General features: G+C 41.2%; 34 protein-coding genes and 2 pseudogenes across 49 annotated transcripts; 14 read left to right on the top strand and 22 right to left on the bottom strand.

The window, feature by feature from the left end:
- Window positions 1–8,813: 8,813 nt before the first annotated feature.
- LOC108111476 (nucleolar protein 6) lies at window positions 8,814–12,899 on the top strand. Its single transcript, XM_017220948.2, has 6 exons — window positions 8,814–8,951; window positions 9,009–10,417; window positions 10,481–10,591; window positions 10,658–11,898; window positions 11,957–12,360; window positions 12,424–12,899. Exons 1-6 carry the CDS (start codon window positions 8,919–8,921, stop codon window positions 12,829–12,831), a joined length of 3,606 nt encoding a protein of 1,201 aa, XP_017076437.2. The 5' UTR covers window positions 8,814–8,918; the 3' UTR covers window positions 12,832–12,899.
- Window positions 12,900–12,985: 86 nt separating this feature from the next.
- LOC108111481 lies at window positions 12,986–14,393 on the bottom strand. The gene is given in 4 exon segments (XM_017220964.2): window positions 12,986–13,751; window positions 13,753–13,830; window positions 13,832–14,166; window positions 14,222–14,393. Coding segments are annotated over 4 exon segments (1,236 nt in total). The 5' UTR covers window positions 14,289–14,393; the 3' UTR covers window positions 12,986–12,995.
- Window positions 14,394–14,462: 69 nt separating this feature from the next.
- LOC108111477 (protein asunder) lies at window positions 14,463–17,124 on the bottom strand. 2 transcript variants are annotated; one of them, XM_017220950.2, is made up of 4 exons: window positions 17,102–17,124; window positions 15,450–17,048; window positions 15,064–15,369; window positions 14,463–15,015 (listed from the first exon to the last, which is right to left on the bottom strand). In XM_017220950.2, exons 2-4 carry the CDS (start codon window positions 17,027–17,029, stop codon window positions 14,823–14,825), a joined length of 2,079 nt encoding a protein of 692 aa, XP_017076439.1. In that variant the 5' UTR covers window positions 17,030–17,048; window positions 17,102–17,124; the 3' UTR covers window positions 14,463–14,822. The 2 variants fall into 2 exon arrangements, with proteins under 2 accessions (XP_017076439.1, XP_017076438.1); XM_017220949.2 differs by lacking the exon at window positions 17,102–17,124 and having other exon boundaries at window positions 15,450–17,090.
- A 399-nt stretch (window positions 17,125–17,523) lies between these two features.
- LOC108111529 (ATPase family AAA domain-containing protein 3A homolog) lies at window positions 17,524–20,259 on the top strand. Its single transcript, XM_017221049.2, is given in 6 exon segments — window positions 17,524–17,871; window positions 17,988–18,462; window positions 18,522–19,110; window positions 19,112–19,347; window positions 19,413–19,611; window positions 19,679–20,259. Coding segments are annotated over 6 exon segments (1,806 nt in total). The 5' UTR covers window positions 17,524–17,657; the 3' UTR covers window positions 19,772–20,259.
- Window positions 20,260–20,651: 392 nt separating this feature from the next.
- Window positions 20,652–24,857, top strand: LOC108111482 (arginine/serine-rich protein PNISR). Its single transcript, XM_017220965.2, has 9 exons — window positions 20,652–21,305; window positions 21,379–21,721; window positions 21,797–21,935; window positions 22,172–22,414; window positions 22,613–22,715; window positions 23,083–23,139; window positions 23,529–23,644; window positions 23,703–23,931; window positions 23,988–24,857. The coding sequence occupies exons 1-9, from the start codon at window positions 20,762–20,764 to the stop codon at window positions 24,749–24,751; spliced, it is 2,538 nt and encodes an 845-aa protein (XP_017076454.2). The 5' UTR covers window positions 20,652–20,761; the 3' UTR covers window positions 24,752–24,857.
- A 164-nt stretch (window positions 24,858–25,021) lies between these two features.
- On the bottom strand, window positions 25,022–27,366 carry LOC108111483 (major heat shock 70 kDa protein Ba). The gene has a single exon (XM_041818904.1). The coding sequence runs from the start codon at window positions 27,149–27,151 to the stop codon at window positions 25,220–25,222; it is 1,932 nt and encodes a 643-aa protein (XP_041674838.1). The 5' UTR covers window positions 27,152–27,366; the 3' UTR covers window positions 25,022–25,219.
- A 1,428-nt stretch (window positions 27,367–28,794) lies between these two features.
- LOC108111484 lies at window positions 28,795–31,138 on the top strand (annotated as a pseudogene).
- Window positions 31,139–33,524: 2,386 nt separating this feature from the next.
- On the top strand, window positions 33,525–35,872 carry LOC108111766 (annotated as a pseudogene).
- A 29-nt stretch (window positions 35,873–35,901) lies between these two features.
- On the bottom strand, window positions 35,902–37,723 carry LOC108111767 (zinc finger protein 420). The gene is given in 3 exon segments (XM_017221332.2): window positions 35,902–36,211; window positions 36,214–37,446; window positions 37,510–37,723. Coding segments are annotated over 3 exon segments (1,551 nt in total). The 5' UTR covers window positions 37,666–37,723; the 3' UTR covers window positions 35,902–36,049.
- Window positions 37,724–38,000: 277 nt separating this feature from the next.
- Window positions 38,001–39,543, top strand: LOC108111791 (aurora kinase C). The gene is made up of 3 exons (XM_017221380.2): window positions 38,001–38,244; window positions 38,303–38,651; window positions 38,709–39,543. Exons 1-3 carry the CDS (start codon window positions 38,128–38,130, stop codon window positions 39,527–39,529), a joined length of 1,287 nt encoding a protein of 428 aa, XP_017076869.2. The 5' UTR covers window positions 38,001–38,127; the 3' UTR covers window positions 39,530–39,543.
- A 99-nt stretch (window positions 39,544–39,642) lies between these two features.
- LOC108111790 lies at window positions 39,643–42,385 on the bottom strand. Of its 3 annotated transcripts, none has more exons than XM_017221377.2 (5): window positions 42,134–42,385; window positions 41,748–42,076; window positions 41,409–41,693; window positions 40,493–41,237; window positions 39,643–40,432 (listed from the first exon to the last, which is right to left on the bottom strand). In XM_017221377.2, the coding sequence occupies exons 1-5, from the start codon at window positions 42,291–42,293 to the stop codon at window positions 40,374–40,376; spliced, it is 1,578 nt and encodes a 525-aa protein (XP_017076866.1). In that variant the 5' UTR covers window positions 42,294–42,385; the 3' UTR covers window positions 39,643–40,373. The 3 variants fall into 3 exon arrangements, with proteins under 3 accessions (XP_017076866.1, XP_017076867.1, XP_017076865.1); XM_017221378.2 differs by having other exon boundaries at window positions 41,442–41,693; XM_017221376.2 differs by having other exon boundaries at window positions 40,493–41,693.
- Window positions 42,386–42,651: 266 nt separating this feature from the next.
- Window positions 42,652–46,692, top strand: LOC108111793 (mitochondrial glutamate carrier 1). The gene is made up of 6 exons (XM_017221382.2): window positions 42,652–42,817; window positions 43,881–43,940; window positions 45,010–45,144; window positions 45,216–45,701; window positions 45,770–45,910; window positions 45,973–46,692. Exons 2-6 carry the CDS (start codon window positions 43,882–43,884, stop codon window positions 46,115–46,117), a joined length of 966 nt encoding a protein of 321 aa, XP_017076871.1. The 5' UTR covers window positions 42,652–42,817; window position 43,881; the 3' UTR covers window positions 46,118–46,692.
- Window positions 46,670–47,888, top strand: LOC108111794 (mitochondrial glutamate carrier 1). Of its 2 annotated transcripts, XM_017221383.2 has the most exons (3): window positions 46,670–46,779; window positions 46,834–46,968; window positions 47,032–47,888. In XM_017221383.2, the coding sequence occupies exons 1-3, from the start codon at window positions 46,739–46,741 to the stop codon at window positions 47,798–47,800; spliced, it is 945 nt and encodes a 314-aa protein (XP_017076872.1). In that variant the 5' UTR covers window positions 46,670–46,738; the 3' UTR covers window positions 47,801–47,888. The 2 variants fall into 2 exon arrangements, with proteins under 2 accessions (XP_017076872.1, XP_017076873.1); XM_017221384.2 differs by lacking the exon at window positions 46,670–46,779 and having other exon boundaries at window positions 46,840–46,972.
- A 44-nt stretch (window positions 47,889–47,932) lies between these two features.
- On the bottom strand, window positions 47,933–49,746 carry LOC108111792 (solute carrier family 35 member F6). Its single transcript, XM_017221381.2, has 4 exons — window positions 49,376–49,746; window positions 49,149–49,296; window positions 48,940–49,093; window positions 47,933–48,877 (listed from the first exon to the last, which is right to left on the bottom strand). Exons 1-4 carry the CDS (start codon window positions 49,441–49,443, stop codon window positions 48,102–48,104), a joined length of 1,146 nt encoding a protein of 381 aa, XP_017076870.2. The 5' UTR covers window positions 49,444–49,746; the 3' UTR covers window positions 47,933–48,101.
- Window positions 49,747–49,933: 187 nt separating this feature from the next.
- Window positions 49,934–52,268, bottom strand: LOC108111739. Its single transcript, XM_041818922.1, is given in 4 exon segments — window positions 49,934–50,084; window positions 50,199–50,488; window positions 50,976–51,377; window positions 52,079–52,268. Coding segments are annotated over 3 exon segments (702 nt in total). The 5' UTR covers window positions 52,179–52,268; the 3' UTR covers window positions 49,934–50,084; window positions 50,199–50,288.
- Window positions 52,269–53,873: 1,605 nt separating this feature from the next.
- Window positions 53,874–55,681, bottom strand: LOC108111721 (L-galactose dehydrogenase). The gene is made up of 4 exons (XM_017221273.2): window positions 55,436–55,681; window positions 54,876–55,317; window positions 54,421–54,797; window positions 53,874–53,999 (listed from the first exon to the last, which is right to left on the bottom strand). Exons 1-4 carry the CDS (start codon window positions 55,579–55,581, stop codon window positions 53,927–53,929), a joined length of 1,038 nt encoding a protein of 345 aa, XP_017076762.2. The 5' UTR covers window positions 55,582–55,681; the 3' UTR covers window positions 53,874–53,926.
- Window positions 55,682–56,437: 756 nt separating this feature from the next.
- LOC108111719 (L-galactose dehydrogenase) lies at window positions 56,438–57,888 on the bottom strand. Its single transcript, XM_017221270.2, has 3 exons — window positions 57,446–57,888; window positions 56,851–57,389; window positions 56,438–56,644 (listed from the first exon to the last, which is right to left on the bottom strand). The coding sequence occupies exons 1-3, from the start codon at window positions 57,872–57,874 to the stop codon at window positions 56,584–56,586; spliced, it is 1,029 nt and encodes a 342-aa protein (XP_017076759.1). The 5' UTR covers window positions 57,875–57,888; the 3' UTR covers window positions 56,438–56,583.
- A 356-nt stretch (window positions 57,889–58,244) lies between these two features.
- On the bottom strand, window positions 58,245–66,722 carry LOC108111780 (periostin). Of its 8 annotated transcripts, none has more exons than XM_017221365.2 (10): window positions 66,624–66,718; window positions 66,082–66,186; window positions 65,416–65,487; window positions 62,500–62,801; window positions 62,043–62,184; window positions 60,547–60,738; window positions 60,197–60,482; window positions 59,665–60,133; window positions 58,914–59,596; window positions 58,245–58,852 (listed from the first exon to the last, which is right to left on the bottom strand). In XM_017221365.2, the coding sequence occupies exons 2-10, from the start codon at window positions 66,144–66,146 to the stop codon at window positions 58,367–58,369; spliced, it is 2,697 nt and encodes an 898-aa protein (XP_017076854.2). In that variant the 5' UTR covers window positions 66,147–66,186; window positions 66,624–66,718; the 3' UTR covers window positions 58,245–58,366. The 8 variants fall into 8 exon arrangements, with proteins under 8 accessions (XP_017076854.2, XP_017076849.2, XP_017076850.2 ...); XM_017221360.2 differs by having other exon boundaries at window positions 62,500–62,618; XM_017221361.2 differs by having other exon boundaries at window positions 62,500–62,615.
- An 896-nt stretch (window positions 66,723–67,618) lies between these two features.
- Window positions 67,619–80,070, bottom strand: LOC108111804 (tachykinins). The gene is given in 5 exon segments (XM_017221398.2): window positions 67,619–68,192; window positions 68,587–68,815; window positions 68,977–69,299; window positions 69,302–69,682; window positions 79,977–80,070. Coding segments are annotated over 4 exon segments (903 nt in total). The 5' UTR covers window positions 69,639–69,682; window positions 79,977–80,070; the 3' UTR covers window positions 67,619–68,178.
- LOC108111803 (beta-galactosidase) lies at window positions 75,004–78,151 on the top strand. The gene is given in 6 exon segments (XM_017221395.2): window positions 75,004–75,021; window positions 75,323–75,544; window positions 75,603–75,817; window positions 76,363–76,780; window positions 76,934–77,723; window positions 77,725–78,151. Coding segments are annotated over 5 exon segments (1,914 nt in total). The 5' UTR covers window positions 75,004–75,021; window position 75,323; the 3' UTR covers window positions 77,995–78,151.
- Window positions 80,071–82,782: 2,712 nt separating the features above from the next.
- Window positions 82,783–85,118, bottom strand: LOC108111818 (kelch-like protein 18). The gene is made up of 4 exons (XM_017221422.2): window positions 84,918–85,118; window positions 83,971–84,824; window positions 83,648–83,906; window positions 82,783–83,587 (listed from the first exon to the last, which is right to left on the bottom strand). Exons 1-4 carry the CDS (start codon window positions 85,047–85,049, stop codon window positions 83,105–83,107), a joined length of 1,728 nt encoding a protein of 575 aa, XP_017076911.2. The 5' UTR covers window positions 85,050–85,118; the 3' UTR covers window positions 82,783–83,104.
- A 275-nt stretch (window positions 85,119–85,393) lies between these two features.
- LOC108111782 (GRIP and coiled-coil domain-containing protein 2) lies at window positions 85,394–89,717 on the top strand. The gene is given in 6 exon segments (XM_017221366.2): window positions 85,394–85,597; window positions 85,660–85,759; window positions 85,827–86,502; window positions 86,504–88,901; window positions 88,982–89,099; window positions 89,167–89,717. Coding segments are annotated over 6 exon segments (3,405 nt in total). The 5' UTR covers window positions 85,394–85,567; the 3' UTR covers window positions 89,250–89,717.
- LOC108111783 (DDB1- and CUL4-associated factor 12) lies at window positions 89,520–91,543 on the bottom strand. Its single transcript, XM_017221368.2, has 4 exons — window positions 91,194–91,543; window positions 90,570–91,124; window positions 90,109–90,513; window positions 89,520–90,049 (listed from the first exon to the last, which is right to left on the bottom strand). Exons 1-4 carry the CDS (start codon window positions 91,458–91,460, stop codon window positions 89,897–89,899), a joined length of 1,380 nt encoding a protein of 459 aa, XP_017076857.1. The 5' UTR covers window positions 91,461–91,543; the 3' UTR covers window positions 89,520–89,896.
- Window positions 91,544–91,822: 279 nt separating this feature from the next.
- On the top strand, window positions 91,823–93,229 carry LOC108111720 (transcription initiation protein SPT3 homolog). Its single transcript, XM_017221271.2, has one exon. It carries the CDS (start codon window positions 91,890–91,892, stop codon window positions 93,045–93,047), a length of 1,158 nt encoding a protein of 385 aa, XP_017076760.2. The 5' UTR covers window positions 91,823–91,889; the 3' UTR covers window positions 93,048–93,229.
- Window positions 93,230–104,047: 10,818 nt separating this feature from the next.
- LOC108111748 lies at window positions 104,048–104,902 on the bottom strand. The gene is given in 2 exon segments (XM_017221302.2): window positions 104,048–104,434; window positions 104,436–104,902. Coding segments are annotated over 2 exon segments (684 nt in total). The 5' UTR covers window positions 104,901–104,902; the 3' UTR covers window positions 104,048–104,215.
- Window positions 104,903–105,011: 109 nt separating this feature from the next.
- On the bottom strand, window positions 105,012–105,841 carry LOC108108995. Its single transcript, XM_041818952.1, is given in 3 exon segments — window positions 105,012–105,558; window positions 105,590–105,592; window positions 105,594–105,841. Coding segments are annotated over 3 exon segments (696 nt in total). The 5' UTR covers window positions 105,813–105,841; the 3' UTR covers window positions 105,012–105,084.
- Window positions 105,842–106,920: 1,079 nt separating this feature from the next.
- On the bottom strand, window positions 106,921–107,718 carry LOC108111743 (band 7 protein AAEL010189). The gene is made up of 3 exons (XM_017221297.2): window positions 107,582–107,718; window positions 107,386–107,530; window positions 106,921–107,333 (listed from the first exon to the last, which is right to left on the bottom strand). Exons 1-3 carry the CDS (start codon window positions 107,643–107,645, stop codon window positions 106,970–106,972), a joined length of 573 nt encoding a protein of 190 aa, XP_017076786.2. The 5' UTR covers window positions 107,646–107,718; the 3' UTR covers window positions 106,921–106,969.
- A 1,257-nt stretch (window positions 107,719–108,975) lies between these two features.
- On the top strand, window positions 108,976–111,361 carry LOC108111722. The gene is given in 3 exon segments (XM_017221274.2): window positions 108,976–109,247; window positions 109,249–109,447; window positions 109,450–111,361. Coding segments are annotated over 3 exon segments (2,133 nt in total). The 5' UTR covers window positions 108,976–109,079; the 3' UTR covers window positions 111,216–111,361.
- Window positions 111,362–116,356: 4,995 nt separating this feature from the next.
- LOC108111731 (protein unc-1) lies at window positions 116,357–118,694 on the top strand. Its single transcript, XM_017221285.2, is given in 9 exon segments — window positions 116,357–116,528; window positions 116,593–116,743; window positions 116,809–117,171; window positions 117,224–117,389; window positions 117,444–117,878; window positions 117,880–117,892; window positions 117,959–118,000; window positions 118,213–118,275; window positions 118,358–118,694. Coding segments are annotated over 9 exon segments (1,407 nt in total). The 5' UTR covers window positions 116,357–116,413; the 3' UTR covers window positions 118,417–118,694.
- Window positions 118,695–124,981: 6,287 nt separating this feature from the next.
- Window positions 124,982–125,938, bottom strand: LOC108111742 (ubiquitin-conjugating enzyme E2 4). The gene is made up of 2 exons (XM_017221296.2): window positions 125,866–125,938; window positions 124,982–125,811 (listed from the first exon to the last, which is right to left on the bottom strand). The coding sequence occupies exon 2, from the start codon at window positions 125,709–125,711 to the stop codon at window positions 125,064–125,066; it is 648 nt and encodes a 215-aa protein (XP_017076785.2). The 5' UTR covers window positions 125,712–125,811; window positions 125,866–125,938; the 3' UTR covers window positions 124,982–125,063.
- An 11,671-nt stretch (window positions 125,939–137,609) lies between these two features.
- Window positions 137,610–139,394, bottom strand: LOC108111730 (probable citrate synthase 2, mitochondrial). 2 transcript variants are annotated; one of them, XM_041818920.1, is made up of 4 exons: window positions 139,265–139,394; window positions 139,010–139,212; window positions 138,169–138,944; window positions 137,610–138,102 (listed from the first exon to the last, which is right to left on the bottom strand). In XM_041818920.1, the coding sequence occupies exons 1-4, from the start codon at window positions 139,307–139,309 to the stop codon at window positions 137,699–137,701; spliced, it is 1,428 nt and encodes a 475-aa protein (XP_041674854.1). In that variant the 5' UTR covers window positions 139,310–139,394; the 3' UTR covers window positions 137,610–137,698. The 2 variants fall into 2 exon arrangements, with proteins under 2 accessions (XP_041674854.1, XP_017076772.2); XM_017221283.2 differs by having other exon boundaries at window positions 137,891–138,107; window positions 138,173–138,944.
- A 5,797-nt stretch (window positions 139,395–145,191) lies between these two features.
- On the bottom strand, window positions 145,192–155,710 carry LOC108111778 (phospholipid-transporting ATPase ID). Its single transcript, XM_017221346.2, is given in 20 exon segments — window positions 145,192–146,804; window positions 146,873–146,989; window positions 147,048–147,296; window positions 147,389–147,469; window positions 147,472–147,720; window positions 147,776–147,999; window positions 148,059–148,210; window positions 148,278–148,424; window positions 149,229–149,415; window positions 149,540–149,692; window positions 149,754–150,030; window positions 150,090–150,263; window positions 150,327–150,617; window positions 151,308–152,018; window positions 152,303–152,551; window positions 152,609–152,830; window positions 152,890–153,426; window positions 153,546–153,758; window positions 154,538–154,596; window positions 154,778–155,710. Coding segments are annotated over 20 exon segments (5,196 nt in total). The 5' UTR covers window positions 155,349–155,710; the 3' UTR covers window positions 145,192–146,471.
- Window positions 155,711–173,806: 18,096 nt separating this feature from the next.
- On the top strand, window positions 173,807–191,630 carry LOC108111802. Its single transcript, XM_041818928.1, is given in 9 exon segments — window positions 173,807–174,356; window positions 175,002–175,987; window positions 187,271–187,653; window positions 187,656–187,994; window positions 187,996–188,142; window positions 190,183–190,420; window positions 190,519–190,733; window positions 190,813–190,918; window positions 191,071–191,630. Coding segments are annotated over 8 exon segments (1,956 nt in total). The 5' UTR covers window positions 173,807–174,356; window positions 175,002–175,611; the 3' UTR covers window positions 191,223–191,630.
- A 10,668-nt stretch (window positions 191,631–202,298) lies between these two features.
- On the bottom strand, window positions 202,299–209,075 carry LOC108111819. Of its 4 annotated transcripts, XM_017221424.2 has the most exons (7): window positions 208,919–209,075; window positions 208,767–208,857; window positions 204,212–204,613; window positions 204,062–204,147; window positions 203,707–203,790; window positions 202,718–202,968; window positions 202,299–202,618 (listed from the first exon to the last, which is right to left on the bottom strand). In XM_017221424.2, the coding sequence occupies exons 3-7, from the start codon at window positions 204,606–204,608 to the stop codon at window positions 202,492–202,494; spliced, it is 945 nt and encodes a 314-aa protein (XP_017076913.1). In that variant the 5' UTR covers window positions 204,609–204,613; window positions 208,767–208,857; window positions 208,919–209,075; the 3' UTR covers window positions 202,299–202,491. The 4 variants fall into 4 exon arrangements, with proteins under 4 accessions (XP_017076913.1, XP_017076912.1, XP_017076915.1 ...); XM_017221423.2 differs by lacking the exon at window positions 208,919–209,075 and having other exon boundaries at window positions 208,767–208,912; XM_017221426.2 differs by lacking the exon at window positions 208,919–209,075 and having other exon boundaries at window positions 204,212–204,610; window positions 208,767–208,912.
- Window positions 209,076–219,914: 10,839 nt separating this feature from the next.
- On the bottom strand, window positions 219,915–238,177 carry LOC108111816 (mucin-5AC). Its single transcript, XM_017221420.2, is given in 7 exon segments — window positions 219,915–221,219; window positions 224,510–224,615; window positions 225,153–225,862; window positions 226,376–226,610; window positions 231,677–231,867; window positions 231,870–232,250; window positions 237,513–238,177. Coding segments are annotated over 7 exon segments (2,007 nt in total). The 5' UTR covers window positions 237,580–238,177; the 3' UTR covers window positions 219,915–220,902.
- Window positions 238,178–244,589: 6,412 nt separating this feature from the next.
- On the bottom strand, window positions 244,590–248,640 carry LOC108111806 (calphotin). Its single transcript, XM_017221404.2, is given in 5 exon segments — window positions 244,590–245,189; window positions 245,191–246,864; window positions 246,867–247,562; window positions 247,564–248,052; window positions 248,381–248,640. Coding segments are annotated over 4 exon segments (3,243 nt in total). The 5' UTR covers window positions 247,927–248,052; window positions 248,381–248,640; the 3' UTR covers window positions 244,590–244,679.
- Window positions 248,641–249,150: the final 510 nt, after the last annotated feature.

The raw sequence follows: 249,150 nt of genomic DNA, 5'->3' as shown, positions 1-249,150 counted from the left end.
CGTACATGCGTCAGAAACCAAGAAACTATCGCAGCCAAACTCGTTACACAAACAAAACGCACCTGTCAAACACACAATCACACAGACACACACAATTAAATAAGGTGCAGAATGGAGCACGGGGAACTAGAAGTGAACAAAGCCGGCAAAAGAGAGCCTACGATCTCCGGCTTCACCTCAATGGAGATTTCTTTCGAGCGCAGTCGCAACTGTGGAGTTGCTACCAATGAGAGCAAGAGAGAGGGAGCTGGAGTGGGAGGGGATGTGAGTGAGGGAGTGACTCATGCAGCAGTGCCATGCATAAACGGCGATAAGCGAGACAGCTGTATGCCTGCTGCCGTAACAGTGTCTGTTAACAGAAATCCCATGGAACGAGCACAGTGGGCTCAATAGGTTTAAATAATCTGATAAAAATATAACTTTTTTTTGTGATATATTATTATTAGTATTATTATTATATATATGGCATAAGGCAATGCAGTTTACTTTAATATAAATAATAATAATATTGGTATTTACTTTCAATATTTCATCAACACCTTGATATACACCTTGGATGCACAAAAAAAAACTGTAGCGGATTAAATTAAAATCAAATATCAATTTAATATCTGAGAAATCAAATAACAGTACAAGGCAATCAAACTTTTGTTTTTTTTTTTTAGGTCCACAAGAAGAAGCGAACACACTATCTTGCTGTGCATCAATATCGATACCGCCGCCGGTCATAATTAAATGATTAAATATTTAGTTAAGGCTCTGAAGTGATTTAACCTTCAATTAAATAGGTTTTTTTTTTGAAATTGCATATCGATAGACCCTGCTTGGTGGTGTAATTATCGAAATCAAGAAACGGCAGAAACAAAAACTCGAGCAACGACATGGGCTTTGGGGTTATTGAGCTCCCACTCCTCTCCGATGCTCTGTCCCACTCAGAGGTTGTTGCAGTTGATATGCGACTACGCATTTGACCTCAATTGCAGAGGCGCGACAGAGATGGCAATATCTGGAGAGATGTCTGTAGAATCTACAGTTCACATATATATGTGAGTTTTATTGTGTGTTCCCTCCTTTTCGGTTTCTTTGGTGGCCAAGCAATTAATTAATTAAAATGTAATTTATGTTTGCTGTTCCAGAGACATTTATTTGTTTTCGAAAATTAAAAACAATTATGAGTAAAAACACAAAAAGCGAACACCAGAACCAAATCAATGGCACAAGGAAAAACCAGTTGCTGCTTAATTATCAGCACAGGCAAGAAGAGCATAAAGTAAAAGAAATACATGACAGACAGTCTTGAGACGAACGAGAAGGACAGAGAGATAGGAAGAAGAGGTCAAAGCCAACTTTTAGGTTCATTTAAAGTGACTGAAATCTTTCTTGGACACACTTACTTTACTGAAGCCTCTCTTAAGGCAGTGGCAAAACAAGGGCTTAGGCTGAAAAACATCTTATTACCCAAAGAAAAATACAAAGAAAATCCTTTTAAACTTATTCAAAACTTACGCTACTTGGATTTGAAGCTAATAGCTGATAACTGTTGGTTTTGCCTCAACCTTCTCTATTTATCAGCTCCAATGCTTTATATTCAATGTTACATACAGCTTCCCATTTATATAATCCACCATTTCGCACTAAGAGTACTGGATACAAAAAGTTTTCCCTACCATATACTCCTGACACTCGACAAATACCCGGCTAAAATCTCAGAAGAGAACGCAATGACTGTGGTGGAAACAAAAGGAACTCAAACAAAAACCAGACTTGACCTGAGCAACTTGTTAGGCTCCACTCGAAAGCTACGTCTAATCTGTTTGCCAGCTTTTTCCCTCCGCACTCAAGGAATTCCACGACTCCACGCCATAGAGACAAAGATGAAAAATTAACGCAAATAGAGAGGTAGGATGGGGATTTTCAAGCGGTGGCCAGGACAGATAAAAGATAAAAGCGAACTTAAGCCAGCCGAGTTAGTTGAACAGCACTTGTCCCTTTTCATTTTCTCCATGGCGCTGCTCTTGAAATTTCAAGTGCTGAAAAGTGAGAAAATTTACAAGAATTTTTATAGTTATTTTTTTTTATGCTGTCTGATATCTAGTCTTTAAACTTTAAATTTAAAGCTATTTAACGAATTTCAATTTGAAATAATTAATGTTTTCCTGTCCATCCCAATTCAATCTTTTCTCTTTTGTGTCCCAATTTCAAAGGATACCCCACCACTTCTGATTCCTGCTGACTCCGAACATCTGACTGAATTACCTGATGATTCATTGCCGAAGGCTTAAACTGATCCAACCGCAAACGTATGTACATACATATGTGAAAAATGAAAAGGGGCAGAAAAAGAGGCTCTGTCAAAGCTTTATGTCAGCTGTTTGTATGTGAAATCCCATCGCTTTGTTTGACAGGCTTTTACTTTTACCCACGCGCACTCCCCCTCCGCCAACATTTCTCTCTTTTCCTTTTGCGGAACTCGAGCATCTAATTTAATTAGATGAAATTTTCACACTATTGGTTTTTGTTTTCCTCCTTTTGCTGACGTTGCTGTTTTCGTGCATTTCATTTGTACGCCTTTTTTCTGCAATTGACTTGGATGGAAGTGGATTGTAAAGTGAAAGAACAGCATTTCCCTAAGCACAGCAATCAGGGGACTTAACTGTCTAGTTTTCTCTCTCAATTATTTTTCTTCTTTAAATATCATATTGCATAGTTTGAAGGAAATAAGTAAAAATAAGGCTAAAAAAGTAACTTTAGGTTAGATTAAAGTGATCAACCAATTTATATTTTGTAAAATATTTGTATGAGTGGAACAAAAACGGTAAAATACCGTGCTTATTGGTACATAATCTACATCAAATTGTATTTTGACTGCACATTTATTGTGTTTTATACCTACAGATTGTGGATTATCGTTTTTTCCTTTCATTGAGAACAACGTGTTCGTGCTTTGGCTATGGCTAACAGAGAAAGAAACACCCCACGCACCCTCATCAACTCACTTGTGGAGCAAAAAAACGAAAGAGGAAAAAAAGAAAAGCCAGCGATTGACAGTCGACAACAGCCTAATGACGTCACCGGTAAGTAGTGCGTGGTGTGTGTGATTGTGTGCGAATGTTTGATGGGTCACTTGTGCTTTGCTTTTTATTTCGGTGTGTGCTGTTCGCCTTTACATTCACATTATTTCTGCTAAATCCGCAATTTGTCCTTGCTTTTATGTGGCACCACAGCTGCTGCTGCTTACTGGTCACCCAGTCCATCGCCCTCCGTTATCCTCTCGCTTTCGTTCGCTTTTCATCAGCGTTTTTCTTGTATTATTATTGGAGCTACTTTTTTGCCGCACGCAACATGGCTTTCTTTCTGCGGTTCTTTCTCTTTCCCTATTCGATACAGTAAAGCTTTCCTAACATTAATTTGCTGAATAACAAAAATTAAAGTTAAAATGAATAAAATATTTTATTCATTAATAATATTTATTATAAATATTAACTTTTAATTTCAATTTATAATTGATTTAATAGATAAATAAAATAATTATTAATCACACAAACTTTTGGAAATTGAAGTCACAATATCAAAGCATTTAAAATCTTTTTTTGAAAGCTAAAGATAATAGAATAGAAAAAGAATAAACAATTCGTGGTAATGAAGTCACACTGTAAATCCTCCTCAATGGGTGGCAGGTGGCAACACTGGCATGGCCTACGTTATGTTGGTAGTTATTCTCGTTTCTAACTGAAAATTTAGGTTATCCCCGCGTTGCCCCTGCACCGTTTCCTCTCCCCTTGCCATATAACAGCTCGGCTATTAAATAATAAAAAGTAATACAAAAAGTTTGTTTTACGTTACACTCGCTCTGTCTCCATCTAAAATGTGTGGAAATGTGAATATTCAGATGTGTGTGAGTAAGTTTATTCGTTGGCTAGCAACAAAATTACGTTAGTTTAGTTTGGTTAGTTGCTTTCCGTTTTCTTTTATTATGTACTGCCAGTGGCGTGTAAAATAAATGTTGTAACATGATTTCTGTTTTGCTTTTTCGTACTTTTTGTTGGATAAACATGGAAGAGAAAAGGCTCAATCATCACCAGTTATTACCTAACCTACTTTAATTACAGCGGGTCAGCAAACATTTATAATTCCACTTTTTGCTTGAGGAGTTCAATTTCCTGGGATAAACCGGATTGTTAAACAAAGGAGTTTGTAAATTGAAACTTGTGTTGGTATTTAAGGAAACAAAGGGGAATTTTTTCTTATTTGTAACTTTTTTCGATCCAGTTTAAGGATCTAAACTTTGGATTCTAAAGTACTGGATCAACAGGGCCTTCTGAAATGATTCCCATCTTAGCGTCACTCATGTATTTCATTCCCCGAGGTCATCTTACGAATCCCCAATAAACTGTAACCCAAAGTCGCTTGTCCCGAAGGCATCGTGATGAGCGACAAGCAAACAAGTGCTTTGTGTGAGTAAATATAGCTGGAAGACCCGAAAATGCAGACAGCAAACACTGGGAAGACCCAACAGCAAACAAATGTGCGTATATAGAACTATAAAACAGAAAGACTTGGGACCAACAAGAACCTAGAAATGTCAATAAGCGAACGCGAGGTAAAATCATCAGCAACAACAACTTTGGACCCACATTCAAGGCAAAAAAGGTGCCTTCCGTCGGCCTGACACAAGAAGGTCGATCAACTAAAATGCCTATAAAATATTTATAATGTGCGTGAGTTGGTGTGCACTTCGTTTCCCGCTTCCTTACACAAACACCGACGCCATATATTATGCACCCACATATGCGGGTATATAATGTATTGGGATTGGAAACCCATTTCATTCACCCCCTTCCGATTGGTCTGCTTCTTCTTAATTTGGCTGGCGTGCCAGAGACGAGAAGAAGCAGACGCCATAAACTAAAAGCAGAAAAACACTTGCGAAAATAAAATCAAATCAAACACACAAGTTTAAATAGAAACATCTTTTAGCTAAAAATAAAATCTTTTAGAAAAATAAAGAAAAACCAAAGTAGCAGCAACAAAAACGAAACTCAACTGATGGTTGAACTTATGGCAAAGTACAGTATTCGCTAGGAAATTCAATAAAAATGTACTTTTTTTTGTTGATCATAAGACAAGACTTTAGCCTTACGATTATACCACTGATAAAAAATACACACTAATTAGTGGTAAAAGCTGCTAATTAAGACAACTAATTCATAGGAGGATCAGCAAGATACCAAGAGAACTTGATTTTCATTGAGGCTGAATAATTACTGCTCTTCAAATATTATTGGATGTATAATATACCTATACAAACTTCTTCAGTTTTAGCAAACTTTCAAAACGTAATCTAATCGCTATCAAAGGGTATAAAACCCGTATATGGGAAATTTATGAGATCAACCAACACTTCCTATACTAAAGAGTGTGGTTTTCCTAGCGCTTATCATTGCAAAATTGTAAAAATAGTCACAAGCCGATATTTTCTACGCACGATTTCTGTATCGCTTGGGATCTGGAAGTAGAGTTTGAACTACAATGCTTATTTGGAGCATACCAAGGCCTCAGATTCCTAAGCAGGATCCGAAACCAGTGGACAAGCTTAGGGTTTCTTGGCTTTCTGTTAGGATTTTAGTGCTAAGAAGCGGTTTCATAAGCTGTTGTGATGGGCGCCATTTCAATGATCTCTTAAGGGGGTTATTTCAAATTAGAAAACAAAAATAAAAAGTTGTTACTATGAATGACAATGAAATTGGTTTAAATTTATCTTTTTTATACTAATTAGCGTTTCTTATTTGTCATCCCACATAAGTTTAAATTCAACATTGAATATTCCGATTAATAATCTTAAACATTTTTTGTAATTTAGTATAACAAATTTGCCTAAACCCCTTAAGAATTTACGTATTCATTAAATTGGCTGGAGGAAACCATTGATTTTTTGACAATCTTAACTCACCTTGCTTGCCGTTCTCGTCGCTGCATTTCGCCTAGCTAATCTCGCTTGAATTTTGGCTCAAGAACTCGATTCGCCTTTTCGTGAATTTTGATAATATATCTTTATCGGCTGCCGCTGCTGCTACTGCTGCTGTTGTAGTTGTAGTTGTTCTTGCTGCTACTGTTTAGCGATGGGTTTGATCCGAAATGCGATTTCTGTTTGATTAACAAACTGAAGGATCACCACGATCTGTGGGATGCATGCGAATTAAGCGAAATATCCTTAACGCCCACACGCGCACTTACACACACAATCACTCACTTAGCGTCCGCGCATGTCGCGCATGCGAACAACACACACGGAAGATCACGGGAGATCCGACGCCCTCTCTCTCCCTCGCTCTACCGCTGGACGACAGGTGTGGGTAATGATCTCTCCCTCCCTCTCGCTATATTCGCTAGCTTACAGTTATTTCTGTTGCTCCTTTTTCTTCTCTAACTGCTGTTGTTGTTGCTATGAGGTCGTCGTTGTTGTTGTTTGACATTAAGTATGAAATTTGAGCAGCATCTCCTTGAATTTTAAGCTTTGTTGGTGTTTTTTTTTTTTTTTTTTTGTGAATTTTGTGTTGGCGTTTATATGTGTTGTAGTGTAGTTATGTGTACAGATGTCAAAAGGCGGGCTATTTTTCGTAGAATTATAATATTTCTATTGATGATAATCCTTTTCCGCTAAACGATTACGGACTTAATTTCAGTTTCAGATGGTGCAAAATAGCCAGGTGTGTGTATGTTTTTGTTGTTGTTGATAGTAGTAAGGAAAACAGTCTCGTGCTACGCTGAATAACTAGGTAAACAAATAATTTTGGCTAAACAATTTGACAAACACACTTTTGCACATTTTATCCAACAATTTGTGTGACAACAAATCCGAAACTCCGAATTGTATTCATTCAGTTTGTTGCTATGTTTTTTCCCTCCCAGTCTCAGCTGACATTATAGGCAAAAGTGCTGCTGCTGCTTTAAAGGTGTAGTTAAATTTCAGTTATGAACAATTTAACCGGTCAGTTGCACGCTTAAACACTCAGCACATGGCATCAGCGCCTGGAAATCATAGCAATCTGTAAAAACAAAAAGATATCATTAAAAATAAGAATAAATAAACAGCACAGTAAAACATCATGAAAACAAATATTCCATAAAAAGCTAGACTTCTATACTTAAGTATCATTTTAATTTCTTAGTTACTAACTACTAGTTAGCGTACAAATTTCTTAAAGGTATTTCAATTGATTATCATATCAAATAAGTTTTTTTTTCATGTTAAAAAATGAAAAAAACTATAGACTGTATAATATTGTGGTATATTATTTAGTATGTTAGGTATGACCGCGCACAGACCGGTCACACTAAAAAGTGCTGATTTGAGAGCGCTAAATAAATTTGCTTATTCTCATTGATTTTCATTTTATTTCTGGAGTGTTATTCTCAATTTCCGGCTTTAAACTTTTAACAAAATATTCTTTTAGTATTAAGATAAACTTTCCTCAGTGACACTCAATACACATCTTAAAAATACACAGAATTAGGCCAATTAGTTGCCGTGCCCCCGCTCCATGTAAAATGTGGGAAAAATATCTGTTTCCGCAAGGTCGAAGTAAATATTTCTGTACGTGATTTAGTTTATTTTTATAAATTTTCACGTTTTGTTATTCGATGCAAAAAAGAGCTAAAGCGGCGGTGGCCAAAAAGCGAGCGAGAGAGTAACAGAGAAACAGCGACAGTGGGGGAAAGAGGCGTAAGAGAGAGGGTGTAACTACTCGACTTTTGGCCATATTTTTTCAATGGGCCGCCTTTCTGCCAACGCATCATTTTGTTTGGTTTGCTTTGATTTCAACCCAATTGGACAACTTGTAGACCCAATTAATTAGCCAAATCTTTATTGGCGATTTACCTTTTATACAGTTTTGCACGCATTTTCACTACGCCTCATTTTTTCACCCATACACTCTCACACGAACGCACGCACGCACAGACACAGTTACACACGTTCGGACCGTATAATAAAATTTGCAACTCGATTTGCAGCTGTGCGCTCGTCGCTATCTCTTTAACTACTTAATTCACTACTTTTTACATATTTAGCTGGTCTTTTATCTGTTTGATTTCCAACGAAACTATCCTCGAAAGACCAAAAACGCACGCAAGAGAGCACGAGAAAAATGGTGCGATTTTTTCCCTTGCCTGCACACACACACACACTCGAACATGGACTGAGACGGAATATGACCGTGGTGGGAAAGCAAGGATATACCAAAGGCGAAATTAATACTAATTACTGATCATGAACAAGTTAGGTAATTACATTAGCTTTCTTAATTAATTTTCTTTTATTTTCTTATGTAGATTTGTGTAAATGACGTGTATAGTTTATGAATAGTTTTTTATTTGTAAAATTTAACTTAATTATGAAATACAAATACCGTATTAAATACCGTTGCCTGGCGTAGCCAATTAGCCGGCAACTTTGTTTATCTACACTTAAAAACTGTATTAACTTTGCATTTTTTTTTGTATATCTTCACCGGCTATATGTTTAATTTATTTAAACAAGCTTCTGCTGAAGTCGTTTATATATCACTGATGAGAAGGAAATGGCTTATAACTTATCTGGTGACAATTACACTTGGCACTGATGAAATTAGCATTCAACACATCACGTCTCTATTTTGCAAAGTAGTTTTTAATTTTTAATCTTAGTGTATAAACTTTTTCAATCTTTTAATTATAATTACGTTCGATTTTTACAGTTTGTTTTCGCGACTGATTTAGGACTAAAAAACGCTACTGCCTTGAACTAGGGTGACCGTATTAGAAAATTAGATAAAATACCTATTATCAAAATACCACAATTGCAACACGTGCGAGTTTTGCTCTCTCTCCAGTTAATAAATAAATTACATTTTATTAAGGATTTATACGATACGAACGTCATGTTAAAAAATAAGAGGAAGCCAGGGAAGTTGGTAAGAGAACTTATATTTATAAATTACAGATTTTGGTCTAGTATTTTCTGGTTATAGGTGAAAAAACCATTAAAAAACGCCGCTCGATTGGAGTCCCAAGATGATTCGCCCACCAAGGAGCACAGCGAGCAGTCGGCAACCAGCAGCGACGATGGTTTTGATGAACCAAAACCCACACCGGTCAAAAAAGATCAAACGCCTATTGCTAAGCCAAAAAAAAACAAGTTCAAACAGAAGGATGACGCCAAGAATGTTAAGCCACCCACTCTGGAGGAGATGAAAGAACTGCGCGATACCCAGAACCTCTTCCACTCCAATCTTTTTAAGCTGCAGGTCAAGGAAATGCTGGAGGAGCTCCAGCTTAAACAAAAATACATAGATTTCATTGAAACATGGCTGGAATCTTTCACTGCCTTCACCAGGCAGCTAAAGGATGGGTTGATGGAGCGGACCCATTTAGAAGTGCCACTAAAAATACCTCAGAAGCCGACCGGTTTTGTTTTCTCTAAACCCACCAGGGAACCGTATTTAATTGGAGCTGCAGGCACAGGCACTTTACTGGGTCCTAAAATTATTGTGGATGTGGCTCTTGAAATGCCAAAGGAATCACTTCATAAAGATGATTACCTTAACCTTCGCTATGACCAAAAGCGAGCTTTGTACCTGACATATGTAACGGAGAGAATGAAGGAGTCTCCAACTTACGCTCAAGATAAATTCACATTTAACTACCACGCAAACAATCCACTGAAGCCAGTGCTGGAGCTGACACCAGTGGCTAAGCAGGTTACCAAGCATCTGCAGGTGCGCCTATTCATCACTAGCCCCCCAAGTAGTTTGAAGCATGGTAGATTCGTTCCCTGGAACAACAATATTCGGCCTTCGTTATACGGTGACGAGTGGGATGAGGATGAGCCCCTGCCCCCCACACAGCACTATAACGCCAACGTGCTATTTGATCTGACTTTGTCCGAGAACCAGGCCCATATAGAAAAGACTTTTAAGGGCAGGCGCAATTTCCAGGATGGACTGCTGCTTCTTAAAGTATGGCTACGTCAGCGAGAATTGGATATAGGTTACAGCGGCTTTGGCTCCCACATCTTGGCTGCTTTTATTGTTTACCTAAACTCGCAGCGCATCCTGCACCAATCGAGCAGCAGTTATCAGGTGGCACGTACCGTATGGAACCAACTGGCCAACACGGACTGGACCAAAGGCATCACCTTGGCACCTGCTTCAGTCCAGACAGAAGAATTAGCAAAGTTCGCTACTTACTATGACGTTTGTTTCATGGACTTCACTGGGCAGCACAATCTGTGCGCAAATATTCCGCTTTCCCTGTACCAGAGGGTTCGGGAGGAGGCTAAACTGGCGGTGGAACTATTAAATGACATGAAACTTAACAGTTTCCCGCTCATCTTTATGCAAAAGTGCCCACTGTACAGTAGGGTGGATAACATCTTGAAGTAAGTTTAAAAAAATGTTGAACTACTTCACAAGTTAACTATATAATTCTGTTCCTTTCTTAGGATTACCAATTATTCGAGTATTAACCAGATGCTTATGCTGCATTCCCAGCCAAAATTCAAATATGATTATGCTAATTACGGCTACCCACAGCTACTGCAATTACTGACAGAGTAAGTAGGCTAAAAGAGTTTTTCTTAACCATTTCATATTACAACATATAAAATCCTACTTGTTAGACTCCTTAAGAAGGGACTAGCTGAGCGTGTTCATTCTATACTACCTTTGGAAACGGAATCTACACCCTGGCCAGTGGAAAACAAAGCTCCTGTCATAGGAAATTATATTCAGTTGGGGTTGATACTTCAGCCGGAGCACGCCTACGAGGTCTTAAACAAAGGACCCGCCACCAACGAAGATCCTGAGGGAGCTGCGGAGTTCCGAAGTTTCTGGGGAGAAAGATCAAACCTTCGACGGTTTCAGGATGGTAGCATCACCGAAGCTGTAGTCTGGGGAACGGCCCAGGATGCTCCCGCCAAGAAGAGACTAATTGTACGTCAGATTGTGCTACATCTGCTGGAGCATCACCTACAGCTGGATAGCAAGGATGTGCAATATATTGCCGCCGAATTGGATCAGGTCTACCGCCTGTCGCCATGGTTTAAAGTTAATAAGCTAAAGACCAAGCTGACACTGGATCAGGATACTGACGCGGAGGCATTGAGTCCACATGTTATACGCTGCTATGATGAGTTAGCACGGCAACTGCACGGACTTAATGATCTACCACTTGAAATCGTCTCCATATCAGGCACCTCACCCGTTTTCCGATACTGTGAGCCACAGCCAGTGCTGCCTCAAGCGCGATTCGCAGAAAACCATATTTTGTCAAGCCATGTGCAACGAGTAGTAATACAGCTAGGTCAAAGCGGTAAATGGCCTAACCAATTGACTGCATTGCGTGCTCTGAAAACGGCCTTTCTTATTGAAATTGGTGAGAAGCTGGAGGAGAAGTGCCATCTTCGGTGGGTAATGACTGCCGAGGGTCTAATGGTTCTAAAGCAGGGCTTTTGCTTCCTGATAGAGCTTGCCCACAACAAGGAACTGGCGTTGCTTAAGCAGGAAATTACTGAACGTGGCATAACCACTTACGTAGACAATCCTGCTAGTCGATCTTTGGAGCGCCAACACTACATCCTTCCCAAAGTGAGCGGGGCCTTGCACTCGCTCCATCAAACACACTCCGCTTTCGGACCCACTGTGTTGTTGGCCAAACGTTGGTTGGCCACCCAACTGCTGGACGATGGACTTTGGCCTGACGTGGCCACAGAACTTCTGGTGGCACATCTTTTCCAACAGCGTTATGCTCCACAGGCAATAGCGTCGCCCCAAACCGGATTCATTCGATTCCTGCAGCTGCTCGCCCACAGCGATTTTAATGGAGAGCTCTTCCTGCTTAACTTTAATAATAGCTGGCAGGGTAAGTACTTAATTACAAGTATAAGAAGCTTGAAGAATAACAATCTAATGTAATTTAGAACAACAAATTGCTGATCTGGAGCACAGCTATCGTAGCGACCGCCAGAGTTATCCTCCTTTGGCTCTAACAACGTCCTACGATATGCAGCATTCCGGTCGTCTGTGGACTTCGGATCAATCGCCCAGCCAACGGGTACTAGGACATGTAACGCGACTGGCCCGTCATTCTCTTGAGATTATCGAATCCAGCCTGATGTCAAAGGATCTAAGGTTTGTAAGGCCAGCCCAATTGTTCCGAGCTTCCAACGAGGGCTACGATTTGGTTATACAACTCAAGCCGGATCTGGTGTCCAATTCATTAACCTACGATCTGGGATCACCATTCGTGTCATTTGGGCAGCCAAACTTTAACTTGCCTCGAGCAGGAGCAAATAATCTTGCAAAGATTGTGAGGCAACTGCGGGTAAGATATTAATGCCTGTAAATTATTTGGGAAGAAATCAATGGTTTTATTTCTGTGTTTTAGTCTGCCTACTCGGACTTTGCTGCATTTTTTTATAATCCCCACGGTGGAAAGGAACTGGCTATTGTGTGGCGGCCACCCACTGAATTCGCACCAAAAACCTTCAAGGTCACTGAGCTACAGGCCTGCACACCTTGCGATAATGGAAAAGTCCAAGTTCTGAGGGAAACGCTGGTAGAGGACTTCAAAATACTACTGAAAGATTTCTACCTGCGGATTGCCACGCCGGAGGAGCTCAAGCGGGAACAACGTGAGCATCAGCAGCCTAAGAGATATTTCAATGCCAATCAACCTCAGGAGCCCAGTTCGAAGCCGAAAAAGCATAAAGCTCAGAAGGACAGTTCTGAACAGGGGGCACCGCCCAAGAAGAAACGTCTTATCAAAAGTACGTCTCTAAAGGCCTTAAAATAGAATAAGTCATAGCTTATTGCCTATCTGTGTAAGTTAAAAAATTATTAAACATAGCAGATTTTAAAACATATTGTAAATTTTTTTTAAGACCATAAGTTTTGAATCAAAAAGCCCGTAGAAATATAAGAAGGTATTTCTCTAGAGGTAACAATTAGAATGAATCATCAATGCTGTTTGTTGGTGTACGCTGAGTCCTGCCTTCGTTGTAAGTGCAGTTCATCGTAGTAGGGATTGCGATCGATGAGACCTACTTGTTTCTTGATTGGCTTGGAAACTGGAGTTTTGTTCAGGGCTCGTGAATATACAGTTCTACTCTTAAGAAGAGTTTTAAAAAATTCCTGGTCATCTTTTCTTAAATTACGATCCGATCGCTGAGAAGAAGATTTTCTCTCAAAGTCCTCATACTCCACATCTTGTTGATTGAGATCGAAGTGAATATGACGGGATGTGCTAGGTTGCTCCGGTGGAAATCTGTTCGTTGAAGTCTGCTGCGATTTACAGTGCCGACATGGATTGCTCTGTTCCGGAAACGTATATTCACATTCGTTCGATGTATAAGACTCAGCAGAGGAAGTCTCCAACAAATTGTTAAATGACGTATTACAGCCCGTGGAGACTGTAGGCGGCTGAGCATGGTAAGTTGAGTTTTGTGGCTTCTCCTTCACAATGGGACTTTGGCTGGAAGAGGTCTGGGTTTGGCAACATGCTTTCTGTGTCATCTCCCTATTCACCATTGTAATTGTATTAGAAAAAGCCTGTGTTTGGCAACTTGCGTTCTGAACTTCTCTTTTCACAATTTGACTTCGACATGGACTGGTCTGAGCTTGGCAACACGCGTTCTGCGGCGGCTGCTGTCCAATTGGTTTTGTATCAGGTAGGTAATGTGTCTGGCAGCTGGAGTGATTTTTATCGCATGAAGGGACAGTGCTGGCAACCGGTGTTCTTCATCAGGCCACTTGTTGAAGTTCCGGCGCTATAGCAGATGCGGAACAATGCCTCCCGATTCGTCCTTGCTCTTGGACCAACCCAATTGAGTGGTCACGCTGGCAACAGTCTTAGTCGGACACGAATCCTGCTTGGTGGAGTTCGAATGATGTTCAATGTCCATCTGTATCTTGGCCCTCTTCTCTGAAGCCTGATTTATAAGATCGCCAAGAGTGCATAAATTGGTGGTGTTGGGCAGAGAGTAATGAATCGGAGCCGGTATAGCCGAGTACACGGGACACAGCTGCCCATTACTTCCTAGGCGATTGTAGCTAAGCATCCGGATGTCCTCAACACGACGAACATCCTGTTGGGTAAGCACGAAGATCTCATTGCCCACCATGATGGGGACTTGAAGATATAAATAGGTAATTAAATTATGTGAATAAAATTATTCCGATCTTACTGTGTACAGCTGGTGCCGCCTCCTCGGATACGTGCATCACCTTCTGAACAGTGGAATTGTTGGCCATTGTCTTATTTATACAAATAATTTTGAAAATGTTTTTAAAAATCTATCTGAAAATTTCAAAGCTACACAAATTTATTACGAAATAAATTAAAATGCAACTGTGATGCTTGACATGTTTAAATCTTTAGAAATTGAAGTACAAAATGAGTACAAAAACCGAGCTACTAAACGGACATTTAATTTAAAATACGTTTATTAATGGATATGGGGAAAGATCAAAAACAGACTGATCTCATCCGCTGGAAAATAATATCTTAAGTTAAACATTTAAATTGAATCATAAACTAATTCATTTTGAGGCAGCTGACATGAAGTAATATAAGTATTCTAAGTATTTTCATAAATTGGCTTTTCCCAGCCTTAAAAAGAGATTGAATCAAAGGAATAAAATTGGCTTAGAGGCAAGTCAAAAACTCACAGAAAAATACTTAATTGCAACACTCAACCGATTCCTAACAAAAAGTTATCTTTTAGGACTTTTCATAAAGTTTCATTCTATAAATACAATTTTAAAGTCGGGACTCTGTAATCCTATTTAACTCCGAATTGATTCCTCCTTAACATTCGGCGTAATGGTGGGTCCCGTCGTTACGGAGTCTTTCTCCTTATTGCCAAAGTCTGGATACAGTTTAGCCACTTGCCCCAACGGCGTGCAAAGGCGACCAGAGAAATCCAATCGTTTGTTAGACTGACTTCGCTCTGCCGAGGAGATGATATCCAGCAGGGACCTAAAGCGAAATTATTATAAACGGATGACTAATGGTAGGCCGACTTACCTTTGGCCACAACTGGACATGCGACGCTTGCTGGCCTTGAGAAGGCTATTGGAGTTGTTGCTACCACTGGCACTGCCGCTGCTGATGGGTTCCAGGCGTTCAGGTGAGAGTGGGGATTCGGTGTATGATCGTAAAAGACCGGCACTTGATTCCGATTTAAGTGGCGCATCGCCGTAGGCTGCTCGTAAACTTTGCAAACTTTCCAGCAGATTCTTATGGTGTATTGTGGTGGCATTTAGTTGGATAAGTTGTTCCAGCTCTCTATACAGCAAGCGATACTGGTCCTTGGCCTTGGAAAGCTTTAGCCTAAGTAAAAATAAGTAAAATAAAGCATTAAACTAAATCTGAACAAGGGCAGATGTATAACTCAGGAATTTATAACATACCTGGCTCCATTAGTGTGGGTGAAGGGCAGAACATCGCCGCGTGAGGCGCTTTTATAGAGTTCGTGGATGTGCTGCTGGCACCGCACCTCCTCCTGCTTATCCATATCCTCCTTGACCAAAAGGTGAAGAAAGTGTGGTAGCCAACTAATCTGACGCTGTAGGTGAAACAGGATCGATGAGCTGGTGGTCAGGGGGAAGTAGCGTGGCAAACGGCGCGTTAAATTTGCAGCAGACGGGTCCTTAACTTTCAGTGGCACCATTCGTGACATCTTAATAAGCTGTCCCAGTTCCGCGGTGCGGTAGTCCGAGACGCGTCCTCCGGGCCCGTCTGCAATCGCTGGAGCCTCATCCATGCAGGACCGCGTGATGCACAGGGAATGCACAAAGATCTCTCCGCCACGGGCAGATAGCATGTGACTGGTAGCTTTGGAGCCCGTCTTTCTTGGCATTTCTAGCAATACAGAGCGCCCGTTAAGGAGAAAGTTAATAAGACAAGAGCTGGGCCGAGAGGTCACGTCCACTGGCGTTACCAGGAACTGTCCCAGGCAGGGTTGCAGATCTGCAGAGCCGCAACCGCGCGGTGTGCACCACTTGAGGGTTACCGTTTCGTATGTGGCACCTTGCTTTATACTTGTGGGTAGGCTAAAGTCTGGGCCACAAGTTATTGAGTGAGCCCTCCGGCTATGAAGGATTTCCACGTCGTAGTTGGCGCTGGAGTTAGCGTTCTGTTCCTCCTTCATCGGTATGTTAGTAACCGTAGTGCTGGCCAGGTCATAGTGATTCAGGATTAGGTGTGTCAGCTTGTACGAGATGTCCGGGGCACTAACCGTGTGGATCTCCACATCGAGCAGCGGAGAGATATTAAGCAGGCTGCGATTGGTGACCAGTGATTCAACGCCCAGTGGGACAATATTAAGTATAACTAGATGGCAGTGATCAATTGCCAGACCCTTCTTAGCGGGCGGCGCTGCCAAGGCATTTTGCTGGACCAGAACCGTATTAAAGATGTCCTCCAAGCTCTTCATGCTGGTGTTATCTCGCGCCGAGGTGATGCAGATGACGCGACCCTTGTTGGGAATTCGTGTCACTTCCTCGGGACCAAAGTCGGCCATCGCCGCCAACTGCTCATCTGTGGGTTCGGCAAGCGCCTCAATAGCGGCTCGCAATCCGTGGATCACAGAGTAGTCTGAGGGAGTGGGCACATTGCGGGAGGGCACCCCCACCATCACCATAGCGTTCATCACGTGCGACATATTTTGCGTACTGGGACTCCAGGTATTCACAATGTGTGCCGCTGTATCTGAAACGATGAAGCGCACGTGCTTCTTTCCCGGGAAGAGATCCCAAACTACGCGGCAATATTCGATGGAAGATTCACAGGCGCACGTCCAGAGGCTTTTGCTGAACTGGGATCCACCACCTCCTCCACCGCCAGATGCGTTTCCCGCTGCTCCCGGTCCACCGCTGTCCGCAGAAGGTTTTCCCTTAAGAAAGTCCATCGAGATGTACTCCTCGCTGGCAATGCTGAAGTAACGCGTGTGGTCCAGCACGAAGATCGTCTTCTGGTTGCGTTCAAACATGGTGGGATTATCTGGAGAGCTAAAAACGGAAGGGAATCAAACAAATGCCTATTGTTTACAATCCTTGTTTACCACAATCAGCTGGTGTGGTGAGCTTACACCGGCGCAATCTTCTGGCAACATTGCGAAGTAAGGTGAATTACAGAAGCATAATGTATGCTGCGTTTACACTACTCTAACTTTTGGACAACTAAATTAAATTACCATTACAAAAGAAAAACAAACAGATCTTAGAATGGAAAGCTCTTATCTTTTCGGTATATTTGTGGTAAGTGTGCGCTTATTTTTATATATGTGTTGTTGCAAATTTGAATTTTTAAACAAATGCTGTTAAAATGTATTTATATATACACGAACTGTATTAATAATAGATTATATATAAATATAGAGCAAAAACACGAAGATCTTTTTTGTTAATTTTTTTATAAAACTATATTTTTTTATTAAAATATAACAAAAACATTCGCCCGCTTTCGTTTTGCCAAATCTGGTCACACTACACTCCTTGAGAATCACGTTGTTGGACGTTGAGCAAAAGCTGTCAAAATTTCGTAATATTTTCTAGATTGTTTTTTTCCTTATACTCTGAGTGAAACGCGCGAGTAGCGCACGCCAACGTAGTAGCACCATGTCATGGCTTTTGGGCAGAAACCGGCAACAGCCGCAGCCGGAGCAGTTTCCAGATGGAGGTGGAGCTGCTGATCCGGAGGGCAGGACGGCCGGCGAGAAGTCCGGGGACGCTCAATTGAGCCGGGCGGAACGTAAGGCCATGGAGGCATACCGCTTTGATTCATCGGCGCTGGAACGAGCGGCAGATGCGGCGAAAACTCTGGAGCGTTCAAGTAAGTAGAAAATTTCATCAGTCAATTGCATAACCGACATGCGCCATGCTATCACAGCGTGCGTGTGAGTCTGGGAGTTAGAGTCCATGCCCATCACACATGTTAATCTCGTGCAGAACACGCCCGGGAGGCCCTCGAGCTATCAAAGATGCAGGAGGCCACTCGGCAGACGGAGTACAACACCAAGGTCAAAGAGTACGAGGCCCATATTGAGCAGGCCAAGGTCGAGCAAAAGCGTATCGATCACGAGGAGCGCCGCAAGACCCTCATCGAGGAGACCAAGCAACAGCAGCAGAGAGCCCAGTACCAGGATCAGCTGTCCCGTAAACGATATGAGGATCAATTGCAGCAGCAACAGCGCGTTCAAGAGGACAACCTGCGCAAGCAGGAGGAGAGTGTTCAGCGACAGGAAGCCATGCGCCGCCAGACCATTGAGCATGAAATCGAGATGAAAGAGAAGAACCGGCTCAAGCTCCTGGAACACGAACTGCGGGCCAAGGCACGTGTGGATCGCGAGAACCGCGACATCAACCTGGAGAAGATCCGTCTTAAGGCTCAGGAACATCGCACCACCGTACTGGAGGGAATCAAGTGAGTAATTCTCAAATTACTAAGCTATATTAAATAATGTATTTTTTTAATTCTCGTAGAACCGCTGGCACTGTCATTGGCGCTGGCGCCGAGGCTATGCTTACCGATTGGGACAAGGTGTTGACTGCTGCCGGCGGACTTTCGCTGCTAGCTTTGGGCGTGTACACCGCCAAGGGAGCCACCGGCGTTGTTTCCCGATATGTGGAGGCACGCATCGGCAAGCCCACACTAGTGGGTGAGACGTCGCGATTTGCTTTCCTAGATGCCCTAAAGAACCCTCTGAGCTACCTGAAGAGGCTGCGCGCCAAACCAACCGATGCTTTACAGGGCGTGGTCCTTAATCCAAAACTGGAAGAGCGTCTACGAGACATTGCAATCGCCACGAAGAACACCCGTATCAACCGAGGAATGTATAGGAACGTACTGATGCACGGCCCTCCCGGAACGGGCAAGACCATGTTCGCCAAGAAACTGGCGGAGCACTCGGGCATGGACTTTGCCATTATGACTGGTGGCGATGTGGCACCCATGGGCAAGGAGGGTGTCACGGCCATCCATAAGGTGTTCGACTGGTCGCACACCTCGCGACGCGGCCTGTTGCTGTTTGTGGACGAGGCAGATGCCTTTTTGCGCAAGCGTTCATCAGAAAAAGATCTCGGAGGATCTGCGTTCCGCCCTGAACGCCTTCCTCTACCGTACCTCCGAGCAGAATCCTAAGTTTATGCTCGTGCTGGCCTCCAACACTCCCGAACAATTCGATTACGCCATAAACGATCGTCTCGACGAGATGGTGGAGTTCACACTGCCTGGCCTGGAGGAACGTGAGCGCCTCTTGCGCCTGTACTTTGATAAATATGTGCTGCAGCCGGCCGCTGCGGGAGCAAAGTAAGCCCTTTTTTAGATAAATCCTTCAAAATAGTCATTTACTAACAACGTTTAATTACTTTTAGACGGTTTAAGCTAGACACCTTTGACTATGGTCAGACGTGTTCGAAGATGGCCGCTCTCTGCGAAGGCATGTCGGGTCGAGAAATCTCCAAACTGGGTGTTTCCTGGCAAGCGGCAGTTTATGCCTCCGAGGATGGTTTGCTCACCGAAAAGATGGTAATGGACAGGTGTTACTCCGCCGCTCAGCAGCACAAACAGAAGGTGGGTGTTAAAAAGTGTAGTAAACATGAAGCTCTGGATGAAACTAAAATTTTATATCTTTGTTTAGATGGCCTGGCTGTCAGATCAAGAGCGTGCTGATCACAAATCCATTACGGGCGCTGCTGCACCGCCTCTTACGCTAACTGCCAATAAACTGTGAGGCGTGGAGTTGGAACTGGAGTTAAAGTAGATGCAACCTGCATTCAAAACTTGTTTAGTTTCCTAATCATTTAACTTTAAGTTGGTAACGCACAGGGCTTTATCTTACTACCGGATACCAAACAGCAGCCGAGACACCAAATAAGTGCATATCGGTTATATGTATGCATTTAACGCCTGTACAAAATCGTTGGCAGTAGCACGTGTTCGTCTATAGATGCAATTAAGTTTGACCCACTGATAATTGTATTATAAGCTTGCATTAACTGTCTCACTAGTGTATACAATAAGAAGTATATATTTTAACTGCTGTTGTTGCATTTCGTATGTTAAAGCTTTGGACGTAGATTGTAAATTGAAACCGGTCATCCCAGCACTGTGAGAGATTTATATTAAACTTCTCGCTGGTGGTGCCAACAATTTGACTTGTCCGCAGTGTTTTCCTATGTATGAGTATGAAGTAAATATATATATATATTACTTGTTAAATGTTTTATTTTGGCTTGGGTTAGAATTAATGCTCCAGAAAAACTAAAACTAGATGAAAGGTGAGAAAAGATTGATCGAAATCGGGGGTATTCACTTAATCAGGATCTTTTTAATTAAATATAGCAAAACATCTATAATTCTCAAGAAGTTATTAACCTGCCTGACCAAACAATTAAATAATAAATAAATAGATAAATAATAATAAATATAAATTTCCTCCGTGACATAATGACTAATTATCACTTAACTTTTTTACAAAAGATAATTTTAGCGGGCTTTATTTTAAGTTTTCATAAAATAACAGTATTGAGTAAAAATTACCTAAAAAATAACTAGCATTGAGACCCATACGGCGTCGCCGTGTCGAAGTGAATGACAAAACGCGTCGAGTGAGAAGATGGCGTAGAAGTCAAAGAAAATTCATTTAGTTTGAGGAAAAATTTGAAAGCCTAAGGAAAATTTAACTGGGTTTCCAAAAAACATAGCTGAACTGTGAACAGAGATGTATCCGGGTAGAAATGGCAACGCGGACTTGGGATACAACAAGCATGCCCACGTACATGGCCAACATGGCCATGGGCACAACCATAATCACAATCAGTTCCTGGTGCAACCCCCACCGCCACCCACTCATTTTTCTCTGCCTCCGGGAGGTGGTCAGGGCATGATGACGCCCCTTGTAGGCGGCGGTCTTCCGCTTGCCATGCAGGGTGGTGCCGGCATCGATTGGGCACAACTGGCCCAGCAATGGATTCACATGCGGGACGCTACGCCGGTCACCATGTCCGTGGCGCCGCCACCACCTATAATCGGAAATGTGCCGGACTACCACCATCAAACGATAACGATCCCGGTGCCAAGTGCTGTCCGGACGGGATTTCCACTTCTTGAGGAGCACGGTGAGGCAGATATGGACATGGACGACGAGAATGAGCGTGTCCAAAATGCAGATACGCCTCCACCGCCTGCTCCAGTAGTTACGCAATCGCAATGGCTTGCAGCTAATGAGGCGCCTGGTGCTACCGTGGACGCCTCCACTGGTTCGGGTAAGTGAAAAAGCTAAAAAGATATTCATCTATTCATATATTCAGCTAACAACCGCTCCATCCTTTCCTATAGCTGTCACACTGGGTAAGCAGCAATGGAACAACTGGCAAACGCAGTCCGGCAAAACCACAGGCAATCCCACGGCGCATATACCTTCGTTGCTCAAGCTAAACGTCAGCAATCCCAATGAGCCGCAGCGACAGCTGCAGTTGCAGTTGCAGGCACAGCAGCAGCAACCGCAACACCCAACGCATCCGCACCATCCACAAACACATCAGCAACATCCCCATCAACATCACCTAACACCACATACACATCAGCCACAGCAACATCAGCAGCAGCAGGAAAGCGGAAGTGGCAGTGCCAGCACCGATATCGATGCCAACAAACGCAAAATGTTGCCAGCTTGGATAAGGTGAGTGTCCAAAAGACACTTTTATATATAAAAATCTAAATGGAATTTTTTTTATTAACTTGTTGCTTTCTTCAGAGAGGGTCTGGAGAAAATGGAGCGCGAAAAACAGCGGCAGCTAGAGCGCCAACAGCCTGATGAAGAGGTCAACCATGTTAAGCAAGTATCAAGCAAAACACTAACACCACCTGTTAATCTATTGAACATCGCGAATGTGGTAAGTAAGGTCAGGGCGTGCAGGGTTAACTGACACTCAAAAACAGACTGAATAGTGCCGAAAGTGTTTTTAAAACATCTCACCCCAATTGGTTGCTTACAAAATCCAAACGGGACTAAACTAAACCGAAACTAAGGTTTCGTTATTAGTAAACCCAAACTAAGAACCATACGGACAGTAGAACAGACTGCAGATAGAAGTGCAGACTGTCTATTAAACATTCCCTTGAAATTTAGGCTAGCGACAGCGAAGATTCCATTGACCTGCCTGGAGAGGGCCGAGTGGAACTAAAGGAGCCGCAAATAGGTAATGAATTAATAAGTAAAGATGGCGATAACAGCAGCAGTGAAGAAGATGAGAATGAGGAAGAGGACCATCGTGGACACATAGAAACTGGGAACCGACAGACGGAACAACAGAGAACAGCTACCAAAAACGATGTCAATGGTAAAACCTACGAAGAAAGACTCGCGGATCTGGTAGGCATCACCATTTTGACCCGGATGTTTGCTAAGCCAGGCGATGAAATCGAGTGGTCTCAGAGGCGAAGAAACTGCGGAATGCAGTTCGTTCACTCTTCACTAGAGTTTCATTCCCTGGCCACCGGCTGCACATCCAAAAACCCATATGTATAGTTTTTAAACAATCTATGAACACCCAATACCACCCATCTGTAGATGCTTGTGGTGCGTCGGACACTAACCGAAATCCTGCTGGAAACCACAAACGAAGAAATTGCAGCCATTGCAGGCGAAACTCTGAAAGCACACCGCGCGAAAGGTACATTATACATTACACTTAAGTTCATCCCAAACCGATCTCTTCTAGCGCTCGCGCGTGAGTGTATGTGTGTGTGTAAGTAGTTATACATATATAATAAGACAGCGCGGATATATCGCGGACTATCGCTATCCAATCTAAGCGTGGATGACCGGACGTTTCGGCCAAAGCGATTGCAGCCGAGTTTTTTTTATTTGGCGAGCGTGCTAAAACCTTTTTTAATCCTATGTCTCTGTTAATCTTTAAATCCCATTAATGAATTGATATATGAAACACCACACAAATCAATGAAATCACTTGCTGAATTTTTTAATCGTTATATATAATATATACCTATATATATATGTATGTATGTGTAAATCAAAAGCGTCATCAGCCCAAGTGATTCGCAAAAGCGCCTTGTCCTCCATTACCGGCAACCTGGGTAAGTAACCAAATTCTAGTTTAGTTCGTAAGTTTGTTTTGCACAATTTTTTGTTTAGAGGTAGTCTGAGTTCTGCTTGGTCCTCTCTTACTATACCCCGATTCCTAATGACAAAACAAAAATACAACTATTGGATATTCCTATGGCCAAGTTCTAACTTTCTGAGCTTTTTCCTGTAATTTTGGAGCCTCGGTCAAATCTTTTTCGTCCCCCTCGGCGCAGTTTGGTCTTTATAGCTCGCTTCTCTGTATTATCTTTTCCCTTCCCCTGTTTCCTTAAATTCTTCTAAAGAAATATTAAAATTCAATGTAAAATATATAAAAAAACTGCGCCGAATCTATATCGAAGCCTGGTAGCAACAATTAGCACTTGATTGATTTGAATTATAGGTTTAGCAGCCTATGGCGATTCTTCCAGCGAAAGCGAAGAGGATGAAGACGACGAGGATGGCGAGCGCCAAGCGGATGCCGATAAAAGCGTGCACCTTAGCGCGGAGGAGTTAAAGGTAGAGAGATTCAAAAGTTCTCATAAATATATATGTATACGTGTACCTTATTTTTTAGGCTCGAATACGGCGCAGTAAGCGATCCTTCGAGAAAGTCATTGACGACATTGAGGATCGCGTGGCCAAGCAAGAGCAGCGCGATGAGCTAGCCCTCCAGAGGCATCGCAAGCGGGAGCTGGAGCGCTCTGAAGCTGGCGCTGTTGAGCATGGACAACCGCCGGTCAATCCTGAACTGCCCGGAGAGTTACTCGGTCAGTCTACTCACGATAAGCCTCAGCAATTTAATGGTATGTGAACCAAATATATTTTTGCTAGCTTCCACTAATCATATGGTATAAACCAGGGAAACGGCCCAGTCGAAAGGAAAGAACCACTCGTTTTAGCGACAACAAAGACGGCAAACAGCAGTCACAGAGCTATGTCCAACAGGTTGTGGCAGCTGCAGCTGTGGCACCAATAAGCACTCTGAGTTCAGGGCCGCATAAGCTTAAACCTGTTCCCAATCCGGCCACCAATCTTCTGCAGATGCCGGAATCAGTGGCAACCATGTTAAGTGCTGCCGACAAGGCACTGCACAAAGCCAATAAGTCGACTCACAAGTCTAAGAGCAAGCGGCGCCACTCTTCCACCTCGTCCTCTTCCAGCAGCAGCAGTGGGAGCAGTTCGAGCACTGACAGCGACGATAGCAGTACCAGCTCAGGAGCATCAAAGACGTCCAGCATTCGCGGCAAGCGAGTCCGACGACATGGGCACCGTAGCCAAGGTAGCAGTCGAAGCAAATATGAGCGTCGAGACAGAGAAAGAGAGCGGGAACGTGATCGGGATCGAGATCGGAGTCATCGCCAGCATCGCAGCCACGTAAGTGGTGGCAGTAGTAGTGGAGGTCATCGCCAGAAGCACTCTGGAGAAGATAGAGGCGGCAGCAGCAGCAGTTACCACCGCTCCTCGCGGCAGAGCAGTAGCCGCACCCACGATCACGGCAATAGCAGCAGCAGTCGCAAGCGACACCGCACGAGATCCCGCTCCAAGTCGCGCAGCACTCACCACTCCAGCTCCAATGCATACTCCTCCTCTTCTTCCGCGTCGCATCCGCGCAAGCGCCACTAAGAGTACATCTATAGCTAATTGTTATATATATAATTCTATTTTTCTTCTGTTTAAGATGCTTTCAGTAAAGATTTTAATCCAGCATAATAAATTCAAACTTCCAAAAGAAAACTTCTCTTTATGATAAGGGGGCATATTTGGGCGGAAAATGAAGATATACTCGTACATTTCCCATGAAGACTTTAATAGTGAAAATTTATAATTATTGTTTAAACAGCCCAAGAAAATCTTAGGAAAATGTTTACTGTGTTAAATAAAATACAAGTTTGATTCTGTTTTAAATTTCAAAATAAATAATTTATTTTTCATATTGCTAATAACAATTTGTTGCTAACTTAAGACTGGTAAATTGTAATACTATTAATATCGTCTAAAAGAATATTCGATCAAAACATTCTTGTCAGTCTCAAAAACTTAAGCGAAACTATGAATTAACCCATTGATGAATAAAAACTAGGAACTTTGGCTTTAGTCCACCTCCTCCACCGTGGGTCCAGAATAGCCACCGAAACCTCCGGCCTGCTGTCCACAGTTGGCGCCTGGACCGCCAGCGGATCCCGCTCCCGCTGCCTGCTGATGCATCTTTGTCATGATAGGGGAGCAGTGGCGGGTGAGCTCTTCTAGCTTGTGGTCGAACTCCTCCTTCTCGGCGGTGGTATTGCTGTCCAGCCATTGAATAATCTCATTGCATTTCTCCAGGACAGAGCTCTTGTCAGCCTCTTCCAGTTTGCCAGCGGGTGCTTGCTCCACGGCCTGCTTCACATTGAAGACGTAGCTCTCCAAGGCATTTCGAGAAGTTATGCGCTGACGCTGTTTTTCATCTTCATCGGCGTACTTCTCAGCCTCGTTCACCATGCGGTCAATCTCGGCCTGCGAGAGGCGTCCCTTGTCGTTCTTAATCGTGATGTTCTTGGCCTTGCCCGTGCTCATCTCCTTAGCGGTGACGTTTAGAATTCCATTGGCATCCATGTCAAAGGTGACCTCTATTTGGGGCACACCCCTTGGAGCTGGTGGAATGCCGGACAGATCGAAGGTGCCCAGCGCATTGTTGTCCTTGGTCATCGCACGCTCGCCCTCATATACCTGGATCGATACTCCTGGCTGGTTGTCAGAGTACGTGGAGAACGTCTTGGTCTGCTTGCACGGAATGCGGCAGTTACGCTCTATCAACTTGGTCATCACTCCACCAGCGGTCTCAATTCCCAGTGACAGTGGGGCCACGTCCACCAGTAGAACGTCCTGGATCTTTCCACTTTGATCTCCGCTGAGGATGGCGGCCTGTACTGCGGCTCCGTAGGCCACTGCCTCGTCCGGGTTGATGGAAAGGTTCAAGTTCTTACCGTGGAAGAACTGCTGCAGCAGGCTCTGCACCTTGGGGATGCGCGTCGATCCGCCAACGAGCACAATGTCGTGGATCTGGCCCTTGTCCATCTTAGCGTCGGTTAAGGCCTTCTCCACGGGCTGCAGGGTGTTGCGGAAGAGGTCCGCGCACAACTCTTCGAATCTGGCACGGCTCACCTTGGTGTAGAAATCGTGGCCTTCAAACAACGCGTCGATCTCGATGGTGGCCTCCGTGCTGGAGGAGAGCGTTCGCTTAGCTCGCTCGGCAGCCGTCCTGAGTCGTCGAAGGGCGCGAGGGTTGGAGCGAAGATCCTTCTTGTATTTGCGCTTGAACTCCTCTGCCAGATGGGTGACCAGCCGGTTGTCGAAGTCCTCGCCACCAAGATGAGTATCTCCAGCGGTGGAGCGCACCTCGAACAGCGATCCCTCGTCGATGGTAAGGATAGAGACGTCGAAAGTTCCGCCTCCCAGATCAAAAATTAGCACATTGCGCTCTCCCTTGAGATTCTTGTCCAGTCCGTAGGCCAGTGCCGCCGCTGTGGGCTCGTTGATGATACGGAGCACATTCAGGCCGGCGATGTGACCAGCGTCTTTGGTGGCCTGCCGCTGGGAGTCGTTGAAGTAGGCGGGCACCGTGATGACAGCGTCCGTGATGCTTTCGCCCAGATACGCCTCTGCCGTCTCCTTCATCTTGGCCAGCACCATCGAGCTGATCTCCTCGGGAGCGAATCTCTTGGCCTCGCCCTTAAACTCCACTCCGATCTTGGGCTTTCCGCCGTCACTCACCACCTTGAAGGGCCAATGTTTCATGTCCTCCGCGATTTTGGGGTCATCATACTTGCGCCCGATGAGGCGCTTGGCGTCGAACACCGTGTTCCTGGGATTCATGGCCACCTGGTTCTTGGCGGGATCGCCGATGAGGCGTTCCGAGTCTGTGAAGGCCACATAGGACGGGGTGGTGCGGTTGCCCTGATCGTTGGCGATGATCTCCACCTTGCCGTGTTGGTAGACACCCACGCATGAGAACGTAGTGCCCAGATCGATTCCAATAGCTGGCATTTTGTGAGTTTGTTTCTTACTTGGTAATGGATACTCAGATGTATTCAACTTATTATTCTTTTCTTCAGTAATAACTTCTTAATAAATAGCAGTTATTTTACTTAATTCACTTTATCTTGCAGTTTGTTTCAGAATGTTTAGCTTTTCAGCTGCGCTTGTTTTGCTTAGCTTTTGCTTAGCGATGTGTTTAGTTTGCTTGTTTGAATTCAATTGAAGCAAAGAGAACCGAGCGGCTGTATTTATACCCAGTCGCTCTCTTCGCGAACATTCGAGACTCGCTCTCTCGAAGCACCGAGAACTGTGTGATGTTGGTGGTGCGCCAGAGCAACGTACCGGACAATAACAGAGAGGGAGAGCCGGTAATGTTGAGAGTGTAAGCAGAAATTGTTGTTGCACTCGAAATTTCTCGACTTTTCTTTGGGTCAAAAAACAGACCTACCGCAACAAATGCTATTTGTTTGGGATTCTGGAAAGTTCGCGTTATTTTGTTTACTTCTTCATATAAAAGGGATTAAATTTATCTTCAGAGACTACTTTGTATTTAGCGGATTAGCGAAAAACACGGAACCATTGAACAAGTGAATCGAATAACATCCGAGATACGAAATATGTACTACTAGTATTAAGAAAAAAAAATGGATTTAAAAATCGTAGTTTAGAGTGCATCCACGAAATATTTTTTAGTTTTTGTAAGAAAAGTTCATTTGTTTTTTAAATTAGTAAAAACTTTTGTTATTATTTTAATAATCTGCGACATTCTTAACATTACTACGTTCAAATTTGATATCTCTGCTAGTTTAGAGCGGTGTCAAATTTAAACTTTGGTTAGTTCTTACATTTGAAAATTGAGAGTATTGTTCCGCAGTCTTTCCGGATGTCGCCCAGTCCTTCGACCATGTCTGGTCGACGGCTTAATTTATAAAATTAAAACCTTGGTTCCACAGGAACTCCTCTCCACAGACTTCCTTTCCGAAGCACATCGAAGCTAAGTGATTTCAAGTTAAATTAAAAGCAAAAAAGCCTATCTACATTGGTTAATAAATGCCCGTTCTCCGCTAAAAATTGATTAGAAGGTACTTCTATACAATGTTATCAAGCCAATTTGGAAATATGGCTCCGAGCTATGGGGAAACAAATGCGTTAGTAACCTACACAGAAGTAATACAGCGAGCTCAATCAAAGATGCTGAGAACTATAACTGGTGCACCGTGGTTTCTACGGAATGAAAACATTCACAGAGATTTAAATGTGGGATCTGTAAAGCGAAAATTTAAAAGCAAAAAATACGATCAAGCTACAGGCTCATCCAAATAGGCTTGCAGGCTAAGATTTGAATACTTGTCTTCAGTCTCGAAGGGAGAAGATTCGATAAAGAAATACCGTAAAAAAATAATCTAATCAAACAAATACCATTTGTTGCGGTAGGTCTGTATTTTGGCCCAGAGAAATGTCGAGAAATTTCGATTGCAACAACAATTTCTGCTTACACTCCCAACATTATCGGCTCTCCCTCTCTGTTATTGTCCGGTACGTTGCTCTGGCGCACCACCAAAAACACACAGTTCTCGGTGCTTCGAGAGAGCGAGTCTCGAATGTTCGCGAAAAGAGCGGCTGGGTATAAATACAGCCGCTCGGTTCTCTTTGCTTCAATTGAATTCAAACAAGCAAACTAAACACATCGCTAAGCAAAAGTTAAGCAAAACAAGCGCAGCTGAAAAGCTAAACATTCTGAAACAAACTGCAAGATAAAGTGAATTAAGTAAAATAACTGCTATTTATTAAGAAGTTATTACTGAAGAAAAGAATAATAAGTTGAATACATCTGAGTATCCATTACCAAGTAAGAAACAAACTCACAAAATGCCAGCTATTGGAATCGATCTGGGCACTACGTTCTCATGCGTGGGTGTCTACCAACACGGCAAGGTGGAGATCATCGCCAACGATCAGGGCAACCGCACCACCCCCGTCCTATGTGGCCTTCACAGACTCGGAACGCCTCATCGGCGATCCCGCCAAGAACCAGGTGGCCATGAATCCCAGGAACACGGTGTTCGACGCCAAGCGCCTCATCGGGCGCAAGTATGATGACCCCAAAATCGCGGAGGACATGAAACATTGGCCCTTCAAGGTGGTGAGTGACGGCGGAAAGCCCAAGATCGGAGTGGAGTTTAAGGGCGAGGCCAAGAGATTCGCTCCGGAGGAGATCAGCTCGATGGTGCTGGCCAAGATGAAGGAGACGGCAGAGGCGTATCTGGGCGAAAGCATCACGGACGCTGTCATCACGGTGCCCGCCTACTTCAACGACTCCCAGCGGCAGGCCACCAAAGACGCTGGTCACATTGCCGGCCTGAATGTGCTCCGTATCATCAACGAGCCCACAGCGGCGGCACTGGCCTACGGACTGGACAAGAATCTCAAGGGAGAGCGCAATGTGCTAATTTTTGATCTGGGAGGCGGAACTTTCGACGTCTCTATCCTTACCATCGACGAGGGATCGCTGTTCGAGGTGCGCTCCACCGCTGGAGATACTCATCTTGGTGGCGAGGACTTCGACAACCGGCTGGTCACCCATCTGGCAGAGGAGTTCAAGCGCAAATACAAGAAGGATCTTCGCTCCAACCCTCGCGCCCTTCGACGACTCAGGACGGCTGCCGAGCGAGCTAAGCGAACGCTCTCCTCCAGCACGGAGGCCACCATCGAGATCGACGCGTTGTTTGAAGGCCACGATTTCTACACCAAGGTGAGCCGTGCCAGATTCGAAGAGTTGTGCGCGGACCTCTTCCGCAACACCCTGCAGCCCGTGGAGAAGGCCTTAACCGACGCTAAGATGGACAAGGGCCAGATCCACGACATTGTACTCGTTGGCGGATCGACGCGCATCCCCAAGGTGCAGAGCCTGCTGCAGCAGTTCTTCCACGGTAAGAACTTGAACCTTTCCATCAACCCGGACGAGGCAGTGGCCTACGGAGCCGCAGTGCAGGCCGCCATCCTCAGCGGAGATCAAAGTGGAAAGATCCAGGACGTTCTACTGGTGGACGTGGCCCCACTGTCACTGGGAATTGAGACCGCTGGTGGAGTGATGACCAAGTTGATAGAGCGTAACTGCCGCATTCCGTGCAAGCAGACCAAGACGTTCTCCACGTACTCTGACAACCAGCCAGGAGTATCGATCCAGGTATATGAGGGCGAGCGTGCGATGACCAAGGACAACAATGCGCTGGGCACCTTCGATCTGTCCGGCATTCCACCAGCTCCAAGGGGTGTGCCCCAAATAGAGGTCACCTTTGACATGGATGCCAATGGAATTCTAAACGTCACCGCTAAGGAGATGAGCACGGGAAAGGCCAAGAACATCACGATTAAGAACGACAAGGGACGCCTCTCGCAGGCCGAGATTGACCGCATGGTGAACGAGGCTGAGAAGTACGCCGATGAAGATGAAAAACAGCGTCAGCGCATAACTTCTCGAAATGCCTTGGAGAGCTACGTCTTCAATGTGAAGCAGGCCGTGGAGCAAGCACCCGCTGGCAAACTGGAAGAGGCTGACAAGAGCTCTGTCCTGGAGAAATGCAATGAGATTATTCGGTGGCTGGACAGCAATACCACCGCCGAGAAGGAGGAGTTCGACCACAAGCTAGAAGAGCTCACCCGCCACTGCTCCCCTATCATGACAAAGATGCATCAGCAGGCAGCGGGAGCGGGATCCGCTGGCGGTCCAGGCGCCAACTGTGGACAGCAGGCCGGAGGTTTCGGTGGCTACTCTGGACCCACGGTGGAGGAGGTGGACTAAAGCCAAAGTTCCTAGTTTTTATTCATCAATGGGTTAATTCATAGTTTCGCTTAAGTTTTTGAGACTGACAAGAATGTTTTGATCGAATATTCTTTTAGACGATATAGTATTACAGTTTACCAGTCTTAAGTTAGCAACAAATTGTTATTAGCAATATGAAAAATAAATTATTTATTTTGAAATTTAAAACAGAATCAAACTTGTATTTTATTTAACACAGTAAACACTAAAGACACTTCTGATCGCTGCTGCTATTAATCGTGGACTTTATTTTCGAGAAGTTCTTAGTGTCTACGATGAAATCCAATTCAACTAATCTTGACCTGCTCCTCGCTAAGGGACACGCTTTTATTGGCTTCCGCTTGGCTCTGGCCATTTTTCTATCTTCATTTTCCCAAAATAATAATAAAAAAAATTTTTATATTTATTCAGAATTAACATTATACTGCTACCTATGTGGCAGCTTGAGCAGGTTTTAAATATAGGGGATAACAAAGTGTTGGTATAAAGGTTATACAATATTTCTATTCATTTACAGTTTAAATTACAGCAGACTTTTTAATGGAATATCATGTGAAAGGTATCTTTTAAGTCTTCTTCTTGTTGGTCACCAAATTAGCCTCTTCGCCAGGGAGTTAGGATGAGCGCCAAGGCTTCTGAAGTAGTTTTCAGCATGCGTTCGACAAACATCGCCTATCTTTGGGATTTTGAGATCTCTTTCTAAGTCTCTGGTTCTCATGAACAATGGGGCATTACAAATCGATCTGACAATCTTGCTTTGCGCTACACGTATTTTGTTTAGGTTCGACTTAGACGCTATGCCGTAGGCCTGTAGTGCATATTTCCAGATTGGACTGAGAATCGATTTATAAATTCGAACTTTGTTGGACAAAGAAAGCTTATTTCTTGACGTAAATAGCCAGGACATACTTGCTGCCTTTGAAAGCGCTGACTGCTTCACCGTTGTTGTGCCTCTGGAAGGTGAGCCCTCTATCCAAAATCACACCAAGATATTTGTAGTGGGACTCGTGACGAAGTACAGAACCGAGCATGGAAATGCCTGGGCAGTTTTTTGGCCTTGTGATCATTTTATTTAATATATGCAATTATAAATTCAGTGGGTCAAGACACTTTTACTTTGGATGCACACATTAATTTGTGTTTATTTACATTTTTTAATATTTAAAGATAGAGTATGCGGAATTAATAAGCCCATTTAAAAATGCAAATCTTGAGCTTTTATGAAATTTAACTAAATTTAAATGATTGCGTAACTCCCAATTATCAATTTAGATCTGAGATGACTCGTAGAGTAAAAGGATATATTAGATTCCTTGAAAAGTATGTAACAGGTAGAAGGAAGCGTTTCCGACCCTATAAAGTATTATAATATATATATTCTTGATCAGTATCAATAGCGAAGGCGATTAAGCCATGACCGTCTGACCGTATGAAAGCTGAGATCTGAGAAACTATAAGAGATACAGAATTGACAATAAGAACAAAGCAGTAACGGGTATCTTATAGTCACGGCGCTCGACTATAGCGTTTCTTCTTATTTATTTAAAATAAATTCAAAAAATTAAATGTTTAAGATTTTCCCAATTCCTTGCACAGCTTGTGGAAATGTGTTCCGTTTCAGGAAACTTTGTTAATGCCTTAGGTCTCAAGGAAAATGAAGAAAATCTTTAAGTAATCAGTGGAGGTGGTTGGAAACTGAAGGTTCGCACGGACAAAATTTTCATGAGAAAGTTGTACTAAAGGTACCCGGAATATTGACGCGTACCCTTGCTTAGGACCTTAAGGAAGGCTGCTTTACCCTTGTTAAAATGACCATAGTTAAAAAACACCTGATGACATCTGAAGACTTTTTAAGCCACAGTTCTCAGTGAAATAAATATAATGTGTATATAAACATACATATGTATGTATTTATTTGTATTTTTAGTTCTTTAAAATTTTTATTTTGGAGATTGTCAAAAATGAAGTATAATTTCATGTGATTTCATCTTATTAGGCTTTGCTTGGATTTTTATGTTTTTGCCGTTAATAACAAAGCATACCCCTTTGAGGAGCTATAAGTGTTTAAAAAAACTAAATAAACAGAAATTAATTTTGCGTCCAAGTAAGGTTTCTTTATCCCCTGTATTTTGAATATACATACATACATATGTAATTGATGAAGGAAGTGTTCAGAAACTTTGTACATATTTTGAATAGCAATGCACTTTTTCAATCCCTGTGCTTACCCGCTAAATAAAAAGTAGTCTCTGAATTTAAGTAATCTGATTCGCGCAGCCTTTTATATAAAGATGTTAACGCGAATTTTCCAGAATCCCAAACAAATAGCATTTGTTGCGGTAGGTCTGTATTTTGACCCAAAGAAATGTCGAGAAATTTCGAGTGCAACAACAATTTCTGCTTACACTCTCAACATTATCGGCTCTCCCTCTCTGTTATTGTCCGGTACGTTGCTCTGGCGCACCACCAACATCACACAGTTCTCGGTGCTTCGAGAGAGCGAGTCTCGAATGTTCGCGAAGAGAGCGGCTGGGTATAAATACAGCCGCTCGGTTCTCTTTGCTTCAATTGAATTCAAACAAGCAAACTAAACACATCGCTAAGCAAAAGCTAAGCAAAACAAGCGCAGCTGAAAAGCTAAACATTCTGCAACAAAGTGCAAGTTAAAGTGAATTAAGTAAAATAACTGATATTTATTAAGAAGTTATTACTGAAGAAAAGAAGAATAAGTTGAATACATCTGAGTATCCATTACCAAGTAAGAAACAAACTCACAAAATGCCAGCTATTGGAATCGATCTGGGCACTACGTTCTCATGCGTGGGTGTCTACCAACACGGCAAGGTGGAGATCATCGCCAACGATCAGGGCAACCGCACCACCCCGTCCTATGTGGCCTTCACAGACTCGGAACGCCTCATCGGCGATCCCGCCAAGAACCAGGTGGCCATGAATCCCAGGAACACGGTGTTCGACGCCAAGCGCCTCATCGGGCGCAAGTATGATGACCCCAAAATCGCGGAGGACATGAAACATTGGCCCTTCAAGGTGGTGAGTGACGGCGGAAAGCCCAAGATCGGAGTGGAGTTTAAGGGCGAGGCCAAGAGATTCGCTCCGGAGGAGATCAGCTCGATGGTGCTGGCCAAGATGAAGGAGACGGCAGAGGCGTATCTGGGCGAAAGCATCACGGACGCTGTCATCACGGTGCCCGCCTACTTCAACGACTCCCAGCGGCAGGCCACCAAAGACGCTGGTCACATCGCCGGCCTGAATGTGCTCCGTATCATCAACGAGCCCACAGCGGCGGCACTGGCCTACGGACTGGACAAGAATCTCAAGGGAGAGCGCAATGTGCTAATTTTCGATCTGGGAGGCGGAACTTTCGACGTCTCTATCCTTACCATCGACGAGGGATCGCTGTTCGAGGTGCGCTCCACCGCTGGAGATACTCATCTTGGTGGCGAGGACTTCGACAACCGGCTGGTCACCCATCTGGCAGAGGAGTTCAAGCGCAAATACAAGAAGGATCTTCGCTCCAACCCTCGCGCCCTTCGACGACTCAGGACGGCTGCCGAGCGAGCTAAGCGAACGCTCTCCTCCAGCACGGAGGCCACCATCGAGATCGACGCGTTGTTTGAAGGCCACGATTTCTACACCAAGGTGAGCCGTGCCAGATTCGAAGAGTTGTGCGCGGACCTCTTCCGCAACACCCTGCAGCCCGTGGAGAAGGCCTTAACCGACGCTAAGATGGACAAGGGCCAGATCCACGACATTGTGCTCGTTGGCGGATCGACGCGCATCCCCAAGGTGCAGAGCCTGCTGCAGCAGTTCTTCCACGGTAAGAACTTGAACCTTTCCATCAACCCGGACGAGGCAGTGGCCTACGGAGCCGCAGTACAGGCCGCCATCCTCAGCGGAGATCAAAGTGGAAAGATCCAGGACGTTCTACTGGTGGACGTGGCCCCACTGTCACTGGGAATTGAGACCGCTGGTGGAGTGATGACCAAGTTGATAGAGCGTAACTGCCGCATTCCGTGCAAGCAGACCAAGACGTTCTCCACGTACTCTGACAACCAGCCAGGAGTATCGATCCAGGTATATGAGGGCGAGCGTGCGATGACCAAGGACAACAATGCGCTGGGCACCTTCGATCTGTCCGGCATTCCACCAGCTCCAAGGGGTGTGCCCCAAATAGAGGGTCACCTTTGACATGGATGCCAATGGAATTCTAAACGTCACCGCTAAGGAGATGAGCACGGGCAAAGGCCAAGAACATCACGATTAAGAACGACAAGGGACGCCTCTCGCAGGCCGAGATTGACCGCATGGTGAACGAGGCTGAGAAGTACGCCGATGAAGATGAAAAACAGCGTCAGCGCATAACCTCTCGAAATGCCTTGGAGAGCTACGTCTTCAATGTGAAGCAGGCCGTGGAGCAAGCACCCGCTGCCAAACTGGAAGAGGCTGACAAGAGCTCTGTCCTGGAGAAATGCAATGAGATTATTCGGTGGCTGGACAACAATACCACCGCCGAGAAGGAGGAGTTCGACCACAAGCTAGAAGAGCTCACCCGCCACTGCTCCCCTATCATGACAAAGATGCATCAGCAGGCAGCGGGAGCGGGATCCGCTGGCGGTCCAGGCGCCAACTGTGGACAGCAGGCCGGAGGTTTCGGTGGCTACTCTGGACCCACGGTGGAGGAGGTGGACTAAAGCCAAAGTTCCTAGTTTTTATTCATCAATGGGTTAATTCATAGTTTCGCTTAAGTTTTTGAGACTGACAAGAATGTTTTGATCGAATATTCTTTTAGACGATATAGTATTACAGTTTACCAGTCTTAAGTTAGCAACAAATTGTTATTAGCAATATGAAAAATAAATTATTTATTTTGAAATTTTAGAAAAAAACAATTGTTTTTTAATTTGTACTAATATACTAGTATATTGATAGTAGGGAACTAATATACTTAAATTATAATAGTATAAATCATAATTTTATATTTTGGATATCTATTTCGAGCTGAAAAATGAGGATATGAAATTTACAATTTTATTTTTAATCCAAATGAACGACTGCGAATTGTTTTACTGAGCTTCTAGCTTTTTCTGCCGTTCTCCGAAGGGATCTTCGAAGACCCTTCCAGTCTCATAGTGGCTCATTTTATTACGATGTATGGTCAGAAGGGCTCCGCTTTTGAAGTTCTGCTCACATACACCACATCTGTAGGCCATAGCAGGCACCTCTGTGTATTGGGATCCACTTCCTGTTCCTGATCCAGTTGCTCTCTCGGAATTCGTTTCAGGCGCATGCGTTCGATATCTTCAGCGCGTCGTTTGTTGACCCTCGCGTTTATATATGGATCTGCTGTGACAGTATCCTCGGCACCTCTTCCCGGAATCACAGTCTCCTGATGACCCTTTCGGTTACGATGTATATTCAGGTGCGAACCGCAGAGGAAGCTTTCCCCGCATACTCCACACTGATAAGGTCGCTCCCCAGTATGTCGGCGCATATGGATTTTTAGATCGTTGGATTGCACAAAACTTTTGTTGCACCTGGTGCAGGAATATGGCCTTTGGCCCGTGTGCAGGCGCATATGCCGAGCTAACTTATTTTGAGAAATGAATTTTTTGGAGCAGATCTTGCACTCACTGGGACGCTCTCCGGTATGCTGTCTCATGTGGAGACTCAGATCCTGGCTGCGCGGAAAGGCTTTCTCGCATTGGTCACACTTGTAAGGGTTGTCCCCCGTATGCCGTCGAATGTGGATTGTGAGGCTGGATACGGGAAAGCTTAGGCCACAATAAGGACAGTCGCGACGCTTGGCGATGCGTTTCCGGGCGGCGTTCTCCGGCGTTTCTTCTGTTTCCAAAGCCGCTGCGTCAGGATGGAATGCCTGCATGTGTCGCCGTAGAGTATCCTGACGCTTGAATTCACGCGGACAGTACTCGCAGGTAAGTAGACCCGTTCCGCTACTCTCGTTGGCCAGCTTCAGAGCGGCCACGTCCGCCGTGAGCCTGTGAGCATGCCCAAAGTGTCTAGACAAGGATTCGCTTTTTGCGAAAACTCGAGGGCAGATGGCACACTTGAAGATAAAGTTCTCCGAATGAGTCAAACGACTACCCAGTTGGGATGGTCGCGAATGGGACAATTCTTTGTTTTCTGGTTCCTCCGGCAGTAGATGCAGCTGATTGGACTTTTCGTGATCCTCGTCTGCAAAAAGCGGTTCTTCTTCCCCCTCTTGCTCTTCAAAAGAGGTGGGTAGGAATTCTTCCATAGCAACCGTATTCCCCTGCTCAATCGGTTCCACTACTTCCATATTGTTTTCCTCCGGCTTCGAATCAATCTCCTGCTGCAAGTAAAGACTTTGCAGAGTAACCTGTGCGTTTTCTACCTCTACAATGAACTCGTATGCGCTTATTAGTCGCCGGGTGCAGTTTTGACACAGCCGCATCGGCAGATTTGGATCCATCCAGGTATACTAGTATTAGGAGAAAAATGATTATCCCCTGCAGATCAAATTTAAAGTAGATCTTTACTTTACCTTTACTTTGGAAACGGATTCTAAAAGCTGCCAGAGCTCCATGCTCACGTCGTTGTATTCGATTTCATCGTTGAGACACAGATTGGTCTCATGGGCCTCTAGGCAGACGCGGCACGTCTGAGAGCTTATATTTACATGTATCTCGGTTGTTTCCATGATTTTGCATCTTAAAACAAATTAAATATTAAGAAACTTTGTTGACATCAGCTGGCTATTAGAGATGGACGTTAAATAACAGCTGTTCTAGTTGTGGTCACAAAATGATTACATTGTTCGACAAAAATATATTATTATTTAACCATTATTCATTAATCTATTTCAATATTAATTAAAATACATGGTATTTTTCGACATTTTTGTTTTTGAAAATGAAGATCTAACTCAGTGTAATTCTGTGACTACCTTGTAACACTAAGAAGTCACGAGGTCCATTCACTAATCGATACTATCGCTTGTTTGCCATTCACACAAACACGCACACACCCGCTTCACAATTCAAACGAACGGCATTTTATTTTCACAGGACCCGGGCTCGTGAATGTTTCACCCAATAGCAACTTTTTACCTTTGTTTTCTGACAAAAATTTAATCTGTTAACTGTCAAGTGCTTGTGCCGCCATGTCCCATCCTTCTGACCATGTGCTGCGTCCCAAAGAAAATGCCCAACCCAGAAAGCCGGATATATCAGCTGCCGTTCTTAACATGCAGAAAAAAACCCTGCTGTTGGGAAAAAAGGTAAGTGAACATCGCTAGAATTTGCCTATATTTATAATTATATCGTATTTTAATGCAGCCCACCAGTGAGAACGTTGCTCCAGCCAGCAAGCCTTTGCCGGGATCATCTGGCCTTGTGATCCGGAGTGCTGCGTCTGGTGTGCGTCCGCCCATTAAACCAGGTCTAGGATCTTCCAGTTCGGTATTACCTTCCGGAGGGAACAAGTTTCAGAAGCCACTGGTACCTCCCGTGAAAAAGGCTACCTCGGAGTTTGTAGCTCCTGCTCCAGTGGCATCGATTAAGAAGCCCGATGCGGTCCCCAAACAGAAATCGCCTTCTGGGGTTTCTGGAGAATCCTCTACGGAGTCTGGTGCTGCAGCGAACAGCAGCTCAGGCAACTCCATTGACAAAGAGAAAGCAAAGACTGGTGGGTTTTTTTTTTAAATATAATCTTATCCTAATCATCTAATGTAATTTCATATAGAAACTCAGCCACAGAAGCCAAAAAAAACCTGGCAGCTGAATAACTTTGATATAGGCAGGCTGCTGGGACGCGGGAAGTTTGGCAATGTTTATTTGGCACGTGAAAAAGAATCTCAGTTTGTGGTTGCTCTAAAAGTACTTTTTAAGCGTCAGATTGGCGAGTCAAATGTGGAGCACCAGGTGCGCAGAGAGATTGAGATACAGTCACATCTGCGGCACCCGCACATCCTGCGTCTGTACGCATATTTCCATGATGATGTCCGCATCTATCTGATCCTAGAGTACGCGCCGCAAGGAACCCTATTCAATGCTCTGCAGGCACAGCCTCTGAAGCGTTTCGATGAGCGGCAGTCGGCCACATACATTCAGGCATTGTGTTCTGCGTTGCTCTACCTACACGAGCGGGATATCATCCACAGGGATATTAAACCAGAAAACTTGTTGCTTGGTCACAAGGGTGTCCTGAAGATCGCGGACTTCGGCTGGTCCGTGCACGAACCTAACTCTATGCGCATGACTCTGTGTGGAACTGTGGATTACTTACCCCCAGAGATGGTACAGGGTAAGCCGCACACAAAAAACGTGGATCTCTGGAGTCTGGGTGTGCTCTGTTTTGAGCTGTTGGTAGGACATGCCCCTTTCTACTCAAAGAACTATGACGAGACCTACAAGAAGATCCTCAAGGTAGACTACAAGTTGCCGGAGCACATCTCCAAGGCAGCAGCACACTTAATTTCCAAGCTGCTGGTCCTCGATCCGCAGCGTCGCTTGCCGTTGGATCAGGTAATGATGCACCCATGGATCCTGGCGCACACGCAGTGAACCTATCCTTTTTTTATTCTGAGTTATTTTCTTTTAATTTACAGTTTTAGTTAGAGTTCGCCGGGTAATTTAATTATGGCATCTTAAAATTTCATTTAGCCAGTTTCGAGAAATTAACATTTATGAATTAAGTTTATTATTATCATTACCAATAAAGTTTGTGTGTGTTTTCGAATGCTAGGCGAGTGTGTCGGTGTGTACATTCCTATCTTATGTGGCTACCTAATCTCTAGCAAAATGAGTTGGCTGAATTCAAATGCAAATGCGAAATGTTGTGAGGCAGCGACAAAAAAACAGGCAACATTGCCCAAATGCAGTGAAGCGAGTTATTTTTATCACAGAAAACCAAGTACAAGGGAATATTGTACGAAGATGTAAAGCGCAAGATTACATTTTTGAGATGGGTAAAATTTTGAATGAAATGATTAAGGAATTTTCAAAGGAAATAAGTTCATCTAGTTTTGCGACAAATATTTTGTAAAGCTGAACTGAACCAGTCTTAATTTTGGATAGATTTCAGTTCACACTATAATCTGACCATCTCAGAGTATTGTATATTCTGCATTTTTTTGTTTTTTCATTTGCTATTGACGAAATGATGGTAGTCATGACATTATATTTTACTTATAATCTATGTAGCTTAGGGCGTGCTCAACCCTGGTTAGATTTCGATTTATAATCTCCAATTATCATACAAACTCATTGATTGGTTTGCTGAATCATCTATCATCTATGACAAACTCAGATCTCTAAAATCTATGGATTTGGGAGCACGGCTTCAATATAAAGGATTTTCTAAGCCTTTGCACACGTACCGCTCAATATTAATAGAAAATTATATTACTTAATGTCTAATGACCTCGCCTCCTTTCTTACGCGCCGCAACATTTGAGTAGTCGTCCTCTGCAATTACCGAAAATGTTTTAGTTTACCAATCAATTAAAATGAATTCTATGAACTCACCATCTTGATCTTCATCCATGCCATCTTCCAGATGAATTCCTTCGACAAACTCCTTGCCTTGGTCAGCCACAATTTCGTTGTTTAGATTGTCTGTATCAAGTAAATGTTGTGGCTGCTTTACCGCCACATCTCCCACATCATCATCATCGTCTCCTTCACCTCCTCCGCCAGCGCCTGCCGCCTCAGCCATTTGCTTAGCTGGCTCATCGGGCACGGGTCCTGGGCCAGGAGCCGGCAATTCGCCATCAAAGAAGTTTTGGCCACCTCCAGCAGGGGGTAAATTAAAGCTAGGCTCGTTTAACGCGTCCTTGACTTCGTGGGCGCCCGAATCCTCGACGGGTTTGGGTGCCACACCAAGATTCTTGTTGGTCTCCAGGTCATTCACAACGTTTACGTAACGATTATTGTTTTCGTTCTTGGGCAACTCTTCGGCGGCTGTGTCTACATCGACAGCGTCGGCCTTAGTATCCGCCTTGTCCTCAAAGTTTTCGGGTATGGGAGCGACATTTTCGGGAAGTTTGCGCTCCGTCTTGGCTGGTGGTACTGCGAGCGGAGGAAGACCGCTGCTACTGCTGACCTTAGGGGCCACGGATGCGTTCGGAGCATCTCCGGCTTTCTTGCCGCCCACGCCGCCATCAGAGGCCTGTGTGCTGCTCTTGCGGGGAGCGCTTAGCGGGGAAACAGGGCCCCCGGACAACTGTGGCTCCTCCTGCTGCTGCTTCTCATTTAGTGTTTTGGGCACAATCTGAAAGTTTTCAACAGAGTTTAGTATGAGGCTATGGTTGTTGCGCACGGCGAAGGGCAACAGAGGCAGCTGCTCTGGCTGCGACTGGGTTCCGTCACCATTACTCTTAATTGTAGAGTTAGTAGCTGCTATTGTTTGGTTTTGGTTTGGGTTAGATGCTAGCAGATTTACCCCGCCGCCAATCCTGTAGAGGCCTTCACTCACTTGCACTTGGGCATCGAAGGACTTCTCGTTGCGCGGTTTTTCGATGCTATGCGCCAACTGGGCGGTATTGGAATGGTGTGTGGTGGCCATCTGGTCGACGGGCTTGTTCAGCTGTTGCTGGTGGCCATGGGCCGGGCCCTCAGCTGGTTGGACTTTGGGCACGTAGTTACAGTTGGTCTTGAATTCCGCTATTGTAGCCTCCAGGGTGTGTACTTTGTGCTCCCCATCGCGTTTTACTTTGTCCACTTTTTCCTAGAGAATCAAAATTTTTATAAAAAATTCAATGTTCCCTTTAAGACTGAATACCTTCCAAGCAGCCACCTCGTGTTCTTTGCTAGCCTTGTCCTTGTGGAGATCCTCAAGGACCTTTTGCAGCTTTTGGTCGAAAGCATTCGTATCCTCTATGTGTTTCTTCTTGCTTTTAAGACACTCGGCCTCCAGGTCGGAGTACTGGAGCTCCAACAACTTGTACTTCTCCACTTGGGCGTCGAACTTTTCCTGAAGGGCGCGCTCCGTTTCCTGCTGCTTTTGCACCGCTTCTGCCAGCTGACCCTCGTACTTCTCCTGCAGGCTCATCTTTTCAGTGCGCAGCAAGCTCATTCTTTTCTCTGCAGTCAGCTTCTCGGCATTAAGAGCTGTAAATGTCCCCATAATCAGTGTGTGTATTGAAAAAAAATTTTAAATGGACCCACATTGCATTTGGACACTGAGGCCCTCTTGGAAGGCGCGGCTCTCATCCAATTGGTGTTGGGACATTTGGTAGATTACTATCATCATGATCAGTACGATGAACATGGTCATCAGAATGCAGATCCGGACGCGCCCGGAACGCGCAAAACGAGCTGAACTCATTTTGCACCCCTTTTAAGCTAGTAAATTATCAAAGAACACTTTTTTATGTGAAAGAAAAGAATGTTTTTTCTTGTTGTTGCTTTAGAGCTGGGTTAACCAGCCGTGATTTTATCGATATATACAAAGCTTTTAAAACACTATCGGTAGTGCCAATTTGAATTTTTTATAATAAATTATTATATAGCATTATATATTAATAAAACATCGCTTAAAAATTGATTTCGAATAATTCATTTTTAAAAATGTTTAAAAAACGAATATAAAATTAAGTTGTTGGTCAGTGTGACCAGTTGTCGATTTGTTTGTCTATATACATCTTAGTTAATTTGAGCCGAAGACATATTTCAAAAGATATCACTACGGTCACTCCAAGAATCACAAACGACGGCGACGCGCGAAGAGAGTATCAATAAATAGTTTTAATTTAGTTTAATTCTTCGAAAATAAAAGTTGCTTACGCGGAGCAACCGTTAAGTTTAAAGTAACCAAGTCAATTATTCGAGCTTAGCATCAACGAGTGAAATGTGAGTTAAATATCGTGGTAATGGTCTACTGCTTGAGGGGAAGTTTACGGGCAAGGAATTTGTTTAAACATTTAATGAACTGCGAGAGAGACACATGCAAACCCATATATACGTATCAGAAGAGAGTGTGGCAATCAATTTAATTTAATAAAGGTGCTCGATCCTAGTGGTAAACACGACAAATTACGTAAAATCCCACACAAGTGGTTGTTTCTCCAGTGCTCCCAATAAAAAAATAAGTGTGCCTCCAATAATCGTAATCTTCTATCGAAGGAGTGTATCACCTGGCGGAAAGGTAAAGCACGCGGAGCACAGAAAAAATAGCACTCACCATATAAACAGCCGAGCCCCTCGACCCGAATTCTCCTACACTTTGGGCAATAATCAATAACTGGACTGCCATTTACCTTTGACGCCGCAATCTAAAATGGTTTAATAATATTTTTTATCATCAAAAGTTTATAGTACTTTATGGCTTATGTGGTGTTTTTAACCTAACTATATCCGCCGACTTTTATGAAAACTGCTGATATCTTTATGCTTAATTAGCCAAAAAAAAGAGAAGATATAACAGGTTCAGACATTCTTATCGTCTGCGCAATGTGGATAACCCGTTATTTGGCCTTGATAGCTTAACAGATATAGTTAAGGCCGCTAAATGTTGATAAACTTTTTCGATTCACACATCCCATGTAATTGTGCTAACGAAGCATTTTTAAATATTTATTCGCGAGTGCAGCCTAATGGCTTCCATTGATATGCTGCTAATCTCCGTGGGGCTTTTCGATCATGTCAATAAACTTTGGATCCCGTTCTCAGCTTATCACCAACCTATAAAAAAAAAAATATTTTTAATGGACAGTAGTGATAGTTGCTTATGAGCTTTATTGTCTTTATTTATTACCAATTCTTCCGAGTTTTTTACAGTGGTGAAAATTCAAATTATTTCTTGTAGGCTTTACATATTTTCTTTTGTTCTATATTATAAACAATCCGGTTTGCACCGATTCTTGATATGTGCCTATATAAATCATATAATATCTATATCTATGTGTTTTCGCAGTATGTCGAGCAGTGAAACCAACAAAACACCGCTGCAGCAGCCACAGCACCAGCAATTCGCGTAAGTTATCAATAAACATTTCAATTAGCCTTCGTAATATAATCTTAATAATAAACAAAACATATTTGTTTTAACAAATGTATTTTTGCACGGTCAAACAAAAAAAACAATCCACTTTAATAAAAAAAATAAACACTTATCTGTACTGTGACTTAAGGTAAAATTATGTGAAACTAATTAGTTTTGGCACTTCAGACATCTATAAGTTTCGAGTTTTATTTACCGTAGTCATCTTTTAAATTAATCTTAAAATGGTGTTTTTTATGAAATATAAAATCCAATATTTTTAATTTCATGAAGTTATCCACCATCTACAGAAATTTGAACGGGTTTAAAAAACGAATTTCTTGATATACTAATAGATATATTTTATTTATAAAAGTCCATGACCTCAAAAATATAATATAATTATTATTATTTTTTTTAAAATATTTGTACCTAATGAAAAAGTCTAAGTTTCTAATCTTCAAAAAATATAATCTTAAAACTTGATACTCTTACCGAATACCCACTGTACTTTTTTATCATCGTTAAAGACTCGTCACATGAATAGACATTTGTACACATTTCATTTTGAAGTGTTTTGCCCTCAGCCATTCTCCCCACTCTTACCCCCGTTTAGTTTCAATAAAATTGGGACAAATTTAAAGACAAAGACAGCAATACTATGATATAATATGATTGCATTTTGCACTTTGTTTTTGTTCTCTATGTTGTTTTAAAAAATGCAAAACCGAAAATAGACCCAAGATACGACTAGATATATCGATCCAACATATATACGGTCTACGTTTTATTTGGCAAACCACCAAATATTTCTTCCTTATTAATGGCCAACCCATTTGACCTTTCTTCTGCCTCAATTGAATACTCAATTGTGGTATCTTAAGAACAGTGATAGTGTATGTGGGCCAAGTTCAAAGCCAATAAGACCATTGTTTACATTTTGTTGTTGCCGCTTGCTGAGAACGTGTATGCAAAGTTAACGCAGTGCAAATAATTGTCAATTAGCCAGGCATAATAAGGTAACGACTAGCAAATGCCCTGATATCGTTTCTTTTAATTACAGCCTACTGCCGAAGATAATCAACGGTGGAATTGCGGGAATCATTGGAGTAACATGTGTCTTCCCATTGGACTTGGTCAAGACGAGGTTGCAGAACCAGCAGATCGGACCCAATGGCGAACGCATGTACAACAGCATGTATGTGCAAGTAAATAAAATTTTATATTTTAATATTAAACTCCTAATTGTTCTTTTTAATACCTCCCTAGGTTCGATTGCTTTCGCAAGACGTACAAAGCCGAGGGATACTTTGGCATGTACCGCGGCTCTGGTGTGAATATTCTGCTGATCACGCCTGAAAAGGCCATCAAACTGACCGCTAACGACTACTTCCGCCACAAGCTGACCACCAAGGATGGCAAACTTCCGCTGACCAGTCAGATGGTTGCCGGCGGTCTAGCGGGTGCATTCCAGATAATCGTTACAACGCCCATGGAGCTGCTTAAGATTCAAATGCAGGATGCTGGCCGAGTGGCGGCGGCGGCAAAATTGGCCGGCAAGACGGTGGAAAAGGTGTCGGCCACCCAGTTGGCCTCGCAGCTTATCAAGGATAAGGGCATCTTTGGACTGTACAAGGGTATCGGCGCTACAGGACTAAGAGATGTCACCTTCTCAGTGATTTACTTCCCCCTATTTGCTACACTTAATGATCTGGGTCCCAGGCGTAATGATGGATCTGGCGAGGCTGTGTTTTGGTGAGTTTTCATTTTAAAAATTGTAAATTGTAAATAGGTTTACTATAACTATGTTATAATTAATAAAGGTGTTCCTTCCTGGCGGGACTGGCGGCCGGTTCTACCGCTGCTCTAGCGGTTAATCCTTTTGATGTGGTTAAGACGCGTCTGCAGGCGATTAAGAAGGCTGATGGCGAGAAAGAGTTCAAAGGCATATCTGATTGCATCACGTGAGTGCAGAAAATATATATATAAAGTCCTCATCGCCCTAATCACTGTTTATTCTTTTTAGTAAGACGCTGAAGCACGAGGGACCCACTGCGTTCTTCAAGGGCGGCTTGTGCCGAATGATTGTGATTGCTCCTCTTTTCGGAATTGCTCAGACTGTCTACTATCTGGGCGTGGCCGAGGGTCTGCTGGGTGTTCAGAAAAAGTAGGGGGATTTATATAGATACTCGCCAAGGCGTATTGACAAGACCGAAGCATTTTAAGTCTACTCTGAATGTTGAATGTGTATGTATATCGTGTTTAAATGTTGTTAAAGCTGTCTATGAACGTAATCGTGAAGTCTCTATAGTAAGCTAAAGTAATCGAAAGGTGCGCTATCCAGTCAAGTACCAAATGCAGTTGTTAAAGTTTTCCCCAGTCCCATTAATCTACTCAAAATATATATACTATGTATTTAGACCATGGCAGAAGTTAACTGATGCTCCAAATGACAATAAGATATAACAACATCAACGCTAATATTATGTAAACTTTTTGTTTAATATCATAGTTTATAACTGTTGTGTTTGGACACTCTCTCTATTTAGTCTTCTTTTCTGAGCAATCCGCAACTATCCATGAACATTTGCCTCAAATTGTATTAGTAATGCATTTTCCTTTGCTGCCAGGCGAAAGTTAAACTTTTAGTAGCATTCAAAAACATGACTAGAGCAATTGTATGCTTTATGAAAACCGTCAGAAATGAACAAACGAAATAAATTCTATAATACATATTAAAAGCTTATTTTCGGCTAGATGTTTAAATTTTCTTTAGGCTGTAGAGAAATACAATGTTGAATGTAGCCGATCAAAAGAAAGCTGAAAAGTTCAAGTATGTCGAATGCAGGTCTCTGATACTGGTTAATTAATTCCGACCTCTACACAGTATTTTGCCAAAGATCATAAATGGGGGAATAGCTGGGATTATTGGAGTAACATGCGTTTTCCCAATGGATTTGGTAAAGACGCGCTTGCAAAACCAGCAAATCGGTCCCAATGGCGAGCGCATGTACACCAGCATGTGAGTAAGTTTTGGTAGTGTTTTATGATATTTTCACCATGGGGTTTTATTTTCATTACTTAGTGCCGACTGTTTTCGTAAGACTATAGCCAGCGAAGGATTCTTTGGCATGTACAAGGGTTCGGCGGTTAACATTATACTTGTCACACCCGAAAAGAGCATTAAATTGGCTGCAAACGACTATTTCCGGTATCAGTTGGCTACTGAACAAGGCGTTCTTTCACTACCGCGAGCAGGATTGGCGGGCGGTTTAGCTGGAATGTTCCAGATCGTAGTCACAACCCCAATGGAACTTCTGAAGATCCAAATGCAAGACGCCGGGCGCATGGCTGCTGCCGCCAAAGCAGAAGGCCGGGAGTTCAAACAGGTTTCCGCCTTGGGTCTTACCAAGGAGCTCTTGCGTGAGCGTGGCATCCTAGGGCTATACAAGGGAGTGGGAGCTACTGGAGTGCGGGACATAACATTTTCGGTGTTGTACTTCCCATTAATGGCAATAATAAACGACAAAGGGCCACGCAAGTCGGACGGTTCGGGTGAAGCGGTATTCTACTGGTCTCTGATAGCTGGTCTACTAGCTGGGATGACAGGTGCCTTTACGGTTACACCGCTGGATGTGATCAAAACTCGGCTGCAGGGCGATATCAAAAAGGAGTACAATGGCATCGCGGACTGTGTGCGGAAGACCTTGAAAAAAGAGGGTGTCACGGCATTCTTTAAAGGCGGCCTATGTAGGATAATGGTGGTAGCTCCATTATTCGGGATCGCCCAAATGTTTTACTTTTTGGGTGTTGGTGAACAAATATTAGGCATTGAGCAAAAAAAGTCAGTCTAATGTGAAAAGTAAATGGAAACCCTTAATGAGATTTTTAAAAATTATCAGTGCAAAATTAAATAAATAAATTATGTTTTTAAACAAAAAAGAGGTTAATTTCAGTTTAAATAATTGTAGTAATAGAAACTCGAATAACATTTCATGTGTGTATTGGCTTATAGAATCTAAATGTTACATTTTTTTTAATTGATAAGTATTTTTCAAGAATCAGCCCAGGTCGATTTACAACCCATCTCTCTTATCACAATCCACCTCATACGGATGTTAGGACTCCTTTCCGTCCTGCAATCCCTTAGTATCCTTAGATCACATCTGCTGGTCGGCTGTTGGGCACACCTGCGTTCTCCGAATTCAAGTCGACGTAACGAGCACGATGCCAGCGAGCCACAGCAGATCGATACCAGTCCAGGAAAAGAGCCTGTCGATAGAGGATGATGCCCATTTGAAGGATCAGGAAGCCCATGATCGTAATAAGATTCATGTACTCCCATTCCCACAAAATAACGAATACCCAAATGAAGTATACGCGTAGACCATCGGCCAGTAGGCGGTTCGCGCTAGACGAGTACATCGCAATGTAAAGTCCAATAAAGTTGTACAAAGCAGACGAAACGGTAAAAGCAATCAGGGCCATAATCAAAGGAGGATTATCCTGTAGACTAGCAATGAGATCGCTCCAATCGTCAAAGACGGCACGAGAGCTCTCGTTGAAGGGACTTACACTTGGTAAGAAATGCATACAAATTGCCAGCAACGAGGTAATTACTAATCCAAAAATTCCCTGCCAGCCGGCAGCTTGCAATGGTGCTACATTTGAGGTCTTAAGCTGTTTCTCCTCATAAACATACTGCAGACCATGCAGAATCTCGGCTATGATGATAAGCAGGTCGCCGGTCAGAATGGCTTTGTGATCTGTGTAGGGCAATGTGACTTGGTCATAGTCAACGCGATGAACATCCAGACTGACAATGTCCAAAAGACCACAGGATATGGTGAAGATGGCAAGCCAATGCCGACTAGTGAGCGTATGATTCAAGAACATGGTGCTGAAAATACCCACGAAGATCAGAGCGGCGCCTGCAGGGGAAGATGAGTCAATGTTAACAAAGATAGACAATGCTCGCCACTGATAAACGCACCTCTTATCATCTGGAAGCTGGTGGCGTACGTTAAATAAAGTCCGGTAAACAGCAGAATGGATGCAACCGCGTCCAGTACGGTAGGTAGAAGCATGCTCAAAGGGCCGAACTCGCTGCTGTCCTGGGTCAAGATGCTATCCAGATCGGCGATGACCTGTAGATTATACAGTATATTATAAATATTACAGGTTCAATAGGTCAGAACTTACTCCACGACGATTGGAGATCAGGCGAATCAGCTTAAAGACGATAAAGCAAAGGAATTCGCCAAGAAACATGAGCAGGGTGAAAACCACCGGATGCTGGAATCCATGTAGTTTTCCATCGCTGCCAATCACCTGGTTTTGATTAGCCCACCTGCAACACACACGAAAATATGCATATTTGTTTAGATGTTTTCGGTGTGATATTATTAAAGGGTTTTCTGTGTACTCACTTCACGACCAGAACATTGAAGGTGCCGCTGAGCACAAAGATCAGCGACAGAAAAACACGATGATCCATTCTGCAGCGGAAAACGTTTTTTCTGGGTGCAGCGTTCGTTAATTCGATTTACAAATATTGACGTTCTTTGTGCAATTCACAATTGTGACTGCGCAATGATAAGTGCAAAAAAGTGCGGCCAGGTTGATATCTGCCTGCCCTTCCCCAGCTTTTTATAAGCTATATATTATGTGGTTATGGCCACGTATCAACAATTTCCCCCTTTTCAAGGTTAAGCATCGAAGTAACTTGAAATTTTTTTGCTCTTGTAGTGCGTATTAGTTCGTTTTTACGGGACTTTTGTTTATTTTTTATTGTGCTTTAGTGTGACCGAGTGGCTTATGATAAATATACCAAGCAGTGGATTAAAGGCAGTAGTTGAGTTGGTCATACACCTTACTTTAAATAATTGCGGTCTTTTTAAATTCCATTTTGGATATTGCGGTATTTTTTAAAATTTACATAATTGTTGATACAACTCTTTAAGGAAACAAAATTTGCTGTATTTTGGCAAAGTTTTTATTAAACTCAAACTTAAAAAATATCACAGGATATGAAAAACCATTTAAATGAAAATACATGAAGTGGTGTTAGTACATCTGTCGCCGAATTGCCATCAATTTTTCTGCGTTGTTGCTAGCGTCGCATTCTGTGCTATTTTCCTGTAAATAAGTTATAAAAACTGTATTTAGTATAAAAACATACAAAATATTTTTAAACAAATGTGAGCGAGCAATAATAAATAATATAACAAAAAGCGTATCCTACCATCTCACCTGTAATTTTTGTGTTTTTCAAGTGTTGTGATTGTGTTTTTGAGTATTTTGTATCCTATTCAATAATCGTGTTTTGAAGTGTGAGTGTTCCTAGAGCTCATCTCGGGATTGGGAGGACGATGGCAGCGTCACCTCCTCAACTGAGCCCAAGTGTATGGTCTTGTTTGGCTTGCTGAACTTTGGTATGTAAGCGACCGAGTCGCTGTTGCTAACCACCGAGTTGTGTAGATGTTCCGTTGGTGCCGCGGGATCGGGACTAGTGAGTGTGATTTTGGACCCAGTGGGCCACTCTGTGGAATGTATGTTGGTATGTATTGTGGGTAGTGAGCTTAGAGGATGTGATCAAAATAATAGAGCCAACTAAGGAATCTTTGGTTTGGATTTTAAAGATAAGTTATGGAAAAAGTATTTCCCGAAAAACCGAAGACGTTTTTCTAAAGTCCTAAGTTTTGAGTTTTGTTCTTTTCTTGACTTTTTCCATAAACTACTAAGTTGACCACACCTGTGAATATTGTGTCTCCTTTATATTATATTATATAAGGTTAGTATAGGCACTACTAGGCTGGTTTTAGTATTTGGGCAGTAAAAAACAGCTTCATCTCTCTTGTACCTTATGTACATCTTTTGGAGGTGATTGTAGTCGAAGAGAAAAGTTCTTAGAGTGGATGAAAGATTCTATTGGCGCTGGCGGGATCCACCGCGTGCTCCGCGCAATTTTTGAGGATTTCTATTGCAGATCAGAGATCGTGATCAGAGATTCGGACTGATATCCGACACCTTACCTGTCCCTGGCCTGCATGCTGGCCTCCACGTCCAGGCTGCGCGGCTGCCGGAAGTCGCACTCCAGCGAGAAGGCCGAATCTCCGGGGGTGATCAACTCCGGATCATTCTGGATCACCACGATGTTTGTGTAAAGGTCTCCATCTCGCAATGTCTGACACTGATCAAGCTGGAAGTTCATCTCCATGGTGCGGGACCCCTGACTGGAACTGGGCTTCATGAAGCACGGTGCCGACTGTTTGTAGAAGCTTCCACGCGTATACATAACACCCGTGAAGGGCTTCTCCGTCTCCAGCACAACGTTCATGGAGTCAGCTCCGCATTTAAGATTCACCTTTTGAATGCCCTGGTCGCTACCCTCGATTTTAAAGGTGTCCGAAAGGTCTTGTTCCCAGATTTCTGCAATAGGGCGAAACCATTATTTGGGTGACATTTTAGGTACTTTATGTAACACATTTTCATTCTCTTTAAATGTTTTCAAAATAAGTGGGTCGTTAAAACTAGTTTTTAGTCTTAGCCAAAACGAAGTATAAACTTATAAACCAAATATTCTTTACCCTTTTAATAGTGTTAACTGTACAGAATAGATGACACTATAAAATGTTTTTCCAGAAAGAAAATATTAAAAGATGTTATGTTATTTTTATAAAAAATAATTTCAAAATTATGTAAAACAATCTTTTCTAATAAATCAAAACGGTAACTAAATAAAGAACAACAAAGTTTATTTCATTTTAAAAATAAAGTAAAACTCTCAAAAATGTTTGCTTACAAGCTATATACCAGTATTAACTATAGTTCTATAAACTTTCTTTTAAATCTGTAAAGCATTTACTCTCCATTTCTCTCGTTACGGTCTTAGGCTTTCTTTATAGAAATAACTGTTACATCCACCTGAGCCTAACATTTCTAGGCATTTTACCCAACGAACCGTTGAAGTTCACTCATCTTTTAAGATAGCCGGCATTATTAGGCCTCTCCTAAAACCGGTTTCCGTTTATTTTGGTCTGGCTAGAAAAGCCCTTGGCAAAAGAACTTGGCATTTCTCCACCCAACCTGGATGATTCAGCCATCGTTTTCTTTTGTTGACCTGATCTTACCTTGATTTTGATGTTTTTGTTGCTTATTGGCTGACACGTAGACGGCCAGCAATAAATTGCAGGTGAACAAAAGTAGAATGACATTCTGTAATCCCGACATATTATTGAACTTTTTAGTATTATTTAACACAAAACGATATTGAGTTATCGCTGAGTTTATTGTGTTTCGAAGATGTCTTTACAGCTGCAAGCCAAGATTGAAACTGACGAAGCGATTGCGTCTGCGCAGCGCATATAAGCGCGACTCGAAAGCTCTGCTTACCTCACCTGAGAAAAATAAACAAGAAAACTAAAAGAGGAGACTAGAGAGAGAAAGAGGCGGTACAGCAGAGAGCCATTGAGAATTTGGTCAATAGCTGAGCATAAAAGTATTTAATTGTACTGTGCTTTTGATAAGGCGAAAACTTATTGGCATCGCCGAGTGGAAAAGCGAAAAAAGCCATAAGGAAAGGAGGGTTTTGGGAAAACCGGACAAGTTAATACCTATTAAAAGCCAAAGACTAAAAGACTATAAAAAGCCGAAGTAATAAAGATTAGAGTTTTTAAAAAGAGCCTAATCCAAAAGTTTTACAAATTTGGGTTTTAAAAAATGGCACGTAAATGTATTTTCGAAACCTTTTGATAACCATATTATTTTTCCTTCTACACCAAGAATAATAATCAAACTCACTTTCTACAAAATCAAAGTAAATTCAAAACACCTTCCACTAGGGTATCAATATTTATTTAAAGCGTCAGTTTAAGGAAAACAAAATGCGGCATCGCTCCAAAGACATTTCCGCTTTTCGCGTGTGGCATGTGGATTTCTGCCGTTGTGCATTCGTTTCGCATTTTTAGCGCTGCATTCAACCGATTTTTTGTTACCGTTCATTATTCAAAATGTTATTAAACTTCCCCGTTTTTTTTATTTTGTTTTTATCTTGCAACGTCTCGACTCGGTTTCGGTTCTCCTTCATGCAACAGATTTAATAATTTGAACAGTGGTTTTTCGTCTTGACTCGCCTTGCGGTTTTCTGTTAGTTTTCCACCTGCCTTTTGTTGTTATTTACATCTTTTGTTTTTCGTTTATTGCGTTAATTAAAGTGTAATTAGTTAACGATTCGGTCTGGCCAAGCCAGCGAAAGGTGGAAGTGGTCGTGTTCAATATTGGCCGAAAAATGCATTTACTTCGAGAAATTCGTGGAAGCTCTGCTGAACATGATTAAGTGGTTATGGCTCCTTGTGATTGTGATATTGAATGTTGGATTTAAAATTTTTAATTCAAATTTAAATTAATTAAGTATTGCTTTATTCGATAAAATTGTATTAAAAATATTCTCAATAATGAATAATTTGTGGGGTTGGCGTGTTGGCTGCCCATCTGAAATTTTCCTGTTAGTAGATGTACCTACAACTTTTTTGACTTTCGACTAGTTTTGTTAAATCAATTAAGAAAACGCTAAAACTCTTTTCATATGATAAAACAAATGTATTATTAAGCCATAATATTACTATGTTTTGCAATTATTATTATCTTACATAATATTTGATAAAGAAGCCATTTAATCATGTTTGTAACTTACCTTTCCTATATATTATTTCACCTTTTTGTGATTTATGTTTGAAGTACTTCCCCTTATCGATTATTACTTATTGTTATTTGCTATCTGCAACAATTATCACTACCTGATTAAATGCTTATCATTTTCAGTTCAAAATAAATTGATTTTTCTTTTTTTAAACAATTTCAAGTTCATTTCTAGGGCATCATAAAACCACTCTTAAAGGTCATCTAGGGAAAGAAGAGATCAAATAATTTTTGGTAAAAGTCTTTATTTATCTCGTTTGGTTTTTGGTAATCCTCTCCGATTATTTCTTCTTTAAGGCTGCCCAATACCGCTCCAGTTCGTTGCCCTCCCAATCGAAAGGTTTGGTAAAAACACTGAAATTGAAATTGAATTGAATTTTACATAATGCCTTTAATAGAGAGGATCGTTCAATTAGCTAGCGAAAAAGGAGGAAAAAAACCGCCCCACACATTGGTAATGCTCGAGGAGCACGAAACGAAAATGTGGAGAGACCAACAAGTTCAATCTCAAAGCAGGGGGAAGCGCGGAGACGACCGTTCAGTGGGAAGTGGTCAGTAATCGGAGGGGGAATGGGGCAACGGGAAGAGGTTGTCTGGTGCCTACTGCACCGATGGCCAAGATTGACAATGATCATGCACACACATATGGACAACTAACCGAGGAGTGGACCCCCTCAACCGCAGGGAAGTGGAAATGATGTAATGGTAACATTGTATCCGAGTTGCACAATTTTCGCTGTGCCGCTTTTGGCCAACTTCCGAGTCGCACACTCACTTTTCTTTCAGGTACTGCAGCACTTCCTGCTCCTTATCGTTTAGGCCCAGTTCGAATGCCTCCAGGTTAATCCGCAGCAACTGGCGTGTTTGCATGCCCGTTAGGAATGTGCTCACCTCGGGCAGTCCTTTCATCGTGTAGAACATCGCCAGCTTACCCAGTTCCACTCCACGTTCCTTGCAAATCTCCGAAGCCTTTCGGGCAATGGCCTTCTGATCATCACTGGCTGGATGCCATGGCTGAGGTCCACCGTTGGTTAGTAGTCCAAGGGCGTGGGCAGCGGCACAGACCACTCCGAGGTTCTGGGACTTAAAGAAGTCCAGGTACTCCAGGAGAGTTTCATCAGTCAGGGTGTATCTGGCATAGGTGAGGACCGTCTGGAAGAGAAATTCGTTTGACAATTGTAACTTAAAACTTAACTATTAAATTAAATGCCGTTTATGCCAATAACTTACATCGAATCTCCCGGCCGCTCTAGTCAGGCATTCCTTAAGCACTGAAATAGGGTAGGCCGACACTCCAATGAACCTGGCCTTGCCCTCCTTGACCAGCTGCTCCAGAGTTGGCAATGTCTCGTTAAAGACAATATCCAAATCCTTAGCGAATTCGATATCGTGGATCTGAATGACATCCACGTAATCCAGACCCAGCAGTTTCAGACTTTTCTCCACACTTTCACGGGTTTTTTTAGCGCTGAAGTCGAACATGTTTTCGTAATCCAACTCATAGCGAGCCACCTTGGTGGCTATATAGTAGGATTCCCGAGGAACATCCTTAAGAGCCTGGCCAAGGACCTCCTCAGAGCGACCCTGACCGTACCAGGGAGCAGTATCAATGTAATTGATGCCTGATTTTAGTGCCTCATGAACCGTCTGGATGCCCTCATCCAGTTCGAAGCTAAAGGGAAAAATAATATAATAAAATCTCCCGCGAAATACTAATTTTTTTATTAATATCCATAAAAATATTTCTTTCTGTGTATAAGAATAATTCAATTTGCTAAGATTTCTCTTACCCGTAGTTGGCGCAGAGGGCGCCGCCTCCGAAAGAGACTTTCGAGACTTGCAGGCCGGTCTTTCCGAGATTGCGATATTCCATACGGCGCACCTTCGCCTCATCGTGGAAGCCCTTCACATAGGTGGCCGGTAATGTTCCAGACATTTTTGCTAATCTCAAATAGGTTTCGCACTCTGTTGAAATTCGATCGGTTGTCAGAGAAGTACTGGCTATAGATAGCAATTTATTTAGCTTATATTCGGAAAGTCAGAGATTGTCCCATTATCAAAGAGAACTGAATAAGGAAAGTATTTATTGTAAATATATATATAGGAGCTGTTTCAATGTATTACGTATGATATGTATGTATAAGTAGCCAAGATCAAGTATAGAGAGAGAATATGGTTTAAAATATTCTCTTCATGGGTTGAGAACAGAAGAGGAAAGCCCTAACATATTTCGTAAGAGAGTAACTTGGAAACCAAAAAGAATGTTTTTTTATATACAGTAATATGTTTCATTCTCTTACTCCCTCTCTCTTTTCTTCTCCCATAACAAAATAAACACCAAGTATAAACTTAATCAATCCGGTGTGGCTTACTTGAGGGTTGTTTAAACAAATGTTTGAGTACTTCGAATACAGAAAAATAAACACTTAAACATGTATTTATATAGATTGCATTTTTTAAAACACAATCACTTATTTATAGCAGGTAACCGATAGCAGGCCTACCGATCTGATCTGTGGCCCAACCTTAACTTGGTCTTATCTTGGATTTAAAAAAGTTTGTTATGATCTTTTTATTATTTATTTACAGACACAAAGAATATAATAAATAATTTAGACCCCAGACTATTTGAAAATCAATCGAAATTAATAAAGCTTCTGAAAAAAGTACTTTGTACTCATCTTAAAACTCTATAAACTTTTATTAGCCAAAAATAAACAATATAAAGTATGAACTTTAAACATAGTTCCAACTCAAACTTATATAAAATAATAATAAATAGTTACAAATTAATTTTTGTTTGTTTCATTTTAATATACTTCATTTTTATTTCCATTAAATTTTAATCTAAAGTGGATTTCAAATCCTCTCTTCCTGTTTTTTCCGATGATTTCCTTGGTTTTAGAGCTTAAGTTCGATTGCTAGTTTGGATGACCACTCATTTGAACATGTTAACCGTGGATAAAGTGGAACCCCAGCTGTAGGACTTTGTAAAAACGCTGAAAGAAAGACAGAAAACGAAATACATGTATTTTGGTGATTGGAATGGAGATTGGACTTGAACAGTCTGGACTGGATTGGATCGGTTGCCCATTAACCAGTTTGGTCAGGCTGAGGCCAAGTTCGTGCCCGTGATGCAATTGCTAACACCAAATTCGACTTGCACAGTTCCCTGTTCAGCGTAACCAGTTGTTGGCCAACTTACTTTTCGCGCAGGTACTGCAGCACTTCCTGCTCATGCGGAGTGAGTCCATCGAAAACGGCATCCAAGTTAACTCGCAACAGCTCTCTGTTGGGGATGCCGATGAGGAAGGTGGCCGCCCCATCCAGTTGCATGGTATAGTACATGGCAAGTTTTCCCAGCTCAACGTTTCTCTGTTGGCATATTTCAGCTGCCCGTTTGCCCACTGCCAAGAGTTCCGGACTACCAGGATGCCAGGACTGAGGTCCGGCATTGCTCAGGAGTCCCAATGAATGGGCGGCAGCACAGATAATGCCAACGCCCAACTCCTTAAAGGCCTTCATGTGACGCAGGAGTGTGTTATCCAACAGTGTGTAGCGGGCATAGTTAAGCACCACCTGGATGCGACCCTTGCCCCGCTCGGCGCACTCCTTCAGCACGTCCACATCGTAGGCGGTTATTCCAATAAATTTAGCCTTTCCCGCCTTCACGAATTCCTCCAGGACGGGAATGGTCTCGTTCAGTACAATGTCAAGACTGGGTGCGGCGTCCACATCGTGAACCTTTAAGAAAAAGCCCAGTAATAAGAGAAGTTAATAAGCCAAATGCTCAAACTCACCTGCAGTATGTCCACCCTTTCCAATCCAAGCAGCTCCAGACTCTTTTTTACACTCTCCCTTGCTTTGGCGGCTGTGTAGTCAAACATCTTTTCCGGATCCAACTCGTAACGCGCCACTTTAGTAGCTATATAATAGGCCTCCCGAGGAACATCCTTGAGCGCCTGGCCTAGTAACTCCTCCGATTTGCCTTGGCCATAAAAAGGAGCCGTGTCGATATAGTTGATTCCGGATTTTATAGCCTCTTGCACTGTGCGGATGCCCTCCTCCCGATCAAAGTCATCGGAGAACAGCTTGGAGAGTGTGGCCCCTCCCAGGGCAATTTTCGACACTCGCAGACCGGTGGACCCAAGTTTTCTGTACTCCATACGACGCACCAGCTCCTCATTATGGAAGCCCTTGACGAAGGTAGCTGGTAGTGATCCCGACATCTTCTACTATTCAATTAACAAGATCAAATAGACGAAAAGCAAAGCAGCAATGCGCTTTTATATGCTCTGAGCTCTGGGTTTTCAGTTATAGATAAGAATTTTAGAGGTATAATAGTGTTTTAAATGTGTATTAGTGAGGTTCCTAAATTGATTAGACTCTCTTAGAAGGCATCTCTTCATGATAAGCTGTAGAAGAGAATGCTAACTCTTTACACGGCAACCGTAGAACTACATCTGGAAGTTCGCTGCGGCGCGCTGTTAATAAATAAATTTATTTTGAAAGAATACAATGTAACGCCTTTCAGGTATGCAACATTTTTTTTACATTAATATAAATATTTATAACTAAAAGGCTGTTCTTGTTTTTTTGTAATACTATTTATTTTTTTATCAGATAAAATTCTGGCTTCCAATCAATTGACAAATCGTTAAGAGTAAATATAAATATATGCTTTGTATATATTATATGCATGAGATAGGGACGAGCACCGCTCAGAAGAAGACATCAAAGTCGCCCTGCGGCTGATAACCAGCGCCGGGTGGGATCAGCTGGGGTCGCTGCTGCTGGCGCTGAGGGCGGGGAACGATGATGTCGTTGATCTCGTGAAGAATGCCATTGGTGGCCACAACATCGCACTTGGTGACACCGGCGTTCTCGATCTTGGGACGACGATCGCGTGTGATACGCAGATGCTGACCGGAGATGGACTCAATGGAGCGAACAAATGGCCAGTTGGTGGGAATGATGCCAGCACAGCAGACGACATCCTCAACGATATGCGTTTTGACCAGGGCCATGGGATCGGTGGGCTTTGATCCTTCACCGGATTCGACCAGTTCCTCAAAGACATCGTTTTTGGGCACCAACAGGGTAAGGCTCCTTGAATCATTGGACAGCAGCTGAGTGAGATTGGCCTTGCGAACGAGTTCCAGGAACTTGCTGTAGTTGGGATTTGCCTCCAGCAGCTTGAGCATGTTCTGAGGGAAAATTAATCAAATTATTAATTTATCCATAAAGATGAAGCTTCATAAAACTTACATTCTTTGGCGGTGCCAGGGCGCGATCCACCTGGTGGAGGACGGAACCACAGCTCTCGTCGTCAAAGTGAACCAAGCGGGCACAGTTGACCGTAGCCCGGTTCATCACATCCGAGAAGAGGGCATGTGTGGAGTAGAGATTGAGTCGCACACTGGCTCCAGCTACGGTGGGCAGAGATTTCTCTGACAGATCACAAGTCTTAATCATGGGCTTTACCACATGGTAGTTAAGGAACTCCAGCAGATCCAGATTATGATCCAATAACTGGGGCTGTTCCTTGAGCATGCGAGCCCACTCAGTATTTTGAAGGGCCTTGTCGGTGGGTGCGAAAATAGTCACGTTATCCAGATCATCGAACTGATCCTCATAGCCAGATGCCTCCAGCAATTTCTGGAAGATGGTTAGATTCTTCTTTGACATCAACAAGGTCATGGGCAAAGCAGACTCGGTGGGCAGGATAGTGTCGATCACATGGAGGACACCATTGGTTCCCATAATATCGGCATCAATGATTTTGGCCAGGTTATTGATGTAGATGGGAGCAGGTCCAGTCTGATTTGCAGCCAGGCGGGTGCGGTTAAGCAGTAGGGGCTCTCCCAGCAGGTTGTAAGCGGTCGTCTTGGCTCCCGGAACAGTGGCCACCGAGCAGAAAGTGAGGTCTAGTAAGTGGTTCTTCAGGATGTCTATGGGTTAAAAGGTAATGTTTTGATTTATTGAAAATTCTGAAGATATATTTTTATCTTTTACTCACTTGAGGCACAACCACGACCCTCCTTGAGGGCACGACGCAGATGAGGTTCCAGCTTGTCGAAGGCGGCGTCGGTGGGCACAAAGATGGTTACTGGCTTGTCATCCTCCAGCATGGCACTCAGGTTGGTCTTCTCCAGGACAGTGCGCATAATGGACATATCCGCTCGCTCCCTGATGATGTCCATGATGTTCTTGGTCAGTGGCTTGAGAACTCCGCCCAGAGTATGGACGAGGGCTTGCTCCGAGAGCTTGTCGTGCTTCTCAATGGGCACACAGTTAGCGGCATAACGATAGGGTTCCAGACCCAAAGCCGCCGGTAGCTGATAGCTGTTGATACGAATCTTCTGGTTGGGCAACTCAGTCTGCAGAAGCTGCTCGTTGGGCACATCCTCCAGTTGAACTTCGCCGAGAACGGCGTGCAGTTTGTAGACGGAAGGCTTGGAAGCCTCGGATTTGGAATCTTCGACATTCTGTTGGGGAATAAGAGATGATATATTGGTATTGCCTTTATAGATGACTAAAGAACTACTTACATTCTCCTGCTGGTGGTGACCGCGATACTCTTGGAAGGCGGCGTCGTTGGGCACGAAGAGGGTTACCTTCTTGCCACTGCCTCCACCCAACATCTCAGCCAACTCGCCGGCAGTGCGAGCGCTCTCGAGGAACTGCTTGGCACCCATATCACTGGCCGTGGCCTCCACATCCTTGATGTCGATCTTCTCGCAGGGCGTTGTGAAGTCAGCGTTCCTGGGGCGTCCATATCCATAGCAGCACTGACGGGTCAGCGTCAGCGTTTTCTTCTTGCCGTTTTGGTTTACGCTGGAGGAGGTAATATTTTCATTTTATTGAGTAACTTTAAGAAATCTTTCAGCAATCCTCTTACATCTTGGTGCAGACGTGCTTGTTTGGCTTCTCCGCGCAGGAGTTCACGCTGAACTGGAACTGACCAAAGAGTGGTGAACGCACAACGTTGGTAACACCATCACGTTCCTGGCCAAAGGTGTCTACGGTTTCTTCACCTTCCGTCTCGGTGGCCACGGTCTCGTCTTCCTCTTTTTCGGTGCAGACATTGGGGCTGGATAAAGCGGAAAATTAGATATTGGTTAACCATTTTCTGGGGTAAACTTTGGGGAAGTGGGACGGTGGGAAGTGCTCTAAAAGCCGCCAAGATCGTGAATTAATGTAGTTAAAGTCTTTAACTATAACTTGCATAGACTTTATCAAAAGACACACCAAATATTGGTAATAATTATAAAGTAAATGTTATATTTTATTTGAGTTCCAACAACTCCCCAGTTCAGTTTTCTAGAAATTCCTTAAGTCCCCATATCGAAGCAGGCCTACAAAATCTATGCTAATGAATTAGTCATATATCAGACGTGCAAAATGGCAATGTCAATGTACTACATATATGCCTATAATTCGGGCTATATACTATATATCTCCAAAGGCAATCAAACTTAGTTGGTTCATCAGCACTCGCTAACCGAGTGTTTGCCAAATGGATTTGCACAATGATCCGTCATAGAAAGCATAGTTATAGTACACAATCGTGCTTCTATATAAAAGCGTTCGTGGGTTGGCCTAACAGCTTTGCCAGTCCATCAATTCAATTATGGCAACGATGAGACTTTTCGTATTTTTGTTTCTGAATGCGAACTCATTGTGTGCGTAATTTTGTATTTTTTTTTTAGAAATTTCCCACTGAACCATAGATTTTCATATATACAAATATATATATAGGTTTTTATGCAGCTAATTTTTCAATTTGCCAGATCTCTGACTTTCATTTTACTAGGTCCACGACAACGAGTTCACGCTCACTGCAAAAATGACAACTAGTTGATTTCACAATTTAGAAAAGTGCAAGCTCGGCTCTGTAAACAATGTATATATACATATATGTGCACTTATCCAATATAGTAAGCACTATATTCGCTTTCCCTATATATATATATATAGTTAGTGGCCAGCTGGTTGGACCATTAATAGAAGCAACAATCGAGCCCTAGAAACTTTAAACAGCCTCAGCTGGCTGTAATCTTGAATGGAAAATTATTTAAGTAGGTATTTATTATTTAATTGATATGCTCGATTGCCTCTACAATGGCGATAAGCCAGCCAACTTTACACAATTATAAAGTATACTATTGAAGACACAACACATTTAACATTATACAATCATATTTAATAGGTCGAATGAACTTGACATTGTGCTCTCTTAATTGCCAAATGCCAAGAACGGCCAAGTCCCCCACACAGAATCACTCGTGTGCGGCGATTAGGAAACGTATGCGAAACTTACTGACCATAACTGCTGTCATTTTTGGCTATGGGAAATGATTCTTGGGATTCCCTTTTTGATCTATGGTTACTTACCCCTTCCACCAGGGTTCCTGGGCAGCACCGAAGCCGAAGCCGCCAAAGGAATTGAAGAACTCATTGCCAAAGAAGGGGAATGACTGCTGGAAGAATATGGCCGGATTTGGTGCATTCACATCCGTGGTTATGGTGTCCACATCTGAAATAAGGAAATGCAATTAAAACAACTTTTTTATGACACAAATATATAAATTAAATTTAAATTTATGATACTAGTGGCAGAAAAATCTATAATTAATCCATTACTTCTCGAGGTTTACAATCTCTTTGAACAATTTAAAAACTTAAAATCATTTTTTGCTCATTCTTTTCTTGTCACGAATTAGATTTCATTTTAGATTTCGAATGAGATTTAATTTTAGATTGATTTGACTTTGATTAGGCTAACACTCTAAAAGGTTCACATATAGTTTGTTACAAGAATGATAAAAAAATATATATAAAAGCCACTTACTGAAAGGCTTCTGTTCCACACCGCCTGTTGTCTGGACGGGAACGTTGGCTCCCGGTTCCTGGCGTCCCTGCGGCGGCTGCTGATGCTCCAGGGGCACGAACTCAGTGTCGAATCCGCTGCTGAATAGTGGCAACAGTTGAGATGATGAATGAAGCTGTGGGGCCAGCGGGGCGGGTCCGTTCCAGACGCTCGCCATCCGTTGGGAAGCCTGGACATGCATTGGATCTTGGGGCGCGAGCGGTGCAAGTGGCGCAAAGAGATTACGATGCATCGGCAATGGGTGGGTTAAATGTGGCATAAAGCTGTAGATCGGTGGGTTTGGTATGTGGGTGGTGTATATTGTTGTTGGTTAGTGTTATATAGTATATGCTGGTCTGTGTGTGTTTGTGTTCTCTTCATGCAAATTCCATGGTGAACGGAACGAATCGAAACGGAACTGGGGCCCAATAATTCATATGCCTTCATTGTTCCCTCACATAAAAAGAAGCTCAACTCTACCCCTACGAAACTAAATATCTATATATGTACTATATATCTCTATATATATATATATGCTGATCGTGCTCATTGTTTAGGTTTTTTGCGCAGCATTTACCTGAGCCGCATACTAAGCGCCTCCCAGTCGAACACTTTAGAGAATCAAATGAAAATAACTTTTTAAATGCCGAAACAATCGCTGAAAAAAGGCACACAAAACTTGAGAAATGTTCCTGCACTTGTCATCCATCAACCGAGATTTATGTCAACGGATTTGATTTTGTTTTTTACTAGGTCTCCCAATGCATTCGAAATCTAGACAGGCCAAAACTGACTCAGACACTTTCTAAGAAGACCAAAATGTTAGCCAACTTTACATATATTTTCTCGCTGCGGGTCATTAAAATTCGCTTCGCGGTAGCTAATTAAAAAAACTCATAATAAGTGCTAAATGAAAAAAAAGAAAGAAAAACATAAAAACAAAACGAAACTATCTGGAAATAAATAATAATAAAACAATAATGCCCGAAAAGGCAAAACGTAAACAATTTGTTCGGTTGCTGACTTTGAGGTACTTCTGTGTATCCAATTCTCTTCTGGTTGGAGTTCTGCTTTGAGGTGACTCATCCGGGCTGGACGTGATTGGTAGGGTTTCAAGCGGCTTGTCCAGATTTACAGGCGACTTAAACTGGCAGACCGATATTGAAGGCTTGGCCAGGTTTCGATGAGCCTCTTTTTTCTTGACGTTTTTTAGATATACAACTATGTCAGCATTGCTGTCGATCACTTTTGTGATTTTTAGGGGAAGTGCACTTAGATTTGAGATTAAATTAAGCTTTTTTCCATTCAATTAAATGATCATAAAAATTATACTCCTTTGCCTTCAGCCACAAACAATTTTAAGGTGGCTTTTCAAATCTCAAAATAATTCTTTTGTTTTAAAAAATGTGCAATTCATTAATACTATTTAAGAAAATAAGTTAACGAAGAAAAGATATATATTTCTATTATTATATAGTTTTTTTCTACAAATATTTTAAATATTTTCCAATCAAATATTGTTTATGGTCCAAGATAAATTTTCATTAAAATTCATTATAATTTATCTACCATTTAAACATAAGTTTTCAGACATTGTTATTAAGTTCGTAAGTTTTCTTCATCGACTTCTCAAAACTACAAAAAACTAATTTATTGACTTGTAAATTTATGAATATTTGAAATTTTAGTTTTCTAAACAAAGTATTGACTGACGGAGAATGCATAACAAATTTCTGTAAAACGAATAAAATTGGTAAACAAACTAAATTATGACCGCTGGAGACCAAAGCGAAAGCCATTGGCCATAGAAGATGGGGAGATGGGACTGGAATCAGAGTGAGGGCGGGTGTTGATGAATCAGTTATTTCCAGGGAAATGTTTACGCCGAGGGCAGAGATGGAACCAACCAAATGGCTGCCTGATTTAATTAAAGCGCAGCCGTGGCAGGCAGAATAAAAAAAAATCTTTTTAGAGAGCGTAAAAGGGGGGGAAATGCGAAACAGAAAAAACAAATTGTGGGTGACCCAGTTCGAGGGCAGATTATAGAGTTTATTTTTTTTGGGGGTAGTACTTAGTCGGCATATTACCTGCCCACAGAAAATGGCACTTATTGCCGTGTCAAATGTCAATTGCTTTCAGGGCCAGAATTTTGTGTGTCAAAGATGAACCCTGCGGCGGTCTGAACTCAAAGGTTGCAAAGTCAGCCAAGTGTGGAACGGCTAAGAAGATCAGAGGAAGAAGATGTTGTAGTTGCCCAAGTCCCGCGGTGTTGCCCCACTTAGGTTGCACATTGTTCTCTTGCGATGCAGTATCTTTCGCAAAACCTAAGATAAATGCAAGACGCTGGAGCAAAGATTCAGAGATCGTGGCCTTTTTTTTTTTTGCATGCTCCCAATTGCGGCGAACGAAAACCAAGTTCGATGGCGAATAATCGCCAGACAATCTCTTCGACAGTTTCAGTTTAAAGGTTTATCAATTGAGGTCAATACTCCGCTGGGCTTTGGACTTTCTTTCTGGGGGAACTTTTTGCTCTTTCAGCGCATTCACCACCTTTCCCGACATAAACATTTCGGTCAACTTTATTTGCAGTTTCGTTTAGCGGGGCGAAAATTTCTCCAAGAACAAACAGGGCTGGCTGTCTCTGAGCTTGAAAATGTCATAAAAAAACGCACTGAACCTGGCATTAGCCAACTTTTATGTGGTGTCATTGGGTTTTGGGAACCAGTGAGGAACATAAAGCATACTTGCTCGTTTAAATATTGAAACTTTTAAGGAATTTTAAAGTTGTTTCGCATGTAAACTTTTCTGGTGTGTTTGCTTTGTTAAGTAGTTGTGAATTATCAAGTCTACTGGGGAATGAAGGGATTCAGCTGGTTGGATTTTATACTAATAGTTCACCTGGATTTGTCAGAGGATTCGTGAGAGGATTCCCCTGAGGCACCAAAATCATCAACCTCATCAGAACTCGAACTGGAAATCAATATTTTATTTAATGGCTATAAGAAGGGAATGGCTTAAAGAGGAAATCTACTAACAAGGGTACTAAAGGAATTAAGCAGTTAATCACAGGGATTATAATTCGCCATTAGTTTGAAATCCTTAACACTAAGTTATTAACCTTTGATAGTTTCAAAATTTCTGATTTTTCGAGGTGTACACTTTATTATTGATGATATAATCATTTGATTCAATTTAGGAATCTAGTTAGTCATAAATTTGAATAAATAATTATAACTACTTATTATGAATTGATCGTTTAGGTGTTTTCAGATGGTTTTGCGCTTTTCCTAAAAAAGGGGTTTAAATTAATTTAGATTCGATTAATTCGTTTAAACTGGTTCTAATGTTTCAATGAAAAATATTCCTTTTTTAATGGTTTTTTTGTAAACCTATTAAGTGAACAGATTTTTAAAATGTGTTCCGATAACATTAAACATTTAGTTCATGCCTTATCAAAAGATGTCGATGTGTTGTTAACCAATAAACCAACAACTCAAAACTACGTGAAATGTGCATGAAACGAACACTACACAGCACAAAAAAAGGGGTTGAAACGATACTCACTCGCCGTAGAAAGGTACCGCCTGGATGGATCCCAGGAGGAGCAGGCAGGCCCACAGCCGTAGCATGTTTTTTTTTTGTATCACAATCTTGAGCCTCAGTTGGGAGCTAAATAATGAAATGAGACAAACTGAAAGTTGAGTTTTGGTGTAATCAAGGCAGATGGAGCTGAAGCTAGAGCTGTAGAGCTGAATGGCTGGATGGATCCGAGAAATTTTCACTGCTATGGAAAAACAGCTGGGGAGACCAGATAGAAAATACAGGTTTTCCACGCAGCACTGCACTCGCGTATGTAGGTGACTGATTTTGGGAGTGAGAGCGACGGGCGTAGAAGAAACTTTTCCACTGTCTTCACGCATTAATTGCAAATATATATATATAGACTGACTTACTGCCTGTCACTCATACATAATTATTGTCAATTGTCTTGTTTTACAACAAATTGGCACACACACTCAATTATCAAATGTCTCTGGCTCCTGGCATCCAGCTAAACAGCTACCACAACTACAAGAAGTAGACACACATTCACTGGCGGCACTCACGAAGTGGTAATAGTTGGCTTGATCCGACGATGTGGCCTCTACAAGTCGCAGTTTATAACTAACTGCCCAAGAACGTCGAGTATCTGGTATTTATAAGCTGCTCTGCCTCAGTCACTGTCGATGTAGATGCCTCTGCCTCGGCCTCTGTCGATATCAGCGCTTAGTGATCATGGAAGCTTTGGGAGAACGAAGAGAGAACTTTTTCGGGGACGCTCTGAGATCGATGGTACTTACATAGGTGTGAGTCGGGTGGAGCAGGAGGTTTGAATGATTTGTGAAAGTGCCAACTATCATGGCAATATTTAAGAAAGTCTTTGAAACAGAATCATTTTTATGATACATTTCTGTCAAATTAATATGATATTTGGGGCAAAACCTTCTGAGATCAGGTAGTATCGTTCTTTAAGGATCTGATTATGATCATCATTATCATCTTACCATATTATTTGGACCCTTCAGCATTTTGATTCATCCTAAAGTGCATCTTTAAGATACTTAAAGATATTTTAATGAAAAAGTTAGAAATGTTGATTTTTCTTTTAAACTTCTCAGAAGGCAAGTCAGGTAGAACTGCAGCTAAAGAGGATCTGATGAGGTCCTACCTGTAATCGCTGGTCAGGTAAAGTGCGCACTTTAAAATTCCAGACCTTTCCGTAACCTCTAACACCCATTTATCACTGGTCGTGTTTCTGGTCGCTGTTGTGCTACACCTTATTAGGAGTCTCCTCATATTTTGAAGCTGTTCCGTACGGTTTTTTAATGTTTTGTATACACAAGATGTCAGGTTGTAGCTACATGTGTGAAATTGAGTTTCTTGGAACTGTGAGAAGACTATTTAATGTTTTATTGTATTTAATTGCTCATTGTTTTGATTTCAGTCAATTTCAGTCGGTGTTTGTTCCGATGTTGATGATTCTGTGTGTAAGTTGTAAGGTGAAAGAGGAAGTTAGCTCAGCCAAGGCGACGTTTAAATACCCTTTTAGATAACCTTCGACTTCAGTTTTTGAAATAAATATTTATTCATTATTTACAATATTTAGTTGTGCTATTTTATGTAGGTGTATATATTCTCTTGTATACATAGATGTACCACAATGAAATTATTTCTTTAAATATATTTTGAAAATAAATAAATAAATGTTTCCCCGTTTTCTTCGTATTTTATGTTGTGCAATTCAATTCAATTTGTTCTAGTTTTCATTATAATTTTGATTAAAAGTTTACACTTAGATATGCAAATAGTATAATTGAACCCACTCAATCTTTGAAGCAACCATCAATTTCAATTAAATTTACAATACATTATTCGCAAGTCTCGTTATACATTAAGCTGAAATTTGTGTGTCAACTAACAGAGCAAGTTCTCATCGTGTATTTTTGTGTCTTCGTGTTTGAAATAATCTCCAGCCCAGCGATTATTTGAAACACTCCTGTGATCCAATCTGTGTCCAAAACTGCTCTCCCGGTCCACTGCCTCCATCTGCTCTTGCATTTCCTAGTTTTTGTAGCTCTAAGAGGAACTTCCATCAAGATCGTTCAAATCACTCAACGACGCCTACTCGAAAAGTGCTGTATGGGATGGAAAGAAAAGGAATGATTAACCGAATGTCGAACAGTGCTTAATTTATAGGGAATCGAAATGGGATTCCCAAAATGATGGGAGAAATAAAACGATTAAGATGTACGTATTGAAGACAGAACTGGAAATTCAACTGGCCAACAACGCAGTAAGTTGGAGTCTCTGGATTAGACTTAAAAACAAAAGAAAACGTTACAGTCAAGTGGCACAACCTATTTTTACATATCATAAAGTAAATATGCTAACAGTAGTATGATCTTTCAGCAAGAATATGTATAAGGTTTATTTCATCTGTTACAAACCTTACAACGCTAACAATATACCTTTTCAATCTGCGAGTTCTAAGAGTAAAATGAGAATTTATGGGGTCAAAGCGGAAATTACCTGGCCGTTTGCCTCGCATGCCTAAGAATCCATTGGGCGCCCTTTTTTCACCCCAAAGATAGAGCCATGGATGTACCAGAGATTGTTGCTGGACTTCTCCGATACCAATGCCGTTTCCGTCCAGGTCGCTCTTCTTTCCGCGGACTGCCACAAATTTGCTGTTGAAGTCTGCGAAGCGTTGTTGTTTGCCCCTCAGATCGTAGGACTTTTTAAAGAAATTGTGCCAGAACTGGGGTCGATTAGATCTTTACATTGACTGAGTATTGTTAGCTATACAGTGGTCGCTTTTATAGATTATCTTAGTAAAGATAATTAAATTATTAAACACCACAAAAGTTCATCAGAAGAGACCACTGTATTGCCAACAGGTTGCAGGTTAATTAAACTTACCTCTGAGAGAGCTGCCCGTTTGTAGTGTTGGTGGGAGACGTCCTTCTTGCCGCGCATCCCCACAAAGGAGTTGACTGGCGCCCTCTTTTGTTGTAGCTCTGTGGCGTCATCATCATCCAGGTCATCGTCTCCGCCTAGCAGAGCAGGACGTTTTCCCCGCATGCCCGTGAATCCTGTAGGTGCCCGCTTGCCCACCGCTGTCGCATCACCTGCTGCAATTCGCTCGAAAAAATCCTGCAGCAGGTTCTCCCGGAGCCGCTCCTCCTCCAAGCTCTGCAGAACATCGGAAAAGCGAGCGTTGATAGGTACGAGCTTCTTCCCCGCATACCCACAAAGGCCGTTGGTGCCTTCTTTAATCGCCGACCGTTCTCGGAGTAGTAAGCATCTCCCTCCTCGTCAGCGTAGTCTAAAGGATCAGGTCCCGCTCCGGGTCCTGGTCCCAACCAATTGCCCTCCGAAGTGTCCCGCTCCTCGTCTTTCTTGCCGCGCATACCAATGAAGCTGGACGTCGGGGCCCGCTTCACCACCCGGCGAGGTTGCTCGCCATCCGGCGGCAGTGGGCTGGCGGAGGACTCTGTCTCAGCATCCGTAGCACTAGAAGGTGCCGTAAGCAGAAGCAGCAGCACTAGCGCCACCGCTATCAAACCGTTTTGAGTGCGCATTGGATGTAGCGAGCTTTTAGGCGGGCGTGGAAGTCAATGCGCTGCTGGAAAAAAGGTAAACTGAGGAAGTGAACGGAAAAACACTTAGAGGTATGTTTAATCTATATATAAATTATTTGCTATATTTATTAATTAGTTCTTAAATATAATTAAATATACACAAAATCTCCAAAAGCTCAAGTTCCTTATTAGGCATATTAAAAAATAAATCATTTATTTCAGCATAAAACCGGATAATAAAGTTATATTAAAATCCATAGATTACAAATTAAAATTAAATTCTTATTGTTTTTAAGTTGCAAATATTTATTATGCAGGGAAAAAACTGAAACAACTTTGTAAGCAAAGCCCTTAGAAAATGTTTTCCATTTCATTTCCTGTTTTGTTTGTTTTGATTTTCCTTTTTTTTTGCATATACTTGCTTTAGTGCACTTAGACTTACAAATTCCCCGCGGCGGCGTCTACTTGACCTTTTTGCAGTTTTTACAGTCGCTATGGCTGGTAAGGAGGAGGGGGCATGAGTTAAGGGCTTAGGAGGAAAAGCTTATAGTTGCAATATATGCACATGTGGCCTTTTCCATAGAAATTTTAAGACCGAAAAATATTTGGTTAGGTGAATAATTTCGCATTTTATTGATCAGCCATTACCCTTTTTGGCTCAGATTAAATGGCATTGAAAACAACTTTTTCAAGGCTTTAAAGGTGGAAACTTATGTGAAAATATCCATAATCAAGTTGATTCTTGCTTGCTGGTCGTTCCGCGAGATGCAATCGACGGGAAATGTAACGGTTGCTGATGTTGCAATTTATAGCTCCAAATGTAAACATAAAAGGGAGATATGGGGAAGCTACACTTAGGAAATTTATTTCATTTTTGATTCAGAAGTTTTCAAATGTTTGGAAATCAGGCTTCTTTAAGATCTAAAAACAAAATTAACATTTTTGCAGGGTTCTAGGCGAAAAGGTTACATACCTAGTTGAAATGCAATTACTACTTAAGCCTAATATATATCAAAATTTTAGTAGATATTCTGGTACATAAATAATCCGATTTGAGATAATATATTACTAAACATATGAAGAATATGCACCAAATTCAAATTTGATTGAAAAGTGTTGGAATTTTTAATATTTTTCTTAACTTCTTTCCAGATTTTCTTCTTGTGCATTTCCAAGTGCAACATCCCGGGCCACGAGTATCTCTAACGAGTTGACGCCACGCATGATTATGCCACGCCTTGTAAAGTCAAATTGCCATGCAAATGCTGAAGGCCCGCTGGCTAAGACCAGGAGAGGGAGAGATGGTGTCGGATTGTGGCTGCTGTGGCATCGGGAACAGGAGCAATAGATGTAAAAACTGTGTGGCGTGGTCTAACGATGCGCACAGGAAACAACAAACATGTAATTCAATTGATTGCCACCGGCGGCGTCAACCGCAAAACAAGCACAAACATTGCCGTTTCGAGGGGGAATGGAGCAGCAGAAGCAATTCAATTGAACTTTGCGAAATGCATTTGAATTGAATTGATGTTGAGTTTGCCACAATCAACAGGTTGCTCGCCACTTAAGTCTCATCACCATTATGATTAGTACGCCTCTATGCCACTCCGTTTGCTTTAAGTTCGAGTTGAACTTAAGTGCTGGAGGAACTAAAAGTTTTCTACTTTTTAAAGCTGAAATTATAATATCAAGGAGTTGGGGGAAAATGGTCCTAAAATGTCAAAGCATCAGGACATGTCGGACGAACTTTAAACTAACAGTGGGATAGGGAGGATAATTAGGAGTTTCAAATCCGAGACATTTAAAACCATTTCATTAACTTTTTCTACCCTTATATACCCTTCTTTAAATACCCTTAATGTTATTATTAAATTAAGAAACATTATTTCATATTATTTACTATAAATATGAATTTCCCTATCTTTTTACTTAGGTTACCACTAAAGTTCCTGCCTATCCCACTGTCCAATTTCCAACTAATGCCACTAAAGTTTGTTGCTGCAAAATTAACAGCGTGCAAATGTGGCGAGCTTCCGGTCCTAGAACTACCTGGTCCCGGCTCGTCAAGCCACGTCCTGGCAGGACATCAGGACATCAAGCTGACAGCCAGGCAGTCGGACAATGGGAACCGTACTTGGACTAGTCCGGAGTCCTGGCTCACAACTCCCTCCGCTGCCTTAATGCGGATTGCGGATAAGCTGTTAACTTGGCCATGTCTGTTGTCTAATTGTCTATGTAGGCCGTCCTCCATCCACGAATATGTATGTGTGTGCGAGCGTGTGTTGCCTCGGGGTGTGTGTGCATCCCAAAGGACACTTTAAACTGCCGACAGGCGTGTGAGATTAAAGACGTGCCAAGGCGTCCTATGTCTAGATTTACATTTTGGCCAACACATTGTGTGCTCTGCTTCCTACAAAATGCTTTGTGTGTGTGTGTGAGGGCTTTTTTTTGGTGGGCTGGTAAAATAGGTCCATTAGCCCAGATGGTAGGCCCGCAGAATGTGACCCAACAACAGACGGACTGAATCTGAGAGGCCCAAACAGAAGAAACGTATGAAATTAATAATAAAACAACATGAAAAATTCACTTTTTGGCCAATTGCCTGCGGCTGCATTCCCATGTCACCCTATTTTGCATGCGAGTAGGAGGTCAGAGTTCAGGCCAAAACAAACACCCGTACATATACACTCTCACACACACACGCGCGGTTAATGCATAAAAAATGAGGCGTGACTATATTTTAAAATCGACTCTTTTTTTCTACTAGCAGCTGCAGCCCAATTTCGAATTTCCACCGGCCTGCGTGTGGTTTTTAAATAAATTTACATTAATTTTTTGCGAAACCAAGTTTGAGTTGCCTTTCTGCCTCGGGCTATTGTAAAGCTCTCGATGAATGCAAATATGGACAACCCATATGTAATAGGTTAAAAGTCAGGGATCATCTGGTTGCTTAAAGAAATGTAATGTTTCCGGGGGGAAAATCAATCTAAAAGGGTTCTTAAAAGGTAGAAAAGAAAGTGGTAATATCCGAATACATATACAAATGTCAGGGAAGTTAATATAGACATATCCTTTATACTAGTAAAACTTATTTTACAGATAAATCAGGTAAAAGGTCCTTACAAACTTGTTACATTTTTGATATAATATAGCAGATGTAAAGATTAAACCTAACAATTTACTAAGTACCTCAATTAGGAAGAAGTAAAGATTACATGGTTAAAAACTAGTATTATTTTAAAACATTCATTAACAATTAATAGACATTAAAGTCCAAATTTGAAACTATTTATCTCTAGTCACTCAAAATGTTGCCCAACAAATGTTGCAAATGAAATTGTTCTAGCCTCATGTTGTCAGCAGCGCCACGTTTGTATAGCAACATTTATAGCTGCTTAGACTGTTCGCTTAATCGGGGCTTCTGCTCAACGCACGATCACTTTGAATTCGGATTCGAAGTGGAACGGTGCACTTTACTCCTCTGAAAGATTTCCATCCGTGTTTATACTTCTGTTCTGTGATCTAAATCAGCGCATAAGTGAAATACTTCTTCCACTAACTGCAGTTGCAATCTGCGAGGTGAGTGTAATCGAATAGGAGCTCGATGGGCAGGCTTTGTTTATACGTTGGATATGTTGGAAACTTTCTCGCCCAATTGTCAGCAATGGTAAATGGGACTCTCAGCGGGGTCCCAACTTGTATTCAAAATTGGGAGGGCTTCAGGTGCCATGCAAAATAATCTATTTAGGTCAGATACCTAAAATGTACTCAAACTCAACTTGAGCCCTCGTTAGCGTTCCCTCGTTTTGCTTTTCCCTTCATTTTTGTTAAAAATATTTCAATTTATTACTTGGGTCTCCATATATAGGGAGTTTTTTGGTTGGAAATTTATTCACTTAAAGGTTAAATGCAATATCAGGGCTTGGGTTTCACAGTTCATTGGGTTAAAAGTGAATTTTGCTTATCAGTTTGGTTTTTAACGATCGAGCTTAGAGTCATCAGAAGATGAGATGAAGGGAATCACAGCATGTGAATCACAGGAGAGAGTATATATTGATTTATTTATATTTAATTGTTTTAATTGATTAGTTTATGTCAATAAAATCATTTTCGTTAGCCAAACAAGGCACAATCTTTATAAATATGGGAAAGTTTCGTGCATTGCAAATCCATGAACTTAGAGTCAAATTTCTTCAATTAAACGATATTAAATATCAATCGGTAAAGCATTATGAATTCATTGGAATACTGCCATGATCTCTTTGCTAAAATTTGTCATTTAAGTAATTTTAAAATCGTTGAATTAAATGAGAAAAAACAAATTAAAACCAAAATAATCAACTTTTTCAAGCGTAAAAATTGACAGTCAAGCATCAGAGGATAATGAATCACAGAGATTAAAAAGTTATAAATCCAGAATAAACATAATGTTGTTTAGAATTACATTTCATGGTGCATCGCAATCAAAAGAATTCGCAACGAGAATAAAAATAAAATGAAACACACAAAAACACGTAGCATACATATGTCAAATCGCATAAAAATGAAGACGTTGGAGCAAAGAAAATATTTGTGGCGATAAGAATGAATTCATAATAAAGTGTCCGAATACTAAAATAACAATCCATTATTATTGCCGAACAGCTGCTGCTGCTGGTGGAAAGTACAAAAGTTCTTTTATGAAATTCTACTCAGCCCCAAGAAGCCAAATTAAATAATTGACTTTTGGGCTGAGCTTGCATTAATTAATGAGATCCAATGGGAATGCAATGGCAGGCTACCAAGAAGTTCAGGAGGTTCTGGCTTGGGTAAATGGAATTAATTTGAAATGATTCTCATAAGCAAAACAAACAAAAGATTATATCGTTTTGTTGTCACTAAGCAATTGAGCCGTGAACTTCAATTGAAACGAGACAGGCTTTGCACTGCGATGAACTCAACTGGGCTGGGCTGAGCTGAGATGATTTAGATTGATTCTCTAGGAAGCGGAACGGGTTAAGACTGTACACTAGCCGGAAGGAAAATCTAGCTTCTAGGGAAAAACAGAACACTTTAAGAAATTAGATTACATTTTTAAACTCTTATTAAGAGAGGCTTCACGAGGCTTCAATTAGATTTAAAAACTAATTTGCATTCATTTTGAATACAATTTAGCGATAAGTCAATAAACTCGTTTAACCACTTGTTTATGTTCCATTCAATGTTTCATTTTATATTGTATTTTATAGCATTTATTTTGATTTCAAATTATAAATTACGATTTTTGTAGTCTATCAATTTGCCATGGAAGTGATTGTCATTTCAGATCTTAATTTATGTTGCCTGGTAAATGTTTTTACAGTTGCACTCAAAATTATTTATTGAAATTTAACAATACATTAAGGTAGGTTAGTTATTTATTATGATGTTTATTTTGTATGGCATTATCAATATTGTAAGTGATAGCGTGCTAAGAAGGTAAGGTTATCTCTGTGTGTACCATAAAAGATGATTATAAGAAAATGAGATAATGAGACGAGTTCAATCTTTGAGATTTATTTCTATTCGGGGAATATCAGTTCTTAGATCTTGTAAGATGCAACTTCTTATTACCTAGGGTTAATTAAGAAACACAATCTAATTTACATCTAACACTGACTTGATATTAATTCAAAACCCTTCTCTAACTTCTTTCTTAAACCAAGAATGAAATTTGGTCTTGTGGGCCTGGTGGCTCTACTCTCATTACTGGGAGCAGTTTCGGCTAATCGAACTTTCACAGTAGACTACGATAATGATCAGTTCCTGAAAGATGGAAAATGCTTTCGATTCATTGCTGGTTCCTTCCACTACTTCCGTGCTCATCCAGCCACATGGCAGCGGCATCTGAGGACCATGAGAGCTGCAGGTCTCAATGCAGTGACTACGTAAGTTATTTCTGAATTAGTAACAAGTTCGAATAATCTTATTCCCAATAAATAATAGCTATGTGGAATGGTCATTGCACAATCCTCGAGATGGTGTATATGTCTGGAGTGGAATTGCAGATCTGGAGCACTTTATACGCCTGGCTGTGGGTGAGGATCTGTTGGTAATCCTCCGTCCGGGTCCTTACATTTGTGCTGAGCGTGATATGGGAGGCTTTCCCTATTGGTTGCTCAACAAGTACCCAGGAATTCAACTCCGAACAGCAGATGTCAGTAAGTACATAGAAACTACTTTTCTCAGAAAAAACTCTTTAATTTCTAAAAGTTATAAAAATCTGCACGTAACCTATCGTAAAATTAACGGGAAACAGTTTTATGGGTACCCCATGTACCTTATTACGAGTTGAAAAATTAGAAAACTACTGAGAAAATTTTATGAGATCTTACTAGTAGGGAGATCGGATGGATGTAGCTTCTTCAGCCGTCAGCTAGGCCACAAACCAGTCAGCATAGCGACTGCTGGGCAGATTAATTTGGTGCTCTATCGAATAAGAGTCGAAAGACTCTTTCGATGGCACAGTTTGTAACGTACCAGGGGAGCCCGGGATGTTCCCGAGCTGAACGTGATTGCACTACTCTAAGCTCTCAAGCTGATTCTCAGAGGCATTGCCCTTTACTTTACTGGCATACGTCCAAGTAATGCCTTTTAATTGTTAACTTTTATTTACGTGCTTAGTTAGAGGTTTTCTTTTACTAAGATTGCTACCAATCATATTTAGTTTAAGCCAAACTAACCGATTGTCATGTTTTCCTCTTAGACTATCTCAGTGAGGTGCGCATATGGTATGCCCAACTGTTTGCTAAGATGTCCAAATATCTCTATGGCAATGGAGGACCTATCATCATGGTTCAGGTGGAGAACGAATATGGTTCCTACTTTGCCTGCGATCTTAACTACCGCAACTGGATTCGCGATGAGACCGAGAGTCATGTCAAAGGTCAGGCAGTGCTCTTTACAAACGACGGACCCAGTGTGCTGAGATGTGGTAAAATCCAGGGTGTCCTGGCCACCATGGACTTTGGAGCGACCAATGATCTCAAACCCGTTTGGGCCAAATTACGAAGGTTCCAGCCAAAGGGTCCGCTGGTCAATGCTGAATACTATCCCGGTTGGTTGACCCATTGGACGGAACCGATGGCCAATGTTAGCACGAGATCGATTACCTCAACTTTTATGTAAGTTATTAGTTTGGGTTTAACCATAGTCTGAGTACGTGATATATTATTTTGTTAAGTAACATTCTAATGCATTGCCCTAATGACTAGTAACTATCTTAATTACTGACTTAATGACAAGAAACTTTTTTAAAACTTCACTTTGTCTTCCAGAAACATGCTGGACAATGGTGCCAGTGTCAACTTCTACATGTTCTATGGAGGCACCAATTTCGGTTTTACGGCTGGCGCCAATGAGATTGGACCCGGAAACTATATGGCAGATATCACCAGCTATGACTATGATGCACCCATGACTGAGGCGGGGGATCCCACGTCCAAGTACCTAGCTTTGCGTCGTATTATCGCTCGTTATCTTCCACTGCCAGATCAGCCTGTGCCCGGACCAGTTCCCAAGCGATCCTACGGAACTGTAAGACTGATCAGCTGCTGTAGTTTGCTTTCCCCGGAGGCTAGAGCACGTCTATCCACTGGTTTTATTCAGTCTAACAAACCAAAGAGTTTTGAGGCTTTGGGACAATATTCTGGGCTGGTGCTGTACGAGACCTGGTTGCCCAGCTTCCAGCGTGACCCGAGTATCCTAAGTGTTTCTGGACTGGCAGATCGAGGTTATGTCTATGTGGATGGCGAATTTGTGGGCATTTTGGCCAGGGAAACGCCCGTATTCGAATTGCCATTAAGTGCAAGTGCCGGAAGGAGATTGCAGATCATTGTGGAGAACCAAGGTCGCCTCAACTACGGTCGTCAGCTCAATGATTTCAAGGGTATCCTGCGGGATGTTCGACTGGACAAACAGGTGCTGAGCAACTGGAACATGACCCAGTTCCCACTGGAGTCGTACGATAATCTGGAACAGCTGATCACCCAGTCAGATGAGGCAGCCCGTCAAGGTTTCCAAAAGCTGAAGAACTTGCGGACCATGCTGCGCAAAGGTCCTGCCATCTTACCATGGTCAGTTGGACATTAAAAGTCAAGCGGATCTGGCAGACACCTATCTGGACATGTCCGGTTGGGGCAAGGGTATTGTCTTTGTAAATGGCGAGAATCTTGGCAGATATTGGCCACTGGTTGGGCCACAAGTCACCCTGTATGTTCCTGCGCCAGTACTCAAGGTGGGCTCAAATCGTTTGGTAGTGGTGGAGTACCAGCAGACACCCACCTCACTGGAGCTGCACTTCCGGGACACGCCCATCCTGAACGCAAGAACCGTTTAGGTACCGGAGTTAAGGACGTGCATCCATCGCCATACATCATGCATCATTCGTTAATGTAGATCTAAATGTAAATTTATGCGGTTTAAGTTCTTTGTGAGACATTAAAGCGACTCCGAGACGGACGCGTCCTGTCTGCCTCGTTATCCCTTTTGTAAAAGACTCATTAAAGCTATGGAGATGGCGTGTGAAGCGGGGTCGGGGAAATGTCAGAGGCCTGGCATGTGTGACCTTTGTGCCTTGGCCAAATTAATCCCTAATGATTGAAATTGAAATCCACAGAAATGCGCTGATGATGAGTCGTCGTAAGTCAAAGGCGAGTCGAAAAATGAGCCGCGTCTTGGTTCGTTGATTTTTAGGTAGCAAAAAAAAAAAACATTTTTTATGACAGTTACAAAATCTCTCTCCATTTGGGTTTTTGTAAAAGAAGGTGCCTCAAAAAATGTTGGATTACTTTCGTTGACTTATTAATGAGTGCATGTTTTAAAGTTTTGGGTATTATTAGGTTAAGATTTTCCAAATGAAATCTTTGATACAACTCGTAATGGATAACGGTTTCTCTCTTAATATTTATAGTAAATTAAATAATGAATAGCTCCAACGCTCTTTTGGGCTCCCCCGAAAACTGTCCTCGAACTGTAATAAAATATTTACCCAAAACTGTCTACCTGGGCCACCCGGCGAAGCTATTTTGGTGCGCCATTACCCGGAGTGTTCCGGGCCAGAGAATTACTCCCAACTTGGCCATCTCTCGTTGCCCCATAATGAGTCCGGCAGCTACAGTTGTTGGCCAGGTTAATTAGTCCAGGCTGGCTCACATACGCGTGCAGTGGCTTACATTTTAAAGGATCTTTTAGGCGCAGCTGCAACTCAAGTATTTGTGTATTTGCTGGGGCTACACATGCTGTAATTGCCCTGTTCTCGTTGTTGTCCAAGTTGACATAAAACACGTTAAGACCCAGGGGCAGTTTTAAAGCGCCGCCTCATGTCACCCGTGACCACCCAATCTATCTCAGTCCGTCAGTTCCTTAGTATCTTTTTGGGGGCAGAGCGCTCGCTGCCCCTCCTAATGGGATGGCGTTGCGTGCTGCCACCGGATGTGTGCCATCCGAATCCCAATCCGGAATCTGGTGCCCTGCATTGATGTTGCTTTTTATTAGCTTTGGCCGCCGGCTGTCAATTGATGATGGCCGTCCTCCATAAACAATGTTTCTCCTCTCGCCGGACCGAAATATGTAAAAACAAAAGGAACTTGACTTTGAAATTTTCCAAGAAGTTGACTCCTTCTCGTGTTGGTTTATCACCCAATTGATAGAAGGATCTTGTCAGCTAATTAACACGTTGTTAGCCAAAAGTTAGCTTACTCATAATAAATCAAACACCATGGCATATATGAACTATAGCCTTAATGTGTGGAATTTGTTAGGATTAAGTGAAAATTTCTCGTTTTATCTTCTTTAAATTGGGTGGAAGCCACCCAAGAGGTTTAATGGTGAGATGGTCAAATGCGTTGCCATAAAAACTTGGTAATGATATTAAGCAGACCCCAGAGATCAAGTTGGATATAAAATCTGATAAGAAAGCTGAATTATTGCACTAAACAAGCTGAAACATAAAATTTTAAATGCTTTGTTTTTCTAATTTTTGTTTAACGACTGTCTTGTTTTTTCAGGGGACATTTTTGTTCTTGAAGTGGCTTTTTTTAGGAAATAAATTTAAAAAAATTTAATAGATAAAAGTGTAAGCAAGATTCATGTGTAAAATTGTATTTAGTTAAAGTTTTTTCTTTACTTAATTTCACTTAACTTAATTCGTGATGATTGTTAGTTTTAAACTTGTTTAATTAAAAAGAACCAGTTTTGACAAATAATACATCAGATACAGCTTCCAACCTGTAGATACTTCCATTTTTCTTCATATTAATGTAAAAATTGAATAAATAAAATGAACAGAAATGACACCAATTAAGTTTAATATTCACTTACAAATGTGGCCAATCTTCTTTGGTAATATCTTTCACTTTCAATTTTGCTGAACTATTTTTTAGTGTTTGTAACTGCTCGCGTAACGAACCCGCCGAGAAGTATGCAACAACTGAGCGACAGATCAAAGCGACAACGGACCTTTATAAAAGCTGAAGAAGGATGAAACCGAAACAGGAAGCCCGACCGGCAGGACACGAAGTCTAACGGAACCCGATGTGGCCTGTTAGTGTGTGCGTATGTGTGTGCTCGTGCATATCAACAATTGGTCGAATAGAATCTGAAGCGATACGAGGTGTGGCCGTGTGTGTGTGTGTGTAGCTATGCGTGTGTGCTTTGCGGTGTGTGCTCTTTTATGCGGACGCCACTTCACCGTGGAATAAAAAATTGCCTCCTCGCCGAGCAATTGAATTGAACGGAAATTCTGTTTGCATATGTGAATAAAACATATGCAAAAAGTAGGCGAAATGCGAAATGCGAAAAAGGTAAAATAATCGAAAAAGAAGAAAAGCGAAATGAGAATGGAGCAGCTCACCAAATGGCCAACTGGCACAGCCACTTTTATAAAGAAAAGTTAATTTCGATTTCTGTTATTCCGTGCCAATTTCTGTTTTTAATATTTATGATTTACTATTTACAATATGCATTCGAAATGCCCAAATAAAAATTATACATTTTGTTGATTTTGTCCTTAGTATTTGTTTAAAAAATTTGTAATTAAAATTATTTTTATTTGCCTGCAAAGCTAACAAAACGATTGTCCTTAGCAGCCGAAAACAGACAGGCTATGCAAGTCCAAAAATGCACGTAAAATTTTATTTCGAATAATAGTTTGCCACAACGAAAACTGGCAATAAAAAAGATCAAATTAAAAATCCTAAAATTATTTTAAAAAATTGGGAATATATTTTGTTTTATTACTATACAGTTTTAACTGATTTCGATAGTCTGAATGTATTTTAAAATAAACCTCAAGTTTTTACATTAATATAGCTCATTTTTATATAATTTTAAAAGATTAAGACTTGCGGAGGAAGAAGATTAATTAAAAAACCAATTAAGATTGGGAAATTCCCAATAATATTGGAAATCAGTGATTGTTATAATATGGAATAGTTTAATAGTCCCTCATTTCCCTCCGATCCGTAAATCAATCATTTTGAAATAAACCAACTTAAATCGGACAAGCGGAATTATTTCAAATGCGTCACAAACTGAGCCGGGAAATTCGTTTCTGCCAGATTTAAACGAGCCCCGACCATCAACAATGCACTTGAGGCGAGGTCGCGGCATTCAAGATATAAGATACCACACCCCGCCACACCTCCCACGCGGCACTCGGAAAGGCCAAGTGGATGGCACACATCCGGGGGGCCAGCTTGTTGCAACTTGCAGCCACTACAACGCCAGTTTTTTGGTCTAAAATTAAACGTGGAAGCACCAACGCTTCCTGCTCTGGCCTCATCTTATCATCTGTGCATCCCTCCACGCGAGATTTCCTCTTCCGCTTTTTCGCCATTGAGTCGTAAAAGTTACAGTGTAAAAAATTTGCATTTAAATTGCAAATTGCAATTTTTGGATGCAGAATACAAGCCAATTCCTCACCCTTGTAACTACAATTAACACATTTTCCGACTAAACGAATCTTTTGGGTGGTAGAAAACTCCCACTACAACCATTTCAATTGCCCAGGGTGACGCAACAAATATTTACTCCGACCATTTGGTAAACATAATTAGCATTTAATTAAAATAAAATTGCCCATCGATAGACAAGCTATTTGTGATTTGATTATCAAAATCAAATAAGACCGCCGCAAAGCCCTGTCGATTGCGGCAAATAGCCGCAGCAATTGGGAATTGGGAACAGGATCCAGATAAGGTCCTCCAACGCTGGAATTCCAGCTGATAACTGCGGAATATGGACGTTAAGTGTGCGATTGATTGGATTATGACCCTTTGCAGCGGATGACATTTTATGGGTCAGTGATAGACAGCAAATTGTTTTTTTTTTTTTTGCGTTTGCCTCTATTTTTGGATGTGGTATTGCCACCTGTTGCTCGGAAATTGTTCTGCTGTCGCTGCACTTTTAGCAGGTGGTGCAAATTGAATTTAAAATTGCATTCCGCGCGTGGGAGGTGTACAAATAATAAGGGAAGGGAGACACAACACGCCCAACTGAGTCAGAACGAGGGGAGGAAAAGTATACTCGTATTGTGATTTCAAAATATGATGGGCTGATTTATAAGAATATTGAAGAAGCTTTAGATTTTTGACAATATTCATACCTAAAAAGAAATTTAAATAATAAATAACCCTGATAAAATATAGTAAAAATATATTAACTTCTATAAATGACATTTACCATGACATTTACTACAAACAAATATAAAGTACCAAGTCATAAAAAAAATAATACAAAAACGGAATTTAAGTTTATTGTCGTTTATCAAGTTTTTAACCCGCCCTCGCAACATTTTCCCTTTTTGTTGTCGTTCAGATTGCTTTGTTATTTGTCAACCATTTATTATTGAGCAAATAAAACGTATCCGCCGCCCATATGGATGGTCGAAACACAATTGATTTATACGATGGGCGAATTTCGATATTGCAAGCGGCAAAGGGAGTGCAAAAACGGAAGGCAAATTAATGAATAAGAATTAAAAACTCTTTTTAAAGAATGAAAAAATCTTTAACTAAGTTGTGAGATAAAGTGTCCACAAGTTTTCTTACTAAACAATAGTCAAGTAAGTACTCAACGTAAATTGTTAACTTATTTTTTAGCCACTAGCAAGAAAAGGCAAAAAGAATTTATTTTCACATAACATGCAATACACATGTTTTTATTTGAAAGATTAAAATGTTAGTGAGTATTTAAGGCTAGGCGTAGAAACTAAACAATTACATAACTGGAATGACAAACACTAAAGAACCGTGAGTAATACATGAACAATTTTGATAGAGCTAAAGGAGCTGAGCCGAGTTGCACACGAGGCGGTCGTTCAAGAAGCCGCTAAAGCTTGGTTACACTCAACAATCCTAACTAGGCTAGACTATATCTTTTCAATTCACATAAATTACCTAAGACGAGAGTGGCTAGAGAAACGGTTTTTGGCAGGCAGGCCGAGCAGGTTACTCGATCCGTATAACACCGGCTCCGACACCTCCACTGTGTGCGCACATGGGCGGCATAAAGGTCCATTTATCGGTCTCCGGATCGTAGACCTCGACGGTGGACAAATTTGACTCGCCATCATAACCGCCGATGGCCCAAAGTTTGCCCATGTTGGCAGCCAGGGCAACACGTGACCTCTTGCAATTCATGGGTGTCACTAGCTTCCAGGTGTCCGTTTCGGGTTCGTAGCACTCCACAGAGCGAAGAAATGAGTTGCCGCAGTAGCCGCCACAGACATAAATTTTCCCGTTTAGCGTTGCCACGCCTAGTCGACAGCGCCGATTAAGCATGGGCGACATCTTCACCCATACATCCTCGTTCTGATCATACCGCTCCACCGAATCGAATATAGATAGTCCGTCATGCCCACCAAGGGCGTAGACATAGCCATTCAGTTGGGTCACCCCACCAGCAGAACGATACTTCATCATTTGAGCAACCTGCATATCGGAAAATGGATTAGTTTTCTTTTCTTTTTGGTGAAATAAACATTGACTCACAGTCTTCCAAGTATTGGTCTTGGGGTAGTATACCTCAACGGTATTAAGTGAAGTGACTCCGTCGTAGCCGCCGCAAACATAGATACAGTCATCTAAGGCGGCTACGCCCACAGCGCTTCGCTTGCAAAGCATAGCACATCCCTGAGACCACTTGTTTTTCCGCGGATCGTAGACCTCAACAGTAGAGAGGCGTTCGGTGCCGTTGAAGCCACCGAAGGCGTATAGCTTGCCATTTAAAACGGCCACGCCTACACGAGATCTGTGCGAAAATAATGGGAATTAGTATGGGAAGTAACAAAAATATACATTTTTACTATACTCGCCTCATCATGGACATTTGTTCGCCCATTTTCCACTTCTTAGTTAGGGGATCATAGATCTCCACCGTGCTCACAGATTCTCCAGTGCTGGCCAGCCCACCAACGGCATAGATTTGGCCGGTAAAGAACTCACCTGAGCGCTGGCGAGTACGAAAGCTCTGCAGCAGCCCTCTGCGCTCGGGCATAAGGTGAAAGTCCTTGGCTTCGTCCAAGAGATCACGACACTGGTGCGAGGATCGGATAAGCTCCTCGCGTGCCACACGGTCCGCAAGGAACTGTGGCGATAGCAATGGCAGTCGTACTGCTGCCAGTACCTGGGGAAACAATTCGGAGCGCTTATCTTCCGCATACTTGACCCACTTCATGCACGCCTCGAAGATGACCTCCTCAGTGCGCACGTTGAGCTCGTCTCGGCGCATCAGCTCCAGAAGCTGTTCACAGTCGAGTGCGAGAAATTCCTCCGATTGCGAGACTTTGGCAAAGTTTTGGTCTATGTACTTGTCGGCTGCATCGATTAGCTGACGACAGATCATTGAGTCGGCGAAGGTGCGGATTCCCAGGACATTGTGCGGATGGAAGCGTGAGATTAGAAAGCTGGCACAAGCGTCCCGGACGTTGGACAGCTGAAGGAACGAGGCGCCCACCATCAAGCTCTGCACATTCTGATTATCAATGCGCACCTGGCCGCTGTACACATAGTTGATCAGGCTTTCCAGGGCACTTGGCTCGATGGCGCTTTCCTTCATGGTGATCTCCTTTATACGGCTCTCTGCCATGTTGTTGGTGAACATTGCATAGAAGTACGGAATGGTGGCCGCCAGAACGACGCGATGCGCGGAGAAAGTCTGATCTTCAACCTGCAATAATTTGAATGACGTTATATTTAGACACTAGATAATGCCCGTATCTCTGAGCTGCGGGTGATTGATTGCCCAATTTTGACCACCCACCTTCAGGGTGACATCGCACAGCTTTCCCAGCCTTCGGATCTCCTTGAACAGAGGGAAGCTCTCGCCGAATAGTTGATCATGTTTGTAAACAAAGTACTGATCCTCCAGTTGGCTATTATCACTCAAATCCATCACTTTCGCGGATGAAGAAAAATGATAAGGACACAGAAGAGATGCCAAATGTTGTTTGGCTGCAACGCCGGTGGTGGGCGGCTAACGATACAACTATCGATAGTTGATTGTGTTGCGATAGTTCCTAATTAAGAAATCAAAACCTTTTTCGTTGGAAATTGATATACAAATACATTTCACTTAAATAATTGTTATTATTCGTCGTTTTCGCGTGTTTTAAAAAATATTATTTCCTTATTTTTAATAATTAATAGTTTTATGAATGCCTTGTTGGAAAATACTTTGTATTTTCGTCACCTTCTCATAAAAACCGGCACATCACTAATTAAGCAGCAACGACAACCCTATCAGCTGTTAGTGTGGCACTCCAGTGTTTTCTTAAATGGGACGAATTAAGGTGTAAAAACATTTCCTAATAATCTAGGTCGCTGGCTGAAAGGAAAAACCAGATCTGCAAGAACTGAGGCACAGATGTTTGCCCAGCGACTAAATGCAAGGAAACGTAGTTAGCAAGTAACATGGACACCACATCACCGAGGGAAACCCAAGTTAGTGGAAAGGTGTCACTAAAATTGATGATGACGTCTCATCTAGCTATTTGCATTTTCAGAAGAACGCGAATCCGATTGAGGCGCTGAGTAAAGATGAAATCATCAGCAAGTATAAAGGCCTACTCAGCATTGCCAAGAAGGCTAAACAGGCGAAGGATGGTAAGTTCGACGTCGACACTTCCAGAACATAAAATTCACTATCTTTACATCGATGTTGTACGTTCAGAACTCACCGAGGAAAACCACCGGCTCAAGGAGGCCCTGAAGCGGGCGGCCGAGAAGCAGAGCAGTCTGCCAGCAATGCAGGAAATGGTCCAGGACTTTACCGACAAGAACCTTATACTCACCGAGCAAGTTACCGCCCTGCAGCGAAAGACCAAGGAGGATGCTGAACGACTCGCACAATTCGAGATCGAGAACGAGAGTCTTAAGCGCCAGTTAGGGCGGTTAAGTGATGAGAACGACGTCCTTCTGGCCGATGTGGATCGCATGGAAAAGGCAATGCAACAGGTCAATGCCCTAGGCAACGAGCAGCGCAAGAATCTGGAGCTCTTGGAAGTGGATATTGCCAAAATTAAGGAAGCGGAGGCAGAAAACGCCAGCCTTCGCCAGCAACTGGTAACAGTAGTCGAGGAATCGGCGTTGCTGCAGCAAAAGTACCAGAGCATTAAGGAACTAAACTCTGAACAGCGCAAGAAATTTAATTCCTTAAAGGATCGCTTTATTGACGTATACCGCAAGTTGAAGAAGCTTAAAGAATGCAAGTCCGTCCTGCTGGAGACACAACACGAATATGCTGCCTCTATTTCCAAGTGGCAAGTGGAAATAATCAAGGCATCACAGCTTTTATGTGGAAAGATGACGTCTCTACAGGCCGAGAACGAAAAACTAAAGCGGAACACCGAAATCGCAGGAAATACTCGACCGTAATGATGACGGAATCGACCGCAATCGGTTGCTTGGCAGAATTCTAGAACTGGACCGACTTGCCAAAATGGTAAAACACACGCAGGAACACCAGAGAACTCACTTGAATGTGGAGCGTCTTTTAAAGAAGTTAACCGCCATTGAACAACTGGCAAGCATTGTCAAGGAGCAGCAAAGAGTGGATAAGGACCAACTGGCAGTTGTAACGAGGGAGCAGCAGAAAATCAATAACCATTCCAGAAATCTTAATGTTAGCCTTTTCCAGGCCAAACTTAAAGAGATGCAAAACCTCGTCCATATCATCGAAAAGGACCGCGATAATCAGCAGAGGAAATTGCAGGATTTAGAAGCCATATGCATAGAACTACGCCAACACAACGAGGATTTATTATCGCGCTTCCACCTCAAGGAGCAGGAGCATGGTGAATTGCTGACCGAGATGAGGGAACTGAATGAAGCGCTGAAGGGACGCGGTGACGCCATCTCACGCCTTCAAGAGCAGCACGAAGCAGAAGTTAAAAGACAGCGAGACTTGGAGGCCCAACTCTCCAACAGTCAGCAGGCAGTGCAGGAGAAGTTACAGAAGATGAAACAACTCCAGAGTCGTGTCGAGGAATTGGAACAGGTCAATGCTGATGCCCAGAGTGATGTCTTGTCAACATCCACAATATCACGAGCCGAGGAATTGAGTCGCCTGCGTGAGCTGGACGAAGGCTACGAGGAGAAGTACCACAAGCTAAGAGCGCTAGCTGCAAAGCTTAAAAAGAAGTTGCAGGAGCAGACACAGCAATTGAAGGAAATGGAACAGTGCGGGGCCTTAAAAGAGGAACTGGAAGCGGTAAAGTTGGCTCAGGTCCAATTGCAACAGGACCTTAATGCTGCTCGAGCTGAAAACCAGAAGCTCAAGTCGAAGGAAAAAATCAAGCACACTAGTGTTCTTAACCTCGAAATAGAAGCAGCCGAAAAATCCCTTTCCGAAGTTAGTGCTAAGCTGGCGACCAAGACCAGCGAGCTTGAAACAGTCAAGGAATCGCTGGCCAGCAAGGAAAATACTATCGTTCAACTGCGTAAGGAAATTGCTATTCTAGAGGAAGCCAAGAACGGAGAGGCTGCTCATTCCCAAGAATTAAAAGAACAGATCGATCGCATGCAAGTCCAGGTCAAGGACGCTGTTCACAGCAAGCAGCAAGCGCTCACCCAAAATAAGGACTTGGAACAGGGAGTTGAGAAGGCCAAGATGGAGGCAGAGCAATTGCGTCTACAGCTGGCGGAAAGCGCACAGCAGTATGAATCCAGGCTAATTACAGCAACTCAACAGCTAAGCACCCGAACCCAGGAGCTTGAAATGCACTTGGCGGACCAAAAGCAGTTGGAGACGGCACTCAGAAATGCGGAACGCGCTCAGGAGGATCTCCGAGTGGAGTACACAGAATACAAGCTGAAAGCACAGTCGGTGCTGCGAAAAAACCAAAGTAAGGGCTCAAACCGAGAACAGGAGTTGGAAGAAGAGTTAGTTGGGCTTCGAGAGAGTGAACGCAATTTGCGAGAGAGCAACGACGGAAGAGCTGCTCGCCTGGCCCAGATGGACACACAGATAGAGGTATTGCGACAAGACAACGCTGATCTGCAGAAACGCAGCAAGGAGTTGCTGTCATTGGTGGACGAATTGCGACAGCAAAATGATCTTCTATCTCTGGAAAATCAGCGCCAGATGCAATTCCAACACGACTTGATGCAGCAGCATCGGCAAACGGTTGATCAAATGGACGCCGGGCACCAGATGCAATTAAAACAGGTGCAGCAACAGCTGGAAGAAGTGCAGCAGAAGCAGATTAACGTCTCCCAGCATAGCAACGTGTCCGCCGTGAGCGGAGAGCCTAGTCCAGAGCAGGCCAAGATCGATTACTTGCTTATGGACCACGAATCTGGTTTGGATAGCCATGTTGGCGACGCCTCGCTGGCACAACTGGCTGCTCAGCGAAAAATCTCCACTGCCTCGAGACGCTCGCATGACTTCATGCCACTAGACGAACTGCTCAACACTTCAATGAACCAAATAACCAGCGATACTGTAACTACCATCACCAATTTCGGACGCAGCGTGTCCCAGCAGGAAGATGAAGAAGCGGAAATGGCCGCACGCGGTGACTTTTCCGTCCAGAGTGCCCAACTTCAAGCCACAAAAGAACGTCTGGGCATCCAAGAAAGTCGTGTAAAGCATTTGACTTCCTTGTTGGCCGAAAACGAGCAGGATTTGGCTAAACTGACCCAAATGAATGACATGCTAAAGGAGGAATTGCGGCGACAAGAGCGTTCTGAGGAGCGGGAACAGCACATGCATAACTCCGAGTATTTGAAGAACGTCTTCTTAAAGGTGGGGATATTTAATAAGAAACTGATTCACAGTTTTGATTCGTTTAAATGTTTTTTGTTTACTAAAATCTATATTTGCAGTTCCTTACACTAAACAATGTGGACGAGCGTCAGCGTTTGGTTCCCGTTCTTAATACCATTCTCCGTTTAAGTCGCAACGAAATGGAGATGCTCAATTGTGTGGCCAAGGGGCAAAAAGGTATAATTGATATTTAAACTATTTCAAAGTGTTTTTTTGTACTCCCATCATCATTCTTTGCTTTCAGTATCTCCAGATGGCAGCAGTCGCAGCTGGACAGGATTCCTGAGCGCGTGGAGTGGAGGTGGCAGCCCAAATAACAACAACTAGCTGACATCATAAGATATATATATAATTATTGGTATTGTTGGATGTGGATAGTCGCCAGTCATTGGACAGTCGTATAGCATACATTCTGTAAATCTTGTACAATTTCCTTTTATATTAATGTATTTTAAAATTGATCGTTGCTGTTTGGCAAATCGTACTTTGTACACTCTTATATATGTTCATATTCGTTATGTTGAGCGCCCTATACAGCACTCTCGGCAATATACGCATTATAGATTGAAACCCTTCTACGTATTTAAAAACGATCGGTTATTCAATGGTTTCTTTAATTTGAAATTCTATTACCATATAGATCAGACTATAAATCAGCTGCATTGTCTAAAAATTAGTATTCCATTACTTGTATTGTATGTACTATATATAAATAGGATCAGTAGTTATGGATAAATGTACACTTATGAACGGTGTATATTGTTCACACACAATATAAAATATCATTAACATAAACCTAATGCGATTTTCATTAAAACCAAAGCTAAGTAAATGAAGTTAAATTAAAAATTTGGTTTTGGCGGAATACATATGTACTTTTTATACCGAATTGCGCCAAAAGAATTAAGATCACAAGTCGATAACTACTTAAAGACTAATCAGTAATGTGAGCCCGGTTTGCATCCCTTGCTAAACTATTGCCAAACGCCCGCGTAGTTGCCTACCAGAGTGGCTGGCAGTGGTCCTCCTGCTGCAAAGAGGCGCATTCTGGTGCTGTCGTAGCAGTGAGTGTAGATGGCGGGCACGTATTTTACCTGCTGGAAGCCATCCATCTCGTCCTCTGGGTACTGCAATACGATATCAAATTTTTACCTTTCGATAACCGTTCTATAACATCTTTACTTACCACAATTCCCTTGCTGCATTTTAATGCGACTGTTCGTGAGGCATTGACACTGCTCTCCAGATATTTTCCGGCGCGGATGTCGTAAAACAGAAGCATGCCCAAGCCTGTGCCAACTGTTAGGAGGTTGCCCTCGAAGGATGTTGCTCGGATCCCGCAGCCGCTGTATCGAGATGTGATCTTTTTGATGGTCTGTAGTGTGCGCGCATCAAGCAGGATCGTATAGGAACGGCAACCAACGGCATAAAGTCCATCACTGTGATAGGCAATGCTCACGTTGTCCTGGCAGTTTGGCAGCTTGCGAGAGAGAGTCTGCTTGAAAGTCTCCGCGTTGAAAATGTGAATGTAACCGTTCAAGGAGAGGGCGGCGATCTCTTTGAACTCCTTATTGAAGCAAAGCGAGCGGATCTGAAAATGATCATCATGTCAAAAGAAAAGTACTTCAAATGCAAAACAAAATTTACCCTCTGGGCAGTGCGAACTTCCTTAACGCTAAGAGGATGGATTGTGGCGAAGGTGGGACACGCCTCCTCACCGCCATCCGGGAATTCCATGTGGTCCTCGTTGATGCGCCATAGAGCCATGCGCGAATCCTTCGACCCAGATACCAGAAACTGATCATCTAGCCAACACATACCCATGATTAGGTCACGGTGCCCGCCCTCTCCTACGCATACAGGGTCCAGAGTGGGCAAGCGGTACACTGCGATGTCGGAAGAATTTCGTGCACCGGTGGCCAAGAAGGAGCGGCTAGGCGAAAGCTCGATGGCGTGCAGTCCACCCTGGACCTCCGGGTGGTTTGCACGGCTGTTGGAAAGCGTTGGAATTGCGTCCACGCGACGCATGTTTACATCGTAGACAAGCAGTTTATTGCACTTGGTCCCGAAAACAACTTGACGACTGCTCAGCCACTTGGAGCAGAAGACCTTGTTAATATAGCCCAGACTGATCTGCGTCTCGCGCAGCATGTCATGGGTCAGCACATAGCGGCTGGTGTACTCCACATTAACGCTTCTTCTCTGCAAAGAAAGGTTGAACAAAGTTCACGTTAGCAATCCGAGAGCTGCAAATGCAGAAGATAGACCCACATCACGGAGACCGCTTTCCCTGCTGCGCAGATAGTCGCATAGGTTGTACGACGTGTTCAGGACCTCTTCCTGCTGCTGGGGCGTCTCCTCGTCACTGCCCGAGTCCTCATAGGTAACAAAATCGTCCGGTTTATCCGGTTTTCTTCTGCGCTCCTGGCGCATCGCTCTTTGTTTAGCCCGGCGCTCCTCCAGTCGCGAGGACACGTGACAGGATGGGTAGGTGCCCACGACGCTGTCGCGAATGGTTCTCACCATCCCGTTGAACATCTTAAGGCGATTGTTTAATCCGATTTGTTGTCTTTTACTTGTGCAGTTATCATTCCCAAAAACAAAAATGGTGGTGCGTAGACTAGAGCGGAGCGACTGGTTCTTTGGTGAACAGGGTTGAACTGGGGTTAACCGATAGTTTCGACAATACCGACTATTTTATTGTGACACACGCTGATTGTTACAATATGTATGACTTAGGCATTCGTTAATTACAGAATGCTTTTCGGGTGTATGTCGAAAATTAAAAATAAAAAAACAATTTTCCATTCAAAAATAATAATCATAATGAAAATCTCATAGATTTTATATTCACACTTTGAGATATCGTCCATCCCTTATAATAACCCATCTCTAGCACACCGGACTTTGTGTATTCTCTAATCGTCAGCTGTTGCAATTGAAGTGGCGACTTTGTTTATAAATAAAATGAATTATAATGCCAAACGAGTGATGCGCCAGAATTCGGTTTGCATCGGATCAAACGACCTGGCATCGTCGCCTATAATGATAGGACCTGCCCCACCCTCGGCGCCCAGCACCCCACAACTGCAAACCACCGAGGACATCAAGCCGCTTCATGTGCAGCAGCGTCAAGTGATCCTTCTGCAGAGTACGAGCATTCCGCCGATTCCATCTCCACAGCAGGTGACTTTAGCGGGACAAAATTCATCCGGGGGCGCTTGTAGTAGCAACGTTGCCAACGTCCAGATAGCAGACGATGCACCTGTTTCACTTCTTACGGAGATTGCGGACATAATGCGAAGTTTTGGAGACAGCGATCAGCCGAGGACAGCAAGCGTCAAGCTAGTGGAGCAAATATTGCAGCAGCAACTGCGAGGCATCTTCAATGAGGCATCCTTAGTGGCCATGCGCCGCAAGCAGAATCCCTGCCCTTCTCAGGCGGACTTTGAATTCCTCATGCGCAACCATCCAGTAAAGATAGCTCGCATGCGAAAGCACCTCAAGGATATGCTCATACTAAAGAGGTTCCTCAGCATTCGCACTGGAAGGCCGCAGGACTTTATGGACGACCTAGAGCAGAAGGAGGAGGACGAGGAGCTGGCCATAGACGTGCATGAGCTGCACGATGAGGATCGCATGCGGCGACTCTTTCGTGCAGATCGAATATCTCAGATCCTTACGGGCCAGCAGTACCTCGAGTTCAACGAGGCTCGCAAAACTTCCTTTTACTGTCGCCATGGAGAGAAGATCAAGAACAAGTTCCGTCGCTTTTTAGACCTGCCCGCTGACTTGCGCATCCCCACACCCACAATGAATATTCTGGCCTATTTGGCACACGAGACAATAGCCGCCATTGTTGACTATTCGATTCTGACGCGTTTGAATTCGAGCAACCGAGTGACCGAGCCTTACAGTCGAGTGACCTCTGCCGGCGGCAGTCCGGCCATGATGCACGTCTGCCCCGAGGTTACACAGGGTCGAGGAATGGAGGTGGTCAAGCCCATCAGTGTCCCGGAGATCCACGAGGCCATGCGCCGATTCCGGCAAATGAGCAACCGGAAGATTGGGCGATACCGGAACTCTTGCGACATCGATTTCCGACGCAGTTTTCTAGCGATTTAAGTTAAAAATGTTTATTATTGCCCTGGCTGAATATTACTTTTGGCAATTTTCGATAATAGTTTACTTAGTTATACTTAGTTACACAAGGGGCTTCAAATTTGTTCCCATATTACTTCGCTTAAATATTGATTTTATAAATCCGAACTATTTTTAATTTCTCTGAAATCTTCATTGCAATATATTTAAACTAACCCTAATTAAGTAAAAATTTTTTGAAACTAGAATTAGTATTTTCAAATTGAATAAAAATAACAAAATGAATAAAAATTTTAAATTATCAAATTTATTTGGCCCACTTGTAAGAACTATAATAAAATGAACTTGTTTCTTTAATCTTTCTTTATTTATTATACAAACCGCTTAGCTGAGTGATGAGTATCTGTTTGTCGCGGCAGTCAACTATAGTGTTCCATCTTCTTCCCTAGCCTGTTTTTTTGTATTTGCCAGATCCTTAGTCAATAGTTAAATATTACATGCAGCATGATTTGCTGGCCTTTGAGGCTGGAAACTAAGAGACAGAAAAACGCACACCCATTATGGACCAGTGAATCATCCTCATATGGAGTCGATAAATTGAAGCGGTAAACGAAGTTGAAACTGGCACCGACAGATAAATAAAAGCGCAATAAAGAAATTTGCCGACAGGCGCACTCGCACACGTGCATGAGAGAGACGGACATAAGCAACAACAAGGACCAGCAAGGATGCCGCAGGAGTGCGATACTGCAGCAAAAGGCATTAAGAGAAGCAACTCGCGAACGCACTTAATAATCAACTTCCTGTTGTGCATATAACTGTGTGTGGCATCCATAACGACGATGGAAAAAGAAGTGTTTTTTTTTCTTTACTGTTTTAACTGCAGTTCTCTATATGGAACCCCTATTCTTGTTTTACTCGTGAAACGGAAAAGGATTAAAAATCAATTTGCATTTGGGCTTAAGAGAAATTAATAAAAATTGGTTGGTCTTTTGGATCGCTAATGATTTTGATGACTATGAATTTATATTATAATATATTCTCAATTTTAAATAAAGACAAGAAGTAACGCTATAGTCGACACCCGCGACTATAAGATACCCGTAATATTACATATTATATATAGATATTGGCAAAAATATGTTATACAAGGTCATACGAAGACATACACTATAATATTACGGACTCCACAGTTTTCCTCGGTTTGTGGGCGTTAGAGAGGGCGTAGCTGGATGGGAAAAAAACAATTCTCTGGTATCTCATGATACGTAAAAGATCAACTTTATAGATCTAATAGTTCCTGAGAGTGGGCTGCGTATGGGCCTAAAGAATCTTCATGCTTGATCCAATAACACGCAAAATATATAAATCAGTTATAGAATTTTTTAAAGGAAAGGCTTATCAAGTAAAATAATCTTGTACCCTTGTACATTCCAATTACTCGACTTTAAAGATTGTGGAGTCCAAAAATGTTAATGCTAAATTTCCCCAACGCTTCTATATTCTAATAGCAGTGATCGCCACTCACTTTGTTCTAGAATTAAAGTAATGAAAAGCAGTGAAAAGAATCGTGAAGTTGTAGGAAAAACAAATCAAGTCTTCATAGATAATCTTAAGAAGAAATTCAACTTAAGAATATTAAAATGCACATATATTAAAATGCATATATATATAAAAGTTAGGGCCAAGGAGAACCTTTAAGTTTAGTAAACCAGCTTAAAAATATTTGCATTTTTTTAGTGCTATGTATATTTTCTATTATTCAAAACTTTCAAGAAGGGTATACATAAATGTGCCACGACTTTAAATATATGGGAATGGTTTCTCAAGCAAAATAAAGGGAAATGCGTGGATCAGCCAATGAAAAATTAGTAGATTTCAAACCCTCGAATGTAAAGGTTGAGAGCTCCAAAAATGCTGAAATCAAAAATATTTGTTTTCTTCGCGGCTATCGCTTGGAATTCGTATATCGTGTCGTGTCGCATATCGTGCGTAGACTCTTCTCCCCGCGATCTGTGTTTTGAAATTTCGCTAATAAAAAACAGAAACAATGATCTACGGACAAAATATCAAGAATTAAACGAATATCTTTCTAAACAGCAGTCAAAAATTGAAACCCCTTTTGACAAACTTAGTCAAGATCAAAACGAATTAATAGAATCAAGGAACAGGATTCAAGATAAATTGGATGAGTGTAAAGCCTATGTTGCAAGGCAACAGACAACATATAAAGCCATTTTTGTCGGACTTACTCGAGAACTAAACGAATTAAGAGTAAATAGTTCAATGGTATATATATCAAGGAACAGGATTCAAGATGAATTGGATGAGTGTAAATCCAGACAGGGTGGAGATATGTGGAACGCATTATTGCTGATCTCGCCAATCTCAATGTTTCTGCTCGTCTTTCTAATTATACAAACCTGCCAAAAGAAGGTCCAGAGATCTACTTTTACACCCAGTAATAGGTCTCAAATCAACAGCGCCCGGATGGATGAGAGCGACAGCCTATTGCCGCCATCGTACCAAGCAGCTGTAAATGTGCCGATACACACGCCAAGGACAACCGATGAACAACTTCAAAGCGAAGATGTGCCTCCGCCGTCGTACGATAGGATTCTTTGTTGACGAGCCTACCTCCCCACAACGCCGTGTACTTCATTGCTTATATCGTAATTATTTGTTTACAAATGAATCTCTAAACAAACATTAAATTTTATGAATTGTTTCTTACTCCTGATCCGAACAGTACATATATGTATGTATAAACATTTTTAAGATATTAGATGACTCACTGCCTCGTGGCAAATGAGTTTTATCGTTTTTCTAAAAATAATTAAAAAACACAGAACTACAAAAGCAAAAACCAAAAATGTTTCATATTTTCGCCAAAAAATGTCTTTTCCACGATCAAAAGATAAGAACCAAACCGGAGTTACATTTCAGTGAGCGACTATAAAGTGCCTCGCATTAGTAAAACTATTTCCATTCTATGTTAAAAACGTAAATTTAAAACGTACAACTTTTTACTTAATTTAAAATAAAATGAACAAACATTTGGGTCTTTATTATTATTCACAACCTTTAAGGAATGTAGGGTATACAAATATTCGCCACGACTTAAAAAATATGAAAATGGCTTATCAAGCCAAATAAAGGGAAGACAGGGATCAGCGAATGCAATGAAAAACAAGAAGAAACGCTATAGTCGAGTGCCCTGACTATAAGATACCCGTTACAGTTTTACACAATTTCAAAATATACTTTTTGCTAGTGGAAATTCATAAAGCGCCACTGCCCATGTTAGGCCTTACAACATAAATTTCTTCATAAAAAGCGAAATAATGTTCCGATTTGAAAACCATTGGAAATCATCCCATATCCATTCCATTTTTTAAAGAACCTGACTAAACGCTTAATGTTGATTGCTCTCTGTTGGAACTGTAAATCCATCGGCACATTATTCTTAATCGATTGCTCATACGCCTAACGAGCGGCGGAACCAAGTCGAGAGCTCCTCGATGGCCAGTTAATGAAAACAAGCTGCCTGTGACGAAATTAAGCCAACAACTTGTTTCTTTTCCTTCATCGTCCTTGTGTTATTTTCCCTTCCCCTGCACTGCTTTACTCCACATCCCTCTACTCTCTTACTCTTAATGTTACCAAATTTGCATTTCATGCGGCTCTTCGCATCAGGACCATCAGGACCACCATCATCATCATCATCATCGGCATCATCAACATCGTGGAACTCGCCATCGCCATCGTCATTTCTTCGTATTGTCAAGTCACGTAGCCAATTTCCAGGCAGCGTAAAGTCAATATGCCCCAATCCCATATATCCGAGTTGCCTTTAACTTCTTTTAAAGAGCAAAGAGGAGGAACAAATTGTATATGTAAATATGGCCATCTTATGGCCATTTGCTCTTTCGATGTCTTATTGAAATAATTTGAAAAACAAAAAATTTTCCTTAATAATATATGTTTTCAGTGTCCTGATCTTTATACCTTTACTTTTTTGTTACTTAAGCAAACCTTTTGATTTTAGCACTTACTGCAGGTTGTAAATTCTCCAATTCTAGTCTATTTTAAGTATTTAGTAAGGTTTTTAGAATTTTTCAGACAAGACTCAGCAAAAAAAAATGAGAATAGGAAAACTTTTTATAATATTTTTAATTAGTTGCTATAATTTTTATATATTTTTGATTTACCACGTTATTTTCGTGTCCTTAATAAAAGTAAATCATTACTTGAAACCTAAAAAGGTAAAGTAATGGGCTTGCAGTTTAAAATATACAGAAAATTAATAAGAAAAAAATTTCTTCAATAAGATAAACGAAATTGAAATTAAGTAAATTAAATGAAACCTGAAAACCTGAAATCTGAAAAACAACAAACTACTCAATACAAATTTGTTTTTATTTATTTTGTCAAACTGCAATTGTTATTTTCTGAGGAAATATTTGTGTGCCAAATGCTAAGTCAAAACCAAATAACAGCAAATACAAGAAAGCAAATATAAAATTTGTATAGTTAATAATAATAGACTTAATTAAAGATCAAGAAATTATAAATTTAAAGTACAGAGAAGCGCCATCAAAACTGTAATGTAATTAAAAATGTTACATAGATATATAATTTTTAAAAACGTTTCTTGGCTGGGTGTGCTTATTTCAGAAAGCTTCTCATTCTTGCCTCTGAGAGACTTGCATTTGGTTTGGCTAAGCAATTGGATATTTTTGAAAATCCGTTCAGCTAAACTTTTTTAATTACTTTCACTTTCTCGAAAAGTTGCTGACGTCAACCCGAGGCAATTTGTCCCGATGGCAGCCTCCGGACTATTGACAGTTGCCTAGGCACAAAGCAAGTACAACCTAGGAAAAAAACAAAAAAAAAAATGAAGAAAAACCAAAACAAAAACAGTCTCTAAGAGGAGCATATTACACGGCCTTTTAATTTGAAACCGTCTTGAATTGTGTTGACACAAGTACTCAGGCTAAATACGTTGGAGCCCATCTTATTCAAAATGAATGAGATTAGACGCCTTCAACAGAACAGATCCCGACGTGCACTCCATCGCCATAGCCGACGCCGACGCCGACGCCATCGCCATTGCCATTGCCGTTGCCCTCGTCCATCTGCCTTATGAACATAACCCGAGGGCGTCTCTCATCTCATTGTCATTGGTGGCGCAGCTTTCATGGTCATAGCAGAGTACACCCAAGTGCGAATGGATGTGGCACCGAGTGTGTTTTTGGGTGGCCAGGTGGACGACAAGTAAGTCGAGACCGAGGCGAATGCACAAAGAAAATTGTCTTCATTTAATTAGTTAAGTGGCAGGAACAATTATATATTGGAGGAAATATCAAAATACTTGACCTACTTACTCAACAACGATTCAATTAGCTTTCACTTATTACAAGCGAAATCAGGGACAAAAATATGTATAAAGTGGGCACGAGTCTTATCAGAAATATATTTTTAGAGTTGTTATTTTATACAAAAATGAATAGTATTGGTGTCTTTTAGGGAAGTCATATAAAGAATTTTATATTAAAAAAGGTTATTTTGAGATATAATAAGTAAAAAGTATAATTTTTTTAAATATTGGTCCCCAATAAGCCTTAAATCATCAAACTCTTTTGGCTAAAAGTAGCATCTATCGTTACATAGCATACTTTTTAGGGCCTTTAAATTGTGTATTAATGTAATTGTTCAAAATTGTATAAAATGATTTCAGAAAAATGCAACATTATTTCCAGTACGTAACTTCATATACAAATTCAAATTGCTATTTCTAAAAACTGGGAACACTTCCTTTAGGGCGAAGCGGTTAACAGTGAACTGAAAGCAGGGAACAGTCATGCGCAATGTTAAGTGGGAACAGCATGCAACAGTTTGTCGACCCGAAAATCCCCTCATAATTGTCGTTTTGGGAACAGAAATGAAGGAATTGAACCAGAATACGCCCGAATCCTCAGTTGCAGAAGGCGAAATCTAAAACGAACCATTCCTAGTCGAAGGATGCTGGTTACATCACAAGGCACCTAATAAGATATGACCGGAGAAATGGCTGAGACCAAAGTGCTGGACTTGGGAGGAAGTTTAATAAAGTTGTATTAGGTTTGTAAAAATAAATTATAGTTCAGTAAAACTAAGCAAATACATGTATTAAATATCAAATATCAAAGCCAAAATAACTCCCCCAAAATTTAATATGATAACAAAAAATAATACATTTTTAAATAATTTCCCCCATTAAATTGTTTTTGATGGTTTTCCCCTACAAAAATAAACTGTTTGCATAAAAGCATACATTTAAATTGATTCAAGGGTTGTTGTGGGTTTGGATATTTTACACTTTTTTGGAAATTGTAACGGCAAGAGGCTTTAAAACGATTATAATTCGTTTATAAAATTATTGATAATTTGGGAGGTTTAAGAATGGAAATGTGTAAAAATCGTTTTAAGTTTTATATTCTGATATTATATATTACTTTTTATTGTTTTCACACACTGGCCAGCCATCAGATAAATTACAAGGCAAGTGTTTAAATGTCTTTCGAATGGAAAAAGTAATGACAAAAAAGTGAAACTTTTTCTACGGGCGGTGAAAAAATTAAAAAGGAGTCGCAACCGTTTGCCCCCGAAGTTGGTTGCACTTTTGTTTGAATTTTCTTGGCTCTTTCATGGTTCCGTGGCCGCGAAAAGTTCTTACTTTTTTTTATTTCTTATTTTCTTCCAACAATGGCCTCTGTGTGACTTTTGGTGAGAAGGTTTGATGGGGCATGTAGGTTGGCTGGCTGGTTGAGGATTACCCCGTTCTCCTGCGTCGACAGCTGCTTTAAAACTTTTGATGCTCCTCATACATATGCTACATGTGTACTTTTAAGAGCCTTCGGGCGAACTTTTCACTGTCTACGAAAAATGATGACAAAAGGGGCGGTTTGGGGGTTTGCTTAACTAGGGGATGAGTCTGCGGTCGAGGACACCCTCGGGTCTTTTGGACCTGTCTGTCAAAGTTATAATGTGTGGCTGCCTAATTTGCTGTGAAAACTGATTTGCACATAATCAAAAAGGTTGTCTCCCACGAAGCTCCACAATTGAGGTTAAGGCTGTCACATAGACTTGTTATTAACCATCATTAAATTGTTTAATTACTCTCTCTCTCTCTCTGTCTTTGGACTGTTCGGCCTGCTGTCGTTTGTCATGGATTTATAATGACAATCTAAAGTTTACAAAAGCCGCATGACTTTGCATAAAATCCATTTAATTAACAACTATTTTAAGTGAGCTCATTCAATCAACGATTCAAATAATTAACAGTGCCCAAAGCCACCTTTTGCTTTGTTCTTGTCAGTTAGTTGATATTTAAGTGCAATCTTAAAAGCTTCAAATCAATTAAGGAGTCAGTTTTATATTAATTGGGGGTATGAGTCAAGTGCAATTAATAATTTTGTCGAATTACTTAAAACAAAGAAACTATTTTAGGTTAAAAGGTAACATTTTAGTCAAGGACAAAAAGGCAGTTTTAATAATGTGAAATGTGTAATGTTAGTTTAAAGTTTAGTAAGGTATTTCTGGTTAAACTACTGACATTTGAGTCAAGCCCACAAGACAGCCAGAAAATGACAAACAAAACCAATGATACCTATATCCTGTAAAATTATGTGCTTATGTTTCGGAATGCAAACACATCCTCATCCCCACTACTATCAAAATGTAATTCAAATTCAAACATATCTAAAATTCATATTTACCAATTGTTCGCTTGCCGATTGCCACATTATGCGATCTGAATGGATACCACCCATCGTTGAATTATGCAGGATTTATGTTCAGCTTGCGATAAACTGAAAAGAAAATTAGTACAATAATCGGCAGAAGCAAATATTTGAACTCTTTAAAACCACCGCGGCTGACCCCTGAATATGTAATGAGGTCAAATTGTATGGGGGCGCGACCGTGGGCGGAATAAATCAATGGCGAACGGAATCGTAAATTCCAAGACTGTGGCCAAAGAATCGCTGGCCATTGGCCAGGCGTATTATTAATATTTTCCATATCGTTTTTCTGCGTTTTAATACTTTGTTTGAGTTCTTGAAAAGTGAGATGCCCCAGCACAATGGCCAGCTGGGGACTTGCAGCCGGCGCGCAAAGGGCATTGAAATAAATCAAGTCAGGGTGTCCTGGACGTTCTAGACGACGGAGAATAAAAATCAGCGTCGAAATGCAGGCCACATCTTTAGCGATTGAGGGCATGTGTGGTCTCAGATGGTGTGGGCCGATGTGGCGTATGAACAACCGCATGTGAATCCATCCAACTTCGTGGCGAAGACCAACGATACGAGTCTCAATCAAACAAAGAGCCCTTGTTGTGCAGCCTGCTTAAATGGCCAAAGTAAGAGAGATCGGGCCGGGCCCTGGTGATTGTCCAGGCTTGGTTACCAGCTTTTTCCTCATCCTCAACTCCTTTCAACTCATAAACAAACAATGGCATTGGCCAGGGCCAGGCTGGCTTAATGAGTGTAAGCCACAAAATCAACGAGTTAAATCGTGTAAAGAATGAAGCTGAACCCTGGAAACAATGCTGCATTACACTAGTCAAAATACTAAATGGGTTTTTAAATAATATTTTTGATGCCAATAAATATTTTAATATTTATCTTCTATCTATCAGCCTTATAGTAATAGCTTCCTCTGTTACCAAATCAAATTAATTACAATTTGTGTTTGATTTAGTAACCCTTCCTTTAGTAACCCTTGCCTTCTGTCAGAAAGCACTCAAATTATGGGCTATGGTCATAGTTAAACATCATAAAGCTAAACCACAGGACATTCTCCCAGTGCAACGTATAACCCACTGCACTTCGTCCTGGTCTTCCATGCTGCACATTTATCAAATTCTAATATGCCTGCCCAGCCATTCGACCCCCTAAACCGCCAGCTGTCGACGCTCTCTGAAATGGATGTGTGCCTTCCTGCTTACGAATGCCACATGGCGGATGAACCAGGAACGGGGAACCAGGAACTAGGACTCTGGACTTTGGTCAAACCCACAATAGAAGGAGGCGCTGCAAAGTATGCAGCAGAAGCCGTACAGGATCAATGGCTTCATCAATTTCTGTTTCAGTTCAAAGGAAGGACCAACAATGTGTGGCAATTTTTCAAAGCTAAACTACCCATAGGGACAAATCAATGTGGGTAAATAATTTCTGAACGAACCTCAATCAATGGACCTCGTGATTGATTCGATAAATAAATTTCTCCAAACAAGCGGCAGCAAATCGAATTCTAATTGGACTCAAGAAGTTACAAATATTGCAAATACTAGTATATGTATTGCACTTTGAAGTTTAATTATGGCAAATACTTCAAATCGAAGGGATACCTATTAAATTGTTTGGTTAAATTAAATGTCCAAGTGTCGAACGTTTAAAGGGTTTGAATCGCAAAGAGTGGTTGACACGACCAGAAACACAGAAGCCTCAACTCGTTTGTGGTCTGCGGCTGCTGATTTACGACGACAGTCTGTCATAATGTCGCTGGGCCCTTTGTTAAATGCACCCGAATGGACTCGGATTCGTATCGAATCGAACTGAAATTGGCATTCGGGCAGGAAAGAAAATCAATTTGTCAATAGCAATCAATGCGTTTTTAAAGCACTAAAGCGCATTCGAAAGCTGTTAAACTTTTAATACCATTTGGATAGCGAGACGGGACCAACAAATAAATCAAAGTCAGCCAAGGGTCGCCAACCTCCCAAACCCTTCTTCTACATCTCCACTTTTTTTTTTTAATTTTTCCTCTAGGTCGGCAGCTGCATGGAATGAATTAAAAGTACCAACCAACAAACAAACAAACAAACAGTCCAACGAATGACCAAACAAACATACTGTATATAGTAAAAGTTTTCAATTTTGCTACAGTTGGGGCCGTGATTTAAGTGCCACGCCTGCTGTGACACACCAGTTTGGAATATACGATGCCCGACGACTCCCATGACCAGCACCAAGCCCCACCAAAATCCACAAATAAATTCATTAAATAAAAAAGAAATGCTGGCGGAAAAAGGCATATAAATTTCATCTGGCAGCCATAATTTGAGCAATCATTTAGACATAACGTAAATACAAATGCATTTTGTCTAAATTGTTTGCTGCAATTTCGATTTGAGTGTGCATTCAATCGAAATTAAATTCAATTGTTTTTTTATTGCCAATCCCATGCACTCTGACACTCACTCATTCTCTTGCCCCCCCTCCCTCTGTACATTCCGTGTTGTGTTCTGCGACCTCCACCAATCCTATGAAACATCCAACCCATTCCATGCGATAAACAATACCCCATGAATTTTTAAAAATTGCTTGTATTTGAGATTAACGACATCCGCCGTATTTATAGGCAAAATGTTGATACGCTGCCAGGAACAACACTTGGCCAGCCACTTCTCTGAGGTCATTCCGGCCAAATGTACGGGGAGCATGCATGCTTTTTGGGTGTATATCCCGATCCCGATCCAGTCACTGCCACTAAAGGGGCATGCCTACAGTGGGTTGCTGTAAGCCAAAAAGAACTTCGGACTTACTACATATTTTTCAATAAGAACTTACTTGGTTTGCTTAACAAAGTTAATATTCTGATTTAAAATGTTTTATGTTTTTAACTTAGACCAAACTTACCTACTTATGTTCTTATATTAGCTTTAAAGTTTAAAGATTGATGGTTGGAGGGGTAATAAGTCTCCACAGTAACATCCTAATGAAGTCGAGATGCCATAGACTATAACATTTTCAACTTTCTTTTTGAATATACAATTTTTTAATAGATTTTAAATAACATAGAAGCCTTAATTAATCAATAAATTCCCTCCTATAAACGAAATCCCCATAAAATATATTATTTACCAGCTTTAGAAATTTATTAAAAACAAACTTTTTGACCCAGTTGCAAGCCACTGTGCCACCTTCTGAATATTTATTTGTTTTTGTATTTCGCCGCTGCACGGCTACGTTAAAAAAAGGAAACCGAAACCGAAACCGACTAGAAGCGAACCGGGAAAAAAGAGAACAAATCGGGGCGGAACACATTTCATAAATCTTATCCGCGATTGAGCACAGCTCCGACAGCCTTCGAATTTGTTTTCCGATTTCTTTTTTTTTTTTGGCCGGGGCCAAAGCTTCCCTCGACGGTTATTTTGTGGCCGATTTGTTTTTCTTCGATTGGCGTTGGACGTGCTGGTCCTTTTCCTGGGCCACTCGGGGTGATGACTTTGACTTGGCTGAAATGGTCTCCACCAGATTGCATTCCTTAGTGGAGGCGATCTTGAGAAGCTTCTGGTGTTTATACGGGCCAAAACGGGTTCGCGGATCGGTGTTTCTACCAAAGGAGATAAAGGATTTAGGCTCCTTGTTTCGGCTTGCAGGGAGGCGGTGTTGGTGGTTTCGGTGAAACCTGCTTCTCGGCCTTAACTACCTTAGTAGGACGGCATTTCACGCGAACCGACCATCGTCTTACTCCATCAAATAAGATTTTCAAGGCACATATCAAAGCTATTACCGAGCAAAAAATCACTATAATAAGTAGGATTAGCGTACAGACCGTCCATGAGGCTGGGTTTCCTCCGTCCTCATACCATTGCTTATCCCCGTGTAATGAAACCTGTCTGGCCACCTCCTTGCGCAGCTTGTGGCAGTCATAAGCGGACATCAGGTTAACTCTGGGCTTGAAAGGAGCAGGGAGCTCGTCCGCCCACCACTTGTCCCAGAGATCGGCATCCTCCACACTGGGCAGCAGTTGGGCGCAGTGGGCACACACCTCGTCCATCCACACCTGACACTCTTTGCCATCTAGATTCAGTTTGCAAGCTGGATTCATTGTTATTTCTAAAGCGAATATTTTCGTTATATTTTTCGCAGCCTTCTTAAAATGTTCTTTTTTATTACTAAACTTTAAATTTTTTCCCTGGAAAGTAAAGAAAGTGATGTATTATATTAGAGCGTTTTTGTTTTTATTTCCATTAAAACAAATAATTATGTAACTAGATTATCCGAAGGTAATATCACGAAGTTCCAGACTGATCCCTTCGACCGCGCCTCATAAAACTGGACCACTTTATTCCGTACTTCCTTTTCGGTTGTGGACTTTCCATTCCCAAAGGAGAGGACGTACTATCATTAGTTGCTGGTGATCCAGCCACAGCCTGGGAAGTAGATGCAACCACTTCCTTTTCGTTTTTCATTCCAGAGGTTGCTGAACAGCTTGATAAAGATCCTGTATCTGACTCCTTGACTGCCACTGAGTGTACTAAGATTGGTGATGTGTCCGGGGAATCCATCTTGGAACAGTAGTCAGGCTTCAATATGTCTTGTTGGGAGCATCCGTAAGAAACGTTCATTGGATTTCTTTTCCAAATATGTGAGGTAATATCGAGCCCCGACGAGCTGCCATTTTGGGAGTTTTGTCCTAGCCAGACCATCAAGGAAACGAACATTTTGGCTTTCGTTCTTCTGAGTTTTACCTGCTGCTTCACGTTTTGTTCCACTCTTTTTTCCAACTTGCTCGGATTGAGGCAAAGATACAGCTCCTCGATATCAGCCAGATCCAGAAACCAATCACAAACAACAAAAAGGTTAGCATCAGGCAAAGGATCATGGGACTAACCTCGAAGTCATCTTGATTTTCGAAGTCTAGATCACGTTTCAGCTGCAAGCATTCTTGGGATGTGATCATGTTATGTCCTGGTGGTTTGTGGAAGCCCTTTTCTGGCCCCCATTTTAAGGATGACATCTTTAACAATTTAAGAAAATTACTTAAATCTCTTGTATATTTTTCACACTGAAATAAGAGTCATGACGTTCATTATTCAAAAAATAGTTCAAAAATAGTTTTAAATAACCATTACTATGTGGCCATAAAAGTTTTTGGCATCTTTATATTTCAGTTTATAAAATCTAAAGATTAAAAATAATTTATCCTGTCGGACTTCGGTACCTTGTGATCCCTATTTGCCGGAAGATTTGGGAGGCGGTTTGGGAGGATCGGGAACACGAGGTAAAGTTGGATGAGGAGGAATGGGCGGAAGCTGTGGATGAGGAGGAATCTGAGGAAGTGGTGGCGGATCAGGACGTGGAGGAATAGGAGTAGAGGCAGACTTCGATTTATAACGCTCTGAGGAGTCAGGAAGAAGTGGATAAGGATCGACTTCATCAGGCCGCCTGGGTCTTCTCCTAGACGTTGGTTGGCCATCTTCAGTTCGAACCCTTCGACTGCTTGATGGTTGTTCGTCATCATTAGGCCGTCGCCAGGATCTAAAGAATGCTGGCCACTGCCAAGAGCGGACTGGTATGGTTTTTTCCTGTTCATTTTCTTCTTTGCGTAGACTCCTTGGCGGAAGGTCCCAAGCCGCGATCATCATCGGCATCCGGTTTGAGATCGTTAAGTGATTCCGGTGGAGAGCCCGTGATGTAAACTTTAGGTGAGAATAAATTTAAATAATCATCTTGGTCATCGTCATCTTCTTGATCTTCTTCTTCGTCTTCTTGGGTTGGCTCAGACGACTCTTTCCCATCCATAAATGCTTCCATAATTGCCAAAGGAATGGGAAATATTATATTTACCCGACGATCCTGCGCTAAGGACGAAAGAATCTGCAGATGCCTCAGCTAAATGGGAAAAGTTAAGTTAGGATTTGGTTTGTTTTATAACACAGGGAATTATCTCATAGATACCTGTAGACTAATTTGGTTCTCAGACATCACATCAGAGCAGTCCTTTAGAGCCTGCGAGGCTTTGGCTTCACCTTCGGCTAGGATGATTTTAGCCCTGGCTTCTCTCGTCGCCTCCGCTTCGCTGGCCAGGGATCGCTCCAAGCTGCTTGGTAAAGATATTTCCATCCTGGGAAGGTATATACAAATGTAGTGATGGATCAGTTATCAAGGACAAGCTTACACGTCCACCCGCTCTACCCTTACTCCCCAACGCCCAGTGATTTCGGCCACAGCTTTTTGGATTTCCAGAGATAGCTGCTGCCTGGAGGTCAAAAGTTCGTGGAGTTTCTTCGACCCCACAATGTTGCGCAGCGTGACCTGGGAAATCCGTTCGGTGACATCCTGGGCATCGTCCACCTTGATGATCGAGTCGATGGGATTATAAATGCAATAGAACACGACTGCATTCACGGTTATCGTCACCGAATCCTTGGTTAGCATCTCCTGGGGATTCACATTAGCCACATTCGTGCGAATATCCACCGTATTATAGCTATCGATGCAGGGCAGCTGCCAGACAAGGCCTGGACCGTAGCAATTCCTGAAGTGGGTTGAATGTTGGATGATGTACTGAAATAGTTAAACAACTTCACCTGATACGACCCAAACGGAACATGACTAGCCGCTGGAATTCCTTGGCCACAACTAGACAAAGGCAGATGGAGAAGGGAAAGAATATGACCACAAATAACCAGGACAAGCCCACAGCTATTCTTTCAACCAGCAAGTTCTTCTCATCTGTAAGGAAGTAAGTTAGGATCAAAGTTCTTAAGGTGTTTCAATCCTTACCCGCATCTGGGGTAGGTTCAGCCTTATCATTCTTCTGATATTGTACTTCATATTGCACTCTCATTACAATGAATTTTTTGAACAACAATAAATGTGATTATTTCATAGAAGTAAATGTCAAATGTATAAGTTTTCCGTCCAACTTAAACACCGCAATCCACTTACTACTTTGGACTTTATTCAACTCCCTCGGAGCTTAATATTTTCAAATTTAATCATTTGCATATTGCGCTGGCAGCAGGAGTAACCGAAAAACTTAAATTTTATTTGAAATTGCATTTTTCATGCAAGTTCCTTGAACGGGAAACTTTTTTGGGGGGCCAAAAAAACAAACAGCAAAAAATCCTCTGAATGGTCAGTCACAAATAAAAATTGGCCAAAAAGAAATATATAAAAAAAAAAGAAGGGAGAAACTTTATCGCAGAGCGAAGCTGACAAAAGTTCATAGAGCAAAAGGAGGAAAACTTTTGTTTTCTCGCCTTCTCTGCTATTTTTTATGGAGCGACAAACAAATGGCAACTGACTACTGGACCAGGCTTTAATACTGGCCAAATGTTTTGGAGGAGTGGGGTAATAACTTCGAAATGACTTTTGTTGCTTCCTTGCGGCAGTCTGGAAGTTGCCACTCCTTTTCTTTTTTGTTATTCTTTTTGCCTTCCGTGACCACATGTGCCAGGCTGAAAGAAAGTTTTTCTCCCTTTTCACCAGATTCATGGCCCGAGTCCTGGTCATCATAAAGTAATTTATGTGATTTGCCCATTCTTCTGTTGGCCCTCCGCCCTCCACAGATCCTCACCTCCTGCCACAATTTATCTGATTGCAAGTGCAGCGACATATGGCCAAGTCCGAGTCGCAAGTCCAGCCAATTATCCTGGCGCGTCACATAGAAAATTACTCTATTATATTTCGCTCTGATGACGGATAAAGTTATTAGTCCCCAAGGGGGAAAGTGTGGCTCCTTCCATTTCCAACTGCGAAACAAAGAGCAAATGAATGTCCCCGCCCGCTCTGATAAACTAATCCATCATTGTCAGTTGTCAGGACGGGGAAATGGGCTCTGCTCCCCCCTTATGTTGGTGGTAGTAGGTATATGGTTAAAAAAAGCAACAATAACGGTATGCCACCTGTTGCAAGTTGATGGAAGGTGGCAAATTAATGGCGTTTCAATTCAGTCTCAGATACCGTTGCAATAGAGTGTGGATAGATTGAACGATGGATGGCAAAGTGCATTTTTCACTGGTTTTTCATTTAAGTTGCATTCATTTAATATCTGTTTCAGGTTCTAAAAAGTGATTCAAGGGTGTGATCCTACAACCTTTATTATTTATAAAACGAAAAGTGAGCGTTTGAAACATCTTTCATGTCAAATCAGAAATGATTCAGTTTTATCCACACCTTAAGCCTAAGCTTACATAGCATCATATCAAAATTTTAAGTTATTTTATCCACCTTTTTATATATATTTTTGCAATTTTAAAATACCTAGTAAAAATAAGCCATGCGAGACCAGGGAGCGCCAGTGAAGGCCACTTGGTATACCAATCTATCTGACTTTCAGGTGCAGGCCATCGAGGCTCTGGCCTTCTCAATCCGGGACGATCATGCTGAGGCTACGGTTTACCGCACCCAATTCTGTCTGAGGCGCTTGGGAGTCACACCCATGGTGAAAGGCGAAGATGTTGCACAAGTTGATCACCGTTTGCCGCAACAGTGACGTGGCATTTCTTTACTTTCTCCTTGAGGCATGCTACAAAGGTGCAGGCTTTGCGTACAGCGAAAAAATCATAATGTCAGCCCTTACCTTTCTGGACTTGGAAATAACTATGCGTGAATTGGATCGCATTCTGCCGAAAGGAGTTGAGCGTCTGAAAAAAAGAAATCAATAGAACCTGCGATTACCCTCAGATCTACTCTGACACCCTCAACGCACAGGGTATCAGACTTTAAGAACGTTCGATCGCCCTACTTTACACCATTGCCCAAGCCAAAGGTTCCCAAGAGTAGCGAAAAGTACTCCTCGAAACACCCTTATCTCGTGGTGACCTTTCCCTTCTGGCCAGCCGGAGAGAGGCCCAACTACAGGGTGAACGACGAGAAACGCTGGTTTGCCAAGCACACTTTCCAGCCGGTGAAGCGATTACTCTTCGATATGGTGGGCGATATTATGACTGACTATTTTAGGGCAATAGATTGCCTTCTGCCAGGGGAGGAGAAGGAGGAAGACGAAACGAAGCCCATGTGTGAGGTCCACAAGGAGGCACGGCGACAGGAGCAGCTGGTAAAGGATGCCGCTGTGGTCAAGGCACATAAACAGTGTCTGGCTCTCGTGGATGTGACTTCCCGGCAGGATGCTGTTCTTAAGAAGCGCATAGTAGCCCAGTTGGATCGGGACATTGAAGAGTGCACCCTGCGATGGAAACGACTACGTGAGCGCCATCACACGGATATGATGTTGCTGGAAGATCATGACCAGATCTGCTCGATGGGCAAGGTACCGACCACTGTGCAGACGAGCAAGGTGAAGTACCTATCCCAGGAGGCGGACATAGGTCGTCTGAATGTTAAGCCCACTCTGGGTGTCCACGTGATTACCGGTAAGGACACCGTGAGTCGGCTGAGCACAGTACGGGTGTCAGATCCAGAAGATGACATCCCTTGTCCGATGGTTCCTCATGAGGAGAAGCTCTCCCGATGCCCACCAACTAAACTTGGAAGCATCAAGCGTCCCCGGAAGGTGGTCATCACGCAGACGAAGTTCGGCGATAATAACCAAGACGTTTGTGTGAAGACTTCGAAGCAGGGACGCCTTTTTGTCAGTAATCAGCGGCACAAGCCGTTTGTATTCAACTACCACGAGGTGGCACCGCGGAACCAGGATCCCGCGCCCAGGGATGTGATTCGCGGCGAAGCCATTCGCACTCTGAAGGAGGAAAGTTGTCCCTCCAGCGAGGATGGTTACAACGAACGTATCAATTCCCGGGACCAGGTGGTGGCGGCCATTGTGAAATGTGCCGAGAAAATGTGGTTCGGCTCCTTGGAGGCCCATCAACGGGACCAGGAGTCTATAATATCCGAAAAACCTAAATTTTCGGACGAAAAAGACGAGCCGCCCCAGATTTGTGGCGATAGGTTTGATGATCTACAATGGACCAAGGACATTAAGAAATTCGATCCCAACAATCATCATCTGATGGAGCGATTGTTGAGGGATGGATTTTCCATACTGCGTCGGGATCCACGCCTCGTCTTTGCCTCGTTTCCCGATGCCCACAAGTCATTCGTGATGATGGAGTGGATAAAGCGTCGGTATGGAAAGGTGTACTATCAGCAGGAGATTGGCAAGATGATCAATAAGGGACTAAGCACCTTTTTCCTTGTGGAAAGGCAACTGGCCAATGCACCTAGTGCTAATCGAGAAGGTTTCTCCGCTGATGACACCTACAAAGACAGTGCACGTCTGAGAAGGTTAGCCAAGAAATTAAAAGATCAATATCGAATGCCGCTCAACGATAAAATTATGAACCTGACCGGAATTTGTTGGAATGCAATGAGCCCCCACTTGGTCAGAAAGGCCTCCTTGCTCAATAGTTTCTTCGCCTATCTGCCAGTTCGTTATGCGGATATGTTAAGATAGTATTGAAAAACCAAATCTTGGTAAATACTTTTTCATGTTTTTAAATTGTTTGTTACCCAAATTTGTAGTGATTTACATGTTTTACATTATTGTGTATTTGTTTATTGATGCGAATTATAATATGTATGGATTTGCTTTCCTTAAAAGGTTAAATGGTTTTTAAATTGGATGCTATATCAGATGTATCAGCCAACCAACTTCCCATGTGATTCCCGAGTATAAACTTTCTATTAATACTTTCTAGATAATATTCTAACGATTTCCTTTACTAAACTAAGAGAAACTTTTCAAACTAAACGCAGCGAATATAGACGAGAAAATTTAATTAATGAGCGGCATACAAATAAGTGGATAGCGTGCCGTGGAGTTGGTTTGCCGTGGCATGTCCTGCTAGGATCCCCGTAAAATTCATTGAAATTACCAAGCGTGAAATGAGCAGCTGTCACAGCGGCACAAAAGAGACCCTGAATGAGGCGACTTGAGTCGACTCCTCGTGTCCGACATGCAAAGGCGAAACGACTGAGATGGAGAATAAAGGACGCACGGAACCGATTCCCATATTCACACTCACCGAATCCGATTTTGTCACCTATTTCCGGACTTAAGGAAATGTATTTCCTGTGGTATTCATTTATACAGAAAGTTAATATTACTTTTCAAATACTAAAGTCATTGTAAGATTTTTATTTGATTTAAAAATTAGGAGGTTTATGAATTTCTTTAGCTGCTGGTGTTGATTTATGTGGATTATTATGCCAAAAAATATGTTTTCTGCAAGTAAACTTTTTAGTAAACATCTTTTCTTAAACTTTTTTAAAGTAACTACACAAAAATACATGAATAATCATGGATTTAAAGACTAAACGTATTAAGATATAAAAACCATTTCGATTTCCTTCCAAGTTTTTAACATTTTTCTTCGAATTTTCCAAATCAAAAACCCAGAATAACCTCTACCAGCTTTGACAAAACAGAGAAGAAAGCATCCTGAGATCTAGACAGAAGGCGAATGGCAATTTGAAATTTCATTAAATTTGTCTCAATGCAGACACTTTTTCCCACTTTTGGTTTCTTTTTTTTCGGCATCCATTGTTCGCCAATGGAAATGAATGGTGCGAAAGTGGAAAATTTGCCATGGAAATCAGCACAGATGACTTGACAACGTTGGCGGCAAAGAGGCAAACGAGGATTCCCCAGTCGTGTGCAAAATGAAAAAAAAAAAATGAAAATACCATTCGATACTTGTGGCTAACGAGAGCTTCGAATAAATTCAATCACGTCCAAACTGTTTTGGTTCGCTGTTTAAGCCATAAATTAATGTTGCATAGAAACGGAGCTGTTAATTCCCGCAATCAGCAGCAGGAGCAGGAGCAGCGAGAACATTGTTGTTGGCTCCGGCGTAAATCTGGACCGGCGATAAGTCCATGTCAGGTCGAGTCCAAACGTATATACGAGCATACGTATTTCTCCAGCCGGAAATGTCCGGACGGCGACTTCAAGGAGCCAAAAGCAACAAGCGACTGAAAAGATAAAATCCCTTCGCTTTTTTTTTTTGCCTCCGTTTCTCGTGCGGATTTGTGCGCTCACTAAAGTGCAGGAAAGTACAAATGCCGTGACATTGGCGGTGGGTGGGTGGAAACTCCAGACATTAGGAGGTGGGGGCATTGGGAAATACGTAAATTTGCCAAGTGGGGGTAAAAATGTGAAAATGTGTGTTGGCATTAACAATGCCAAAGCTGAGCTTAGATAAAACGGGAATGCAAAGAGGATAAGAGCGACAGAAGGAAAAAACATTGGCACAGGCACAGGATAAAGATGTGCAGGTGACCAGTAAGTCGGTCCAACCAGGTCATCTGATTCCATTAAGTTCACCCAGTTGTGGGTGTAAAAACATTCACTTAACATATGGATGGGTTTAAGAAGTATAGCAATGCAAGCTTATAAAAAAACTTTAACAATACATTTAAAACGTCTCAAAAATTACAGACAATTTAATTTTAAAAAATCTAACAAGATATTTTAAATATGATTTATAAAAGATGTGCTTCAAAATTTAGTTAACATAGTACTTTATATAAATTAGGTAAGCCTTTAAGTTACCTTAACTTAACAAGCATACTGTATACCTTCTTACTTTCTCTAGTTAAGAAAACACAAGTTTAGCTACCGAGTTTCCTTAGAGCTAATACCCCACTGAAAAGATTTTCTGCTACTTTTACCACTTATTCCCCTCCACTGTGTGCGTAATGCCAGCCAAGCAGGCTGAAACCCAAATTCTTAGACAGCTTTCGTTGAACATTGAGTCACACATGTTTGGCAAAATGTTTTGCCTTGTCAGCAAAATCCTGGCCTTGACTTAATTTATGCTTGGGAAAAGGTTCCTGATATGCATAAACATGTGTTGAGCGCTCAACTGAGGCGTATAAATGTCTTGCTAATGACACTCAACCCAACCACCACCCACTAACTTAAAAATCATCCACAAAAGAAAGGCCAATTGTTATTTAAATTGCGTGTTGACTTTGCTTAAAGTCAAACATTCGCCAACGAATACCGGAAAAGGGCCAAAAGGAACTTGCTAAACGAAGCTGAATTTATGCGATACGGATATGGATACGAATCTGGTTTATTCGTACACCAAAAAAAAAAAGGAACGTAGAGGAGCTCACAGACAATCGACAGGGAAAACTCAACCAGAAAACCACTAACGAGCACATTTAGCCTGCATTTTTTACCGCCTACATTTTTTTTTTTTTTTTTTGGTTTTTGGCGTTGAAAATACGAGTGTGATCCTGTTTCGCCTTTTCCCATTCATGTCTTCCACTTCATTCATTCTTGGGTTTCTGGGCGGCGCTCCCTTTCATCCTTTTTCCACTTTTCGGTTTTTGGTGTTCCTGCGGTCACACACTCCAAATGCATTTCCAGCTGCATGTGACTGGGTGGAAACAAAATGGATGGTGTGTTGCCCAGTGAATATGAGGTCAAAGACCCTCTTATACTCTGGCTGAGAGCTATCTTAGATTGCACTGGAACTTGAAGTATTTTCATGTTTTCATACTGGTAAATGGTGAAAATATGAACTAAAGAAGTGAATTCCATTCTATAGAGTTATGGCTTTAAAGGTTTCAGTCCTGGAATTACTTTTCCTGATAGCTTTGCTGTTGGCCTGAGAGTTTCCTCTCAGAAAGAAGTTGAGATATCTCAAAATGTCAATAAAAATGATGAATCATTTAAGATGTACGAAAATGAAGTTATATTGTTGTTTAGTTAACTCTTTTGCTTGGAAAATGTTAAATTCCACAGTAACCCACAGTCTATATATCATTCTCCTTGGATACATTTTTATTTCTTTCCAAGAAAAGTGCATTCCATCTTCGGTTATGAATGTAAGCTCCTTCCCATATGCTGTCGAGCTACTTATTTTGGCCCAGTTATCGCCATCCGCCATTTGCTGTCGGCCCTAACTTCATTTGGGACTCGTTTTCATTAGTACGTGGCCAGACTGAGGCCACTGGCAGAGTGGCCTGCCAGCCACCAAAAACCAGGCTGAACCAGTCAATTTGTAGGCTTTAACTGGCTGCAACTACACTCACTCGCTCACTCAAAAAATGGAAAAACAAAAGTCAAGCGTGCAACTAATGGCGCTCTAATTATTTCGGTATTCGCTATATAAACACAAAAAATGCGCAATTAAATCGGAAATTGTTTTTTTCTTAATTAGATTTTTCAGAGTGAAAATCGTTAAATCGTTTTTCATGTTAATTTGGAAATTCCCCAAAAAGCGAGCTGCCACCCAAAAGACCCACCTACGACCACCAACCGAGCCATCCAAGGCCGCAGCAAACTGTCGATGGGAATAAAATAAACCAATTTCCTATCGTCGCATTGCCGAAGGCTTCCGGTTGAGCGGGACGGATCCGGAGTTGACCGCAGACGCGGATGTGTGTGTGTGTGCTGAAATTTGGCATGAAAATGAAAACGAAAACTTTTCCAACCACGCCCGCCACCACCCCCAGCGGCGTCCGCCTCCCGGCCCTTTTGCTCAACCAAAAGTTGTGTAAATGTGGGGATTTGAGTTCGGAAAAGCATAAATATCGGCACAGCCAAAATGTCACGCTTCCGCACCCCGAAAGCCATGGTTGGCAAATTGAAATAGAAACAATTTCGAGAGGCTTTTTTTGAGGCTGTGAGGTTGAGGGGGGTTTGGGGATCTGCACATTTGCACACGACTATTTGCCGGTGCACGTTTTAACCCAATTTTGGTGTTCGCCCAGCCACGTGGCTTTTAATTGAGCTCCCAGCGTCAGTCACATCTAATTATAATTGCTCACGATGGGCGCGTCGGAACGCCATCCGGGAGTCTTTTTTGGCGGCGACGGGTCGACAGCGACTTGGCCAAGGTAATATTTCAATGTTATCGTGCCAGTCATCGTCACGTTCACGCCGCCAGGTATTATCATCGGAAAAGCCTTCTCCCCAGCCAGTTTCTACACCTCTGCCTCTTGCCATTCCTCTTCCGGCCACTTTTTCAACTTCCCCGCCGACTTGGGTTTTCCGCGGCACAAAGAGGTGCCGCCTGCCAAGAAGCCCGCCAACCGGCTTTTGTAACTAAAATTAGGAGCTCTCGGTGTTGGGTTCATTTTTCCATGTCAGATTTTGACACTTCTGCTGCCATGCTCCTAACCTATGGTACAGTACGTGTCGAGGCTATAAGTATCTGACTGAAAAGATATGTAAGCTATTATGGTTATCAAATCAAATGATACTCTCCTTCCGATCCCTCATCCCATATTCTGACCCTTTCCCCCTGCTGTCACCGATGAATTCTCTTGAAAAAAGTGGCTTGCTTATAAGCAGAGTAATGTGCACTTTTGGGGTTTTTGTGGTTTGACAGTGAATGGGCTGCAGTTGAGCTTTTCTAGCTGGGAAAAAGGGAAATTTATGAGCTCTTGCGGGTTATATGCAATCTAACGCCCCTCCCCTTCTTCTTATTTCCTCGAATTTCAGTTGCTTGTATGGTGGAAATAAATGAGAATATTCATAGGAATACTGTATACAGGGGTCTTCCGGGGTCAACTGTTAGATGAGTAGTGTTAACTTTGAATGAAACATCATACACATGAGTCACGTACTGAGTTTTTTTAAATACTTTAAAATTTGAAGTAACAAGCGATCTTAATATCTAGAAAGAACATCCGATGGATGCACCGAGGGATCCTCTGAAAGAACCTACAAAGCCACAGGAATTTCAACGACCCTCAGCAGATGTCGGAGATGGCAGTAGGGCTCCACCAAGTCGGTACATTCAAACCAGTAAGACAAAGATAACCTTGCTAACAGTGATTTCGTTCTGATCAGTGTATTTCCCATTTCCCAGCTGAGGACGATAAGAGCACCGCTGTCGAGAAGTGCGCTGTAATCTTCTGCTGGATCCTGTTTGTTGTGACTTTTCCAATTTCCCTGTTCTGTTGTCTGAATGTAGTTCCAGAGTACACTCGATTGATTATCCTTCGCCTGGGTCGCCTTAGGTGGAGATATGCTATTATTTGATAGCTCCTGATTACTACTCTATACTATATGCTCTCTCCTGCAGGAAGGGTGTTCGAGGACCAGGCTTAGTATTCGTCTTTCCTTGTATCGATGACGTACACAAAGTAGATATGCGTACTGACGTTGCTAACGTTCGGCCACAGGATGTGCTCACGAAGGATTCGGTGACGATCACTGTAAATGCAGTCGTTTACTATTGCATTTACAGTCCGATCGACTCGATCATCCAGGTGGACGATGCCCGGCAGGCCACTCAGCTGATTTCCCAGGTCACTCTGCGGAATGTCGTCGGTTCCAAGACGCTCAATGTCTTGCTGACCTCGAGGCAGCAGCTCTCCAGGGAAATTCAGCATGCAGTAGCCAAGATCACTGAACGCTGGGGAGTTCGTGTTGAGCGGGTGGATGTGTAAGTAAAACAAAATGTATTAAGCAAATTTATTAATTGTTCATAACTTTAGCATGGATATCGTATTACCTTCCAGTTTGGAAAGATCCTTGGCCAGCGAGGCTGAGGCTGTGAGGGAAGCGCGTGCTAAGATTATTTTGGCCGAAGGTGAGCTCAAAGCTTCAAAGGCCCTGAAGGAGGCCTCAGATGTGATGTCAGAGAACAAGATCACATTGCAGGTAATTTAATAAAAATATATGAAGCCTTTGATTAAAGCATTTCCTGTGGATTAGCTGAGGCATCTGCAGATCCTCTCATCGATTGCCACTGAACGCCGAGTTAGGATCATATATCCCATTCCTTTGGAGATTATGGAGCCTTTTATGAGTAAGAAGGAAAGTAACAAGAAGGGCAGGTGATGATGATAAGAAGGATAATAAAAAGAAGGATCACGTGGTGCTAACAAAGAAGCTGGGAAAGCAGATGAAGGAGGTGCCGGAGGTAGCAATGACACTCGAAAGGAAGGTGGCGGAGAAAGTGGAGGTTTTGGTAGAGGAATTCTTTCTAATTTTTTCTTTGATGGTAAGGATGAGGTGAGACCAACTTCAAAAGTGGAAGACCCAGATGAACCTAGCTCGTCAAGGAGTGTCAAAGGTCCCAGTGATGCTTTGGTGATGGCTAAAAGTATGGAAGATAGTCAGAAAGTTCAGTCAGATCAGAAAACAATATCAGAGACCTAATTGTAAGAGTTTTTAAATAATCCTTTAATATTGCACTCACACTAATAAACATTTCTTATATCTTTTAGATGTAGCCTATGAAATGGAAGAAGTTAAAATGAGTCCTTCGAGTATGTCCTTAAATTTCTAAAAAAAAACACAAAACTAAAAGTAAACTTTTTAAAGTAAATTTTCAGAACTAAATTTGATATAAGCGGATAAGAATTATTTTTATCTTGTAGATATATTTATGAAAAACAATTTTAAAAATATATATTTAAAGATTCTTCTTAAAAAAACTAACCTTATTCTGAGTGAGTTTTTCCGTTATTTTTTTTTTTAGAATTTGCCGATGAAATTGACAATGTCGCGACGACCCCGATGCGAAGTGCTCAGCAGCGACCAGGCGAGTGTTATAGAAACTCAAAGTGATTTGTTATCCCATCTCCTCTAACCGTTGTCGTGTCCCAAAATTTCATGTCTAACAGGAGGCCTGGCGTTTATGGACCTGCAATCTTATCGGGACTTCCTGCGAACTCGCTGGTAATCAGCCGGCGGGATGTCGGCCTCTTGGCAGCAGGACAATGGAAGGGCCAAGCGTGAAATGAGCAACAGTCACGTCAGCCGATGGAGCCACAAACTTGATTGAAGGGCATTATCCTCGCTCTTCATCCACTGGCGTAGTGACATTGACACTGCCATTCAATGGCCTCCAAGCGGTTTTTTGTGACACGATAAAAAATAGCTGAATACTTCGTATTTTTCACTCGCGGTGAGAATGGAACACGGGTCTCAATTTATCTCTTTTAATAAATTGGAAGTTTTCGAGGCTATACTTTATTGGTGGGATAAAATATAGCCAAGATTCTTTAAAAATTCAAAATTGGTATATCAAAACTTGAGGAGACGCTGTTCTATTTGTTAACTTAATCATAGTTTCTAAAATGATAATTCTTTTTAATTAAATATTCCAAAGACTTGTGAATTTCTTGTTCTCATAAATTAGTAATTGTCAAGCGTAACCAATTAACTTGCAATTACCCAAGACAGCAGAAATGTACTCAAAAGGCACTCAACAATTTTCGCTTAACATTATAAATTTGCTCAACTTTGCGCATTTATTATTTAATTTGGACAAGGCAAAAAGTTGCCACAAAGTGGGCTGGGCGTGGCTGGTGGATGTTAATGCACTTTGTGTGTGTGTGTGTGTGTATGTGGGCACGAGTTCGAGTATGTGAGCACACCGTAACTTAGCGACGAAAGTTTTTGAGCTAATGTGCAAGAAATAGCAAAGAAATCAAAGGAAATGTGAGCCTGACGATGAAGGGCAGCCTACACACGAAAATGTCAGAATCAAAAAGGATTTGACTTAAATTTTGGGTGCAAAAAATATAATAATAAAATACTTGGAGGTGATTAAAAAAAATCCTTTTTTAATGCGTGTTACCTGGCGTATGAGTAATTTTGTACATACAAGCATCGAATGTCATAACAAATAATTGCCAATGTCATGTTTAAGCATTTTAATTGATATATTTTAATAGATGTTTTTTTCAACATTAGATATTTTTCAAAATTTATATAATTTCTCATGGCAGAAATATGTAGAAAAACTAAAAGCAATGCCAGAAAATGAAGTTCTCGTGTACGCTGAAAAGTATGCTATAAATAGGGAGTGGAGAAAGTTTTACCTGGAGGCACTTGACTCTAGAGTTTTGGCTGGCTTTTAGCTTTTAATGGCACATCGTTTGAGCGTCTTTTGTCGGGAGTGAGTTTTTGGCGCTGCTTTGTCGCTGTTTGTATTTGTGTTTGGGTTTTGCATTTGTTTTTGAGGGCGAGCGTGCGTAAGTTTGGCTGCGTGCTCATTGCCCTGTGCGTGTTTGAGCACACACACTTGCAGGTAGATGTTTCTGCACTCGTCCTTCTTGTGTACGTGTTTATCCATCTGGCACACCTGGCTGATTGTGTGTGTGTGTGTGTGTGTTTGGGAACGCTTTGAGTTTTACGTCGGCAACTGCTGCTGCTGCTCTTTCTCACCCACTGCAACTGCTCGTTGCAGGCAGCAGCAATGCAAATTCAAATTTGATTTATGCAAATGGCACATGCAGCAGTAGCAGTAGTAGCAACAGCAGCAACAGCAGAAGGAACAGCAGGAGCATCAGTAGTAGCAGAAAGTGGCGCTCAGCCACCGGAATACCCATGTTTGCACTTGCCACTCACGCCAAGTGGCCAACAGCCAAATAAGCAATCTCCCATATGGGAATGCATGTGTGCTTATGTGTGTGATTGTGCGGCTGCAGCCGAATTACAAAGTTCTCATTCCCAAGGCGGAGATTCTTTAATTCACGTTTAAACAAAACGCTGACAAATGCCCGCCATGGCAATGGCTTTGATTTGTTTTTCTTTTCCATCCTCAGGCTTGCACTTGACATTTGCTCATTTCAGTTGACCATCACAAATGTTTTTCCTAACCCTTTAATGCACTTTAGAAAAAAAGATTGAACCTTTAAGGTTCTTAAATTCGGTTTATATTCTTTTGAGAGTATAAATAGTAGCGAATGCGCAAACTTAGAGAATTTTCTCTTCTAATCTGCATAATTTTAAAGTTAAATCGAAAGGAAAGAAAATCTTTGATAAATTTTACTCTATTGGAAAGGAGAATAGAGAGAGTGAACTTTTGTGAGTGTACCGCAACTGGCCTGCAATCATCCGGACTGGCTCCGGTTGACATATGTGGCACTGTGACCGTATATGTTCTGCCATCTGTTAACCCGGAGAAGGGCCCATGGAATGGTGGGGGTTCCAGCAAGGGAACGGGTGCAGAGGTTCAGCTGTCACTCAGATCTCTACGCTTTGGTTTAACATTTCCTTTTTTAGTTTATCCCAGTGACCTCAGGGGCGGGATTTGGCTTTTTTGGGGATTTTATTGACTCGATGGTTTTGGGAATTTTCTCTCTTTTCTGGCTACTTTTTCGCTTTCATGTTTGTCATTGTCAATCTCATTTATCGACATCCGTTTAATGTCCAGCAATTCGAATGGGGCAAACCTGAGTGGTATTCAGTGCCTTACTTTATCATTCGCATTCCAACTCAAGGCTGGGCGAGATTTTCTGGAGTTGGCCGGGGATTGTCATACATCCGTTTAGGTTTATCTTCAAGACAGATTGATGACTTCTTTCGTGGAACTTCAGGAAGAGGCTTTCCATTTGGAGCTTATTTCGGGGAAATTATTTCTTTTGATAAATTTGCCATGCAATTAGGAAACTACTAGAGTTGTCTTAATGTTTATTAAGCATTACTCAATCCGAAAACTACCACAAAAGGTAACCTATATTTGCTGAAAAGCCCCAAATTGAGTGGCTCCACAATGCCTGCATCGTTGGGAAAACTTAAGGCTTCCTGCAGAAGGTGTCTGTTGGTAAACAATCTACCTAAACGCTAACGTTCCCACTCCATCTAATTGGCAGTGGGAATGAGGTTCCTTGAGCCTAACCACCAAGGAACCAAACAAAAACATTCTCAGCTAAACAAGCTGTAAGCTGCCTGGTAATTGAAGCTGCATTGTTTGGCGCTTTGTCCAAAGATGGCTCCAGTCCTGACATTGCACATTCCCAGCCAGCAGTTGGGGGAATACTTGGGGAGACCCAATTGTGTAGGCAAACACAATGGTCATGATTTGGGGGTGAGGAGGGGATTTACACCTGGCAATCCAAACCTTCCGTAGAACTCTCAAGGGTCTGAAGTGTGGATGGAGGTCCAAAGGAATGTCGAATACATCTGAGTGGGGAGCGATTGCGAAATTAACGAGACATTTATGCGGGGACACAGACACAAAGGTGTCTGTCTCTGGCAATCGTATCCGCATCTCGGCATCGTCAACAACTACTGCTGTCTTGGTATAAATTAGCTGAATGCGGAGAATGAATCTAAAGCCCTTCGAGGAACTGGAACACATGTCCTTTGGTTGTCAAACAGGAAGAAAGAAATAACTTGCAAACAGTGGGAACCCCAAATGCAAATTGTGTGTCGAAAAGTTGTCAGTCATAACTAACTCGGCGAAGATGGCGCCTGAAATTTGTTTGCCAACAACGGTGAAACTCTCTAGAGAAAGGAGCTGCTCCTTCTTAATGAGACTCCAGACCAGAGGGGGCGGCTACCAGAGATTGTTATGTAATGCTGGCAGCCCTGTACAGCTGAAACTTTCCATCAAGTACAAGCGTAGTGCTTGGCTTTCATTCCCAGTCACGCCAAATTGTCAACAGCTAAGAATTTTGCATGGCAGAACATCTTCAAAAAAAAAAAAAAAAAAAAGGGCTGGAGAAAGTCCCAGCCTGGTGGGAGCTTCAATTTCATTAACTAAGTGGTCCATACCAATTAAGTTTTGTGCATTTTGGAATAATATAAATTAATTAGAATATGCTAATGAGGCCAGCCTCCATCCTACATCCACCGCCTGACATTACCGTGCACAGCCAACTAAACTGAACTCGCCTCGCTGCGAGTCAATTGACTTGAATAAATTAGCGCCAGCGGATGCATGCTCAATGCCGGGGACAGTTGGCTTAAACAGTCCATTGGCCCATCCATTTGGCCATTGAAAAGTCTTTCCACCGACGTGCACAAAGATTTTCAATTTAAGTTGGAACTAAGTCTATTGGCACAGAAATGTCTAGCCTTAAAGTGGCCAACAAAATTGTTTTGATTAAATGGTTGAGATGAAATTTCATAAATTTCTTTTTATTTTTCATTTTAAATAACAGATTTTCACACTTTCCTTTTTATGTTGGTGCTGAAAACTCTTTTTTATTCTTCAAATATAAAAAGAGACTTCCATAAGTTTCAGACTCAAAAATATATTCGATTTTTTTTATTTTGACAAGTTTTTGTCTCATGTGCACATCGTTTAAATTTTAAATGGAAAACAAGCTATATTTAATCTTTTTACCCACTACTATTGATATAAAGGAGTATATTGTATTCTTCAAACTTATAATTTTAATACATTTACTTATTTTTAAAAGTCAGAAATATTTGAAAAAGTTTAAGTGGTTTTTATGCACAGAGTGTTTTATTACCATCACAAAAAATCATCGAATAATATTCTCTTCTACCTCAATATGGCAACGAAACATACTCGTATCTGCCATTGGCAGGAAAATTAAACTTCGAAGCCCCGAGCGTTTTTATTTATACTGAAAAAAAAAAATGACTTCAAGTATGAAAGTTCAGATCAAAGGCCGTAGATGTGGTTGAAAAGTAAAGCAATTTTTTTTTTAAACTCAATAAATGGTAACTAAATGGTAAACTTTATTTGAAAATGGACAAATCTTTATAAGTACTTTAAAGTGTGATATTTATTTGTGTAAATTCTATCTGGAAGCTCAATTTTCACCTTTGTCTGCTAAGCGTAACTCTCTAGTTGTCATTAATTTGATGCTCTTGGGATGAACAAAGCTATTTCTGTGCAATCTATTTGTTAGGATGTCACCATCTCTAAGCATGCCACGTGTTTGGTCCCCCTAACTTGAACTCCTTTCTTTCTTCGGATCCCATCATTTTCAATCCAATGTCTCACTAAAGACATCATTTCGTTGTGGAAATGTGAAGATAAAGTCATTCAAAGTCGAAAATGGCAATGACTATTGCATAAATTCGTTCCCACAGAGACAGAGACTGGGCCACGTCGTATTCTAATTCGATGGCAGCAGCAGCAGCAGCACACGCAGACAGGCAGGCATCCGACCTGCCCAGGGCCCCTCATCTCTCAGCCCCATTCTCGCCAGGATTGTCTGCGCAACTGTCTGGAACACTGCACTCACATTGGCCCTGGTCTCTGGGATTGGCAGGAAGGAAGGAAGGTGGCCAGCCATTCATTCAGTCAGTCATTCAGAGATTCAGACCAAGCCAAGCAGCAGGCGTCAATAAAGCCAAATTCACGTCTAGGTGTTTCCTCTTCCCCACCTAACATCATCCGTATTGAACCAATTTTCGGGGACAGGCGGACGAATTCATTTTGCCAGTTTGCCGAATTATCACTTATTCCATTTTTTTATGGTTATATTGATTGGTCTGAGCCATAAAAAACTTTAATAGGAAAGGTAACAACATTTAAGTCTTAGCTAAAGATTCTACCAAAGTTGTACAGAAGGTCAACCAATTAAGGAAAGTTTTCCTTGCTTTAAAATTTATTTTGAATTGTAAATCGTTTGCCCATTCCAAGAACATATCAAAAACCATTTATCAAATATTAAGCTCTATTGTTTTTGGCCTTGAAACCTTCAACTGCCATCAGCCAGATGGAACCTTTTGGGCCATCAAAAACAATTGTTTAAATAATTATCATAATTAAATCATTGTTTCCATCTGAATGCATACTCATTCAACGGACTAGTTTTCCACTTTTCAGGTTGACCGCCTGATGGGTTTGCCAAACTCCTAACCACTCTTAGTCTAATCAGATAAATTAATCAGAAATCACCTGCTTGAAGCACTTTGGATGTGTTGACTGGAGTTGACATCGGCCTCAATTATGCCCAGTTAATTTGTAATTCTCTTTAATGGAGAACAATTAATTTCTTATCGGAACATTAAGGCAATCTGTTTTCATCTTGTTTAACACAATTATGGCGCGAAATTTAATAGGAAACATTCCTTCAGGACATTAAACAAGCCGTAAAATTGTTGATTGTTTAAATGTTTGAGTAATGGCAAAGGGAAACTGGTTGAAATTTTTATTTTTGTAAATGGCATAAATGGTTATTACATTTATGTGCATTATATTTATTTTATTGTGGGAATAGGGTGACACCGCTATTAAAAGTGTCCCATCACAGTTTGGGTGTGGCCAGATGATCGGTCAGAAAGAATACCAGAGCGGGAATATGAGTAGTTCGTTTTGAGAAGTTCAGAGAGGAACAACGAACTGAGGCAGCGTAAAAAAAACACGACGCGAGCGGATAACTAAAATATTTAATTAAATAAAAAATGCAATCTATTCTTATTAAAAAATCCTTATTTAACTTAAAAAACCATTGTAACATTATTTATATTTGATTGTTTGTATAACTATTAAGACAAAAGAAAGTTTAAATGAGTAATTTTAAACAAAATCATTCATCGTACTTAAAATTTCGATATATTTGCTCATATACAAATTTCTCTCTTACAAAGACACAAAAAATTCCATCCAAATACTTAAACGCCAGCTTGATCTGCCCCGTCACCTGGCAGTGCGATAGAGGAGTCATTGTTGTGGTTATCTTCTCCATCTTGATCATCATCCTCGTCCGACAACAGATCGGAAAGACTGAGGTCCGAGGACCGCTTCTCGAGACCCTCCTCCGCCAGGTTCTTCGGTGCTTCGAAAACGGGCCGGGCGTACATCTTCAAGCAGATGATAACATGCTCACGGAAGAGCTTCTCCGAGTGCTTCATGAGGGAGGCGGCTCTGTGATTCAATGGGTCAAACGGATTGGGATGTCGTAGCAGCTGCGGCAGAAAGGTGTCGAAAATGTTCACTAGGTCGTAGCTGGGTGACCAGGCCTGCTTAAAGACATTCATGCAGACCAGGCCAGTGGTGAATTCGATGTTTGGGTGCAGGATCTTGGTGACAAAACGGACGCGCGGCGCCTTCAGGGGATATTCCTGCGGTATGGCCACATTTACCGACCACACGCCGCCCTCGTAGGCGGTGCCCAGTGGCCCCTCGAAACGGACATCCAGGTTGGCCATGTCATCATCCACGGTGGTGCGGTAACCCGAGGCCAGCAGCCGGTTAACATCCCGATGCAGGCGCCGCCCAGTCATTGGCGACGTCGTGTTCACAACCATTTGCTTGGCCATCAGTATGCTGGCGATCGGGCCTGTGCCGTCTCCGTATCGGAACTACTGGGATTTTGAGTGCACTCGTCTGCTACACAGAGGTACCTTCAAAACTATGTGGCTAATGGATAGATTGTTTTATATTTTCTACACGAGACATCCATTCTTTACTTACACATAAAATTAATCCAGAATTTTGCTGTTTTTCATTGAATTTTTTATAAATATAAAAACACCGCCTACTCTAGGCCACAAGCTAAAAATTGGTGCTAAAACAAAATATTCTAGGCCTGCCATTCTTATCAATATTTATTTATCTTAACATTGGACACCTGCCAAATTTAAAAAGCCTAAATCCCTTGAAAGTGAAAATAAAGTTGGACTAGAATTTTCTACCTCGTTTATTTACAGTTTTATTTTTTTGTCGCATTGCGTCTAAGCGGATTTTTGGCTGAAGGCCCGAAACATTCATTAATTGGGCGTGGGTCGGATAGTTGGGCAAAATCTTTTTGGCAGTAATGCCAACTGTTTGCAATTGGTCAGCAGGGAGATGTCGGGAGAAGACCAAAGGCAATGAAGAATACCCTGTCCTTGTGTCGAAAATCACCCAAGTTGAATGCATTTCTGATTGCTGGCAATAAATCAAAGATCGTCTGCTGGCGTTTCCATAAGGGAAGCTGCGATAACTCGAACGGCAAACCGACCCACCCAGAGATCCAGAGTGCATTAAAGTTAAATGGACTTGGACTAAATGCTGCAAATTGCTGCCATAGCCAACAGTCATGGATACAACCACCACCCGTATCTAAGGACACAGGGATTCCATCTGTATCTGCGTATTTTATCTATGTATCTTTCTATCTATGTATCTGTGACTGTGCATCTCGTACAATGGTCAGAGCTGAAACAATGGTAAATAACGACTAGAAAATTGTAAAAAATGTTGACAATGTTTCTCATGGCTGGCGAATCCTTTGGCCTGAAGCTTTATTTTTAGTGCGACAGTAAATGCGTCACTCCCCGCACCTCTCCTTTTTTTTTTCGTCTGAGTTTGGAATGCGCTTTGTTGCAGTTTTCACAGTTGAGTGCGCTCATTGTTTTCGCTGTCAGCGAGCGGCGCGTCGACAATGAATAATTAGAATTTTGTTGAAGGTCCATTGCTCATTTCCCCATCCTAACCCAAACCCTAGCATCCCCATTTCAGCCCCTCTTATCCCTATCCGCCACTGTTTGCTTTTGGCCAATTCATGCGACTTTTAATTTGCCAGCCATGGATGGAAAATCAAACAAAAGCGATTTGGGATTACAATGGTGAAGCGCTTCGAAATTCGGTTGCAATATCTGAAATGGAGTTGGCCACCAAAAGAACAAAATTGCCAATATTCTATATCTATATTATCGGCTTGATTTGAGTGGTTGTTGCAATGGAATTTGAACTGGATTATAAAATACGGGATTCCATCAAACGTAACAATATTTGAAGTTAATTTTCCAGAAAATCTTTTAAAATTGTATTTAAAAGAGTAATAGGAAGTCATTCAAACTAAAAGAGTTCTTATCAATAAACATAGATTCAGTTTCTCTGCCTCATAAAAAGTAATTGCCATAGACAATTGGCATTGAAATTCCCAGCTAGTTATCCTCCATTTGCCAAAGATACTTTCTGTAACTTTCACCATTCAACCCGCAACCAAGCAAGCTAAAAAGCTAAGTAGCCGCCAGACTTCAATGTGATTTTCGAGTGCATAAATAAAATCTGAAATAGATGCCATTAAGAGCATTTTAGCCGCCATTAAAGCAATATGGAAAGCCCCGCCCAATGCCCGGTTTCGAGACTATTATACGAAGAAATACGATTATCGCGTAAAATTAACGCGAAATTAATGCAAACTACGCTAGCGCGCGCGTAAGGCAAGGACCAAGGATGAGTTTGAGAAAGTCCTAGCCAGAGGAGGAGGTGGTGAGATTGGTGGCGTTATCTTCTTTGGCTAAGGCATTTAGGAGTAATCTCAACATGGGCGTTAATTTTGTGAATTGTAATCAACTGGGAAACCGTGCCCCGTAATGAAGCTGTTATGGTGCCTAAGCATTGACCACGTCAAAGTCAACACTTCAACAAGTGAAAACAGCGAGCCAAAAACCAAAAAAAAAAAAGCGCTTTCGTTGGGCCCCAAAACAATGGCCAAGCTCAAACAGAACAACAAAAATCCTTTCCTCGGAGTCTCTCCCTCTTCAATCCCCTCCAGCCCTGGTATATAAAACAATGGGGCAGCTAAAACAATGGCCAGCGACAAAAGGTAACCGCGAAAAGGATAACTCAAAAGCCAGGAACGGAGAGGACCAGTGTTGCTGCACTGAATCCCGTAGTCGTCCGGGCCAGAACAGGGCAAACCGCAACCGCAGGTCTAACCCGCTGGCATTTTTGGCAACATTCCATAACTCTGCCATCCTCTATAGTGCCATAGAAACAACCCCCTTCGGGGCGCTTGTCCACTGGGGTGGTCATACCCCGTGGAGGTAGTGGAAATACACACAAATTTGTGAAATTAACTTGATCATTTTTAATGAAATTTTCACAGCAGGCGCTAAAACAACAGCAAATTTTTAGCCAATAAAGAACGAATTAAATGGGATTTCCGTTGTCATCGATTATAAAGTTTTGCATTAAAATCGGATTTAATATCCGTTGATTTATGCATGATTTTGGATTTACAGGCAATAAATTTCTAATGCTGTTAGCTTTTTTATTAAAATAAATGGAAAAAACACGAAAATGACCAGCCTTTGGTTATATTAAGTAAATATAATGTGTTATTCAAAAATCTAAAAGTAGTTTACTAAGTAAATACGGTTAAAATAATAAGGTATAAGCAATATATCCAAAGGGGTAAGAACATATATATAAATAAAGCTAGGACTTCATGTTTTCTTAATTACAATTTTTCACTTTACCTACTTTTATCACTAATACATTTTTAAGAAATTACAATCTTAAGACTTACAAGCCCCAATAATTTCCACTGGTATAGAAAAACTTGCGAGGGGAGAGAAACTGGTGATGCTAATAATTGTTTGATTTAAAATTAAAGCGAAACTTGAAGGTATAGTAAAGTGCCTTGGTGGCAAGGAGAAAAGTGGCAAAGCGACAAAGCAAAGGCAAGGAGTGGCGGGGGGCAAACAAAGTAAATTGTTGCTGTTCCCTAGTAATAAAATATTTGTCGAGCGCCATTTACAAAGTCATTTTCAAGCTCAATGTACTTTCAAAGTAATGCGCTCCACCTGCCCGCGTTTAGCTCTTCTCAACGTTCCACCACCGCCATCCTCATTTTCCCACACTTTTGGCCCACTGGCAGTTGTTCTAGTTTTTATTGCCAACGTTCGCCATTTTATGGTCTCGTTTCAGGTTGCCTGGTTTGGCTGATGCCGCTGATGTTGCCCCTGATGCTTTTGCCACTTTTGCTTGTGCCTTTGGTCATGTTTTTTTTTTGTTTTTGTGGCGCGAGTTAGGTGCGATATTTGAGGCATCAGCGCCATCGTTTGCTTTGCTAAACACGTGCTTTCATTTAAAACGCCGTAAATATGTCGCGTAAATATACGCATTTGTCCTCAGCTGGCATTTGGCCGGAGCCATATGTAACCCGTATTTGCCATTTTTATTGAATATTTTTTACGTTTCAAACGAGTTTTGCGATTGCGTGGAATAAATCCAAAGGAGTTTCTAATCTTTTTTGCTTTTGAGAGGGAAAATAAAAATTTACAGATATTTTTTGAAGGAAAATAAATAAAAATTTTGTACTCTTTAAAGCTTTTAAAGATAATTTATAAATGAAAAAAAGTTAAGTAGTTTTACTACTAATCTAGTTTATAGACATATGATAGGTAGCAAATTACGTATACGCCCCGTGGCACTATCGAACTTCTCAAAATTGTATTCATGAGAATGTCACACGATGCAGAAGTACTTATGCAGATTTAAACTATCAAATCAAATTAAGTTTAAACAATCCCAAAAAGAGGGTCTGTTCTTTATCATATGTTCATGTTGAGTTTTTGGGTCTTTTACAGTGAAAACTTAAATAACTCTTTAAGTGAAAACTTAAGATTCCTCGACTGCTTTTCCCAGATTAACCCATATTCCCATATTGGACATATGTCAGCACTGAATACAAATATGGAAAAGTGAAAAAAATAGCCGTGGAAAAAGAAGAAAATCCAACTTCATGACCAAAAGACGTGCAAAGTGCAGGCGATTATGGCAGTCATAAACCGATTAGGTCACATGAATATTTATGGATGGACGCGACGAGAAAGGAACTCAAATGGTGATGCAGCTGGAGATTCAAAAGCAGCTGGGCTAGAATGCAACAAGCGGAGAAATTTTCCACTCAGTGGGGTTATAATCATATTTCCAAGATGTGACAAGGGTCAGCTATTTAAGAAAAAACTCTTTAATATCCTTAAAAAAGAAGAAAGAATCGAAAGTAAGTTTCTATCTTTAAAGAGCAAACTCTACAAGTAGCAAGAGTTATTCTTACTTGAAGAGTTATTGCTGCAAATATTGGTTTGGTGGTAAACATTTTTTTTCGATTCAATATCTTTGTTTGCACTCTGTTGTTCCGGTTCTAGCAGTTTTTTCAAGTAAACGCAACAATAGGGGAACATCAATAACACGTTTTTCTTGGTTGCTTTTTCCGCAATATAAATAAAACATTTGCATTTAAAAGGCTTTCCATCGCCCCGTTTGAGAATGGAAGTTGGCAAATAGTATTTTTTTTCCCCACGATTGATGAATGACAATTTCCCAGCTATGACAAATACCGATAAACGCTGTCAACCAAATGCCACAACTCGTAGATAAACATTATATTGCAGTAATGGATATTATTTAGTACATCAGTTTTTGGGCGTGGTGTCTTGACCTTCGCCAGCAGATGAATTTTGCCTGGTTGATTTATGCCGGGAATGGCTTAAATCGATTTTAATCGCTCCCAGAAGTGAGTGCAATCTAGTGCCCAATAAAACACACGCGAATCCTGCCCAGCGAAAACATCCTTTGTCCTGGCCTTTCTCAAATCGGAAGTGGATTATCTGGAATGGGCGTGTGTGTTTATATAGCTTCACTTGATTCGTTTGTCGATAAATCTCTTTATCGCCATAATCGTTAAGTCGTTCACTCGTCACGGACATTGATTGCCTCCATAGAAGCCAACAATGAACTCAACTTCCTCTTAAATATTTATTATATATATTTAAGAGATGGTAGAAGGATTTATTCTGCCAACTAACTCCGTAATGAGCTGATATTTTCCCTGAAATTTATGTTTTAAAATTTTCTACCTTTAATTACTAGCATCCTTTTTGTCACCGCAGTCAGAGGCGACAAAATTTTGGAAATTACTCTCGCCAAATAATGTAAACTGTTGCGACAGCAGATAAAACAGCCCAGCACAGCACAGCAGAACAGAGCAGAGCAGAGCCTGCAGCATCAACAGCTTGGTAAACAAATTTCCATTTGGCGCTGAACATTTTTGCAACAAATCTGTATATATGGCTGTTGCGTGTGTAATGTTTTACAAATTTCCTGATTTATTGTAAAAGTTTTTATGCGCATTTCAGTTGCTGTTCAAATAGTTGAATGCGATATGTGTGGAAAATGTTCTCTTACTCTGCCTGTGTGTGTTGACGGGCACATGACAGTCAGACTGCAGATATTTATACATACATATATGTTGAAGTATATATTGTATATGAAAAGTTGTATAAATGCGGAGACAGACTCTGGCCAGTATGCAAAATGCAATTAGAGCGAGCAAAAAGTTAGAAATGAAACATTAAAAGTCCTAAGTGAAGGTCAAAGACAGACTCGTAAGCTTTCCTCATGAAAAACGGGTCAGGAAAATGGTGTTTAGTTAATGTCCGTAAATTTACACACATGTTCGTTATTTTTTGGCCGGCAGCTATAATTTGCAATTAAAACGTATCAAATTGAGCAGGGAAAATTAAATGGGTTTTCCTATACAAATATGATAAGCTGTAAAACAAAGCCAACAGCTCTTAGCAGGGAAAAATATGTGCAGATGATTAAATTCAGAATTTTCTTTGTAGTTCGAGGTTATTTACGCAAGAATGGTATATCTTTATTAGCGTAAAATGCTGCAGTAAAAAGTATTTATTGGTGAAAGGCTGAAAATTCCCCTAATCGAATCTAAAATCTTTTGCCACAAATCCAACCGAAAAATCAAATGAAAATTTAACTCAACCGCAAAAGTATGCAACAAGAAATTTCTGGCAATAAACAAATCAAAGTTCATCGAACTTTACCGCAGAATAAAGCCAGAGCTTAAGCTCATTTATATACATTGCTGTTAACAACCAAACAAAGAAAAAGGATTACTTACAAAAGTGAGTAGAAAGTCAGCTAAAAAAATGTTCCTCAAACTTGGCGGGACATTTTTCTTGATCAATGCTGTCTGAATGTTTTTAATTTCAATTTTCGCTTTGTTTTTCAGGCTTTCTGTGTCATCTTGATTGACAAATTGAAACGAATAGCTAGTGATATATCAGACAAATGCCAAATGTATTGATTTTCGACTGTGATGGAAAAATAGGAGCTCATTGGAACGCCAGATGTTGCTGCTGCTACTACCATTGATGTGAGATGAACTTAATTTATCCAGTTTTCGGGGTTACTCAATTCAGCAGTTTGGCTTAGTTTCGTATGAGCTGAATTATTAATGAAAGCCCGCATTAAGGGCAGCCCAGGAGGTGGCCATTGCTGGAGTTAATTTATCGTGGGCCAGCCGACAGTTGTATTGTGTCAAAATTTGTTGCCAAAAACGAATGCCAGAACAATAATAAATTAATTAACGTGAGTCGCAAAGCAAAAGGGCCAAAGCGTGGCACGTGCTGCAAATGTGTAATCACTAATTAAAGATGGTGCACTCTTAAAGCTGGAAAGCTTCTTCCTGGCATGTCTTATCTGCCAGTTGGCCAAAGTAAGCCGAGTGGAAAGCATAATTCGCGATTTGAATCCACAAGGCAAGACAATGGCCTAAGAGCTTGGGGCAGAGGACACCTTAGTTGTCTGTTGATAATTACAAGGACAAGCGGCAGATAAGGATAAGCGACAACTGCAGTCCATTCACACAAAACCTAATTCAACGAACAATGGCGTATAGAGCCCGACCAGATGCGCAGGATGCTAATGATGATCATCATCATCATGTTGACGACGACAAAAATGGGATACCAAATTGCAAACAATGCGGCAAACTTTGCCAGCTTTTAATTAAGCCACCACAAGCAATCAGGAAAAGCACCAAGGTGGTGCTTAACTGAGGGCACACGATACGCCTTTCGACTATCAAATTACGCATACGCCACATGTGACGCAGTTTATTGCCTATCAATCTGTCAATCAGTGCTCTCCATTGGTCATCAGCTTAATTGAGCCGGTTTCTGCTGTCCAAAAATAAAATAAAATTCAAATAGTCAAATGAAAGTTTTCAAAGAACAAATAAATGCAAAAATAAATATAAATTGGGTGGTAGAAATATTCCTTGTAATTGGGTCAAAATCTCTTCTTTGCACGAATAACAAATAATATTAAAAACCATTTATGTTCCAAATGATATAGGCTGCATTGTTTTCATTAACAAGCATTCAATAAAAGGAATATTTGTTTAATTAAAACCTTTACTGACTTTATTCACGAAGCGTTTTATGATAAAGTTCTTAATTTAGACAATTAGTTGTTGGTTTTTAAAGTATTTATTAATATTTGAGCTAATAAAAGTTATATACAGTTAAAGAACTTCGGCAAATGGTGTGCCAAATGGTAAATAAAAGCAAAACAAACTCAAACAAACTCACCCTTAAAGCCAACTAGAGTTATTCGCTCCATCTTCTGTCTGTCCAGAGCAGGTGAACTCCCCAACCAACTTCACAAATCCCCATCACCATCACCATCACTACCTTTGGGTGTTGGCCCAGTGCTGCTGTGCGGAAAAATAGCGAGTATAATCGCAATTATTTTTACCTGCCGGCACTTTTAGCGCATTCCACCTGGCGAAACTATGTGCGAATATTTCTTCGACTGGAAAATGAAATAGTGAAAGCCGGAGAGAACTAGAAAGGGAGTTTCCCGCCGTAAAACGGGCGAAACAAAACATGAAACTTTGGAAAGTTCCTGTTTGAGAAACATTTTAAGCTGTTGCGTTTGTTTAGTTTGCGTAATCTTAGGCGGCAGCAAGGCTATCGCTATGAAAAAGCTCCAACACAAAGGATTTTCCTTTTAATTATAAATTGTACTTCAATAATTTCCGATATCAATCATTGTTAGTATGAATAAATGGTAAGCATTTGGGAACATTAAATAATCATTAGTTTCAGACAAATAAGCCGAATGCCACATCTCTCATTAGTAACAAAAAATAATATTAACAGCCATTTATTTTAACAATAATGTAGAATGCATTGTTTTCATTAACCTGTAATTAAAAGTGATTTAATTCGGCGGCTAATAAATATGAAAGGAATATTGAAATAATTGAACAATTAATTGGTACAAGTAACCGTGACACACGCTACATAAATAATCAAATGAGCTTTTCAATTATCCCCATTTAATTTGACCTGCACTCCGATACATAAAAGTCATTAGGAACAAGCATTTAAAAAGGAAAATATAGAAATATTTATATAGAAAAAGGATGGAAAAATCTAGGGCAATTTATTTGAGCTTCGTGGGGTTGGGGTGGGAGGAAATGAAAAACTTCCTGGAAACTGTCATATAGAGAAGCCAACAGTTACTGCCACTCAGTTGGCTGCTGCTGCTCTTTCAGCATGTCCTTTCCTCCTTGGGCCAGTCTTTGTTTAGAGAGGAAGAATTATAATTTTCCTGCGTACCCAACAAACTTTTCACTCAGCCCAACACAAATATACCCCGTATGTATATAGCATATACATTTATAGTTATTTTTCCACAATGTCTGATGTGTTTGTGTCTGCAAGTTGCTTTTGTCGAAAGCAACTGCAACTTATTTTGCATATCTTAAAAAATAGAACATACGCAGAGATCCCCAAGCAGCCTTGGTCCGCGCCAGAGACCATTATAATACAATAACATTGTGAATGCCGGCGAATGCCGGAGGGGGTTTCTGGAAGGGGGTTTGATAGTAACTCGAGTGCAGCTGCTGTCGCAGCCATAAAGTTTTTGGTCTATAAGGAAGTTATTGCATTTCCCGCTCCCGCTTCCTTTTTAGCCAACGACCAAAATTCACATCTTTTGCTTACAAAATAACCAAGAAAAAAAGTAAGTAATGCCAAATTTAAGCTTGGTTTACCAGCTCTTTCTCTCTTTCTCCGTCTCTCTGTCGCTTTGTCTCTCTGGCAATGAAAGTGATTATGGCGATATGGGGCTCAAAGAGCGGTCCTTGGAGGCGAAGTCACTCAAGATGTCTTCTTGTAGCTTACCCGGAAGTTAATGAAATGAGACCACAGAGAAAGTGGAGGACAAGAGCGAAGCCTTAAGCGAAAGTTTTCAGATTTCAGTTGAGAGAGTTTTATTTTCCCAAAAATATTTTGTGATTTGCTGCCATTTATAAATATAAGTTAAACAGAATAGTTATTACTCTTTAAAAGTTAAACTTGGAAGAAGGTTGTCTATTTTAAACTTGATTTTTGTTTGGCAAGAGAAAGTGGTTCGCTTAAAAGGGAATTTAAACTATATTCCTTATTGCTGTATGCTATAAAGGAACTACACTTTAATTTATTGTTACTAAACTTATATTTCTAGGAACCTTTTTGTAAGTTTTCATTAATTTATTTCCAGCAGGGGAGATGCTGAAGACTTACTTTGGTCAGTTTTTAAAATATCCCCTACATAGTTTCATGCCCAGGCACAATTTCATGAAATTTTTAATCTATGGTTTTGTTTTTTATTTTTAGTTTCTTTTTTTAGAAAAGACGAAAAGGGAGAGTGAGGGGCGGAAAACGAGGGCGATGGGTTGGAAAGCACTTTCGCATTACTTTTGTTTTAATATTGCAGCAAATGGTTGAAAGCAAGTTGGCATATGTGCGAACATTTTATATGACTGCTGCCACACATGCGTTCCACAGCCAGATGGAAGTCGACCGTCCGACCGTCCGACCGACCGCCAGACCAACAGACTGGCCATTGTTTTATTTTTGGTTCTGGCCAGGCGGCGGGACAGCAGCGGCCACATGAACAGGAACATGCTTGATGCGGATGTGTTTTATTCCCGCCCATTTGTGTGTGTGTGTGTGGCTGGGTGTGTGCGTGCTCAAGTGGGTGAATTTGAGAATGTGTGGGTGTACGCTTTCCTTTTCTGCCATCCAAGGCCACTGGCAGCATACATACTACTCGTAGAAGCGTGCCTCTGCATCTCGCCCACCCAAAAACAGTTTCAAATTATGTTTGAAAAAAATTATACGAAAAAAAAACATCAGCTTGTAGCTGCGCAGTGAATTGCAATAAAAAAAGTTTTCATGATTTCCCTCAACAATAAAATAACTGTGCGGGAAAAATAGTAAATACTTTTATTAAAACGTTTTGCAGCTTATTTTTCCCACCAGCTTGGGTAAACATATTTCAACTTTTATCATTTACATTCTACTTTCCCTCGCTCTCTCTGCCTTTCCACTGCTCATTTTCCATTTGCATCGGAAAAACCTCTCATGCTCAAAGCAATTAATAATAAGTTAAGAGCCGGGGCGGGAAAATGTAGTTCATGACCATATTATTATGCTTATAAAAAGCAGGAAATTTATTCATGTTTATGAGTAGCTGTAAAATTAAAATTCGATTAATTGTCGTTTATATTTGGGAATTTTCAGTTTTATGACATTTTTTATATGTAAATATAAGAACTAAAATGTAAATGTTAAGCATTTATGAATATGTGTAATTAAATTAAAAATGCAAGGGATATAATCACGGCGATGTGCCATTATTTTTAATACCCACACCATTTTCCATTTTCCTCTCACTAGGTCATTTGTTATGTGGGGCAAATACATATTCCCGTGGAAAAACGAATATCAAATTCAGGAAAGTGGAAACTGGGGACCTGGCTTAGGCAACCCCAAGGACTCCCGAGCTTACCCACAGGGAGGGCGCTATAATAAAAATCACAATAAAATATCACTTATAGAAACCATGGACCGGGTTCCGTGAAACAAAACAAAAATCGGGGAATACAATCGGGAAACTGAGTGGGTAAGGACCAAGACCAACACCCAACCAAACAAAGGGAGAGTTTGAACAGAAATCAATCAGTTGATGGAATGCTTTTATAAAAATTACAATAATCACGAGTACATTTGATGAAATTCGTGGCAAGTGGCGATGGGAATAGCAAACAGGGAATTCTTTGTTTGCACACATTAATATCCTTGATTTGTCCAGATTAATCCAAATCCTTGGGAATTAAAAGCAATTCCCAGTTATTTTAACAATATTTCCCCATTTAATTTGTTCCCAAAACTATGCCTTTCCTCAAGTGTGCCAGAAACTGATTATAATTTATCATTTTCGCTGTGTCGAGAGCTTGGATTACGCGACTGATTTATGATCTACTTTCGGGGGAAGATACAGAGGTGATGGTCTCGGGGGGGAATATGGATATTAGATACGTTTTTTGGGGATGCCAACATCAAAGCCATTGAAATGCGATTTATTTAAGCCCACGCATAATAATTACAGCTCTCGCAGGACGAAATGGTAAGGGGTACTACTTCCCCCAAGATGCCGGCATATCAAAGAAGTCAGAAATAAACAGACAAATGTCAGTCAGGCAAAGCAATTACAAGATGCCAAGAACATGCATATGTTAATGACAAATATTAACGCTTAACAGAGGTCTCTTCAAGGTGAAATATTTGAGTGTCCTCGGAAAATTGTTGTTGGAGATGGTTATATTTATTTTAAAACTATTCTTTCAGATTCACAACTAGCTATTGTTTTGGTTTGATAACCTGTTTAGTGTTCAGCACTTTTTCTTTTTCTTATCATCCTTCTTGTCCGCTGCTTCGATAAGTCCGCAGAGACTGGACGAGGAAAAGGAGTTCGGCCTTTCGATGGGTCCTCCCAGGGCACGTGACCAAATCAGTTGAGCCATAATTCCAATAGCTCGAGAAACTCCGAAGAGGACCGTATAGTAGTTCATCTCCTTTAGACAGTAGTGTTGCAGCAGGACACCCGAGTGGGCATCTACGTTTGGATACGGATTAGCCACCTTGTTGAGACTCTTCAACACCTCTGGTATAATCTTCCACAGTCGGGTAACTAGCTTCACACCAGGGTCATCCTTGCAGTGTTTCATGGCAAACTCGTTTTGGAGAACGAAACGGGGATCTGTGTGTCGCAGCACGGCGTGGCCATATCCAGGGAACAACCTGAAGTGTAAATTTAATTTATAGACTTAGATCATTCTGGACTAGTGTATAGTCGAATATCTCACCTGTCCTCCTTTCAACGTATCGTCGATAAACTTCTTTATTTCATCGTCCGAGGGCTCATCGCCTATAGCTTTTCTTAGCTTAGTCAACCAAACGAGTACTTCCTGGTTAGCCAGTCCATGAAGTGGACCCGCCAGGCCGCACATGCTAGCTGCAAAGGAAAGGTAAGGATCGCTGAGAGCTGATCCAACCAGGTGGCCAGTGTGGGCGGAAACATTGCCGCTCTCGTGATCTGCATGTATGACCATATAGAGCCGCATGAGATCAATGAAATCCTTATCCGGCAGTCCGAGCATTTGGCAATAGTTGCCAGACCAATCCTGTTCCTGGTCTAGATCCCGACAGCCCTCGCCATTCTTAAATACGTTGTTGTAGATGACCGCCGCCACGGTTGGCAACATGGCGCACAGATTCATTGCATCCTCGTATATGAACTTCCAGTAGTCTGCCCTTTTTGCCCCCTTGTTGTATGCCTCCAGAAACTTACTATGCGGATTGAGGCAAGAGCAGGCGGCGCACAGCTGGGCCATAGGGTGAATTCGCTTGTCCATGGCGTCAATCATTTTTAGGCAATAGGGCGGAACCTTGCCACGCTTCAACCACTCCTTGGTGACCTCTTCGGCCTCCTTCTTTTTGGGCATCGATCCGGTGGTCAGCAGAAAGAAACACCCCTCCGGTGTGCCCTCCTGCGAGCCCTCTTTAACTCGTGGCAGCTTGGCACATACATCCTTTAGCAATTTTCCGCGATAGGAAATGCCTTTCTCTTTGTCGAGGCTGGGGAAGAAGAAAAGGAATTTCAGATTAAATTCAACTAGTTAATAGTATTTAGAAAACCTTACCTGGAGGTGTCGCAATAAAGGAGGGGAAGTCCTCGCATTCCACCTATTATACTGTTAACGCTGATCTGGGCAACTATCTTCTTGCCATGCAGACACTTGATGCCCAAAAACTTGTCTCTCTCTTCGGGAATTTTCTTGGCCAATTTTCCCTTAATGCCGTTGTCGCCGCCACCTTTGCATTTAGCATAGGAGCGGATAATGGACTAAAAATAAATGTTAGTAACTCATTTTTTATGGAATTTATACCTTGAATACCTTTAACAAGCTTTTGTTGCATCTGCACTTCTTGGTATTATGCATGATGAAAAGTTTTGTGGTGGTTAAAATTACAGTGGATTTGGAATTTAGATGAATGGGAATGATCGTTTTGAATGAGTAAATTAGGTTGGTGTTATATTCATAGCCTACTGTTTGCTTAAAGACAGGATTTATGTGGTAGGTAGATAGGTGGTAGGCAGGTAGGTAGGTAGACCCCTTTGAGGGATAATTATTTGAAATTTCCCCAATCAATCATGCAAAGTCAATATCCTTAATAGGCCACACAAAACTTATATTTAATATTCCTAAGCAAATTATGTGTTCTAGAATAAATGATTTTCTTGCATTTCCCTGGTGGAACGTGATTTAAGTGCAACATTATGCTATGGCATTGCAATGTGGTTGACACACAAGACTAAATTGTTGCATGCAATTTGTCGTATATTTCTGGGGACCAACTTTAAGCTGGAACCAAAATTAATTCCTGTTTGTTTGTCGCTTAACGAAATTTTCGGGTCATTTGTGTGGCAGGAAAAGCTGAACTGCAACTGCAAAGCCCACCCACTGGGCACTGGGAAACACACAGACACACACACTTTCCCTCTCAACTGGGGAAAACTCTATATATGAAATTGCAAAAAATTAAATATCTATTTGTAGTTTTTCGGGCATTGGGGAATTTTACGTTACTTTGGCTCATCTGCCAGAAACAGAACGCTTTTGTTTATAGAGATAGAAAAAGAGAGAGAGAGAGAGAGGTGGTCGAGATGGGGAATGCGGATGCGGATGCGGATACGAATGTGAGTGAGTGGAATTGGTACTTTGGTAACGTTTTTCATCTGCCATTGCCCAATGGGCTGCACTTTGGGGAATTTTTTGGTTTTTGCCACCGCCATTGCATCTCTGCTGCCCAGAAAATTTATATTTGTTTGTTTGCCGTTCTGATTTGGTCCAGCTTTGGGGCAATCAGCGCACAAAAAGGACCGGAGTGGGAGAGCAAAAAAAATAGTTATATACACGCATATATATATATAACTTTGCTTTTAATTAAAACATATTTTACATCCAGTGCATGCGAAAGTGAAAAAAGGCGTATAAATATGAAAATATTTTTGCCCAGCTTCACTAACAGCCATCAAATGGAAATTAAAACTTTATCGTTCGGCAGATCTGAGCCTCGCTTTTTGTGGACCTTCCCCTCTCATTTGGATCTCTGTGTAAATGGCCATTCATTCAGTCAACAAGTATTCCACTTTGACTATCCACTCATTATATCACCCCTTTGGATGTTTTTTATGGTTGCCAGTGTGGGTTTTGCATTTTATTAATTAACATTCAATTAGCGAAAACGATTGTGGCCATGCCGCATTCAAGTGGCATTTAAGCTATTCACGAATTTTGTAAGCCCGCCATTGAGATATTCAAATGGAGTCTGGCTTTGGCCAATTCAAAATGTTTTATATAATCTTCTATAAAAAATGCTATTTGCTTTTTTTTCTATTTGTAGTTTTAGTTTTTATCTCTTTTTCAGGTGCTCTTAGTTTGTAGTTTTCGGTCTTTTTTGTGCCTCGACACTGAAAATAAGAAAGAATTATAAAACGAATTAAAATCTTGTAAAAGAATAAAATTTGTCAGTATGATTATTTTTTCTGCCTTTTCAATTTTTATTAGAAAGTTAAAGTGTGTTGTGTTATGTAAGTCATTATAAAAATATTCATTTTGAGAGGCGAAAGTTGTATTAAAAATTTGAAACCTACAATTAAATTATAAATTACTGACATCCTTTTTCGAGTTTTTAAAATCTAAAAAGATTTAATACTTTTTATAGTAATTAACCTTTGATTTGGGCTAACTAATTAAAGTTGGCAGAAATTATTTACAAACTAGTAAAAAATATTTAAACAATTTACTGAAATTTATAATTTTTTTCAAGTGACTTTGATTTTGGTTCTGCCTTTTCTATGTCCATGTTGTCCTCCATAAATTTCCCGGTCTGCGCATTTTTCCGCTTTGCCTTCGGTGTTTGGTTCATTACAAGTTTAAATAATTTCCCTTTGCTACGCCACCCTCCCCCAACCCTTTTAGCCTTTGTTCGCTGTTTTTACCCGATATTGCGATATTGCGAAGGCAAAAGCTTAAAGTGGACAACGCCCTTGAATGCGAAATCGAATTTCGCACTTAAGCAGCTGTCAGCAACGGTATCTATCTTGGCCCAAACACCCACCCGCTTTCCACTCTGTTCCTTGTGGCGCCCCCTTAACTAGACGCCCCCCTACTTTTTTCGCTTTGCCCTGAAAGTTGCATCATGGACAAGCTGCAAGCTGGAAACATAGGAGCGAAAAGGTTGGAAACAATTTTGTTGCCCTAATGCATAATAGAAAGTGTCGTATCCATGACAGCCGAAACTTTAAAATGATTTTATTAACTTAACTTTGTTGCCCACTAAAAATATACACAAAAAGTGCAAACTGGGTGAGTCAAAGGGGCCGAGGGCGGTCAAATGAATAGAAGAGGAAAGAATATTTATACAATATTTAACTTGGCAGCTTATTGAGGGTAAATACTGTGGATATGGATAGAGTGAAAGTTGGGAGGAAAAGCAATAAGTATTGCCCTGTCGAGTTTAAACATACTTTTCTTAAAGTTGGATGGTATGTCATATGCAAATGCAATTACAGTACTTTCAGCATCGCTTTCTTATTTTCCGTGTGTGCAACCCAATCGATGGTTCTGCATTTCGCCACTTGATGAAGATGGAGGAGGGTACTATACTACCATATGGCACTATATCCGTAGGTGAGTGCTCGGGGTTCTTCTTTCAACGAACTTTGACGTTTCCACTAATGAAACTTCGCCCACATACGTGCGTTGGTCTATCTCTACATATCCAGTTTATGGGTGTGGCAGTGTGAAGGAGTTTTCGTTTAGGTTGATATTGCTTGGCTTTTGTTGACATCACGTCGAACCTGTTACGAGTGTCAGTTCGATTTTCTCTATTTTTTTTCTCTCCTTCTTTCGCTTGCAAACCGAAACTCACGTGTCTGAGGTCACGGTGAGTCGATGATTTTGACAAATCGCTAACAAGGACGTGGCCAACCCAAAAAGGTCACAACATTTTCAGGGGGTGTATGTAAGGTTAAGAAGTTGGTGGAGGAAAATGACATAATTTAGTTTTACTAAAGGCTTTGAATTTATATAGAAGAGAAGCCCTTTCCAAGGGCTGGATTAAACTTAGTTTGAGAAACTGAATTCCTCTTTATGCATTCTTCTCCTTAAGTTTAAGCTAAGTAAAAGCTATTCAAGAAACTTAAAATCTCATTTAATTTAATATCAGAATTCACACTGACAAGTGTAGAGGCCAATTGGAAAATTAGGTCCATAATATGCGAGAGAATTATCTCAAAGGCATTAGATTAACATAAGTTTGAAAATTATCTCCCTTGAATCCAATTAAGTAAAAGCCAGGAAAATTTCAAAGCCAATATCAGTAACATAATTTACCCAAAGCAGAATAAATTATATCATTTTATTTGACTAAAACCAGCTTTAGGCATTTAAAGGAACTTCAAGACTTGTGTTTTTAAGTGCTGCCAATTAAAACGTGTATAAAATGACATTGTTTCTTGATGACACAAATGGTTAACCGCTGGAATGCCAAAATGCTGCTTTTTTTTACTACCAACCTCAGCTTTTTACCACGGGAAAATGCAAATGTCGGGAAATGCATATACATATATGGTAAGAATATGTTTATACAAGGGAAATATGTCCGTGAATTTTCCATGAATACTTGTATATGCCGCAGGAAACAGATGTATGACCGGAATCAATGTAAATTACACTCCGGGGCTACCAAAGAGAGACGAGGATTTTGAGCAGAGATTGTTAATTAATGTTTTATTGCCGTTTGACTCAATTATTCATTAAACTGCGCCGTTACCTTTCTTGGTTGCATTGAGTGGCTGATTAAATGGCTGGATAAACTCAAGCATAATGAGTAATTAAGCGGTTAAGTGCCGCGCATAAAAGCCTCAAGTCCGGGCCCCCTCTACCCCATCCCAACCTCCCTCTTTTCGCAATCCCCACAGATTTATGCCAAGAGCAGGCCGCACTCTGCAGTTCTGAATGGATTTCTTTAAAATAAAAGCAAATCAAAGTGAAATACATTCAAGCACCATTTGGTCTGCAAGTGTGTTTGCCCCAGTACCGGTTGGATCCAACAAGTTATTCAGCTTGCTAAAGACGCTTTTATCTCGCTTTTACCACACAGACTACCAAGCCCAGAAGGAAATGCGGCCAAGTGGTGAGCAGTTAACACAGCACACATGTACTCCATCCACTTCGTCTCCACTTCAAACCCTCTGGCACTCGTCTGGCATAACATTTTGTCTGTTCCTCCTTCTCTCTGACTCACTGGGTCTGTGGGCCAAATTGAGTATTAAGTATTTGGAAATTTTTGTTGAAAAATAAAAGAAAAGTACAAAAAATAAAAAACGCAGCAGGAAGTGGCCATACAAGCTCCCATATAGACAGGCGGAAGCGGAAGCACTCACATTACTCAACATACCAGAAGTAGCCCATCCTGACGAGAATTTTCAGACTGATGATTACTCCACCACCCATCTTTCCAAACCCGTAGGTTATTCTGGGTGCTTAAAAAGATAAATACAAAGTTAAAAGTATCAAACAAATAAATAAATAAAGAATGGTTTGAAATCTCTTAAGTAGTATTACTACTTATCCTCTTAATAAGTAACTTATCAAAAGTAAAAGTCATCAAAAGGCCCCTTTGATTGAGCTTAGGAAAATTGCAATTTACAAGCATGATTGGAGCTTTGTTGACCAGTGTAATAACTCATCGAATAAGTTTTATGATTTTGTGCTTTGTTTATGTTTCGATACCCTTTGCTTTGAATACTACAGATTCACATCAATTTAGTTTTATGGCCATATCTTTCCTATTTTAGTTGGCCCAAGGGGCCCATTCGCGCTGATCCCTTTTGGCATTTCAAAGTTATTTATCTGTCTGTTAAGGTTTTGAACAACTTTCTGAACGATTTTCCTTGATAGAAGTGAAGTTTTTGGTTACCTTAACAAAATTGCCGATTTTATGATGATTTTTCTACGTATTTTGTATTGAGTATATAATTTAGTCAATTAAATTGTTTGGCCCTAAAAGCAGCAGAGAAGGCCAGTTTGTTGGCCTAAGGAATTGCGTCATTGCGGCAGCCATTTGGCCATTTCTCTTTCAATCTACACTTTTCCTTGGCTTGTGGCGCATTTCGGCCGCATTCATTCCTCACTTTAAGTCTCGACATTTTGACTCGCAAATTAAAATAAATGGCATCACATTTTTTCCCTCAGATTTCAGCTTCTGTTGTGCTCCATCTCTCTTTTATCTGATTCTCTGGCTCTCTTCTCTCAAAGTGGATATTTAAACGACATTAAGTTGACTTAATTCCAACGCCTTAAATTTACCCAGCATGTCTTCAAGTTTTTCTTCTTTTTGGTTGTTCCTCCTAAAAGGAAGAAAAGTGCGGCCAACAAAAGGGCAAGCAATTTGATTGTAACAGATTTAATTACAAAGTTCGGACCAAGTCGTGTGTTAAATTTGACCGAAAAGTTCATAAAAATGCATAATCTTAATGTCCAGCTAATGAGGCGTAAACAAGTCACGGGTTTGGGTTGGCGTGCTTTCAACTTTTCTTTTAACAAATTAAATGTAATTTGTTACGCAAATTGAGCACAATCTGACAAAGACCAGATATACGAAATGCGATGATGTGAAGCTAAAATCGGTTCAGGAAAAAATGTTGGATTAAAATCAGGTTAATTAATACGTAAATTTAAATAAAGGAAGAACTGTGGAATTTGTTTACAAGTCAATTATGAGTGTAAAAAATTCAATAAAAAATCCAAGGCTATTGCTTTTTGAAAATATGTCGCTTTTATTTTATCATTTAAAAATTTACTTAATGCAAACTTTAGTTTCCTTGGCTAAAATTGTAGATAAAAATAAAATGTATTCTCTTTTTATTTGGTTTAATCATTTCACTTTCACTTTTCTTTTTGTATAGCAACAATTTGCAGACTAAATTTAAGTTCTTCCCATCGATTAGATTTTTGTCATGCAAAAATATGTACCCAAAACATTTTGTTATAAATATATTTAGAAGTATAACCCACTTGATTTATAAAAAGCCATGTTTAAGTACTTTTCTGCACTCTAATAATAAATCACTTTAGACCTTTGCTACTGTTCCAACCCACAGCCCACTTATTCGAATGCCCAAACTCTAACAACAGAAAAATAATGGGAGTCCAAGCTGGAAAACCCGATACTGCTAAAAGGACTTAACCATAGGGACTCTCTAAGGCATATATTGTAAGGCTTTAATTCTACAACTCTAGTTAGGAACACAGAAGTGTGGACTTTTCTATGTGTTTTTGTGTTTTGTGTCTTTGTTTTTCGGGGGAGTATATAGAATATATATAGCAATGGACTTTAAGGGGAGATTTCTTTCAGCTATATGTAGTTAAGCTACTCTGAACGGTGATTTAACACCGCTTATATTATATATTGGCTAAGCACACAGCACATCATTAAGCATTTAAGTACACTTTCAGTTTCCCAAAGACAGTTTTAATCTAATGTAACCTATACTATATCTTAAAAACCAAGCACACATTCAATCACTCAGGGTAGTCACTCTCTTAAATGCAGTCAACGATGATATAAATACGTGAAAGGAGAGAGGTTTTTGTGCTGTTTTAGGGCAATCAGGAGTAGGACTATTATATTGTTGGATTGTCAAGGGAAGGACAAGATTTGGTTAAAGTTGTGTATCTATTCGAAAGTTTACTTATTGATTGAGTTCTGATTGAAGTTAGAATGGGATGTCTATATCTTTGGATGAAGGTATTTGCAGATTTCTGGAAAAAATACTTCAATATAAAAACTATCATAAAAATACTCAACTAAAAGGGAGAAACATGAAGATTATACATCCATTCATCATAATACTTGTTCAGTTTTTTGGACTTACATTCACACAGATTCAAACCACTCAAGCTCCTACTAAATTCTACAACTCTTCTCTGACTAAAACTTAAACGTATACTTATGTTTGCTGACTTAAATTCTTTAAAGGTTTTTGGTGTTTGTTACGGAACCCGCTACCGATCCAGCACCTGCATCTAAAGCTTAAAGATTAATCGTATCGAGGTCCTGACATGGGGCACGCGGACTCATATCATCCGTGCCACCACTACCCCTGCCATCCCCCGCCCCATTTCCCCGCCCATCAGCCGTTATATCCGCCATCGACGAATGGTTCTGATTCTGTCGAAGATTTGTGTTGTTGTTGACCATGTGCTGGCCCGAGACATTGTTGGTCTTGGAGGCCGGTCCATCAGCCGAGTTTAGGTTGTTGTGAAGCACCTGTGCCTTCTTTGTGCCCAAGCCCAGCGGGAAGGCAAAGTCCTGCGGCAGTTTGTGCATTATCTTTCCTGAGGTGATGAGCCGACCAAAGCCCTCCTGGAAATTTAAAGAAGTAGGAATTTAGTTTGGTTTAAGGGGTAAACCAACTGAGTAGATGTGTCTACCTGATGGGCAAAGGCATATCCCGATCGCACGGAGCGACGTCCGCGGCGCGATGAAGCCGTTCTTCTGACATCACTTGAGGCTCTCGAATGAATCTTATTCAAGGACTTTTGACGAATCTGTAGGCAGGTTATATGTTAAGTAATATAAGAGTTTATTTTCTGATATGACTCTTACCTTATCCGAAAGACTGGGATGCACATCCAGCAAATAGAACTTGTAGGCCAAGACAGGCGCCACCAGCGCCATCACTGTGATCAACATGGTTACCCAGAAGGTCAGGTCTTTCATAGCTTGGGTCAAAGAGCCCACATAAGGGCCTCCAATAACATAGTTGTAGAAATAGTCCAGTACAAAGTACCAAATTAGGCTACCCCAAATGGTCACATGATTGACAACGGTCCAGTAGGAGGTGTACAAAGATATCTTTAAAAAATATACAAGATTAAGTTATAATAAGATAAATATTGTTGAAAATCCTTTTTAAATCTTTAAAAAATAAGTAAAAAGGGACTCACCTGTGCTGTATTATCCACGATGAGTATGGTGGCCACAACGGCGCCCAGGGTCATGTGATCGCTGACAATGAATCCGTTTGCGCCGAGACGCCGTCCTTGTAGACGCCATAGGGAATCAGGAACAGGACCAGCGAGGTGAAGGCACCGTGCAGCACACTGTAGATGAACTCACGAATGTTGAACAGCTCGCTCTTTAGACCCGGTGTGTAGAGGCGTGGAAACTCCACGCTATTCTTGTCCGAGACATCCTGCTCGAAGACGCCCAGTGCCAGAACGGGCAAGGATGTGTAAAACAGATTATACACCGATATGAACATTGGGTCGAACACCGTCTGCGGTTGAAGGGCAATTAGTATTGGCATAGAAAACAACTTGGTGCGAACCCACCTGAGCACTGAAGCCGCAGAAGAGCGAGTACCAGCAATGGCAAAGGGTAAATGCAAAGTTCTTGTAGAAAAAGTATCTTAGAAACTTGCACATGCGATAGTAGGACCAACGACCATGGACCAAAAGCAATCTTTCGAGGTATCTGAACTGGGCAATGGAATAGTCACTGGACAGGACAGCCTGAAGGCCTTCCTGTCCCGAAATACCAACGCCAATGTGGGCAGCTTTAAGATAAAGAATTCATGAATATTTAAATTAAATTGGTAAACTAACCAAGACTCACCCTTGATCATGGACACATCGTTGGCACCATCTCCAATGGCCAGGGTGACGGCGTTTTTGGCACGCTTAATTAGCTCGACGACCAGCGCCTTCTGAAGCGGCGTTACCCGGCAACAGATGACCGCCTTGCACTGCGAGGCGATGTCCAGGAATCTGCAGAAGACACCAAATTATTCCATTATTGATTGCCAAACGAGAATTATAGAGAGGGGCCACCCACTTGTTTTCCATTTCCGGCGAAAGACAGTGCACCAGAGAATGTCCGTTCACCACCAAGGCAAAGCCTGTGTTTTCATCTACCACAATGGAGGCAGTGCCTCCATCATCGCTCCTCTTCTCATCCCCGAATAAATCATTGCATTCAGCACTGTTTGGAAATACGAAATATTAAATTAGTACGAAAGAATGGACTGATTTTAAACAATTAAAATGAAAATGTTATTAAGCAAAGTTAAGTGTTGAGAGTGGAACGGCTTTATGAGTTATATGTACAGAGATTTAGACAAGTAACTACTTTTGGATGAGACAAGGAAGAAAGATATATACTTAGTTAATGGAGAAGACTGGACAGTGACTGTTGGTTTAAGTGGTTCTTGAATTGTTTTTTTGTATTGGAAATAAATCTTCGGTTTTATTTTTGTACAAGGCATGAGGAACAGACAGAACTCAAACAGATGCTGGGTGTTTTTAATTTATACGAAAATATTTAGTTTGAAAAATACATATAAATATAGTTTACTTGACGGGCGGAACAAGCACCAATAGAGGGTTACATCCTTTGGTGGGTGGTATTTACTCTTTAAATATTTTCTATTAACATTTTTTAACATGAAAAATAAATAATAAATGCCTACAGCAAAATGTTTTTTTTTTATAAAAGTCAAACTGTCCTCTAAGGCAAAAATATAAGAAATCTAAGGTAAAGACACAGATAGAAGGTTTGTAAGATAGTAAAAATCAAAATACAAAATAAGAAAGATCAACATAAAATTAATAAATAAAGAAATTAGATACAACAAATAATAAGTTTATAGAAAAGTTGAGTATAAGATATAGATTCTAGCAGATTTCTACTCAGGTTAAATTTCACTTTAGCTAGAAATTTGTTGGGAAATTTTATTTAATTTTATTCGCTAAACTATTTGGAATATTGTTAAGGATTGCCCTCTACCTGTCCGGTCCGCCCTTATTATCCTTAATTTTGTCATCCCACCTAAAGGTAACCACCGAAATGGCAGGCGGTTGAGGCGGCGTGGGCGGCAGATTCGTCTCCTGCATGAAGGCTGAGGTCTGTGTCATGGTCATGCTCAAGGGATCCATATTGTTGTCGCCGTTAAAGCGGTCAAATGCATCAAATCCTGAATAAAATTTATTTCAAAACAGAATAACCTTCAGTAAAACGTCTTGATCAGAGAGAATTAAGTAATCTGTTTTCAATTACTTTAAATAATTTTTTTAAAATTTATTTTTTGATTTACTCACCGCCTGGTCGAAACCTATTGTAGATTTTGATGGATTCCTTGAACTGCCTCAGCTGCTTTTCTACCTCCTCTACAGAGTTGCCGTCTACTATGAAGACATCCGCCAGCTCATCAGTGAGAAGTTGACAGGAGTAACCAATATTAATTGCCGTTTCTGTTTACGCAGTAACTTAAATTAAATTTAATCCAAAATATATTTTTCCATCAAAACTCACCCTGCTTGTCCCCAGTTAGTACCCAAATCTTGATGCCAGCATTCTGCAGATTAGCTATAGACTTGGGCACACCGTCCTGCAGTTTGTCCTCTATGGCCGTCACACCAACTAGCTGCATTTCACTTTCGATCTCCTCGTAGATGGCATTTAGCTTCTGCTCCCGAGAATCCATCGAAAGAGCAGCCTCCTGCTGTCGACTCCTCCAGTCATTGTAGTACTGCTCAGTTAAGCGTCGTTCGGCTAATGCCAAGGTACGCAGGCCTTCGCCAGCAAATTTCTATGGGGAAAAGATATGATTAACCAAATTGAAAACTTATATCGTTTAAAGTAACCTACATTAAGGTGGTCTTGAGTGCGTGCTTTCAGATCTTCCTGTCCGCCATGCAGACGATCGTATATCACATTGTCCGCTCCTTTGCAGTAGAGCACCATGGAGTCACCGCGCCGGAGGATTACAGACATCCTTTTACGGACGTTGTTGAAGTCGAGGATATTAAGGAGTTCGTATTCCTTTATGAGTTGAAAAAACATTTAAGTTAAGATTAAAATAATAATTCCTAACCCATAACTAACCTCCGTCTGTCCCATAACCTCGATGGTAATACTATTCGGTGTTCGTGTGCGAAAGACAAAACCAAAATTGCGTGCGGCCGAAACGAGAGCAGCTTCGTCGGGACTTTGGGCCTGGTACTCCAATTTCCCATCCACCGTTTCGGCCATGACAGTGTGACAAAGAGCGAGCAGTCGGAAAAACACGTGGGAGTGCTCCTCATCCGAGCGGACAGCATCTAGTAACGTGCGATCATACCACCGGAAATCGCTCTCATGATGTGGATTGGCCGAGAAGTCGACGCTTTGGAGGGCCTGTTGAAATAAAGTTGGCTTAATTAGTTGGTCTAAGGGTACCGTCGTATAACAAGAGGGTTATCTGTAGTTTACTGTACGTTTAGCTTGGCTGTATACGATATTAAGCAGAGTTAGCACTATGCCGAAAAGTAAATAATGCTTAGTTAAGAGCTGGGGTGTTAAAAGAGAACTTTTAGCGATTCCAAAGTGTTGTGTTTTATTCCCAACTTAAAGGCGTTATTGCGATATGTTAACGCTTTGTAAGCTGTGTAATCAGAAACCATATCAAAACATTAAAAATGTTAAACAGAAATGTTTAACTAATTATGACTGAAATATGCCTAGATATTACATCAAAATGCCAACAAATGTTAAGGAAATCATTTTAACTTCTTTTAACATTAAACTTAAACTAAAACACATGATCTGACAGGAATGAATGAAAGGAATGAGGGATTTAAACTACAAAACGAAGTGTAGAGTGTGTAGAGATTACTAAAACCAAAATGTAATGTTGCTGACTCTAACTAATAAACAATCTATATATGTATCTTTCCACTAAATTTACTTGGCATGCCCTCTAACATGCTAAACAATAACATAAAATGTTTGGATGAATTCAGCAAGCAAACACACTGAACATACATTTAGAACACTTAGCTAATCGGTAATTTTGGGTGTGAATAGAAGGACATGCAACATGCATACGTGCACTCTGTGAGGCGACGAACTCCAATTGGTGGCAAATGCCTTGTGGCGGTGCTTTGTGGTGCTCGAATCGTTTGGGTGCAGTGTGGATGTGATTTGTGGCTGCCCTTCATCGTGTGGCTCGAGCTGACCGAAGGGAACACCCAGCGTGACTGTTGATGTGGATTTCTTGAACCGGATCTTAACTATTCGCTTGCTATGAGGCTTTGGATGGTGCATATTGTGTTGTTCTGTCTGTTCAGTGTCATGCAAAATCTTTACTTTGTCGCAACTGCTTGTGCGGGACAATTGTCGTTGCATATATCCGGCACCACTCCTCCTAAAGCCGCCACTGCTCCTTCGTTCCTCATTGCCAACGGGTATACTCAGACCTCCACTGCCGCCCAGTCGAGGGGACAACCGACCCGTATCATCATCCTGACTTCTACTGGGCGCCGAGTATCGCACATGCTTCAGTCCTGGCCTTTTTTCACTGCCGTCCAGCGGTGCACCAGGATGCTCCAGGTCCAATCTCAGGGTAGTCGGCCTTTCCTGGACCACTTGTGCTTCCCCGGAGGATGTGACCATCAGAGAACTCTTCTTGGCATGGACCTCAGCCTTGTGCACTAGAATGATGGGGGGTGGTGGTGGTGCTGCTGCAGGTGGTGCTGGCGCAGCTCCACCTGCGGGGCTGGGTTTGTTGTTGGTGTTGCTATTTTGGAAAATTGTTTGCTGCTATAACGAGTAATGTGAGTTGTTGTTTTTTCTTTTTTCTCTCTTTTTTTTTTTTTTTTTTACATTGCCAGACGCACAATTAAGACACACACAGTGGAACCAGGGAAAGATCAAAGTTTAAGTTTGACTTGTAAACCCAGACTCGGCCGAGACTGGAATTTTCTTTTTGGGCAGACAGTGCAAGAAACGGACACCGACACACTCAAGACAACATTCCCTCAACCAAGTTAGAGGTTAAATCGACTTATTGGACTCCAAAACCACGACAATCTTCCACTCACCTCCGTAATCTCGATGAGCTCGCCTGTGCGCAGGTCAATCACATCGCCGTAACTTCGTCCATTGATGCTGCACTTGTTGAACGTCATGATGTTCTGGGTGAGAGTGCCCGTCTTGTCCGAAAAGATATACTGGATCTGGCCCAGCTCCTCATTTAGTGTGGTGGTGCGGGCTTTGGCATAGGTATTGGTGGTCGCATAGTACATCTCCTCATCCCAGTTGATGAGGAACGACTGTACAAAGCGTATTACCTGGTAAGGATAATAATTTTGGTCATTTCAGATCATTTGGCAGCACTTCAGACTTACCTCTACTGATACGTAGAGTGAGATTGGCACAACTGTGTTTAAGACTATGGCATACGAGAAGAAAACCAGCAATCCGATGACCGTGGCCCCTGTGGGTATGTAATCCTTGGGTATGATGCGCTCCCAGGGCAGATACAGCTGGAAATGCTGGCCAATTAGGCCCTCCCAGATGGCACAGCCAATCGCAAAGAGGGCACATATCGACACCAAAAAGAGGACAATCTAAGAGGATAACCTTGTTAATACTATATTTATAAGAATGAAGATATAGCTCAACCTACCCCAATGATTATAAAGTTGAGCAGACGATCCACGCCAGTGCTCTTGAACTGCGTCTTCCCGGAGTTCTGCATCAGCTTGGTGTCCACTCCGGCGAAGACCACCACACCATAACACCATTGCGTATTCCGGAGAACACATCCTCTCAACAGGATCTTCTCGTTGTCTAGAGCAAACCTTTGATTCCGCCAGATCAAAGTGCCATCGAACTTGTTCAGCAGATTGTTTGGCCTCTCGCAGATTATCTCGCCATTGAAGTTCCACAGCGAGTCATGACGATCACCCAGCTCAATGGTCTCCGTCAGGCACTGCTTCGCCTTGAGATTCGTCTCCCCATCCAATTCTGCTGTCTCGATGAAGCACAGTCCATTTGGCTCTGATGTGGACAGCAGCAGGGTGTCGGCTGCCACGAACTGATTGTTGTCCAGTCGGATGACATCGCCCACCTGCACCTCCGACCACTTGGCCTCCACCAACTTGCCATTCCGAAGAGTCTTCGACTTGCGATTGTTCACCTGCGAGTCGGACAGATGGCGTTGCTGAAAGTAAGAATACAACATTTTTAAAAACTAATAAAATTGTACTGTGGAGATTTAAATTAGTCTTAAAGGCTATAGGACAAAGTAAAATAATGTTATCTTAATATACTTTCACTTACTATATCATCGTAGGCATCCTTAACCGCAGTCAAAGTGAGTACTCCAATCAGGGGAATGGCTGTGGTTACGGGCGTGAGCGAGGAGATCGCCGGAATCAGCTGAAGGACCAACAAGCAGAGGAAATAAAAGTTGGCCAACCGTTGGAACTGCTCCAGCAGATTGAAAGGCAGGAACGTGAATAGGGAATACTTTGAGGTTTTGATGTAGTTGTTCTGCAAAGTAGAGAGGATAGTAGTTTCGATCGGATGAAAATATACTTTTTTTTGTAATTCTCTTCCTTATTGATAATGGTGGGCTCAATGTTCAGTGGATTTCCAATATTATATTTTTTTATTACCAAAAAGTGAAAAATATATTTTTATATTATATTTTTTGTATCTATTTTACTAAAAGATGGTCGAAAATAATATTTCCAGAATTAATCCAAATCGATTGGGAAATACAAAGTGGAAGCTACGATAATCTATGATTCCATGATTTGGCCAAAATACAGACTATTTATAATATAATGTATATATTTTTATATATTTTTGTATATTTTTATTCTTTTTAAGCTATAAATTTATCAAAACGAGATAGACAGCTAAACCTGTTAAACTTTCCGACTGAATCCAGTTCTGCAGAATTTTTACATTTTTCATAAGGGCTAAAATCATCTATTTCTGCACAAAATGGCGAAAATGGATTACGAACTTATCGAATATGCTGTTTTCGGCATGGATACAGAATAGACAATTTTTAGAATTATCGGAAAGGCAATTATTTTTTTTTTTTTAATTATTTTTAAAGATTTGAATGCCATCGACTAGAAGTTAAAAACCTGTTCTAGGAAGCTTTAAATGTCATATTTTTACTAACAGGGCTACTGTTCTGATAGAAAAATTTGTGTTTTCTTAATTATTAAAATAATGTTGTTGGACAATATTTTCTTTATTTTTATCGACTTTTAAGATATTAGAATTTGTTTAAATTCTTCAAAATATATACTCACGTGATATTTGAACTGGGCATTAAAGTCTTTGTCGTTGGCGCGGATTCTACGTTCGTTTTCTGAAAAACAAAAAATATCATTTAGATAGGAGCTCTATTTATTGTCTTTTTTGCTAAATTTATTTCAGTTTATTAATTAACTCTATTATTAATTTTGTAAAATATACTAATATAATATTATTTTAACATTTTAAGAATGGTAATAACTAAATCCTAGATTCTAAACTTAATTCCTTTTTACCCGAAAAGTAGTAGGAGCTGCGTCGCCTTCTCATCTGGGACAGACGTCGCATACTCGGAACCGACTTAGTCTCGGAGGCCACCGATGGATCCCTTTGCTTGTACAGTTCCTGGTCATCGGACCTATTAATCGAAGGATTGGTTGCTCCCTGGGCCAGGCTGTAGAAGCTGTCATCTACCATCAGGGGTGTGGCAATGGTTTGTGTGGAGCTACCAATATTCATGCCCTCCGGTTGGGCGAGACACGCCCTCCGACTACCCTCCTTATCGGAGTTCCTTCTGCCCTGCTCCTCGGCCTCCTCATCGTCATCGTAGTGCAATCTTTTTCTTCTATTTTTGGAGCTTCTGGCGAACTGAAACCATCGCGTTCTCTTGCTATTTGCCGAACACGAAGCTTCGACATCTGCTATCCCGGATTCATCAGCATCCCCAGGTCCTCCTGTTGGGTTCGTCATATTCTCTTCTTGGAGTTCCGTTTCCATAGGTTGGCCGCCCAGAACTGAAAGTTCTAGGGTGTCGGGACGCCTTCGCAACCGCCGGGCGGCCTCGCTGCATCTCCTGCCCCCGATCATAATCAACTTAGGCTATGGTTGGAACAATCTCGATTTGCGGACTCCTCATTATTCTTCATTCTACGAGGAAAAGTACAAATTTAACTTGTTGCCACCACCCGGTAGATTATAATGCAATTGAAAACCCATCGGCACCGAACAAACTTCCCTGGGGGACTGGCTCAATGAAAACGTTCCATCCATCATTTTGATAGACTGCTCCCCTCCCCCATGCTGAAAAGCCCCAGACAGCTGGAAACGATTCTCATCGTATATAGCGAGTGTTTACACGCATCCGTCTGGGCAATAAATAAATAAACAAATTTCTGCTTTGATTTTCGGATACCCAGGGGAATTGTTTTCAAAGGGTATATCAAATACTCGTCGAGATTTTTAAATCGTTTTCTTTTTAAATTGTAAAAGAAACGAAACATTTTCCTAAATAATGTTTTTTTTGTATTGAGCCTTTAATGAGACTACTTTTGACTCTTAAAATTCTCCTCATTTCTGAGCTTTTTTCGTTTACCCTTTACAATCACAACGTATTAATGTCATGTTGATATATCAATAATTCACATCATCCTTTTTTTGAGTTTAATTGCTGACTTTCATAAAGCAATTTAAGTGGTTCCATTAACTATTAAATTGCCCAGCAGGTCTTTACCATTTCACACGAGACAAATCATTGCGCAATCGTTTCGATGTGGTTTAACTATAAATTCTCCTAACAACTATTTATCGTTAAATTAAACTTTGAGAGCAATCGAATCCGATTTCCGAAAAGCCGGCAATTGATTTGGAATTGCTTTCCAGTGGTTTTTAATTATTCTGATTATACTGAGGTTATTATATTTGCGAATGAATTGTTTGGTTTATGGATCATTGAATTTGACAAGTGCTTTTGTTTATATGTATACGATAATTTGATTAGTTTGACTTTCAAGCCAACTTATATTTTTAACGATTTACTATAACTAGAGCACACTGTATTTACTCTAGCAACACTGCCATAGTATTTCACCTTGTTCTATGGGAATTTTCATGAAATTTTCATGTGAGTACATCTGGGTGCATTATGGTTGAGCACTAGACTACAAGTATCTGGACATGTGTACAATTCCATGTTTACTTTACTGCTTTATGCCCGATTGGGTAAATCTGCAGTAAGCAGGTCACTCTGACGTCACTAAGTTGCCATTAAGTGTTGATGTGTGTGTGGGTGAACATTCCACATTCAACAGGTGCCCGTTATTCGGGCAACAATGAAAAGGAAGCTGCAACAAAGTAAAGTCCTCTCTTTTTCACTCTCTCGTTCTCCCCCATAAATTGTGGGCGAGCGGGTGGGGTGTCAATGTCAAAACTGTTGTCAAGGCCACGGCGAATGCAGGCATAACGGTAACGGAAAGCGGAAATTGAATCTGAGACGAAAAGTTGAGCCGAAAGTTTTTGTCTCTCTTTGCAAAAGGATAATAAAGGGAATCGGCAAAAGTTTAACCTCACATCCGCCCGATTTCGATTCACTCTGCTCCGCAAACAAGCGGTTTTTTATGTGCCTCAAGGTTTTGTTCAGTCACAGCTGATTGGTGCTCTCTCTTTTTATTGCCTGACTCTCCTAATTTGACTCTCTCAACTACACCGAAAAAAATTAGGTTAACTTAAACTCAAGAACACTGGTTATACTTCAGAAATCAAATAGCTGAGCAAGTAAATTGTGTTGGTAAAGTTTGTTTTCAAAGTAAGTAATTATAATTATGAAGTTTTTAGATGTTTTCTTGAAATGTTAGTCTAAGTGGCTAAAAACAGTTTTTTTCAGCGTGGCAACAACAAAGCCGGCTAAGCTCTCTCTTCTCTTTGTCTCCCCCTAATTCTCCCTATCTTTCGCTCCTTTGCGATATCCTGCTGCGAACATGAGTCATGCATGTGAATGTAAATATGCTCCTTGCTCTCAATTTGTATCGCTTTCTTGAGTTGTGCTGTTCGCCTTTCCTTTCCTTTGCTCGCATGCGTCACCTTTGGGTGGGCTGGCAAATGGGGAGGGTGGTAGAAACAAATTAACTACAAGAAAAGGCCAAAGAATCGATGAAGGCTCAATAATTATGCTGAGAACAAATAGAAAACACAAAACAAAACAGAGGGCAAAAGGGGAACATGTTTTCGGTGCCAGGTGCCAAATGCATCATCATCATCTGCTGTTCTTCCCCTCTTTCTCTCCTCCCCCCATTCAGCTTCGTACATTTTTAGCACATTTCTTGCACTTATTTTGCACTGCTTGCGTTTGCTTTTCCCGTTTTTAAGTTTTTCGTTTTGCTTTGCACCCTTTTTCTTAGTTTCTCCTTGGAACTTTTCGTGGAAACGCGGTAACACTTTAGTTCACTTTGCAAAACTGCAACTTGAGTTTTCCGCGAAGAAGGGATTTTTATTTAATTGGCCCAAGGCAACGCGAAATGCGAGGCAGTCCGCAGCGCGATAAACAAAAACGGCTAACGCCAAAGCCAAATGGCCAACTGCCGCGCAAACTGCGGCCAAAATGGTCGACGCCAGCAGCGACGCCGGCAACGACGTCAGCTGAGCGAAATGCGAGCAAAATGATGACAACAAAACGCCAACTGCGCTGCCAAGGCAACCGGGCGGTATACAAAGCTATAACTTGGCAATCGGTTCACACACACATTCAAATGATGTAACGGTTGGAAGCGGTTAAACGTAGCTTGGCTCGAAAGTGAGCTATGGAAAAAGCTTTGAAATTCAAAGTTGACTTGGTGTTACAAAGTTGATCTTGGGTTCAAACGGTCAAAGCACAATGGGTGATTAATTTGATTTAGACGTGTGGCTTAAAAAGAAGAGGAAATACATGGCTTAAAGAAATCATCAAAAAAGCTTATGTACATAAGTAATCTACTCTGACGAGATCAATGAAGAAGTACAATACGGATGAATGGCTTTAGAGGTGAGTATATACATACTTAATTTGTGTACAAATTTTTGATGCTGAGTTGTAGTAATTTAATAATATTTCCATCTTAATATGACTTGCATAAACCTTTATTATAAATCGATCAGTTTTTAAGTTGTTATCTCGCAATCGAAGAGAATTTCCCTATTCGCGGTGACCAAAAGTCGGTCAACAATTTCCCAAGTTTGTCAAGCATAAAAATGAGCAAATTTCGTAAGTCACCCCAAGAAAAAAACAACGGGACAAATTCGAAAAAGAGAGAAAGAGCGAATGTGGCGGCAAACAAATTGGAGGTTCTCTCCCTCGCTCTCGCACGTGAATAAAACAAACAAGAGAAAGCGTGCTCTCACACACTCTCCTCTCTCTCTTTTCATTCACATGGGCAGCAATGTCAATGTCAGACGAAAAAAAAGAATATTATTGACGCTTGAAGAACTGGCGCATATGGGTTAATGAATGATTGCCGAGGGGAAGGGAAATGGTAATCATACCCCATAGACATTGCATTATTTTATTTTTTTTTACTTCCAGAACAAGACAAATTCAATCAGCGAAGCAATCAAAAGAGCAAAAAGTATATGTGTATATGAAACGCTTTTCTATTGAATAAAAAATTTCAAAAAGATTGATTGTATAAATTTAATGTGCGGTTTATGTGGTTACAAACAAAATCACATTCTTGGAATTCCTTTGAAGATCTCAAGAGGTGTGTATATAGTAATTAAGCAAATAGCCCCATCATCAAAAGCTATTGGAAAAGCACCGAAAAATAGCACTTGATTTACTACCTAATTAAGTTCACAGAAAGGAATAGTTTCCTAAAAGTTGGGTTCACTTTGTTTCGGATTTTCTCTACTATTTTTCTTCGTTCGAGCCACAGTTCAGTAAAACTTTTACAACTTGAATTTTTAAATTTGTTTTTCTGTAAAACACCTCTAAATTGAGTTTAAAGATCACAAACTAACTTAACTTGGTAATTTTAAAGATACAGATATTTGTCTCAGAACGGTTGTAAAAAGTTTGAAAAGCCATTTGCTTTGTGGCGAAGCTCTCAATGATTTGGTTTAGAATATGAAATTTGATGTTCATTTAATTAGTTAAGATTTATGTTTCTTAATTATCAATAAAAAAATTCAAAAACTTTTACTATGAACGAACAGCATTAAAGTACATTCAAAGCTAAACTTAGTAAGCAAATAAATCTCATTACTCATTACATTGAGGTCTCCGGTCGGTTTTGCCCCACCTTTGCCAAATATTAAGTTATGAACTTGCCTTACTTAGTGGTGCTGATAAGTGTATTACTCTGTGGGTACGTACTTACAAGTCAACAAGTACCCTCCCTTGCTTTCCTCGAATCGGAATTATTCGCATTCATTCATTTCATTCATTGAGCGGCCAAAACAAGGCGTCTAATAAATCGAAGTGCCGTTTTGACCAAGCTCAAGGCACTCACGCACACGCACTCACACTTACTTGGACTCCCCCACACTCACACACTCTTGTATACCTAACAGTACCTTTGTGGAATAGTGTCATGGCCAAAATCGAGCAATGGACGGCTTGCTGTTAGAGTTTCTCCTCGACTTCCCCTGCAATTGGTTTAGTAACGCCAAAGAACTGGGTCACTATCTGGCCGAAATCAGTAACAACTGTTCAACTTTTTGCCACCCCAGCAGCGAGATTTCCCAATCTAAAACTGCCAAAGGCTTTGAGCAAAATCAATTTGTGGCGGGAATCGTATTTATGTTATATTCGTTATTGATTCGTGATTCCAGCTTTGTATTATCTTTTGATATATTAATGGTTATTTAATTGTTTTTCTGTGATGTGGAAAAATCAGCATAATACGATGCGTAATACTGATCTGGAAAGCTATAATTTATATAAATATCTATATGCATATTTTTTTATCTATTAAAAAAGAACAAACAAAGGAGCCTATTTTGTATTTCGTCCTTTTTATCTTAATTACGCATCGAATTATATTAAAAATCATATTCTGAACGGTCGATTGAAAATAATTTAGATTTGAAAATAAATAAATGTGTCTATTATAAAATGTTTTAATAGACACTAAAATGATTTTAGACTTTAAAATGAACACGTTTTTAATCCTTTAAATTCCTAATTGTTTTTAAGTAAGAACACTACTTAAACTATGTCAGCTTGCATACTCGTAGTGAAGCATCGGTTTAGATTTTAAGCTAAGTTAAGTGAACAGCAAACAAGGGCTTGTAAATTAGCTATTTATTCGTTAACCAACAGACTTAATAGAAGGCATTGTTTATTCTAAAATAAGCTTAATTATCTTCACTGTTCTTCATCAGAATACTTGATAAAACATCAGCCACTTAACTTTCTCTCGCCCACTCACCTTTGGCCAATTGCGGTTGGGTTTTTGTGCCCATTATGAGGGAGTCTCTCGGGGATGTGTGTCCACAACAGGTTTCTATCTGATCTGATGGGGCCAGCAGGATTCACGCGGCTGGCGGCATCCGGGGCTGCTCGACTCCGGTTCCGACTGCGGTTCCGGCTCCGACTGAGAATGGGACTGCGACGCGGTTTCGATTGTTGTCGTGGCTGAGCGGCGGACTGATTGGACCGAGCGGACGCCAACCTCCTCCATATGGCGGCCTTGTCGAGCCGCCGATGGCTGCCTGTGGAAAGAGAGGGCAAGAGGGGGTATATGTGGATATTCAGTAAGCATTCAAATGATTCGTCATCAGGGCAAAGTAAAAGTTTTGCCTTTTCTAGATTTCTCTGTTGAAATTTTAATGGCGTTCATAAAGCTTTTTTAAATGCTGTCAGCTGGTGACCCAGAAGGTCGGCCCACTGACCAGGAATATATAGGATATGGGAAAGGATTGTCTAACGCCCAGCTGGAGGAAAAGTTTCACCAAACAAATTGAACTTGGGCTTGGTCTTGGACGGGTCTATTAAAAATTTGATGCGTTCACATGCTAATTGTCACACGAATGAGCTGATTTCCAGGGCGGGTAACGGGGGGCACGATGTGTCCATTAGCAGCTGTCCCCGTCGTGTAATCGCTATAAAAACACAAATACGCCCCCTAGGATGTTGTCCTTGGTGGTTATGGGAGCTTGCAAGGACTACCACATGACGGATACGTAATGTAACATGCATTAATTGCATTCGGGCGGGGTTTCCCTTAAATCGCTGGCGTTATATTTCTTAATTCATTTGCGACCGGATGCTCACAGTAACTAAGGCAAAGTAATGATCGAAAATTAATAAAAGCAATTACACTGCCGAGCAAACAAAACAGAGCCAAAATACATACAACAAAACGATTTACCTAATGTGACTCACTGTGCGACTCGTAAACAAAGCAGAAAACGAAGTACAAAAGCAGATGAAAAACGTTGCGAGTGCACATGAACCCGGCAGAAAGGCAAACAAACTTAAGGTTGTCACGAAGTGTAAATACCCTTCCTATATATACTTTTTTAAGATAAGATAAGAATATCAAACAAGAGTATTATATAAATGGCAAGAGTTCAATCTGTGTAATTAATTTATTGTATTTATTTAAATAAATTAGTTCTAAGAACTGGTTTAAGCTGAAACTAATGAGACATTCACTATTATAAGTAACTGAAAGCTGAAAAAATATTATACAAGTTGAACTACAAAAGCAGATTGCATTCAAACCCCAATCTGACGATCACTTAAGTACCCTTTGAAGTACATAAACCATATGCTAATTGCGGATAATAAGAGGCCATTCATGAATAATAAACAAACGATCGATTTGTGTGTCGATCGCATACCCCAATAGGTCATTCGATTGGAAGTCTGTGTTGATCGTTTGCTTTTCGAACACCCCTCCCCCTGCCAACCAACTCAAGAGTAAGTGACTAAGTGGCAAAAATCCAACGAATATGTTTATATATTGGCCATAAGCCTCAATGTAACTTCAAGTATATTGCAGCTGGACAGCCAGAAGTGGCAATTAGTTTTGAACCGGAAGTTGATATCGTTGTGAAACTGAGACCGAAAGCCGCGCCTTATTTATCAGCCATTACATTAGATTGTATTTTCTGCTTTCGCTAATCGAAATAAAATTTCTTTAACATTGTGAGATTCTAATCTTCGACCCACTTTACTTCCCCATGGAACTGTAATCAAACTCCCTCAAACCCCCAATGAAAAAAACAACGAAAATAGCCAAAAATATTTAACCGAAGTCACCGAAGTCATTACGGATGAACGATACATGAATTATGCATAATTATATTCCATCCATAATATTCTCGATTATATGCCATGTTCCCCCTCCATGGGCTATATATAATTGTTTCTTATCTATTTATGGAACATTACTTATGTCCTTGAAACGAGTGGTTCGGTCACACCCCAGAAAATTTTAAGCTAATGAACCTTGAACTAGTTAAGAGAAGATTTGTGGTTTGAGTTTGGGTATTAATAATTTAATATATCTGAATTATATATAAATTGGGGATAACCGACAAAGCTTTGGATAAATGCTTTTCAATGATACCCAATTATTTGGAATTAAGTTTTTTGAATAAATGCAAATGAAAATTAAGTTATGTCAATTTTATTCCATTCCATGGCCAATAAATACCCATCTTGATGATTGCCAATTAAAATTAAATAATTGCTTGTTCAGTTTAAATAAATTAATGCTTAATACTTGCAGCTATTGGTGGGGGAAATATAATTTCCCAGAAAATGTCAAAAACAATCCAGTCATCGTTAGACAACGAGGCATAAAAAGTGACTCAAGAATTTCACAGCTGTCAATTTTACGAGCTGATAGTCAGCTATCTAATATGAAATCCATCATTTCGGAATAATTAATAGGACTGTCCATGCAAGATAAACTCATTTCAGTTAAACGCATCAGATATGGAAATTTGAACAAATACAAGGGAAATGTATCTCGAGCTGAATGCCCCTCCATTGACCATTGCGGATACAAAATCGCCAGAGATACTTGCCTCGAGCCACTCAAGCAACTGCAAATGAAAGGCAATCAATGCAATTGAATGTTGGAGCATCAATTTCAATTGATTTGGCGCAATTAGAGCACCAGGCACTAGGAACTATGATGGAAGGGACTCGAGGGGATGGAGGGCCAGTGGAAACACCCACGTGCAAATTCAATATATAACAGACTGGGTCAGATTCATGAGGCGATGAGGTGAGGTGGGAAATAGCGAGGGTATATGGTCAATGGAGCAGAGCCGCTTAGCGCCGCTTGAGTCGAACCATAAAAGCCGCATAAATTATTTAGCCTGCATTCATAGTCTCTAAATGACGCGACCGCCGAGGAAGCGAGCGTTTCAGAATGGAAATGTGCAACCAAGGTCAATGCTTCCCACATGAAACGCTTTTCCCCCAACCAAATGCAAAATTCTCTATAAATTCCTTGGAAAACCCGTGTATATTTTTTAGCGGTTCTTGCAAAAAGTTTCCTGCAGGAGTGTGCGAAAGTTAATTAGAAGTTCGGAATTCTTAAGTGCCGTGGAAAATTCAAAAAGGCTCAACGGCTGTTAAATAAGTCTAAACGAAATGTAGAGCACATAGGTGGGCTGGCAAAATGTTTATTTTTAAAAGTCTTAAGGGAAAATTAACTCTTTGAAGTATGTAAATCGTCGGTAAGGTTTTTAAGTACCTTTTTATTTTACTATTTATTTAAACTTGCTGTTTAAACTAATCCTGCAACAATTTTGTTATCAAGACTTTGGCCAGTGCAAATTAAATCTGAAAATAGGAAAAGAAATAATCGATTTTGGCAAAGCAAAATGTTTTCTGAAGTTTCATTGAAAAAGAAATATGAAAGAAAAATGCTATTAGAGACTATTTTTCCGGTTTAACGAGTTAATTAACTTAGTTAAGATTTATTTTGGTTTTTGTACAAAGTTTTATAAATACTAATTAAGCTCATCTTTAAGCTGCCATTGTGTTTAGCGACAAAGCAATTAAGAAGTACAAGTGACAATTACTAATTATTTATTTACTTTAAAGGTCAGTCTTAGATTCAGCCATAACTTTAAGAAATACATATAAGTACAAGCTGACTCCGTTTACTTTTATCATCTTGACAGCTCAAGAAATCCATTAACTAGTCAGTATTTAGGTGTAGGTGTCAGGGGGGCATCTCAAGTTAAACTGGTATAGAACATTCCCGCAACCTTAGATTGACAATCAATAATTTAGCCGTCTTCGTGGTTTGAGAAAGGACTCATCGCAGATAATTACCATGCAGTGGCCACTAATCCCTGGAATCGTGGGAGTGCGACCACCACCAAATGTGTGGGAAATCAGCAGCTTTACGATCCCCCTTGCTCGAAATTCCTCCCCAGACTTGTTGAACCTGACTTCGCATTGAGACACATACCATGTGGGAACATCTGTCCGTCGATTTTCTCGATTCCATTGTGCTCCGTTTACGACGGATACGGCGGTTTGTCTTTTGGCCAAGTTGTCACTTCAATGGGAGCGACGAACGGGGAATTTGGGTTACCCCAGGTGGGCTGTGCGTGTGCTGGCAATTGCGTGATGGGAACACCTCACCCAATCGCTCCTCTAACTCGCACGATTCCCATCGGTAGATAGCGAAATTATGTATCCAATGTGGGGGCAGTAGCAGAGGATGTGGGGCTGGGCGTCTATAACAAACGCTCAAAGCCAAATTGACGCTAGGAATGCAAAATGAAATGCGGGTTTGGGGCAGTAGTTTGCTAGATAGTTAGGCTGGCTTATTGGAATGCCCAAAACGAATAGAGATATTTTCTAGGCTGGTGAACGAAAATAGAGCCCGGATCTAATTGGACTCGGCCCTAACACCCTTTGTTTGGGATAGATATAGCTTGGCCAAAAGGGGCTTGGTTAATTGGAATCCCTTAGAAGGTAAAACAATTATAAATGCTAATAAAAAGTAAGATGTGATTCCTTACATATAGGCAGCAGTTAGTGTTAGTTCTAAGAAAAGTGAGCAAAGGTCTTTAAGGTGTTAACCTACTCATTACGGTGGCTCACTGATGCTAAGTTAGTCATACAAATTTTTCTTGGATTTGGTTTCATTTTGAATACTCTCATATTTTTTAAATCCCTTAAACAAAACCGCTAACTAACTATAACCATAACTCAAAACAATCCATTAGCGAAGACCCGCAACGCTGACTATAAATGTGCCAGGAGGAGCCCTAAGCCACGTTTACATATATTTCCTTTTTACCAATTTTCATGGCGGTCCTTGTCCAGCTAATTTGTGGCAATGTTAATGGGACGATATACCCCATTGGGCGTATTGGCACTAGCTTTCCTTTTCCATAGATATTTTCCATCCCCTACTGTCTGGCTTTCCCTTTCAGTCACCATGTCTATCACTGTTTGGCCTTTCAGGGGACCCTATATGAACTGCAGTTGGAGTTGAGGTAAATCAATTCACTGCCCAACTATTCCCTTAGAGTGCTTTCTCTATACCTCATATATGGTATATATATTATATACATATGTATATATTCCGTGTACATATCGGACTATAGGAGCAAATTACAGGTGGAGCATTTTGCGGACGTCCGGTGTACAAAACCTTGTGAAAATAGTGGCGTGCAATTTTTTCATTCATGGCGACGATGAGTGGAAACATTTTCCGTGCAGATTTTAAGTTTTTTCCTTAGTTGGTCACTTGGTTACTTTCGCTGATTTTAAAAGCGTTGGGTCGTTTGACTTTTTTTCACTGTTTCGATTTTCTATGCAGGGTATTCCTGGGGTTAAGAGGTGTATTCATCATCCTAAAGGCATGACATATTATACTCGTATTTAGGATTGATATTTGTTATCAAAACTTATTAAGTTTTATATCCTAACCTGCAAGCAAAACAAATTGCACAAACTTAACGAGTAAAATAAATTATAATAAAAGGAAATTAGAGGAAAACATTAGAAAAACAACGTTTTCATTAAAATTCAGGGTCATTGGTGCCGAATATTTTGCGCTGCTTTAAGTTGCCAGGTAAACCCGGGTCGGTAAAGTCGACCAAACCGATTATTCCGCTCTTATCTGGCCACGAGATTGCTTCCACCCCAACTGCCCAGCTTTTTTTCCACCACTTTCACCTGCCCTTCGTCCTCGTTCTTTGCGTGTTGGTCTATTGCTTTTGACAGTGACCGTAGTCCTGGTCGTGGTCGTCGACGTCGTTGTTGTTATTGGCGTGTGGCGTGCACTTATAGCTGACTGACCGATTGTCCATTGTCCGCTCTACAGGAGGGGATTTGGGTTTTGGCTGTGGCGGGAAGGAAGGGAATGTTTTTTGTGGGGCCACAAATAAGTGCGGCCCTGCCCGCACGGTGACCGTGGCTGTACACGTTCCGAGATAGTCGGGGAACACGGCTTGGAGCTCCTCGACAGAGCTCTCTCTCTCTCTTAAAAATTGAGTTGTAGTCCCAAGTGTGTCAATCAAAAGTGCCACAAGTGTCTCCAATATGTATCGATATCGGTTGAGATAGCAAGTGGCAGAAATATCCCCAAGGTCGCCGGAGAGTTATTTAGTTGTTAGGTGCACAAAGGGAAAATCACTTCAGACAAATGTTTTTCCGAAGAGGACACTGACAGGTAGCATTTGTGGTTTTTTTATTTTACAATTTTTTACAGATTATTATTAATTTTACTTTTCTTGGTATGATTAACTAATTTTAATTAAAAACTACACAAAAAAAAGATTTAAAGTTGTTTTTTTGTTTCAAGCAACTGATTTTTTCTTTAAAAAATTCTAGAAAAATCTAAAAGTAGTTTAAAATGTGCAGAAAGTCTTACAAGGAATAAAGTTATGATACATAAAATCACATTATTTGTTTTGTATTAAAATAAATTTTAGTTAAGAATATTTTTCCCATTCTTTTGGTGTAAGAAAATAACTTGAAATTATAAACTTAATCGTATAAGTACAGCAGCGGTCAAAACAACCAAATTTGCAGTGATTAAAAATTAATGCAGTTCCCCGCCAGCCCTATCATTAGCTTTAACTGTGTAATATGGATTTTCATATTAAATAAGTGTGTTTCCACTTCGATTTTGGTTTTTTATTTTCATTTCTGATGTAAAAAAAAGCTGTTTGAAGAAGCCTCAGCAACTCTTTGCTTTCATTGTTTGCATCTCTCAATGCCTTATCATTGTCTCAGATGTTGTGTGGACACTAGATATTGGCATCGTTTGAATGAGTCAGAGAAACACACCCAACTAGTTTTCAGTTTGCAATTGCTTAAGAACATTTTCCCTAACTTCTTCCAGTTCAACTAAATTAGATGCTGTTTTTATCTTTGACTTGCTTTTGCTTTCGTTATCTCCAAACTTTGACAAACACAAACAAATTTTATGGAGTAACCCTAGCAGAAGTGCCTTGGCCATAATATCTACAGTTTTGCAACAACCATATTCTTTAGTAATTATTATTAGAAGTCGAGGGTTAACTGCCGGCAAAAGGCTAACAAAAAAATGATGATAAAAACAATTAGAAGCACCGCTAAGGAATGGAGAAAAAGTAAGAGGAATAGGAAATGTTTGAAATTAGTTTGTGCCTCGCTTTTGCTGATTTCTTTCAAATGAAACTCTTTACTGAGGGGATGACATCACTTTGCGATTGCCACCGCCGGAAGATCAAGAAGAGAATCGAGACACGTGTCTGCCTAAGCCAAAACTTCAATTTATTTTTCTTCAATTCTTTCTTGTTTTTTGGTAACTTCTTTTATACATACATACATATATAATATTTATTAGGCCTAACAAAATTCATTCTTAACAAAGCGAAATCCAAGACACATAGGAATGGCATTTGTGGAAATCCCCGATCTTTAAGTATTTTTTCTGTAACATCTTTGATGCAATGACGTCAATAACAGAAATATCTTATACATCGTTTGCTGTAATTTTTCATCATTTTGCTACTATGTTATCAGAAATTTTGATTTTGGTGATCTCAACTTCCTATCAATGAAGCAGAAACCCAACTTATATAGGTCACATTCTGTACATTACTATTTCTTCAAACCCTTACATATTTTTAGTAACTATCCAAGCCAGACGCCTGACCAAAGTCAATGACCAAGATCGAAAGATAATGCCAGTCACTATACCAATGACTAGGCAGAAAATACTGACCACCCACAAAGGCTGCTAGTTAAAAAGACCGTTATACCACCACTCTATATGAATATACTACACCTGCCCCAAAGCTGAGGTGTCAGCTTGTGTGCTTAACATACAAACGGAGATTGCAACAGATTAGCTCGATCTCCGGCAGTTCAGCCGATTTGCAAATTTTCTGAGTAAAAACTGTGGCAGATTGAAAGGAGAGGATGGCGGAGACGAGGGGCAAGATTGTGCATATTGCGCCAGCTGTTTATAAGTCACTCAAAATAATTGGAAAAACAAAAGTGCAGCATCAGTGCTGGAGCTCTCGCTTTTCTTTTCTTGAAAATATAGCGGAAAGTTATATTGTTTTGGTTTTTGGCTGATGTATTTAAGTTTTATGTTTTTAATGTTCCTTTTAGCTTTAGAAGCAATTAAAGATTTTTAATAATTTAAAAATTGTACTTAAAGTTTGATGTATGTTTTTAAAAGATTTAAAATATTAAAAGTCTACAAAGGGCTTTAAAAAAAGTGTAGAATTGACGAAATACGTTAAGTCTCTATGAAATCTTTTTTTATAAATTAGTTTTTCGTTTTTTTTTTTTCCATTTTAGACACTTTTTTTTCAAAATGACTGCCAACACTGAGCAACAAACAAAAAACTCACCCGGCAGAAGCCCGATGGGAAAGGGGAGTCGGGGGAACCCGGGGGCAGAGCGTTAAAGCCGAGCTTGAGACTCTAATGCCGGCGTCGACTTTGAAGCTTTTGAATTTGCCGCCGTTGTTTAAAGTTGTTGTTGACGTTGTTTTTGCTAATTCCGCAGCTGTTGCATGTGCTTTATACTGATTTGTATTTATGCTTCTTTTGTTGCACTTGACATAACTTTGAGAGGAGATTTAATAAGCGAAAAATATGAACGAAACTTAGAACTAATGAGAAGTTGGGATTTAGACCCGCTTCTTTCTCAAGAACTTTGATATATCCGACCGAAGATATATGCACTTTTTTTTACCGAGCACACGACCGCGTCGTTATAAACTTGGATTACAACTGAAGCGGAGAATTCTCGACGACGTAGTACCAACCTGAGCGCGGGAGAGTAAGCGTTATGGCTATAAAGCTATAGCTAGATGGTGCGCTCGCTCTCCTTCTCTTTCGCTCGCTGGAGAAGCGAGCTTTACACTCTTCTTACCAACTGATAAGCGGTAACTGGTGTTGCCAACACGAGTTGCCAACTATATGGCGGGACTTGGGTAAAGCTAAAGCTGGAAAAGCTAAAGCTAATTGAACTATGGGTTTTGGTACACCTGTAGTTTCTCAAAAGACTTGCAAGCTTTCACGGGAATTTCCCATAAGTTACTACTTTACATGAAGCCAAAAGTTAACTTTAACCAAGTTACCGTTGAAATTTGATGATTAGATTTATTGATTTACGGAATATGATCTTTAATATTACGTTTCTTTAATACAACTTAAAGATCAGAACCAAAATATAGCAAAACTATGAGCTTAGCTTGGAAATATCCTCTTTATCTTAGAAATAAAAACATTAGATACCATCAATAAGGGTAACAAAACCTAGACATAATAACCAATTAAAAGAAAATACCCAAAACGCAAAGGACTAAATATCTTAAGTTGCCCATTTTGGGTAAGTCGTTCTACGAAAAGAATAAGCAAAGCTTAACACTTAAGTGCTCGGCGAAACCCACAACAATTAATATAAATTTAACCGTTACGATTATGCGAGACAATCTTCATTAATTAGACACAAGTCGAACATAGAACAAATTAGCCAAGGGTTAACATCCAGTGGGGGTTCGCAACCCCAAGCCGACGATGTCATTAACGTCACGTCGCTTTCGCCAGTGTCTCCTTCACCTTTTCCCATCGCCGGCTAAAGGGTGCAGTAATTATATTTACCGTTAATCCTGATTCACCACAAAAGGATAGAGACGAAGAGAGCTAAAGGGTCACCAGATGAACAGCAGAAAAAAAAATCAAAGAAAAACAAATGCAACAAAGACCGTTAGTAGAGTGACGGTTGTTGGTGTTAAAAGTGGGTTACAGCGGTTACAATCAACCGTTCTTAGATTTAAGACCCATTTAATATATCCTCTTTAGTACGAATTCTTGAATTTGCAAAATCAGTTGATTAAAAATAGGTGGCAACTCTGGTTTTCAGGGATTATTTAGGAGTTTTGAAATATTAAAGGGAAGGAAATAAAAACACATGAAATTTAAAAGATTCTTTTTATTTAAATGAGTTTATGTTGAAATACCAAAAATTAATAAGTAGTTACTAAGTTCTATAACTGACTACCAGGTATTTCATGACCCGTATACATTGCTTTCCACTACCCTTTCATCTGCAGTTCATTTACATAGTATTCGATTAAGTGCAATTTACTTTGCGTTCCGTTTTCTATGGGTTTCCCTTCTCTATGGTATTTGAAATGAAAAGCGTGAGCTTAAAGTGCGTTTGGTTCGATTGCCTGAACACTGGAATCGAGTGCGGTGGATTGTGAGCATGTGGTTTCCCTCAAAACCCCATTGATTCTCGAACTTTAAATGGTTTCTTACAATAATAAAGATTTCTTAAACCGCAGCTGCATAAATTATTCGGGATATTATCTTTAAGCATAATTAATCTACATATCCTTGGCATTTGTAGTTAATAACAATTTGAAAACCTATAAGCTTTGACAGCAACTTAAAAATAATAAAATTATAATTTCAGTGCTAGCTTGCAACAGCAGGAGACTTACGAGCCACCATCTTGCTTAGTCTAAGTGCATAAATTGCTAATAAATTGTCACAACATTATGAATATTGGTATTTTCCAGACCATCTCCTCCACTCTCCCAGAGCTCTCCTTGACAAATATTTAATATCGTAGATGCATTTTCCGTTGTTGTAGTCGTAGTCGTCGCAGTATAAAATCAAACCAGATTTTCCCATATATGTATGCATGTACGAGTAGATAGATATACTATCAGAAATTTGTCTACCATGTCAACGGAAAATTCGCATATTCGAGGAGCTCAGTTTGGGCACCCTTCCAAAACGAGCAAGACGATGGACAAAGAGAAAAATATTTTCATATGCAAGCGAATAGAAAATTGAAGTCTGAAGAAATCTAAAAAATAAAAAGAATTGAGAAAAGCAATCATAATGTAGAAATTGAAATATATTGACAGGCGAACAACTTGAGAGTTATTCCTCGAAATGAGCAACCCAATTCTGCCTTTGTCTTTCCTTTTCCCCAAGGAAAATTTGTTTGTTTCAATTTAGGTATTCACACAGATGCGATTGCCTCCAAGAAAACATTTTAATTTATTTACGACTCTTGCAAAAACGCTAAAATTAACAGCTGCGCAATGTTTAGCTAATGCAGAACAGGCAGGGTGAAGTAAGAGTTTACTTCTTCGTGGCAAAGTCTATGGAATGACACTTTCCACTGACCTAAGATATTTTATTAAAGTATGAATATTACAATAATATATTTTACACTTTACTATTAAATATTTGTAAGATATTTTATATCTTTTTTTTTAACAACATTTAATTTCATAAATATGAAACATAAAGTATACCACAAATCGGCAATATAAAACAATTTGCCCTTTTAAGAGTATAATGCAGTCGTTTTAGTGCATATTAACATTTTGATCTTTTGTTTTATTTCACAACTCGATTCATGGGCTTTCCAGCAGCTTTTGGTTTTTGTTGCCTGGCTTTTGGCAGCGATAACTGGGCGAACTGTTTTCACTGGCTCAAAGGCGACATAAATGTATATTTTGATTATTTTGTGAGCCAGAAGTTGAGCATTTTACGGCCCGCCGGCATTTGCATTTCAAATGTATACTTTTACGACAGCCAGCCAGCCCCAGTCAGCCCCAGTCAGCCTGTTAGCCCCTTAGCCTTTTGGCCCGCATCCCGTCTGACGACACCTTCCCGCAGGATATTTCGCTGCGGGCGAGACGAGGTGAGCCACATGGAAGTGAGTGAAATACCACAAATGGCGTGTAAACACAACAAAGAGGTAATAACAATGGATGCCAACGAGGTCCCTGAACTGGAGAGCTCATGGAGGAGAGGGGCAGTAAACTCGTCCGCATTCCTGGAGCCTTTGAGAGGAGTCCTACAAACATTTATATATATATATCAGGGCTTTGGACTTTCGCCCAAGCACCCGCACTTTCGAAAACATTTTTATTTGTTTCTCCGTAAGCTGTGTCAATATACAATAAATTGAACTGTGCAAGAATTTATGTTGGCTCACTGTGTGAGGAGGAGGAGGACGTTCAGCACCCTATCTGTCCCAATGCCTTCGGCTGCGTTATCGCACTGGGGCGTCAATTGCCTGTTGGCCACCCCCTGGGGACTTAAAAGTTCAATAATATTTATTTGTTACTTGCTCTCTGGGCAACAAAGCACACGAGATTACACTTAGTCCTAGGCCGTCGTTCATCAAGTCGCGCATATTGTCCCATCCCCATCCCTCTTCTTACATAATGGCATATTGTCACACAATAGGGCTAAGATCCCGCCGCATATATGTCTTCCTTTTGGCCATAAATTCCAACCACTAAAGGCGATGATTTTTCAACAGACACCGGGCTAATTTAGTGACCGAATGCCAACTCGGTCACCACTGTGATTTACGGGGTCACCATTTGCACGATTCCAATTATTTGTTGGTGGTTCTTGTGACTTTAACCTTAGAAGGAAGTAAAGAAGTGCCTTCGATTTGAACTTTGTTAAAGTTAAGCTGGAAGTTTATTAAGAAGTGAAGGAGTTTAAGCCTATTTCATTAAACTTAAATGCAAGCTTATAGCTATTGGGAAATGAAAGCAAGAATAACTGAAACTAAAACCTTTTCTGTTACAGTTTAAGTAGTAAGATCTATATCTTCGGAAATCTAAGCATTAAGCATTACTTTGTAAGAACATAGAAAATCAGAATATACAATCCAAAATATCGACAACTGTTGATCCCCGTTTAGCCGCCCAATTGATATTCATAAGCGACGAAAGGAGGAAACTGCCCGGCGGAAACAAGTGTTTTGTTGGTCATCTACAAATGGCATCCGAGGAATCAAAAAAATAAATCTCCAATCTTCTAAAGGCAAAGTTATTTCCCTAAAGCGCAGGCGCAGACAAACAGCCGGCAAATTAGCTGAAGGTTCGATTCCAAAAACCCAAACTGAATAGAACAAAAGCTGGGGAAGTTGGAAACGAACCGGAATCCGAACCCCTGCCGGCATGAAACAGAGGAGAAGCCGAAGTGGAACGTTCAACGGAACGGCTTTGAATCGGGAGCAACCGCCTCGGAATGTTAAGAAGTCTGTGGGATGGCGTTGCCGCGAAGCGTTTCAGTTGAAAATTTGAATCCGGTACGCGTGGACGTGACTCGGATGGAATAGAGGAAGCCCAAACCGAAACCCAAAGACCAGAAGTCAATTTTACGCGATGTCTGAATAGGAAGGAACTTTGTGCTCGAACGAAAGTCAGAAAAAAGAAAATGTGAAAGCGGGAAAAAAATGAAGAAAAATATGCAAAAGTGCGAAAACAAAGAGAGGAAAAATTAAGACAAAGTTAAACCACTTGATGTCCCCTTGGGTGTCCTGTGTCTTCTCCGTGTCCTCTGTGTCCTGCCGTGCCGCCTGTCGAGTGTCTTTTGCCGAAATCACTTTTAAAATTTGTTTGCTCTTTCCGTATTCAAATGGATATTAGAATGCCGCGCTGAACTGAACACCCAACGAGCAAGAAACAGGGCCAACACCAAAACAGAGGATTTCGCCAAGGATGCGTAAGCGTCCGCCGTAAACGTAAAAAAGGGATTATTGTGCATCATTTCGGGCATCAAGAAAGAAAAGAAAGCGTAAGAGGCAGGCGAAGGAGAAAGTATATCCTCGAGTCGGATTATGCGATAAATTGTTACTGAAGTGTAAATGTTTTCTCACGTGTTAAATCATTAAATATAAGCCAGCGCCAAGCTATCGCCATTGGTTTAGAACCCCAACATATGGCCCTTATAACTTATTACCAAGAACTCAAAACTACAGAGAAAGCCCATCGAATGGCAATGTAAAACTTGTTAAACACTATAAATGGTCCAAGTTCGTTAGGTTTTTCTTTGTGTGAAAAGTTTCGCCCATTAGTCATCGAGAACATTGTGTGATAGTTCTACATGGAAACCGCGCGAGTTATTAACTTTCGAGAAAGTGAGCCGAGAAAGAAATTTCTATGTTATTAATTGCAAAACGATTATGAAAGTTTAAGTGGAAAAAGGTTGATTTATACATCTTGGCAAGTTCAAGTACTTTGACTTTTCCATTGATTGAGCTGTTGAAATTTCAGCTACTGATGATAAATTATTTTTATTCCATGTAGTTAAGGGAATTTAGTAAAAATTTAAAACGTTGAAGTTGCATTTGAGTTTTTCTTTTATATATTTATGAAATCTTTTTTGTGGTTTTGTGATAGTTGGTTGTGCTTTTCCTAGTCTATTATTTGATTATTACAAAACCACTTTAATAAGCACAATAAAGTCCAATGGCAAACAACACAGTTAGGTAAATTTATTTATTAGGGCTTAAACGGATTTGTGCTGTTGAACAAAATAAGTTTTCGGAAAGACCAAAAAGCCAAATAAACAAATTGGATTACCATACAATAAAGTCGAGTTCAGATGGCAGTTTGTTTGTCTATGCTGGTGCCACTGCAGCGCCAATAAAAGTTTACCACTCGACAAAGGCGAAAACACTTAAATAAATATATAAATCAAGCAACACAAAAATAGTGCAAAACTAGAGAGGACAAACGAAGTAAGCAAACAATGAGACTGCAAGAAAATCGCTTGAGAAAACGCATCGAGAAACTTGTGGCCAAAACCCCATAAAGAAGAAATGCAGTTTTTTGCTGTTGCAAATAGAAAATAAAATCGAATGAAAATAAAGTAAAATCAAATAAAATAAAATAAACTAAAGGCAAACCGGATAGAGGTTAGATGAAAACCCAAATAGGAGGCAAGCCAAAACCCAGCCCCAAGCGTATTAATTCAATAAACCTATTTATCTGAGACTTCGACTGGGATTTGGAGAAGCCGAGCGGAGAATGCGACAAAGTTTGCCAGCCAAGACGGCGCAGTGCAATCAGCAGATCCTTTCCTTGGTCCTAAGGAGCACGAGGAGCCAGATTCGATGCCGCAAACGAGTCCCAATTGGAGGCAGGCGGACAATGAGCGCACAAAAGGCGCTGTAAGTGTCATTGCAGCCAGGAACTGGGCCACTGGGACTGCCACGCAGGACTAGAACCAGAAGAGCAGGAACAGCAATAGCAGTAGTAATAGTAGCAGCAGCAGCAGCAGCCTTAGTAGCAGAAGGAACAGAATCAGCAGTACCAGGACGACGCGTACAACAGCAACGTTGACAACCGAGATGACATTGGCAGGACGAGCAGGACGAATGGGAGGTGGAGCGCCGTGGTGTCGCCGATTTTTCCATATATCCCGACCAGCATCTTGGCTGCGCATCATCTTCGTCCTTTTGGCCCTACTGGCTCTTGGCTTTGGGATACGTAAGTACAGCTCGGGGGTTTCCCTTACTCCTTGTATTTGTGTCTGTGTGACTTTCATACATTTTTGATTTAATTTAACGCATTCACGTCGCACACTCCAACACACACCCTCAAAAGAGGTGGGAATGTTTTAAATGGCTGGGATACCCAGCACTTTGAAAATGTGGCCTACCTTCGGGTGCCCTCTTCAAGATAACTTTCTTAATCACCTTCGGAATTCGGTTTAATATAATTTTCTGAGAATTTAATGTGTGTAATATCGCAAAGAAAGAAATCAAATTCCTAAAACCATGGCTTAAGTTTTTCTCAAATATTTTATTTCATCCAAAAATACTTTCCTCTTCCTGATTTTCGTGTATTCCCTAATCCTAATACCCTGTAAAATAACCGCTCATAAACACTTGCCAGCGCACACATGGATAATGGCTCTCGTAAGCGGATCCCAAGATGCGACATGGCTGCTGGCAAATTATTTTAGTAGTTCTGGATCAGCAGGGGGAGTAGAAGTGGCAGAAGGCAATTGTCCTTTGGGTAACTGGTCCTTGGAAATGCGAAATTGCGGGGGCTGAAGTTGCTGGGGCCTGGGCTTCCCATTGTTTCATTTGATTTGCTGAAATTAGATTAGAACCAGCCACGGGGTCAGCGAAATAGGAAAACAATAGCCCATAAAAGTTGACAAAATGGTGCGCCATTCCGCAGTGAAGATTCGTTTTTTAGGGAAGAGTCTATTTTCTCCTTGCTATTCTTTATTATGAGAAACTTAATTCGATTTCCTCACATAATTAAGGCAACCTTAATACCTAATGAGAAGTTTATTTAATTTACCCTTACCAGTAATAAGAGTTTAAAGGCAATTTTGTTTGCTTTCCTTTTCGTAATTTATGCAAATCCCTTGAATAAAGCCAAAAGATACCTAATTGGAAATTAAACGAAATAAGCAACTTAGAAATTAAACACTTGAATAATTAAGGCCTAAGGGAAAATCAAACTGTCTTAGCTTTGTGCAGTCCGCTTAATCTGCTTAAGAGGCTTTGATTGGAAATTGGGAAATATTTTGCCAATGTCCTTCCCTGTTAGCGACAAATTAATTAGTTTAATTTATTTTAACTGAGCTAAATTCAAAGTTAGGTAGGCAAAGATTTATTAGTAAGTTTAAAGAAATATTTAATCAGCAAAGAAAATATCTAAAAAAAGACAAAAAATCGAAATTCTTAGTAAATTGAAAGGGAAAATGTCGTGTATAATTAAGACAGGAGCCTACGTCCTTGCAGCCCTTGAGGAAACGAAGAAAGCATTGACTTTCAAGGAAATTGTGAAGTCCACAGCCAATGAGTTTAATGTTGCAAGTTCCACTATAAGAACAAATGTCCGGACTGACTTGCAAGAATGGTCTTAGACTCGGATTTATCCAAAAGTTAGATCACAGATACTACTTGCTGGACGAATTCGCGGACGAGCAAATAAAAACTAGTCTTAAATCAGTTGTAAAGGATGAAAAAGAGCCGACATGTTCACAGAATCTTAGGGAGCAAATCACTTTAGCCACTCAGGATCAAGCCTCTCCAGAGCAAACAGGAGATTCAATGCAGATTTTAACTTATTCTGATGATGAAGAAGTCATGGTTTTCAATATTATAGCTAAGGAGAAGAAGGAAGTACAAAAAACTGGTCAGCTTACTAATACTGAAAATGAAAATAAAAAAAGTTTCAGTATTAAAAGCGAAAAACGTCATTCCGATGAGGAAACGATGAGATCGGTTCGAAAATTTCAATTAAATAAACATTGAAGAAAGTTGTTCAGATGTCTCACTGAATAGTGGGAGGGATTTTAATAATTTTTACATGTGAAGAAAGCTAAATTGTAAGTTTAAAGTATCTTTATTTATAATTATTAAGCTTAAAAGTTTTTAAAATGATTTTAGGATTTAATTAGGTTACATAAAAAACCACCAAACCAAAAGTTCATGCAACTTTTAAGCTTGAAAAATAACAAAAATTCAAACACTTTCTTAGTTTAATAACTCAGGCATTTAGAAAAAACAACACAAATTTATAAATTACAGTTTTGAGTTGGTTTGTTTTTACTATGAAACTTTTTAAATGCGAAATAACTTATTCAACTTTTGAAACAATTATCCGCACCTCTTAAAGAACAAAAAAAGTTGGCAAATAATTCACGAGCGCTTCCGGAAACTGCGAGAATGAAAAATAGTTGCGCCAGGTCCTTAACCCCATTGCTCCTTTGGCAGGGCACGAGCTCATTCATTCGACTGGCCAATAATCAAGGCAAAAAAATAAAACAATAAATTTGTACCTCCTTTGTAGAGCCAACTCTCTCTCTCCTATTTTGTCTCAGCAGCCCCAGAAAAACATTAACGAAATTGAAAACTTGCCAAAAAAATGTTTAATAAACACATTTTCGGCAGCGTGGAAGAGAGCACCAAATTCCCGCCCCGGTTTCCAAATCCCTTATACGCTTTCCCTCACTCTGTTAGCCCTGCTGGGTGGCCCTTCATTACGACTCTTAACAAAATGCGCTTTCAGAAAGTTTGAGTGCAACTCGTTATGCCAAAATACAGAATGGGCGGCCAACAAAGCAGCTGCAAGCCAACTCCAAATTTCCTGCCCCCTCCCGAAATAGTCAAAAATATAATGCGGCCGAAGTTTGTCTAGTAAAGCTGGCCTGGCTTTTGTTCTCTCTCGAAAACCTCATTCGGATTTTTTGAAAATTTCTGGGGGAATTTTGTGCAATGGTTTTTGGATTTTTGTTTGCTTTTGCACAGAGCCGGATTCCTGCTAATTTCGGAAATGTGCCGACAAAGTTGTTCGGTCTCGTCTCGAATCAAAGCGGCCTACAGGTTGACTTGGCCTGACCTTACCCACCCAACGCCTCCGGATGCCTCTTGTCTTATTACACCTGGCCAAATGGCCCAAATCCTTTAAGGCTGCTATACGGGGTCGTGATGCCGTGTCCTTTCTGTCCTGCCCTGTCGTGTCGTCCTGTGTGCGGTCGTCGCTGTGAGGGCCAAAAGTGTTTGCTTACCTTCATAAATTATAAATGGGTTTGCGGAGAGACCAAAACAACAACAACAACATCAACATCAACAGCATCCCTTAGGCAGTCAAAGTGTGCGACACAGCACACACATTGTCAGTTGACCTCAGCCTGGGCAGGTCCTGTGATGACGGAAAATATTGTAACACAAGCAAAGTTGGGGCAGGCACATGACAGTGCCGCAGGTCAACAAAATGTCCAACGGTGGAATAATTTGTATCACATGGGTTTATTAGATGCCGGAAAACCTCGCGAAATAACCAACGAACTCATACGTTGTGGTGCACAGCTTGGTTGGAATGTCTTACTCGGAATTTTAATTGTTCTGAATAATTCGGGACTCAGTGTGATTTGTGTCAAATTCCTGACAAATACTGGTAAGGGAAATTCTTGTAACTGTTTGTAGTGAAAGTTTCATTTGGTATGCATGGAAATTTCAAATAGAATTCTGATAAACCGAAAGCATGTCAAATAGGTTTTAGGTTAGGTAAGAGTTTATGAAGCTTTTCCAAGAAAGAAAACTTAGTTTAAGGTCCATACTTTATTACTTAAATGATCAAAAAAGTCCCCTTAAATATTTAATAGAAAAACTAATGTACTTCTTACCCCTAACCACCTCTTTATTCTTTACTTTAAAACTCACCCCAACAAGAGCGATCGACCAACGCTGCGGATGAGTAATTTTCGTTTCGCAATTTGACCCACTGTTTCTCATTCGCCATGCAACTAACAATTTCCTGTTCACATACACACAATCACGTCCACAATGTAAGCTGAATGGCCTTGATGCGCTTTTGGCTCGCAAAATGTGAGCTTAAATTATTCAGAGGGTCAGAGGGGGTCAGAGGCAGCTGCAGCTGCGTCGACGCTTTGGGCAATCAAAGACAACAACAAGTGTGTGTGTGTATGGGCCATTTAATTGCTCAGAGAATAGCAATGGGGCGAGGTTAAGGCGGGTTTAAGGGGGGCTTTGAACCACCGACAAAGACCTACCGATAAATGACCCACAAATGACAAAGTGCAGCGACAGTCAACGAGCCTTGTCTTTATTTCTTGCCGAAGTGTGAAAAGAACAAGACAAACCACCAAAAAAAAAAAAAGAAAATACAGAAATAAAAAAAGGGAAATACAAAGAAACGATGCCTCTGGGCTTCTCTGCGGTTATTTATGAATCGCAGCAGGAGGCTTCCAGAGAAAGGGGGCTACTATATCCTGGCAGGAGGCCCTTTGAAAAATTATTTTATTTCTGGTCAACGTTTGCTGTCTACTTATTTATTGCGTTCTCGCCCCCGCACCATTTCCCTGGGTAACTTGGTCTGGCTAAATATTTTCCAGCAAAGCCATAAAAATCAACTAGATAACAGAAAAGTCTTATATTTTCGTATGATGTTGAGATTTCGCATAATTATTTGTCTTGATTTATAGTAGGAAAGCCGCACAGAAAGCAGAAACCACAACTTTAATGAGGCCAAAAGGGGGAGACATAAATAAATATCTTTAAACCCAAATTGCAATTAAAGGGAAAAACCTAGCTTTAGCAATGTTACGAATATTAAAACTTGAATATTTTCACATATTTTCCCAGAACTCAATGTTATTCCGCTGAAAGGTTAACTTCTCCCCCCCTTTAACTCCTTCCACAAACCCAAGTTTATTTATAAAAATCTTCCCATCTAGAAAGCCAAGCCAAACTCTTCATACTTCTCAAATTCATCTAAACTTGGGTTTTCCCATTTTTTTTGTTTTGGCTTTTAATTTCCCTAAAGGTTTTCACCATCGACCACAGCTCACTTAGCAGGCCCCAGCCCATTGATTTATCTTCATCAACTTGAACCTTTTGTGTCATAAATTATTTATGTTTATGCACATTGCGATGACATTTGATCACAAGTGCCCGGCGTTCCCATAAATATTTCAGTAAAAAATCAAACAAGGGGTAGAAAATTGTATTTAAAGTGGCATTTATCAAATCGATCAATAAACAATTACCGAATGCGAATGCTCGCAAAATAAATAAATAAATAAATAGCTCTCGGATATGGCAGGCATGAAATCTTATGGCGGGGTATCTGTGTGAGTTGGCAAACAGAAATGCTGTCTACGCATTAAAGATACATTTGCATGAGTATTGTGGGTGAAAGTGGGTGAAAGCAGCATTATTCTATGGAATTCTGTTATTCGAGTGGCGGGGAAATGTTTGTGTTTAGTGTGAAATTGCTCTCTGCCGCCATTATCCGAGGATTCATTCAAAACTGAAACATATGTTGGGTGTCACTGTGAAAATTATACAACGATCCGAACTGGGTGACTATGGTGGTAGGGTGCCTCCAGGATGGCCTTCCCCGCAGACTCCGTTTCATGCCCACTTGGCTCTTTGTCGGCACACCCACTTTTCTCGGTGACTGTGTGCCCTGGCTCAATTTATTTTTATGGCATCGTGTTCCTCGGTCTACGTGTTCCCAACAAACGGGGCGAAAAAGTAAAACACCAAAGAAAGCAGCCAGAGAGAAGCTGCTCACCCTTTCCTCTCACTTTGCTTTCTCCCCCCTTTGAGGTTCATTTCAGTTTCAGTTTCGCAGTAAATTGAAATTGGAGCATTGCCCAGCGTTCCGTATACGCACTGTTGTATGTTGTATGTTGCACGTTGTCAGTTCGCCGTTGCGTGTTGTTGGCCCTCTGCTAAAGTAAAGTTGTTAATGGCCATGCTGAGGCGACGTATTCTTTTTATGGCCCTGCACGTACATATATATACTTTTTAGGGGAAATCCCCGACAAAGTGAATGCCGAATGCAATTTTTTGAAAGTAACTCTTATTAAATATTTCACCCTTTTAAGCGAGGGACCCTTGCAAATGTTCCAATATTCTTATTGCTCTCTTAGATTATTTTCTATTCTTCAGAATTTATAATTAAGGGTTCAGTTCTTATGTGAGATTTAATTTGATATTTTTCGTAAACGAAAGTTTCTTCTGCAGATGCCTGAAATATGTTTTATAGAGTTTTTTTCATGACTTTGGTTCTCTTTGTTGTTCTTAGGAGGTCCTAATTTTTTCACCCTCTTTGCTGAAACTTCCTTTCCGTATAAATACATCCCCAAGGCCCGCCATTTGATGTGACTCCCAGCTTGTAATTTGGCTCATTTGAACTTTAATTGCTTGGCGGCCCCCAAAGGGGACTCATTAAGATTGCCAGCCCGCAGCTGGAGCAACACAAATCTGGCGACACAACTATCAGCCTCCAACCTCCCCCTCCACCCCAGTGAAGTTACTCATGAGTTAGATAGATGCAGCAATCTGAGTCCTCAGGCTCGTGTTTTATGTGCACTCGAGGCGGCTATAATCCAAAGTGCTCCCCGGTGAGAAGTTTTCTGGTTTATGCTAGAATGTGTGTCGACTGCTGGGTTTCTCCGCTGCTGGTTATCCTCATAAACACCAAGAGTTGGCGGATGCGGGCGTTACGATTCCGGATGCCGTTACAGGTGCGGATGAGGATGACGATGGCGATGAGGATGAGACTGAGCCTCAGATGGCCACGAGTCAAGTGGCTCTCCGTCTTCTTTTGGCCACAAGCGCTCGGCGTTTTAATTACGGCCGCCGTCATTTTGTCCTTCCAAAAAGCCATGACTTTTTATTGGACATGTAATTACTGCGTGCCTTTTTGGCTCGTCGGCCCACGCATATTTTTTATAATTACATGAAAAATGAAGACCCGTTGCTGATGCGAGTTTCCCGAGCATCCTGAGTGTCCTGATGCCACGCTAATGATGCACGTGCCACAAAGATTGCTGGGATTAAGACCTCTTGACCTTTGACGAGACGAAAAGTTACAAGTGCCTGGAATTATAAAACTGTAGCCAAAGAGGCTATTAAATCGGAACAAGAACATTCGTGGGTAGATCATAGCTTGATAATTCGAATCAAAACTCTGTGAGGATCTACGTAAACTCAACTTTCACCGCAAAATAATTAATTATAAATAGTTAACAACATTTTTGCTGCCCAATTTCCTGCTATTTTTTTCAAGGGAAACTAATAACAAAACTAATATTTACAAAAGCTGGCAAAAAACAGACTTTGCAATTAGGTATTCGCTGGACTATGAAGTCTGGCAAATATTTTTCTATCATTTTTTGTGCAAGAAATATTTTGAGACTAATTAAATTTCAGTTTTTGCCTTCATCAAGTTAATCGATATTGAAGGAAGAAAAAAAAACTGTACAACCAACTAAATCCAATCATTTTTTCTTTCCCATTCTCCCTTCTATCACTGCCCGTATCTTTGTTTTTGTTCTGGCTCCATAAAAAGGCAAAATCCATGAAATATTAACTAAGGGGTCAAAGTGCCAGGACGAGTACACCATATGGGCCAGTCTGGACCAAATCCCTGCCCTCTTTATCTCTCTAACAACCTTCAGGTGACTGCGTCATTGGCCAACCAGGGCTGCAGCATACAAAGTGAAACATGGCACATGCCACACGGCAGGCACCTGCACAATGGGGAGGGCTTAGCAACTTTTGAGGGCATTAAAACGGAATAGTTTTTGGGAATAGCCTTTTTGTGGTAAAACCCATTATTCTGCCTTAGGCTCTATGGCAAGCTTTTCCCAAATAAACACTATTCTTTTAATTAGTTCACGACATTCGTATACAGATGCCCGAGGCTAGATATTGCATTTTAACCAGGATAAATTGACTTTTCCGAAGCAGTAAAATAGAATGGCTTTGTTTTTAGGTTTTCTGAAAAGGTAAATATGATCAATGGGGGATAAAGTAAGCAACTATTTCATGGATTTTTTACCTCTTTGTCTTTACAAATTGAAATTCAATCCCTTTTGGTGATGATTTTTGATTGCCAGTACCAGCCTCGTAAGTTTCTTTCTTCAATATTTCCATTTACTACACAAAAGTTCAGGTATGAAAGTACATTTCTAGAACACCTAGACCAGACATCGTTTTCATGATTCTCCATAAATGTTTATTTCTTTTTAAAGCTAATCGAATTATGTGTCTCTTGCCCAAGTTTACCTCTACCTGCAAACCCATTGTCTGACTGTCGCTACTCCTGATGACATTGGCGCTGCTGATGAGCTTTGGCATAATGTGGTTGGTTGTTCATTTTGTAGTGGCCTAAACCAATTCTGGAATTTACATACGTCTGTTGACCATGCTGTGTGCGGGAGTGTGTGTTTGTTTTGGCCATTTCTGCCTGCCACCGGTCGAGTGAATGCCAATTTCAGTAATTTTTGCGTCAGTCGCTAGCCTAATTTGTGGGCATTACTATTCCGGTGGCGTTTCAACTCGAGCCGGCTTAAAATATGAACTCCAAGTCCCGCAGGACCCACAAGCGATTGCTGGATTTGAGGGTTCCACACACTTATGGGCCATGGCCAACACCGACTAGCCACTATCCATGGTAACGGCCAATTCTGGGTTGTGGAAAACAAGAAAACAATTTGAGTGTTATTGCACGTTTCACTCTTTTCGTTATGGATGGGTGTGAAAGTGTGTGTGTGTGTCTGCCCGACTGTCGTCAAGTGCTCTAAATGGCCAGATCACACTTCTGGTTTGGAGTAGTCGCTTTGCCATGGTAAGCCAGACAAAGCGAGGACACGGCAAAAACCCAGTAAATTAATCGGCTTTGAGGGAATAGTTTTTGGGCCCATATCATCGGCCAGCTCCTCTCTGACAAGAGAGCGGTACTCCTGCATCCCCTTACAAGGAATTACAAATACCCAATGCACCACAGAAATAAATTTTCTCGTTTTGTTTGAGTAAGCAAATTCCTTTGAGGGAAATCAAAACCGATTTGATTGCCAGCTAAATCGGTTTTAATTGAAAATGCAAACTCTGCCTTAAGCAAACCCGTTCGGGCTTTTCTGCTTTTCCCACCCACACCCTTTGGGATTTTCCATCTTGACACACACACACACACACACATACAAGCACACCAAACAGAAAGAAAACAAGCCAAAGGCAGAAAAAAATAAGAGAGTATACCATTTGGCAGTGGATTTTAAATTTACTATTTTCCTGGGAGTGAAATTTTCAATTTGCATTTTAACAAAAATTCGCTTGCAACCTTTTTTTTTTTGGGTGGACAAAGAAATGGGCCTGGGGTGGACCTTATCAACACAGCCAAATCACACGCATTCGTTCGAAATGATTTCGTGGCGAAATTTATGCGGTTGCCTTGTGGATTCCCTTTTTTCACTTTTGCTTCCACGTCTTTTTTTGGCTTTTCTTTTTTTCCTTTTTTTGGTAGACCAACCAGACACGTAGATTTTGTGGGCAGCTGAAAGGTAACGAGAAACGGCTGAATTTTCTTGGTCTACCTAAATCAAGGGCTCTGACAAGGACGTGAAATGAAATAATTTAAAAATGCAAATTCTATTTTATCAAGCCACTGATATCTTAGCCCTGGAAAACAGTACCAAATCCCTCTCGGTCCTTTCATCTCGGCCCATTGAACTGGTTGGGCATTGAACTGGCTGCCATTTACCGCAAATGAGTTGGTTTTCCACTCACGAATATTTCCAATTTTATGCGATACGACAGGATAAATAATACGCACTTCTGTGTGACTGAAATATTATTTACAAACAGAATATCAAATTGATGGAAAGTCTAAACTGTTTTTCTTTTTCCAATTTCTGTACATCAATTAAACAATGTTTATGTAATGGTAACTAAACTTTTCAAACATGTTAGAAAAGTGAAACATAAATATTGAAATCAAACTGTTTCGACTGCAGATGGACAAGTTCATCTTCTTGTTCGCTTTTTTTCTGTGGTTTTGCAACAAAACTTTTACTTTTCAACGACATGGACTTGCCAAGTTCATACTTCACTTCCTACTGCTGCTCCTCGCCCCACAATTTAGTGTATGAGTGTCCTGGGGCAACATGTCCTTGCCAGAGTGTTGGGGCAGAAAGTTGCTCAAAATAACTTTTTTCTCGAGTGGGTGCGTTGAGCTAATCAATGATGGTGTTGCCTTTTCCTCAGTCAAGAAGAAACTATTATTTTTTCTCTTTATTTATGGCCAGAAGTTATTAGCTTTGTAATCTTTTAATAAAGTTTTGCGCCAAATTGATGGGGCTTTACGTCACTTGGACAGCAATTGATTTTAGTTTGGCCATCAATTGAGCAAATATTTTCGCGGTAAATGCGATAAATAACAGATTTACTTTCAGCAAATAGAAACAGAATAAATACAGAACACTGTAAATATGGAATATATTTATCTCTTTTTTATAGCTGGGTTGCTCTTCATTTGATTACCTAGAAAGGGGGGGGGTGTGCAGCTTTTGATTTACTCCCGCCAAGGACGTTAGTTGCACGTGTATATGAAATGATTATGAGGCTAAAGTTACCATTTACTTTTTATGCTTAATTTTCCTCTAGGGCACAAAGTCGAAAACATAAAAAGGAAAAGTTTAAAAGGGAAACAGAAACCGGCAATGGTGAAAGGAAAAGCAGCCAAAGCTACATAAAAAAAAAAACAAACAACTTTTACCAGCAAAAAGTGTGGAAAATACAAAAACAAAAAAAAGTAACAAAAATTAAAAAAGAGAAAAGGAAACAGAGAGAACAAAATGAAATGAAAGCCACCACAGGCGGTGACATTAAGCGGCAAATTTTTATGATTTTTAATTAGCATAAAAGCGTAATTGAAAATTAACTGAAACGAACGAAATACATGTGCCTCTGAAAGTAAGAATGTGTGTGTGTGTGTGTGTGTTTGGGACATCCCCTTCCCCCCTCAAACCCATTTTCCACAAAAACCAAACAGTGGGAAATCGCATTTGTTTTTTGCCGGAATTTTAAGTCGTTCACCTTGCATAAGCCGATTGCAATAATTTTTCTCAATTTCCCAACGCTTTGATGTGAGTCGCAAGCATTTATTAAATTTATTTACTTAGGACTCTCTCTTTCTGCTTGCCGAGAGGAAATATACATAATCTTGATCATAATATTATTTAAATTCAAAGTGTTAGCTGAGAATTTCCTTTGATTTCTTTATTGAGAGATTAAATTTAAGGCTTTGCCCTTTTTATTTGATAAAATTTATTTATTTTTTGGCAATTCCTCATAGTACATCCATAAAAACTTATATCCTTTAAGTCTTATCCTGCCAAAAACCTTACTTTAATTACAAATCCACCTAATTAGCAGCTCGTATGCCCAAACATGATGTAAACAAAACCTAGCCTTATTCTGTCTCCCCATACAGAAGTAGCCACCTGCAGTAGTCACGAGCTGGGAACGAATCCAGATCCAGTGGTCTTGACACAGGGACTGAAAGTTGCTGAGGGACAGCTTGCGACTACCGCAAGATCCACTTTGCCAGATAGGCCAATGACAACACAAAACGATCTAATTACGACAGCCAGCAACTTGACGACAGCAAAAAAGCCAGCAGCAGGAACAGAGGCAGCATGGAGCTCCACGGCCGTAGTTGCCCCGAGCATGTCATCAGCAGATATAGCAGGAGAAACGATAGCAACCAGCCAGTCAGCACAAATTGGGCTAACTACTCAGGCCACAGAACGGCAAACTGAAGCGCAGACAGTAGTAGCAGGAGCAGCAGCAGCAACAGCAGCAACAGCAGCAACCCAGCAGCAGCAACATCAACAGCAGCAGCAACAACTCAGACCGCAGCAGAGATGCTCATATCAACAATTTACCCAGCATCAACGGAAACGGATGTGCACAACTCCATTGAGCGACAGCCAGGACGAAGTGAAAAGATGGCGCATCCGGGTGTCGCTGATTCATTGACCAAGGGCTTTTCCATTCCGACCTTCCTGCCGCCATTTCCCGTTTTTGCGGCAGCGGATTTGCCCGCTTACCGTGCCGCTGCCGATGCCGCTGAGGCGGCTAAGTTGGCTGCGGAGGCCCAGGCCCAGGCACAGGCAGAGGCAGCAAAAACATCCTCCGAAGCCGTGACAATGTCGGCCGGAGGAGCTGCGCCGGCAAATGTTTAATGAGCAGCACTCCTACCTGGCAGCCCATCGGGATGGCACGGGGCCACGACGTAACCTCACAATGCCCGTGCTAAACATTACCGCCCAGATGGGAAACCACGCCTACATGCCATGTCAGGTGAGTGAAAAGAGTACACTTGTAAAAAGGTTTGCCCATATATGTATGCTAGGAAAGTAGGCTAGAAAGTCAGGCAAGGTTAACCCTTAAAAAGAAGAAAGTTAGAAAGCCATAAGGCTTACAGAAACCTATTTCTTGGTTACATTTTTCATGCTTTTAGTTACCATTTCTCTCAGTGCCGTTGTTTGTTTGTTGTGTATAGGAAAATCCGCTGGGTTGGCTTACCCTTATGTCGCTGAGCGGCATGTGACATAAGTCGGGTAAGCCGTAAAGGTTCGCTCGGAAAAGGGGTTTAATGCGAGATTACGTTTAATTGCGAATATTATATTTGAATTAAATGTCACGTGTTATAAATAGCTGTCAACCAGTTAAGCTGCTTAAAGGGTTATCCTATTAGGGAAGCCATGAAAAGGCAAAACACCTACTTAGGTAAATAGATTAAAGGTAATAAGTTGAACTTATAAAAAAAGGGCTGTAAAGTAAATAAATACTATAATAGTACCTTATATCTTTACTTTAATAAAGTGTCTTTTAATCTAGACCCTAGACCATTCTTAATTTAAATCCGGAATCCTATTTACTCTTCTGCTGAGCTTTATCCTTGACATCAAATCACAGCAGAAATGAGGCTATGAAGGAATTTGGTTATCCAAGAGACTAAAATTGTAAATTCCTGCAGCTAACTTTAACGGATTAGCTAGACCTTAAGGCCAAGCACGTCACCAAGGATTTAATTTCCAGCATTAAGACTTTAACCACTCCAAGCTGAAACGACCCTGACTCAGTTTCGAATTCCTCGAAACTTAAACTTAAACCAAAGGAAGACAGCCAGGCAGACTGACTGACTCGGTGTCCCTCCTTCTGCTTTTGAATTCCTTTTTAATTTCAACGGACCGGAGATAAAACTAGCATTTACATATTGCACACAGACACGCTTTCACACATCCGCAGGAGCACAGAAACAGACACAGCCACAGCCACAGATACAGATACAGATACAGATACATCTAGATTTAGCTAGGGCGGGGGTGAAGCGAAACACTTATTTGCATGCATACATATTGCACAGAGTATTTTACATACAGCTACAACAGACATCAAATTTACATGCGTTCCTAGGTGTTTCTTCCAACCAAATACGAGTGTCTGTATAAGGATATCTGCTGAATGGACTTTAACAAAGCCCAAAGAACAGCTTCTGAATGGAGGCGAGCAAAAAGTATATACGTATATATTTATAAATTGTGCGGAATTGTAAACGGCAAATAGAAGCTTCGGCCTGGGCTATTGTTTACGTCATAAAAAATAAACGTAAACAGAACGAATTGTTGATATGCAAATGAAATTATGCTGATCTGCACCGGACCACAGGCGAAAGCAGGCTAAAACAGGGCTAAAAACAGGAGCCACTGAAATAGGGCCAACGAGAAACGCCAACTGTGAGAATATTTTAGCACAAAGAAAAGCACAGCCCTGCCTACCCTCATCCTCGTTTTCCGCCTTCAGATCCGACCTCATTTCCATTTCCGGGCCTTAGACATCAACTTGGATCTTAGATTTTACGTCCGTTGATTCGTTTGAGACTTTCAGATTTTGCTTTTCATTTTTTTTTTGCTTTGCAACTTAACAGCCACAGCGACAAGCAAACGTGGCCGGATTAGTTCGTTCGGGCCGGGGTAATTATTCATGTATGGATTAGTCAACATCGAATGCAATCTGGGTAATGTGAAAGCTCATTAGCGGCAGATTGGCAAAGATTAACATAATAATAGTTATGTAAATGCTGGCTGCCTTGAGCTTTGATGCCTTGATAGTTGACTGATTTTAGGAAGGGAAATCTTTTGTTGGCTCTTTTTTAATACTCCCTTTGAGAATAATAAATCATTAAATCAAGTATTAACAAAGAGCTTGGGTATTTAGGCTACTATTAATATCCTTGATGAATAATTTATTGAATGTTTAAGGGTTTCTTGTCCTCCTTTGACTCTCTAGAAAGGAGATTTCTTAAAAAGAATCCTAAATAATAACTTGATTTTTCAGATACATCGACTTTCGGATAAGCCCGTTTCGTGGGTGCGCATGCGTGATAACCACATCATCAGCGTGGACGAGACCACCTTTATAGCGGATGAGAGATTCCAGTCGATATTCCAGGAGGATCATGACTACACCTGGTCACTGCAGATCAAATACGTGGAGCCCAACGATGCTGGGTGGTACGAGTGTCAGATGGCCACGGAGCCAAAGCTGAGTGCCAAAGTGCATCTGCAGATAGTCAGTGAGTGTGGTTTTTATGTGATTATTTTCTGGTTTATTTTGATTTTTCTCTCTCTCTTTCAAATACATCAAATTAATATTCATAAATTTCCTTCACAGAACCCAAGACTGAGCTGATTGGGGATCAGAGCCGCTTTGTGAAGGCGGGCAGCAAAGTGGCGCTGCACTGCATCGTCCGTGGAACCTTGGATCCGCCCAAGTACATAATCTGGTTCCGGGGCCAGAAGAAGATAAGCGAAAGTGACGAGCAAACTGGCTGGTACACGCAGCTAGATAGGAATATATTCGGAACCGTGGGCGATAATCAGAACACGGTTAGTTATGTGTTTATGACTAGAGCGGCGATTAATTGGCTAGTTGATGAGTGTCACTGAACATAAACATTTATTGCAGATCGGATCATTAATTATACCGCTCGTGCGGAAAGAGGATTCCGGCAATTATACGTGCCAGCCGTCGAACAGCGTCTCCGTATCCGTGGACCTGCACGTGCTAAGCGGTAAGTTAACAGCCTTCGGGACAGAGTCGTCCTGTCCTGAGTCCTTTCCTAAACATAAATACATCTTCTATATCTACCTGAATGTGTGGCAAAATGAATGATTCATATTAATCGCAACTGTCGCCACAACGACGAATTGCGATGGCCAACAGGTGAATATTCCGCATCGGCCATCATGTCAACGGCGGCAAGGACGACGAAAGGCGGTAGGAGCACGTACCACGCGATGCTGGGACTCCTGGGAATCCTTGGACTTCTCTGGGCAATGCAGGGAGAGATGCACACACCACCGGCCCAGACGTGACTCGCCTATTGAACGCCTGGTCGTGGCGTCCGACTTCCAATTATTTGTAAGCTTTTGCGCCATCTGCAGTTACGTAATTTAGGTTAGAGATTAATTAAAGGCGGCCTTGTAAATAGCGATGAGAACAGCAGGAGCCCCGTCGACGCAGAATTGACGGTTCTGTAATTAGGTTAAAACGTTACCATAACTCTCATGTCTGCGTGTCTCACATTATCCGCTCTATCCCCTAGCCCCTACTCCCCCCCATATCCATTCCCATATCCATCCCATACTGAATTCAATCTAATGTACAATTCAATTTAAGCAGAACCCCCATTTCAAGTTGTGAAATCGAATCAATAATTAGATTATTGTCAGAGAGAGATAATATTATTAAATGAAAATAATAAAACTGAATCATAAAAATCCATCATAAATAACAGGCATTCAATAAATCATGTGAAACTTTATTTAAATCTGTGTCCACTTTTTCTGTTTGCTGGCTTTTGGTTCATCAGAATGGTAAATCATTTATGAGTATTATCGAGCTTAACTAATTGATTGGCTGTATTAGTATTCTCTGGCGAGCCATTGATTAAAATGCAAAAAAGTTTCACTTAAATATATCAATTCGGTGCTATAAATCTGCTTTTGATACTAAATGCCCAAACGCTGCGAATGAGTTATTTGCTGGTGCTAAACGAATTTCATTTTGTCGATGAGTGTTTATGAATATGAATTAAAAATGTTGAGGATTATTTCTTAAGTTGGGATAACTATAAATTGGAATTGAGCTCTGCGGAAATTAAACTTGAAACTAGGAAAACGATAAGAAAGAGCAAAGAAGGGATGGTCTTTAAAATCCATTTCATTTTCCACCATAAAAGTCATTAAGTTGGAATTTCCCCTGCACATTAAGGGAATCTTTTTCAGAATGCTGGAACTTGACAACATTAAGCCAAAGTAACCTTAAGTAAGTCGAATTGTAACCCATTTTCCGAGAATACATTCACTGCTGACCCAGGGTAACCAAGAACGATAAAAAGAGCGGCGACCGGCAGACGAATTTTCTCAATGGGGATATGCATAAGTAATTTAATATTTTATGGTAATTTGGTTGTGACTTCAACTCCGGCCACCGATTCTGCTGGCGACCTTCTTCGGGACATCAAAGTGACGAAAGGAAAACAAAGATGAGGCAACACTTATGGGCCTGGCCAAGGGGAAAAGCCAAGTAGAGTGCATAAAAATAACACAAGCCATAAACTGGCGAATTCCAAGGGTCATAAAGCCTTTAAGGTAGCCAGTCTATTTTATTGCAGCGGAAATCTCATCTCCGTTTTCCCAGAGAAAACGAGGCGGGTATAAAAAACAGGGCGAGGAGTAAACAAACAAAAAGTATGGAGTAAAAATAAGAAACAACACGTAAAATTTGTCGTTGTCCTGTCAAGTAGGAGACTTTTCCTTGGAGCTGGGCGATGGACTGGGTTGAGATGGGCGGCTTGGGCTTGGATGGGATGGACGTAAGCGAAGCAATTTTCAAGAAACACAAAGACCTGAAGGAGGGGAGTGATGGGTGGTTGGGCGGAGGACGTCGACAGCTACGACGACGAGGACGAAAGCCAGTAAATATTTTTCACTATGTTGCTGATGCTGATGCTGATGACTGACTCGGCTGACGACAGCCGGGCGAAAGGGGGAATCCCCGCTGGCTTAAGTCCAACAACTCAGCAGGGCCTGCGTCAAGGCAGGAAAAGTCAAACAAGATGAAGCCAGTTGGAAATGTCCTTGCTCACTCTCTCTCTTCTCCAGCCCCAAGAAAATAAGACCCGGAGAACAACAAGAAAAGCCAAAAAAAAATAAAACTTTAAGATAAGCTATACAAAAACAACAAGAAGGAAAGTAGAGATGGAGAGTGAAAGTAAAGTGAACACTTTCAAGTGACAGTTTCATCCAACATTTATATATACATTTCTTTCTCTTTGCTAAATATATTCAATATCCGATAAAACATTGCCAGACCTCCGCCTGGATTTCGAAAGACATTTTATTTGAATTTTCACTTGACTCGGCCTGCGGATGGCAATCAAATTACTGCTCTCCTCTCACACTTCTAAGTGGGAAAACTTGATTGCCGTCAAAAAAGGCAATGTCTAAAATATGATACTCTGTTTAGGAATTTAGCACAGATTTATGAGAACTTAAACGAGAAATTTGAGTATTTATTGCTAGTCAGATAGGAAAATGGATTAAAGCTCAAACAAGAAATTGCATTTTGAAAAGCTGACCAAAAAAAATGATTTGAAATATTTTTCCATTTACTTCAAATATTGAGTCTTTGTTCTTTCAAGATTAAGAAAATGTGATTTATAATATTGCAAAAAAATATTTCTAAAATAACTTCTTTGTTTTTAAACAAGACATTTAAAGTTCCCACTTGCTAGAGATTTTCCTAAGATTTTTTTAAAGGACACTTCAAGACCAGTCTGACCTCACCATTCTCAACTTCTTTCGTGTTTTACCAATTCCGTTTTTTCCCTGGAACTTCTTAATTTGGCCGCATTTTTTCCCATAATGACCGAAGGACTACATGGGAAATAGAGAGGAGAGTGCACCCAATGACATCTGGCCCAGACTTGACCGTTTTGTCGTGTAACAATTTTTGCTGCTTCTGGTGGTGACCCAAGACCAGATAATTGGGTTAGCTCCGAGACAGGACCCCTTTTAGACCCGCCTTCCTTCGTGGAAGTGCGAGTGCGTTTTATGATCCTTTGATGTTAAAAGTTGGCCTTCTACTCTACCTTGCACTTGGCACTTGGCTCCATCAGCACGGAATTGGTTCCTTTACTTCTGTTCGGTGTTTTAACATATTTTTTTTTGTGCCACAGATTCGACTTGTTCTCGAAGCACTTAGGTTTTTGCAAGTGTTTTTTGTTGTCTTAAGTTGGCTATTTGAACGGAACGTGGTAGTTGTGTTTGCGGTTTCGCATTTCTGTAAACAGTAAACAAGTCGAACCGAAAGTCTACACCCCAAGAATGGAAGTGCTGTCCAAAAAGCAAATAAGTCCCAAGTAAACAAATCAGTGGAAATCTCTAGATAATTGTATTGAACCAACGGAAATAGCCAGGCAATTGTCGAAGTCAACAAATTATTAGGAAGGTAAGGCTCTGCTCCTTCACTCTCTTTCAAATAAGTTAGGGGTAATCCATATTATTTCTTTCGATTTCGGGCCTCTGATGTACGTCAAAGCCCTTATCGGACACCTATCTCTGGAACAGTCCAATTTGAGGAAGATAAATTGCGTTTGCGCAAGAAATTTCTGTCCGAAGAATTCAAATCATTTCGCATTAGCGAACCGAAACAGGACCTACACTCATATTTTTTTGGTATTTCCTTTCCAGGCCTGTACTTTGATATTTTATATGGAAAAACAAAAGAGCTTTTGTTTAATTTAATCACTAATATTTTAGCCCTGACCTAGAATTTGAGAACATTCTATAAATGTCCCAGAAACAGCTATTAATTTTCCAAAATTAACAACTAAATGCACTTAGGATTTATTTTTTAGCAGTCACAAAAGTCTTTTTTGTCTTTTAAAAAATCTTTTGTGAATAATTCTGTTGGATTGTTGGTTGAAAGTTGATTATAAAAACTTGAAATTATGTTTAAAATATTTGTTCTTTGCTTATATCACTTTACTATTTCTTTAAAAGTTGAAACTTCCTTCATTCGATTTCACTAACCAACTAGTCAGTAATTTTTTTAAGTGTTCTTCCACACAAAGTTCTCCATTTCAGAAATGGGTTTGCTGTAATGCGCGTAAATGCAAATCATTATCAACAACATTTGCATTGAGCAGCATCGATGATGGGATGGCATGAAAGGCACGGAGCTCTGATACGTAAAATGTGGGGAATGGAAGGCACAAGTCCAGGGACCAGGGACCAGGGAACAGAAAACCGAATGGGTTTACTATCAGCGCCTGGCAACCGCACATTGTTTCCCCAACTGGCAGGCTATTAGGGCTGATGAATTTGCCGCGCAGTTTGCAGTTATAAATATTTGCACATTTCGCAGTCGGACTGCCCAGCCAGTCCCAGGCATGGGTGCAATCGGTGGACTTTAATGATTACCCGCCGCCCAACAAAAGCTCATTTCATTTGCATTACCGAGCACAGGGACATACACTCAGGGAATGGACGATATCACGTTGTCCAACTACCCAAGGGCAAACAAAGAAGCTGGATATTTTAGCAAGAAGGAAATTCTTTAGCCGAGTTATGTTCGCTATTTTCGGCCCGGCCTTTTGTCTCCCCTTCAACTTTCATGGCCACAACCACTGTCACTGCCATCATCCATTGCCTTCCGCAATCTTTTGCAGACTTTTTTCTTCTTTCTTTTCAAACTATGGCACAAATGTTGAAGTGTACATTATTCTTAACTTTTTTTGAGAGTTCGATAAGCGAAGCCAGAAAATTATGATGATGGCGCTGATGCTGATGCTGGTATCCTTATGAAGATGCTTTTGCTACGTAGCTGATGTGCTGCTGATGATGATGTTCGACTCGAGATAACCCACCAACTTGAGGGGCAAACAACAAGTTTGTCTTCACAGCAAATTTGTACGTCATGTCGATGGGTGGAAGTTGCCCAGAGGATACAAAGGCTGATGTATTATACCCTAACAAGTCGAACTTCTGATTGGCAGGAGTGACTTTATGTGTCGTTATTAAAAATACGAGTAACTTGATAGAAACGAGTATTTATGTAGCTTTAAGGTAACTAAATAATGTGCTTATAAGCTATACATTTCTGGTTATTAAATTCCTTTTTTAAGATGGAAAACACATTGTTCCTTCTATAACACATCCTCTCAGTCAAGTTCATTCAACTTTCCCCTAGCTTTGGGCCTTCAGATTTTGTTGACATTGTTCGAGAACTAAAGTTATCATTTAGATGGCAAAACAAGACCGAGACTTCTCTCTGCCCACTGCTAATTAGAGTCTGCCCCGAAGAAGGCGCCATAAATTTTGAAAGAAAACTTTGTCCGTGCGAAACTTATTTTGAATTATACACCCAGCTTGGGCTCACACCAACCGGCTTGAAATTTGTATTGGTCGTAAAGTTTGGCACTCACCTTGCGGCTTTAATTAAAGCAATTGCAGTACAAATTTTAATTATAAAATGCTTTGCTCTGCCTGGCTTTGCCAACCTCGTGGAACGAACAATCAAATTATATATGTTGTTTACAATTTTGTGGTACGCGTTCGCGTTTTATTTTCCAACTTATTGACGATGCCTGGGGGCGGGGGCCTGCTGGTGACCCAGACAATTGTTTTAATTTTCTGCACGTCGGCCGGCGTTTAGAAGGCAATAAAAAATTATTGGCCAAAAGGACAATTAAAAAAGTCGAACGAACGGCGGCTTAACGAACTCGAGCTAACTTTTTTATGGCCCGAACATATTTATTATTGTCCTAGAAAGGAGAGTGGGCAGGAGGGCGTACCATAGGGTCACTGAGAGCTAAATGTTTAGTAGCCATCGCTCTAGACATGGTTTTACGGCTTATCCCTGTTTGCCTTTTTTATGACATTCTTAAGCAAATATTCGAATCGAGTTTATGAGATTGCGATCCGTACTTTGTAGCAACTGCTGATGATGCAGACCGGCTGTCAGGCAGGCCCAGGCATTTGTTTCCCATAAAACATCTCTGGCTTATATCGCCGGCGATAAAGAAATCAGTTGATGGCCTTGGCCAAAAAAAAAGGTTGTCCTTATCCCTCTCAACCAATAAGCCCCAAACCCCTCTCGCAACGATGGATATATGTGATGGATTATGGCAAATCGGTGCGGTGACAAGTGCTCACAGCAGCCCCATCAATTAATCACAGTCGAGGCGAGCTAATTTGCCCCCGAGCAGCATGAAAATTAGCTGGCAAATTGAGCAGCCAATGGCAAATAAATGCTCATAATAAAAAGATAATAGCACTCGCATCAATCGAATATTGATTTGATTGGGAAGGATGCGATGGCGATGGCGATTGGAATGGCAATGGCAATGGAGGACTCCAAGTGCGGAACAGATAGAAGAAACCAATAAAAGATAAATGCACAGGCAGAAACCAAAAAAAAAGGGAAAATCGTGAGCCGAGGACCACACACTGACTCCCTCCATTTCCTATCGAGCCAAACAAATGCAGCGCCAGCAATTTTCCACTTTAAGCAATTTGTGTCGGTGGCAAGAGGCATCGGAAACACAACAGCCAAATATATATATATATGTGTATCGGAAAATATCACTAGCATGGAACTCTGCCCGAATTTCCAGCAGGAGGAGCAAAGGGAGTTTGCGATTCGAAAGCTCAGATAGGGCAGGCAAAATACTTATCGCCGCCACTCGGCGGATGTTCCTCTGACCAGTGGAACTTTCTATATGCCCTACGCGGTCGTAATTAAAGTGGCCAAATCGAATTCCGCTTGTCTAGGGCCGGGGTAAACCGACGATTCGAGCCAATTGGGTTGGCCAACTTTAAGCCTGATTTTGCTCGAGCTGAGAGAGGATTAAAACTTAAACAGCACTTACTTTTGCAGTTAAGAGTAATTGCTTTGGGTGGTAAGTGATATTGATGTGAGGAAATGTTCTTTGTTTTCTTTTAAAATACTTAAAATATTTTAAATTTAAAGTTGCACTGACTTATTATATAATTTAAATTAGTCAACAAAACGGTTTACCCCAAAAATCAGTAGGGCAGGCCACAGGAAACATTTTCTTTCGAAATCACATCGATGCCGGGAAACTTTGACAGCTTGTTTACATCGAAGGACTGGGGTGGGAAATTTCAGGAACCCATGACTTTGTGGCCCAGACATTCCACACCCCCTTTTTCGGCTTATCAGGCCAAAAATTCGCCGCCCTTGGGGCCATAACGGAATGTAGTTCGTAGCCAAAATGTTTCTCTGACATTTTCCGGCCCCTACTTAAACAGGAAACCACCGAAATTAGCCGGTGGAATGTGGGGACTAGATGGACGCCTGCCAAATTCGGCACTCCCAATTAAATATTTCACACATTTTTCAATGTTAATAATTCAATATGTTTCACACGCCCTCAAAGTCTCAATAATGAATGCAAAAAGTTCGGTGGCAAATAGCACGAGTAAAACTGGGTGAATTCCCCGATGGCTGTTATTTTATTCTTTTTTTTTGCAGCTTTTTCAGTTTGCACTTTTGAAAAATGTTCTGCAAATTTTAGCAATTCCAACTTGTCCGAAACTGAACGGAAAATCGCTTGTCAATTGATGGACAAAAACGAGCCAGCACCACAGTGACCTAGAATATGGAAAAATGTGTGCTCACAAATTATTTAAAAAGCCAGCAAGTTGAATTTCATTCCCTTTAATGGTTTTCGGTGCGCGACTGCTCGGGTAATAATCTCGTCTAAAACCAATAAAAGAAACCATAAACGGAACAAGGAACTCATTTTACATGTGATACAAGACACGGTGGCCGCCAACTTTGCAAAGCTGCCATCAAAAAACGAAAAAAAAAACAACAAAAATTGGAATCGTACGGGGAAGCCGGGAAAAGCTGGCATAGAATGCGTTTACTGGATGTCAGGACGCCTTCTGATTTTTCCAGAGTGACGCCCCCCAAAAAACCCCGATCCCTCCTTCGATCCCCCCTCTGATCCACCGACAAAAAAGCCAATATCGTCGGCGCTGACGGCGCTGGTGATTCTGATGGTGATGCTGATGGTGACAACCACTGACATGCCCCACACATTGCCGCAGGACAGGGCATACAGACTCAGTGGGTGGTGGTGGTGGTGGTGCTGATTCAGAGTGTGCTAGCGAGGACCAGGACCAGAGCAAGGTAAAAGCCAAATGCAAATTCAGGCAGTTGGCCGCCTTTTGGTATTGGTTCTGTTTCGCGTACACGCTCAGTGTATCGATTTAACTGCCCGCGCTCGGCTTCCCGTCGAGCGACCTCCTCAGGCGGATCCTACGGTCGTCCTCCGCTGTCCTGGCTGTGGTTTGTTTTTGGGTTTCATTTTCCCGCTTTCCCATACATTTTTTGTTGTTTCATTTGGTGTTGTTGTTTTGTATTTTTATGTTCAGCCCCGTAGCTTGTTGTAGTTGTCAGCGTCAGGACAGAACATCCACGTACTCGATGTCGCCGTTGTCATTGTTATTTCTGTTGTGCAGGAAATTGTTGTACGCAAACATTAAATTTTCAATAGGTCAATTTTGGTTCAGCGCCTATGGCATAAATATGTACGTGGATATATATAAACAAATTCAATGCCCCATTTTTTCGTTGGCCACTTTACAGCTTGTCGCTCAGTTAGTTTTTCCATAGCCTTCGTCCTTAAACTGAGGCTATCAAACAGATTTTCGCACTTTTGCCATTCGAATAAATTGATTTGGCCAAAGCCAACAAGGAAATCAAATCAAAAAATGCTGGCACAAATATCAAAATAATTGCCAGTGACTTTGATGGACATTTATGTACCTGTTTGTACGTGTTGCCAAAACCAAATTTGTGTGTGTGTGTGTGTGTGTGTGTTGGTGTTCATTTGTGGTTTGGCTTTCCCTAGGGATTTTCCGTAAATAGTTTTTGGCTTATGTCAGGGGCTAAATGCTTGGCAAAAGTTTTTATTTTAGCAGAGTCATGTCAATGGGTCGTCAGAGAAAGAGTTTCCTGTTGAAGGCAAACCGAAAAGCTTGGCTTAAAATAAAATTGTATCCTTCATAATTTTATATTTACTAAATAAATATGCGTTTGCAGATATTTTAGCAGCTGGAAAATATTATTTTGGTTTTGCCCAATCACATTTCCAGGAAAACAACTTCGTGACTGCATTTAAAACGACATTTATTGAAAGAGTTTACTTTTTCAATTTGCATTAATTGGTGTCTAGCATTGAATAGCAATTAAAAGAGCTTCATGTGTGAACTTAATTGCTTCGAAAGAAAGAATAATGACGGTTGTTAAAACGAATTTGATGCAATTTAATGAGTCATTAAACCGATTAATCGCAAAAACATGGAATTTTATTCTTTGAAAGTCCCGATTAATAAGCAAACTTCCCTTTTGCAATCATTAAATGCATTTCGTTACGAGAGAGCCACCTTCCACCGAAAATCAGATTCAGCACAATAAGCCATTTGCAGCAAGTGAAAAGTTTTCATCAAGCTCCTGCAAGATCTTAGCGGGCTGATTAATTCCCCCGGACAAACAAGAAGTAAATTATAATCTGCGTAAAACAATTTAAGCAGTCGGACAAGAATGTCAGCCCCAGACAGCGGGCTACAGCTGCTCCACTCCGCGATGGCCGAAACTTCTGGTGCAAATTAGATCGTTGTCCAAATTCGATTGTTTCATTTGCAGCGTTTTTCCTACTAATACTATCCCCTTCTGGGAGTGCATTCGGTGTCCGAGAAAAGTTTTGCGCACAGTTCTAATTAGCGCACTAAAGATATTCAACACTCAACGTAATTAAATGGAATTTCAAGCGATGCATCCCAGCCGTTCGGTCGGAGCAGCAGTTGTCAGTTGCTGGTTGCCGGTCGCCGGTTCCTGGTTTCCTTGCCGGCTGCAAGTTGGCCAAAAGCGCCTTTAATTACTGGCAGCAGGCTCCTTCCTTCAACTGTTTCTGCTGCTGCTGCTGCTGCTGCTGCTCCTCCAGATAGTGGAAGCAAACAGTCCAGAGGATGGAGAAACTTTTTCGGTGGGTGGCGTGGCAGAGCACCAAAACTTGGCCGCACAAATTAATCATAACTTTGGAGGCGCTGCCACTGCTGCAGGAGCATTGCCTTCATCTTGGACAAAATGTTGCCAGCCAGCCCCGCCCATTAAATGTGGGTTAGGCCCACTGCAGATATGCTGTCTCAAGTCTAAGGACTCAAGTCCTGAATCTGGAGTCGAGACTCCCCTCCAACATTGCATTTGCATGCTGCAATTTTCTGTGCGTCGGCGTTGCCGGCTGTCCAATAAATTTCAGCTGTGCTGTGGCATTTATCAAAATAGCAAAAACTTTCAGAGCGGCTGCAGCTGCGCAGTGGCACGAGACAAGACAAGTTCCCTGCCTTTGGCATCTCAAGTTTTCCTGTTTGTTTTCCCCAAATTGCCTGCCGGAAACTTTGCAGGCAGAACTGGGAGCATGCCGTCAACTAGGGCGCCGATGTCCCATCCTTGGCAATACACTGGAAAAAATGCTAATGATTTTAGTTTCTTAAGGAGATTATTTATTGAAAAAGAATTTGAATCTTATTAAAATTACAGGCATGTGAGTGTTATTAACCCAAACCGTAAAGGGAGTATCTAAATTCATAATAAGACATTCTTTAAGAGCCATTTTTTATTCTCAGTGTCACGACTTCCTCACGTGGCCTGCCCTTGCGGCATGGACTCGAAGTTTAAGTCTGCTGCTGAATGTTGATAAGCAATAAGAGCCGAGACAGCGACTACTGTTGCCTCAAAGAAACTCCGAAGAGGCGGCAACTTTTTTGACAGGCGGCTTGCAATTCAAGAAGGATGGTTGATAGTTCAATTCTTAGCGTAGCGTTTTCGCCTCGTAGTTTGCTAACACGCTTAGAATCTATCAAGAGGAGTGGAAGTTAACAATCTTATGTCTTGTTAAGTCAAATGCTTAAATAATTTACAAAAATGAAAAACCTAACTTAACAGAAATAATTATAATAAATCCTAAGGAAAAGTAATCCAAATTTTAAAATAAAAATCTTTTTTATATTATAATAAATGACTTTATTATTAGTAAAAATCCTTTTATTAAAATGTTTTTGCTGTTAGCAAGCAGTATACTAAATATGTCTGTCTACAAGCAGTGCACTGTAAACTGCTGGCACATCTTTCTTTATTAGCAGAGCTACTGCTTGCGAAGTTACATGTAAAGCAGTGCAAGTTTCAGATCAGTCAGCTTATGTCGGCTTGGCGAATCAGATACGTTTTTGAAATATAAAAAAGCTTTCCTTTAAAGCTCTTTAAAAATTATGAAAATAAATAGTTAAAAATAACAACCAAACTAATCTAATAAATCATTTATCATTAAAAAAAATAAAATAAAATAAATAAAGTTTTTTTTATCATTTAATGCATTTATTTTTAAAGGTTTTCTTTTTCAACTTAAAAGCCAGTCGCGTCTGCCGGCGACCATAAGTACAGAGTTTTTTTTTTTAATAAATAAAATAAATAGCTAACATCTAGGTGGAAGTCATAAATTAATTTAAATTAGTTTAAAGAGAGCCCAGTTGGCGAACACTGGGAAGTCTAGACCTCGTTGCACTCCAGATAGATCTGGCGACAGTCGAATCCGGAACGACCTCTGCGCCCGGCGTCGTACAGCTCCTCGAAGTTGCTGCCACTGCTGCGGCCTAGGACATAGCTGGTGGCATATCTGGAAGGGGATAAGGGAAAGTTGTATTATTAATATAAAGGTGATGGTATATGTATGAATATTAATCGAAAAATAGACTCAATACTGGTGTATACTTACGATCCCAGCTGACAGAAGATGCTGCTGCCGCCGATCTCGCGGACGCACTCCGTGTTGGCATCACACATATACCGCTGCGTGCACTTGTCCTCCGAGCTGCGGTATGTGCGGACGTAGCCCTTCATCAGGGAGATGCCAGCGACGACGGCGTCGCTAACCGAGTCCCGCTTTCCCAGGGAACGGGCGGCCAGAGAGCGGTGCGAGAAGGAGGTCTTCAGGGCGTCCAGCAGGTTCATCACGATCTGAATGAACTGTGGATGCGGAAGGGGGAGCGTTTTGTTCAGTGGAGTGGAGTGTGGTGTGTGTGTGTGTGTGAGAGAGTGTTGGTTTGGGGGAACAGGAAAGAGAGGGCAGAGGTGGGGTAGGGGAAGCATTAGTCAATTAGTTTTGCATTTGCTGTGCCAATACTAAAGTGATGTCAGTGGTGTGTGTAAGTGTGTGTCTGAGAGTGTTTTTCAGAGTGTGTGAGTGTGTCGGTGTGCACGGGAACAATTTACATTCTCAGCACTGGGCAACAAGATTCGGGTTTGTTAGCTAATATTTGGTTTTCCTTAATGATTTTCATTGTCAATCATGACAAAGGTCGAAACAGTTTAGAAACTTACGCAAAACTCTAACCAAAAGCATTGTTATTGATTTTATAAAATTTAAACTTAAATTAGGTATGATGAGTGTAAGTCCAAAACCTTAGATAATAGGAAAGAACTATACTTAAACGGAACAATTGTTAATATTATTATTATTATAATAATTAATAAAACTTTTATAGAAGTCACCAAAAATATTAAACTTTGTCCTTGGCGCAAACTAAGGATGATGATCTTATGGGAAAATTGATTTTAATTTGATAATTAATATATTATATTCCAAACTAAGCCTGTCACTTTCCTCAAAGCTAACTAACTAACCGAACTAAACCCCTAACTAGTTCCCAAATCTTGTTGCCTGGTGTGGTTCTTTGTGTTATGAAAGCATAAAAGATGTTTTACCTCGCCAGCTTGCTTGGCCATCGAGTTGACTTGGTCGGGGTCTCTGGAGCCTAAAACGGCAGACATCACAGCCACCAATATGCCCTGTGCGATTATTAGCGAGGTAGAGGTAGAGGAGGTAGGCGGGAAGCAAACATAATCAAGAGAATAAGAAGAGCCAGGCACCCAGAATCAGTATCAGTATCAGTATAAGATATAAGATATAAGATGTAAGATAAAAGATATACATAAAAACAAAAAACAAAACGAAACGGTAACAATCGAACAGCAAAATTACGATAAAGCAAAACAAAAGTGGCACAAAAGCAATCAGTGAGTGTATACCATGTTATGGGCTAATGGATCGATAGATTACCTGCATGGGAGATCCGCCGTTGTCGACCTTATCGATGCCATCACTGGGGGCTCCACCGCCCAGCAAGGTGTTGATGATGCGAAGGCCTGCAAAGATTGAGATCAAGATCAGTTATGGGAATCTTTCCAATAAAACCCCAAAGATTCTTACCCATGGAGATGACATTGGCCCAGGGACTGCCTCCCAATCCAATAGAGGTATCCACATCATCGGACTTGGTGGGTGCGTTGACGGCTCCATTGAAGAACATGGTCATCACGGTGGACAGCATGTTGGACCAGGTGAATCCCCCAGGTCCTCCGACGCTCTCCTGAATCTGATTGGTCTCCAGATCATCCTCGATGTCATCCAAAGCCACCTTCTTGGAGGCATTTGGCTTCACCGCGAACTTCCTGGCCACACTCTCATCCCGGTAGACCGGAGACTGGGTCACCTGGTGCTGCCTCTGGTAGACCTCCTGCTGTGGGAAGGCATAGGTCATCAGCAGACAATTGCTGGCCACTATGGAGAGCAGCAGGTAGGCGTGCACTTTCCGTTGATTCCACATGACTACTGAAAAAGACCAAGCCGACAGTCGGTTAAAACTATTTGAAATTCATCGAGGGACGGACCCCAAGCCATCCGCATAACAACACTTTCACATTGCCCAATTCGTTGTGATGGAGTTTCCTGAACTCAGGCACGGGTTGGGCATAGGAATCAGCGGTGGCCCATTCGGATGGCACATGCTTGCCCTAAATTGAGTTTGCTATTACATATTTTAGCTTTAAATCAAGATGATGAACTTTATTCATATAGATAAAAGGTTTATCCATCTAAATAAAGCCATTGAAATGTTAAAAACCTAACAGATTGAAGATTGAAATAGATTGAATAGATTGAAGAACAAATATTTATTCTCTTCGTATTCTTAAGGTTTCCGAGTAAAAGGTTAATAAGATTCAAACTTTGCTATCTTCCTAGCTCTGGCATAATAATTTCTCCTAGAACTTGAAGATTGTAAAAATATTTAAATTAATATTTTTCCCATGTAATGAAATCTCAATGGCTTTACACCCAACAGAGAGTTTCCCAAATCATTGTCCAAAAGTTTCCCATTGCTAAGACTGGAAATATGTTACAATTTCCATGGAAACCAGATAAGAAAGTTGTAGCGGCACGTAATTAAAGGCGAAGCCTCTTCATTCGCTTCCGAAACATCCAGAAACGAGTCTAACTGCTCCCAATTAAGGTGTCGGTCAAACCGAACCTGTTCGCCCCAGTGAAGTTGGTGGAATCTTTGCTAGCATTTGCGGCAGGGAAATTAACCGAGTGGGGCAGGTTGGGCAACATAGAAAGCCGCCGCCACAGGTAAGGTGGCAAGTACCGGCAATTAGCGGTGACTTCCTCACGGCGATCGGTTAGCTGGATTAGCGATATTAGCATCGAGAACCATTCACAATTGGCCAGTTCATCGTTGCGAATTAGAATGGGATCGTCGAATGGTTGGGTTCTCTTCTTTTCTTTCTTCTTTATAGAAGACCATGGTGGCTAATAACCAGTTCCATCTAGCGGTTCTTTACGCTCAGATGTCATGCAACAGGTTCCCGTTACAATTAATAAAGCCAACGAGGCTGAGGAATGCCAATGGCTGAGAGATTGCATTGATTTCCATTTAATTGCCGGCCGGAGAACAGGCTCCTCAGAATGGGTCACCGTGGAAATGTAAATTGTCGTAGCTTAATAACCAAGGAACTCCATCTCACGGTGGACTTTTGATTGTTTGTGACACAACTTGACCCAGTTCGGTGGAAATTATGGTGGCCATGTAAATTTAGAAAGCTGTTAGAGCGTGATTCAGCGATTAGTGGTTAAGATAATGGTAATTAATAGCTCAGATGTGTGGCAGAGAAATTTTTATTGATTGCACTCCAGTCAAGTGGGAAATTAGCCATGGAAATTGTGATGAAGAAATTAGTCACATCTCAGTATGACATAATTCTCATAGCATGCCGGCTGATTCCCTCTCGTTATCTTCGACCGCTTTTGCTCCATCGAACAGATACTATCTCGAGTTGTTTAAAGGAAAACACGCAACTCTAATTGGAAACCTAGCACGCAACTCTTACTTTCATGGCCCGGCTTAAAACGGCAATTAAAACATCGTCTTCACAAACAACGGGCAATATAACAATTTCAATAACAAAATAAAGAGAGCAGCGGCAATTACACTTGCCGTTGGTCAAAAGTCGCAAATTAGAAAGTGTGGAAACCGCAAAACGGCCGCAAAGAGACGAGATACCATTTTCAAGTCGAAAGTGGGCGGGGGTGTAACAATAACCAAGTTCTTTGCCAGCCTTTGCCAGTGGGAGAGAAATATCATTGTAATTTATGTGCTGGTCTCCCAGATATTTATTTTCATTTTCGTTTGCGGTCTCGTGCCAAAGCACGCTCCACTGGGCTCCCTGGTCAAAGTCAAAGATGAGAAAGCGGTAAAACGTTCGTGATTTGCGGTAAGTGAGCAAGCTCTACGTCGCTGTCGTCTTTCGGTTTCTGGGAGCGGATCGTCTCGACTTGCCTGGGATTGGATTGGATTGGATTCGAGGGCCCTGAGTCATTCTGCGGGGCATAGCCGGGTTTCTGGACAGTCACGGACAGGTTTCCGGCTGAGAGAAACTCCATCAGCAGCCTCAAATATTCACATTTCACTTTCTTTTCGGCAAGAATCAAGCCAAGGTTTGTTGACCAAGAAAAATAATAATAATAATAAAATTTTAATTAAGTGCTTAACCACGGCAATTGCTGGCTGTCGAGTGCTTAACCTTAATTGGAATGCCCAGCGGCTTTCTAGCGCGTATGTGCCTTAAGTCTTTCGTTTGCTTGGATGGTCAGCAACCTCTGAATGAAAACTAACTGTTAATTGGCCAAAACGAGCACTAACTGTGCTGCATTTTAATGATGAGCCAGGTTTATTGATTATTGAATAAGACCTAAGGTCTATGATGCAATTCCAGGGCAGGACAAGTCAGCGATCCACTTTTCTACAGAGAAAACTTCTCGTTGGGAAACTTTTACTGACCCCGAAAATCAGTCGCCAGTAGACAAAATGACAAACAGCTTGAGGCCGCAAGAAAGCAGAACAAATTGCACTTGCAATTTCCACAACCATTATATTTATTAGTCAGCTGCATTTGATGGACAAATTGCAGGCTGCCATTGTCAAGATTCGCTTTGTTTAAGCCACAAGTACCACCGGTTTGGCTAAGCAAATCACATTCTCTGGCCTGCAGTTGAGATGATGAAAAACCAATTCAGTTTAGCTCGAATCGGTTCGGACCAAACATAAACTGTATTAAACACGACTTAACAGCTTCAAAGAAAAAACTTTCACCTCACTCAGCTTGACAACGACAACCGCAAAATGCCAAAAGCAACAAACGGCCAATGAATGAAAGTTACAAAAATACAAAATAAAAACAAAAATAAATACTTGGCTCACAGCAGAGAGCCAAGGAATGCACAGAGGCAGAAATGGGTAAACAAATAGCAGACAATCGTGACCTTTTGCCAGGCAATTAAATAAATAAATTCTGTATGGGAATTGGCCAAAGACTTGGCCAAAAAGGCTGGCGTTAATTGGCCGATTCCAACTCCGAGACTGAGACCGAGACAGAGACGAAGGCGAAGGCGGAGACCCACATCGAATCAAGGCCACAGACAAAACGGCCGCAAGGCCTTTCCACCTGAAAGTGGTTGGGCGGATGGGGAGGAGGACGGGGATGGAGGCCACTCCGGACTCTCGAAAACGAAATTCTTTGGAGCGGCAGTCAACAGGCGCCCATTTGGGTCAGTGGGCGGCCATCATCGGTGCACGATGTTGGTTGTTTGGCTTGAAAAGAACTTGGCTGAATGCACATCTCCACATGTGTGTGTTTGTGCGTCTGCGTGTGTCTCCGTGCCCGCCACACCTCATCGCACCTCGTCGCACGAAATAAAGCCCCTGGAAAGCCCCTCCCCCGTTCTCCCCTTTTCGAACGCTTTGACATGTTCATGCTTCTCCGTCCAGTCGATGGGTTTTCTGTTTGCTTTTTCATGCAAAGTTGTTAACTCGTTTAACAGAAAAATTCCCCTCTTCTTTCCGCTGTTCTCGTCCAACCGTTTGGCTGTTGCTGTTGTTTTTATTGCTGGATTTATGCCCCGAGTTCTGTTATTTCTTTTGGCCTGACCCAAATATTTGGCTCTGGCCATATAGCCCCAATTTGTTGGACAAATAAACGCACGACACGACTCGAGGCCAAATAGTGGCAGTCGATCAATTGTCAATAACTTTCTATTGCCAGATTCTTGCTAAGCGCACTGCAATATTTGCGCTCCGGATTAGTCTTAGTTGATTTTTAGTTCTTTTTTTATAGATATGTGCTGCTTTTAATAACTTTCATCAGGTTTCGCACCTGATTGTTATTTTGTTTAAGACTAATGGGAAGAGATGTTGACATTTTAAAGTGAAGAAGACTTCTAACAAAAGACTAAATTATGTCTGAAGGTGTGGATATGTTTTTGAGTGTTTTTTGGGAGTGTAATCAATCTTTCATTTTCTAATACTAAATTTATTTGATAATCTATAAATTTATCCCAATCATTTGGGCTTATTTTAGTGTCAGTGAATGAACCCATTTGAATGGCTTTACTTTTTTTTTTATAGATTTAAAACCATTTCTCCACTTACCTGTCTTTTTATCTGCAGACTTTTAGTTTGTCGAGTTCGAAGCAATTAAAACTTAATTACAGCTCCAGTTGAGTTGGTTTGGCTGGTCGCACTAGAAAAATTGCAAATTTCAGCACGCGATTGTCAAGCACACAATTCACTTTAAAATTCACCCAAAAATTTTGCACAGGAAAATTGCTCTCTCTTTTCTTTGCTTTCGAGACAGTCGAGATCGATGGTAACTTTCTTTCGTTTACTGACGGAATTTACTTGGCACTTTAGCTGGTTTCTTGGCTGGAAACTGAGGTGTTGCTGCGACTGCTGCTGAAGTTGTCTGAAACGGCGATCGCCTTGAACTTGTGCTTTTATAGCCTGACCCATTTCTTGCATTCGCGATGGGCCTGGAAGCCAGTCGAAGCAATGCAGCCGCAGATGTTGGCAGACGAACATGTTGGCAGGCGGTGATAGTTTCTCAGATATAACGATTTATTATTTAAGTAAATAAAGTAATAAAGATATTCTAATAGAAAGATACATTTATCTTTATTCACCAAAGCTTTACTTTATTTTGTTAGCATGAATATTAGGGGTTTGTGGTTTAACATTAAGGGTATAGACTTAAGAGTTCGTATAATCTTCAACTGGAATATCTGAATTGTGAAAAGTATTACAAAATACGTACCCATATACTGAAAAACATTTTAATAAATTCTATTAACTCTCGGCTCTTAAGATACTTCAAGATTTGCCGAGAAAAAGGCCAAACTGACATCACTGATCGCAGGTTTACTGTTGCGCATGCTCAGTTGGCTGACAAACGAGGTTCGAACCGCCTTTCGACCTCGAACATGTTGCGTATCGCCGTATCGTGAACGCGATACATCTTCTGCCTGATATGTTACCGCCGTTTTGTTTGTCATTACCTTAATGCGTTTACGGCCCATTGTTGTCTGTCGCCTGCCTCGGGTTAGGGTGTAAACGGTTGGTGATGATCTACCTGGTTGATCTGTCGCCAAGGTTTTCCATCTCATTACCATGTCGCTGGACAGTCGATCATCGTCCCTGTTGTGGGTGCAGTGGCATTGTTATTCTGGGACCTTGACTAGGACAGCTCATCTTGGAAGTGTTTTCTGAATCTTTCGAACCACAGCGTGATTCATTAGGCTTAAGCCGATTGCTTGGTTCAATCTCAAGTCAGTGGTAAATTAGGAAACTTCTGGGCAAAGAAAACATTTCAGGGATTGCCAACGAACAAAAGAGGTTTTTTTCTGCTTGCGAATTTAACTAAAAGTCGGTCCCCGTACCCATACCCCTTGCCCAATGCTCTTATCCCACCTCTAACGGCTCCTGCTGGCCAACTACACGTGCAAAAAAGTTAAGCCGTTGAGGCAAAAGTTTGCCAAGGATGTCTGCCAGACATCCAGTCGGCCAAGAACATCCCCCCCATTTCGCTCCACCCCTGAACACTAAGGCATTAGAACCCTTGCGAAATCAAATCGGAAAATAGAAATGGAACAAGCAACGAAGGTTGCCATCTTGAACTGCAGTTGTATGTGTTTACATTTAGTTGTATTCGATTTGCATACCCGATTGGTATTGGGACTAGGATTGGGATAGCAAATGGAAAGTTAAGGAATGGGAGCTGAGTTCCCCGGGTTAGTCCACCCGTAAATCAATGCCAACTGTGCGGGCAATCAGCATTTGGGGAGAGACTCTTTTAACCCGTCCAAGTGGATTATTAAGTGGTCTTAGAGCCGAGTCAAGTGCTTCTGTTCTGGTCTCTTCCGTTCTGTTCTGGCCCGGGAGTGTGTGTGTGTTGGTGTGTGCTTATTGAATAAATGTGGTGGGATTTATGCAAATCCTTACGATGCACTCCAAAAACCCACACAGCCACACACCCCCACACACACACACATCCATTCAAAGGTTAAGAGGGGAGAGAGAGTGGATGACCACTTGGGCATATGCTTAATGCGGCCATAATTGCTCCGCATTTGTTATCGCCGAGCGGACTGACTTTGCATATCGGGCAATTTCAGCTATAGCCGGGATTCGGTGGGATTACCGATTACCGATTTCCCGTTTAATTTATGTGCACAGCTCGTTTTTGTTTGCCAATTCCAATATTTGTGTTTACATTTGGCATTCCCATACACTTCACTTCCCCCACTTGATACCACTCCACCCTTTCAATCACATTAGCCTAATGATTTCCCTGTCAACCAAGAGTGGAAATCGATGGGAGGTGTGGGTGCGGCCGCAGACTAAACATGGAGCATAAATCAGCTTATCAAATCGGCATTCAGTAGTTCGGTTTATAATTTGTACAGGCAACACAATATTTGGCATAAATGATGAATTGTTTGCGGAATATTGCGCTAACCGGAGTGCCTATGCCATTGTTTGTGTGTGTTCGTGATGTGGTATTATCTGATAATTCCCAATAGAGCAGCATCCGGGAACGACACAAATTTTGTTTGATATAAAATTTTAATTTTGTGTACTGAGAGGCGAGAACAATGGTTTCACTAACAAAATACTAACAGAGATGTACAATTATATTTTTCTACCAACATTTTGCCTTTTGGCAGTAAATTCCAAATTAACAATAGTCAAGCAAATTCTGAGAAGGAAATTTAAGGCCTGCCATACTCATGTTTTCTGCATTTTGACTTCATCCCTGCATTTAATTTAACTCGCTTTTATTTTCCCTCAAGGTATTACAGAGTTTTAAATGCAAGGAAGTGTAAACTTTTCCACCTCCATATTTAGCATAACATCATAAAAAAGTCTGCTTAAAGAAATCGAAACTCGACAACAATTAGGAAACAATTTAATTCAATTAGCAAGTTCTTGGCCCCAAAATTCTGGGTCCAAATTAGCAAGCCAACCCAAAGTGAACTGAAGAAAGAAGAAAAAACCTGACCCACATTCGCGCGGTGGTGGTGTGTTGTGGTGCAGACAAATCGAAATCAAGGCATTAACAAAAAATACAAGAGTATGCGGCGGCAACAGCAAGAAAAAAAAAAATAAAAGTGGTGCGTCAACAGCCAAATTGCGTGGGAAAGAGGGCGAAAGACTTTGTTGCATGCTTTCAGGCTGATGGAAATTTATGCACAGACCTTCGTGGGACTTTCCCTGATCATGATGTGTGCTGCTGCCGCTGCTAGTCTACTAATATGAAATCAATAAATTGTAAGCATTTTTTGTTGTTTTTTTTTTATTGCCATCCGGACCCGGGAAGCAGCCTTGTGTGTTTTTATTTACTCGATTTGGGTTCTTTTTCCTGCGCTCTGTGTTCTTTTTTTTTGCATAAAGGATAAAGACGCCAAAAGACGATGATGCTGCTATCTTAACTGGGTCTCTGGACTGGGATTGCGAAATAAGGAGAGCGAAACTGCCACGCTCTGCGAGTTTATCAGCGCAACAACCACTCGAGAAATAATGATGTCTGCCGGCTGAGGAGTCGGGTAACAACAACGCAATGCCAATGGAAATGGCAACAGAACACTGCACTGAATAGAATGAAATAGAACCGAAACAGAACTGAACAGAACAGTCACTCTGTGGGCAAAGGCCAAGACAATATTGTCATGTCTCATATTAAATATGCCTTTCAATCCTGCAAACATATATATATATTTTCTATATAGCTGCAGTTGTGTTTCTTAAACAATAAAGAGCCAGCTAGTTGCCGGCAAATGCTCTCTGTCATGGCAACGAAAATTGAAAGGGAGAAAATAAGTTTATAAAATAGTGCAGCGATTATATGAGATTTAGGATAGGACTAAAGGACTTTCCTGCATATATACATTATTTTCCGGATTCTCTATAGTAATCAGCTTTTCAAACTGACTTTTGCTTCGAATTTGCCAGTCAGTCCAGCTTATAAATAAACTTGATTGAGAGAAGCAACGAACTAAAACGTGGAGTAGTTCGAGAAAAATAGTTTAGTTTTGTTAAGGTATAACTTTTGAACTCGTACAAGGTCTAATGGCAATGGCATTAAGCGTGAAAATATTTCACAATTTTCAATGGAAGAGATGTAGTTTGTTCATCAATAAATCAGATAAGGTAAATCTCTGGTAGAGTTTTAATAACTTTATTAAATATTTGATTTAGAAGATGGTATTTCCTTTTAACTTTAAAGTTACTTTATTTCGGTCTCTCCTGCCTCATTTAAAGCTTTCATAATGATAGCCTAAATGTGCCGCCCTCTTCGCATATTTCACGGCACCATCAGTGTCACGAAATAAGTCCCGCCCACCTATCAACAGCCGGTCAAATACGTACAGGCCAGGCCAGGTCAGTTTCGGCCAGTAATGAACTTATGCAAATGAGTGAGTTATACCGCGCACAGAATATTGCATTTCAATCAATATCCTCGAGTCTGAATGGCATTTGCATACGAGCGTGTGCGACTTGAAGGCTAGGGGCATTTGAAAAGTCGCAGAGGAGGTGTCCTATGGCCAACTGAACTAGGTTGAAACCGTATCACGATACATTTGCAATATTAAATACTAAATCTGCTTTATTTAACCTTTAGCGTTCAACATAAAACAACATTTTTTATTGCCATCCATCAAAAAAGTATTTAAACATAAAAAGTGCACGATGGCAACATTCTTTCGGCCTTTAAAAGTGAAAATCAAACATATGTTTGGCGTGTTTCTTTTTTAACGACACAACTTTCACCCGTTGCGGGTTTATAATGCAAGTTTAATCATAAAGCAATGTGTGTGGCGATATTTTTATATAATTTAGTTTGCATGGAAATCTGCGCAACATCCGCTGGTAGACAGATGGGCCAAGGCAAAATTACCGGCGGATCCGGGGCAGCTCTACTCCGGGGGCAGCTGTTGACGGATGCCCTGGCCCAAGGGTATAGGGTTACGGGTCTGCCGCTCCCGATCCTGCCGGAAAATCTCCAACACTCTCTCTCTCCGGTTAAACATTTCGCGCATTGGGCACCGGCAAAGATAAAGTACATTTCTGTGATAAATATAACAACAAGTACCCAAGGCACGCACAAGGGCCCATCAGGGTCCGGGTGAAAACGCATCCGAAATTTCATGCCCAATCTTGGTTTCAGGGGCGGAGGCAGCCAGGGGGTGATGCACAAGGAGAAAATGTAATTCAAATTATAAAATAATTAAAGTTAAAGGGGAAGATCGAATTCTTTCATTCGAGGTGAATCCTAATCCTAATAAAATTACATAAAGATTATTCTGAAATTGCAATAAGGCAATAGAAAACTTTAAAATTATTGTAACTAAAACTTAGAAAGTATTAGGTTTAGCTTAAAAATAATAATATTAGCCCTTAACACAAAGTTGACTATGGAAGGGAAGCAAAACCATTCCCAATTTTTACCTCATTTAAATTGTCAAACGATTTCTCTCTGTGCACTTTTTGGCAGCTGTTATAATGATGCCAACGATACATCATCGCAAAATGCTAACATTTTCGGCAGCTCCGGCAGTCAACAGCTGTTGCCGCTGATGAATCCATTTGGGTCCGGCAAGCCAAGGGTATCCTTTGCCTTTTCCTCCGGCGGCGGTGCCAGTGTGCCGCCAGCCCTTGCCCCTTCCCTCTAATATTTCAATATTTTGCGCATAAAAAGGCGCAAGTTATTTTTCATATTCTGCCACACCTCTTATCATTTCCTTGCCTTTTTTCTGCTAATTTTCCTGCCTCGAAAACCAAATAAATCGTAGAAATTTCCAAATGTTTGCCCCACAGACATAGATATCGCCGGAGTTCGGGACAACAACAATATAATTAACAGCCATAGAATATTCAAGACACGCCCCGAATATTCCAGTTTCCTATTTTTCCACCGTCCTTGCAGTCTCTTGCCGTGCCGTTGGGAAAGAGTTTGCCTCTTCTGTTTGGCCAAAAATTCTTCTCCTTTTGTTGGAAAAACACACACACACACACACACATTTATGACTTGTTTTAATTTGTTGTGCGTGCTTTGTTTATGGGAAATCTGCATTTCCGGCCATTTCGTTTTGAAAAATTGGGGAGCTACAGAAATCCTTGCATGCGAAATGGCAACGGGAATAGAAGTGGAAAAGCCAGTAGGAAAGTGGCCCAAAAGCTGCTTAAATCAAATGCCATGCGTGAAGGAAAATTGAAAGGTTTCGGACTGAAGCATCGCTTTTTTCGGTAAGTCAAGCGATAAGGAAGAGGAAACTAAAAAGAGTCAAAGGTGAAAAACGGAAAAACTTCAACCGGTATGGAGATTTACGTTAAGAAGTGACTACCAAAAATGTAGGAAAAATGTTACCTTTTCGGAATAATATTTTTTCAACTTTTCATTTTAGAACCAAAAACCTGAAATTGATTTTTAAAGCTTTTAAATTTGTTCTTTAATCACGTTTCTATTTAAACTTGCTGGTTATCAAAACCAAATTTATTTCATAAAACGTGAAGCTCAATGCAATTAAGCCAATTTGTGTTTTAATATAAATTGCAGAAAGTGCGTACTGAAATAAAAATTACCTTAAATGTAATTTACTTACAAAAAAAAAATGAATTTTATGTCAAAAAAATTGTCAAAAAGAAGAGTCATGCAACATGATCAGGCGTTGGCGTTACATTTCGTTGTCATTAGAATTCGTAAAAACTATAATTAAAAATTATTATTATTTAAAGACAAGTTTTTGTCATAAAAAAAAAAAAATTGTTAAAAATATAAAAAAATGCAGAAAACCAAGTGAATAACTACTCCCTTTAGCATATAATATCCAAAGCATTTCAAGAGCAAGTCAACCAATCGAAGCCATGGATACCAAACCCAAGATAGCACTAAATTATTAATCACCTAACACTCTTTATCTCCAAAGGACAACAATGCGGTTGATGATTAGACGGCTTCAAGTCAATTTATAAGGACAGACTAAAGCAGGGAACCCTTGACGAGAGGAAAACAGGGGGACTTAGGAGGGGCGCCTGGGGCAAGCCGGTGAATATATCTTGGTCAAGAGACAAAAAGCTTTCATTAATTCAATATGCTTACGGGGGAGGTCAACTATCATTAACTAGAGCAGCAGACAAGCATCGTTCTAATGATGAAGACGATGATAACCGATTGGGAGTGGATGTGTGTATGTTTGTATGTGGGAATGAATTAGTTTGCATTAAGTATACGCCGCAGTGTACACAGTAGAAGCTGAGCAGGATTTAAGAAGTGTAGATGTGAGTGTGCGGGATGCTAGAAGCTTGTGCTTGTGCTTGTGAGGCAGGACTTATGACTCTCGCTCATTTGGCTGCCGTCGTAGAGTGCCAGAAGCCCTCGGGGAGATTAAGTTCCATCTCCTAGCCTCCGTTTCTCCCGAGAGACTCTCGTTGTGCCGGTGTATATGTGTGTGTGTGTGTGAAGCATGGAATATTAATTCCTTAAGTAATTCACAACATTTGCAACTAATGTTTGTTAATGAGCTGTGCCACATCTCCCCGCATCATGGCATCGTGGTGTTTCGCCTTTGGTTTTGGCACTGCCTGAGGTCAAGGCAAGTGCTGCGGGATGTCTGCTGCTGGTACTGTTGGTGCTACTGCTGCTTTTGCCGCTTTCCGACTTGTTAAATGCTGGAATTACCAAAGTGGAAAAGTGAAAAGGTCCCTCAATAAGCAGGAACTCTCCTCAGGGCTTCCAAATGGCAGCTAGCCCATGACAGCCATGGTCTCAAAGCCGCACACAAAACACTTAATGAAATAATTATGTAAAGCAAACAACCTGTCGTTATATGCGCACCTTGGCCATCACCTTTGCCGCAGAGACTTGCTTTTGACTTTCATTAATTTGATGATATCCAATCTTAATTATTATACATTTAATTAGATGACTTTTATGTGCTCAGCAAGAAGTTACCTTTTTAAAGTATTTTTGTATTTTCCAACTACAATCTGTAAAGGCAAGACTACCATGCAAGTTCTTTTCCATTACTATCTAGATTGATCCCCGAATGGATTACCATTCATTCGAAATAATGCCTAGGACGGCAACTATGTCAGAGCACCTAAACTAGTTTATCACATGCTAATCAGACCGCTCCTCCATTTAGAATGCAACAAATAGCGGAAAGAGTTCCACTCTCCGGCGAGGGGATGGGGGCTTGTAAAATAATTTGAAAACACGGCATTAGCGTAATGAAGCATGCAAAAGTGGGCGGTCGCCAGAGGGGGCGGTTGGGAAAAGTAGGTGAAGCTGTTGGCAAGCAGGTGAAAAGCGCACATAAATGCCAGAAGTTATGCAAGTCCTTAACTTTCATGAGTATGCCACGCTGACAGACGAGCTATTTGGTAAGGGGGTGGTTCGGGGTGTTGATAAAGGGGGTTGAAAAAGGGCGGGAAAGGTGCCGCTAAAGAAAAACTGTTGTTGCAAATGCAGATAGCACTGGCTGCTGGCTGGGTGCAAGTGGCGTATCACACATGTTTGTCATGTGAATGGCGCTGCCTCAAAGTGTCTGTCTGGATTCAGGTTGAGTGCGAGTTCTCTCACAGAACTTTACACCGCACTCATACTTACAGTCAAACACTGTTAAAAATAAAAGTTTCGTTTTTACTTACCTTTTGCCCAGTCAAAATATTCATATGTTATCCATGATACTAATGACAAGCTAACATGGTAAACTAATTTTTATTTTTCAAATATTTTAAATTTTTGAACTTTTATTGTTCCCAATATTTCTCAGTGCACTCACACCTTACCGGAAAGCCTCGTATTCTTATTCAGTGCGTAATCTTCGCCTTTTTCACAGTTTTTCCGTGCACTTTTATTGCATCCTTTCAGGGCGTCTCCTAGGAGGACTAGGAGGACGAGCAGCACCAGGAGCAGAAGCTTGTATCGACAAAAGTTGCACCTTGAATTTGCCACTTTATGCCGCGAGTTCCCCGCACTTTGCCGCCAGTTAAGTAGTTGTAAGCTGCATAATGTATTTACGCAAGCACCGGAAATTGGGTGCCACGAGATGGGTGGGGAAGGCAACCATAAAGCCTTGTGGCAGCCATCGTGCTAAACGCGCATAGACAAGTGTGATCCCCTGCGGATGCCAACGTGGGGACGTGGGATGCGGATGCGGATGTGGATGTGGATGCGGGCACTCTTTGGTTTCTCCTGGCATATTTTATGGCGTTCTGAATCCAGCTAAATTGCAACAACTCGCTGCTGCAGAGCGGATTTGATTAATATGCAACGTGCACGTAGTTCGGCAAGCTGCGGTTTACTGCCAGCCATGTGAGTTGCTCAGATTTTCAACTCTTTCGGTTTCAAAAATTAACGTTTCTCTGATTTTTGGTAGCATTTCCTAGGAGAAGCCATACCAAATTAAAGAATTAAATTCAGATTTCCCTGCGGCTTAGTGCCTGAAAGACCCAAGTTTATCTGATTTAATAAAAAGGAAGATATATTTTCAGCTACTGGTAATTTTACTAGTTCTTTGAATGCCAACTTTATGTTAATTCCTGTGTAATTGGCCAACATTTAGTTTTTAAAACTGACTCGGCACGATTAAAGGACGGAAAAGAGAATGCAAATATGGAATTGTCAGGGAGGGAAAGACAGAGGCAGATAGGTGGGCTTTGACATTCATAGAGTTCAGGGCCGAAAGCAGACGAATACTGGTCCAATTCCTTGCCCTCATTGTCATAATCATCAGCAGCCTTGCCAGCCACCAGGCAAATTTTGTGCGGCAATATGCAAATTAACTTAAATGTCAACGTTGGTAAAATTTTAAAAACGACAAACGCAGAATTCCATCTGAAAAAAGGGTGGCAAACGTGGTCGGTCGCCAGCAATGGCAGCAATGGAAATTCGTCGGAATTGTGCACCAAATACACGGGTTTGGGCCAGAAGAGAGATGGTGACAAACTGCAAACGTCAACCAATTTTTTTCTTCTTTCTCATTTCTGCTCCCCTACTCCTCTACTTTGGTATGTACAGAGGCTGGGAGTGAGTGAAACTCGGTGACAATGATGTTAACTAGAGTGTGAAAACTATGATTGGCTGACAACGAGGAGGATGAGCAGGAGGACGAGGGCTTGTACTCCACACACAGCCTGATTTATGCCATATTCTTGCTCATCTCACCGCTCAGGGGTCGTCACCTGCATCCCATCACTCCACGTTTCTCGGCTCGTCAACCACTTTGGGTACGCTTGTTGCAACAAATGCCACAAACGGTTTTCATTTTCATTTTGATTTTCCTTCTCTTTGCCTAGATTGTTCCTATTTTTCTTTAAAGAGCAAACTCTCAAGCTTTGCACTAAATGGCGCTGAAAGAACTTTTAAGATGATAATAATTTTTCAAGCTGGCAGAATCTAGGTTAGCTAATGGACTATTTGCGGCTCTTTAATTTGGTTGAAAAATGTGGCAATTAGGTTGAGTAATGGATGTATCAGCCAAAAAAAAAAAAAGCAACAAGAATGGAAAAGGGAATAATCAAATAAATTACCATAAATAGTTTTTATAATTCCATTAAAACAAATTAGCATTCATTTGGCTTAAAGGAAAAAGGTAAAAATAGGAGTAAATTTCATTTAATGAAATTAATTTAAATAAAATGTGGGAAAGTGTAGTTTAAAATTCACAAAAAGCCATCGACTGCTGAATTCACAACTAATAATCTGAATCCCAACATTCTATATAACTCGTACAGTTTGGCATGGCCACGCCCCCTTCCTGCCCAATAACCACACAAAATTACTGTTGAATTCATTTCAGAAAAAGTTGCCTGCTGGTTGGGCGATGGGTGGAAATATTTTGACATCCAGTTGGTTTGCCAAGCTCCCCGGTTTTGCATCAGTTTAATACGTTGTTAGTGGGAATAAATTGTGTTCTTTTTTTTATATTTTTTGCCTTCTTGTTTTTCAGGGTGCATGGGTGTGTGTGGAGTAGCGGTAAAGTCATGAATGAATATTTAACAAACTTGTCTGCAATTCTGAGGCAGCGTTTGAATATGTGAGTTGACTGGCTAGAAGGAAAGGTAGCATGCATTTTTCAGGACACAGATTTTTCCGTAGTCCAGCTTGATAAGAATTTAATTAGAAAAGTGTATTTCGTTAGGGTTTTGGTTTGTCAGTTGGTTTTACTAAGTGCGAAGCGTAACGAGAAGCTATAATTTGTAATTCGATGTAAATTGATTTCAAGAAATAATCGACTGGCGTCCATTGAAGAAATTGTATTTTATTTATTTGTATCTCACTTATTTGTTATGGCTTAAGAATTATTGCAAACACTTCATTTCGTTTCAATTGATTTTCATTCTCTTAAAATTTGATGTTGCAAATCAAGTATACGCAACGTTGGAGCAACTCCTTACTATTCTGTTTATTTAGTTGATTAAGTTTTGGTTTTGTTTTAAGTTTTGGGTTTTTTCCTTCCTTGGCTTGGCTGCGTCTAAAATTTTAGTAAGTCTTTTATATACTAACTAATGTTTACATTAAGTTTTTGGCTTGCTTCGGTTATTTATTTGAATGGAACGCAGTAACACCCGTTTATGTACACTTGTATTCAATATTCAATTACCATTATCCTTTAGGCATAGAATGTAGTTTTAGTCTTAAAAAATCAGGGGTATTCATACAGATATCAGAAGGTATACGTACATATTTACAATTTATAGCTTAAGGAAACCAAGGAAACTTAAGGTTAGTTTCACATTTAGTTCGTATTCTGCCAGTTTGCTGAACTACTTGATTTTATTTCATAAAATTCTCTTCAAACACCAGCTGTCTTGACAATGTATTAGGGACTAATGCTATGCTTGCAATATCAATATGATTGGTTAACTTATATATGATACAACCATGGCAGATTCCAATTGATCAACTTAAGGGCAAATCTTCTTATTCGTTAAAGGCGAGTTCTGTGCATTCTATTTACACAATTCTTGCAACATTTGAATCAAAGTATACGATATGCCGGAAACTAGGCGTGATTCTCAATATTAATTTACACTCAGATGGAAAACAAATATGAATAGAGAGTCGTATGGTTATTAATATAGATTCCATGGATGTCGTCCTGTATGTATTGCCTTGGTGATGGGTGACCTTCTTACTCTCTGCTTTAATACGTATTTAAATCGAGTAAAATCTTAATTCGTAGCCTCCTTTAATGGGTAAAATCTCAGGCGAAAGCCTGAGGACAACTCAAGTCTTGTCCTCTGCCACTTTGGTGGCACTAATTGAGCTGCTGACTCTGATGAAGTTGGCCTCTGATTTGGCTTCTGTTTCTTCTCCCTCTACTAGCACTGTTTTTTCAACTTCTACTGCTGCTCCTGTGACCAATGCCCTTGCGGTGGCTTTGCTGGCATTCGGCTGGCAGATGTTCCTGGCCAGTGCAAATTTAATAATCCACAAAAGTGTCAGAAGCGTTGAAACATTCCGCCAGTGCAAATAGCCGTGACATCCAATTAGCGCACTCCAGCTGACACTGCCCGACTTAATGGCCGAGGCTGAATATTCACCTGCCGATCAGAATGGAATAGAACAAGTTATTTGAGAGCACAGAGTGTTGCGGTTTTTTGAACAGCAACTGTGACAGCAACAGCACCACCACCAGCATAAATCCCACCGCCATGGTAGGAAAAACTAATTCAATAATGACACTGCAATCCGCCCAATTTCCCAGAACCCAAATCGCACCCAATCCGCAGCCATCACAATCAATTTTTGACTAAAAATTAAATCTACCCAGACTCGACTCCGCACAGCTCAACTCGTCTGCGTTCGATTGGATAAATAAAGTGCCCATTGTAATTAAATATTTCTATTCAAAAATTGAACAGCAAACATGAGTGGGTTTTCGGATGCGGTTTATCTACGTTCGTCTGGGTGGTTCGTGAGTTTTGGGCACGGCTAATACAGCTGATGGATTTTTGTGGCATCCGCGTGAAATGCGTACATGGCAAATATTGAAACTGCATCGGCATGCCAACGAAATGAACTCGAAGTTTCAAATTAAATAAACCAAGCCCTTGATCCCCGAGCAGCTCATTAGGGTTGAAATTGCAATTGCAATAAAAGTGTGAAAATCAATATTAAATTATAATTTAAGATCTAATTTAGGGAAATTTTTAAGTAACAAGTTTCAATTCCAAATTTGTATCCCAAAACCTATCAGATTTCCCATTCCAATAAGGAGTCGATAAGTTAACCATAATTAGGCCACACTAATTAGGAGTTTCTCAGCACTAGCTCTTCCATTAACCCCCTGGGTTATCAATTACCATAACCACTGAATGTATCCTACGGCAACCGTAACAAAATCATGCGAGTCATCACAAAATGGCTCTAAAACGAGCTGCGGTCTGCGAAATCAATTATGCAATGTTTCCGGGGGCGGTGGGCGGTGGGGGAACTTGTCGAATATGTATGAAATTACTTATTTAAAATAATTAAACTTGAATAAATTTAAAAGCCAACCGCACGCTGACATTGCCACTTCACAAAGCCCAGCAAACGAGTAAGCAAATTAATTATGCCACCGGAAAGGGGATAGGGCCTAGGGCCGGGCAGTCTAGCTGATTTAATAAATCACAGAAGGGCGAGTGCAATTAAAATAAAAATCCCTGAATAAATAAATGATAATATCATTAAGTTATTAATAATCATTTGTCATGATGCACACAGACACCGAACGTTGTGCCAGCGTTGCGGCAATAAACATACAAATTTGTAATATGCCACAACAATTGTGCCGCAGAAATGACATTAAGTTTATTAACCTTTTCGCACTTGCACATGATTCGTGGAAAATGTTATTAAAATTATGTAAAAAGCGCAAAGTAGGGGCCTCTTCTGTCTGAAATTTCATTATTGTCTGGCACTCAGCCAGGCTCACACGAGCCTACTCCACTCCCCACACATGCAGATATATATAATACATAAAAATATATATATCTCTCTGGAGCATTGTTTTTCATTATCCTCGGCTTTAACATCCTTTCACTCATTTGGCCCAGCTTAACAGCAACAGCAACAAAAAAAGAGAGTGAAAAACTCGTGGCAAGTGGGCTGTGAGCCTTTCTTTTATCTGCGTCAATTAGTCGAATATTAAAAATACATTAATTCCTTGTTATAAATGATGTTTGCTCTCGCCCCACATGGCAGCCATTTCACAGAAAATTAAATTGTGAATTTCATTTTACAATCTCGTCGGCAGAAATATCTTTGACAATTGTTTGCCCTTTCTGACCTAGACTCAAGCCCCCTTAAGAGCCGCCCTTAAACCCGGTCTACCTAGGTTTTTTATGGCCATTATTTGTTGCGTGACAGTCGTCGTAGCAGCAACTTGTCTACCTGTCTGCCCAAAAATCCTGCTGCGAGTCCTTGTCCTCCGTCAGGTGTCATCAGTCACAATCGCTCGGCATTTGTTTTGCCGGATCTCAGACGAGTGTGAGTTAACACTCCGGCCCTGTCGAATCATATTGTCATGTGCTGAAGTGCCTTTAAGTAGCGTGCTCCAAACGGGAAACGACAGGCTACAAATAGCAGTCAAACGCAAACACAGGACGAGGACAGACGAGGACATGTCGGAGCTGACAGCCAGGAACAGGAACTGGATCAGCAATAGGAACGACAACACATTGCCAGCGGGAGTGATGGACAAACGATTTAAATGCAAGCGGAAATTTGTGGCAACAAGCTCACACGGTCAAAAACTGTGTCGATGGCATTGCATTTCACAGCTTAAAAATAAGTCTCAAAGAGAGAATTCCTATTGTAAATATTTTTAATACGAATGAGTTAACTTTTACATAACTTTTTGTGTTTTATCTTCTCGAACAATACTCTTCTGTTTGGTAATGAAAAAATATTGTTATTAAAGGGTAATTAAAAAACAATGAAGTCAGATGAAAAGTTGTCACAAAAAAGGTGACCGAACTTAATACCTGTTTTTTCCTCTTAATCAACTATAAAAAATAATATAAAAATAAGAACTTAAACAAAATCGAATGACAGAAAAATAATAGTGTATTTTTGTAGTGTAAACCAATAGAGAGGCAAATAGAGCGGAGTGAGACGAAAAATCGGACAGATAGCTAACCATTACGTAGCGACATTTATAGGTCAGTCATCGCAGTCTCCAGCATCACTGTCATTGTTGTAGGCGTCCTTGGTCCTCGGACTCAACAGTGTCCTGGCCAGTGTTGCCTGGCGGACATTGAGCAAATAACGCAATTGTGGCCATTTCGAGATAACAATAAAACTGCAACTGTTCCTTTACTGGGACCGACTCTTTCGGTTTGGTTTTCGGTTTTCGTTATTCGTTATTCGGTTCTCGGTACTCGGTTTCATTTCGTTTCGTTTCGCTGCCATTGTGTTTGCCATTGTAGAAAATTGTGTAAACAAAATAAAAACCTCTCGAATGGTTAGAACAGTGGTTAGTGAGGGGATTAAAAAGGGGAACCATTTTGTTAAATTTTCTGTGCTTTTTGGCCATGTTTGTTGTGAAACTTTTTCCTTTCTTTCGGGTAAGTTCAATTTACATTCATAATTGGTGGGCCTGGGCTGCTGTCGAAGCAATTTGCCACACTGTGCTGATATTTTGCGAAAATCAAAAGTCAAACCAAACACAAACGCATCCGAAAAAAAATTCAATTAAGCTAAATGAAAACTTAATTCAATTGCTCCGCCGTTCAGACAGACAAACAGTTAAAACCGCCCCGCCAACGACCTCACCTCAGCTCAGCTGCTCAACCGCCCACTCAATGGCCCAGCCACCCACACTATACCACCAATCCATCCCCCTTACCGTTCAGCACGTGGAGCACTATGGTGCGGGGGGCACTGTTCGAGGGGCTGCACGTGTAGTTTCCGGAATCCAGTTTGACTACGGCCGGAATGATGAGAGAAGCCGTCTGCAATGATATAATAAGAGCACACACATGAATATAGCGGTACAGTGAGGCTTCCTTTAGAAAGGTCATGGATACATGGTAACAAAATAACATCATGTGCATATTTTATAAAGATTTCCCTTATGAATGTTGATCTACCAATGAAAGGTATTCAATTTTTCAATGTATCTTTGGGAGATGAAAAATAAAAATTGTAATGATTAATTTCAAAACAAAACTGTTTTGGATTCTCGGAAGCATTTAGCTTTAGTTCCGCTTAAAGAAGTGCACCTGTACGGTAATATTATTCATCTGCCGAGACAGCCGTCAGACGGGATCGAGTGTGGCAGGCGCGGACTGCTGGGGCCGTATTAAAAATTATAATTTGACAAACGTTGACAATAAGAATTTAATAAAAATTATTTTACCTGCCTCGCATTCACGCCAATTTGCGTAATGAAAAGGCATTTAATGGGAACATTTTCCACTGAGCAAATTTCCAGTGGGCGAAACGGGAGGAGTGGCAATTTCAGGGGCAGAATGCGGTAAGCCACTTACTGTTATCTGCTTAATGAAACTGCTGCTTGGCAGCATGGTTGTCGTTGTTGTGGCAGGAGTTGTTGCCGCTTCAGCTTCTGTTGTTGTCAGCCAGGAGCTGGTTGTTGCTGCTGCTGATGTGGTTTCACCTGTCGCAGAAGTTGCTGCTGTTGCTCCTGCCAAGGAAGTTGAACTTGTTGGGCTAAGAAGTCCTCCTCCCGTCGACGTCCCAGAAGTCGAAGATGTTGCATCCACCTCAGCTACGAGCTGAGCTGTTGACGTCGTCTCCGTGACAAAAGCTACTCCTGCAGCAGCAGCAGCAGCAGCCCCCATTTCGGATACGTCATTCTGGGATATGGCATCTAGAATATATGAACGTGTTATGGTTACCAAACCATTAACCGTCTCCGAGGATGTTGCTGCTCCTGTTGATCCTGTTGTGGCTGCTGTCGATGGTGTTGCTGCCGAAGTGCTGGCGGTTGCAGTTGTAGTTGTAGTGGTTGTTGTCGTTGTGGTAGTAGTGCTGGTGGTTGGCACTTCCGCTGGCAGATCGATGCGTTCAATTTCCGTACGCCAACCGCGACGATTATGCAAATAGATTTGCTTCTGATTGTAAAACCAATTAATGAAAAGCGGCGGCTCCAGAGCCTGGCTAATTATGCAACGCAATTTCACTTGACTTCCGGCCTTCACATGTCGCGTTGACTCGCCAATTAATTCGGTTTTCGGCTCTGCAAAAGGCAAGGGGAGAAAGTGAGATGTAAGGTTGTTGTAGTGAAAGCTAGGACCCACACACAGATCCACAAAGTTTGCTCTCGAAAGTGCAACGGCCATTGATTTATTGTCTCTGCCATTGCAGATTTATAGGTGTGGTCAGGGTTAGAGATTTGGGTTTTGATTTTGATTTTGGCATCGGTTTTGGCGGTTGAAGGCCAATGGGTCAGTTGAATGTTTGCACAGTGAATTAGAGACTCATGGAGTCGGTTTGCTTTGAGCCAACATGCATTGCTATTGTCCTTTGGTTTTTGGCAGGACAAATATAATTGTGGTCAAAGCATTTGTTTTAGTTTAGAAGTTTCTATGTCATATAATAATTTATGGTATAATTTGTAAGCCAAAATGGTTTTGACACCAACAAATTGGATGAATACGGAACGCCAAAACTGTCATTTAGATTTTGATTTTTTACACATGTTGCCCCAATAAGTATGCTATAAATTTGAAGCACGCCCTCCCCTACTTACCTACAATCCTTAGATGGACAATGGCGCTGGCTTTGGGCTCCGTGGACACCTGGCACTCGTAGGTTCCCTCATCCTTGAGCTGCACATACTTGATCTGCAGTGACCAGCGTTCTGGATTCGGTGAGAAGACCGATTGGAAACGTTGATCCGCGATGAAGGTGGTTTGGTCAACGGTAAGTATGTGCCCGTCCCTCATCCTCAACCAGGAAATCGGCTTTTTCACCAGCTGCTTGACCTGCCCAAATGAGATAGCAAGTTTACTTTCAATTATCGAAAAATCATTCGAATGGGGGTTTCAATTTTTAAAATTAATTCAATTATCCCGCACAAAAGCAATTCAAACATTAAATCCCAGCTGGCCGACCCTATAGGTTGGTCAGTGCCATGATGATGATGATGATGATGATGTCAGCAGAACTTTGCCTTGTTTGCGTTGCCCTACCTCAGCTGGATATACTTTGGTAAACTTCACGAGAAGATTTCGGTAAAGGGGGGCGCACATGGATCCCTGGTGGAGAGCAGTAAACAATCACGATAACAAAACGACGATTCATTTGTGTCAATAATGGCAATAATAATTTAGTGGCAATTTGCCCAGGCAGCCTCCTTTCGAGCAGCAAAAACAAAATAATACACATTAAATTGCCAGTCATCGATACGGAAGTGCCCCCAAAATCATCTCCCCCCTTATCAGGTATCTATGAATGTCTATATTTAAATATGGATATGGATTCGCAATAATGTCCATGACTTCCTCTAATTACACTGACCCAAAAACCGTTTAGTCAACCAACCAGTTGAGCAAAAAGCAAACACAAATCTCGGTTCATTTCAATGACCTCCCATTCTCTCAGTGTGATTATTGAGGGGGTAACTATGTATTGCGGTAACTGGCCGAAACGAAGGCGTCGTGACAGAGGCAAATGACTGTCTTTGAACCACTGTCATCAACTACATTGTCGGTGTCAGGGCCCAGACAACGAGGAACTCTAAGGACCCCGGCGACGACGACGACGACGACAACGTCATGATTAGATACTATAATCATTTGCGTTTTATGTGCTTGTTGTTGCCGCCATTGTTGTTGTGGATGTCGCCAAGGAAGTGGCGCTGGTGAAGAAGCCCCACGGTCTCCCAGGCACTCCCCCATTCAAGGATTCGAGCTGTTATTGCCGGTTGAGCACGTGCTGTCAAAAACCATCTCCTTTAAATGAATATGAACATCTCCGCTTGGTCGACAAATCAACTCACGGAGTACTTAGTCACCTGCAGGAAGGGGAATCATTAGGAAAATCCCGCATTTCTCCTGAAATATAGAATTATTTCTCCTTTATGAGCCTTCGATTTAATACTCGTACAGGAATGGTTCTTTAAGGTGACTATTGCCTTAGTGACTAGTGACTATTATACAGTCTGCAGTCTATTACTGTTTCTCACTACATATTTAAGTCTAAACTGACTGACTGCTGCGTTTAGCTCTCTAATTTCCCTTTCTCGTTTAAGCTTAAAACTAATCCTGTAGCCTATTCAGTTTCATATATTTAATTCCCTTATTTAATGTAATACCTACACAAGGCACACGTTTAATTAATCAGCTTCCATTTGATACAAAATCATGTAGAATTTAAGTACAAAATGATTTGCCTAGATAACTGGAAAGAAATCGAAAAAGTCACCGATAGAAGCCACTGTGCGGTGTGAGAGTTTATTAAATTTCGCCACAGTCTCCGGCAGGAGTATCCCGGCTCTAAGGACATTATTATCGGTCTGAGCATCGACATTATACTCGGTATTAAGTGAAGATGCTTATCCACTAAGGCCGATGAGCTTGGTTGGGCAGGCAGCCAAGTCAGGACTTTGAGTACGTGGCAAGTGTAAGTAGGTCTCCTGTTTTTCCGCCTCTTTTGTCCTTGCGGCTGACAAATATCCCTGTGTGGCCTGAACAGGTTCCCGCCTGGCATTAGCTAATTTAAATTTTCGCTGCCTTCGTAGATTGTGTTTAATTCCGCCGTAAAGTGATGGGCCTTCGTCGTTCGTCGGTACTTATCAAGATGCCCGACTGTTTGCCACTTAAAAATTGTTAATTAGTTTTAGCTGCAGTTCAAACTGCCCCTAAAACTGTACCACATAGATACAACCCCTATTCCGGGTTTATCCAAGTCTAGCAACTGCCATATCCAGTTCCTGTCCTCGATGGGTTTTATGTTCCCTTGACTGTCGTCATCACCCATCAGCCCAGAATCCAGATTGAGACTCCGCGTGAGCATCGTTTTCCATCACAGTCGAGCAGACAACAAAGTTTGCTCATAACATTGCGAATTTTCGTCTAAACTTGTTTGCAAATAATTTCTTTTATTTTGTTGATTCTCCTCAGTCTTCCGTGTTGCGTCTTCCTCTTTCTTTTCACACAACAATACACCTCAAAGTGCCTGCTTTCATATCTTCAGCAAAATAACACAGCACAACACAAGGAAAAAAATACAAAAATGAGAGAAAACTTTTCGCTGAGTTGCCGAAAAAAAAGTAAGAAAAGAATGACAGCCCGATGGAAGGGAGAGTCTGTCGATTCTGGGTAAAAAATATTCAAGTGCTTGCAGGCAAAGCATTTTTGTGGCTTTCCCCCTCAGCTCGATTTTGTGGTCCCTTCGATTCGTTATCCTTCAGCTGGTTTCTTTGTGACGCCCACGGTCTCAAAATGTATTATTAATTGATTAGGTTTAAGCAGATTTGAAGATTATTCCGGGCATATAAATATATACACGATGTGCAGCGCCAACAGCGCCGAGAGCGAATATGGTATATCCCAGATTGTGTGTGCGTATTTAAATTATCTGATAAATATTTTATAGTAGATTGTTTTTCGTTTTTGGCGCAGGAAGGTTCACGGTTGAGGGAACATTTAGCCAGCGGGGAAGTGTGCAAACTTGTTCAAGCTAAAAGTTGAGCCAAAGATTGTAATAATCTATAGATTTTTATCGTGTAACTACATTTGAAGTAATATGTTTATTAATAACCAATGTAGCTTGACAAATAAATTATTTTGAAGAAATTCAAAGGAGGCCCAATGACTTTCGCAAGCTAATTTAATCCAATGCTAAATGTTTTTTTATATGATTTACAAATGACTTACTCAATTGCATAACTTTCCAGTAAATTTCACTCGACTGATCAAAGACTCGTATTAATAAGGTTCCCTCTCCAAATAAAAATCCAAATAAATTGTAATAAATCAAAAGAGTGCTTTCTTAAGGAGCATTTCCAGGGGGTAAATCGGTATAACCCTTCACCCTATTATAACCCTCGCTGCTCAGCTGCATCTTTTAATTAACTAGGCACCTCTTCCACCCGCTGGTTTCCTTAACAGCTCAGTTCCTTTGAAAAAACATCTCAAGGGAATATGTTCGCATCTGCAGTTGTCAGTTGGGCGGAATACTTATTCCTCCTGCAACTTTAAGTTCTGCAGTAATTTCCTGTCCAAACAGTAACCAGTAAATAGTGACTCTGCCAGTGGCAGCGATAGAATCCAGCAGCGCCAATTATAATTTGCAATGTGAAACGCGAAAATGCGGATGTGCGGATGTAAGCCATGCGGATGCAGCAGGCAAAGAGCCAAGGAAAGATGGGTAACTAAGTTATTAGCGGATGCCAGGGCATTTCACTCGACCCCACCTCTCACTTTCCTCGATCTCTGGGCACATAAATGTGTCCTTATGTACCAGGCGGATGTATAAGCGTACATAGTGACAACTATTTGGGTCATCGTTTTTGAGGAGCTCCAAACAAAAATGTGTGTCTTCTTCAGCTTCTTCTGCATTTTACTCTTCTCTGGGCTATAACCATTTTACTCAGAAGTTGGTAACGTTGTAAAAGAGAAATGAAAGGCTCTAAAAAGTTTTTATATTCCTATTCAGATTCAGTTTAGTCTGTCCGTAAAGATTTTATGTGTTTACCGAAAAGGTTAAATCAATATCAGAAAACTATAAACTATAATCCTGTCATAAGAAGGATTATACTTAAAAGTTAAAATATATATCGGGAAGATTAGGGTAACGGAACTGCTCATTTTTATAATCTATATCTTCTTCAGATTTAAATTAAAATCACTTTACAACCATTTCCATAGTTCCCTTCTTTTTAGATAGTTTTTGTAATTTTCAAATAATATTCAAGTGTATCCATCTGCTTATGTATGCCCTTTGGCTAGGGCGTGGCATCGACATCGACATCAGCATCGGCAATTTCCGGTTTTGTTTTCGCTGAGTTCCGACAGCGGCCAGCGTAAATTAGTTCAAAGCTCTAAAATGGCAGAAAGAACGGAGAGCGGAAGTTGGGCCAATCGATGCCACATCCCTTGGGTTCAACTTCCTCAGCCTTCACACAGCTCTCTCTTTTTTGTGTTACCGAACTGGAGTACTGTTATTATAAATTATCAATGATTAATAAAAATGCTTTTGTAAATATTTGCACAGCCAACAATTTGCCGTAGAACTTCTCTCTGATGGATTGCTAGGTAAACAAAGGAGCATGAAAGAGTTTGCTTGAGCTAGCTGATTGAATTTTCAGGAAATTTTCCAGCCACTTCTACCTCAAATTTCCTCCCAATTATGCCTTCGAAGGACTTGTAAACTCATGATTGGGCCTGGCACCATTCACACTTCTCGAATCTGATTGCAACAGGGAAATCTAATCAGGGCCCGCTGTTTAATTAAAGGGAAAGTCGTGGGGAAATGCACATGAAAAAATTATATGTTTGTTCTCTTTTTTGGATTAGTAAATATTGAGCATGATGAATATATTATATCACATATCATTATCAGCTTAGTTCTTGTTTAAATATTCATGAAATGTGAAAAACTTCATAAAGTCAGTTTATTTTTCCTTTGTGCTCAAATTAAATGGTAAAACCCATTTAATTAAGTTGAAATTAGCTAAAAATGTGTATATTTTGTTTGTTTTTTTTCAGCATCAACTTTATTAAATTTCTGGAACCAAAAGCCAATTTAAATATTTCCCCTTTTGCACAAAATTGTTATAGCCTCTCAGGCTCCATTGATTTCTATTTGCTTTCCTTTCCCAATGAAAGGATATTCAATAAATGTTTTTCTGTCTTCTGTAGTTATTTGCAAATAGGAAAATAGCTCTGTGTTTATACAGCAATATTTTCCCATCCAAACATAAACTACGAAAGAGTTTCCCTACGAAATTGACAAATATAACAACTTTTACTTTACTAATTGATTTTAGGGGAGAGATTTCCAAGAGTATGGACAATTTTCCGCTCAGTGTAGTTGTTCAACTTACATTGCATGGCAGATAGGCATGGGTGCCGGCCTGGCTAATTATTGTCTGGTAATCATCTATTGTTGGCGGTGGCTTCAGCGTTGTTGTTGCCACCGGGCGGCGTGTTGTTCGCCTCGTTGTTGTTGTTGTTGTTGTTGATGGTGTTGTTGTGGCAGGGTCTGGTGTTGTTGGCAGAAGGGGAAGAGGGAAGCCCCGAACGTCGTTGCATTCAGGGCAATCGAAGCTAGAGATGTGGCGTTGTCCTGCGTGATTCTATAGCTGTGCTGCTCCTGGACATTCCGATTGCTCATAATCAGATTCGCCTCGAGGGCAGCGGTCAGCCTCAGCCGCTGATCGCCATTGTTGCTAATGTTATTAATGGCGACATTGTTGCGGGAGCGATTCGGCGGAGCTGCTGCATCCAAAGCTGCTGCAGCCATTGTTGGCCCAAATGTGCTGGCTTTGTTCAACGTCTGGGCCATTTGCGTTGTCGCCGGAATTAATGCCTCGCGCCTTGATTGAGTCCTTTGAAATGCTCGCCCATTTGTTCCATTGCTGTTTAATATTGATGTCTCCTCCGACTGCCCTCTGATGGCTGGATAATGGGACGGAAAAAAAGAAGGAAAATGAATAGGTTGTGAGTGGAAATTAATGACTTAGTGTTTTGTTTTCTGTCCGCTGTCCATGGTCCCTTTTCACCCCCCAACCATCGGCTCCGATATTTATATATATTTCAAATGCCATGATCCCCATTTATCTGGAATACTCGTTACGACAATTAAAACGATTTACGGCCCCCCAGAAAACATTTTTGTTCAATAAATTAATCTTCATTTTTCGGGTGCCTACCTCAGTCCCAAAATACGCAAAAGTTTAAGTTGAGTTCCGGGGAAAGTGAAATTAATTAGCTAATTACGAACTTGAATTGATTTGCATGTACTTTGGAGTGGAATGAAGTGAAGAGCCGTTTATACAATGACAGCAAAGTTTTGGGCTGGCTAAAAGCTGGTAATTGCCAGTAGTAAACTGCTTTTTGGTAGCCTTGGCAACTCATAAGGCGCCAATTGCCAAAGGCAAAGAGAATTTGGTTCATGGCCAATGCGCCCCACCTGAAATCGTAATAAAATATATAGAGACCAAAAATCGGCTATAAATTATACGTCTTTGACATTCGAATCGAAAGCTTTTGGGGCTTCTTCGGATGCAGATTTTCTGGCTGCAGCTTCCCATACACATGCAACGCGTAAATTTTGCCAAATTGGCGCCATAAATTCCGCTCGAAACTTTCCGAAAGTCAAAGATAGAAACAGCCAAGGAAAGTGAAAGCAAAAGTGCGTGTGTGAGCTATAGGGTTTGGAGAATTCTTGGCAGAATGTTGATAAGAAGTTCAGCCAAAGGTAGGCAATAACTTGGTGTACTTTGATTTAAATTAAATGAAACTTTATGCACTTTACTCGCTAACTAAACAAGTATGCAGGGAAGGATTAACAAAGGAGTTCATTCATCTTTCTTGGTACTTGAGAAGTAAAATATTACGAGCTTGTCATGCATACTAATTGGCCTTACAGACTCATAAATTTTCTAAAAATTAAATTACAATGGAAGCATTTACAAAGTCTCTCTTTGCAAGCAGATTGTATCCTTAAACGCCTAAAGATATGCAACACATTTTTATACAATGCAATGCTCTCTCTTATTTGTCTTATAACCAAAGCACAACGGCGTTTGGTGTTTGTAACTGGGTCTTAATTAGCTAATGAACAGAGATCACACAGATACACAGAGAGAAATGGAAGCCATCAAGTGCCCTTCGACAGCCATTGAACCTCAAGTGGAAATGGCAAGGCAGAAAGAGGAGTCGAGGGTTCCAGCATTTTCTAATCAAGTTCAGCGTATTTCGCCGGAGCTCAAAGTAAATGCAAAACTCTGGAAGCCCTTTTAACGATTCCGGCCAAGTCGTGCGTTTGCCTGTGTGTGTGTAACACTCTCTTTCCAGCCTGCTGTCTCTGTGTGCGTGCGTAAAGAGAGTGGCTGTGTATGTGTGTGTGTGCGTTATCATGTTTTATGTTTATGCTTCGTGTACGTGCAATAAAGATAAAGCGATTGCATATAAAAAACTTTTTAATTGCCTGCACTAATGATGCACTGCAGCCAACTTGATTATAATAAAGTTACAAAAATTCCATTTCCCTTCGAGGACAGTGGGTAAAATATTGAAAAGGGACAGAAAGGAAACTGTAATTAAGTAAATTTGCTGCCACAAAAAAGGAAACTTTATGTTTTTTGTTATGAAAAACTTTTTATTTCGGTTCTTAAGAGTGTAAACCAATATGTTTTTAATGTATTATTTTAAAAAGATTTTTTATTCCATACAATAATTTATTCCCCATTAATAGTTTCCTTACACCTTTCGACGTACTTAATACCTACTTTTAACTACACTTTCAAGTGGCTTAGAAAAATTTGCTCTCAATAATTTTTAAGACTGCACTACATAATTAACACTAATTAAATGAAAAATGTTCTCCTTTCCTCTGTTCGCCCTTCCTAGACCACTGTCGGATGCTTCAACTCATTTGCCCGCAAAACATATAAAAACCAACAGCTGCCGTCGTCTGGCGGACCAAGGAACTCGGTAAAAGGACGAGGAATTCGTGGCAGTAAGTGGGAGCACAGAGGGGCGTGTCAGGCAGCTATGAAACAAATCAAAACAGCATAAAAAAGTGCAATAAAACAAGGGAATTACTTGAAAGTCCGATGAGCAGGCCGAGTGCAAAGAAAAAATGAAAACAAAATAATAAACTGAAATTATTACGGAAAAAATTATCATTAGGGCAGCACGCTGCATAGGGATATCAATGAAGGTTTGGGGACCAAAAAAGAGGAGAATTTAGGGAGAAAGGACACGCGACAACTGGTGAAGCCTTAAAAAAAATGTTGCTTAATCTTTGCGCGCCAAAACAGAAGGGAAAGTCGCAAACTAAAAAGTTGTAAAAACAGACACGAACACAGCGCCCTGCTACGCCCATGCCACTGTAAAAACAAATTGTGCGCAAGAGTAAAAAATAAAAGAAATATATAAAGGAGACACAAAGCGATGGGAAAGCGGAGTAGGAGGGAAATCAAGACGAGCACTTGACGGAGGATGAAGGAAAACTTGCGTAATGAGGCTGGGCGGATGGGGAAAAAGCGGAAAACTCTCACACATAAAATGAGCCTCATCATGCAGAATTTCATTGACTCGGGAAACTCGGCAGGAGAAGCTGCTGGGACTGCACGAAAACTTGAGCTGCCCCCACCCCACCCAATCCCCTTCCCTACACTAAAATTAACCGAGCAGGCTCCCAAGTCCCGCGGGCATTTTTAGTAGAAAGTGTTTTAATCAAACGCCTCTCTACACTTTCATCGGCCGGAAGCGAGTTGAGTTCGCCGGAGTCTAAGTTTGTCTGCCGCTGTTATTGTTGCGTAGTTGCTTGTTTTTGTTTGCTTGCCTCTGTTATTGTTATGGCAACAATAATAAAAAACAACACGAACAAAATATAAAAAAACTATGCGAAAAATCGCAGCTGAGCAGCGGAAAATGTTCGCCCGTTTTAATTTATAAACTCGTTCCAGTGAATAATTAAATTTTTTGTTTCGATAATCTTTGTTTTGGCAATTTCAAAAATCCACTCTTATTTGCTACTAAAATCAGGCTTATTGCTTTTATATTAGAATTTGTTGCCAATAAATAAGGTGATCTGAACGTTCATTGAATGAGATCATAAAAATTCACTTTCATAACTCAAAAGTATCTTCATGTCGTACCATTTAAAACCATATAAAATGTAATATTGAATCAAAGGAATTCATTCATTTTCATTTTATCTACTTTTAATATGTTGCAATGGGCACTATAAAAGGTTTGTGATTTGATAGGGCGGCTCCTAGTTGCTTTTCTTTCAGTGTGCACCCCTGCAGGCTGACTGATGTCCTGGACGCGCCTCCGTTGTGTCCGTCTCGGGCTGACAACATTTCGACACTTTTCCTAATTATGATGGGCATGTTGTCGGGATGATGAGGCTAATACTGAGGCTGATGGTGATGATGATGATGATGATGGAAATTGGCTTAACCCCAAGGCGCCCGGGCGCAGTTATGGAGCAGCGTAATCTGACCCCCTTCCTCCCCTAACCGAGTTAATTCGATGCCAGGAGGACTCTCGGCCGGACACTCTCATCAAAATGCCAGCCTAGTTTTCGCCCATAATGATGACAACACTGATGAGGGGCCATGGGGGTGGGGTATGGGGATGAGGTCGAAAACAGGCCGTAACTTTGTGTAATAATTGTTGTTAAGCGTTTAAGTCGGGCGTGCCACTTTGGCGGCCAACCAAGAGGCATCTCGTGGGAAAATAACCCGAGACTTGAGCAACTTATCGCTACCGCAAGGCTATATGGCCAAAAAGCCAACAAAGGGGGGCCCTTTCAAGTGGCATGGGCCAGAACCTGGACTTGAGTTGGGTCGGCCCATTGAATTGTTGGTTTTGCGGGGGGGGAGGACTCTTCCAAGTTACTTCACTTTCTGCTACAAGCATTCAATGATGCTCAACTGGGCAGTTGAATTTGATTAAACAAAAGTAAAAGTTTTTAACTTTTTTTCGCTCTTCCACTTTTTGGCCAATCCTTCTGGACCGCTTGTTACCCAGATTGTTGTTATTTCCCGTTCAATTGGCTGAATCTCCTCAAGCGTTTCGTCAATCACTTTCATGGCCAAAAGAATCGAACAGCTTGCAAGGGGAGGCAAAAATAAAACAAAATGAAGGGTTTAGCAGGGGGTTGGATACCAAAGTTGCGAGCTTTTAACACAATTTAAAGCATCCAAAGGCGCCCCATTCTCCGCCCTATCCCAACCCATGGAAATTTTTGCCTGGCCTTGCTGCACTCTTCTTTTTTTCGACTGCACCCAAAACTTTTCTATTGAAAAAACAAAATTCTGATAGGGCAGGAGTGCAGCGTTTGATCGAGTTTGGTTCATTGATGAAAATGTCGAGAGTCACTTTCGTTATGCTTTAGTTTTAACTTTTAGTTTAGCAATTTCTGCCTTTTCATGTTGCCATTTTGATTTTAATTACCTTTCTCTCTCTTGTTTCCCTTAGATTTTTTCTGCTTTTTATTTGCTGAACATTGTGGCTCAAGGACTTGCTCAAAGGTCCTTTATTTTGTATTTCTTTTACATGGAAAATGTACAAATCGTGGACAATTCGGAAAACCGTTAATTGATGGGGAAAAGTTAACCGCTCAGCGGATGTAAGCGTTTGTAATTTTTGTATTTAAGTCGTCCGTTATAAGTTTTAGGAAAGGTTACGTCAACTAATAGTTTTAGTTTCTTTTGTTAGCTTATGAATGGAAAAAAATCTTCTTAAGAAAACGCTTATTTTAAAAACACAAAACCTTTCAAAGCATATGTTACTTCCTGCTGTAAAAATCTGCTTCCAAGAATAAACATTTTTTCTAATTCCGCCAGCATAAGCGCCGATGCAAAAATACCAACATAATTTAAATTGACCCTGACAAACTGAGCAAAAAATTTCGAAAGTAAAGCCCCAGTCCCTGGCGCACCTTTCATTTCCCTTCACCTCAGACAGTCTGCGCTAAAATATGCACAAAGGCCAAAAGATGTACGGCAGGAAAATGCCTTAAATTCGCCCACAAAATGCTTTTAAGCCGCGCATATCAAATTGTTTTCCATGAAAACATGAGAAAAAGATTCAGGGCACAGGAACAAGGCAGTACGAGGAGGTGGAGGGAGAAGGAAAAGTCATTTAATATGCGACAAATGTATCGTGAGAAATAATTTCATATTTGACGCAGCTTACCCGGCAAACAGATGAGCAGCAGGGCCAACAGCGGGATCAGGCGCCCCGGCATCTTGGCCAACTCCATTAAAGTGCCAAGCAAATTGATAATCCTTGCTCCGTGTCGAGTCTGGAATTGGACGTGTTTCGCGCCCCGAACTCCGCGTATCGCGTATCGCGTAACTCGTTTCGGTTCCCCGATTCGGTTCCTTACTTCGCGGTCCTTGGCCAGCTAAATCCTTTGGCCTTAACTGGGTCACATTGGCTGTCTGGCGGCGTTGGGCCGCTGGAGCCTGTATAAATTTATCCCCTGCCTCGGCGGGGGGATTCCGAGTCCAAGTCCGCTGTTGTTCAATGCTGTTGTTGTTGTAGCTCTTGTTGCTCTTGTTAATATCGCGTATACGCCTTGACACGAACAGCTGCAATATCTTCTTCTCCTTCGCGTTGCTGGCGTTTCTTTGGCGCACAAAATCGCAGGGTTAACATATTTTCAAATTGCACTTGCACGGTAAGCTTGTCGGGGCAATCTAAAATAACTAAAAGCTAAAAATGTCGTATGGGTAGCTGCTCGGCTAGCAGCAGCAGCAGCAAGAACAACACGTGGCCAATTTTAAATATTCCCACAATGTGCCCGTCGAGCTTGGTACCATCTAACGTTTTAGGTCTTGTATTCCTACATAAACATTCTCTGGCTCCTAAGGCCCGGCCCGTGTCCCAGTTTATGGCCGGCGTTTTGCGCCGCGTCCTGTTTTTGATATGTTTGTGCAAGTTTTCGGTTGGCTTGGGTAATGTGGGTGCTCTTGGCATTAGTTGCGAAACCAAGGTGTTCCCATTTACCTCGGTCATATCCAGAACTACTTCAAATCTCCCGGCTATTTAAACTATACATCTTGTATATAAAAAACCAAGATCGCCTTAATTCGAAAAGATTCCATTGGACTTATTTAGACTTTTTGATTTAAATCCTAGGTTTTGTCCAATTACCGACGGGAAAACCAAATAAGAAAACTTAATATTTAAAAAGTCAGCTCAAGCTGCTAGTCCCTTGAGAAATAAATTTGCTAATTTTTAGGGAAATTTCAGAGAATTTGGTTTTCGGAACAGAGACACACATGTAGTTGTGTAAGCTTGAGCTAGGGGCATTCCATTTGACCAACCTCTGTTGCCGTCGTTTGCTCGGTTTCCCAGTTTCCCTGTTTTCCAGCTAGTGCGGCTGCTTGTGTTACCTCATCTTTCTTTTACGCCCCAGACTATTTGGCATTAACGAAATTTATTTATGCGGGTGTTTAGTGGGGCGTAAAAGGAGTACATATGGCCATCCCATCCAGTCGGGCGAACACGCCCACCGGGCCAACTTACGAATGCAGGACACGCTTAGGATGAATTGAAAGGATTCTCGATGGCTAGCCAAGGTGTAGGTAGGTCGGGCTCGATGGCTGGATGGCCGGCTGGTCTGCCAAGTCTGGTCAAGAATAATGATTTAAATGCTGTTTTGTCTCTGCCAACAGATGGGCTTGAAGTTGGACTACGAGCGGCAGTCAGAGTTTGAGAAATGCCAGGCATACATAAGTAATGGCGGTGGAGTAGGTGGCCCAATGAAGCGTTAACTCAAATGTTAAACAAATGTAATGTTCCGGACGACTGGGTCGTATACCCTCAAGGAGGAGAACGAGTTGGAAGCGGACCTCGAGCCAGCCAGAGCTTGGATAACACAAATAATATTAAATTGATTGCACAAACAAAACAGCAGCGGAAGTGTAAATGATTTAACACAATTCCTATTTCTATTCGCATTCCGCATCCTCGACTTTTGACTGTTGTCCGTCTTGGTATTGGTCTTGGCCTTATTTCTGCTCTCAGCCATCTGCTCTGTTCAAACACTAAGAGTTTTGGTCCATGCTCGACGGCGTGGAAAGCGGGAAATTCCTATCGCTTGTAATGTAGTTTATTTTGATTGCCATTCAGTTTCGTAACTGTGTCATTAATTCCTTATTATTTTACATGGTTATCTAAGAACGATTATTGTGGTAGATTTTCTTCAAATGATTCATAGATTTGATTTATTGTTTACTTTGTAATCAGTTTTTGAAGAGGTTCGTGGTCTTAATAGCATTTATATTTCATTACACTGCAATGGTTGTTTGCTTAAAATAGTCATTGTCATTAACATGATAGTCTTTCCATGTCACGATCGCTAGGACAAAGTATGTCAAATATTGCAAGTTTAAACAGATCAGCTTACTTTATCTATAATCACTTATTTACGATTCCTTTGCTTAAAGTTAACATTCGCGTTTAGTTTTCATAATTATTTAAATCTGTAGACTTTGTTTTTAGTTTTCACACTTTCGTATATTGTCGTTTTGGTTGGTTATTTTATTTTGAACATAATAATTTGTATCTCCATTTAAATAATTACATCACTGTCCGATCACTGTTAGCTGTCAAAGATCCTTTCCAGAATTAACCATTTATAACTCTCCGAGGAGGCTGATTTCTCAGAAGCTTTAAAGCGAGAATCGAACCACGCTTGGCACCGGCTAAAAGTAAACTAAGCCAACTGACGACACCTTAACAGGCCAAACGAATCGGGGCCCGAAGTTAACCGAAGAGCTTGCCTCGGTGGCGTATACGCAATATTCGCTAACAGCGAAAGAGAACTCGAAATGCTGTAAGCGAAAGTTTACTGTTGCACGAATACCGGCCAAAATGAAATGTTAACTCTGTCAAGTCTGTAAACGAAACAAATGCAATTACACGGCTAAACTGGTCTTTTGTTATTGGCCATGTTTTATGCATTGGGCTGTTAGCCAAATTACTCATTAGGATTTTATGTAAATTTCAGTCTGCGAAAGCATAAACTCTGGGGAGACCCAAATTATCCCTTTAAGCCATGCCAATTTCAAGACAAAGGGTTAGGGCTGGAAAAGGAGGCTGCAATCATAGCACCGTTTATAGCAGCTTAACAGTGCGATAACATAATTCCTCATTAACGTCGAACCAAAGGCGCCTGTACAATCCTCGAAAAAAATAGTCGTGGCCAAAAAAAAGAAACGAGGGGCAAAAACAAAGCGGATGAAAAGGATACGAACGAAAGTGGGACAGCAGCAGCAAGAGCTGGGGAAACCGCATCTTGGCCGGATATGCCATGGCAAAGTGCAAAACACAGGGATAGCCGCGGATATAGCGGGTAGCAAGGAAAACAAAGAACCAAATTATAATGCAGACGAACGGGCCATAGATGTCGCCGCGAATTGCGAAGACATTCGCAACTTTGAAGGGTGGAGTCCGCTTTAGCAGAGCAGCAAAAGCCGAGACGAAAAAAACGGAAGCTTTTGCATAAAATTCAATTTGTCGTGTGCAGCAGCCATGAATATGCCGAACTCCGGCTTTAAGCCGAACCTGATGATGGTCCTCTGGTCGGTCCACCACCCCCTGGGTGTAACATATGCGCGAAATTACTTACGTAGTGCTGTCACTGACAGTTTCGGATCTGGAACCACCCAACCCCAATCCCAGACCCAATCCCAGTACCAACCTCAACCCATCCAATCCCAGCTCCCAGAAACATACCCATCGCCATGCCGAAAAACCCCACAAAGGCTTGTAAAACAATGGCTGCATATATGCAGAAGACACATTCACTTTTTAATACGGCCCCACCCCCATACACAATTTCGAATATTTTTATTGTTTATATAGTTAAATAAGTGAACCACCCACGGCCACACACGCACACACAGACATTCACAATCATTGGCAAATTAAAACGATTTTTGCATATATTCCTTTGTTTTGCTTTACACAGTCGTATTGAAAGGCCCGCAGCTAATTGTTTTTCATAAAATGAATAAAACTAAAAGAATTACTCAAAAACATTTGCCCGTAACACAGACATGCCGAGGGTTAATTATAGGGCTATTATATGGGCTTAGGAGCTTGATTGGACAAATGTTTGTATCTCTTCGGCTAATGGGAGTTGTCATTCGCAGAATTCAAATTAGTTTGATGAAAAGTGATTACATTGATTGAAATGAAGTTAATTAACACGAAATTCCCCATGTATTTTAATTTTAAACCATACCTTAAGGCTCTTTTCCGCTCTACAGTACTTTCCCTTTCCAACTCAACTCAATATAAACAATCGAGCGAGTTATCCCTGCCAGTTCGAATGAAGAAAAATTTTCCGCTTAGCTCTGCAGTTCACTCAATAGAACTCAATCATGCAAGACCCTTGAAAATGAATTTCTCCTTGCCTTTTGCACACCTTTCACTTTTTTCTTACAAGTCATTAATCACAGTTGTTGAAAAGCAGAGGTGGAGAAAAAATTAAAAAATTACTCAAAGGAGCAGATAAAAAATTGGATAAGAATGCGCCGTCTTAAATGGGTCGCTGGAATTAACGCGATTAAGTTGGACAAACGCCTGCTCCGATTACAAAGGATAATCAAATTAAGATCGAAAACAGATATCTTAGCTTTTCATATATATATATATATATATAGTGAAAGATAAGACAGAGCGATTAACTTAAAAAGAAAGGGTAAAGTCTTTGTCAGAGGTTGGATCTTAATTAAGCATCGGATTGCCAGTGACAGCGAAAATGCAGATGAGTGTAAAAAGGAAGGGTGAGCTTTTAAGGGATAGAAAAATAAATCACTAAACTCGAAAATATATAAACTGTTCCCCAGTTAGAGCTCTCGTTGCCAGCCATTATCTACCTAAAATCAGTGCATGAAATCTCTGGTCAGGAAAAGGCATGCCAGCCAGGAAAAACATAAATTTCTGGGCAAAATGTTCAGCAGCCACCAATTAATTCAAAATTTATAGCCAGTCAAGCACTAAGGCATCATTGTCCACAGCCCGGCACATTCATCGTGTCTGGCTAATGTGAACGTGAACCCATGGGCGGTGTAACGGGGGGGTGGCATTGAGGGGGCTTAGGTAAAGGGATAATTCCAATTTTGCAGCTGAATGGGGGTTTTTCAGGGGGGCGGGGGAGTGCAACAAGGGACCGCATTAGCCGCAATGGTCGTGTGTGACAGCTGGACGTTGTCGCATATGAGGAGTATTCAGGCCCTGACTGTGTCATTTATGCATTGCCGACTGATTGATTTGGCACACTCTGGAGCCCCTCAGCACAAGGCAGTCAAGTAAATGTTCAACCAATGTTCCTGCGGTCGACAGCAGCTTCTGCCTGAAGTGTTGATCACTGCACTCGGAAAAGCGAACCGAATATGGCAATATCAACTAATGAACTTTGTCTAGTAGCCATGAATGCATTAGAAAGCTCTTTAAGCTGAAATCCAATTAAAAGTCATTAGGAATAGGATTCATTTCATGGGTATGCATAGATTACATACTTTATTTAGCAAATAAAACTACTTAAAAATATAGAAGAGAAGGTAGAAGATAAAATATAATATATTTAGCCATCTCATCCAAGAAAATTTCAGCTTTAGTTTCAGCAACCAATTGGAAAGTTGGTTCCATGTTTTAAGCTTGAAAGGCTAGAGCAAAAAGAAAATCATATATTTTCGATCAACCTACTAGTTTACTCTTATTTATGCCTCATACAACTTTAATAGACGTAAATAGAAAACTTTCAAATCGTTTCAAAATCAAAAATCATTTCAATTTGGTACTTTCAGGCAGAGTAAATAACATTTATCCCAGAAAATACAGAGGGGATGGAGCAGTAAATGATGCCTTAAACAGAGTTCAAATGACAGTGAAAATCTTTTTGCAAATCCTCTAGGCAACAATTACACATTTGGCTGTGACTCGGTCCGAGTTGCTCTGTGCTGGCATTAATGCGGTTAGGTTGTGTAACCTTCATCTCAGTCGCATGAGAATAGCCGACTATCCCCCCCGCCTCCGAAAGTGCCAAAAAGTCTAAAAAAGGAAATTCGTTTTTTCAGTTTCGGGTAGCTGTAGCTGTTGTTTTGGTCCTGTGGCACAGCATCCTCTGCATGACAACTTCACTCTGTTGCTCCATTTGCAACATTTATGGGATTTCGTATGTTGTTGTCTGTCCTGTGCATGTATGTGCGTGTTTCTGTATCTGTGCGGTGTATCTGTGTGCGGGAGGTCATTTTATTGTTTCCAGACAAAATGGTCAAATGGGAATTCGGCTTTCAGCTCAGCTTTTTTGGCCCTGTTTCAGTGTGTTTCTGTGTGAGTAGCCGATAGATTTAGATTGAACTGTCGAACATGTTAGTGGAGCACAAGCCAAAAAACAAGGGGACGCTATCGGAGATAGGCCAACGAACCAGTTAGCCGGCCAAAGCAATGCAAATGATTAGAATAATCGCCGTAGGTGTTTGACTTATCCGGACTTACTTGCCCATAAACACAAATTTCATTTTGCCGCAATAAAAGTTTCCATTTGCCCCTTTCGAATGCCTTTTATGGCTCTCGTTTGACTTTTAAACCAAGATTCATCCATCCCGATCAAAATAAATTCCATGGGCTCATTGTAAAATGAAAGCAATGGAAAACGATTTCCTTTAAGCCTTTGGGAAAGCGTGTGAGCGGGAGTTCCTTATTAAATTATTCGTTGATACATTTCCAATTATCAGAACTCACCAGTTTTCTTGGTAGAAGAGCCATCCGTAATTCTAATTTATGTTTTTTGCCGCTGACAAAATGGGGGGAAATATTCATTCATTTGCACCTTTCACAATCGTCGGTATTTTCGCCTCGCTCCCTTTTCGGAATGCTAATTTCTCGCGTGGAAATTTTCCACGAGTTGGCAAATTAGGTTCTGCGGCTGTTGTGTTAGAGTACCAGCCATGTTGATATGTCCAGAATGGGAAAACAGAAGATTTGTTTCGGTTTCATGAATTTTGCATTTAACAATTTGTGCCAAACAATATTTTACAGCACTCATAAGCCGTATTTTTAGGTTGTTTCTAATGTAAAATAACTTGTTTAATGAATTGAGCCACAAATTATTGCTAAATGGGTTGCTGCCAGTGGAGATTTATATCATCCAAATGTGTATCATTCAAAAAGGTTACCAATTAGTAATTAGTAAGATTAGTATGTTCTCAAATTATCAGTTTATATGAATGAGAAATGAGAAATAAATTTGGTAATTATCTGCAATTTATTATTAGGTCTGTGACCTTTTTATTATCCATTTTATAACTTTTATATTTTAAAATGATCTATATTAAGTTGATTTCATTTAGGTGGTCCAAGAATTTTCTCGATTTCACAGAGTCTGTCCATCACCTGCTGATTTCTGGCCTTCTGATCCTTTAGCTTCTCCCCTATGGCATCCAGTGTGGCTGCAATGGCCAACAGGGAAACATCGGTGGTCTGAAGATCTCTAAGCAAAGGAGTTATCTTTGCCACGGGAACGGAGTCTGTTGGTGGAGATGATTGATCAGGGATTTCAGCTGCCACGACCTCTTCTACTGGTTTTTCTGCATTAACAGGGACTTCTTCTCCAGTGATGGCAGCTGTTTCTACTACTTCCTCAACTGCAGCTGGTTCTTCGGCTGCTGGCGTTTCTGAAACGACTGGTTCTGGAGAAGATTGGACCTCTTCGACTGCAACTGATGTTTCAACGGGCTCCTCAACTGGGACAACTATCTCAGAAGTCGGCTCCACAGCAACTATTTCAACTTCTGGAGATTGTTCCTGGGCAGTTGCACGTTGGATCCTCAATAGCCGAGGGACTCTGCTCAACAACATCCTCGGCTGGTTTTATCGTTGTCTCTAGAGTCTCAGCCACTGGGATCTCTTGGGCAACAGGAATGGGTGCTTCTGGTTCAGAGATCGGCACTACAGGTTCAACGGCTGTAGTGATCGGCACTTCGGTTGATTCCAAACTAGGCTCAGGATCAACTGGCTCAACTGCTGCAACAGCAGCGGTTTCTGGTGTGGGGATTTCGGAAACGGGAGACGCTTCGACAGCTGGTACCGAAGTCGCTGTAGAAGCTTTGATTGGTTCAGGAGTCTGCTCAACAATATCCTCCGCTGTCTTGACCGCCGTCTCTGGAATCTCTGAACCGGAAATTTCTTGAGCGACAGGAATGGTTGCATCCGGTTCAGGGCTTGGAGCTGCTGCTTCAACAGGATCAGGTATCGGAACTTCGGTTGATTCCGGAACAGGTTCAACTGCTGCAACACTAACAGGATCAGGAGTGGCGGTTTCGGCAATGGGAGAGGCTTCGTTTGGAGTGCCTGTATGTGGTTCCGGAGTCGTCACAGGAGCCTCGATTGGTACAGGCTCCGGAATTACCTCTGGGGCCGGAACGGAAATCTCTGCAACAGGTTCTTGAATCGGTGCTGGAGCTTCTTGAGTTTCGGCTGCAACAACCACTGGTTCTTGGATTGCAACTGGAGTCTCCACAGGCAAAGGCTCCACTGGACTGGCTGCGATTGTTTCCGGTTCTGGTATTGGAGCTGGAATTGCTTCTGAAACGACGGTCGACTCCACGGTTACAACTTCTGGAGCAGGAATAGACTCTGTCGGAGCTGAAGTTTCCGACAATGCAACCTGCGGTGTAGATTCTGCAATAGCCGCTTCTGTGGGAGGTTCAATTGGTTGAGCAACTACTGGCTCCGAAATGGCATCCGGCTCTGTTGCAGCAATTACTGGTATGTTGGCGACGACAGGAGCAACGCCCACTGGTGGTGATACAGCTACCGGAGTCTCGGCAACAGGTGGTGCAGCGTCAACGGCAGGGGTCTCTGGAATCGGTGCTGAGGCTGCAACATCCGCAGCTATCACGGGGGCAACAACTATTGGTGTCTCAACAACAGGTGGCGGAGTAGCGACACAAGGCTCCACAGGTGGTGGAGCTTCCACAGCCACTGGAACCTCCTTAACTACCGGCGTCTCCGCAATAGGTGTGGCAACAATGGGTGGTGCAACCGCCACTGGCTCTGTAGCAACGGGAGGGGCAGCAATCACAGGTGGAGGAACAACGGCTGGAGCAACAACAGGAGCAGCGACAGGAACAACGACTGGTGTTTCTGGTACAGGTGTTGATACTGCAACAACGCTAGGTGCCACAGGTGTTGGAACAGGAGCGGGGGCTTCAGCAACAGCAGCTGGTGGTGTTTCGGTCACAGGAGTGACTACTGCAGCCGTTGCATCAGGAGTCGGTGCTGCGGCAACTGGCGACACCACTGGTGGTGGCACAGAGACAGTGGTTTCGGAAACAGCAGCTGGTGGTGTTGTAATCACAGCAGCAACTACTGGAGCTGCTGCCACAGGTGGTGCAACTGCAACCAGAGTTTCAATGGCAGCAGCGGGAACAGGAACAACTTCAGGAGCCGCTACAGGAGGCGTTGGTGTCGGTGCAACTGGAGCCGCCACAGCAGCAGGAGCGGGTGAAGTTGCGATCACAGGAGCAACTGCAATTGGAATTTCTGCGGGGGCGTTTCAATTACAGGAGCAACTACAACAGCGGCTGCAGCAGGCGTTGGTGTCGATGCAACTGGAGCTGCCACAGTTTCAGTAGCAGCAGCGGGAGTTGCGATCACATGTGGAGCAATGGCAATCGGAGATTCAATGGCAGCAGCGGGTGGCGTTGCACTTACAGGAACAACTGCAGGAGCCGCTACAGGAGGCGTTGGTGCCGGTGCTACTGGAGACGCCACAGCAGCAGGAGCGGGAAGAGTTGCGATCACAGGAGCGACTACCGGAGCTGCTGCCACAGGTGGTGCAACTGCAACCGGAGATTCAATGGCATCAGCAGGTGACGTTGGAGCCGCTGCAGTAGGCGTTGGTGTTGATGGAATTGGAGCCGCAACAGCTTCAGTAGCAGCAGCGGGAGCTGCGATCACAGGAGCGACTACTGGAGCTGCTGCAGGCGTTGATGTTGCGGCCACTGCAGGGGCTACTGGGGCTGGAACAGAAACTGGAGTCTCTACAACAGAAGCTGGTGGCGATGCGATCACTGGAGCTGCTGTAGCAGGCGTTGGTGTTGCGACAACTGGAGGCACCACCGGTAGTTGAACAGAAACCGAAGTTTCGGAAGCAGCAACGGCTGGTGTTGCGATCGCAGTGGGCACTACTGGTGCTACTGCCACAGGTGTGGGTGCTGCAACCTACAGGACTTGCCACTGCTGATTGAACTGCAACCGGAGTTTCAATAGCAGTAGCAGGTGGAGTCGCGATTATAGGAGCAACTGCTACAGCCGCTGGTGTTGCGACAATAGGAGGAGCCACAGATGCGACGGGGGCAGCAACAACAGGAGTCGGGACTGTTGTAGTAGCCACAGGGGCGACGGGCGATGGAACTGCTGCTGGTGGGGCAGTTGCAGTAGGAAGCGCAGCAGAAATAGGTGTTGCCACTGGTGCAGAAGCTACTGGTGCGGGCGTTGCTAGTTGGGCGGGAGTAACAACCGGTGTTGCAGCTGCAGGTGGTGCTGGAGGGACAGGATCAGGTGCTGGAGTCGTTCCTTGTTCCATGTTCTATTTGTTTGTCCACTTCCACACGAAAGGTCAATCCGTTCTTTCCTTATGGGCAGGCTTTCACTTATCAAGGGCTCAGCGAAAGAGAAGTTTCATGGCCAACTTTTCATGGTCAGTAGAGAACTGAGAACAGAGCAAAAGAGGAACATGAATAAGCATTAAATGAGATAAGCCTTATTTTGGCCTTGAATTTGGCCATTGCCCCAAATAAAATTAAAATCGATGACGGAACAGGCAAGAAGAAACGAAAAAGAAAACAAAATAAGCCCCCGTCATATCTTTTAACTGATTCTTGTTGAAAAATCGATCGAATAAATTGAGCTTCATTAAGTATGACTAGAAATGTTGCAACCAAAAATCAAAACCATTTTAAATTTAATCTCTCTTTTAGAATTTCGTGAATTAAAGTCGTTCTCCTAAAGTTCCATTCTTCATTTGTGTCAATCATTACCTTAGGTGAGTTACTAAAGTTTAATTTAATTTCAGCAATGACTAACAATTATTATTGCTGCAGGTGTAATCCTAGGATTTAAGTTCGTTTGTTACGTCCTCGATGTTAGTTTCTCATCCTTTCAAGAGTTTTTTCAATAATACTAACCGAATAGTCTAATATTTTTAGACAGCGACCGACTTTTCGTTGTAAAAATCTGCAGCTAACTAGTCAGTTGACTCAGTTTTCTTGGGCATTTTCACCTCTTTTCATTGGTTTGCCTTCGTTCAGAAGACTGACAACTGCCCATTGAGCACAAGTACCATACGCATAGTTTCAAGTGCTTTTTGTGTTTTTTCGTTTAGCTTCTAAGGTGCTTAGCAGCTGACCTTAGTCAGTATTAAATATTTTCCGGTTCGCACGAGAAGGCATTTGGTGTGCGCTGAAAAGTGTGCTACATGCGTTTGCGTTCACCAGTTCGTATGAGTGATATTCTTGTATTATCGATTCTGTTCGCATCTTGCCAAATGCATTGAATTCATCTAAGGGAAACCCTTTTAAGGATTTATTCCCGCTTCATTGCATATCGCTTACCACTCGCTTTGTCAGCTGCACTCGCAGACACATAACTGGTTATTTACACAATACTGATTACTTTGCCGTATTTGCAATGTAGTTGTCAACAAAATGCGACAAGTCCCTATAACCCTCCGACCCCTCCTCTCCCTGAACGGGCCCTCCTCACCATCGACTATCCACTAACCCAACAGCGTCGGTCCGCCATTCAATGT

Source organism: Drosophila eugracilis, unplaced genomic scaffold (genome assembly GCF_018153835.1).
Source record: "Drosophila eugracilis isolate 14026-0451.02 unplaced genomic scaffold, ASM1815383v1 contig_415, whole genome shotgun sequence".
Taxonomy (NCBI): domain Eukaryota; kingdom Metazoa; phylum Arthropoda; class Insecta; order Diptera; family Drosophilidae; genus Drosophila; species Drosophila eugracilis.
Note: the sequence above shows the minus strand (reverse complement) of the source record. Positions and strands in the feature narration are given on the sequence as shown.

Bases quoted from the DNA above. Each gene is read 5' to 3' on its own strand.
- LOC108111794 (XM_017221383.2), top strand. From the start codon at position 46,739: ATGTTGAATGTAGCCGATCAAAAGAAAGCTGAAAAGTTCAA. The intron at 46,780-46,833 runs GTATGTCGAATG...ACCTCTACACAG, and splicing joins AAGAAAGCTGAAAAGTTCAA to TATTTTGCCAAAGATCATAA. The intron at 46,969-47,031 runs GTGAGTAAGTTT...TTCATTACTTAG, and splicing joins GAGCGCATGTACACCAGCAT to TGCCGACTGTTTTCGTAAGA.
- LOC108111730 (XM_041818920.1), bottom strand. From the start codon at position 139,309: ATGCATAATACCAAGAAGTGCAGATGCAACAAAAGCTTGTTAAAG. The intron at 138,945-139,009 runs GTAAGGTTTTCT...CTTCTTCCCCAG, and splicing joins CTTTATTGCGACACCTCCAG to CCTCGACAAAGAGAAAGGCA. The intron at 138,103-138,168 runs GATATTCGACTA...ACTTCAGGTTGT, and splicing joins GTTGAAAGGAGGACAGGTGA to TCCCTGGATATGGCCACGCC.
- LOC108111792 (XM_017221381.2), bottom strand. From the start codon at position 49,443: ATGGATCATCGTGTTTTTCTGTCGCTGATCTTTGTGCTCAGCGGCACC. The intron at 49,297-49,375 runs GTGAGTACACAG...TGTGTGTTGCAG, and splicing joins TTCAATGTTCTGGTCGTGAA to GTGGGCTAATCAAAACCAGG. The intron at 48,878-48,939 runs GTGCGTTTATCA...CTTCCCCTGCAG, and splicing joins CAGCTTCCAGATGATAAGAG to GCGCCGCTCTGATCTTCGTG.
- LOC108111721 (XM_017221273.2), bottom strand. From the start codon at position 55,581: ATGTCTGGAACATTACCGGCCACCTATGTGAAGGGCTTCCACGATGAG. The intron at 55,318-55,435 runs GTAAGAGAAATC...TTTTCCCTTTAG, and splicing joins GCCCTCTGCGCCAACTACGG to CTTCGAACTGGATGAGGGCA. The intron at 54,798-54,875 runs GTAAGTTATTGG...TTTCTCTTCCAG, and splicing joins GAGCGGCCGGGAGATTCGAT to ACGGTCCTCACCTATGCCAG.
- LOC108111720 (XM_017221271.2), top strand. From the start codon at position 91,890: ATGAATTATAATGCCAAACGAGTGATGCGCCAGAATTCGGTTTGCATC.
- LOC108111791 (XM_017221380.2), top strand. From the start codon at position 38,128: ATGTCCCATCCTTCTGACCATGTGCTGCGTCCCAAAGAAAATGCCCAA. The intron at 38,245-38,302 runs GTAAGTGAACAT...ATTTTAATGCAG, and splicing joins CCCTGCTGTTGGGAAAAAAG to CCCACCAGTGAGAACGTTGC. The intron at 38,652-38,708 runs GTGGGTTTTTTT...AATTTCATATAG, and splicing joins CAAAGAGAAAGCAAAGACTG to AAACTCAGCCACAGAAGCCA.
- LOC108111780 (XM_017221365.2), bottom strand. From the start codon at position 66,146: ATGCTACGGCTGTGGGCCTGCCTGCTCCTCCTGGGATCCATCCAGGCG. The intron at 62,185-62,499 runs GTAAGTGGCTTT...TCCTTATTTCAG, and splicing joins TGTGGAACAGAAGCCTTTCA to ATGTGGACACCATAACCACG. The intron at 60,134-60,196 runs GTAAGTAGTTCT...ATTCCCCAACAG, and splicing joins GTCACCACCAGCAGGAGAAT to AATGTCGAAGATTCCAAATC.
- LOC108111476 (XM_017220948.2), top strand. From the start codon at position 8,919: ATGTTAAAAAATAAGAGGAAGCCAGGGAAGTTG. The intron at 10,592-10,657 runs GTAAGTAGGCTA...CCTACTTGTTAG, and splicing joins CTACTGCAATTACTGACAGA to ACTCCTTAAGAAGGGACTAG. The intron at 11,899-11,956 runs GTAAGTACTTAA...AATGTAATTTAG, and splicing joins CTTTAATAATAGCTGGCAGG to AACAACAAATTGCTGATCTG.
- LOC108111783 (XM_017221368.2), bottom strand. From the start codon at position 91,460: ATGTTCAACGGGATGGTGAGAACCATTCGCGACAGCGTCGTGGGCACC. The intron at 91,125-91,193 runs GTGGGTCTATCT...CTTTCTTTGCAG, and splicing joins GGGAAAGCGGTCTCCGTGAT to AGAAGAAGCGTTAATGTGGA. The intron at 90,050-90,108 runs GTAAGTAAAGAT...ATCGTATTGCAG, and splicing joins AATGCAGCAAGGGAATTGTG to TACCCAGAGGACGAGATGGA.
- LOC108111483 (XM_041818904.1), bottom strand. From the start codon at position 27,151: ATGCCAGCTATTGGAATCGATCTGGGCACTACGTTCTCATGCGTGGGT.
- LOC108111719 (XM_017221270.2), bottom strand. From the start codon at position 57,874: ATGTCGGGATCACTACCAGCTACCTTCGTCAAGGGCTTCCATAATGAG. The intron at 57,390-57,445 runs GTGAGTTTGAGC...TTTTTCTTAAAG, and splicing joins AAAGGGTGGACATACTGCAG to GTTCACGATGTGGACGCCGC. The intron at 56,645-56,850 runs GTAAGTTGGCCA...TCTTTCTTTCAG, and splicing joins CTGCAGTACCTGCGCGAAAA to CGTTTTTACAAAGTCCTACA.
- LOC108111818 (XM_017221422.2), bottom strand. From the start codon at position 85,049: ATGGATTTGAGTGATAATAGCCAACTGGAGGATCAGTACTTTGTTTAC. The intron at 84,825-84,917 runs GTGGGTGGTCAA...AAATTATTGCAG, and splicing joins TGTGCGATGTCACCCTGAAG to GTTGAAGATCAGACTTTCTC. The intron at 83,588-83,647 runs GTGAGTCAATGT...TCCGATATGCAG, and splicing joins AGACCAATACTTGGAAGACT to GTTGCTCAAATGATGAAGTA.
- LOC108111477 (XM_017220950.2), bottom strand. From the start codon at position 17,029: ATGTTTGAACGCAACCAGAAGACGATCTTCGTGCTGGACCACACGCGT. The intron at 15,370-15,449 runs GTATGTTATAAA...ATTTTTACTTAG, and splicing joins ACCCACACTAATGGAGCCAG to GCTAAAGCTTTCCAAGGCCA. The intron at 15,016-15,063 runs GTAAGTCGGCCT...ATTTCGCTTTAG, and splicing joins ATGTCCAGTTGTGGCCAAAG to GTCCCTGCTGGATATCATCT.
- LOC108111743 (XM_017221297.2), bottom strand. From the start codon at position 107,645: ATGAGAGTGCAATATGAAGTACAATATCAGAAGAATGATAAGGCTGAA. The intron at 107,531-107,581 runs GTAAGGATTGAA...ACTTCCTTACAG, and splicing joins TGAACCTACCCCAGATGCGG to ATGAGAAGAACTTGCTGGTT. The intron at 107,334-107,385 runs GTGAAGTTGTTT...AACCCACTTCAG, and splicing joins TTCCGTTTGGGTCGTATCAG to GAATTGCTACGGTCCAGGCC.
- LOC108111819 (XM_017221424.2), bottom strand. From the start codon at position 204,608: ATGTGGAATCAACGGAAAGTGCACGCCTACCTGCTGCTCTCCATAGTG. The intron at 204,148-204,211 runs GTAAGAATCTTT...CAATCTTTGCAG, and splicing joins GGCCAATGTCATCTCCATGG to GCCTTCGCATCATCAACACC. The intron at 203,791-204,061 runs GTAATCTATCGA...ATAATCGCACAG, and splicing joins ACGGCGGATCTCCCATGCAG to GGCATATTGGTGGCTGTGAT.
- LOC108111482 (XM_017220965.2), top strand. From the start codon at position 20,762: ATGTATCCGGGTAGAAATGGCAACGCGGACTTGGGATACAACAAGCAT. The intron at 21,306-21,378 runs GTAAGTGAAAAA...CCTTTCCTATAG, and splicing joins GGACGCCTCCACTGGTTCGG to CTGTCACACTGGGTAAGCAG. The intron at 23,932-23,987 runs GTATGTGAACCA...GGTATAAACCAG, and splicing joins TAAGCCTCAGCAATTTAATG to GGAAACGGCCCAGTCGAAAG.
- LOC108111790 (XM_017221376.2), bottom strand. From the start codon at position 42,293: ATGAGTTCAGCTCGTTTTGCGCGTTCCGGGCGCGTCCGGATCTGCATT. The intron at 42,077-42,133 runs GTGGGTCCATTT...GGACATTTACAG, and splicing joins CCTCAGTGTCCAAATGCAAT to CTCTTAATGCCGAGAAGCTG. The intron at 41,694-41,747 runs GTATTCAGTCTT...TTGATTCTCTAG, and splicing joins ACGAGGTGGCTGCTTGGAAG to GAAAAAGTGGACAAAGTAAA.
- LOC108111742 (XM_017221296.2), bottom strand. From the start codon at position 125,711: ATGGCCAAGCAAATGGTTGTGAACACGACGTCGCCAATGACTGGGCGG.
- LOC108111793 (XM_017221382.2), top strand. From the start codon at position 43,882: ATGTCGAGCAGTGAAACCAACAAAACACCGCTGCAGCAGCCACAGCAC. The intron at 43,941-45,009 runs GTAAGTTATCAA...TTTTAATTACAG, and splicing joins CCACAGCACCAGCAATTCGC to CCTACTGCCGAAGATAATCA. The intron at 45,911-45,972 runs GTGAGTGCAGAA...TATTCTTTTTAG, and splicing joins GGCATATCTGATTGCATCAC to TAAGACGCTGAAGCACGAGG.